The 243,793-nt window shown below is 42.2% G+C and overlaps 1 protein-coding gene and 3 long non-coding RNA genes across 4 annotated transcripts; 2 read left to right on the plus strand and 2 right to left on the minus strand.

Moving 5' to 3' along the window:
• Positions 1 to 102,188: 102,188 nt before the first annotated feature.
• LOC130152478 (uncharacterized) lies at positions 102,189 to 154,857 on the minus strand. The gene is made up of 5 exons (XR_008822985.1): positions 154,428 to 154,857; positions 152,846 to 152,954; positions 126,310 to 126,444; positions 105,260 to 106,985; positions 102,189 to 103,533 (listed from the first exon to the last, which is right to left on the minus strand). It is a non-coding gene; the product is annotated as an uncharacterized LOC130152478 (long non-coding RNA).
• On the plus strand, positions 150,632 to 159,776 carry ARRDC4 (arrestin domain containing 4). The gene is made up of 8 exons (XM_056346086.1): positions 150,632 to 151,230; positions 152,515 to 152,581; positions 152,875 to 153,022; positions 154,837 to 154,939; positions 155,657 to 155,913; positions 156,493 to 156,655; positions 157,192 to 157,346; positions 157,465 to 159,776. The coding sequence occupies exons 1-8, from the start codon at positions 150,885 to 150,887 to the stop codon at positions 157,519 to 157,521; spliced, it is 1,296 nt and encodes a 431-aa protein (XP_056202061.1). The 5' UTR covers positions 150,632 to 150,884; the 3' UTR covers positions 157,522 to 159,776.
• Positions 159,777 to 159,947: 171 nt separating this feature from the next.
• LOC130152479 (uncharacterized) lies at positions 159,948 to 243,535 on the minus strand. The gene is made up of 4 exons (XR_008822986.1): positions 243,380 to 243,535; positions 242,412 to 242,517; positions 160,625 to 160,818; positions 159,948 to 160,528 (listed from the first exon to the last, which is right to left on the minus strand). It is a non-coding gene; the product is annotated as an uncharacterized LOC130152479 (long non-coding RNA).
• LOC130152480 (uncharacterized) lies at positions 173,843 to 179,808 on the plus strand. Its single transcript, XR_008822987.1, has 2 exons — positions 173,843 to 174,079; positions 174,435 to 179,808. It is a non-coding gene; the product is annotated as an uncharacterized LOC130152480 (long non-coding RNA).
• Positions 243,536 to 243,793: the final 258 nt, after the last annotated feature.

Consider the following 243,793-nt stretch of genomic DNA (forward strand, 5'->3'; position numbering starts at 1 on the left):
ATTAAGCACATCACTGAATTTCTCTGCAGGTTCAAGAATCCAATGTATATAGAATGTAAAATCTGACACAAAGGCATTATATTGTTATTTAAGTGGTGTGTGTTGTATGTGTATAAACAAAGAGCAGATCCCAGGCAAGCTGCATTTAAAGGCCAGTCATTTATGCATCAGCATAATACATCAGTTGCCCAAATACCAATGTTGCACCTAAGAATTAGAGAATGGGTGTTTCAAAGGTTTTCCCCACATTGTCTTTGATTTCTTCCTTTTATGACAAACATATTTTTATGAAGCTATCAAGAATGCTCTTCTCTGTGTGTTTGTAAATGTGTCGATGTATGGGCAGGTAGGTGTTTGCATGAAGTATGTTTTTATGCACACCTCTGTACAAGAAAACATTCTTGGGATGGGAGAACTAGTGCTTACTAAATTTCAGTCACATTTTCAGGGACCCAGAACATCCATCATGAGAACTGGCAGTTTGGAGATGATACTGGTTTAATCTAGAGAAGTTACATGTTCCTGGCATTAATTTGTGAAAGACATTTGTGTTATAGTTCAAAAATCTAATGGTGCACACTACATTAATTGACAAAAAAGTAAAATATGTAAAAGAGGCATATGAACATGAAAAACTTTCTTTATTCATGGGACGCCACCATCAAAACCACAGAGTGGTTCTAGTGAATTTTGAGAAATTTACATTTCTTCAAGGTGGCAGAAATACTTTGTTGAAGCCTGTTTTATGTACAGAAGCTGTTTTTATAAAAGTTTCGTTGAAAGCATATTTTAACTTGCTAAAAAGATGTCCTTCAAGGATTTTGGAGATACCTTTTGTGGGTCAAAAAGCTATGAGTTAGGAGAAAAAAAACACATGTGTAAGTATGCACAGTTTTAGATTAATATAAAATCAATGCTTGCCAGAACAATCATCACGTATGGCGATGATGGATGGAAATGTCTCTTGAAAGACTGAGACTGGAAAAAAAAGCAGTACCTATTTGTAAGAGAAAGGTTATTTTACACAGTGTTGAGTAGCATCCTGTAGTAGCCTCCAAAGAGTTTTGAAAAATAGCCCAGATTTTGCATGCTGTGCATTAAAGTCAAAATGAATGTGCAATCAATGGCAAACCACTTGAATTTTGCTTACTGGCTCACCTTCCTTCGGAGAGTATTCCAAGATCTTTTTGGAATCCTTCCTTTTGCAACAAGATGTTCAAATTTGCCATCACATGCCAATAGAAAAATGAAACTTGGTATGATAAAAAAAAAGACTTGGAATATAAGAATCAACACATGAAGTACAAGGGAAGAATGGATCTGGGACCGTGAGCATTCATGCAAGCAATCTAACCTCAATGAAAATTCCCATTCATATTATTAGTTTTATTTTGTATACAATGATTTCTAAGACCAGATCCTAAATTCTAACATTTTCAGAAGTATTTGGTTGAATTATTTTGGAACTGTTACAATTTCCTAATCTGAACTGAGTAAAGAATGAAAATGTAGGGTTAAAACTAGTTATAATCAGTCAGAACTAGGGGTTGGTGTGGGTGGGGAAACAACCAAAAAACAACATTTGGTGGTTAAATTTAATCCTGTCTGGCCATAACTTGTTAGCCTTTCTCCTGTTGAGTAATATTTGATTGATTTTACTGAGACTGTTTACAAGTACAGTTCACTGACATGGCTGGTTGAATTTCACCAAACAAACTCTCATTTTAGTCTCATTTTAGTGATGGTTCCTCCCGTTCACACCAGCATTAAAGAAGCAGCTGTGCTTATTCCTAACTGTTTGTACATTACTGGACCTAAAGACATAACTTCCTACCTGCATGTACCCTATAGAAAGGCAGACCTGAGTTGTTTAGACAAAATCCATGGAAAAGAAAGAATAGATACACATAAGAGAAATCACAACAGGGGTTGAAAGAAAAAGGAGACGGAAAAATCCATTACAAATGAAAATAATAAAGTCTCTTAAACTTTAAGGGAAAAATAGAGGCTCATTTTGTACAAAGATAGTGAGATGTGTTCATTGATCTTTTTAAAAGTCAAGAAGAAATTGGCCAGCAGTTGAATAAAAGAAAATGAAGTTCCATTAATACAATCCATCGAAAGACAACTTGGGTAAATTGGTCAATGCAGCACAAATAATTTCTAACCTTTCCCCTCTTTAGAGAAGATGCTTAGTTTTTTGTTGTGATTTTTTTCCCTCCCAAAGAGTGTAAACAGCATACATCACCTATTTCAAGTGTTTTTTAGATGGCTTTTCTAGCAGTTATTGGAGAATTTCTGGAACTAAGCATGGTAATGGCTTTTCTTCCATCCCTCTCCATCGCACCCTCATTGCCTTCAAGAATATCGATACACTGAGAAAGTTTGAGGGCTTTTCTTTTCCTCTTTTTTAAACTCTCAACCATCTTACTTCCTTCTCTGCCTCCTCCTTCAAAGAGCTTTTGAAACATCTGACAATTAAAAATCTGATGCAGCCATCAAGAAAAACTTCATATTGACTGAAGTGCAGAAAGAGCCCAAAGATCAAAAGAGGTTTAGTTCTTTAAGAAGTCTGTAACAGCCCCTGCTACAAGCCTGGCCCTTTGCCTTGAACAGTAAAGCTCTTGCTTGTAGTAGTGGCGGTCCTTTCATTTGAATTCTTTGTATTAGCCAGATGTCATATGTCATGCTCAGGAGAGAGCATTTGAGATCTGAAACTGCTGCTATACAGGTGCAGCATCCTTTATCCAGAGAATTATTCAGACTGGAGGTCCCAACTTCCCTCTTTTTGGAAAAGTCAATATCCTCAGCTCCCAGAAATGTGAATGAGAAACAAACATGTTTATGGTAAAATAAATCTATAAACTCTAGGCATTTGGAGGTATTTCTTTTTCCAATGCAAAAATATCTCTGAAAACCAAAACCATGAAAACCAAACGTTACATTTGGGTTTTGGCATCTTCCCACAGCATAAAGTGCAAATATAAAGCTGTTCTAATCTTGCTTACTGGGATAAGACGTTGTGATTTGCATTGAGGCCACAACGTAACAATTAGTGTGGCAGTTTATGAAAGAACAGAAGCAATGCAGCACCTTTTTGAATAGGATGTAACCTATGTTTATGCAGAAAGATTTGTACAGTACCCATGGTTTTCAGTAAAGGAGCTGGACCTTTATATATGCTGCATAATTGTCAAAACATGAGGCATTGTGGTCGTACACGCAAAATGCACTTCGTTTTATAAAGCTGCATCACATAACTCAGCAAGCATAATGATTTTCTTCTCCATGAGCAAGTTGTCTCTTACCCCTGAGACAGTGCTTCATTCAGGTCAGGTATGAAGTTATGTGAAGGTCAGTATAGGAAAGATCAAACTACACCTGTCTAGATCACACTCGCTCTGCTAATAAAAAGGTACATTCCCTGCCTGGCTTGCACACATAAATACTTAGTAAGATCTTACAGAGAATGGTAAAATGTTCCATAAAATGATTGGTTCCTAAACTCTGAAGAAAAGCTCTTGAAAAATATCATTATCAAAAACATTTTAATACAGACATCTTTCTGATAGGGCTTTTATTGCATGCAAATATTTAAGCTCATGCTTAAGCATGTTCTAATATCCCATCACTGAACCTGCAGAGGGGCATTAGTGATTCAAAACAGGATATTATCTGCTGACAGATAATCATTGTCTGTTCAGAAACTTCTAGTTTTACAGTACAGCTGGTGTCTATCAGCTCTGTTAAATAGTGGTGCAGGGAGATTTGTACAGTTTAGAGGGCTTTATTTAAGGAAAAATTGTAAAAATCAGCAATCACCACTTGAGTAAAATTAGCAAGAAGCCAAGAACTTTGCTCCTTTATAGGAAAGGATGAAAGTCTCAATTTCCCTATTCTTTAGCGCTTAAGTTACCCCTACACAGAAGTATTCAGATATCTTTCCATTTAAATCCTAGAATATGTTCTAAAAGCTTACCCAGATAGTTATTTTCATTTTTCATATCACTAGACATATAAGTATACATATGCTGGAAAAGCAAATGGATTAATTAAAGGAAGTGTTAAATGAGATGTTTATAATTTTCATACAGAGGAAATTACCTTGACTTTTAGCCTGAGGATATCATATCACACCGACTTCTCGATGCATCTGTAAGGGCTACACAAATAAAGAGCTGTATCTTTTGCACAAACCCAGTGAACTTCAGATCTTACAAGGTTGTGTCCAGCAGTGAAGTCAAAGTCACAAGGGATTCTGGGAGCTAAGACCACATGGTACGTGATTTATTACATAATAGGAAAACTGGGAAAGGCTGAACTTTCAACCTTTTTTGTGAAAGCATATGAATACAAAAATCAAACTGATATACAATAGCAACTAATCATCAAGAAAGACAATTGTTAGTGACTTATGAAAGAAATCTCCAACAGATAAGAAACAATTGGAAAATGTTACAGTATTTCTGCACCTATATTATTTAATCTTGGAAAGCAGCTTTCCTCAGTAATCTTTATGAGACAATCATGGGTGTTAAACAATAAAGAAATCAGGTCTTCTCCTCTAGTATTTTAGACAGAAAGGAAAGGTTATGCCATTAATGTTTTAGAACCTTTTCTGCACAGCACAAGAAATCTGGACGTAAGTAATGCCATCACTGTCAAGCACCAGGAGAGGCCAGAACGAGGGGATAGAAATGAATCTGTGGCCTCTTGGACCTCTCTTCCCTCAAAGAAATATCTACCAAAATATTTTCATTTACATTGGAATACCTTACCAAAGCCAGGAGAATATCAAGGCCTTTCTGAAAGTAAGTTTTTTGTACTCTGCATGAATCCACAAAGATAATGCAGAGGGATGGGTATTAGTAATGGAAAAGATCTTCTGAGCCCTTCAAAAATGGAAGATTCTTTACTTCCCTCATCACTTTCTTGAGCTGTGCAGTTAGACGGATCTCCAGCCAGACGATACGTTTTGTGTTCCTGATTTTGACCCTTATCATTCACTTGCTAATACTATAAAAGCATACAAGATACACCTTATCATTCTACTTGCTAATACTGTAACAGACTATTTCTTACCTCCTCTGTTTTCCCACAGTGCCTGGCAGCCTTTTCTCTACTCTCTGTCCTAGTTAAGGAGATGGGTGATCGGGACTACTTATCAGATGAATTGCTATAGATTCATCGTTCTCCGTCTTGGCCCTGAAGAAGCAGTCACACATCTGATGTTAATCTTAAAACTATATTCTATATAATAAAATTTCTTGTGAAAACTCCCTTTACATCATTATATGTAAGAACAATATTAATGATCCAATGGAATTTGCACACCTACAGTAACATATGCAAAATCCTTGGAAGTTTTCTTACATGGAATCTGCTAGGCTTAATGAAACTTCTAATCAACTGCATTAAACACCACCACCACCACCACCGCCCAACAGATAAAATAGATATATAGTCATTGTTAGAAGAAACACCCTTTCATTTGGCAACAGTTGGGCTTCCTAAGTTGGATTTCCAACTCTCTCTAATTTCTGTCAGTTTGAAATAGAAAGTCCAGTATAGATTTTCTTCTAATAAACATAAAGTAAAATAAATCCATCCAGAATCGTACCCCACTTTGGTACACAATCACAGTTATTGCAGAGTCCAGCACTGTAGCAGACATTTAAGGATAGGGAAGTCTAGATAGACTTGTGGTAGTCATGTAGAGAAAAGGGTCAAATTACGGTAAGTAGGTTATACACTGAACTTCCTTTCATTCTTTTCTCAGTTTATGCCACAAATTTACCAATTTGTGACACAATGTTGGTTATTATTTTTGCTTTCCCCCACCCTCATCTGTTAAATTTAATAGAAAAATGCAATTATTATGTAAATAGAGCCTTGCTATAATTGTCACAAACGATTTAGCGTAACAATGAAGAGCAACAACGTTCTGAAGTCAAAGAAAGCACTGATTTATGACTATCTGTGCGGTGTGATTGATATAGTATATTTTGAAAGAATATTTTCAACATTTCTTCTTCATTTTACAGCCTGCTTCCTTAGATCACCCTAGCTGAAGCGTGTTTGCAAAGGAAAGTTGCTTTGGAAGAGGGAACTTTCCACAAATTCATTTTCTTTTTTTTAAAGAAGCAAAAAAAAAGAACCAAAAACCTACAAAAGCCATTATTTAAACAGCCTCCTTTTAAAAATGTTTCCGGCAGATGTTTATGTAAAGAATGTGCTGGAGCTCCTTCAGTAAGACACAGAAGTGACATTTCTTGAGGGTTTTAGTTGAAGAATTTGTCTTTCACATCATGTCTTTAAACATCTGCAAAAGGCAACAGAATCTTTATTATCCTGCTAACTTGAAGAAAGGCGGAATGCACAGTCCTGAGTCCTTAAAAAATGGTTTTTAATGGGACTGACAGATGAGAAATATCTAGCTCTAATGTTTTCCTTCAGTAGAAATTCACCTCTTGACCTTATGACTCCAGAGTACGGCTGCTGCCTTCTAAAAAAAAAAAACATTTCCTTCTATTCAGATGTGCTTTCTATGCTTTTGTTGTTTTGTTTTTCCTTATTGCTCAGTTATCTGCTTTAGGGGAAGGTATCATCATCAGGATTCCAAACAAAAATAAAATTATAAATACTGCAAGCACTTGTGCTAGGTCTGTTTATGGCACTTGTGCTTCCAACCCTCTTTTAATTTTCTCAGTTGGATATTTTTCTTCTTCCTCACAAAAATCAAAGCTGTCTTCTTTTCCTGCCTTTTCTTTTAAATGGATTTTGAAGGAGTGGTATAATTCAGCTTTCCCATTCCTTTGCTTGAGTTTGGTTATTTGCTGCTGTGCAGTAAATACAGACTGGGGCCATTACTCAGGGCTGCCCAGGTTGACCCTCCTACCTTACAAAGTAACCTTTTTAAGAAGAATTCTGTCAAACTTTTGGTTTTCTGGTTTGCTTCAGGTTCTTGGGGGTGGTGGGGAAGGTTTGGCTGTGGGTTTTTTCACTCCCCACTGTATTGTATTTCAGTTGTTGAACCTTTTTCCCCCCTCCTTCTTCTTTTTCTCTTTCTTTTTTTCTTTTTTCTTTTTTCCTCCCTCAAGGGTTTTCTCTGGGAAAAGTTTTCTGGGCTTCCATCCAGCCAGTGTCACAATTCACAGCTGTACTGTTTGATTCAAGTACTTCAAGCTGCCAGTGAGGTAGAGCCAAATGAGATTAAGGGCTTTTTTATTAAAGCAAGCACCCACATGTGCTGGTACGGTTAAGGCTACGTCAGGCGCTCCAATACGAACCCCAATTTCTGGAGACCTGTAGTTCTCAAACATAAAATATTTATGCCAGGCTGAAACCTGACCTAGATGTACTCATCTAGGAGGAGCTGTAACTCTTTGGAAAGTAATGGTTTGGCTTTTATTAAGTTACAGCTCCAAGAAAGGAAAATGTCCTGATTTCAGGATAAGCAGCTAAAAAAAACCACGCACAGAAAGAGATATAGCTATGTATGTTAAAAACAGCAACAGGCAGAAAACTAAATGAGGTATTTTCAATGAATTCATGGTGAATTTTAAGGGAAGGCATACTTTAGGTAGCAAGAGATTGATCTGTTAGCTTCTTTCCCTGGTGCATGATGGATTTGAACCCTCCATGCTGGCCAAACTCTGATACACCCAGTGCTGCCTGGCCCATTGCCAGTGGTGGGGCATCACCCACAGCTCTTCTGCTGTTAGTGCCTGCCTGCCCAGCTCTGCTGGCTGCACCCCAAACATCACCTCTGAGGCCCAGCCATGCTGCTCAGCAATTTATTTTTTTTTCTATTGGGATAAGCCATGCAGAATTGGTGATGTGAAACAAAATGCCACTGTTTCTTTTGATTTTTGATGTAAGCCAAAATCTGAACCCACATTTCCAGAGAGAAATGCATTTTAAGCTCCCTTTCCTTTCAAAAAAACACCCAAATTAAAACAGTTATTTTTATGCTGCTTCTTATCTTTTGTGTTAACATTTGGAAAATAAATGAATTGATACTTTAAGCATAAACATACATGTGTCTATGGAAAACATTATGTGCTGTAGTAGAGCTGATCAAGAATGATAAAAAAAAGAAAAAAACAAAACAAAAAGGGAAGAAAATGAGAAGCTTTACAGAAAGAAAAAAAACCCAACCAAATTATCATTATAAACTTTTTTCCATAACTTTGAGCCAACTATAAAGTAAATCAGAAGGTTTTGAAGGTTATTGACATTTCAAATTTTGAAATTCTGAGACAGGAGTAGCCTATTTCAGTATTAGGTCACCCTTTCTTTTTCCTTTTTGTCCAACTGTGTTACTAAGCATCACATGTGCCTTGATAAAGCCTCTGCACACACACTGACAGAGGCAACCCTTCATCCTTTCAAGACAGAGGTGCTTTCATATAGACATACAGGACAGCACTGTGGTTGGCAGTGAGAGCTTTAATTCTCTGTCCAGGAGCCGAGAGCCAGCTACAGCTCTATGTTTTCACTCAAGGGGCCATTTCAGGAGAGGGATATACCTGGATTCAGGTGTAAGGAGTAACTTCAGCTGAAAAAAATAAAAGCAATAGCTATTTCTGAGAACAACTTCTTATGAATTGGGCCATTTTTAAATTTCAAATCTACCCTTTTGATACAAAATAAATAACTATATGAGAAAAAATAAACCCCCAAAAAATTTGGAGTGATTTTTATTTAATGTTGAGTTCTTAAATTTCATTTAGAGGCTTTGTAGTTTCCCAAGATGTTTCATTTTGGTTTAGTGGTACATCATGTAACCCTGAAGTCACTAATCCAGCCTTAGCTTACGTGTCACAGTACGACAGCACTGTATCAAATGCCAGCCCTCCCTTGGACCATACGTTTTAACTCATTTTGTATCATAGCTGACACTGCAAATACTGTATGTCAGTCTGTATGTCATTGTCCCACCATTTTCAAGAGAGGAATTTAGGAGAGGGAAGGAAGGGATACTAGAGCTAAACCTCTAATAAGTCTGACATGTCTGCATCATTTCAGTGTAATGCCATTGTTCTGCAAGTCCTCATGGTCAGGCAATTTTTTGCCATTTCCTGAATTTTTCACGTGTAACTTAACAGTATCAAGATACAAATACCCACATCCTCATCTCTGCTGCTCATGTAATCTTAGCAGTGATTCGAGACTTAAATGCTGAGAGACTGCTTAAGTCTACAAGACAGAAATCAAAGGCAGCAACATTAATATTCTGTGCAAATGGGAAGAAACCATGAAAGCTTTGTTTGTTGCTAAAGAAACCAACTAAATCAAACAAGTTGAAGAAAACAAAGACTTCTATAATTATTTTAATTAAAACTGCCACTTATTGCAGCAAAACTGCAGCACAGTTGCACTCTCCAAATATTTCTTGCTTAGACTTGCATGCTCAAAAAGTATTCTTAATAAGTGAACAAAAACATTGCCAGCCATTTTCCACTCCCCTTTGACACCAAAGCTCCTAAACAAATTGCAAGAAACCCATGCAAAACTTTGTGATGTTTACTCCAGATTTTATCCAAGAGGAATTTATGGAACTTGCCATTCAACTCCAAAAGCATGTTATCTCAAATGAAATGTAACGCTGCTTAAATCTTCAAAGAACACCATGGCATTTAGCCACAAAATCCACTGTGACTTTAGACATTCAGAAACAGCATTAATACCAGGATCAGACTGCCCTGTATGGTTATTTTAAGTCTTCAAGGCCACAAGCATGCTTTCTTAAGTCTGGGCCCTCCATATCTTTGGTCTCCAGTAAAAATTGGAGCAGCAACTGCTTTGCCTTTCACTAGCTGCTAAGCTCCTTCACCTCTTCCCACCCCACAAGGTCATTTTGGCATCTCAAAATAAGTCAGATACAGAAGGGATCTTGGTAGTAGTTCCTTAGCTTCTGGAACCAGTCCAAGCCTCTGCTTCTTAATGCAAAGTATGAATGATACAAATACATCTCAGTTTTAATTGAAGGTGAATGTCTGACCTTTCTACAAAATGGTGTCACATGAGGTTCCTGTATTTCTTGTGACCTTTCCAATGCTCAGAAGGCTTTTAAGCATGCAAGTTCAGCTTAAATTTTAAATCTTTTCTCTTCCACAAGTATAGATTGGCTTCCACGGCAAAATTTGAGCCCACATTTCACTGTTAGTATATGAATCCAGCATGTTATCACTGTGTGGTAAAGAGGCAGTTAAAAAAATCTGAACCACACTTTCTTTCTCCTCTCAAATAATCTGTTCAGATACTGAAGTTTGGCTTGAGCAGCTTTTATCTTCTTTTCTCAGCAGTCTGAGAGCTCTTTATCTTCACATTACTTGGATCTGTGTTAAGTGTATGTTGGGAACCATTTTTATATGTTTCAATTTGTTATGTAATTTCAAAGACTTTTTTTCCAAGATTCCTAAACATTAGCATTTTTAAACTGGGGAGGGGATGGAAGGGTATTAGAAATATCCTACAGGAAGCTATGATTTATCAATGAAAGTTGAAATTTTCTTCTAAATGTGTTTTCTTGAGCTCTTCAGAGACTATAAAAGACCTTAGAGTAACAAGCCTTTTTTTTTTTTTTCCTTTTCCAGTGACTGGTTAACTGAAATAATGAAATAATTTAAAGTCTTTGGTTTTTTTTCTACTAGAACCCGATTACCACCTGTTTGAGTGAAGAAACTGAGGACTATTTGAAAATAATGCCTTTAGCAACACATACACCTTGCTCAGACTGTCTCACATCTTCATCTTATCATATAAAAGACTTTTCCCAAGCATTCCCTGAGAACAGTGAAAACCTCATTATGAGTTGAAAACTGATTGGGATTTCAATGTTGATAATGAAAATCTTATTTATGGAATTGCTGAATATGCAGCTAAAGTCTAAAAAGCAACATCCTACTAGACAAAATAATAGTTGAAGGGAAAAAGAGTAATGTAATTAGATCATTCTTATTTTATAATGGCCTTTTCCTTCCACATACGTATTGAAAAAGAGTCAAAGAACTGTGAGATGCAATTGTTTCTGGCATCTTCCAACATGACTGCAGAACTGACACGGGTTTCCTGTGTCCAGTTAACATTTTGGTAGTATGCAAAAGGCATGATCTATCTGACAGTGCTGAAGACGTGGAAGCATTTTTCTGCTCAACAGCCTTTATGCTCATGTAATGAACGGTGTGAACCCCTACCAGAGAAGGAAGATAAAAGTAAGTAGGGAACAAGAAATTCCCATCCTTTTCTAAAAGACAGGCTAGGTACTCTCTTGAGTCATGTTGTCTGCGTACTGCTAACAGAGATCTGTATGGTAAATGCAGCCTTCTCTGACTAAAACCAACAGATACATGCAAAGCCAAGATATGTTTAACAGGGAGCTGTGTGTTGCAGGGGAAGAAAGGCTATACAGTTTCCTAACTCTCTACTTCATTACATGCTTTTATTTCAATAAAATCAGTAATCATGTCAGAACAGAGCTAGTAAAATATGATGGGAAATGAGGCCCTTTAATATAAGCCTCTCTGCCTGTCTGTCCTTTTATGTGGCACCTCCCAACATAGTGTCTGAGTGCAAAGTTCTTCACCCTCATCTGATTTAAAACTTAAAATGGATGCATTGAAGACCTATCGTCCATAGTAAACTGCTCAAGATGAATCAGCTGTTCAGATTAGCCTTACAGAAATGATAATGGGGTTCTGTGTTCACAGTTGAGTTATTTAAACTGTCTGATTTGGTCCACAGCTTCCTTGGACATTAATAGGTTGACTGCTATGTCGCTGAACTTAGTGCATGAAAGGTCAGCCTTTGAAAAGCTAAATAAGGTAAGTGCAAACTGAAGCATGTTCCAGGCGATACCATGTACTCTAAATGCACTTGAAACCCCTAAGAATCACTGCTGCTCCTTAGCATTTTTCCATATCTGATTTCAAAGTGGGTAGATCCTTGGATCAATACTTTGATTTTGATCTCTCATCCACCAGGAGATTCAAAGGGTTTCTCACACGTTATAAACATATGCTCCTCCTGATGCATCTTGAGTAAAGCGGATTGAAAACTTCTTAGAAGATAGCTTTTCATCAGCAAATGTAGACTTAGATGAATTTGAAAGAATTCTCAGGACTACAGAAATTTTGCTGAAATTGCGGAGAAGCAGAATTATCTGGCAGGGACACTTTTCTTCAATAAAGATGGAATGTTCTTTTGACTTTGGTTTGTTATATTGCAAATACTAACATACTATTTTGCACACCTTGAAGTGATTAAGTCAAAATGAAGAATTCAAACAGTATCAAGATTAAATATTTTCAACTGTCCCAAACAAAAAACATTTCAATTAAGATAGCTTTGATGATACCTACATTGTGGCAATTTCTTTTTTGTGGTGCATTTTATCATTTAGATTCTTACCCTTTTTTTGAAAGAAAAGCAAATTTCAACATGCTGATATTTCCCCCAGAACGAATAGCCCTCCTCCTCAGCTGCTTATGAGAGAATTGGAAAAGTCAGAGTAAGTTCATCTCTCTTCCCCGAGCCCTCTCTTTGACACAGGACCATGGCAGGGGGGAAGAGGAGGAAGAACGATAAGAGTTAAGAGACAGTCCTTCACACTCACTTTTTTGAGTAGTCTTAAAGCACTAGGGGAAAGAAGAACAAAATGAATCTAAGAAATGTTGGGAAAATTCTGTACATTTCAGGAACATCCCAAAGTAAAAAGTCCAAGTTTAGAGGCTTATTCTTTCAAAAGTCACCACCAATTAGTTTCTCAAGTTTAATTCTGTCCTGTGTCTACGAGCTGGAAAGCTTGTTGAGCAATAAGCGTAAATGCTTGTAGAATATAAAGCATTGCACATGACTAGTTCACCATCCATGGAAAGCATTACTACTTGGTTTCTACTTACATGGTTGTACAGTTAGTGCAGCCTCCTTATGCAGTAGCACTAAATGCTAGGTGAGGCAGCAGCTTGGTTTAGGCTTAGGTTTTTAGACTATGGGAGGTACAAGCTGAAAAAAACTTGTTGGGATTTTTAGCAAAGGAGGGTTTTCATCACACTTTGGTCTGAAATGGAATAAACTGTCCATTGCTATGGGACCTAATAACAAAGCTGTCAACATTACTCAAAAATATTTTTAAAAGAATTGTTTTATAAGGACTTTACCATATTGGATTTCTTCTTGCGCTTTTTTTTTTTTTTTTTTCCCCTCTGTAGGTGAAGAGGATGTAGAAAATATAATAATATGGAAAACTGTGAATCCTACCATGGCATTTTTGGGAGGTAAGCAAATAGGCCATTACTGGTGATGATTAGAAACAGTCCAATCTTATGTAAAAAAGGCTAATAAAACCTTTAGCCTCTAAACCAACAAGCAAGTGATACCCCAGCCAGGAAGCTCAAAATCAACAAAATAAACCTTATTCCAAAAGCTGGATTTGGTTATTAATTGACTGATTTCCTATCAATAAGAGCACACTTTCAGACTGGTGGGATTGATGAGAGGTACTTGAAAGCCCAAACTGAACAAGCATGTGAAAAATTTAAGGCTGCATTTTTATATTTATTAAAAACAGCCTAAATAATTAAACTAGTTGATTCACTAGTGGCTTTCAGGCTCATGCCCAGAGTGAAAGGTCGTGACCTGACATACCATGGCCCCACTTGGTACCGATGATTGACAGGAAAAGGAAATAAGTTGATATCTTTCACGTGGGAATCACAGCTTGTAGCAACTATGAGCAAGTGGGCTATTTGGACTTTGTGGGAAAACTTAATTGTGTTATTATTCAAAATCTTCGTTCCCAAAGTTGGTTCAATGGTGATTTATTTACTTATGTGATAAAACAGCTGTGTACTGTAATAAAATACAGGTCACTTGCTGATGTTTAATGCACAAAAGTGAGGATATGTTTAGTTTCTTTTACTTTGAACTCACATTCATGCTAGGCAGCAGGGATGACTTTGAATTGTTAGGAATTTTCTGTTAGTGTATTGGAAATAATTAATGTCCTCATCATACTATATATTCTTCAGTGCCTAGTTATGGAGAATGAGGAAGGCACCATACACTGAAATATGAGTGCCTTTCCACCATATGCTTTCATTATTTCTTTATAATGATAAAAAGGGGCTGCATTCAGTGCCAGACAATGTCATGGCCCCAGAGATTTCAGTGGCCTGCAGAAAAAAGAAGAAAAAAGCATTTATGATATGAATGAGGATTTGAAATGGCTTTTTAAAAAAGGCCTAAGATCCACTTTCACCCTAAATTCTGAAATCACTTGAAAGATGTCTAGATGCAAGCGAGTTTGAAGAATAGCAACTTTCTACCAGGCTCTGTTTTATATGCAGTATCACTGCCATCTTGGCCATGCTTTGTTACAAGGTCACATAATTGTACCAAGCAATAGGGCACAGTCTAACTTCACTTATTGTCTGATTTGTTCTAGCAATGAACCCTGTCATCTTTATCCAGAGTACATATTCTTTACCCCAGTCATTTACAAGTTAGCTAAGTGTGCACTTTTGGTTTATCAGTCCAAGTTGAGAAGTACAGCGGATTTAATATCAGCTGGCCTATTATTGTGCCTTTCTGCTCTTTCCCCAAAGCCTGAAGTGTGGGGACAGCATGAAGTGCACTGGGGTGCAGCTCCATACCGTACTCCAGGTATTCCCCATCCTTTTGCAGAAATGTCACATAGTGCCAATTGCTGTGACCTTGTGTTGTTTGCTGGTATACGGGCTGTTAGATGATAACGGTCCCATTAAAAGTCACATTAACATAAAAAGTAGTTTCAGCCCAGCACAGGCCATTGCAGGGAAGGACTGCACATTTGAGCTCTGTGTGGCACAATACTTTCTTTGATACAGCAGTCAGTCCTGGCATTTTCCTCAGGCTATCTCCAGTATAATTTCTTTTCTTACTCTTTTTTTTTTTTTGTATGTATCTTATTCTCAATACAGAGCAAAGTATCTCTGCTTGGGAAGCTGTGGAAACTCTACCACTTGTAGCACATTCTCTAGGAGAATTTTAAGCCTTAAAATAATCTGATTCAAACACCAATGAACAAGCCTGGTTACAGAGTAAATCAAGATAAAGGTTGCTTCTCACAGAGTAAGAGCTGGTGGTATTTCTCTTGCCTTGTTTTGATGTCATTCCTTCATATTTAACATCAGACAATAGTGCATATTTTACAAATAGTATAGACTACAGATCCTGCCACAGAAGTACAGATCTGTGATGAATAAATTACAGTTACCAGCTAAGGAGGAGAAATTAAATAAAGAAAAATGGCTCCAGGGGCAATAACATACCGCAGAAGAGGGAGCTACTCAGGATACCAACTTTTTTCCAGAAGAAAAAGGTATGTACATTCTGTACCTACTTGTCCTGAAAGGAAAAGGCTATGATTAACCCAAATCTAGCCATTTTATAGAATGTACTCATTTATAAAACTGAGAGACTACAAACCGGAGATCAGAGCTGTCACCAGAGCGGTTCAATGAAGTACCAGCTGCAGATACATGGAAACTTGTACACTGGGTTAGAGGCTACAGTCTGACCTTGCACAGCCCATGATCTAAAAATCGTGATGACTCTGGTTTTTGCCTGACTTTGTCTAGATTCAGCCCGAACATCAGGAGGCAAAAGGCTCTCTATCCCGTGCCAATTCTCTGATCTTCCATTCCTCTCCACCTCCCCACCTCCAGGCTTTCTGTTTCAGCAGCTCCCTGAAGTGAGCACCATGGCTGTGAATCCAGAAGTGAAGAAGCCTTCAGAAAAGTGCAGTTATTCTTAGCGTTGTTTTGCTGATGTTTTTCTTTCTTTTTCTCCTTTTTTAAAGAAAACAGAAACCCTGCCAAAATGTGGGCTCTTTGATGTGCTTTGGAAAGAAAAACAATGCTATCTATCCAAGCACTCTGAAAGGAACAAAAACATGTCATTTTAAGGCATGAATTACTTGAGAGGAACAATCAATACATATCACAATTAAAGATGGTCAAGATTTTTTTAATGTTTTGCTGGAAATTTTCAGATACATTTGCCTGTTTCAGTGAAACTTTCTTTGAGAAAACTTCCTGAATTCTATCGTAGGTGAAAGTCAAGAGGGGGAAGAAAGAGGAAGAAACTGATATTTTCTGTAGAATATTCAATAATCTAATAATAACCTTAGGAGATATCCTAGATTCCATTCAAGCTTTTCTTCTGTCAGTTTGGATGAGTATGTGACATTTTACACATCTTAGTTTGGAATGAGTAAAAGAAAAAAAAAGAAAAAGATTATAAAAGCGGTGTCTGTTCGTTTTGTTTGTTTGTTGGTTCAGCTTTGAGTGGAGAGATTGCTTTATAAAGCTCTCCAGCTGTAAATGGGACACTAACTTCATTGTCTCATAGTTAGGAAATTTGTTTAAGATGGAAGTTTCCCAGGTTGGAATCTTTGGCCTGCAAATGAAGGGAAGTTTTTAAGCTGCAGTCTTAGAAGTTATAACTCCGTAATTAAACTTCTATCTGCCTTCTCTTTTTAAGGGTTCTCCTCCATCACCCCAACAAATGTTGAAAGACCTTATTTATGCAATAAGATGTTGTGACATTTTTATGAAGCCCAGGCACTTAATAGAGACATTCTTTCTACAATGTAATTAAACCGATGTAAAGAAGCACTTTTGTCATTTCTCTCTTTTCATTGAAGATTTTTACAGATTTCCTTTTTTTTTTACTTCCTGTGACAGTGCCCGTTGCATCATTTACACTGTCTTCACTTGCTTTCCACTTGTGCTTGTACAACTTCACTTTAAAGAGGTTTCTACTCTATATCTAGTATTTCCAGTCCAGTTTTTTCAAAGAAAAATGAGTAGAAATTACACATAGACTGCAAATGGCAGGGATAATTGCTTGAGATTGATAATTAAGGTGTTTGTTGTGTCATTGTCTATGCTGCACTTACTCCATGGATTAAGCTGGTTCACTTTGAAAGATCACTTCCTACCTCAAGTTCAGACTTGTTACTGTTAGAAAGATAAAGAAGTCTGACTTTCAGAAGAAAGGTGCTGTGTATTTCTTGAAGGTTTCCTCATTTGAGTATCTAGAAATTTGAGACTTCTACAATCTCTAATCACCTTGTGAAAGTCCAGGCCAGGATTTCAGACTTCGAGGATAGCAAGCAAATGCCTTAAATTAGAGTTTTCGATTACAGAATATTAAATTCCCTTCTGTAACAGGAGATGGTTTAGGAGAAATGGGAATAGCCAGGTGGGAGTAATTGGTTTTGGAAGAGTTGTATGTGGGAGCTCTGCCCAGCACTTTCTTTTATTATGCCTGTTTTCCTTCCACAGCTCAGGAAAACTCATATTCATGCACACTCTTACACTTCACTGGGATTCCCTAGCTCGGAGACTGTCAGCATTGGCTTATTATACAAGCCCTTTGTTTTATCCTATACAATACATCTCGCTATACGCAATTTGGCCTCTTAACCTGCCGTGAAATATTTCAAGGGCTTGTTGCTGGAAGATGTGTCTCTCTTTGCTATGATTTGTGCAGCCGTGGCTGCATTTTCATGACAGCTTATAATGATTCGTGGTGGGTTGCAATACAATGAACTCATGCCGCAGAACAGCACACTGAAAAAGATCTTTCAAATTATTGTTCCGGTGCAAAAGGTGCCCAATCACCTTCCACCTGCGGATTAGTTGGTTGCTATAGGAACACACTGTAGGTTTTCAGTGCTGCGCTACTGTAGTGCCCAGATTACTGACTCTGACAAACACAATAGGGGAAAAGAATCACGGGTTATTAGTGCTGCTGCTGATGTGATGTTATAAACCTGGGGTGGTATAGAATGGATGAATAGAGCAAGAGCCTTGAAACACGAAGGACAGGAGGAGGAGAGGGAGCAGAGTGAAGTGGAGCTAAAGTCATCACCACAGAAATATTGTCTTTGATCTTATTTTCCACTCTGAATAGATATTTTCATAATATAATGCCAAATGCAAGCAATGCTGTAACTGATGGCAGAGCCACTGGTCATGTCTTTATGTTAGTAGGGGGTTACCCCGCCTCCTTTCTCTTTTCTTACACTGAATACTGAAATCTGAACATTTTCATTCCTGCAGGATTAACTCTGACCAAGGTCAGAGCAACCAGTCACCAGTATTCTTCATGGGAGAGTCAGGCCTCCTGCATCCCTGGGAAAAATCACCTGAAACATCCACCTATGCACAGGATTAACAGGGAATTTTGCAGTGTCAGAAATGTGTGGTGAATAGCTGAGATCAGATCTCTGTCTACTTTGGTGGCCATAACTGAGATTCAGGAGTTTACACTGCCGAGCACCCTCCTGCAGAGCAAGTTACCTATGTGCTTCGTAGGGGAGAAATAACTGCTTGCAGCTCTGATTTGTAGACAGTCTAAAGTTCCCAGAAATAGTTTTGTTACCACTTGAGCTTGGGCAGGGTGAAGCAAAGGAATAAAATATATCCCTGTCCGTTGCTTGTGTGCCTTGAGCAAAACAAGCTGTGTTTAGTCACAAGTTCACCAGATGGTACTCTGGGGGTTATTGCTGTTATATTACATTACTGCAATATATTAGACAAGGCGCAGTGATTCATTCTCACTCCTCATTGCTTTAGGAGGCTCTGTTTCTCTCCTGATGGAAGCACAGCTGACCCTGCTGCTCATGACCCTAGAGACCCATGTAGGGTCCCTGTTGGTGCATGTCCACCATGGACAGGAAAGCCAGCCCTATAGCGGCACCAAACATTACAGAAAGACGTGGCTTGCATTCATCTCTGCAGCCAGAGAAGCATACGTTTAAGTGACTCTACTTTCTGATTAGCTGGCTGATTCGTAACCCATTTTTTTTCAACCCTGACTGCCCTTTCCCTCCTTCTGTACCCCTACCCCGCTTGTTTTGCCTTTGCATTTGGCCCACCCTGGACTTGCAATTGGACCCATGTGGCCATCTAAGCTGGGAAATGACATTGCTCAACCACTTGTTCGCAAAATGAAGTACAGAGTCTGCACTTTTAGAGCCCAAGAACTATAAAAATACCGCAGAGAGGCATTTTCCTCCACTTCTGCTACTCTGCAGACTGAACCCTTTAGTCGAGTGAATTATGTGTTGACCGACACCTAACAACCCATACTGGATTGATGCCACATATGCAAGCAGGGCATAGGTGCTGCTGTTGGTCAGCTGGACTGCCCTGGGACCATCTGGCACCCCTCTCCGACCTCCCTGTCTCCACCATTATGTTTACTGACCAGCTGCTTTTTCTCATTGCCATTGACAAAGCTTCCCAAGCCACCGTTTCCTCTTGCTACCAGAGGAGACAAAGAAATACTACAGACTTCCATGCTCTCCCAGTGATCTTGAGCTTCTGGTACCCTGAGGCCCTGCCCTGGTTTGCAGGTTCCCTTCTGCTCTTCAGTGCTGTTCTCATGGTAGCTAGGACACTAACATTAGCTTCCCAGTGACTTCTTCCTCTCCCTAGCCACAAGCCCAAGATTATCTATTCCACTTCCACAAATTAATGAATCCATAAGCAGTATAAGGAGTGACAAAACTTATTTCAGTTTTGCCTGAGGCATCTAAGAGTGATGAAACAGGTTGGTCTGAACACGCTTGGATCAGAACTTTACCACAGGTGTTACTGTAATTTCAGGCAACTTGACAACTGCGAATTGGACCCTCTGTCCTTTGGATTACGCTTTTCATTTCATGATCCTCTGGAGGAAAGTTAATTTGCCAGACTGAGCTCCTGTCTGCAAATTTAGAGGGACAGGACACACTCTGCCTGTATAGTTTTAAATGGGGACTTACAACAGAAATGCAGACAGATACCTAACCAGGGAAGTATGACGATGCAGCTCCAATAAAATAATGGGAAAATCTTCCATTGCCATAGTCATATGTATGTATGACCTTAGCAATGCCCAGGATTGCCATGGGAGCAACAGTGCAACACTCCCGTTATGCCTTATTTTTTTATCAACAATGTTCTCCTTCACTTTGACGTCAGCTTCAAGATTGCTTGCTGTGATGTGCTGCACCTTTCATATTTTCTTTCCAGTCATAATATTGCTTCAGTCGTAACCTCAGCACTTTGAGGAATAATTGTCCCTGACAAGGGGGTGAATCACTGGCAGAGAGTTGATAAGCATTACATACAGATGACAGAAGTCAGGACATATCGGATTACTGCTGTGAATATAATAAAAGAGAGCCTAAACACTTTGGCAGCTCAAAGACAAGCCATTTCATAACTCTCTAGTGGGGCTATTATCTTCCATTTACTGCCACTGATAACCAGGTTGCAACTGTCTCCCTAGGATCTAGTTACAATTCACTTAACACTTAGAGGACCAGACATATTGGAGGACACTCAGATGAGGATAATTTCTTAAAGATCATTTATTTTTAAATTTTTATCTTCCTTGCTCCTCTCTTTATAGTGCGATAAGAACCTAAATCAGGAAGCTTTGAACTTCCTTCGGGAAAGGAGAGTTCATGGTCATCTTCCCTTTAATCTTTCACTCCTGAGTTTCTTTTGAAGCCAGTCATTCATATCCAGCTGAACAAGTGACAAGCAGGTTTCCACCTCTCTTGCTCTTGTAATACATGCACCTAGACCTAAAAGCTTGTTCTAATACTGACTCCATTAGGTTTACACGTAGGTGTTATGTTTTTATTTTTGTAGCCAGGAAGGGGCACTTGAGCTTACAAATCAGTGGGTGTTGGTGTATCAGTAGCAGATAATTTACAGCAGCGCCAATTACAATCCACATTGATGGAATCTGGATACAGATGATACTTATGTGCACTGCATGAGATTTTGTTTCCAAACCTGAGTGCTTAAGATGAGTTTAACACTTCAGGCTCTTAGATATCAAACTTCTCTCTTTTAGGCTAAAGACAAAAATAATTGTTTTGCTAATGCAGAAATCTGGCAGATGACCAGTGAGTCTCCTTACTATCCAGCACACCACTGAGGAACATTTATCAAGCTTAGGGAGGAAACCCTCTCTGTGTGAAGTGAAACTCTATATTCAGCAAAATTTTTCTCCTGAAGCAATACCAAGAGCAGCAAATGTGAGCTGTGCTCAGCTTTCAACATATGAGGTGTTTTTAGATGCAAGACAAAAGCTGTTTCACTCTTCCTCAGGCTGAAGATAGGTATATACATCTGTAGATTGGGAGCCTTATTTTGTAAGTTTGGATACATAATTCCATACATGGATTCTAGTCTGCCAGAAGCCCCTTCACAGACACTGGCTGACAGAAATCTTTCCAAAGATGGATCAGGAGGGTGGGAGGGCTCTTGAGACCAAGTGCTGTTGGCAACTCAGGTTGCAAATTTATAAATTTATTCCTAGACCCCACGTAAAAATGTTCTTACATTCCCACTGCTGGAAGCTCTGCAAAGAAGCCTCTCTATGTGTGTTTGAACAACCAGACTTGGTGAACTAGGAAATAAAACATCGTTCCCCCTCTGCTACTTACACCTTTATCCCCCAGGGCAAACTTTAAGTCTTAGCTGGCCAAAATTTGGTCCTTACTCTTTTATATAAAACAACACAAATCTATAAGGAGAGAAATTGAACTGGCCTTTCTTAAACTACAAATAATTGCCTTTTCAGTATGATTTGCATCCCTGCTTGATTTTTCATGGCACAAGCTTTCTTCTGCTACAGAGAACCAATAAAGGAGACCAGCAATTAAGGAGGGAGGAAAAAGTCCAGTCATTGTTGAAACAGTAATTCCAAGTGGTTTCTCTTCAGGACTTCTGGATCTGACCGCTAACTTTCTAGCAGCCAGGGAAAGCCAACTGAATACCTTTCTGCCGCTTTATCCATCCGTAAAATAAGGGTGATCAATCTTACCTGCTCAACAATTTTGTCACACGGTGCAACCAAGTAATATCTGTAAATTGCTTTAAGATGTTGAGATCAAGGGAATGATGGAAGTGCCAAGTGTCGTCGTTGTTATTGTATTAACAATGTTGGCTCTTTTCACTGTTCATATGGTAGCCTGGCTGGAATTGGGCAGGAAGCCCAATAATACCAGCAACCAACAAGAAACTAAAATAAAATGTTTTACTTAATGAGTGCCTCTGTTTAATCAGAAGCCTGTGTAATTATGTCACAGAGGGCTAAGGGTCTAATGTTTTCCTAATACATTTGCTTTTAAAGGGACGATTAACCTGGCATATTTCAAGATGATAAGCTGCTGCTTTGTTCAGTTCCAGTTATTTTTTCCTGCATTCCCTGGTGGGTCCAGAGAGAACCTAAGAGTCAGAGGATTTTTCTTAATTGCACAATAACTATCTTGTATGTCTGATGCTGGAGTATTTTCTGAAGAAACAGGTTATTAGTCCTGGGTTGGATGGCTTTGCAAGAGAATTCAGATGCTGAATTTATTCTGTTCTGGCTCCTCCGAGGCATGGCATACAATATAGAAAGCCCTCAGCATGTATGCCTAAAACAGTCAATATTCTTAGGTGTCAGTTTGGCCAGGAAGAAGGAATAAAACTATACCTTATCTTGAATCAAATACTCTCTGGTTTAAGTAATGTTTTCAGTTTACTTCTGAAAGGTATGTTTCTGCATGCGTTTTGCAATATCTGTGTACATCTGTCCAGTTAGTACTTTTCAAACATTTTGAAGAGAATAAAGAGCAAAAAAATCTCTTTACCTCCTGAAGACAGATGTCTTAAGAGATACTAAAGATCACTCCATATTGAGATTCCAGGGAAGATACTTATGCTGTAAGATATGGAGGGAGTAATTTTATGTCATATATATGAGTTTCTCTGATCTACCCCTCTGTGAAGGGGTCAGGTAAAATACATTACATTCACACACCTTATAGATGTTTGATCATTTTTGTTTTTAAAGATCTCAAGTACAGAAGATCCCATGGGCCCTCTGGGGAACTTATCCCAGCGCTTTGCCTGTAAGGACTTTTTCTACTAAGCAGGGTCTTCCCTCCATGTTCTGTTTTGATTTGCCATGATGAGGATGGAAGACACACTATTGTCTTCCCCTTCCCCTAGGAGATAGCCCCATGCATGAACATTATGTGTTTATAGTGAGATGAGATTTACTGGGTGTTTGTTCAAACTCTTTTACAACATAGTTTGTGTTTGTGTTTGGGTGTGAGAATGGTGAGAATGAGATATTTTTTTCATATAGTATGGTAGTCCTACATATTCCCTGATGCTGTAAATTGCTTTTAAAGGGAAAAAAATGATCTCTTATTGGAAGCAGAAAACATTTACCTCCTTGTATATCAGCTATCGGCCACATGGGAATTTGGTAGGAAAGAAAGAGTTAATAATATCGTTACCAGGTCAGCAACTTTGAGAGGCTCTTCCACTTTGAAAACCATTTTCTTAATTATTTTAAGTTAACACTTAAATGCATAGAAAAAATAATGTGTAATCTGAAACCCCGGACATGGGGACAGGACTGGATTGAGATAACATTAAAGATTTTATTGCTGTTACATTATAAATTATTTCTATTATGATGGCCCTATGGGTATTCCATTCTGTCAGTTCGCTTTCGCTGTTACATCACTTAATGCTATTAACACACTTTAGGGTATAACATTACAGTTTTATTGTGGAAACCTTAAACACTTACATCCAAAGTACTGAATCAAGTTATTATCCTAGCTGACCAGATCTGGTCTATTATCATTTTATCACTCATAAAAACCTGTGATTCAATTTGATTTAACACTTGAGGAAAAATCATGGCTTATATATGCTTAAACCTTGTTGCTATATTAATACAAAGCAACACACGGATGACTTCATTTTATTAAAGCTGAGGTTGCCCTGGGAACTGCATTTATGATCTTTATGCCACATGAGAAACTTGATATGACCTGTTGCCATTTGTCATTCACTAGTAAACTGACAAGGTTTTCTTACCAGTATATTAAAGAATTGTGAACATTTTACCTTTCTTACTGCATTCATTATGCACTCAGAAACCGTACATTGATCACAGTGTGCTAAGGTATCTCTCCCTGTCTTGGAGTCTTACCTTGTAGACTGGAAAAATGTTGCACACTGAAAGGTGATATGTGCTCCGCTGACTTTAATATTAGAAAAAAATTAGGCTCTTGTTTCTGTGTTTGGAGTGTAAACAATATTTTTTTTGTGCAAAATGACTGTGTTGTCTTCTGTATAGGCCAGCAAAGGTCTTTTAACACTTGTGCAATGTTTAGAGGCAGAAGTTTCACTAAAGTCACTGATTAGCATTGTGCAGAAAGTTGATTATTGGTTTTGGTTTGCTAAGTCAGAATAAGAATACATTGCTTGGCACCGCCATCATTATTTCATATCTTGCTTTGGTTATCTGTTGTTTCCATTGAAGAGAAAGTGAAAAACTGTATGTGAAATTTAAAGCGTCTTTTGGAAATGAAAAATCAGGATGCTTTAAGGTTCGAAAATGTCTAAATGAAACATTTGAATTTTTTTGCTTCAGGAGGAAGAAGATGACAAGGCTATGCTGGTGTGGAAAAGCAGTGCTTAGCAAGGAGTGCCACTCCTGCAACCTGTTTCCCACTGAGGCTGGAGGAAGGAGTTTGTTCAGCCCAACATCTAGGAGTTCACCAATGCGATGGCATTCCCAGGCTGTAAGGTGGATCACTGAACCAACCAGTCCCGTTCTGGCATGCGCACAAAATCTCCCTAGCAACAAAGATGACAGCTTGGTAACGGTAGCTGCTGCTTAATGGAAAACATCAGAAAAATAATTAATTCTAGATCTATGTTCCCTTTTTGCATTTTCATATTTATCACAAAAAAAGTGTTCTAAGAAAAAAGAAAAAAACACACCATCCAGAACTTTATGAGGGTCAAACACAAAGCTGTACATGTAAATAGGGGAGCCTCAAAAGCTAGGAAAAATGTGACCATGTAATTCTGACACACAAATTTTCATTTTTAGCCGCAGCTATATTGTTTGCGACTTAACAAGTGGGCCTGTGTACTTGTTGTGGGAGTGGTGTGGATGTACAATTTTTTATTCTTGCATCAAACATGAGGGAAGGTCAAATGTGTGTTAAATTCCAAGTCAGCATTTTCGGTTATTGTTGCTTGAAGTAGATCCTTTTCTGCTCAGAGCTGGGCTCACTGGAAAGGAATTAATATCTTAACAAAAGCAAAACCCTGTCTCTGGTAAAATCTTCCCCTTTTTATTTTTTAATAAAAGCAAACACCGAACCTTTTGGTTCTTCTGTTGCAAGTGTTCTGAAAAAGTCCAATGAGGACATAAAGACAACTACATGGCCATTTCTCCAGGTAAAATAAATAAATAAATAAAAATCAGAGTAACGCTACATCACCATGTGAAATACACAAATTAGGTGGAGATACATTAACTAGTAACATTCATCAGTCTGAAGTGATACAATTTATTACATGATAATAATGGCCATAGTTGTATAAGTAGTGAAGGTAAAATTACATCATGACTTGCATTAGCAGTATGAGATTATATCCTGATTAATGCACAATTAACTTGTCATGTGTACAGCGCATGTGTTTGTAGGTGGACAGATGGGTTACACTATGTCTCATGCTCACATATGTAGCATTTATCACTTTCTCCCAACTTTCTCCTGTATCTCCAGAAATTAGATAGCTACATCCACTAAAATGCTTAGATACCCTGCCAGTTTAATGCAGAGCCACCTAGAGTTGATATATGACTAAGAGACCCTTGGAGATGACCACTGGGAAATCTTGAACACATGCACAAGTCCTGTTCCTCTCTACAGACTGGGAGCCTCATCCGTGGCTCCAGGGAGACATCTCCAAGGTGAGAGCAACAGCCTTAACTGCTCTTCTGCTGGCAGGCACCAGCCACCTGATCTGTTTTCAGAGTTGTATATCACAGCTGCTACCCCCAAGAGAAAGCCCCCAGCACACTAAATGACTGTGGATGAGGAATGCTTTTGCTCTTTTTTTAATTCTGATTTTTCAGGGGGAAATGATTAAGCTACAAGTACAGCTGAGAAGGATTTTTACTTTTAATTGCGATTACGGAGGGAGATGCCTCAGCTTCGCATGAACTCCTTCTTAGATGCTGAACTGTGTTATTTGTCCATGTGCTGACATTCAGGCTTGCCTATCCATATGCTCCCTCCCTCTGTTTTTTTTCTCTTGAGTGTGTGTGTGACTACACATCTGGATGTATGCAAACACATATAAAATAGCAAGGTAGTTAACACTGTTGAAGGGAAACAAAGAACGTGCAAGTTTTAATCTCTGTTCTATCACAAATTCAGTGTTTGTCCTTGAGAAGCTCATTTTAATTTCTCTTACCACACTTCTCAGTCTGAAGTCGGGGGGAGGGATAATATGTTGTTATACTAGCCTACCTCACACTGTATGTGATATTCAATTAGCTGTTTGAAGTTGTAAATTGCTGAGTGATGATAGAACATAACTTTTCAAAATAAATGGCATCAGATATTTTTTTTGCACAGTTTTTAGTACTGAAATCTGCCAGAAAGGTTTGCCTGACTTTGATCCGTCCTGTGTTTTATTTTCATGTTTGATGGTTCTCCCTGGTTCCAACACCAAATGATGGTCATTTTCCAGCACTTTCAATTTAGAAGCAAAAGCTCATATAATAATGGAAAAATCTAATAATTTTGTTTTCTTGAAATTTCTTTTCCAGATGACAATATCAGGTACTTGTTGATTTGGATATAGGGCACCCAGCATTTGGGAACATGTAGATTTTGAATCCAAATTTTGCACATCTTTAGTGTTCAAGGGAAAAGGAACCATATTATGTTTGAATTCAAGTTCTTCAAAATTACTACTTCTAAATAGAACTTAGCAGAGTAGAAATATTGTTTAAAATCTGCATGGCTACAAAATACCACGTTAGCAAATTAACACCTGATAAACATGCTTGTACCAAACAGTTCCAGGATGGAGAGTGCATGCATCTTTTCCATGTCTGACTTTTCTGATTCTGTGATAACTAACTAAGGTCATTTTAGATTATACTTCTCATGCCTACAGTAGAGATTTGACTCTGTACTGTACAAGGGGTCTATTTTTGTTGTTAGGAATTCACTTTATTGTGCCCTAGTCTCCATTTTCAATATATGTGAGAGATACTGTCAGGGGATGATGCTACAGAAGGCTAACCAAGACTTCATTTACGCAAGTAAAAATGAAAAGTGACATCAGCATTTATTTCAGATTTAGGTCCTGATATAACAAAACTGAAATAGGTTTTTACATTAGCATTAAGCCTGTATTCTTGTATTTGGGTGCACATTGGACTTTAGACTAGGATAGGAGAGACCAGGATCTGGTCTGCTCCCTTTGAAATGAAACTAAAACCCCATGCATTATTAAAAATAAAATCATTTTCTCTCATTCTTTAGAAGTGGCTTCTACGTCTCTTGAAGTACTTCAAAATGACAGAAAAGAGAGACTTTCAGTTGCACCAGCTGAAATAACTGACTTGCTCTTCACTTGTAAGAGTGAATTTAAGATTCAATGATGTATCAATGCTTACATTGGCCGTGGGCAAAGGTAGGAGGAAAACAGATAATTTCCTTTGTTGGTAATCTCACTATTAAAAAGAATTATCAAGTCTAAAAATGTAAGTAGAGTAGACTTGGGGCATGTTGACAATTCAGGCAAAATACTTTGGGTTGAAGTAGTTAATTGGCAAGTCTGAAGCATTTCAGTGTTAAACTGTTAAACATAAATTTAAAAAATGTAATTACATTTAAGACAGGCATCCATTTCAAACCAAGAAACTCAAAAAAAAAAATCCTTAAATTAAAAACCTCCAACCATGCCATTCTCTAGATAGTGTTTGGGGGAGAGGGGAGGGGCAGGAAAGAAAGAAATAGTCCAATGGATTTTGCATTGCCAGATCAGTATTCTTCCTGAAAAAAAAAGTTTTCTGCAGAACTTTGTCCAAGCACACAATTAATTTTTGCTGCTGTTCAGAAGACATCACAGCTCATGGAAAACCAGCATAATCACTGGCTTGCACCTGTGTTAATTCCTAAATTAGTTTCCCAAGGGCTGGAGCCTTCCCAAAACAGACACATGTAACTTCTCAACCACAAATACCTGGTTCGCCCTCTGAACGGTGCCCTACCAAATAAATTAGGGGAAGACACACTGTACAGTTCACACCAGCTCCACTGTCTGGGAGGGCTAGACACTTAGTACTTCATTTTGTTTTTTTGAAATTCCCTTTCAGCCCAAATTATTGACGTCTAGGCAGGAAGCCTGTGAGAGCTTAAGGGATCTGACATCCGTGACTAAGACAGTTAATACGCTTCGTCAGAAAGCTACTAACATGAGCCAGGTAGCAGCTCGCCTGTTAGCATTACAGAGCAGAAATTGAAGGGGTTTGGGGTGCATCTTTCAAGCTTCAGGAGCTGCTTTGCAACGTTTTTGAGCAGAGAACATGCAAGGCAAATGCAAAAGATTATCCCCCCTCCTCCAGTCCCCATCAGTCCCCAGCCCAGCCTGTAATTTGGCAAGATGAATGAAGTGTTTTCGGAGTGTCATCACTTCTGCCTCTGGCAGATTTGCTTCCCCAGTCTGCCTTTCGCCTTTTGGACCTGTCACTCAGCCCTTTGGCAGAGGGGAGGAGGGGGAGGGAGGAGGAAATCATCTCTTTGCTAATCACCTATCACAGGCAATGAAATCCCGCAGGCTCCATGCCAGCTAGGTACATTTCAAAGGGAAATGGAGGGGGGCAAAGTGTCACTCAAGGCAGATATTTATGAAAGATGACAGTTTGCAAATATCTCAATCTTGGACAAGGCTGCTCCAGTGACACAGAGGAGTGTTGCAAAATTGGAAGAGTCAGCAGCCAACATTTATTTCATCAGGACCTGTCCAATCTTCAGTGATCGCTTGACAGTCTGGGGATTGCTGGCACAAGCCGGCCTCTTTCTATTGGTTGCTTTCATTTAGTTTGCATGGATCAGGCTAAAGAGTTGTAATAAATATGTAAAGAAAGATAAAAGGAGTAGTTTTGCAGAGCTGCATCCTCAATGGAAGAACCGGCACAAAGCTGCACTACCCTTTTTAGCTATGCCAAATAGCAACAGTAGTAATTACATCTCTATTGATTGTTACTGTGTGGGAACAATGAGATATAGGCCCCATCTCACTCACAGAGACCCCCCCACGACTTCCAGGCTCTCCCTATTGCCACCAGTGGCTGCCACAGCAGCACCAGCTTCTCTGAGGAACTTCCATCCCGCCACCCTTGGCTACTGACGTAGTATACGGGAGAGCCCGCCAGGTTTGTAGGGCTGCATAGAAAATTTGCTGCTTGTGCAGCAGCCAGGTGAACATTTCAAAAGCTCGTTTCCACAGCTCTGTGTGATTCAAGGTGTTTGCCTCTCCTGCCCTCCACACCCTGAGGTAACACCACCATGGCGGGCGGGGCATGGCCGGCAGCTGCTGGCCCTGAGGGCTCAGCCAATCAGAGGGCTCCGTTGCCACCCCATGACCAGTGCAAGGGTCTATTTCCCGCCCTGCTGCACTCAGCCCCCTTCTGGAGGCTGCAGGTGCCATTTTGAGCCATGGTGGTTGACTCCAGCGAAGGAAAGGCATTCACCGTGCCTATGTGTCTCAGCTATGACTGCAGGTGTGTGTAGAACATCCAGGGATACAGTCACTGCAGGGAGGGAGGTGGGCTGGAAGCCACAAGGCCCTGGGGAGCAGAGGAATAGAGGACCAAGCAGGTAGGATGGGAAGAAACCGTGGTAAGGGAGAGGAGCGATGTTTGCATGCAGGGGAATAGGGTCAGACCTGGGTGGCAGGGTGAAGGCTGCTGGTGGGCTGTCCTACTGGAGACTGTGAGAGCTCAGACAGGGGAGGGCACGTCTCAGTGCTGAAGGGCTGTTGCCATCAGCCATTCATCAGGGAAACGCTCCTGTGTGGGGACTGGCTCCAGCACTGGCTCTCTGCCTTGTTCTGTAGGGTCTGTAGCTTAAAGCTTTGAGAACCTGAATTTCTGATCATAGGGTACGTGCTTCTGCCTCTTAATTGCCCCTGTCATTTTATTTACTCTGTTACAAGCTAATTCAGAGGACAGTAACACAAAAATGCTGTCTCCTATAGGAACAATAGCCTAACAGATTGAATTACTCTGCTGTGGGCTGAGAAGCAGCAAACAGCTTCTGAAATGCCGCGCTAGAAAGGTCTAAAGTAAATGCAGTTATTGACAGCAGGAGAGGAACAAATGCAGCTAGTTGGCACAAAACCTGGAATTTCCAAATGAAGACATTTTCTTTTGGATAATTAACAAGGAATTGTAGATAATAACTGGAATAATCCTATCTGGATATTCACTGTTTTCATGGTCAAATATAAGGCCTAAAAGGAGAGGCTAATTCAGCTACTTGCTATGTGTTGTTTTCTTGCATCTCATGCACTAAGGGTATGTGTGACTCATGGAGAGTAACGTGGATGGAGGTGGATTATGTTAGCAGAATGCAAAACTGCCCTTCTGTTTTAGGGTTTTAGCAATTCAATTGAAATGGATCGTGAATTCAATTAAAAGCCTTGTTCTTCCTTTCTTTATGCCTTGCATATCTCAGAGTTTTGCATAATTTAAACTAAACTGTGGCATAAAACAGCACCCTTATTTCAGTCATCAAAAAGTAAGTGTTTTCTCAAAGGTCTCTGGAGTTCAATCAGGATGCAGATGGGTGATAAGTGGTGAGATGCTGTAGAGCTCCTGATGAGAGAAACTACCATTGCTTTTAATCTAGTATATTGCTAGTAAATTTGAAGGCAACAGGTAACTCATGGATCTCAGTAGGACTGTATTATTCTCCAAAATTAATAGTGAAAGGAGAATAAATGTACCAACAAGGTCTGCCTATTCAGAGTCCAACAAAGTGGGAGTATTCACCAGAGGTTCATAGAAGTGCAGCTTGCTTTTCATAAACACTCAGTTCAGTGGTGTTTACAGGTGTGCTGAGACTACTATACTTGTGATGTAGGCCCTAAGGTTAATTCATGCTAGCCAAAATGGTAAAAGTTGCAGAACAGCCCTCTGCATTGTCTGCTGTGCTAACCTGTTCAAAACTGGCATGGAGAATCCTCCTCCACAAGTTTCTCTCTTGGCCTCTCCTTGCAGCCCACAGAAAAGCTGATCAGCTGAGTGGGTGGGTTAACTGAGGGAGAGGTTAGCACCCTCCCTTTACTCTATTACAAATATCTTTGCCAAAACAAATTATTCTTGCCCAAGGATTCCTGGGTAAATTTTCCATCACTGGGGGGAAAGAAAAAATGAAGTGTTATAAAAGGCTAGTTAATCACCGCATACCCTGCAAGGAGCAGAAGGCCATTCCAAAGTAATTGGAGTTATCTTCATTATTCTTATTTTCAATTACATTTCAAAATCAAATAACAACTTGCCTTTTAGAAAGTTTCATAATCTAAATCCCACTTCTATAATTTTTACTTAGTGCTTACTTAGACAAAAGTTCTCCTTGATTGTAATGGCCCCTCAGCTTCTCGAAGAAACTTGATGAAAGAAAGAAATTAGATTTGTCTTTGAAATCGCAGAGTACCAAGCTGTCCACGCAAATGTACACGAGTTCTTGCAAGTCACCTGTCCTGTTATTTAAATCTATATTGAAATAACTGCTTTTCAGGTGCCATCTTGACACCAATTAAACACACAGCTGTGCATCTGTTTAACTATAGGGCTTATAGGACTAGACTATTTATGGGTTGTAACTCAGGCCATTGCTGTTACTGCAGAGTAAGCAGAATGATTCTTAATAATTATTAAACAGTTGATGAAAAAAAATAATGGCTGCATCTAAACTATCGCAAGCAGGTGCACTGTCTAGTTGTTTACTGGCCTTCTTGGAGGTAGCTGCCTGTGCTCTGGTTCAAAAGCTATTGGACTGATGTTAGCTTATGCTGAAGTGTGCAGGGAAAACATTCTCAGAGGTTTTTGGTTCTGGGGCACAATACAAGAATCGCCGTTATCCTCTGGATAAGGGGAACAGGCCTCTGACGGTGATGGAGACGTCTTTCTTGTGAGGTTTCCAGTTGCTTTTCTCAAGTGTTCCTATATATGTGTCTGTATGTGCATATATCCTTATGTCAACACTAATCCTCTTGGCAAGATAGGCACCAGCTAGCAAGAAGGTGCTTCTGATTCTCACATCAACACTATTCCATCACTCTTCAGAAGACACAGAAGTGCTACCGTCTGTAGAGATGTATGTGCATGTGTCTTCATGCCACGTACTCGGTGCCTTAGTCCTCTGAAATATCTCTTGCCTTGCAGGAAGGAAGGGTACTTCAAAAAAACCCACACAACTACACACAACCAAAACTCTCAATGTTATTCAATGGAATTCATCCCACAGGACAGGAATTCCCATACAGGTCAGGAGAAAAAAAACACGCCACCTTTTGTGAATATCACTTTTCATATGGTAAATCCCTTAGAGTCTTTATTGTGGAATGAATAATAGATTAATCATTCCTCTGTGTGCAATGCCTGTGCTCTCTAATGTCACTGATTATTCTATATTGAATAAATAGTGTTGCTAGGTTGATATGTTTAAGGCAAATGAGATGCTTATTGGTATCCAAGAAGCCAGTTAACAAGATCCATTTTCCTCCATTGACTTCTACTCATGTATTAATGAGGTTCAAAAATGTCTTTTCTGTGTGTATCAGATAAACGTGCCTTTGTTATTCCCAAGAAGCACACAAATATTTGCTCCATTTATGTTTGTATTAATGTGTCACTGAAGCTAAATCTTCAGAAAGGGAATAAATACCATATCTATTAAGCCACTTAAGGGGTGAGTTCTGCAAAACTGTGCTACAGTTGTTGCCATGGCAAATACCCATATTTAGGGAATTGGGTGGCATCAAATCTAGCATAAAGGACCAGAATAAGGAAATGGACTTCTGCCTAGATAACTGTCACCTACATATATGTATTTTAAAAGTTTCAATGGCTGAATGGGCACTGTATTGAATGGTAATTTAAGAGTGCAAATCACGAAAATGCAGTAAAACCCAGAGAACACGGAGGGAGGAAGAGAACAGTGGATGACTGGAAGTCTAAACAGGGCTTAATAACTGTTGGGCATAAGTGGCAAGATGTCCAGGGCAGAGCAATGTACTGCTTTGCCAGCTAAAGATCAATAAATATATTCCAGAAAATTGAGTCTTGTACAGTTTGTTATGCTAGTCCTTCTCCTTTGTCCCAAAATAGTTTTTAGTAGGCAAATGTGTTTTCTTTTCATTGACACATGAGGTTTTTTCTTTTTTTTTTTTTTTTTTTTGTCCTTGACTTTTCATGCAATGTCTGAGTGCCTGGAAAACTGTTAGGCTTAGGAACTGACAGGTCTCACAACTGTAATCTTTATGTGGAGTAGATTTACCTTATCTTGAAATCACAGGTAGGATTAGGTAATCTTTTCCATGGTTTGAAGTGATTCTTTTTGTTTAATGTGCTTAAAACAGTTTTACCTATAGCAATGAAAATGCCAGCAGACTTTCAAGTAAAACTCTCGAGAACTGCATTTTTAAAGTTTAAGTTTAATAAATTGGGAAGAAAACTGAGTGCAGAGGTTTTTTTCTGTGGTGTTATAGGACACAATCCATTCTGGTTTGTACCTGGAAAATATCTCTAATCAATTTAAAGCTTGCTGTGTTTTCCTTCTGTCAAGATAAATGAGTAAATTAACTTAAGATATTCTATGCAGAAAGGTACTAAGATTGTTCCTGTACTACATTTTCCAACATTATAAATAAAAGGAAAATATTGGAAGTGAATTCTAAGATAGTACTTCTAAGTTTTTGCTCTGCTTGAACACATTGTGTGGATAGGTTATCTGAATGAAAAAAAACCCAAAAACCCCAAAACCAAAAAAATCAGTAAACATGCTTTTAAAATAACCTGACAAGGTCTAATATAAAATCCTGACTGACTTTATGCCTGTTCAGGAATGTGGACATCTCAGGGTTGAACGGAGAATGAATTACACATGGATGCTGGGACAAGGGAGGAAATATTAATATATAGTAAAACCAAGAAGTTTACTCCTTTTCACCTGCCTGGAGCAAATTTCCTGAAAACATCTGTAAATGCTGTATAATGGGAAAGCAGACTTGGGCCCATACTGTGCAGGAAGCTCAAACCTTTGCAACAATGTAGACAATAATATCAGGATGGTGGCAGAGTGAAGGGTATCTCTATGTGTAAATCCAGATATTTTTTTTTCTTTTTCTTGTGGGGGGAAAAAGGAAGCTGGGGACCAGGTTGAAGAACACCTGGGAGCCATATGGATTTTACTGATTTTTTTTTTTTTAATTAAAATTTTGTAGCTTGGTTTCAAACATTGCAATAACTTAATACAGAGTAAAACTTTACTGGATTCAGTGCAATAAAGTCACATGAATATTCACACGTTGCCTACAAATGGCAATTGTCTTCTAATGCAACCTGAAAAAATTGCTGTTTCTCTGTGGCCCTGATCCAAATCCACAAAGTCCGTAGGGGGGGCCTCTGGCCTCCAGATCAGGTCTGCAGCCTGGTTGATCTCTCAGGCCGCCTTGAGTGTTTTGAAAATGTGTAGGACCAAAAATATGATTCCTTCTCCAGACATTGGAATGTTAGCAAGGAGTAGAGGTCAGACTCCTCCAACTGATATTTTTGTTTACAATTCATATTTAAGGAGGGGGGTGTTTTCATGTATAGCTTGGTCATACCCAGACTCTTATGTAGACCTATTTGGGGAAATTCCAGATGGTGGAAATACCATGAGAAGAGGTTTACTGTCAACATGCCCAAATGTCTGGTAAAATATTGGTACATAGGGAGTCATTCCCAGCCCTTGTTCAGACTCCTGCCTGAGTGTAATCAGCTTCAGCTCATTGCTTTTCCAAGCTAAGGCTGACTGGTTTAAGCCAGAAGTTTTCCAGTGACAGACCAAGTACCCTGGGTTTGCTTCCCTAAATCTTTTATTTTTTGGGTTGCCAGAAAGGATCCTGTGCTATGCTGAATATCACTGACTAGAAGCTACCTTTTCAATCACTGCTATAAACACAGAGCAGGATTAGTTAATATACTAAAATATGGGGTTTAATCTTCACTCCCAACTGACGTTTTTGTCATGAACATTTTAGAAATAGCAATTTTCAATCTTTTTCATCTAATGTTTTATTGGAAGTACAGGAAAGAAGACAGACAGACATGTTCTCACTTTTTTCTGTATCGGGCAATTGGAAGTAACCAGTTTCTTGTAATAAAAGTTAGTTTTTAGGAGACTATTTTAGCTCAGTTTCTCAATGACCTCTGAAAACTGAGAACATGAACCACATTTGCATCTGGTTTTGTGTGATGGAGTATTTTTTGTTCCACACTCTAGGGTGCTTATATCCTGGGAGGCGGCTTTGGAGTTGAGATGTGTAAAAAAAAAAAAAAAAAAAAAAAAAAAAAAAAAAATCCTTACAAGAGGCTGGTTTGGTTACTTTTCAAAGTTCTTTTAAACTAGTGTACAGAATACAAACCTGCTTAAAGATTTCTGATCATCTGAAGTTTACAACCCAATATTACGACCTGTTGAGCCATTTAGCTTGCTACCTGCAGTGTCTGCATTTTTCAAATAACTGTAACTGTCAGGTATCAGACCTTAAATCTGAACCTTCTGTAACTTCTCAAGAGTTTGAAATCATGTATTACATGAGTCTGTTTCAAGTGACAATATAGTATCTGGAGCAAAACATAGTAATACAGTCCTAAAAACCACATGGTGTATTTTCTGAGATGACTGACGTTCTTGCAGGTACTTATAAACACTTACTACCTAATGAAAACCAAGCCTATAGAGTGCTAGTCTTGTTTCTTCTGTCCTAAAACACATGCATTTCACTTAGGTATGAAAAGATATAAAAAGTTAATTACACCAAAAAAAATGGCAGTTGTTATTGTGGTGTTCATTGTAGGGCACAGAGGGAAGACAAAACTCCTGGCTCTTTGATTTTTATTTTTTTATTTGTATGCAGTTACATAAGTCTACATCAAAGAGAAGCAGGGTATGAAGCAGTAGTTTGAGATTTTGTGATGGACATCAGCAAATCAATAGGTAGGACACTCACAGAAAGGTTATTCTGTAGATGAAGTGGTTACTGCTTATTTTGTTACAAATTCCTTGTACACCTAGGGCAATAAAGCAAAGGGAAGTTATATCCCTGACTTGATTCCTCAGAAGTGTATAGAATAAATTCTCCCTAATGACTGGCTTTAAAAAAGAAAATAATAAAAATGCAAGACTGCCACCAATGTCTTTGAAACACATGCTTTGAGAGTTTGTGAGACTTAACTTCCAAATAGTCTACTGGAGGCAGTCAGAATGGCACAGATGAATGTAAGGGGGAGGGCAAGGCTGACTAATTGAAAACTGGGAGCACTTTGCAAACACTATTACATGAAATGTGAGAAGTGTAACGTGGCAGAAACAAGGCAACGCCTGGTGTAAGCAGTTAATTGTGTTGTACAGTGGCATGTTAGAACCTGATCTACTGCCATTTCCAGCCTCCTTGTCCCCTTGATGACTTGGGTTACAGAGATGACCATTTGGGTGAGAGTGTCCCCAGGGGAGCCAGCTTGCATTAACCTGAACATTTCCTCTGTTTGATGTGCCTTTATCATACTGCAGCAGCTCAGTGGCTCCAGTTATTTTTTTACTAATGCACAGCAGTGATTTGTTAAGAGAATTTATTTCATTCAGGATGAATATGGGCTTTTACGTTAAAAGCCTCAGCTAGTCTTTACCTGTGAATGAGGATGGCTTATTTGTCTGCTAACGTCAGTGTCAGCTGGGGACCAGTAGTGCTGTTTTCTGTAAATATCTTTTAGAGTTCATGTATTATTTTTCAGGGGGAAAGGGAAACAGCAAAGAGAGGTTTCTTCTTCACAAAGTTACTAAAACAATCAGGTAATGATTCTCCAGCACTGCCTTAACACTGCTGTTACTGTTTCAGCAGTAGCTGTAATCACATACAAAACCCAATATTGATGCAATTAGCTGCATCCGTATGCTTCTCTCTGCTGTGATGTCAAATGAAACTGACCTCAGAAATTCAGGAAATACCACCTTTTATTCTAATGTAGTCCTAAACTTTCAGAGTTCTGTGTCTGTGTTCCCATTTTAGAAATAGTTGATATTGTTTGGGGATGGGGATTGTCCTGAATTTCTGGACTGCAAAATTCCAGCTACAAGAACCAATTTTTAAACTGCAGTTCTCAAAAAGTACATGTAACTCCCTAATTTCCCCTATATCTGTTACTGTGCATATTACAAAGGGTCAGGGAAACTAATATCCATCTGTTTACAGTGTAGGCATTAATAATTAAACTGATCCAGGATATCTGGTATTTGGGAAACTTTTTCCAAAACTGCATTTTTTAGGAAATAGAGGTGTAGTTGAATATTTTGGGGTTTTTGCTGCGAGGTGCGAAGTAGAGGAGTGTATGTGAATGTATTTCTGTGTGGATGCCATGGGTAATTTGAGGTTGTTCTTGACTATTGTTGTAGTCAAATTTGAAGCATTCTTTTTAGGGCAGGTTGTGTGGCTTCCAAGCCCAATAGTTTCCTCAGAGTTCCTCAGGACTTGAATCAGTGCCAGACATAGCAATCTTCAGCCCAGAACGGGAAATGGGCATCATTATTATGGATTTGCAGATAATAGCAGAATTATACTACAACCATGTCTTTACACTTATGCTATTAACTAAACTATACTTTTTCTGTTGCTTACTGGACTATGTCTACAGACAGACAGTTGACTCTGCCTGTGTAAGTGTGGCAGTAAACCCAAGTCAAGGCACAACAGCCCTATTGCAGAAGAAATAAGAATAATAACTGAGTACTGATAGATTCAATATGTTCTGTACTAATGTGCCTAAGCTCTTGGTCTCATTGCTCAGAACAACTGCATTGCCTGAATGTTGAGTTGCAGTGTGGACTTTTGACATGCTTTACAAACATACAAAAGCCACAGTTCATATTCCATCCTTAACCTTGCTCAGTGAGCTCATTTCCTTCAAGATCACTGGACAAGAGTTTTGCTGTAGCTTTTGAAAGTGCATTAGTCAAAAGCCCCTGACAAAAAAACCCCGTCTTTATGTATCTATGTTGGAAACCTCTTGCTTCCTAAGACTAGTGCAGTCCTCTCTAGAAGATTTGCAGAATGTGGGAAAATGGAGACAACTCTGTCTCTTGATTCTTCTCACTTCCAGTGTGCTTGGGACATTGAGGGCAGAAACACTGAAGATAGGAAAGCTTCTGCTTACCAGAAACCTCAGCATTACCTTTTCTTAACTTATGTCCTGTCATAAATAAGCCCTATATGGACTACTTTGGTGCAGCTTTAAGATGTGGGATCTAAACAGAGAAAGACTGTTCATGCGCATTGTCTGGATAATGGCAGTAAAAGGTCAAAACCTACATAATGTTCAGGCACACACTTAGCTGCTACTTCCATAGTGGAAGTGCTTCAGCTCAATACCCATGGGGGGCTTGGGGAAGAGGCAGTAGGTTGTTTTCATTGCTACTTCTGTTCAGTTTTCTCAACTGAAAAAAAAACAAAAACAAAAAACCAAAAAACCACCAAACAACTTCATAGGATGAAATAATGAAGATGGAGTGCTTTTTTGACAGGTAGAAAGTGCAGTGTTATATTACTCAGGGTGTATTATTTTGCACACAGTACTGGATTGCCCAGGCTTCAGAAACTTCTACCTACCTGTTGGCCAATTTGAGCAGAGCACAAACCTCTCAGCCTACAAAAATCTGAGGCCTTGCCTTAACAAGAAGGTGCAGAAATAAAACACTGAAAGCAATTCGCTAGAAAGGACATATCAAAAAGGTGTTCACTCAGCTATAGATCCAGCAAGTTCTTCCTCTACTTGCCCATGGATCAAACTCATATTTAGGAGCAATATGACACTTCCTGCCATGTGGCCAGTTTGACTGGGCATTGCTGTAAATTATACATAATGCAACAATGAGTACTAAAACTAGCCCCAATAAGGCTGCCGACAAAGAATAAAGTATATGCTCTCCCTATGTGGTTTTTCAAAAATGAATTATGCTATTAAGTGCCAAGAAGAAAATTAGCTATGAGCTTTTAAATTTAAAATGATCCCCTTTTTAATTGTAAAACAGTGGCACTTAACTGCTATTGATCCAACAGAGACACATTAGGGAACAGGGTCACCATAACTGTTAATATTCACTGCTTAGTGAAAGAGCATCAAAGGACATTTTAATGTCACCGACTTTCTTGGGGAGTTTTTAAAGAAAGCTTAAATCAGCCAGCCTATGAATGAAAAGGACATGAGGTAGACAAATGTAGAAACAAATGTGATAGCAATTTTCTGCTAATCAAATTGTAACTCAGAATTGATTTTTAGGCAAAAGTTTATGTCATATAGATTTCCAAGGCATTTAAAAATCTAGAGTACATACTTTTTGTAGACTAGGACTTTATAAAATGTGGTTGTCCAGGAGGAAAGTTTCATTTACTGCTGATGCATTAGCTGGTAGCAAGCTCTCTGTGGCTGCTCTTTGGACCATTCTTATTCCATGACTTGGAATAGATGAGTGAACAGGGAACATCATCTTTCTGAAGGACTTAGAAGTTTTTTAGCTGATATTACAGTGGAACAGCCTACTCTGAAAAATATCTCTCAAGATGACCACCCAAAAAGTGAAGCTTAATTTCACCATGCCTGACTAGCAGTGCCCCTGAATTTGAATGCCACGCAGCATTATTAACTGTAGCAGTGGCAACACAATCTGTTTCCAGATGCTAATGGAACATTATCAATAGTCATAATTTCTGCAAGTACAATGTTTTAAGTTGTAAAATTTTCATTATTTTTACCATGGGATAATATTCTTGAGAACTTTTTTGGGGCTGTGAACTTAAGTAATGCTAGCAGTGCTAAGTCAAATAACTTTGGTACGTATCTGCTTATATCCTAGCCAGTTTTTAGGTGATATTCCAGAAATAAATGGTTTTGGTAATCTTTTATTCCAAGTACTTCAAGGAAGCACTTTGAAGACTTCCTGTAGACAGTTATGCTTGCATGATAGCTTGTTTACTTCCATGTTTAAATTATTGATCTTTTTAGTTTCTTCATCCAGTTTTCATAAGAAAATATTAAGAATACAGGGGAGTCTTTGAAACACAAATAGCATTTACCTTTTGAAGAGGCTGTAATGAGAATGTTATCAGTTCTGAATGGGAAAGGTGACAACTTCTCAGCTTCTGATGCAGTTACCATGCAGTGTCTCTTCACACTGCAACTCCTCAGACCAGTGGGTGGTATCGCCATATGTGTTTTTATAGCCCCTTGCACAACATAATGGCCTGCCTAACATGGGGTTAAATATGTATCAACAGTACTGTGTAAGGGAGAGGGGAAAAATCACAGAAGCAATATTTTGCTCCCATTTCAAAGTCACTGCTTCAAGTATTAAACTGAACGGAACAGGGGACTGTTTCCTAAATGCAACAACACAGAGCTGAAAAAGATTTAATTTGATTAGGGAGGTTTCTTCAATTTGAAATAAAATAATACAAAAGTAATTGCCATGCATGAGAAATGGCTTCCTGCCATTTGGGGGCAGCTGAGAGAAATCTTTTATCTGTAAAGACTTTATATGAGAAGTTTGAATGGGGGATGCTTTTATCCTACAGGATGGAATTTGATAACTAGGCTCTGTACCTCTTTCACTTGTGGGTTATTAGGTCTCTCTCACTCTTGGGATCAATGTAGTGTATGGTTTGTGTAGGAACAGATAGTTCTTGTCTCTGTTGTGAAGACAGTGTGGTTGTGGGAGCCCTCCTGGGACTCTTATAATGATCAGTACAGAAAACTCAAGTCTATCCTGGAGCGGGAAAGTGCATCGTTTAATGAAAACGTTGTCCGTTATTAATAGAGTGATGGTAGAACTGAGGAAGAAGCAGGCCTGGGGGGCCTTTGGGTCTTCAGCTAAGTGTTTCTACTCTGCTTCTCTCTTTTTTTTTTTTTTTTTTTTTCTTCCCAACCCCTGGAAAAGAGCAGTTACCGTAACCTGAAGGAAGAGATACAATCAAGAGACAGCCTAGAGCAAGAAAAGGTCTCTGTTGTTTTTCAGTGAGGTCATTTGTAGTTCACAAAGCAAGGTCAGACGGATGAGACTGCTGCAGGCTCTACATGCAGTCACTATTACTAAAAGTTAAATTTTCAGGTTTTATGTCTTGCTGTATTTTGTTGGGGGCTGCCTGAGTCTGCTATTACAAAGCATCTTATCAACTGTATTCTCTATAACAAGCAAATGTGTTTGACTTCCAGAGACTTGTTTTGTTAATCATACACTGTGAAATCAGTAGTAATCACACAGGAAAGGGTACGCATGGGACATTAACTTATGAACTTAACAAAGACTGAGATTACAGTTGCTCATTCAGTGAGCTTGCTGGGTGATTGCTGATGTTAGTCTCCTTTTTCTTGTTTTTGTCCATATTGAATTTGCTCTTTTAATGTCCAGAAGGAAAGTGGGAGGAGTTTCCATAAATCCATAGGCAGGAAAGCAGTTGCTTGTATAGCCGATTGTGTAAGAAGAAATACTCAAAAGAAATATTTAAATTACTCAAGAAGGCATATCTGTCCCTGCATATGGGGCCTAGTAGAGTATACTTGTTTTTCTGAAGTCAATATAGGGTTAGAAGCAAACAAGTTTTTGATATTTTTTTTTTTCTGAGATACAGGAAGGAAATATCAGTATGTGTATATATACATATCTGTTATATATATATGTGCTAGCTATATATATAGTTTTCTTAAGAAACACAACTCTACACATTTTGATAAAGGCATTTCCCAAACTACAGAGTGTTAGTCTTATGCCAGCCCTCTGCATGTGATATATTTAAAAACAATGAGTGACAAACTGAATCACTGTTGGCTGAACTTCTAGATGATTAATATGTTTTAAACTGGTTTCTTCTAGGCAGGGTCAATCCTGCAAGGTGGTGGTGACTTGAGGCAGAATCCAAAAAAAATTATGCGCACACTTAATTCTAATTAGATGCTAATATCTCTCAAAATCAGCACCCTGCAAGGCTAAGCCCATAGAATTTTTCCAAAAATGCATTGAGTTTTTTGACTTTTTTTTGAGTGTTTTCTTTGCCAAGGAGAGAAAGATGTAGGGCATATATGCATATGCTTAAAATTAAGGGTGTTTAAATATTTTGGTGGACTAGGCCAAAGTGTCCAGTAGATTTAAGCTTTCGAAGGCCAGATTCTGATGTGTTTGTTCCAGTGTGATTCCTCCTCCTTAAGAGGAACTCATCAGGGGGTTAGGTACCACTCTCTATTAGTAAGGATGTTAGAAACTGGCCCATAATCTTGATAAATCACTTCTAACAGATGTTTACCATTAAACTGTATCTAACACACTGCAAATACTGGAAATACACTGGGCCACAAAATATGTGAGAGTGATATTCATGTAATGCCAGATTGCACACACATGTTAGTGAGCGCTTACCCACTGGGAAGTCTCCCTGAACTTACTCAGATGAGTAAGGGCTTGCAAGACAGAAGGGTTGCACAATTAAGCCCTCAATAATATGATTTATAAGCAAACCACCCTGAGAATGCTCCAAGGGGGTCTCCAACAATATCATATATTTTCTTCCTTAGATTATAATTAAAAACATTCTCTTAGAACTCTTTAAAAAAAAAATGAAAAAATATATCCATGGAAGCCCAACACAAAAAGTGATGAAGCTTAAGGGTCAGGGGAAGGCAGAGTGTGAAATAAATAAAGGAAACACAATTTGGGGTAAAACCACTTGGCAGGAAGGATGAATGGTGTCATTTACAACCTCCTGTCTTTCAGGTGGGGTCGTAACTTTGCGGATGAAGTGATTTGAGCTGTTGGCACTGTAGACATTCTAGAGTGTCATAATGTCCTCAGCAGTCAGAGTCAGAAATGTATATGGTCTGCTTAAGACTGAAGAGTTGCCATGCAAGTTTTGGAGAGCTGGAGCAGCACCCTACTGAGCAAGAGTTGCTCTTGTGAATTAGCTTGTGTTCTCAGAAGCTGTAGAGCTTCCTTCAAAAAGAAAGCCTTCTGAAATTGTCAGCTCTCTGGAGCTGGCCTCATCCTTGTGCTCAGTGTTTTGAATAATACTTAAAATGCAATGGTATCTTGCTGTGAAATGCAGATAAATATCATTGTTTAGCCAGGAACTATTTGAAAATGCACTCACAACTGTTTGAACAGAATATTGAGGGATAACTCTTTCATAAAATATCTTAAAGAAGTAATTTAGAGCCTCTCTAATTTTAGATACTCACTGCAAATACAGTTTTATCTGCCAATTTCATAGAATCAACCCTACACACTTTTAACAGAGGTAAGTAACAGTCATTGTAGATTAAAATATCTGAGTGAAGAACTGTTTACTGGCTGTGGGCAGTCAGGTAACATACTCGTTCATGCATGCACACACACAAGATGTAGATTAATAATTTATAACTTGGTATGGTCAGGGAGGAAGCTGCAGGCACAGGTAGAACATGGCCTCAGGACAGGTCTCATGAAGAACTGCAGATGTTTCAGACTGAACTATTTTTTTCATAAATATCTGGAAGCAAATCTGTATGAAAACTAAACATTTCAAGCCATTGTCTGCTACAGCTCAGCACAAAAATCTTAGTGTAACAGCTACTCATATATAAAGAAATAAAGCACATAGGCTTTCAAAATTTCTGTTGCGGGGGGCGGGGAAGGGGAGTGAATTTATGTGAGAATTTATGAATGGCTAGGGTTTGATGTAGAAATATATAACACATGGCCCCAACTGACTGCAGAGTTGTAATCCAGGTGTTGTGTTAACTGTTTTAATTGTGCAGTGTGGTACATATGCCCGGGGCTCAAATTGGGAAGGGAATTGCAATGAAAACAGTGATCTTCTTGTTGAAAAGTGTAATTAGTTTCATAAATATAGTAGTGGACAAAGGGTGGGGGGAGCAAGAGCTCCCTTTAAGTGTTTACCAGTGCAGCCTTGCAGGTGCTCACATATGCTGAGTGTTTATTGTCACTGCTAAAAGACAACTATGCAAATCCATACTTCCCAAAATTCCCTCCTTTAAAAGGAGAAACACACATTTCCTTTCTCACGTTCTTGGCCAGGAAAAAATGCTTTTTCACTTTTTTCCAAAGGAATACACAGAGAAGTAATGTGTGAGTTGATGAGTGTCCAGATCCCATAGAAAAAGCAAAAGGCATTCCTTTTTTCTGAACCAACCTGTGACCCTTCTCAATGACAGAAATTAGAGGCAAAAATAAATGTAAATGTGCCAAGTTTTTTTCCCATTTCAGGATTGTTCCATGCCTAGAAAGAACGCTATTCTCACCGATGTTTGGGATATTTTTTGTCAGATTTGAAATGTCTCTAAGAACTGAACTTAGTTTTCAGAGACTAACAGGCTAAAAGATCACCCTATTATGGATATTCTCCTGCTGCTTGAGGTATTATTTCCTTGAATTTTGTCATGCTTCTTTCCAAAGTACTTTTTGCACCTTACTCACCTCTTAGCCAAGCCAGTCACAGTGAAATTATTTTTGGGTAGTTCTCACAACATCACTTTATCTGCTACTGGTCTGACAGTGTCATTTCACTTATTTGCATTTTCCACAGGCTTCAGCATTATAACAACCAAATTCTGTTTTGCTTTGTTCCTGCCTCTACCTCAGTTCATTTAATCTAGATTCCTTTGTCAAAGGGGGAAGAAGTTTTCAGCAAAACTTCCTCACGAAAGATTATAGACTCAGGTTGCTTCTACCATATAGTTAATTTATTTCAGTGTTGCCAACTGGTTGAACTGTAAGGTGTCCTCCAAAAAAAGTTAAATATCTGAATACTAGTTCCAACATTTGAAACTATTTCAACTATTCAGTTGAAAATAGATTAATTTACATCTAAGGGTTGTTGTTCTGGTTTTTCTTGTGCTGATTCACCAAAATCTCATTTGCTTCAGCTGCTTAGCCAGGGCATCTAAACATGTCAAACTATAAGGCCTTATAATCAGAGAGTCATTTCCTCACTCAGTTTAGGATGTATCCATGGGGAAATGTTGTATCAGAATATTGGATAGGGAGTTAGTGAAGCGGTCACCACTCCAGGTGTTTCACTAGTGGATCAACTAGTGCATAGTGATGTTAATCTATCAGACTATGAATTATCACTACATAACAGAAAACTTATATCTGGAAAAGCTTGTGAAGTAGTCCTGAAAAAAATTAAAGAACATGTTCCATACGTTCCTTGGAAAACACCCACAATTTTATACTGCTGAAACAAAATTATTGCAGAATATTTGTAATGCCCAACTATGGAAATAAAACTGCATAGAATAAAGGAAATACTTGTAGAGAAAATAGCCAGTGGCATTTGGAAGAAAAATTGCAACCTGTGACTCTTCTTACAGCCTTCTTGATAATAGAGTGGCTTAGCCCGCCAGCCAAGTAATCAAAAAAAAAAAAAGTGAATTTGTAACGAAAGAAAAGACCATATTGCAGATGCCTCGATAGAAGACACAGCTTACATCTGCCTTCAGGATCCAGAAGCTGTGGAATGTCTGAAAGGGAGGGATATGTTTTGGCAACGTTACCTGATCCATGTGTCAAGGGAAGCATTAACAGCATACTTCCATCCCTCACAGACACAGATTGATGGAAGCAACATTCTTGTAAACAAATCACAAGGGGCCACCTCGCTCTCCACTCACTACTTCTAACCAGGCACATGCCACAAAGCTGTATGTCTTCAGCAGTGTGTTAGAAGCCAGGCAAGACAGAACCAGTGCATTGACACTACAAGCAGCCAAAATTGTCACTTTGCTTGTACTTGTTTTTTCAGCGTGCTAGAGTTTACAGGCCTCCTTTGTTATCACAGGCATGTGCTGTCAGGAGAGCTTTCCAGGCAGAAATTTTTCTTGCATAACCTAGGCTTGTTTAAAACAATAAACCCAGGAACAGGATGTTGAGGGAACCACTATGTATTACTAGAGAGAACAACATTTGAGAAAACACTTTTAAAGAAATCATGTTTGCCTTTCATATGCTTCCCATAATTTCTTTTACTCTCTTAATTACCAGTGCAATTGCTGTATTGTAGCTAGTCTTCCTTTAAATGAGCCTACAGTGAAGCTGTAATGTGGTGTGATGTAATACAGACTTTTGCCCTTACATGGCATCTTTCATCCCAACAATCAAAGCAGCATGTCATTAAGACTTAATTTCCAAATGGGGAAAGATTTTGCATGTTCACTTATTTCATAAAGCACTCAATTTTTTCCAAATCTATGTATAAGGAATTGTACGTACTTTACAAAGCAGATCTCAAAGAACAATTGGGCTTGGAGGGACAGGGCAAGATGTGAGCAGAGGAGAGAGATCACTTACACCAGATAACAGTTGTGAGGTTACTTAATTTTCTCCGAGCATCCAGGCAGAATATCTCCTTCCACTGCAAGACATAAGTGGCTTTAAACTCTCAGTCCCACATGGGCAAAGGGAGGTGTGCACCATTAAGATCATACTGAAGCACTAGCAGAACCAGAGCCTGCTTTGCAGGCCTGCAAGGTGTCTAGGTAAAATGCAATTCACGGATTATAAACTCTTCACCCACTTTGACTGTGGGATTTCCCCCTTGCAAAATAACCTGTCTTATATCTCGAGCTCTGAAAGCTGAAGAATTGGGAGCTGGGAGTAGGAATATTGTTGCTTTTAAAGTGAGCAGCACTATTTGTCTCAGAGTAGAAGCGGTTCGTTCCAGAAGTATCTGGAATGTACTGCTTCTTGGACACCATAAGACGACATGCAAGTGGTCCTGCTTTTTACTGCTGAAGCAGTGCAGAGAACAGCTAAAACAAACATGAAAGTAGCAGTGCCAAGAACTCGCTCGCAGCATATAACCAGTTTGTGAATAAGTCATGGTGTCCTTTGGTTGCCTCGCAGTAAATACGGTAACAACCAAGTGGTGCACACGGTTGTGTTCAGGCTGTTAAGCCACCAAAATGCTATGCTGTTGGAGATGACGTGTGTGTTAGCAAGTAGTCTGGTAGGAGTGGGTCTGTCAAGCAAAACAGTGAGGACTTGGCATCCACACTATTCTAGTTTTGAGGGGCAGCTTTTCACTTGGCTCTTCCTAGTCCCTTTAGCAGCTGGAGTGCAGTAGGTGCACTCGTGGCACGCATCTTCTGCTTTAGATTCATCCAAGAGGAATGGATGAATCTAAACCAGCCCAGACCATTCCACAATTCAAGCCAAAGCACAGTAAGAAGGATTAATCAGAAGCACACTCCTGAAACTAACTAAAATGCTAATGTATATGCACTTGGCATCATTCAAAGGTCTTCTAGCATTGCGTCTGAAGCAGCATGACTGTTCCCTTAGTAACTCTGAAACAGGGTGGTTAATTTTTTCAACCTTTCAATGTGTGATATTGGGGTAGAGATCTTGGGTGCTGTGTTCCTGTAAGTTAAGGAAACACAAGTAGATGGGTAGGGGAAAAAAACATCCAAAACAGTAACCTTTCTAAAGATGAAGACTGCGTTGTAAGTTCAACTATTAAAAATAGGCTGCCAGGAATCCAGAGGGACAGCATAAATATACCAGCAACAGGAAAAATTCAGATTAGGGTTCACACCTTATCAGGTACAAAGTAATTCAAACATGACACAGAATACGACAGACTTCATACAATGCATTCCTCCCAAAACAAACCTTGTTTGGCACACTGTGTTTCTGTGGATATGAGGTGTAAGCATTCTCTGTCCTCCCACTTGCGCACTGGCTTTTACAATGCCAAGAAGAACTATGTTATTTTGCACAACTTCACTGCAGGTGACAAAGTTCAGAGCTAAGAATGGTATTAGAGTCATGAAACGGAACAGCCCACGTGTTTGCTTGCCCCGTGCTAAGGCCTGCAGAGCAGGAGGGTACACCTCAGGTACCTATGTACAAGGGTAGGTCCAGTTTTCAGCCACATCCTTAGCTTCACTGCTGCATTCAACACAGTGTAAAAATACCCCAGGTTCTTAGCTTACACGCTGCTATTTATAATCTTTGTGTGATGCCAGACATGTGCATATATCAGTATGACACTTTCAGAAAGCAATGCTGCTATTTTAGCAGCCCTCTAATGAACAGCGTGGGCGAAGCCACCTAAGACAAGCTGATTGAGAAAAGTGTCGGTGAGGGAGGGCTGTGGTGGTCTGCTTTTTTTTTTTAAAGTAATAGGCTTGCTTTTTTTTTTCTTCACACTTTATTGTCATTAAGAATAATCTTAAATGGCCCCTTTCTTCCCTTGGCAGTCCTCCCTCCCCCAGCCACTCAGCACCCCTCCCCCAGATGTCTTGATTAGTGGCTGTGTGTATGCTGGTCAGATTCTGGGATTAATGATGGCTAATTTGTCTGAGGTTGGTAAAGCCTAGCCAGCAGGCTCTCTACCACCAGCTTTTGCTGCCATATGGGTGGAAGCAGCTGTTTCAATTACTTTCTGTGCCCAGATGTGTCAGACGAGACACCAGTGCTCTGCAGGGTACGTTCAGCCGCTCGGCAGCTAATTACTTCAATCGCGTGTCGAAGCATGATGCTGTATACTGTAAAAGGGGGTTTTGAGAACAGCCGAGTGCCAGCTGTCATTACGGCTCACATTGACGTGAGCCTGATAGTCTGTGACTAGATTTTAACTTCAACTTTCTGGGAATCTTAATACAGACAGTGGATGTGTCTAATGATAGGACTCTTACCTGCTTATGCATGTGCCCATATGTGTATGTAGGCTTTTGTTGCAGAGAAATGTGTGCTGAATAATGAAAGCTATAGGATATATGGTGTGTAATATCCATATGTATACATATGAAATACTCTCAGCTGGTGTAAACCAGACTAGCTCTGTCAACTTCAACAGAGTTTCAGACACACCAGCTGACCATTTCCCTAGGCTGTGTGTATAAAACCTGTTTTGTTGGAGGTGTAGCGGTGGGGTGTCCTTCTCATTGGCACCAGTATAAATTTGGTGTCATTATATTTTAGTTAATGCAGTTCCACTGACATAAGGTGAATGTGACAAGGGGATCAGGTCCATGAAATGTCTGTCAATCTGTGTGACAATTTCATTCTAGATCTTAGTTGCCAGGCTCAACAACTTTGCCTCATCCTCTAGTTTTGCTTTCAGGATCCTTCCAGTGCCAATCCCTGCCTGATCTGGTGTTCTTCATCCCAGGTAGCAGAACCACATGTGGCTTTGGGCTGGATTCTTTCCTAGTGGGGACTTCTTTGCACTTAGCAATGCAATGGGACCATCCAACATACTTAGACGGAAAAACATTAACTGTTACAACCAGCCCTTGTATACTGATAAACCAGTAGACCTATGTTAGTAGAATTTCTTTGTATTTCCCTGCAGTTCCCAAGAGTATTTTTCTTATACTGAAGTTTAGCTCATTTCCAAAGGATACCTTTAACAGAGGACCGTAAGGGATCATTTCCAAAATCCTCTTCCTCCAGCAGGGAAGATGGCTTACAAAGTTCCTCCTTTCTTCTGCCACCAGCTGTTTCTTCCCATCCTTCTACAGTGTGCTTCCTCTTGGGTGTATCAGCAAAATCATGGTGCTAGGTCTCAGCTGGATCAGAGATTACTTGTCTTAAAAGAATAATTTATTTTCCTATCAATGTTCAGGGAGCAGATCTTGATTTAAAATATAATACTTAAGCCACAGAAGTAAGTGTCCAGGGATATTGGTAGGAATTAACTAAATGATCAAGACTATCTTAGCCAAGGATGTGTTTTAATGTTACAGCTTAGCCTGCCATTCCTAGTGCTTGTTTGACTGGTGCTGTGCTCATCTGGGGAGATAAACTAGCCCAGCCAAAACAGTGATTAGGACTTTTTGCCATGTTAACTTCCCAGACATGCTTACCAGGATCCAAGTGTGAGCAATGGCCCCATGGAAGTGAAGCAAGTTCAGCGGAGCAATCAGATGTCATCCTAGAATAATTTGCAGGATAAATTAAAACAAGAAGTAAGATTAGACACATAGGGGCTCAAGAAAAGCAAACAGAAGTCCCTCCATTGTGCTGCCAACATTTCTACTTCATTTAACATACTACTATTTTCCCCTCCATGTGCATAAACTCAACCCTGCATACAGTCTATTCATTTAAATTCATATTTTCATTTATTGTAGTATATTTTCATCAGTACACAAGTCCTGAGTGCAAATGAAAATCACGTCTGTGTTGTCTACTAAAAAGGTTAATGGTGCAATGACTAATGTCAGAAAAATGTTGTGGTCAGCTGTGAAGTGATCAATGAATCCAACTGATATTCAAATAAGTGGAGTTGGTAGAGAGTCAGGGAGTGGGGATGGAGTGGGGGAAAGAGTGAGGAAAGAATCTGTTATAAATAAAATACACTTCTTACAGAAATTACTACAAGCAAGTCTGAAAACAAGTGCAGAGCAAAGCATTTAATGCAATGCCATTGGCATTTTGGGCAAATACTCTGTAATTTGGGGTAGTTACTAACATTATCATCATCATCATAATACACGTATTTAGGAAAAATAAACATTTGTTTTGTGCTAATTCTATGGTAATCAGGGTGATTGTACTGTACTTAGCTACTGTTTGTTACCATGGTTATTTCTAGTGCTTCTTGGTTATTAATGTCCTGGAAGATTCAACAGTCTTCAGCGCTATTTCAGCTTGCTCTCCTCCAATAGGCACAAGTATCTGGGGGTATGGGGATTTTTATTCTAATGATCTACCACATGGATTTATAAACAAAAATAGATTTGCTTCTTGTCAGACAAACACTAGACACTGGCTTTTTGCTTTGCAGCAGTCTAGCAGTGCAAAGGGACTGGAGTTGAGTGTCATCTATCCTCGCTAGTAAGCTTTATTTATATTGCCAGATGGGTGTAGAGAAGCCTTCATGTAAAGAGAATCAGTCTTCCCCATGTGTTTTCTGTGGTCTATAATCTCATAAAGATGGACAGTGTTGCAACATTCTTGCAAGTGAAGTAACGGGTGTCACAAAGAACAACATAGAAACACATTTTTTTTAATGTATTCTGGAAGCTATTTTTAGTCTTTCAAATGAATTTTTAAAATCACAGTAGCGTATTGGCACATACCTACTTCCATTTAGCATGATGGACATGTTTGTTTGGGAATTAAGACTCAGATTTTACAAGTTACTGCTGCCAATCTGTAATAAATGTATACATGTGTGCTTTTTGAGAGAGTGACCAGGGCTAACTCAGCACATGACCATGACTGCTATCACTTAATGGGCTGTAACCTTTTCCTGAGTCCACGCTTTACCTTCTAATCCTATTTTCCTGGTCACTTTCATATAATTTCCTACTTTGTTCCATAGTTAATATATTGAGAAAATGTAAATAACAATTAAACACCACTTTAACAGGCACTGTGAGCAATAGCTTGTGTACAAATAGCTTGTTTAAACTGCTTATCATAGTTCTGTATGCAAGTCCAGATGAGCAAGGTACAGTTACATGTTAAAATGTATGGATCCAAAAAGCTCTTTTTCCCTTTTTTTTTCACTCGCGTCTATAGCACAGTAAAAGTTTACAGTTAAGATTCTTTTGAGAATCAAAACATCAGTGTATCCTGGGAATTTAATATGCTATATGAAAGACTGATAGGGCTCCAGACGCTTTCAGACAGGAAAGAAAACTTTTGCAGCAAAACACCTTTGTGCAGATTTATTCCTCATGCAATGCATGTGATATTCTTAGAACCAGCATAGTTATTCTTCAGATAAATGCATCCCTTCTTCACTGGTTTCACTCTGTAAGATTGTCTAATGGAAAAATTGGGTTAAGTCATATTCAGTAGGATTACTAATTGTATCTATGCGTATATGATAGGTAGGCTGAGACCTGAACTGGATCCAGTTTGGATTTGAATTGGGGGATGGCTTAATCCAAGGTTATGATTTTGCTTACAATGGCAGAGCAGAAAAGCTATGATAATAGGGGACAGGTGGATGATGGTCAAACCCTTCTGCATCATTCCCACTGTTTAACTACACAAACACTAAAAGGAGGGTAATTTCAACTTTTTTTTGTTTTTCCCCCCAACTGTGGAGATCTGGCTCTAATGTCTGTATTCATGCCCACCTGATGTTTTAATGTGCCTTTTTAAGTATTAAATTGTGGCCAAGACTATAAAGATTGTCTTCAGATCTAGGCATTTACAAAGGTCCCAATTCTTCTGTCATTAGCTGACTGTCAATCTGTTGAAAGTGCAAAGTTACAATAATGGAAATAAAATCAAGTGTATGTCAGAAGGGAGTTAAGCCTGTTGTGGGAAAGGCAGAATCTTCAGCTACAGGAAAGAACTATCAAACTCTTCTCAGATGGAGCCTCAGTACTGTGTGCAGGAGAGCTTTCAAATCCAAGACATTGTCTTAATGGATTGGAACTCAACAATGAATTGTCATTTCCTGAAAGAAATGAAAGTCAGAAGTACAAATGAATTGCATAAATGTGACAACCTTGAAGCCTAATAAGCAGACAAAAGTGTGGAAAGCTTCCCAGAAATAGTCCCTGGGGAGAAGTCAAGAATTATCTAATGTGGATAAATAGGTTAAAAGGATATCCACATCTTGGGTTTTGATAAATTTAGGATTGACAGGTTGAATGAGGAAGAGGTAGCCCTAAGCAGAAGCTTGTATTTAGGGCAAGATGTCAACTGAGGGAAAAACAGCTCAAAGCTCAGGCGTATGATTTAATCAAGGAATCTGCCAGACTCACTGAAAACTTCTTAGATAAGACACTAGAAAAAAAAGAGACTTTGTCAATAAATACATTTGATTCTCATACTTGGTCCAAGAAGCACAGTTTTTCATTAGAAAATGGAAGTTGAGACCACTTTCAAAAATACTTCATATCTTCCTTATGGAGCAGGGTAGAGGATTGAAATACAGAGATGTATGTTGGTATTGATGGAAAAATTATGCCCAGGAAGAGCTTCACCGAGATACTGAAAAATTTAAATAAAGGGATGGGTCTTCTCTCTGTGGACTTTGTAGCACAGATGAGATTGCATGGGTTTAGATATGGATTGCTAATGTGAGTTAAGCTATAAAATGAAGCAGGTGATGTCAAACCATGACAGAAACCAGATAGGCCCAGTTGGATTTGGGCATAATTTGTTTTGTGTTCATTGAAGTCTCATAGCTAGATTTATGGAGGCTAAATGGCATGGGAAAGCTTGCACAATGAGTCAATAGTTAATTCAGGATTAGAATATTTCACGGCTTTATTCCATGTCCCTATGGTATGTAACATATTTACTTGTATTCTGCTGAAAGAAATGGCTTTTGATACAGGCCTTTATGAATATATGCATCATATTCAGGGATTAAACAGTTAATCTGAAGGTTTCTTTTGGTTGATAATTCTACATAAAGTGTGGGGAATAAAAAATGACTGTCCCATACAATATTAAATCATGAATTAATGACCTTCAGAGTCCAGTTTGTAACATCATAATGTAATATACTTTTGGAAAAACAGGTCAGTTACTTTGTGCAGAGGAGAATTGCCAAGTACTCAGAAACTGACTGCATAACATATAAACGTTGAAGAAAAACACAGGTAAAAATGCAGCCCATGGAATCCTCTTAAAAAAAAAAAAAAAAAGTAAGAATAGGCTAGATGAGTGGTTTAATGCAGCTTTTCTGAACTGAGAGAAAGGGGAATGTGAGCATTCTTAAGTTACACATAAAAATAACATTAGTTTTTCTTCTACATTTTTACGATTGAGGAGGGAGGTTCACTGGTATCTAAGAACTTCCAGAGCTGGCAAATAGCTCACAGAGCTCTTTCAATACACTGCTACTCCAAGAACAAGACAGGAACCATCAAGATAATTGTCTGATACAAATCTTTTGTTAGAGTAATAGATTTTGTACTGTCACAATTTCTGAATTATAGCCATATGTACTAGTGAATGATGAAACATGTAAATGGTAATTCATCATTAACTTTGTATATAAGAAACTAAATTATTCTTTTCAATGCTGTTCTTGTATCTGAGACATGATACATTACGTTATGCTGTAATTTATAGACATGGTGAAATCAGCCAAAAAGTTGTATTCTCTTCCAGCACATATAGTTTAATATTTAGGCTTCTCTTCCCTCATTCATTCAATTTTTATTTAATTTTAATTTATTTCCTCAGGGAAAATTATGCATAGTGGCTTTGTTCCAGAAAAATGGGGTGCAGCTTAATATGGCAATTCTGGATTTCTCTAAGAGTTTTGATGCCAATAGCCTGTGTAATTCTGAGGAAATCACTCAGTCTTTCCACGTGTACTATAAGAGGGGATGGTGATATACAACTGTGCCACAGGGGTGCCATTTAATATTTAGAGGTGTATCTAAGGATAAGCATGGAGTTTTTTTACCTTCTTCAGTCAATAATCAGCTTTATCAAAGTTAAGAAGACTTGAAAAAAAAGGAAGAGAGGCATCTACTTGTGAATTAAATCCCCTTCTCTGGGTAAAAAGGTTGACATTTTAAAAGGAACATAAAAATTTTGAACTTCAGAAGTCTTAATTTGGCTCTCACTGGACCATGCCATTAATTTATTTACCTTTAAATGGAACATGGCCTGTCAGTCTGTCTGTATGGAATGCTGATGGGGCACTGCTGCTGAGGCAATACATATGAAGTATAGGAATAGCTGCTGTTTTGAATGCCCTAGATTTTATAATCAGTGGAAAAAGAAAGGCCTGGGAAAGGTATTCAAATTAATGGAATTACTTCTACGAAAGTGGTTGTGTGATTTGACTGTGTTTATTGGCATTCATGCTGGCATGTTCTATGCAAGCTATATCACACACCATGGTGATCAAATAAATGGCAAAGATTTTGCATATTTCAATCCAAGTGATAAGAGCAGATGAAATTAAAATCAGAAACAGACTCTATCACAGTTTAAAGGCCAAAGGAGGGGCAGAGTTAGTATTAATGCTTAAGAAACAAGCCTTTTTAATTGACTTCTCTGGAAAAAGCTTTCTGGTTTCAGAAAAGCTTCCCCCAGCTTGATGTCCATTTCCAATGTGGTTTTTTTTTCTCTCACTACATCTGTAAAACATAGAAGTGCTGTATTGTTTTATCTCCCAGGGAAGATATCCTTTCTTCTAGATGTAACCCTACCTCTAAATGACTTCAGAGTTCAGATTCCTAGAGGTGTAGTGGATATATGGCAATCCAGGCCATAATTTACAATAAACCATTTTCTGACACCACTTCCATGACTTAATGCTGGAAGCATGTTGTTGGAGAGGCTGCCCTACACTGCCATAGTGAGGGAGACTTACTGTGTCATGGTAAATATTTTATTATTTGTCCTGTTGTGGTTATTTTATATGCTGCCACAGACTTTTTCTCAATTTGTGTTTCTGCCTGGACATTTTTTTGATATCCCTCCTGGAATAGGCAGATGTTCCTAATGGACAAAAGAATTCAATGTTTGTAGCATACACTGGCTAGTTTTAATATCCTTAAATACTGAGAAGCTTTTCATCTCTCAAGAACAGGGTCAAATCCTGAGCACAAAGTATTAAGGGAAGTGAGCAGAACTACTGAAAAAACCCATCTTCTTATTTTTCTGTATAAAAGTATGATCAATATTTTCTGCATCTCTTTATTTTATGTGTGTGTGTTTTGGGGTAGGACAGTTGCTTATTTTCACACAAAAATCAGTAAATTTTAAAATGCAGTGGTTTCGTTATGGAATCAGTAAACTATATTGCAGTAGCCTGAAAAATCAGCCCATACTTTCAGATCAAGAGAAATAAAGCTGTACAAAGTGACAAAATTCGGAATGCATGACCCTGCAGGCCTTCTCATTGAAAAGCTTGTTTGAGACATTTTATGATCTTTAGTCTTTTTGCTCTGTCGTCTTCTGTAATTTTTGGACAGGTTATAAAACTATCCTTTGATTCACCTTCTGCATTTATTAAGGGTTTAATGATACAGGAGTAAGTGGTTTAATTCACTGGTACATGTGATGTCCCACCTGTTGTAAGATTTACTTCAAGGATGACTTGGAAGTCTTCAGAAGGCTGGAAGTGCTATCTGTTACTCTGAAATATTGCAATGTAATCATCTTTAAGTTGTCTGCTTAGACAATTGATTAACCAAAATATACCAGTAAGAATTATCCTCCCCCAGTTACTAACCGGCATCTTTTGTCGTAGAATTGGAAGAATAATGTCAAGAAAGGACCCTGTAAACATGAAAATTTGAATTTTTCTCTGTGTATCATGTTAATATGCATCTACGATGCAGCAGATATTTTTGTGTGGGAGAATATACTTTAAAAAAATGTATTTTACACATGGCATTTTAATACAATTGCTTAAAAAGTGTGTAACATGAACAGACCTCTCTCAGGAGATATCTTTTGGCAAAGTGAAAAAGCCCTGTTCTAGCATTACAAAATCCCTACAGATAAATTTGAAATATATGTCCCTTTCAGTGTTTTGACAGACTACAACTGAATTACCATGAAAGAAAGAAATCTTGGGGGTAGAAACTGGAGGGGAGGGAACTACTTTCACTTCAGGGACATACTCTGTACAAGCCTGTGCCTGATGATACTCAGATTCATTTCAGTGTTCATCATCGCTAATCCTTAGTACAAATGAATATCTGCACTTCTAAACAATCAAAGGTTAAAGACAACTCGGCTATTCATGTGATCTTATTATACTATGCTGATTGCAGTACATCAAAGTTATTTATAACCTTAGTTCATAAGGTTGGATTTCCACTGAATGAGTTCCTTTTCAAAGGTTAAATATGTTATGTTCTTAGTTTCTGTCAGAAACAGTCTATAGTTATGAACATGCACTAACTAATGAACCATCACAGCCACCTTCAAGAAGATAAATAAAAGTTTTGCGTTGGTATACTGGCTCCCAAAGCTACTCCTTGCTTAAACTGTTTCTCGCTGCTCCTACGTGGATTTTCAAAACAGATCAATGTCATGGCAAAGACTTTAAACCATTAGATTTATATAGTCAGGCTTAGCCTCAATTGAGGCTGTGCAAAACAGTAGTACTAGTAATAATGATATTCTTTATCTGCTTTCCTTCTACTGAGCTCAAAGAGCCAATACAGTTACCCCCAAAGGACGGTAATATAATTAATCCTTTCAGCCCTTTTTAGTTCATAGCCTAGGGACAGGTGTTTTGCACTCCCAGAAAGGGTAGGTGGGAGATCCTGTGTCGTCATTCTTTTATCCACCAATTAACACCAATTTTGATCCAGCAGTCTTTGGTTCATTGATTTCTGGACTTGCAGTTCTCCCATTTACTCAGCTTGGTTGGATCACAATTCTCTGAGGTTACTGAGAGTGCTCTGTGTTTAAAATAAATCAGTATATAACAAGCTAAGTTGCATGTTCATTACCTTGAACAATAGAAAAAGCTAGAGGATTTTGTGTAAGAGGAGCACCCTATTACATATTGTCCTGTGAGAAGATACAGGGAACAAATTGAATGGATTTGTCTGATGCTGATTATGCTGATTTCTGATTTAAAAAATGCATGAAGTAATACTTACAAAACTCAACATGAAAAGATCTGTAATAAAGTAGAAAAGCATTAGTATTCATTCAAACATTCAAGTCATCCTGCAGTTACATGTCACAGACATATTTATGCTACAGTTTACTTTTTTGTCTCAGTGAATTTTTTAAGCAGTAAGTAGTAGATACTAGCATGATTAAGATCTCAATCACATTTATACTTGAAAAGCAAGTCTTAGTATTCGTTACATGTCAAACTTGTCATGTTTGAAGGGTCCGTCTCTGAAAACAGAGTTTAAATCCCCAGCAAATAGACACCTCTAAGCCAATCCATCTGTTTTCCGAGATCACTGATACTTTCTTCAGGTAGCCTCCAAGATCAGGGTTTTTCAGTATCTATCACTTGGGAACTTTTCCAGCTATTCTGTGATCTCTGCATCCTGAATTCAAGGTAGAAGAACTGGGTAAAACTTTTAGAGTCACTAAGATTTTTCACTTGTATCTTTTCTTCTTGTATCCCCATAGCTATCCCTGATGTAAATCTGCGCAGAGTAGACTGTTCCAGCTGGGATGATGCATTTATATGTATCTTCTGCATGGGTAGACTTAAGTCCCCATTATGGATGTAAAAATAGTTTGCTAAGCCATGGATATGAACCAGCTCTTGCTGTCAGGAATACCTGATTTGGAGAGAATTTGGGTCTGAAGGTGTTACACTGCATTGATGTATGCTGATGGTGTGTACAGCTGTCTGCTTCAACGGCAATTGCAACAACCTCAGGCATTAGTGGAAGTGAGAAGCCAAGTGACCTTCTTCCCAGTATTGCTTTCAAGCTGCCTTTCTCTCCCCCAAAGGCCCTATAGGTCTTCACTTGACCACTTCAAGCAGATCACATTCAGTATTTTAGGAATAATATAGTCTGCAGAGATGTGAAATAAGTGTAACTTCTTTTTGCACTTTATTTCCTGAGGCTCCTTTTTGCAAGAGTAAGGCGTGTAGTAAAAGATAAATACTGTAACTTTGATTTGTCACTAGAAAACTGCAGAAGAGATCAAAGATGTTGCCAAAACTTAATTTCCCCATAGGAGCAGGAAATTTCTTAAATGATGTACCCAGGTGATGCTAGATGGATGGTATGCCTCAGACTCCAGAGAAGGGAGAAAAACCCAATAATACTCATTGTCAATCCTGGAAACAATATTCATCCCTAAGCCTGCTGCTAGAGTCTCTGGGTAACAGCTCTGCAGTCATACAAGCACTGAACCCCCTTCCCCTCCCCCCAGAATTATAGACTGGTGAGCCAGGAGAGATGATTACAATTATCTACCTAGCATGAGGTGGTAATTTTATCCGATTGTGAAATTCACTATACCAAGGCCATAATGTCTGTATAGGAAGACATCCAATCTCAATGTCAATTGCATAGGACAAAAATAATTCCTGGGGTTTTGTGTGGGCAGGGGATAAGACTAGTATCAGTCATACAGTTGGTGTGGGACTGAGCCACATTCTTCTAGTCTCCTTCGGCAGCAAAATAGTAATCCATATTGAATTATTTTTTTTAAGCACTGTTTTAAATTTTTCCTTGAGTCTGAAAATTATGGATGAATAATGATCTCCCGGTTGCTCTTCACAATCATGATAAAGCCAAAGAAGTTAATAAGCCACCTCTGTAGCCCCCCTCCCTTCTCTGTACAGACATTTTTTACCACATGGGTGAACACAAAGAAATAATCAGATGGGAGATTTTTCTTCTAAATTAGGCCTCTTGTTTGTAAACTGAAAGAGTGCTAATGCAGTTCAAACTCAGCTGTGTACCACATACGCACACTCGGCCCAGGAGTATTATAAAGAGTGGGAGAATAGGAGGTTTTGTTCTATTCTTCAGTCTCTTTCTATATGAGAGGGCCATTCATTCAATCCCTATGCTTCTCTCTCTATTTCTCTCCATAATGCCAGCATTAGCTGCAAGCTGCTAGCTGTAAAAGTGCTTTGATGTTGACCTCTCACTGCCATTGACAGACCCTCATTGGTGGGTGAGTAGCAGAGCAATAAGGGCATGTGTGGGAGAAAAGAGGATGAAAGCCTGGACAGCTAGGAAGGGATAATATGAACAGATTCCTGCCTGTTCACTTAGTTTCTTTTTTTTTTAACTGGGTCTTCTGATTACAGAGGTTACGAACCAGTAAAACTTCAGAAATGACCACTGAAAGCCTGCTGTACATGAAGAATCAGATAATTGTTCCAGCTCTTGCCTTGTAAAATTAAATCAAGCCATGAACTAGGCAAGAACGCATAGGGGAGTTGAAAACATTTTCCTGTTTAAGGCAATGAAATAGTGGGAGTTTGTCTGATACATATAGTAATATTACAAGGGCAAGTAGCATGTAAATGGCATGGGGGTAGGGGACAGGGGAGAGTCGCCTACAAATGATGCTGATTATTTTGTTTCTCATCTTCTGCCAAACCTAAAGCATGAGTCTTGGACTTTAAAAGGATCAAAATGGGAAGGTGCACTAAGAGGTCAAAAGAACTTACAGAGGTTTTTGCCCCAGGGAGCACGTGTGTTTGTACACATGGATGTGTGCGCATAAAAAGCTACCTATTGCTCCCCACAGTGTTCTTGCATATAGTAGAAGTGCTCCTATATTCAGTTCACAGTGGGGCCTCTGGCCCAAAAGCAGCTTTGCACCCTCCAAAGAGAGATGGAAGATTGAGGGTACGATCAGGACCATGGGCCAACTGGGCCCCAGCCAGCTGTTTTGCGAAAGTGTAGTCAGCTAAGCTGGGAAGCGCGGGAAAGTTTTATTGCTGCTTGTGCCCTATTGAGGCAGGATGTCTCCAGCCACTTCACCTCTGCACTCCCCCTTCACCTCCATGAAAGCTCTGCTTGTCATAGTAATAATTAAACCCTAAGGGTCTAACTTGAAACGGCAAAAAGACTCTGCAAGGCCAATGGAGGGAATAGGAGGGAGGGAAAGTTCACACAAATTTGTATTTGGTTTTACTTGCAATCTGAAGGACCAACTACCACAATAAAGCTGCATGCCTGATAGTTCCCATTGCCTGTGCTCTGCAGAGTAGCATCTCATCTTCTGCTTCTTTGGGATGTGAAGAAATCTGTTCTACCTCCACTTCAGACCTGCAACAACTCCCTGTTGGCAGCATTAGGTCATCAGAATTGCTTAGCTATTTTAGGGGAGCTGTAGATCAACAGTTCAAACCTGGCTTATGCCACTTGTGATGCACGTGCTGTCATCTGGTGGATAGCTGCTGGCTGGAACAGAACAGATCAGTTGCTGGAAAAACAGGGGAATGGGTGAAACAGGTGCCCGTGTTACAAAGTGCCATGCAATAGCATTCATTAGCAAGCATGTCAGCAATCTCAGCATTCAAATAATACCTTGTTGCAAGCACTTGAATAAGAAGGAAGCCATCTCTGTTATGATCTGGATTGGATTTCTTACTTAAAAATTATAAGGGATTCAGCACACACTTTTGGTGCAGAGACTCTTCACACATTGATCTACTAGAAAGAAAGAAACCTTTCACTGAATGATTAAAAATATTCACATTTTAGAGGGGACAAACTTCTACAGCACTTTTCGCCTTGCTGTCTGCATTTACTATCAGAGAACTAATTCTCCAGTCAATTTCACAGATGGTTTCCTGTCATTACTATACAATTCTATCTATTTTATAATAATTTTATAGGACTTTTCCAGAGGGATTTGGAATTACATGCTCAGCTTGTAGCCATTTTAAAAGGTGTGTGAATATTGCACTCAGTCAAAACTTCCTTGCCTAAACTTTTTAAATAGAAAATGCATTTTCAACTCAAGCAAGAAATCTTGCCAAAAGTGTCTTGGTTAAAGTTTCTCAATGCATTTATCTCCATGTAAAGGGAAATGTATATAACCCCCTCTGTTCTGTCACTTTACCTTTAGCTCTTTTCAACTGATTTGAAATATAGACTATTTTCCCCTTTCCAACAAGAAATGAAACAAGACTTCACTAGTTTTTCAAAAAGGTACCATTTTATAACTTGAAAGCAGAATGTGGTGTATATTTTAAATTTCATATTTGCTTTTACTTTTTTAAGCTAGCCACGATGAACTTAAAGTCTGGGTCAGACACTGCAGAAAACTGGTCTTTGTACAAGTTGAAATTCCACCCAAAAGACAGTATATCTATTCTGCTTCCATTCTTTTTCCAGGAGAGATGTCTTCTGATATCAGCTTTTTCTTGATTAATATTTTCCTTGAAACTGTTTTTTAGAATGCTGCAGTCTCTGATAGAGCACTGTGTTGTTGCTAAGCTACCTGAGATTCAAGCCCTTGCTATTTGGTGGGACTCCACTGGGTATGGCATCGTTGGAGCAAGCAAGGATAATTTTTTTTATGGTCATTAAGGTAAACAGGTCTTCATGGGGAACAAGCTTCATTCCAAAACTCCAAAGAGAGGAAGTTTGACTCTAGATTAAGCTCCTTGAGAGCTATGTTACAGAAGCATGTGGAGCTTCTGTACTGTGAGCTATGCCCTGGATTGTTTAAAAAAAAAGAAAAAAGGGTCTTCTCTAGTGTTTTCAATTAATGAAGCCTTAGGGGATCTGGATAGGCAGTTGGAGTGTCCATTCAAAAGGACTGAAAATATATCTTTGCCAGGGGTAGAGCAGCTGTTTTGGTAGGTACTTTGTATTCTGCCTGTCTGTGGGCTGCTGGAATCCTTACTGTTCCCTGATGTATCATTTCACTCCAGTGAAAATCACAAGCGATAACTTGGGAGGCAGTAAAATTACAGGGGTCACAGAGTACCCCCAGTATGCTTGAAATCAGGTCACCAACCTCACTCAGCTGGCCCTCTTGTTGATAACTCCCCTTTTCCCTTTTCTCCTCTTCCCTGCTCACTCTGTCCCTCAATTATTTAAAAACAAAACAAAGAAAGAAAAAAAAACCCACAAAATGCAGGGGAAAGAAAAGAGCAAACTCTCCAGAGTCTATAACAAGTGCACTTGGACAGCTTTGGCAGTGGACAGTGCTGGAGTAGGGAGAATGCGTGTCTGCTACCCTTTGGTCTGATCTGGCCATGTGTTTGGCACAGCTGGTAATATCCTGCACTCGTGTCATGCTTTGCAGTCTTCCAGCACTGCACAGAATGGAGCCCTGCCTGAGAGCAAGTCCTGTTTCAAAAGGAAACTCAGGTAATAAATATGTGATTGTCAGCCAGGAGTAACTGTGTTATTGACTCCCAAATGGTTTGATGAAGCATGTCAACATCAGTACTTTGCAATTTTATAGTATAAGCTGAGCGTGAAAAACAATGGAGTGAGGGAGCGAAGAGAAAAGGGATATGGATGCAAAAGGCAGAAGGTTTTCAAGTCCTGGTCTTCTCGTGGTGTTCACAGATGAGCCATGAATGGTGGAAGGAACTGGATCAGTCTTTTCAAATTCGGGTTTCTTCCAAGACAAGCACAGTCAAGAATCAATGAAATTTATGGGAACTCAGAATATTGCAGGGGTATTTCCTTGACAATAATGTTTTTTCCTTTAATTTTCTCATACTCCCTGTAGGAAAGTAAGGACTCCAGACTGAAGGGAATTGGGTGAATACCCAAAGCATCCACTCAAGATTTCCAGCATACCAGTTACCGCATTGATTTCTTGTTTAGTAAATGCTCTTCTTACATGGTCTTTCTGATACCCAAACTTCTGTTTGGGCTTACATAGCTTTAATTTTTGCTGATTTTTTTTATAAGAAATCCCTGGAAAATGCTGAGCTGGACTTATATTTTTGATAAATTGAAGTACAGGTACTAGATACCTACTGTACCAGGTGTTTCTGCTCTGGGGGCCTCCTCTTCCTCTCTTGGAAGTCCGTACTCCATTCTTCACTGAGACAAGCTTTGTGGCTTTGCAAAAAGTCCAGTTTCACTGAGGGATTTTTATGTGGTTTGATTATGTCAAAGCAAGAAAAAAATACAGTGATGGCTTGTTCCCCTAAAAGCCTCCAAAAAATTTAGAGGGTGTAAGCCTTTCTGTTCCTCCTCACTCCACACATCCTTCTTCCTGCGAGTTCTTTGCAGAAGGAGCTCAGAGATCACTGCTTTGCTCGTAAGCCAGAAACAGTCTTCCTTCCTTGCAGTGGAGGGAAGAGCTGTTACAAATCAGTACGGCGATGAATGCATTTCAGTTGCCTGCTCGGTAGGATGGGGGCAAAGAACTGAGGAAACCACCTACAGATGAGGCAGTTGAGTGAGTCATGAGAAGAGAGAAATGTTCAGCACTTCTCAGGAGGTTTTTCCCAGTTGTAGAGGGGGAGCTGAGCACTTATGAGCGCTTTTAGAAGCTCGTAAGTAAAACTCCCAGAAAATATTAAGCTCAGTTACTGCACAGACAGCCACGAGGAGGCCAAGACCCAGTGTTTCTTTCTGAGGGGTACTTATCTTACCCAGGGAGCAGGAAAGCTTTCTTGCAGTGGATGTTATTGTGCAGAGCTCCTCAGGGCAGGTTTGTTCCCTTGACTTTTAATATTCCAGTTTTTCTCTGTTTGTGCCAGAAAATATGACTTGGGTTTCATTTTATAAAAATAATAAAGCCAGAAAAGGTTAAACTCAGATTTGGCCTCTTTGCTTTCTAAAAGACAGCAATAGACATTTTCAAAGGACCAATTCCAAGCTTTATTATACTACTACAAGGCCCGCAGGAGGGAAGAGTGTTACGCCCAACTCGTAGTGCAGACAGAGAAAGATGGATTTTTAAATTATCTACCTTTGCTTTGCAACATGAACATTTCAGGGCAATTATCCTGAGATAATGCCTACAAATTGCTGAAGACTTTGGGTTTATAATTGCTCATGTTCATTTAAGGTTCCCAGCAGACTAGACCAGGAAAATCACTGCCAGTCAAGGCAAGGTTGATAGTATACGGTAACTGAGTTTTTCTTAGAAGATAGACAAGCAAATCAGTTTTCTTTAAGAGCAATAATTCTAACTAATTGTTTGGTTTCATTGTGTTTCCATAGTAGGAGCTGTAGTGCTTGGCAAGGCAGAACAGTGACACTTCCTATCCAAGACACATCCATGTAAATGGGCAAATTGAATTCCACTGCATGAGGTTATTCTCTTACAGCAGTAAGTAGTCAGCAGCACTCTACAGCATATCCCCACATTTCATTATTTACACACCGGTAGCCATTCCAGTTACCTTAGAAAGTGAATCAAGAATTTGCAGTGAGGTAATGTTATCATGTCAATGCAGAAAGAAATAACTGTAGCTGCCTGACATGTTTGTAATTAAAGAACATTTCTTAATGTAATATTTAGCTGAGGTTTCAAATCAGCAAGAACATTCATAATAAAGAACACCATTTCAAAGCAGGAATGTGTTCATATATTCAGGTCATTTGACTACATTTATAGATGCCTGTTATGTATTTATATACTTACATGACGATTAGTATATACCTGTATATTTTGTATGTAGCCTTACTCCCCACTAGTTTTGTTGTGAAGCTCTGACAGCGTTACTATCACTGACATCCTCCACTGGCCCCAGGCATCCATTAGACAACGGAAGATTCATTTCATCATTATTATTTGTTAAAGCACAATCAGCATTGGCCAGTTTAGGTGTCTAAACTCCAGCAGTATAAAATCTCCCCTTCTGTCCCTCCAACTGTTGCCATTAGAGCAGCTGAATAACTGATATTTTTCATCCAGTAACTAAGATTAAAGAAAATAATTATAAAATAGGACTTAGGTGATGTTTCTGACACTTGGGAGGGGGGGAGAAGGTATTTAGCACAAGAAGCAATCCCCCCACCAAAATTGCATTGGGTTATCAAAAATATTTTGGTTAACCTGTATCAAAAATGCTTGGGTTGCTTTCATGTTATTTTTAATGTGCATCAACAATATTTGGACTGAAAATACTGATGGGAGAGAAATAGCAAAGTATATGGTTAAAAAAATTTTGAAAGTGTGTGTCTAGACTTTTATGAATATTTTTGCATTTTTTGCCTTTTTTATTAGAATTTACAGATAACAATGGTCAGTTTGAAGCTAGGTTTTTCAGTGAAGAAACTAATCTCCTGAAAAATTCCATCTAGGATTAAGAAGCAAGTAACATGCCATGCCCCGGCACTGAAAATGTTATTAGTACCCTCCTTATGTACTACAGTAGCAGTTGCTAGATGTTCCATATTTAGTGGCTTATTGTAATGCTCAGTGGGGAAAGTTTTTGGAACTTGTGCTTTTATGAAGTTGAGAAGATCATATGCTGTAGTTGGATACAATTTTTAAAGCTATCAGGTCAATACTCATCCTTCCAGGCAGCAAAACCACCTGCTTTCTTCTGAGTTGCTCTTACCCAGCTCTTCTTCATCTCTTGCAAAGTGTTGCAAAAATTATTTTCTGGATAAACATTCAGATGGATGCTTTCTTGTTTGTTTCCTCCTGCAATATTTCCTGGTGGTTTTGTTTTTCTGTTCAGTTTTGTCTTTTTTTATCTGGCCTTTTGCAAATTCTGTCTTTTTTTTTTGTTTTTGTTTTTTTCTCTTTTGTTTTGTTTTTGTTAAATGTCCTGTTGTACAGAAAAAGGGTAGAGCTGAAAAAAACTCAGGTCAGGGACACGAAAGTTTTGTCATCAGTTTTTTGGTTTGGTATATAAAGCAGAGTTGAGTCCTAGATACTGCCAGATTGTTTTACAATTTTATTCATATTTCCTTATTAAAATAAGTCTGTAAAAAACGAAACTGCTTCCAGTGGGCTATAAGGGTAACAATAGCTGATTTATGTCATAGACAACCAAATCGAGGACTTCTAATAAAGTATTGATGTCAAGACATATTTCCAGAGAAAACCAAAGAGTATATGTTACTGCTGGCAAGCCGGCTCTTAGAATGAGGAAAAAACATTTTTTTTATTCATGGCTGTTCTCAGCTAAAAAGTAGTATCTTTCCCTAAAACGGCTTTGGGATATGACATAAATGGATTCTGGATATGACATACACATGACCTAAATATTTCATTATTTTCTTGAGATACTAACTTGACTAACTCTTACCTCCAAAAGATCCTTCTCATGTTATAAAGTCTCCTGTTTGCTGGTGTCATCCTTTTGGAATGTCTGGGCCTGAATGGAATAGTACAAAAGACTACTTGTATGTCTAAGAACACGTGTCTGGAATATCAAACCTACTTTGCTGCCCCATTGCCACCATGTTTATATTATGTTGTAGCATTCATAATCTGATCAGGTTATATTTTAAAACTGCATTCCTTTTAGTAATTTGGCTTGGGATTCTTTCCCTCTACTACACTCACTGGAAGATCATTTCAGGAATCTTTATTCCAATGGTTAGAAATATCTTGTAATTCCCAAATTATGTGAACTCGGAGCCAGTTTATAGCCATTCCTGCTTGGGTCACGCCTACACGTATATGTCTTATATACCTGGTATGGGCACCCCTGTTCCTGAATTGTATCTGTGTCCCTTTAAGCCATTATTTAGGTAGACTGAACAAGCAGACTCTTTTAGTTTTCTCTCAGAAATTCTCCAGCTCCTTGATCATTGTAATAGTCTTCTTTGCACCCTCTGCTCCAATTTGCATGCATCCTTCCTGAGCATGGGTAACTAGAATTTACGCTGTATTGCAGATAATGTCTCACCAGTGCTTTGTGTAGTAGCATTAATATTTTCCTCTCGTTATTAGCACTATTACAGGTGATGAATCCTAGGATTGCATCTACCTTTTCAGTTGCATTATATTATGGCACATATTTATCCTGTAATCAACTAGAAAACCCAGGTCTTTCTCCTCCTTTGTCATTCCCAACAGCTTCTAGCAGAAATTCTCATTATTAGTCCTTTAGTGCATGACCTTGCATTTTGTACTGTTCAATTTCATCCCATTTCTATTACTTCTGTCCTCAAGGTCATCCAATTCTTCCTGTATGATACTGTGATTCTCGTTTGTGTTGATGGTGCCTCCCAACTTTGTACAATCTGCAAATTTCATTTGAACACTCTTGCTTTTTATGTGAACTTTATTAATGAACCATTAAATGAGATCAGTCTAAAGACTGATCTTCGAGGAACTCCCCTAATTTCTTCACTCCAGCCCCATATTTTCCCCTGCAGCATATTATATCTTCACTTCCCCTGTCACTAGCCCAGACCTTAGAGTTCTGACTAATTCTCTGTTTTCCCCCAGTGAACTAAGTAGTTCCCAAGTGGCACCTGCTAAAATACTGTAATGAAGACTGGATACATTTTAAGAATTTTAATAAAATAATTTGTATCAAAAATCTCTCAGGATAGCCTGGCACAGTGTAGCTTTAGGAACCCCACATGGTAAATGTCTGTCCTTTATTCCTTTTGATTCTTTCTTCAAATTTGTTCTAAAATCTAGTAAGCTGGTAAGGACTGACTGACAGGTCTTCTCTAAATCCCCTTTATCCACTCTAAGGAGAAGAAAACAATACTACAAGGTACAAGAAGTAGGTGCCAAGGGGGTAGGTACTGCTGTTCCCTCCATATGTTACAGTGCAGCACTAGCTCTGTTAGCTATTGACAGTTGCTACTGGATCTGCAATTTCATGTGTTCATTCTCAGCTAGAGATCATCCAGTGTCCTGGCCGAAATGCACTGACATTTTAATTTTGTTTCCTGTTTAGATGTAGCTATATTTCTAAATTACAATGCCTTTGTAATTTCCTAATGTCTGACATTGCCACTCTTAAGAGAAAATAAAAGCAAGGTGTTCATTTAGGCTTGTGAAATTTTCTGCACTCAGAACATCCTTTCCCCCATAGCAATTTTCATTCCTCCTTTCCTTGTTCTCTTTCCATGTACTTAAATAATGCTGTAATTAGTTAATTTCCTTTCCAAAGTCCAACATATTTTTCTGAAGTTCCCATTTCTCTCATCTCTCTTTCACAGCATCCTTATGAACCGTGAAGCCCTGCTTGAATTCCAAAGTGAAGCCCTGCTTGAATTCCAAAGTTTTGTGGCACAATCAAAAATCTGGCTCTTCCTGGCCTATCAGTGTAGCAGAAAACCAGTTGTGTATGCACACACATGCTGCATTAGGCTTTACAGAAAGAAACATAAGTGATCAGAGCTCCTTAAGGCTCACCAAGACATTTAATGAACCTTGATGTGTTCTCAAGGTTCTTTGACTCTTTTTCTTCACTTTCTGGCTTATAGCTGCTTGGAGAGGTTTAAGAGCTCTCTTGTCAAGTCTGTAGATTTGTGTCTCTCTGGAGGAAGGTTATGCCATGAGTGTCAAAAAACTTTTTTCTCAAAGACAGTGGCTACAAAAGGTGCCCTTTAAGTATATCAGTAGCATTGAAAAGGTGCTCATTTCCAAAAGTGGAGACTGACATACCAAAAAAAGCAGAGATCCTTCCTCAGGTGAGAACATGGCAGGAACTTTTAAAGCAAAAAACAACAGTTCTTCCCTCCACCCTGGTTTCTAAAAGTGCCTTTCATCTAGATGGATTTCAAGCTGTGTCAGATTTTCCTCTGTATTTTGCCTGGACCATTTCTAGTATGTATGGAAGAAGTATGTGGAGTCCAGCAAGCCATGGTTTAGATGAAGCAGCGTAGTGAGCAGCATTCACAGAACCTGAATCTGATAAGGAGAAAATGAACAGCTTGCTGGCCTGGATGGATAGTTTAATAGGGCACTTTGTATTAAAGTTTTATTTCACCTCTTGGAAGGTGCATTTGGCTGATGGCAGCAAGCTGTGACCTTCCGTGGTGTTGTGCACCAAACATCTGAGGTGCACCTTGGAAATTAGTTTCTCATCATTCTCATGTCAAAACCTCCAGAACCACTGTGTAAGCAGAGAAGAGAGTCCAGTGTTTGCTTTTTATGAGCTGGACTCTCCTGTTCCATATAGCATATGTTGTTTGTTAATTACTCTCTTTCTCTTCAGCCGTCTCTTTCCCGGTCTTGTTTATCCTCTGCTGTGTTTTACTTTTCTGATGGTTTGATCTCTTGTACAAGCAAGCCCCAGCTTGCTTTTTTGCATGTTGGTTTTGATTTTCTTTTGCTATGTGGGATTACACATTTATAACAGACCTTTCCAGAGCCTGAAAAGAAGGAATATGTTTTGATAGTCAGAATGAGGAAAACATCATCTCTAAATTAAGATTCCCTTACGCTGACTGGGGGCGTGAGGGGAGTTTTAAAGCCTTGCCCTCAAACATTTCCCGTTTTGTGGCCTGAGTTGCAGCTTTCAATATCAGAAACACTCAGCTTGTGTCCTTTGCTTATGTCACTGCTGCTGGTGTGTGGTGAGTGTGGTGTATAGTGGCGTGATACCACAAGGTGTGTTGTAGCAGCCCTGGAACATGTTACTGTGGTTACTTTCTAATTCCCCATCAGGGTACATCTTGAAAGGAGGCCTTGGCCAGCCAGGCTTGCACACAAGGGCAGTCTTGCTGAAATCACTGGTGCAGTTGTGGGGATGGGGTTTGGAGAGTTCTCTTCCAAAGAGGCCTCAGGTCCCATTCCAAGGCAAAAATCAACTCTGGTTTGCTTTAGTAGAGTTGTATTATGCTGCAATGAATTCTGGGCTTCTGTTTAAATTACCAGGACACCGAAGGGATAGATAGGGGCAAATTAATGAAAAGAAGAAGATAGGAAAATGCCTAAAGTACCAGTGAGTGGAGAAAAGAAGAGCTCTGCCATCAAAATCTTCCCCAGTGAAAAGACCCAGCAGGATACAGTGACTAAACGTATTTGCCACAGTACTGATAGTTAAAGGAAAGTTACTTTCATTCACCAGAAGTGGAAAAAGATATCTGAAAAAGCCCTTCTCCTTTTTACTCCCTTAGTTCTTGTCAACAAAGTGAAGTTCTGAATGGCAAGGGGGAAAATCATCTCTCTGCATTTCCAGGCAGTGCAGCCTGCCTACCATGTTCCTGTACATGGTGGGGAAATGATCGCTCCCCTGAAGAGTGATAACAACCTGAGCGATAAAATGGTGACACTGTCAGAAAGCTGAATTTTGATGTTGTGTTTCCTGCATTTCATTTCCTGTGTGAAGCCCAAGGAGAATTTTTTCTTCTTGTGCATGTGGGGGTTCAGAGGCTGAAATATTCATCCAGGTACTTGAGGAAAGTAGGAAAGGAGAAAAAACTCCAATTGCCATCAGAAGACTGTGCTTCCTTTTTTGTGCGGAATCCAGGGTGGTTTCTGGGCCAGAGTCCCATCTCTTTCCATGGCAGGCAGTAGGTATCATCCTACTATTCACTAAAATACTAGAGCCAGGGGTCTCTGTCTCGCTCCAAGTTTCATAAACTCTGGAAAGATCTTTATGGTCGCATAGCTAAATGGTTATTTGGAGTGATGTAGCAAAATGTCTTAAGGAAATAATAGTTCAGAGAACTGGAGTGGTCCACCAGTATCACATCTTCCATACATTGCTAGCAGACCCTTTTGTTCCAGAGGCTCTCAGACCACAAGCATGTGGCTCTTAGTCTTTGGGCATGCTGAAGATCTCTCTCTCTCTTGCATAAACTGTGGAATATGTGGAGTTTCTCACAGGCTACAGAATTTTGCTGTAATCCCTCGGGTGTTTTACCACTGCCAAAACCACCAGATTTTGGGGGTGATCTGTGTTTTAAGCACTCTGTTCCCTGAAACGTTTCTTTTTATATGCTTTGCATTGTAATACTGCATGTGACATGCTGCATTGCACTTACCTGCGTCTTATACTAGAGGGCTTCTTCTCATCTTCTTTCATGGATGGGAGCAGAGTGGTTTAAATCAAAGCATTTGACTTTGAACCTGTCTTGAGCTGGCCTTCAGGCAAGTTCTTTCTGATCAAAGACAGAAGCGTACCAGGGTCCAGGTATTAAGGCTGAATAATTGGTTCAGACTAAAATAAGAACTGTCCCAAGCTTCCACACAAAAAGTTTTTATGAAGTTTTAAAAAAGCGCAGGTAACTTTTTGGCCCTTGATATACTTTTGCATTTTCTGAGGGAGTTCCCCTGCAGAGACTGCTAATGCTGTATCTGGCCATGTTCATGCTAGAAATACCGGCCAAATTTACCAGTTAAAGCTTATCAGATTACTTAGGAAACAGTCAGAATTAGGGGTCCTGAAGCAGAGTGAGTTTTCTGTGTGGCAAAAGCTGGGGTACTATCAGCATAGCACAATATAATTGAGGTGATTTAGAAAGATTCTGATTTCTCCTGCAGTGCAGAATTCCCCATTTCTCTGAAGAAACGTGTATAGCATGTATTTCCACAGCACACATAGCTGTGGCTTTTCTGGAGATATCACAGACCCTTCAGACTGGGGGGAGAAAAACAAACCAACAACCAGGCAATCACAAGCAATTTACCAGACGGACCAGGATGCCTGTAGCATCCCAAGCAGCCTGAGCCTGTCTGCCTCTGTTTAGGATAAATACTGAAACTGCACCTCCGTGAACTCTTCTGCCTTTGCCCATCAGTAATGTGTATATAAAAAGTCTATGCCTGGGGATCAGCTAACGGGATTATTCACAGACACAAAATGAAGCTGGCCCAATCCTGACATCCTTTGCAGCCCTCCTTGCAGCTTGCTGAGAGTGGCAAATGCAGGATCAGGCTCCAGGTCCTTATAATTTGGCAGCCTTTTAGGAATGTGGAAGGAATCTGGAAGGGGGGTAGCAGTGGAAATAGTCTCACTTTGTTGTTGTTGTTGTTTTTCATTTTTAATAGAACAACTTTCAGTCCTAAAGGAAACCCTGGTGAAGTGGTGAGGCTTTTGTCTTTAGCTATAATGCCAGTGGGCTTTGGATTGACCTGTGTGATACAGTGACACTGTGTGGTTTGAATTTTTACATACAGCTGCATAAAGCAATTCTCATGTAAATTTTGGAGGTAAATAAGCCTGCTGTTGGTCTGCTGCATGGACACATATGCTCAAACCATTAGGCTTGAAAGGAGATTAGAATTAACCCACCCGTCTCTCACTGGTTTGCTCTTTCCCTCCCCACAACACAGCTCTTACAAGAGACTAAACCACCTTGCTATTTTAACAAATGGCAGTAGAGTTAAGGCTGGCAGAAGAAGAAAATTGTTGTATCCCCTCCCTCCCCCTCCTTTCCACACCCGCAGAGCTCCTGCTAGAAGTGGTGTGAATTTAGACGAGGCCACAAGCTGATTACTATGGCATAGGCGGGCAGGTTGGAGTTGATGCACTTCCCTCACTCCCTCAACCTTTCAATTGCAGAGGACTGAGCTGAACCCCTTCGGTTCCCACTGTGGCAGCAGAAAGGCTCAGAGCCTGCTGTATCAGGCCTTGTGTGTGTTCTCGTTCGCCCTGGTTAGCTCCATTACCTCCTACTGGGTGTGGAAAGCTCTTGGAGACAGAGGCTGAAAAGTCCTTTCCAGGTACCTGATGCTGGGACGTGCCCAGGTGCAAGGCTTGCATGGGCAGGGTTTCCCCCCACAGCCAACAGCAGGCAGTGGCCACTGGCTACCATGGTATCTGGACTTGACATCTAAATGACTTCGCTTTCCAACCGAGGAAGGTTTTTATCACATGTTCTTTAAAGGCAAGAGAGACAAAGCGTGTGCACACACACACGTGCACAAAAATGCAGAGTGGGTGAGTGGGCTAAGGGGAACCTGGCCTGGGGTTGTTTGTTTATGCGAACTTTAAATAATTCATTTTTGTCCCTATTGAGCTCATCACAGCGTGACAAAAATAAACGTGTCTTCTTGGCCTATTGTTTGGAGCTGAGGATTGTCAAGCGAGAGGAAAATATTACAGTGACTGAGGGAGATACACGCAAGAGTGTGACCTTTAACTGCAGTACCTATAACCAGTCTCATCAAATTAAAGCACTGTATATTTTCCTTAATAATCTCTGATTAGGCTCGGGGTATGAGCGGACACGAACGCCCGCCATTGCTATGCAGCGGGAGGCCTGCTAAGCACCAGCCGAGCGCTTGGGAATAAGTGAGCAAAATGCTTTAATTTGATAGGGTTAGAATCCTGCAGGCTCCGGGGTGAGAAGTCACCAACAGCTCCGCTCGCACTGAATATGCAGAAATAAAAAAGTAAATTGCTTACATCTGCTGCAGGCAGGAGGGAAAATGATCTGATTGGACAGGCCGAGGACTCTCCATCTCTTTTGGGTTAGAAAGAGGGGTTCGGAGCATCAAAAGCTCGTAATTGGAGTAATTCTGAATTAATGGACATACACACACACAGAGAAGCGCGCACACCATTTTGAAGCAGCTGGTCACAGGATGCACATGCTCAGGAATGTTTGGGGATTGCAAAAACACCATTAAAAATGTTGTCCCTTATTCCTAATATTATTGGCATTTGGATTTCATGACCTGTAAGAAGTGCAGCAAGTACAAAAAGCCCTGCCCATCTGCCAGATAACATTGTCTGCCTCAGCCTACATCTGTTTATTCACGATACAATTATTCTCTCTCTCTGTCTGTCTATCTCTGTTGTATATCTGTTCTTTCATGTCTGAGGGTCTTCACTGTATGCAGAATCCCAGGCTTTAGCCTTGCCATCTGATACTGTATTTAATCTATGTATTTGATCAATAAGAATCAAAGACAAGGCTCAAGGTCTTTTTGGCACAAGGCATTCAGCTTTATGTTGGGTGTCAGAGGTTGTCTACAGTGTCACCTTGATGGTGTCACACTAATTTGTAACCTACTTTGCTTGCCTCTGATCACAGTCTGTGCTGTTTATTTTTTTCTCTCTGTCTCTCCTTTTTTAATGGTTGTTTTTATTAGTTTGGGAGGAAAGAGGTGGGAGGCTGAAGACATTAGCTTAGAGATTTAAGGAGCACCCTTCCTGATCCTCCTCCCCCACCTCTCTGTCTCCTCTCTGCAAGTCGCTTACGCCACAGGATAAAGGTGTTACCTCTACCTGACAGGCACCGTATCCCAAGGGGGAAGACATTACTAAATCTGAAATGACCAAGAGAAGAAATCCTGCAAGGCAAACTTTCAAGAGTGATTTCTCAGCTTGCTGCTGACAGGGAAAGGCAGGCGCACCAAACCCAGGACTGAAAGGCCAGAGTCCAGGTTTCAGTCCACTTCTGGGTAAATCCACAGAGTAGGTACATCTCTAAATTTCACTGCTATTTTTCTTGGAGCCAGGGTTCTTTGGATCTCGCACTGATGCACAAACTTGAACAATTTGTTCTTTTATGGCTGCCTAAGGCTGTACTGCATCATTTCAATGGCCTTTTGTCTTGTGACAAGTATTGCAATGCCTATAATGTACTAAACATTCTAAAAATCCATGTAATTAATTCCCCAACATATCCAATATAGAACTATAATCTTGAGGACAGATAAATGTGGTTTATTATCTTTTTTCCTTTGCCTACACCTCTTCGTTTTCTTTTCTGTGCTGTTATTTAACACAGAAAATAATAGCACAGTAAACGTATTATTTAACTCTCTCATTTAGAATTGTGTGTGAGTGTGAAGGCACTGCACAAAATGAGACTGTGTTTAGATCCAGATCCTTAGATGTAGACTGCAGGCTCCACCACAGATTTCTTGAGGTACCCTGAAAAGTTAGCCAAAACTTTCACAAATCGGTGACCTATGTTAAGCATCCATTTCTAAATCTTGCTTCTAAAAGCACCAACCACCCGCAGTGGCTGCAAGAATCTGTGGAGACTGGAAAGCTTCAGAACCATGCACCTCCAGCCAGTGCACGCTATTTTTCTGCTTCTAAAAATTCATATCACAGTATTATTTAATGAACTAGTAGAAACATGAGGACTTAAGAGCAGCAGAAGGCCCACCTGCCCTGGGGTAGTGTCCCTAATAACAGCTGGGGTGGATGCTTAAGGACAAAGTACCTGAGAAAGAGCATACGGTAGCAGGAAAAAAAATCAGTTGTATTTTTAAAAACCAAAGGCTCTGGGAAAAGGGTGGTAGAAAAGGCGGGGAGTGGGGGGTGGGGATCGGGCAGACAGCTAAGTGCATAGGTTTGGTTTGTGCACAGGTTTACTGTTAAAATTCAGCTGTACGTTGCGATTAAGATGTATTTTGAAGTTGTCTAGAAGAAGGGACACCCTGAATGGATCCATATGGTCTTTGGACAATGCTGCTTTTTGTATCTGAGCTGGCTGTCAGACACTGGAGGTAGAAAACAGGGTTGATTTTAAATGTTTTGCTCTAGAAGCTTCTTTGGGGAAGCCGGCTATTTCGTGGTTAAGGTGCTGTGTCTCTTGAATTGCTCTGCTCTGGTCTCTGTTGTAAAGAAGCCTCTTTTGTCTGCCCAGCCATGCCTGCCACAGTCTATTGGAAGGTATTTGTCAACAATTATATGTCTATTAAGGACAAGTCAATCAGGCCATGTGCAAATAGCCAGACCTCGGGGGTCTGCCTATTGATAGGGACCTGTCAATAGCCAATCCAGTCTTTTTTCAACCAAACAAGAAATTAAGCACTCACCAAAATCATTGCTAGTCTAAGTCCCTACGGCCCATTTTTATTCTCGGAGTATTGGTCCATTTTTTTCTGGGCTAATATTTGTTTTGAATAAACAAAAGAGACTAGAAGGAGCTTGTTAAAGGACTCTTTTAACTGTAAGAAGAATGTCTCTTCAATGTAATTAAGAATATTACAAAATGGTTGTGCTTGTAGGTGGCTGCAGTTAATCCCAATGGCAGTGAAACTATAAAGGAATTAATAACAAAAACTTCAAATTAGCCCAACTGTAATTAATATCTACAGTATATAAATACCCACTCTTCCACCAACACAAATTTCAGACATATTTACCTATATTAGGTTGAGGAAGGTAGTAATATTATGCAATATTTTCATGCATATTCAATTTGTAAACTCAACAGTTGATTTGGTAATTTATATTGCAAATTACTTTGCTATTTCACACACGTGAACAGGAGAGAGAGTGGGAGAGACAAGACAGTGTGCTGGAAGCATGCTTTAAACAAAAGCCTCTAGCAAAAGCCATGACATGAAAAAGATGCTCCATAGGGCCATCTCCTTTGAACTGGCAGAACTCCGGTATCACAGAATACATTGGTGTAACACAACAAACAGCAGCATTAAATAACTTTGCACAGAGACCTGCAATGACCACAAATATTGAAAGCAAATGTAGTATTGAAAGTAGAAATGGTACCTAAAAAGGACAGATCAGATATATCACAGCTGGCTTTTTTAGTAATTACCAAAACAAACTCTGTCCATCAGTGGTTTATTTCTCTTCATTTCTACCCTTCAGTCAGGACAAACACTGAGAGCTGAGCATTTTTTCCCCTAATATTCAAGCACCAAATTAATAACCAGTAAACCGATTAATATTAAAATTCAGCATTTACCCAATAACATCCTTAGAACGCCTGTTCTTTGAACTAAGGTGATGCACTTCTTCCCTAAAAAATTAGTAGAATGCAAAGATCTATTTGCACAATAGCCTGTGGCCACTGGAGGGTTGCTAGGTATAGTGATAGTTTTAATTTGGTTACAAACTTTCTTATATTTTGAATTAAACCTTAACCAAGGGAGAGCTTTTAACTTGACTTTTATTGCTGCCTTTTATCTTGGTCTTATATTAGTTACCTGTTTATTAAAAAAAATGAGAACTGTCTTTTCAGTTTCTGATTTTAAAGCCACAAAATACTTTTTTTAAAGTCTTTCTGATTGCAGTTCCTTTTTTAATTCCCCGTCCTCCCCACAGACATGGACTCTTTAGAAAACAGCTTTGGTTGTTCTTTAATCTGATTTTAGCAGGTGCAGCACATGGACGAAAGCTTTTCAGCAGATGCTTTTGGAAAATGACCATTAAAAGCCAGCGATTTATTTCACTGTAAATAAGAGCTGGTTTTGCTAAGGAGCCCCCAAAAATATTCAAATATGGCAGTGCACAGTTTTAGCACGCATGCTGCCAGCTTCTCTGAGCATGCTGTGCCGTGTCAGTTTTCACATGTAAAATCAGCTCTCAAGAGATCATTTATGTAATAACCTAACTTCATAGGAGACGAATCTGTAACATTAAAAAGCCCCATTTAAAACAATCTTTCATACGTCTATGGGCACAGAACTATGACACTTGCCTCCCAAATAAGTACCAAACAAAAGGTGTTTTTCTAAAAGCTTTTAATTTGACTTCATTTTTACCTCCCTTAACTCAAAGGGACAATGACTTCATAGGTAACTGGAGCAGTTCCTAAATTCATAAATTTTAAAACCACAAGAGACCATATCATCTGACATCGTGTACATAACAGAGACCAAAAATCCTGCCAACAATTTCTGCCCAGCTCCTACTGAAAGGAAAGTATGTATGTTTGGAACTTATATTTTTAAAAAATATGCCTATCCCATCGTCATTGATATTTATCTGGTTGACAAACTTCTTTAAAACATCCAGGGAAGGTTTGGGGGGGGCTTTTCTGTTTGATATTTTTATTCAAGAGAGAAAGGGCAAAATTTATATTCAAAAGGCTTAAAATGCTGCTAAAGGTCTGTCTTTAAATTCCCTGAAGTTTAGGGAATTTAGCAAGAAGGATGATGGCTTTTCTGCTCTGCATTCATATTTACACAGTACAACAGCCTGCAAAGAGCATGACTCCCTAAACAGTGTGAAATGGGCTGTAATACTTTACCGTAAAGGGGTGAGCTAAGGACAGAATTTTGAATTTTGAATTTTGGGTGTTCTGGTTTTTTGTTGTTGGTCAGCTTCAGCCGAGTTACTTGTATGAAATATCTTTTCCACTATAACTTCTAAAACTGCATATTTTTCTCTTTTTTCCCCTTCATTAATGAGTTATTTTCTTAATCAATATTCATGAAGAAAACATTATGCAAGAGAAAGCTCTGTAACTTGGTAGGCTAAGACCTAATTCAGGACTGCACTGAGGGAGCTCATTACTGATACAGGGGTAGCACTGACTTGTCTGTCCCTATGCTGCTCTGCTACAGCTGAACATTTGCAAAATTCAAGATTACCTGAGAAAAGAGTTTAAACCCTTGATAAGGAATAGCATGTAAAAAAAGGCATGAAAAAGAATGTAGGTTTAATAGGCAGGAAGAGGTTATTTGGGGATGATTTTGTAAAAGGAAATGGCATAGAAAAATAAATTGTGTTGTATGCAAAATATACATAGTATAGGTGCTCCAAATTTTATGTTGGATAGTTTAACAGTGCTTTTTCTGTGAAGCTGATATTTGTATTAGGTGGTTTCTATTTGTAATACCTGCTTAAAACAGAATGGGGAACAAATCAACAAACAAAGAACAACCCTGCTCTAAAGCGCAGAATTTCATCCCCTCCTCAGGGATGGTGAGGCAGTTAAAAGGGAAGGGGTTGTGTGTGTACCTCGAGCGATTCCCTCTTCACCGAATGGAGAAACAGACTCTGTCCAGAGAGGTTGCAAAAGGGTAACAAGTTTTTGCTGTGATTTTAAACTCTGTAAGAGCAACGTCTGTCTCTCTTTTGATGAATTAGAGAGATTCTTCTTCATGAAAAGAATTGCTACCCTCTGCCCTAAAGTTGCCGGCACGCTTGGTTCCATGTCTTGCATGACACTGCTTTCTGCTCAGCGAGGACACGCACTGCACAGATTACTAGCCGTGAAGTTTTCTCCTACCCTAAAACCAAGTGCAGTGAATACAGGTTTGCTACAGATGCAAAATCTTAACATATGTGTGGGAAAGTGGATGTAAAATCACTATTTTCAACAAAACAAAAAAAAAAAAGCAACCCCAGCATTTTACAACAGATGAGATCCTGTTACCATAGTTATAGCTTTCTATATGAGAAAGGGATAGTTGCTTTGGTGAGCTCTTACTGAAAAGCATGTACAGACAAAAATAGAGAATGCGATATATTTGCATACTGTGTAGTGCCAGTACACAGAGCTAGAGCCCTGTGTATACAGCTTGGAGACTGCTAAGGAATTTTTCTCATTTTACAAATTGTTAGGACTCAGGGATTTGCTACAAATATTCTTTTGAAGCTCGTCTAGTCCTTCGCGAGTGTTCCAATTCATCCTCCTTTTAATGGTGTGAAACTGGGTTTTGTTAGGGCTGGGTACATGATCTCTTCTGCCCAGTGCTCAAAGGAAGAAGGAAAAAGCCTCTGATGCAGGTACGTAAGAAGGGAAGAAAGAAGCAGCTTCTGATCCAGTTATTTTGTGATCACAATTGCTTGAAATGAACTTTGATCCAGCGGCGGGTATTCTGAAGAAATATAGCTAACAAATAAACAAACCTGATGGGGGGAAAGAAAAAAATAATCCTTAAAGCTTTTATTCCTTCCTCGGTTTCCTCTAGGCATCTTGTCATCAGCTATGGCCAGATTCGGAAAAAACTTGCCCAGACTTTGGCCCAGGCCCCTCCGTTGTATCTTCTTAGCAGGAGGGACCGACTTCTTACGTGCATGGCTTGTACAGCACGGAGCACCTGGTGCTTAACAAGTGATAAGTAATAATAATAACTGTCCACTAAACACATAAATGTTTTAAGTATCTCACATAAGTGGATAACTTGATTTGTAAATAAACTACATTTCAGGAATATTTCATAAACATCCTGTGCTAAGTTGGTGCCTGGGGTAATATAGATTTTCATCCATATTCATCTCTATGCAGGAATTCCCCGGAGTTGCTGGGGGTTTGCAGCAGCAAGCTGAATCTTTCATGTTAATTTTTTTTTTTTTTATCCTGATACAAACCCCGTTGTTTAGGGGAAAAAAAAAAACAAAAAAACAAAAAACCAAAAAGGACCCGGCCTTCATTGCATCCCTCGCCCGGAGAGTGACCGTTTCTCCGTGCCAGGAGTGGGAACCCGCCCCTCGCCGCTGCCGCGGGCCCGGCCCCTCCGCGGCGGGGCGCGGCAGGAGCGCGATGAGCGCAGCGCCGCGGTGGCCGCCTCCGCGGTGCGACAGCGCCATCTACCGGCGGCGGGCGGCGCGGCGGCATGGCGGCGGCAGCGAGCACAAAGCGGGGCCGCGGCCCAGCGGCTGCCTGCCCGCCCCTCCCGGGAGCCCTGCGACCGGCCCGCCGCCGCTGCCCGCGGGCTGCTGCGCTGGGGGCGGCACGGGGGGCGCTCCGAGCATCTGCAGCGGCTGAGGAGGGCGGGGTGCGGGGCCCCAGCGCAGCGCCCGGGGAGCTCGCACCCCGCGTGGGGGTCGTGGCGTTGTCCTGCCGTGCAACTCGTTTGTCTTCTCGCTGAGGCGTGTTTCGTGTGTGCCTGGTTCCGTCTCATTTATATACCTGATCTCAGTCCCTTCGGCGAGGATCAAATGGGTTAAAAATATCTGCTTATCCCACAAAGCATGAGTACCGGGCTCAGGAAAGGAGCGGAGCTGTAATCCCGCAGCGTGGTGCTGCAAGGGCGCTGCCCCGGGGAGCGCGGGCCTGGCCCGAGGGGGCTCAGCCCCGGTGCCCGCGGGCATCCGGCTGGCTTCCACGTGTGGGGTGCTGTGGGGCTGCGCAAAGGGGTTTGTACCCATCTGACGGGAATAGTGCCTAGGTATTTTTACGTCAACTGATTTGCTACCAGACCAATTCGTCAGTATAACTGGTCTGATTTTAGTTCTGCAGTGGACTGCGGTGATGGAGCATCTATAAGCTATTTCACACGTGGTTTTTCATTTTGGCTAGAAATACGTTGGCTGTTGGCTTTATTTTAGAACCTCCAGTTGTCCAGGGTCACGAGTTTGACAGCAATCACTGTGGCATGAGGTTGTGCTGAGTCGGTGTCCTGTTGTCCCCAGCTGTGCACTCTGGCAACAGCTGGAAATCCCCAGGCAGTCCCACAGACATGGAAGGGTCCTCAAATCGATTCACTTCAGAGCAGCATCACCAAAACCCCCGAGAGCCCCTCGCCTGGTGAGCGCGTACCACCTGGCTCGCTTACTTTATGCTCTTGCTTTGTAGCTGCAGTGAGCCAGATCTAAAGTACCCCTGTCTGGAAACTAGCGGCTAAAGCAGCTATCTTCTGATTTAATATGACATGAAGGCTGGGAAACAATATTATTCCAATGTTTTCCTGCAGCAGTGAAACCACGATCGGCTGTGATTGGTATTTAAAATACCACTGCTGAAAGTGCGATGTGTCTTACTCAAAGCTGTACTCTTGCAAGGAATGATGTTAAGGTATTTTCTCTGGAGTATAATTGATCTGTATCTCTGTTTTCAGATGTAACAAAAACTGCACTGAGTTGCTGGAGCTTTGAATGTTGTGATTTGCACTTTAGCAGTTCACATGGAGGGGAAAGTGTTCCAGCTATTTGGTTACCCTGCCTCACTGTACTTTTACGTTTCTTTCTGTATAGACTTTCCCTATGCTTCTGCTGCCTATCCTTAATATAGAGAGAGCTATTTTAAATATTTTCAGGTTTTAAAGGGAATGTTTGGTACTACGTGTTTATAAAATAAGAGCAAAGCATCTTTTTGGAACAGAAAATACAACCCAATGGACACGTTTTGCTTTTTTAGTGGAAAAGTACTTTTTAATATATTAATTGTATTTTGGGATGGATAGGACAAGAGCACGGGCTTTTGGGGGGAAAGAATTGCAGCCTTTGGGATATTAAACTGAAGGGGTGAGGAACTGGAGCTTGCAGATTTCCACCACAGTTCTGCAATTCCCTGACTAAAAATTGATAATGAAATCTCTGCTCTGTTTCTAACAGAAGTAAAGCAGTTCTGCGGCTGGCAGTCCAGCTGCCATATGGGCATTGGAGACTGGCAGGGAACGCTGGAAAGAAAATGCAACTTTATATAAGCTTGCTGGTCTTTCTCACACCGAGACCTGCAGACCTTGGGCTGTGGCTGTCTCTTCCTCTGGAAGCAGAAATCATCTGGAATTATTCCTGTTGGAGTAACCTGAGCTGACCAGAGGTGAGGCTTTCCTAAGCCCCAGAGTTTCTCCAGAGAGAAGATAAAAGACGTGCATTGCTTGAAAGTGGCTGTTGATTCTCAGAAGGCTTTGGCTGGACTTCACATCTGCCTGGTTGTGAACCTGCCTCACCCCACCTAGGCTGAATTTTTTTTATTAATGTTTTGGTTTTGTTTTTATCCTAAAGGCGAGGTAAATGTAAGACCTTCTCTTGTAGTGACCCTTTCAGTCTTGGCTGAAGGGCTAAATTTTGCCCACATCTTTGCACTTATTCAATCCTCAGGTGAGATGCACAGAGCCGTTCTGACTTGAGTTTGCAAGAGAAAGCAGAGAGCTGCGTGAGGACTGGAGTCCTTCCAGTTCCATCAGAGATTTGCGGGGCTAAGGACATAGGCATTTGGCTACAAATGAATTCAGTTTAGTATTCACCCTGAGAATGCTGCAAACTCCCCAGAAAGAGAGGATTTTTTTTCCCTCACTAACACAATCACAAAATAATACAAACTTCTCCCCACAAAGTGTTGATTGTTCTGTAATGAAATCGTAAGTAATTTTGTAGTCGCTTTGGGGAAAAAGCAAAAACTGTTCTTAGCACCTGCTGTATGATATCACAAAGCTACTGCTCATAATGATTCTAATATGTGAAGGCAGTTGCATAATATCATCATATTACAGTTTGTATAAGAAAAAAATCACGGACAAGAGATTGCCAGTAGAAACTCTTCATGAATGCTATTTTTTTCCTCATTGCTGTTCCTCTGTCTCAAAATATCTTTGCATTTTCCTTGTCAGAGTCTGTAGGTTTCATTGGTGGAAATAACAGCCAGCAAATAATGAAGAGGGAAGGAAAAAAAATCACCATGTTTAAAAAAAATGCATTTTTCTATAGAAGCTAATGTTCTATAAAGAGATGTAAAAGGAAGAGAAAAAAGATAGTAGATAGCACAGCTGCACTGAATTGCAAGACAGCTGGAATTTTTCAATGTAACCAGATTTTAGATGAGTTTTCTTTTCATTTCTCTATAATAAGATCTTTGTAAACCACAGTCCTAAACAAAATCTTCTTGGTGATGATGAAAATAGGGAAGAGCAGTGCTGCCTGTGCTGTGTGTGTAACAGTCAAAATATGAGGCCAGATCTGTAGCAGCTATAAACCTGTGTCAGCAGAGCTATGCAACTGGCAGTGGCTGCAAAGCTGCCTCCTTGTAGGCACTGAGATATAAGGATTGTGGTATATGAAGGGTAGTGGTCAGGATGCCCTGAGTGCCCTTAGCTGAAAGGATAAGAATGAAAGAAATTTCAGGCAGAGCCTCTAAAAAGACTTACAGCTGAACCAGAATTTGCTGTGGAAAATCCTGGGCAGCACATACCACAGCAGCTACTCCAGCCTTGGAAGAAATCCAAGATGCCTCTGCCTCACGTCCAGACTCTCAGTCTGACCTCTCAGAGTGATAAATAGTGAGTTCACATTTCACCCTGATCCTTCCTGAACCTGCCCCCTTGCAGAGGGCTTGGTGTAGGAGGGGTCAGGGCCCTCGCGGGCATGCAAAGGTGTGATAAAAGGAGAGAAGTTCTTGTGCACTCTCTCCCTCGCTCCCTTCCTCATTACATTCACACGGGTCAGCGTAGTCTGACTCTTCAGCAGACAGAAGAGCAAGAGGCATTTCCAAGCCATAGTTCCTGTTCTGCCACCTGCCTGCCTCGTGGTCCTTAGCAAGGTATCGAATCTCTCTGTCAGTTTACTGATCTATAAAACGCAGTATAAATGCAACCTTACAGAAGAAGAGTACAAGTCCTCTTCCTGTTAGATATCTCATTGAGAAGCCAGTGTATTCAGATATTTTCGATACCTTAATACGCAGAACTTGGCAAAAATTAAACCCCATGAGTATCCATTTGAGGAGGCTTTTTAATGCACCTTAGCAGGATGGGAAGAACTGCTGGCTGTCTGCAGCTGGAAAAGTAGTCTCTTGACATTTTGTGCTATATCCTAACATCTTCCATTGAGCTGGAAATCAGTGCTGTATTCACTTTTCTGATACGGTTACTTTAACTTCTTAAACTCGATCAGAACCTATGCTTTCTCTTGTGGCAACGGGGGGATGAGTTAGTTAATGCTGGGATCGGGTGCCAAATCATGAGTTCCAACTTACTCCTATCAGTGGTCATCCATCACCAAACTTGGGGGAGTAAGGCAGAAATATAAGCACACTGACAATTTGCCAGAGTGATTTAAGACCTGGTAATTAAGGGTTCCTGTTGTAGTTGTTCTTTTGACATGTCTTCTAATTTGCTCCCATCTTGAAGACACTCACTACTTTAAGACTTAAACAATCTTCATCTGGGAACGGAACTCAGCTGCAGGAAAGGGGGGCCTTGTCCAAGAGTAAGGTTGCACAGGGGCAGATGAGCCTACTTACTTTTGGGTCATCAGCAAACAAATGTGCTTGTAGTAATGCTACACGCACTGGGGAAGAGAAGCCAAAGAGCAATATGCATTATTGATCACAATGTGCAGGTGAATGAAGATGGACAAGGGTAGGTCAGAGCTTTAATAACTCCATGTAGCCAGCACTTGCACAGATCCAGGGCTGAATTATCCTGTCTGGATACCCTGGATCACAAAGAATAGTGATCCACAGATCCACCCACTTCTCCCAATCCTTCACCATGCTTTGTGGACGTGGCACCAGAAAGAGACTGTGCATACAAAGCTATCAAGACTTCCTTGCTGTCATAGGCACTGATGCCAGCAGCAGTATCCAAGGCTGGCTGTGTTGTGGGAACTGGTCTCTCCTTCACCAGCCATAAAGCAAGAGCTGTGACTGAGCTGAAGTACTGGGACAAGAGACGTACAGTTGTCTCTCATGAACACAGCGATAGATCAGCTGCCAGCTCTCGCTTACCCTTCCCACACACACAGAAAAGCAGAACCTGCTGGTAACACACTGTCCCATTACCATTTCTGGCTGCTGTCTCTACTCATGTCCTAAACATCCTTTCTGTACGCTCCTGTGAAGTCATTCACCATAGCAGCAAGAAAGTCAAGAAAGAAAAAAGCTGCAGGAAAAGCTGAACACAACCAAGATGGAGCAAGTGCTATTTAAGCAGAGTGCGCTGTACTACAGCAAAGTCACGTATCTTCTCTCAACATAGTGCTAGATTGGCTGAATAACTGAGTCTGTGAATCCTCTCGCTGTTATTTAATTGCCTCTGAATAGATTGCAGCTTTCTGAGATTCATTTGCTCTTCAAAATGAATCACTGAAATATTTTCATGGTCACAAATGTTCACAGCAAAACTGTTCAGAGAAGTATTTGATAGTCAGAAATCCATGCAGTATTTTTTTTTTTCATTCTGACTAGATCCACTGATCATATTACAAAAGATTTTGTCTTCTGTTGCAAGGTATTTCCCTTTCTTACCACAGAAATTACATTAGTCTGTGCTGTTCTTAAGACTTTTATATTAAGACTGATATCATTAGCAACATCCTTGAAGGGCTTCAAAGAAAACCAAATGTGGATGCATGGTTAGAGTACAATAGTATTTTGAACAGGTACGTTTGCATCTTGAACTAAAATTTCAGCATACTTGCATGTAATGGATGTGTACACATCTGTCTGCATGACTGGCACCTTTTAGACATGAAGTACATGAAGAGTGGCTTTTCTGTTTTCCAGAGTTACTCACCTTTTCTCCCGCTGTATGTTTTTTCTTTCATGATTAGGTGAACAAGACAATGGGACTCAAGTTTGTGAGTGAGAATACATATGAGGTAGCAACTGCTTTACCATGAATACCCTCCTGCATTTGCTCAGAAATGTGGAGAGCTGTTTTTTCAAGTGTTCCCACTATTAGCTATGTTCAATACAGAAGATGCAGAAAGCAAATAAAAAAGGAATGGGAATGCTTTCATGGAAATTGTTATGCTATGCCTGCTCAGCTCTTATCAGCACTCAGGGTTTGAAAATTGCTGCTAAATTTTGAGTAAGATTTGACACGGCATCATTGCTGCCAAATGAACTTGGAGCAGGGCATCCTACCATGCAACGGTATCAATCAAAGTACTAGATTCAGAGCCTGCATTTGCTCTTTCCAAATAACACGACATATGCAACTATGTAGAAAAAGAATGCACTATTTGCATGTAAGGTAAAGGGGAATATATAGAGAAAGACCACAGCACAGCCATGCCTAACGTGGCCCAGTACCCTGTCACTGAGTGTCGATGACTTATGAGTCATCTTATAAGACAAATAAGAGTGACCTGTGCGTTGGTGAAGGTTTTTCTTCCCGAGCCAGCCGGCACTAACCTAGAAAATGTGAGGACATGCATGCTACTGTTGGTAAGATCCAGTCTTTCTTTTTGATTCATTTTTAAGTGAGGGAAATGGGACTCAAATGCCCTTGAAAATCTTCAAGAATTGCTCTTAGAACATTGTCTTTCTTGGGTTTGATTTTTCTTTAGCTCATTCTTTCTTTCATTCTGAATCTATCCATATAATTCTGTCTGTTGGTCCAGAAGGCTCAATGTGACAGTAAAGACAGATGAAGTTTCTTTCAAAATTTCTGCTTTAATTTATGCCATTTTTTCCTAGGGAAGTATCACAAACAAGAAAGCTATATTCTGAGCTTATTTGAAAGGGTGATAAAACTAATAGGGAATTTGTGTTTATTTTTAAAGCAACCCCCTGAATATCACATTTTGTCAAATCTGAGTGAAGCATTGCAAGTGTCAAGTTTACGTCTGTACCCAGTCATGATGTCTGAGCAGGCTTCAAGGTCTCAGTCTGCCCAAGACTGACACATACACTTAACTTTATACACTCAAATCTTTCGTTGACTTTAACGCAGGCTTCTTTGCAGGATCAAGGCCGGTATTTGTGCAGACACATTAGCTGTGTCTCATGCATCTCTGTTATGCACAGGCAATTCTGCTTCTGTTGTAGTATTTTTTTTTTTTAATTGGCTACTAGGGAAGCAAAGGAAGACTATTCATAAAGATTATGGTGTATAATGGGAGAAGGAGGTGAGGGAACAGCAAAATAAGAGGAAGGATAGATACATTTCATGTTGAGGCAGAGACTGAATCCATTTGCCTTATAGTCAGTGACAGGACGATTCCACAGATGCTCTTTCCTCTGAACAAAGTTGACTTGCTTCTGACCATATGCTAACAAATTCCTTACAAATATCACTTCCCTTCCTTTACCTGTCTCCTGGCTTCTGATAGTCACATGTTCTGTCCCATAAAAATACACAGAAACAAACAAATGAAAAACAAATCCCAGTGCTAAAGTTATTTCCGTACAATAGATTTTCCCAGGATCTACCAGTGACAGCTCCGGAGCAGAAGTTTACAGCCAGTTTGAGGGGCTATCAGCATGCCAGGCCTAAAGAGGGACCAAATGAGCCACGGTGTGAGGGAGAAGATGTCAGCCTAGACACAGCACACAATATGACTGGGATAAAGAAACAATGCAAAAACCAGCAGTGGCTAACAGATGAGGTATTAGGCCTAGCGGGGAGAAGACAAGGGCTTAAATCAAAAAGACATCCTGATGAGACTGGATGTAAGCTGAGCACACAAGCCTCCGACAAGGGATATGAGAGGTGGTTAGACGAAACACTGCAGGAATTCATCCATAGTGAGCAGCGCAGGAGTTGCAGCAACAGGACAGGAGAGGTGGATGCAAAGGGACATTTCAGCACTGTCAAGGAAATTGGCCAAACACTCCCTCCCGGAGACAGTGTCATCAGGGCAGCATATGGCAAAAGTGAAAAAAAGGAAGGAAACTATTGGAAAGAAGAGACAAGAATATTTTAAGAATTTAGAAGATAGTCCCAGAGCAAGGCAATCACAACACACACATACTCAAAAATCTAGCTATTAGAGGTGGGGGTATTTTGCTCCTTTTCTGCAAACTTTGTAACAAAGATATTCCTGTAGCAAAACAGAGATGAAGCAAGGAATAAGCTCAGTTGTTAATGTTTAATTCTGATTTGTGTAGAAGTACCCCTCTGAGCCCAGCGACATCCACAGCCCAGTGCACCACTTCATCCTTGGCCTGGGCTGCAGTTCGTCGGGTGGGTGCACAGAAGTCCTGCAGTCATGGGTCTGTGTGGGAGCTGAGCCCAGGGAAAAATCTGGCTTGTCTTTTGGCACATGGGGACAGCCTGCTCCTGCACCTTGAAGATTTCCTTCTTGAAGAACATCCAGTCTTTCAAGAGCAAGTAAATTGTTTATGAAATTACTTTCTAAATCCAAGGCTTAGGAACTATCCTCCTAACTCATTGGAAGCTTTTGCTAAGGTACAGAAGGTGCCTGTGGAAAATCTGGGATTTCAAGCCTAATCTTTAGAGCTGGTGTAGGCCATAAGCTCATCTCCCACATACATGTTTTTGTAATTTCTTCTGATGGGGTAATGTGAAAAGATTTTTATCTTTAAAATATTTAAAATGTTTAAAATATTTATCCTGTTAACATGATGCAAAATAGTCAATAATTTACATATATTTACATCTAATGTTCATTTGTAGGCAGACAAATATAAATTTATCAGTGTGTGTGCATATGGCTGTAACATATGATTAATACACTGTCAGCATAATCTAACGGCTCAGAACCATCCGTTGTGCAAATAGTCCTTTCTAGCCATGTTTCCTACTGCTATTTAACCTTTCTCCTTCCCTTCCTCCCTCTCTTTCACAGTCTGTCTAACCCACACTTCAGCACCATGCTTCAGTAGCCTGCCTTAAAATAGCGGGAAAGGTCTGTGCAGTGGCGACTCTTCTTATGCATATTTCACAATGCCTAAAAAATTAGGGGATGTGTTCTCTGAGGCTTTTGGATACGAGAGGAATAGAAGTAACAAAAATGTTCCTTTCTCTGAGAAATCTTCATATGGAACTGATAAAAAGGAGCCCTCCAGAGGAACGCTCCTGATTCACTGTCCAGCTATTAAATATCTTAACATACCATTTCCTGGCGCATCAAGAGTCCTTTTTGGTCTAGGACTATGTCACATCTTCCTCATATCAACCAGCACGAGCACGGGCACTTGGCCTCCTCACACAGCATCTGCAATGGGCAAAGCATATCGCACCATCGGGTGTCGATCAAGTGGTGAGACCACATGGGAGTTCCTCACAGAGGAGCAGCTGCTATCCCAAATAACTTTCCAGATCTCTCAGGTGGAAAGGAGCTGACCTGCCAAAGTCTAGCCCCAACTTTCAACCACAGGGGCTCTCTTTTCAATAATCTTTCCCAAGAACAGAAGATTAGGTTTGTTCATACAGCAGAGATGTCTAGCATATACATGAGTAATGTCTGTATCACTGCAATGCTGACTCACGTTTCATGATACATTTTGCATGCTTTATGGATGCATCCGAAAATTTTTATTTGATGCAAGTGATTCTTCGTCCTCAAAATAGTCCTGTTGACTTCATGGGACTCTCCAGACTTCCCATGAAAGTTAAGTTCATAGTCTCACTCATGTTTCTCCTTTATGGTCCAAAGCACCAAGCTGACCTTCAAGGAGGTTCTGTACTGTTTTGAGCAAAGCAGCTGCTTTTCTCTGGTTTTCTCTCATGATCCTTGCTTCTCTCCCAGCAGCTCTCTGAAGACGAGTCAACACTTACGGTATGCACTAAACCCTTCCAGGCTGCCTTGGTCAGGGACAGACACCTGTCTCATTTCACACATTCTGCTTCCTGAACCCCCTGCTTGGATTTACACCCTGGGAAATTGCTAAATTTATGGAGGCTCAATTTCCCTCCCTTTTTGGAGCCCTATTCCTGTGCATTGCCCAGGGCATGAGAACTGAAATACCACTGTGTTTCTGCCAGCCACTGTTTTGTTGACGACCTTGTAACAAACCCACACCACACGAATGCCCAGACCAGGCTTCACGCCATTCTTGTCAATAAGCTACTTGCATATCACCGTGCTGAAAGCCATGTACCTATATGGATTTGACCACTTTGTCTAAAGAATTAAAATATTAAACTGAGAATTTGTAATAAGCTTTCTGAGGGATGCGAGCTTTCCATCTTCTCATTTAACTTCCTATCTCCATTTCTTGTCACTCTAATTGTGGCTTTCTCTTTTCAGTCTGTAGGTAACTTTGTTCCAGTGACATGTCAAATGATTGGACTTCTCTGAAAAAATTCTGACCTGTCATTATAAAAAAAAAGAAAACTAATTGTTTCAAGTTTTCCAAAGAAAAGTATTTGATGAAATTATTTTTGTTTTCTGTGAAACACACTGTTCACAAAACTTTCCTTTATTTGAAAAATCAGGTTTTCCTTCAAAAAATTTTTCATCAGAGTTTTTCTCCCAGCCTTTTATTCAGGATGCCGTCCTGCTAGCAGTTACTGAGGTGCAACATCTGTTGACTTCAGTCAGAGCTGCACCCCAGTAATTGAAAGCAGAATTTGGTCTGTTCTTTGTAAGGTGTGTTGAATGGACAAAATCTTGCAGTGACTGAAGTGTTAGCCTTAGCAGTGAAGTGATCCTCTAATTTAATTCTTCACTCTATTCACTTCTCAGATACAAAATGTTTAATAAACTACAGCTTAATGGTAAGGGTGGGTTATCCATCAGCGTATTTCTCAGCCAAAATTGTTAAGTAAACTACTCTGAATAGTACGTTTACGTTACCATTTACATTACTGGGTAAAAACTAAATTGGAATTTTTATGTATTATGTTACTTACATAATAGACTATATAAGTAGGTTTATTTTCTTGGCTTCCTTAATTTTCATGTTGAGTATTTCTTGATTTTACATATTAGTGGTAAATTATGAATGCTGTTTTTTTCTTCTATATACTTCATGAATCCATGCAAATGGATTTTGCATCTGCTGTGTAGTCTCCTGTGTTACGAAATAGAATTTCCCCAAACCTATAATTCGGGGGGGGCTCTAGTATAGCTTCATCTCAGTCCCAGACATACTTGACATTTTATCATTCCTGGACCCAAACCTGCCTTTCATATGTCGGTACCGCACATAACAAACTACACTTTTACATTGCAGCATTGTTTCTTCCCCACCAGAGTGGGTTAAGTGTATAGATTTAACATATGATGCATTTTTAAAACATGAGTATATGCATATACTGTTTAATTGTACGTTTAAATTTAAATTACCCTTTTATTTGTGTGCTAATGACTTTATCCTTTCTTGTGGTTCTTTCAGTCCTAAACACTTCGGTGCTTGTTTCAGTAATTTCTGATGAAAAGGGTTTCAACTCCTCCTCTGACTCTTGCTGATACGAAACTTCATGTGTAAAATGTTCATCTATACTTAAAAGGTAAGCTTTATGAAATGTATTTCCTCTAAGAAAAGTGTAACTCAGAAACAGAACTGAGAAGTTGCGTGCACTGTATTTGCAGCCAGCACCTGATACACCAAATGTCTGCCTGCAAGTGAAAACAAAGCCACTGAAATACTTTTTGCAGAATAATTCATTGAAGTTTGGATAGTGTGGAAGAATACATTTCTATACCCATTTTTGTGAAATTAAATACTTTTGGTTCCTGTTTTTGAAAATTTTGGCATGAATAGAGAAGTTCTTAAAGAATTGCAAAGCTACGGGATGTTTAAATAACTTCTGTTTAAGTGAAACTATTTTATTTTGAAGTGACAAGGATCTTATGCCTGTTAGAGACATTAAAATAAAAGCAAAGTTGTGGTCTCACTACGTGCCAAAAATATTTATGTACAATCTTTAAGCGCACAAGTAGACCCAAATTAGTAGTGTTATTCAGGGGAATTAAGTTTTATAGGCATCTGAAACATGAAGCCTTTGTGTTTTGTACTTAGATTTTTGCCAACAGCAGTTTTGTGCCAGTCCAATGAGAGACCTTACTATTAATGACATTTTAAAAGAAGCAAACAAAATATCTATTATCTAATTCATTACAGATTTTAATCACCAGCTGTAATAGCATAGATTTTCACAGGTGTTTTTAAGTCTTGAACTGTTTTAAATCAGTTTTAATGATTTAAAAATTGAATTTCATTCTCATGATCTTTGTTTAAAATTCTTCCTTCTAGACGGCAAGTTATTTCTATAAGCAGTTGATTTCCCAGATCTCTGTAATACAATTCCACTGGATGCCAATGTGTTACCCCAGCTATTATTTGGTCTTTTAAAATTTTGCATTCATAGGCAAATACACAAGTTTAATATGCAGAATTCATGTTGTGGTGTTAAATACTGGTAGAAAAAAATGTAGGTGGTACAATAGTGTGGAACAATTCACTGAACCGTTTCAAGTTGATTAAATTGTGTTGATCAATCATTCTAAATAACAGAGGAGGAACAAAACTGAATATTGCAAGGAATGAGGATGGGGCATGATTTTTCAACAAGAAAAGCCTTTCTGGCTTAACATGAAAATATAATGTGTTAACAGAGTCTTAAAATCAATATACCATGAATTAGCAGTCAGCAGAGAACCGCCAGATGACAAGGGGAATATGATTCATTTCTTAGAATGACTAAGATCTCAGGCACCTTGGTGAGCAGAATATTTGGAGACTGTGAATAGAGTTAAAAGAAATTCCTTTAATTTGATCTGGAAGTGTGTTTATGACAGACGTAAAGCACTTGAATTCTACTGAGGATTTCCTCTTGTGCTCTAGTCTTCCTGACTCTGCTCTTTACAGCTGTTCTTTAAGTACTAACTACTGAGCCAGACAAGCTAGTCCTCTTACACCTTAATGCATGAAAATGAAGTTTCCAGCTCCAGTCGAGTAATTAGATAACCAGCACTGACGACATAATGGTAATGAAGTGAAGAGGAAAGGATCCCTAAATAATCAGATCCTTTTTCAGGCATTTAAAAGAAAATGCATTTTGATGTTTTTCAAAAGACACTCAGCTGCCTTATTCTACCTCTTTCCTTCCTTTCATTTCAGCTTAAAAATTACAGTTTGTTCATCAGAAGAACAACATCCATAGGTGTTCTCTATGCAAACGAATATGGATTGCCCTAATATAGGAAGTGACAGCCCCTGGCATTTGTCTGAATATTAATGCTGAATTGCATGGAGAAATCATTATGGCTGATGTTTTTGGTTATTAAGTTTAAAATGTCAGAAGCCTGAGTTTAAGTTTTCATGACAGCAACAAATGTTTTTGTAATTTTTTTAATGCTTAAGTTTCAATTTAAATTCAAATTTCCGCTTTTTTTTTTTTTCTTTCTTTCTTATTTTTGGGGCTTTCATTCTGTCCAGGAACTTTTATTTTGGTGGGTTGGGAAAAATCTGAAACCCACTTTGAACTGGGTGCCTCTCTTGCTCACATGATCATATAGGACACCCTTTTCAGAGGAGCTCATGGCCTGGTTTTTGAGTCCTCCCAGCCTGGGACAGATTTTCAGAGCTGCATCCTGCAGTTCCCACTGTTGTGTTTACAGGCAGACGTTCAACAAAGCCCACAAGCTGTTGAGTTCTTTCGAAAACCTGGCCGCATATTTCTGTGTCAGCTTGAAAGATAAAAACTGGGCTCCAGTGCTGTGTGGTTCAGCTCTTCTGCTGTTTCTGACCTTAGAGGAGATGCCTGCAAATTCTGGCAGTGCATCCATCCGGGCTACAAGCTGCCAGAGGGGTCTGGAAGTCTGGACAGTCTCGTCTGGCGTGGAAGTGGGTCTTGGAGAGCACTAAAAGACTTTGGCATGTGACTGGCCCCCATCAATGAAAGGTGTGCTCTTGTGTCCCATGAAGTTATGGCCACACAGCCAGGCCAAATGTGGGCTCAAACACACTCTGTTAAACTCTAGATTTTAAGTGCCTCACTCTTAATTTTCTAAGGCTTGTGTTATTTCCCTTCTTTAGCGAAGTGCCACCTGTTAGTGACCTCCTGGTTCTGCAGGTGCAGTGGTGGCCCTTGCTGTAGTATACCTCACTGACACTGCAATGAAAAAGCAGGTCTGAAGGTCACGTTTGAAGAGAGGGAGGAACTTGAGTTCAGAAGGAAAAACTCCTGATGGAGCAGAGGAGAATGAATGGCTCCTTGTGCAAAGTCTGGAGAGATGCCCATGCTTGGTGGAAGAAGGCAGTACAAGGTGAAGCAGTGTGCTGGGAACGAGGAGGGAAATTCTGTGTGTCCATCAGAGATTAATAACTCAGTAGCTTCGGTAAGAAGCCTGATGGGTACAACCACAATGGCAGAAACCTCTCCAGCACACGCACTGTGCTCTTCAGCATATTAGTCTCATTCCTCAGCCTTCCCACGCAGAGCCTCCTGCCTTGTGAACTGGACCTGAGCTGCTGTGCTTTTGGTGGGAGGTCCAGCACTACTGCTGAGGAGCCGCAGACCCTCCCACATCAACACTTCTTTAACCCCACTGCTTTTGCTGCGAGTGGTAGCAGGTCTCCAAACCATAAATCCTCAAAGGCAGGGCCTATGGGTGGCTGCACACATGCAAAATGTCAGCCATGCTTTCAGGATAACATATTCAGAAGCACCTAAGTGACTTAGAAGCTTAAGTCCCCGGCAATTTCAACTTCTGTGCAGTCTCTTAATTGCTTTGACTTTCAGAAAGACTAGGGCTATTCAGATGTTTATTCACTTCTAAAAACATTCCTGGTGGTGTTTGAGAAGTAACAGTATATTCCCTCTTCAGGGGACTCCAGTGAGTTAACAGCCCAGTTGTCTTGAGTAATGGGGAGGAGAGCTGAAGGGCTGTCCCCTGCTCACAGCACTTATTTTGGTAGAAAATGTGCAGGGTTTTTTCAGGACTTCTGAAGTTCCTTGTTAGGTGCCTGTTGCCCATTTTAATTCTGTTTCTCTCCTCCCCTTTCTAACACTTCAGATTTCTAATTTGGTTGCAGGGGGGGGCCGGGGCAGGGGAATGGCTGTTTCTTTCCCGCTTATTGTGGCAGAGAATGGGGGATGGAGGACGGCTTTGTTGGACTCTTATATTCAAAATACCTATAAATAATTAGTTACAGGGGTCTAGCTTCCCTCTCCTTTTAAGGCCTAATTTAAGTTCTTTATCAAAATGATTTAAAATGCCTTTCTCAGTAGGAAACTATATTTCAGAGCTTTATTTATTAGACTTCTCAAAAAGTGTGTTTTTAATGCACATCCTGACTTTCTGCCAAAACTGTCCACTGTAACATTTGGATTGGCGCAACCCTTTGTATAGGGAGTTATATTTATTAGATTTTTACAGATTGATACAGAGCAATTAATCTAAATAAATCATACACAGAATTGGCACATAAATCTCCCAGTCTTCACTACTCACCATACTATATTACTATCCTGACAACCTTCCCTCAAATACAGAACTTTCCTCTTGGTGTACTTTTTTCCTCTTAAAGTGTCAATAATTTTCCTGGGCTGCGTAGCTTGGTTTTTGTTGTGAGCTGTAGGAGTTTGGGCTGTGGATTTTGTTTTATTATGTAGGGTAGGAAAACCTTATTGCATTTTGAAGTAAACAGCCTCGAACTCTGCAAAGTGTGCAAGGGTCATAAAGTAGTAAAGCAAAGGCAGATTTCATGGTAGATGGTTGAATACCTGGATATTTTGGCATTATGAGCCCATTACGGCACTGAGAGGAGATTACTTCCTTCTGGTTTAAAAAGTACAACATTTCTTGTGCTGGATGGCTAGTTTGAGGAGTACAGTTTGCTTCGGCAGTTTCAGGACTCCCAGCCTAGTGGGGGGGGGGTGTGGGTGTGTGTAGACCAGACCCATCCATTCCGGGACACCCTCTATCCTCCTCTCAAAGGGTTTCCTGCTTTCTGAGCAGAAGTTGCATACGAGACAGTCTGGGCCCAATTACTTTAAGCAAATGCAAAACGATGAGCCAGGTCGCGCACAGGTATGATTCAGTGTAACCCTCCGGCAATTTACACCAGCGAGAGCTCTGCCTGGCTGTATTTTGAATACCTCTCATTACAAATCCCAGGGATGTGACAGCCTTCTCTAAAGTTCAGACTTTCCCAGTGACGGTTTAAGAGCTGTGGCTCTCCAAAGGGATTTTGTAGTAGTGGGGACCATCACTCCAGAAGGCTCTGGTGTTTCTGACGAGAGGGCTCTGACATCCAGGCAGTACTCTCGAAAGTTCAGAGTTTGGAAAGTGAGAGCTCTGTAAGAAATCATTACAATAAAAGGTAGAACAGATTCTAGCGAGTGTTCAATCACTCAGCATGGTGCCACTTAGAGGCAGAAGACCTTAAAACAACCAGCAAGATGTCTGCAGAAGAAACCTCTGCCGCCAGCTCCCAGCACTCTGTATGCTGTCATTTGACGCCTTTCATCTTGGGTAAGTTGGCGGATGGGTTGCAGTACAGGCTGGGTCAGCGAGCGGAGCCCGGGCACTGCCGCCGGGGCTCAGTGCAGGTGTCGCGTGGGGAAGGGCTTGCTTGTGCGCTGCGCCGAATGCGGGCAGGCCTCGGGGACGCTGCAGTAACGGCTGGCGTTGAGCTGTTCCGGTGGGTTTGGCTGTGAGGTGGGTGCGGGTGGCCGGGGCAGGCAGGCCTGTCCACCTCTTCCAGTCCCCTTTGGGGGATCAGGTGCTAGAAGCCAGGATCTGCGGGCATGGCTTCCACCTGTGTCGCTCGGGGAGGCACCGGTCGCAGCCATGGGGGTACCAGGGTCCCACCTCCTGCAGGACATCAGGGGAGGTGAGTGGGCAGGGAGGGAATGGCCAGCAGGACATCTCTTTGTATGTCCCCTGCTGTCTGGTGAAGCTCGGAACGCCTCCGAGGTAAACATGTTCTGCCGGTAGTTGAACGATTTGAATTAGCAATGCCTGCAGCCCTGTGTTTAGAGGATGGGTTCAGAGGTCTTACAGGGCGACATCTCCCACCCAAACACTTTCTCTGATATGTGAAATGGGGTTGATCCTTTCTTTTAACTATGGGAGGATCCTTTTATTCAGTAGAAGAAAATTAAAGATATCCAATTAAATGCCAAGATAATTTTCCTGATTGAAAAAACAATCTCTTATATTAGGATGCTTAATTTAGATTAGGGAAACTGAGGCACAAAGGCACAGTGACCTGCAGGAGGCCATCAGTGACACTGCTGTCAGTATTCACCTCTGGTGTCCAGCTGTCGCCATCTCTCAGATCTGTCACGGGGAGCACGTTTGGGGAAGAAAACAAACAAGGAAACCCTCCTCTTGCAAAGAACCCTTCTTAGAATGCTCTCCTAGCACAAACACTCCTATGGGACAAGGGGATACTCCAGCCCTGCTCACTGTCAGGGTGACTGATGTCGTATCGGCAGTTCGTGGTTTTACAGGGAACTGTCAGGCCTTCCTCTGGGCAGCTCTGTTTGTAAAAGGGTGATGGGATTAATTTGAAAGTTCAGCTCTAAGTGCACTTGAACAAGGAGAATTTAACTCTATTTATTGCTCTTTGTGTTAAGTAGTTTTATTCATAAAGGGAATAAATACATGCGGCTAAAGAGCAGTATGTACCACTGGTAATTTTAATGAATGATGACTCTGACATTTTTCCTATTAAACATTCAAATATATATATAAACATTCAAGTATATATTCTACCTTAAAAAATATTTCATAAAATGGCAGAGTTCTTTTACAATACATGTAAACTTGCCTCAGGAGCAAAAAATTGTTTGGATGGTAAACAAAAATTCTGGGTTTGTTTTGATTTTTTTTTTTTTTTACTTCAAATATATGTGAATGTCATAAAATATTTCCCTGTACTTTCAAGAATAATTGAAGCATATGTACCCAAAGTGTTATACTTTTCATAATGGTTTCAGACTAAATTATCCATTATATGGGACTAACACATAAAAGCCTTCTTCTACATCAAGTGATAGATCAAAGGGAGGAACGATGGCTTGTCCACATGCATAAACCACACCTCTCAAATTCTGAGAACAAGGATATGCAGTCTGCATTTTAACTACATCTCCATGACATGAAACGGTATTCCTGTGTCTCCTACTGTGGGAGAGTCAGGTCGTCCTGGCTACAAAGATTTCCTTTTACATTTCTCCCCTCTTTTTTTTTGTTCCATCATACAGATGACATTTCAGTGACTAGTCCCGGGTGAGTCTAATTTGAAAACTAAACTTCACTCAGTTCCTCCCAGAGCAGTGGGGGAATCTGTTGGGGGGAAGCAAGATCCTCAGTCATTCCATGGTAAATCCATGAACCCAAACCCTCGTCCTGCAGCCTGGGGGATGGATGCTGGTGTAAACATGTTCCTGCACAAAGCCCGAGCAGCTTCAGCGGGCGTACCACGAGGACTGCCATCTGCTGTCCCAGGGGTGCCCGTCTCTCTGTTAGTGACTGAAGCACAGGGCTGCGCATCAGACCATCTCTCTACTGGCCAGTTTGTTGAACTCAGATGAATTGAAAACTTTCTGTGTTTCATTTTTCTATCTGGAAAATTAATCTTGGTAATATTTGCACCCTTGTAGGGATTCTTTAAATTGCTTTGTCTACCTAAACCCCATTCCTTCGGGTGGATGCTGTGAGGAAGACGTGCTGAGCATTATTGCTGGTAAACACTAATGGATCCCTCTAAGATAGGGATCTAACAGTCTCAGGTTTCGGAGTGTTTTGTTGTGAGTTTTTCTGCTTCTTTATTAGTAATAAGAAATGCAAACTTACTGGTTTAGTGGTGTAATTAAAGATGTTTGTGTTTGAAATGTGACTGCAGTAGATTGAAGATGTGTAGTTTCCTTAAAGTGCATGCCTAGATCTAGTCTCCCAGCCAGTAGATTGGATGTTCGCCCAATTATTCCCATTAGCATCTGGTTTCTGAGCATAGATGTACTACCATGATCAGAGAATAAAGTTTCTTAAAATAACCTAGCCTCACTGAAATGTAAACATACCTTTTATTATTTTCATGGCTGCTAAAAATGTGAGGTGCGCTGGGGAAGTGCTGAGTTGAGGCACCAGAAGAGGAGGCTGTGATCATGGAAAGGCTGAAACTTCTCCTCTGATCATTTCTGACAGCTCAGAGTGGTTCTTCCACAATTGGAACCACTTGTGCTGCTTATTAATATAATGAAACTTATCCTCCAGCAAAAACAGAACCAAAGGTTGACACAAGAGTGGAGGGAGAGGCTGAAACCTGATCTGGTTAGGGATCTCTTAAAGATGATGGAAGACTAATAAAATCCAGTCTGCTTCCTACCTCCATTACAACTCCCACTCCCAGTCTGTCTTCATGAGCTAAAGTGAAATAATGGCTCTTTCCCGAGCCAAGCCAAACCCCGGTTCTGCCTGAGTACTAATGTAGCTGAGCAGCATCTAACGGTCTTTGGCACCAGAGTCTGTCTTGGTACCTTCTTTAATCTGTGAAATTCTTTATTTTGATTCCAGTGGGTGCTGGATGAGGCCTTTAAAATGGCTCTTATTTCTTCAGGAGTATGGGGGGTTTTGGTGTGGGGTTTTTTTTTTAACATTATGTTTGGGTGTTAAGAAATGTTTCCACGGTGCTTCAGAAAAGCTCAGTGTTTGGTACATCTTCAGCATGGAGACAGACATAAGTTAAGAACAGAAAAACATTCATTTTCCATTGGCAATGGAATAAATAGTCAAAACTCTGCATTTAATAGGATTGCTCAACACCAGGAGGGCGATCATGAGATGTGGAGTAGAAAAAAATACCCTAATGATTGAATAAAAAAGCAAAACACTAAGGTCTTCAGACTTTTCAAGAAGTAGGTAGGAAAACAGCTAAACAGAACTGTAAGGGTAAGCAGGGCAAAATGTCAGATTTGATTTAACTCATTATATTTAAGTGAAAAATAAGGGATGAAAGTTTAGTTTAAGAAAAATTAAGGAAATACCCAAGAATGAGTTTACAAAGTGCAATATTTTCTCTCAAAGCCATAGGGTTAGCAGGTTGGTATCCAGCATCTGTGACTGATTAGGGACATTCGAGATGGCAGGTGGCTTTAGGAAATGGAAACCTTACAGGGCTTTACAAATACTTTCTGTAGTTAGGCAAAGTTACTTGATTTATTCTCACTGGTTCTCATGCTATAGCCTGGTTTAAAATCTATTAACTTGTCTTAATCCATGTTAATATTTTCATATAGACACAGTGTTGTGAAAATTTTCCAATCGGATACTTTAGAGTTGCCCCGGAGAATAATGGAGTTACTGGGTTTACACTACCAAGGGCTGTGTTAAGGTGAAGAACATAAATCATGGCATTTAAAAATGCCAGACAAATCTTTTAGACAGTAATGAGATCAAGAACCAGATCTGATCATATTTGCTTCTGACAATTTGAGAGACCTGTAATTCTGCGTACTTCCACTATGTGTGGTCATGTAGAAGTCGCATGTCTGTATTAAGAAGCCAAACCCCCAAAACCTACACGGCAGGCTTAAAGGTGGAGCTGGGCTGGTACTGCACCTTGCAGTGTCACACAGTGGGAGAGCGAGCCGGGAAAGGCAAACTGGCATCTGTCCTTTGCTCTGGTCAGCAGGCCACGAGCTGCTCTGAGGCTGTGCAAGATGCAGGACCCCAGAAGAGCTTGGGTACTCCTCTTCTGGTTTGGATGGGACCCAGAGCTTACCCCTGGGAAGAAATATTTTGAAGGGAGACACAAGACAGGAAGGTAAACCCCATGGGAAATGGCTGGAGCTGCTCTGCAAATCAAGCCAATATACGACCGGCTCCTTAAAAAATGGTAACGATAAGTAAAATAGAACTTGCAGCTATAAGCAGTGATATTATAAGGAGATTCAGGGCAGGTGGAGTTAAAAATCTCAATTAGCCCTCCCAAATAGCATTCCTGGGGAATAGCTCAAGGAGCAAATACTGCAGAAGCCCCCAGCACAGATTTGTTATTACTAGAGAAGAAAAATCAGCATTTGGCCAGACCTTTCCATTATCTGGTATTGTAAAACCAGTCCTGCAGTGCTGTCTGAGATGTTCTAACCTCGGCACTTATCCAGCTCCGTTTCCAGCTATGGATTGTGTGTGTGTTCTTCTGCAGATTTATTTTAAATCACCCTTCCTGACGCTGTTCGGCATTCTGATTTATAGGATTTTACTAAGCTTCACATAGCCTTTTCTTTTCTTTACTAAGTATATTTTACTACTTTGTATTTTTTTCCCAAAGAAATAGATTTTATTGGACAGGGGTTCACACATAGCTGCGTAATGTTTGTCTTATGGATTTTGTATTAAACCACTTTAACACTTTTGTAGACCTGAGGAACTTGGCAAATACTGTGAGTAAAATGCCCTGAGCTTCATCTTGCATGCTTTGAACTGAGCACGGTGAACTTTGCCTAGTTACCCAGCTGACACGTGAACAATCCATTTGCAATTCAGAGAGACAGAGAGGGAGAGAGAGGGCCTGATCCTGCTCTTACCAAAGCCAAAGGAAATCCTGCTGCTGCTGACTGCAGCAAGACCAGCAGCAAAATTGTAATGACTATTTAAGATGATATTTCACAAGTACAGTAATGTGACAATCATGATGAAGTAGTGTTTTTTCCAGAGGCAGTGTCAAATTAATAGGGTCTTTCCAACTAGCTCTCCTTGAAATGGGTTGCAAGAGGTAAAATAAATAAATAAAAAGTCTCTAGGATACCTTCCCAATGTCAGAAATTTTATTCATTTAATAAATAGCTGTTATATTTTGAAGTCCTTTTTTTTTTTTTCATCATTGTCATCTTCTCCTTCTTTATTGTAGCATGAGTAATCTAATTTTTCTGCAAAGCATGTTGCAGTTTGATAGACAGGTCTCTGAGGGATGCCCTATGTGTCAGCATCAGTGAAAATGACTTCTGAGGTTGGCTCACACCCCCGCGCGAGCGTGGAATCCAAATCACCCCAGAGTTACGCATCCGCTTGCCCCACGCCTCACTGCTGGATAATGTATTCATTCGCCTCTGGCAAAAAAAAAAGTGAGATCCTCCATCGCATACTGATGTCATGTGGAAGAAGCCATAATTGGGACTGGTCACATGTTAAAGGAATTGTAAGCTGCTTTTTGCCATCTGTGTAGATAAAGTTCATATCTCTTGATCTGTACCTGTAGACATCAGGTACCCTGAGTACACGCAGGGTTTGGAGACCTAGCAATTCAGACACATCTTGCACAAAAAAGGGAAAAGCAAATAGGCTGGAGGCTCTCGGGTCTGTCTCTTTTCCAGAATCTGATCATAGTGGCAGGAGACTTTTATTTGGCTCCATCACTACTTTGGATTATCAGTAATAATTAATGACTTGTGCAGTTGCATTCCCCACTTTAATCAAGGACAGAGATTTCAAATCCACAGTGCTAGCAAGAAAGCATTCACAAATCAGCTGCACTTTCTTTTTCCTTTTCACAGGCAGATGCAGGCAGGGAAGGAAGGGGTTTTTTGCTTCAAGTGCATCTAAAGCTTTACAGCTTGGCTTCCAAGAGGAATCTCAGGAACTAAGCTCTCCAAGTTTCATGCCTCATTCCTTCCTCCCAGCAATACACCTTAAATAATTTGGGTCACAATATCTCAAATCCTCAGCTGAAGCCCACTGAATGGACAAGAAGATTTCCAGTGATTCATCTGTTTCCAATTATGCCCTATGAGCACTCCTGCCCTTTCTTCCTGCTTGTAATAGCTGGAGAAGTTATTAGGTCTGCTGGGTCTAGCTGGGGGCTCTGGATGGTCTGCCACTGATTTCTGAGGTCTTGGATCATTGCTCTTTGACTCAGTTTCCCTGTCTGTAAACAAGACCTTTAATAAGGGGATGGCATGGTCTCTCCTGGGTATGGAAGAGATGCTGAGCACCTGAGATACATACTGCTACCTGTTAATAATGTAATTGCCGGCTGTAACACTAGAGGCGAATTTGCAAATTTGAAATAAGGTTGTTGTCCCACTTCTAGGTAGGCAAATGGAGCTGGTTTTGGAACAAACCCACCACATTCAGTCTTCTTAACCTTCAGTCAGGATAGCTGCAAAGATGAACAGAAGAATTTTATGCCTAACATTTTAATTTGGCTTGATACGCTTCACAGTAGCATTTAAATAAAATACCTTACTTGGAGCACTCTGTTCCTGACATACAACCTATTTCTCATTTAGCAGATTTAATTTTGAAGGCTATGTGCAGTTTTTACATAATGAATATGCAAGGAGACATGTCTTTATCATACAAAGCCACCAAAAGCAGAGGCTGTTTTTTAAGTCCATCATTGTTGCTCTTTTAGGGTAGGAGCCCGAGACAATTCCAGTATGGGGTCAGCCATATATGACATTAGGCATAGTTTTACTATAACTATTAATCACCACTGTATTATTTCCTGACAACTCTCAAGTAATAATGTTGGTGGATATCAAGTACATAAGACTCAATTATGATCTTGCAGAACAGAGAGGCTGCTCAAATCCAGTCCAGACAGTGAACTCACAATCTGCTGTTTACTTAAAGTATATAGAAAGCACTTGACCTCTTCTCAGTGGCATCCATGTGGAAACACTCGACAATAGAGGCCTTCCTTGGTTTTCTTAGGAATCATGTTTCGACATTTTTATCTCCTCTAATTAAGGTCAACGGTCATACACTCCCACTTCTCTCCTCACCCACTCTTCCAAAATTGCAGGCACTTATCCAGCTCCAGTTACCCTGTATGAAACATACTGGGCCCTCTTCGTGCATGTGCAGTTCCGGGGGGGGGGGGGGGGGGGGGGGGGGGATGAACAGAATCACGGAGATTTGGGTCTTTGCTGAACCAAATGCCTGAGCTTTTGTGTTCACGTGCTCCTGTACCACGATGAGCAGTGGAGTCTAATAGCCAGAAGAAAACAGGAGGCGGGGGTAGGATTGCTGCAAATGTAATTCCACTATGAGAATATTTCCTAACCCACAGTGCATGTTCCCACCCAGTGGGGAAGGTGTGAGTGATTTCTGGAGGAGGATGGTGGAGAGCGAATCTCATCTCCCTTTGCAACACTGTAAGTGCTAATTGCAGGCGGGAAGGAAGGGTGTAACTGGTAGACGTCTAGAAGAAAGCCTGGGGAATACAGCACAAGGACTCATTTTGCCGTTGTCAAAGAAACCCACGAGCACTTCACATCCCAGCATCCCTGGAAAGATCCACTTCGACACTGCTGTGCTTTGACTCAAGCCCTGGCTGCATCTTCATGAAAACCCTCATCACACACAGTGGGGCACTTCCAAGGAATACTAAAGCCCCAGCCAAGGCCATTGTGCCGGGATGGCAGAGGACACCTCCCAGCCCACCGTCAAGGCTGAAAGAACACATCCCACTGAATAAGGGGCATGTGGGGACTAGATTTATCATTAGAAAGTCCCAGTAGCTTTTCAGAGCAGTATATAATCTTGCTTAGGAATTATCTCTTTTCTAATAAAGAGGTGACTTTCTTTTATTATTATTTTGTTATTGTTCAGTAGGTAGCAGCTATAAATGGTTAACAACAAAAGAGAGAGGTTTGTGAAATACAACTGCGTTGATAGAAGTTGTCTTACGTATGTAAAAACAAAATTCGGCCAGGCAGCTGCAGACCTTAGTATTTACTTAGGCTTGCAGCCGATGTGTTGCACTCTTTCCCTTTAGACTGATTTGTTCTCATTTCTCACACATTGCAGAATGTCATTCCCAGAAAAAAGCCAAGGCTGTCCTAAAAAAAGAGAACAAAACTAACAGAGTTGTGCCTTACGTGAGATTGTCTTGACCCTTCGCAAAGGCAGGTCTGCAAGCCAGATCCTCAGCACCTCCATCAGCGCACACCTCCCTCCTTTACTCATGCCGAGCTCAGCCATGCATCCAAGATCAGGGGACCTGTTTTCTGTAGAGAGTAACAGCCCCAACACATTATTTCCCAACCCCAGCCCCCCACCCACCCCCCTGCAGTTTTTTTAAGTAGCTGGAAATGTCTGTTTGTTTCTATGGGCGGTGCAGGGCAGTCGGTGCTGTTGTGCAGCCGGTGCGGCTCCGTGTGTTCCTCACCCCAGCAGCATGGGGACAGCATTGGTAGTTTCCTGATGCGGGAGAGACGTGTCGGAGTGATCTGACAACCCAGAGAGATGGATTTGCCATGTAAAACTAGAAAGTTATTAGCTCCCAGAATGTTCCTTGTCGGTGGCAGGGCAACTTGTGCCACCACGGTGAAGGCAGGTGATGGGCTAGCATGGCCCTGCAAAAGGGTTTGTGTTATTGGAGGACAGCACAATAAAAATCAAGGATGTTTAGCCTGAAAGAGCTCAGTAACTCATTCCACAAGGAAGATTATGTTTAATTAAATTTGTACCAGGCTCTGAATTGCACTCCCTTTTCTTACAACCAGAGGACATTCCCACTTCTTAAAGGATTTTACAAATAAAGCTAGTTTAGAGTTTTGTTTCCCCTGGAACTGAAATTAGCTACTTTGGAGCTGGAAACCAGCAACTCTTCAAAATCACTCTGCCAGTAGAGCAGGCCGAGAAGAGAAAAAACATACAGTATCCCAGAAGTGAACTACAGGGTGACTTTTTAGTAGCAGACAAACTATATCATTACTTAGTACCTACTCTGTTGTTATGTAGGAGGGCTGGGTTACATGTCTTCCATTTAGTTCTGTAACTGACCCTTGCACTTCTGTTACTCCTTGTTTCACTTCTGCAGCACTTTCCTGACTCATTTTTGGAGAAACCTTCATATTCCTGCCAAAATGTAGTCACTGGGGATGGCTTAAACTTCCTCAGACCCCCACTGGATTTAAACTCCATCTTTTTTTCCGAGTATGCTGTAAATTTTCTTCATTGCTGGGATATATGTTATCTTGTTCAATTGCATTCAATTTTGCATAAATTTGCATATTCTCATCCTGGGCTGAATCCATCAAGATTTTCCCACAACACATTTTGCCTCTGCTGTTCCCATGACACATGTTCTTTCTGCTGTGGCAACATCTACTTTGTGGGTCCATCTTTTTTTTGAGAAAAGTGAGGCTGTTTTTCAGCAGTTCACGTCCTTGCCATTAGGATTTTCTGTGCCTTCTCAGGTTTGTGCTGATGTCAGTTTAGACACGGTCTTTTTCAGTTCAGAAGGGCTGAAACCTGAAATCCTTTCTCACTTGAGTCCCTTCGTTGGCTTGAGTGAAAGGCTGCAGTTTGTGCCGTGTCATCTGGTTTGCTGTTGGGTGTTTTGTGCTTTCTTTAAGCTTATTTCTACATTCACAAGGCTGAATTTTAAATACCATCCAAAGACTGGTCATGTTCCTACAGCACTGGAACCCCTTTTTGAAGAACACCTTTGGCCTAGTCGTGTGACTTCTCTGTGCCTCAGTTCCCCACATGTAACAGAAGAAAATACCATTAATACCAACCTAACTTCCTTCAGATACTGTATCCGTGCACGAACAAAGGTGACGTTCTCGGGTATTACAGTAATAGAGGTCACAGGAGCTAGATAGAAAAAACAAAGCAGAAGCCAGTTAAGACTTTCTCAGCTGCTAAGGATTAGCGTTCATTTTTAAATCTCTGGTTCTTGACAAGTTGGGAGAGTTACTAACATGTAGTTTAAAAAAAAATCCAAAAACCAGTCTCCCAGGTGTAACGAGGGTATTAACAAGTCTAACAGCACAGCATAGCATACCTTATCTCTATCTTGGTGAAAAATCAAAGGCATATTTCCAGCTGTGCCTGTGAGCACTATTTGGTCATTGAACAAAGCAACTGGCACCTCGTATCCAACCTACTGAATGATCACAGCCTGATTCAGGTGCACAAACAAGTGCAGAAATGAGCTCCATGCACAGAACTCATTGTTATTCAATCAAGCTTTTAATTGTAAATGTTTTAAGCAAGGAATTGCCCTGTTTTATGAAAGTGTGCTCAGCATTACTCCACCACAGACATCTGTCATTCAGCAGGCGCCACCCAATAAAAGTGCTTAAAATGTTCTGTTCCTCAATTAAAATATAAACCAGAGCTGTTTAAGGGCTTTTACGAGGTGATTTCTATTTACCTGACAGATTTCTACATTGGAGGAGCATGAAGCAGGATTTCGGTTTCTGATCAGAAGCGACAGCTCCACAAAATAATAAAGCTTCAATTGTATTTTTTTTTTTTTTTTTTTTGGGGGGGGGGGGTTGTAAGTTCAGGAATAATAAAAGTCCATGAAGAAGAAAGAAATTCATATGCCAGAGAAAAGCTCAGAACCAGGAAGGGTTGTTGCTGATCGTGCACGCTTACTCCCCAAAAGGAGCCAGATTGCTTCAGCCCTGGGCTTGTATGCTGAAGGAACGTGGGAACCAGCAAGAACCTCTGAAGCCTGCATCAGCACCTGCTAACCTCTTCTACCAAATCTCAGCTGGCAAAAGCCAGGGAAAAGGGTGCTCTGCTCTGGTCTGAAACAGCCTTTTATGAAGAGGAACGAGACTGTGGCTAGACAAAAATATCCCGTTTTCCCTTGATGAAACACTGCATGAATGTTCTCATGGTTATTCCATTGCACATGGATATCTCATCTCCTGTACTGCCTTAGTATGGCTATGAACAAAGACCTTCTTTTTTTCTCCTGCTGCTCAAGCAGGAGTGGACCTCACACTGAAAACAAGCATTTTCACAGAAAAAAAAAACAAACAAACAAACCAAACCAAAACACAAACTAAACCAACAAACCCTCTACTTCTCCTTGTTCCTGAGCCTCAAAATCTCGCCTTCACTGGCATGAGAGATGCCACTTGTCAGTGGCAGTGTGGCTGCTCCAAGCACATCTACTCAGGGTCGTAGAAACAGAAGTGCCTGCAGCAGCGGTGCCACCTTTTGCAGCACCACTGCTGTGCAGTACCGGTAAAGGGCTCCCTGTGCTGTCAGGTCGGGTAGAGGCACCCGTGTGTAGCATCACCAGGATTTCCCTGTTACTCACCTGCAGCTTAACTGTATCCCATCTGTCTCTGGTACATCTCCTTGCTGAAATACATTTGGGAAGGTGCTGCCAGCTCACGTGGAAGACTAGCAAGAAGGGAAACACTGGCCTGATCCATCTGCAGCCTGAAAGCTGCAGAAAAGCTTTGTACGATGCTTTGCACAGTGGGCTGATCTCTGTCTGTAGATCTGCGCCATGGTCTGTGCTCCATCCTCTGGCAGGCCATCACCTCACCGTACCCAGTCAGCCTCAGGACAGAGGAGGATGGCAGTGTCAGGATGAGAGGGCTGTACCCTTGCAAGACAAAGCCTTCAACACTGAACCTTAAACCCAAGCCTTCTGCATTTACCAAGTAACGATAATTTTTGGACTGATTTCCCCCCATCTTTCATTACCGTTAAGGCATTGTGACACTTTTTGTCACACCAGGGTCCCAGCTGGTCTCCAGCAGTGCAGGCGAGCAAAGAACGGAGCCCGTGGGGCTGCACTGGAGGCATCGAAGGTGGGTGGGTTTGCCTCACTCTTCTCCATAGCTGGGTGCCACCCTGCTCCTCCCTGCAGCTGCTTCCAGGTGCCTGCAGCTCCATCGCGTAACAACTCGCAGCAAGCTGAACTCAGACCCCACATCACACCAACCTGCCCAGGAAATGCAGCCTTCTCCCAGGAGCTCCAGGTATCCTGTGCTCAGCCTGTCGCGCCTCACTGAAGAAACAAAACTGACTGTGCCGGAGGTAAAAATTGCGGATACAAAGCCTCGAGCTGGTGAGTCTCTGCTGAGCTGCATCATTATAATCTTCCAGGAGAAATGTTAAGTTCCTTTTAAAATTAAGAGGAGGAAAAGCAAACAGCAACTAAACCCAAGAACAGGTAAAAAACTAGCTTCTGTATTTTGCACTGCAGGTACTTGGAGGAAGCTTTCTCCCTTGAGCCACACTGCTCAGAAAATGCTAGGAAATCTTACGTTAGTCCTTAACTCAGTCTGTTGCAGGTTTGTTGGGTTTTTTTTCCCCTCTCCAGCAGCAGCATGAGTTAAGGATGAGGCATTAGCCCTAGCTGCGATAGCCCCACTGTCAGTTCAAGTCAGATTCTTCATGTTATTTATATGTACCCTTTTGTAAGCGTATCGATTACACAAGTGAGTTCTCAAGTGCTCGGGCACTCAACACAGCCACACAATGGAGGAGAGCGTCCAGGTTAACACAGAATTACACGTGTGCCAAACATACCAGGGGACAAGAATAAATAGTGACATGGACAATTCAAAGCCACATCTTAAGAGCTTTCTGTGTTGTTGCAAGGCAGCGCTTCACACTAGTAAAAATAAAACCTGCATTTCAATTTCCAAGGTGTAGCAACCAAAGTTTGTCAAAGTTATTCTTAGCCATGGCAGAATTGCCATCTTCAGGCCACTTTTGAACACACCAGATTATTCCACAATAATCCAAAATCCAGCGCAAGCTCCTCCCTCCCCTCTGTTCATTTTACCCTTTGCATTATGAATGCTGTGGGTAAGGACTGCCTGTTTCACAGGGGGCTTGGTATCACAGAAAGCTGGTTGTTGATCTCTGGATGCCTGCAGGCCAGCAATCTGTGCTACAAGTTACCCCTCTTAAAAAAAAATTTTAAAAAGACAAGTGGATAAAACTGATACAAGCATCTGTAACAAGCTAATTGGACCCTTGTGGGCAACATAGCAGATACAAAATTAAAACAAACAAAACATCTCGTTGTACAACTGTAATTTCAGGACTGTTATCACAAAGGGATCTGTCTGGATTTTTATTTTAGTTTTGTTTTGTTTAAAAGGACCTAATTATGGCCAGAGCTGGAGTATCACAAGTCTGTTTTCATCTATAAAGAAAGGATATTTTGCCTCTGAACCTGAGAAATTGTTAGAAGTTGGTAATTAGTATGACTTGTTAATAGAGTTTGGCTGTGATTAAGCTGTGATTGAGTGTGAGTTTGGTTCTTGTCAATGCGAATGCCTGTAAGGTTGAGAGATGTTTAATGAGACACCTGTTGTCAGCAGCACCCGGTGGGCTTTGTTGCACCTGATTGGAATTTGTACCGCAGAGCCGGAGCAGCAGCACACCGAAACAGGGCAGCAGGCGGGCACCCAGCACCCCGGCTGGCAGCTCAGCAGCAGTGTGAAAGGGCCCAGGTGTAAAGCAGGATTGGACCCACTGGGTACACGCACCCCCTTCAGCGCGGCCAGAGCCTGTGCTGGAATGTACCGGGGATGGGCCAAAGGGTCGTGGTTTTGGTGTGATACATCATCCACGTCTGCGGCCATGCAATTACATCTGACCTGGGGAGTGCAACAGGCAAGTAGATGTTGCCAGCTTAATTTAGTCACTACAGGGTGTTGGCCTGTGCCACCGTGTGATGGTGCGTCTTTGGGAGAAGGCGAGAGAGGGGATGCGGCTAGGCAGGTTTAAGGTCCCTCCCAAAATGTCCAGCCCTTGTGTAACCAGCAGCGCTGGGGGTCTTAAAACGAGACATTGATGGAGAAATGTTCTGCACAGCACAGCCCTTGCTTGTCCTTTCCTTTGGGCATAGTCCTCAAGGAAGAATGTCCCACCGAGTGACATCAATTATCTCCCAGCCTTTGGACAGGGAAAGTTTCATTCACAGACTGCATTTTTGTCTCAAAAGTCAGCGTAATTTTCCACGTGACTCCATTTAACCACTCCCCACACCAAAATCCAGGCCTGACGATGTGTATTTTGACTGCATACATAAAATATTATTTCCCCCCAAATGTCTATTAACCATTTTCAAGTGGCTGCTACTTAAAACATACCTGGGTTTTACTGGCAAAAAGCCAAACAAGCTGGAAGCAATCAAGCTGGCCATTGTCACAGTCTTTTAATAACTGAGAAATGCCTTATCTGGGAACCAGAGCAGAAACATTTCGGCTGGCTCGTGTAATGTCCCTCAGGAAGGAGCCATTGGCTTTGTGATGAATCTGAGCAACCACTGGATGGCATTGCTCTACACGAATGTACCTGCAAGCACAAGCTGCTGAGCAAGAGCAGGCTGCTGTGCCAAGGAGATTAGCTCAGACCCGAGAGGTTCAGGCCACCGTGACCTTACCAATCCTTTAAATAATATTCAGACTTCTCTTAGCTGTCTGGCTGTGAGCTCTGAGCACAGAGTTTGGTCAGAGTGAACAAAGCCGACATCCTGAAGCAAACTTATAACTACACTGAGTGCATTATTCTTTCATTTTACATCAGATCAAATATTCAGCCAGTTTTTGATGGTTTTCCTTCTCCTGAGATGGGAAAAAGAATCGTTTGTAATATATGACTGTATCAAACTACGGCAGGGCAAGCACACCCAGGCAGCAAGCGGTGACTTAACTGAAGCCCTGAAGCCAGCCAGCTCAGCTCCCCAGGGCCCAGGGCACACGCGGTGGGAGGCAGCTAAGGCTGTTTAGCTGAGCAGGTTATTCATGTGTAGTGTGAAAATCAAAACTAAAGAAAAAAAAAAAAGGAAAAAAAAATGGGTGTCTGGCATGTTATGCTTTGATGTGGGCTCCAGAATACTGAGACCAGGTTATTATCCCGAGTGCGGTGCCTCTCCATGTGACAGCCGCCTCTCAGCATGTGTTAATACAACTTCGCCTTCTGCTGCATCACTTATTGATAAGGAATCAGCTGGTGGCCAAATAACCTGATGTTCATATTTTCCGGGGGGGGGTCTGTGTTTCTTTCATTAACGATGCTCTGCGTTGGCCTAGTTCTTTTAACGACTACGTCTGGCCAAGCCTATCTGAAAATGTCGTTGTCCCAGCTCATGCCCAAAAGAAATCTGCTGATGGCTTTGGAGATGCAGCAGAATATTTGGAATTGCAGCCCCACAGAAAGTGTATCTGAAGGGGAATACAGTATTTGTGAGGGTCAAGCCTGAAGTCAATTGACAGTCATAGCCAGCACATGTACCTTCAAATTAGGATATAGCATATCATCTAGTGAGTACTTGTACATTGGCTGTTAGGTAAAGTCGTTCTGGGCACAGATTGCCTATTAGTATTGCCCCAGTTTTGACCGGTCTAATAAATTTAATAATCATAGTCAATTAGATAACTCCAATTACACTGGGAGTAAAATTAGATTGTCAGTTCAAGTCCTGCAAAAGCCGCTACACTCCCCGTTCTCAGCTCTGTACTCAAATTCCTGTGCCGCACTCAGCTGCCTTTTTAAGTACTGGAGAGGCTGGATGAGTAAATATATAAATACACTTTATATATATAGCTTTTTAAATCTATATAAATAGCTTTATAAAATAAACGCTACATGTCTTTTATGACCCCATTTGTCTCCTTTTTCTGGACCTACCTCCTAATACAAACAACAAGAGAACTGTATCCATCTTGATCTGCTCAGCAGTCCACTGGTAAATGTTTTCTACTGTCAGAAATGTTCAGGCTCAGTGGGAAATTAAGGTTATATCAGCTGTGGGCTGTGTCAGGTCCCACTTCTGGTGGCCACCACTCTGCTACAGTGACTCCAGGAGGAGGCAGGAGGAGGCCAGGACAACTGGTGTTGATTAACTGCTTAATGTCTCCAGTTAGGAACTGCTGCTCAGGGTTTCTTGTACCACCCACGGGGGAGACCTCTACGAAGCAACACCAGCCATAAGTGGGCTCGGTGGTTTCAGTCTCTTTCTATTGACTTGGGAGGAAAAAGGCAAGTTGTTGCCAACTTCAGCACCTCAGGGCTGTGTTTGAACACAGGCAGGATAAATCGGAATATCTGCATTTATTTAACAGTCAAGGAGCATAAAGACTGGGAAAAAAGGGTGCTTCCTATTGCTCCTCCATTGCATAACTGGCTGTCTCTGGAAGATATCCCCTTGGACCCAGCATTCACGAGGAACAGCAGAAATCCCGACCAGTGCCCACTGCTGCACTGGCTGTTCTAAGGCAGAGCTGTACAGGCCATCGGCTCAGCACACAAATTTGCCCTGGAGCTTTCCAGAGTCACGGCAACTCTCCAGATCTGCCGAAAGTCAAGGTGACCTTGGAAACTGCAGGGCAATCCAGAACGCTGGCAGGCAAAGGGAATTCAGAAAAATGAAATTCTAGACTAATTCCAACCCATTACAAAACTCTCAGGAAAAATGAGCTATATATCTGCTGAAGTGGCTCATTCTGTTCAGTGGCACAATGTAACGGGGGATCTGTCACTGTCAGCGCGGCTCTTGTCTCTCTGAAAGCCACAGTGCCTTTCACAACCGCTACATAAAAATTCAAGCCAGCTGTCCCACCTGCCGGAGCAGTTTCTATTCTGGGCTCTGGTGTGCCGTAGGTATTGTGCTTATTGATTAGCTGTGGCTTATTGTCCCTTGACATTGTTGGGGAATATTCTCCTGGTTATAATCACTACAACTGATCTAGGCAGAACATTTCGAACCTGGCTTCAGCAGCCCAGGAGGGGCTGTGCTAGGCTGTGGCTACCTCTCCAGGTCAGACTATGGCGGAATTGCTACAAAATGAAAAGGAAGCTAAAAAAGGAATGTTTTGAGAAGTCACCCAAGTCAGAAAAGACTGGGGGCCTTCCTGACTCTAGCTGTCAATAAGGTGCCAGATAGGGGAAGATTAACACCCTTTAGCAATGACACAGCTGTTCCATTGAAGGTGATAACATGCAATCAGGGGAGGGAAGAGTCTAGCACAGAATAATGAACAGAGCAAGTGAAAATTAGCAAAAGGGAAGTTTTTAGCCCAAGAAGCTGAAAAAACCTGTTTGAGCTGATTATTTTAGTGGATATAAATAAGTATAAAAAAAAAAAACCCGGAGCCTCACATTAAGTGTGCAAAATAAGCTCAAATATTTACCCCTCTCTTTAAAGTCAAACTGGCTCCTAAGAAGTAGAAAAATAGTGATAATGTAGAGAATAAAGTCTCCTATCTGCCTTGGCAGTGAGTGCGCAGATAAACATAAAAATCCTTGCCCTCAAGACAACAGCATAGCACTGAGTCTCCTCTGAAAGCACAGTAAATTGTGATGAGTAGGTTTGGGAAGACAGATTTAATGGTGGAAAAACCTAGTATTTTGTCCATTCTTGTCTTTCATGGAAAGGAATCAGAACAATGAATTTTTCCCTCTGCTGCTAATGGCTAAAGGAAGAAATTAGTGTTTCGATATACCTTCAGCTCTTCTGCTGACCTGACTAAGCTTGTCTGCTGCATCAGGAACCCCCAGGTCAGTCAAACAAGAAGGATTTCTGCCGGGGGCTGTAAGATACCAGGATGCTTAACAGAGAATTAAACATGGGAATTAGATGACCCCAGCCAAGGGTGCAGTTTCACAGTCAGCTTAAGCAGATGTGAGGCCAGGTTGCCACCATTACCTGCCTGCTCACTCTTGCACAAAGTATGTGGCCCATTCCATGATAAGATAGATTTTGGCTGGTCTTGAACAAGACGGGGGTGGGGGGGAAGTGTCTAGCTGAGAGATGGAAGAGAAAATGGGATCAGCCCCTTCAAACTGCAGCATGGGCTTAAGCTGATCATGAGCTGTACTGTGAAGAAAACACAGGCTTCATAGGCAATGCTTGGGGGTCTCTTCTAACACCCATGCTCTGCCTTTGTGCAGAGAGAATCCAAATCCCATGGCGCTCACTGAGAGAGGGAACACTGCAGTCGATCTCTACCAAACCCTTCAGAGCCCTGAATTCCTGCTGGGTAGAACTGAGCACTGCCTATCTATCCCCTGCTAGTGGACCCGCTAGTCCTTTGCCACCTCACTCCCTGCTCCCCACCTCCCTGATCACACACAACACCTTAGAAAAAGAGATTACTGTTAGACCCCACAGCCCCGAAGGCAACAGGTCCTGTTCCTCCCTGCCAGACACAGGCCAGTGACACCTCCACCTGGGCCTGCCCTGTGGGAGTATCCCTGGGCCCTCCATGTCCTTTTGTCACTCTGAACCATTCCATGGCCATCCCGCATGAGCCATTTCTAGAAATAAAGTGAGACGGGCCGTGCCACTGGCTCGCAGGGAAGCAACAATAGCTACATCTGTTCGCTCTCCTCAGCACTCAGGAGCTGTGACATTGCTGTCGGTACAGCCTGAAACAGAACAGGCAGGAGCTCCAGGGAAGAGGAGAGGGTCTGGATGGAAACAATAACAACCAGAGGGACACCACCGGCACCAGCGGGAGGAAAAATGTTGCTTTACCACTTTTGAGTGCAGCAGAGCATATGGACAGTCTGGGACTGTTGTCAGCAGCCCAGAATGGGGTAGCTCTGTTCTGGCAAACTCCATTTTTTGTCTTTATGACCAAAGAATAGTTGCATGTTGGAAGCTCTGTAGTTGCTAGGGGAAGAGCCATTAGCATGTTGGCGACTAAGAAGTCAGCCAAAGCAAGTGCTGAGATAAAATTACTTTTTCCCACTTCTGTTCCACCCCAAGTGTGTCATCCAGTGTGTTTTCTCTGCTCAGGGTACCTCATGCACACTGTGCTGTGCTAACTTCTTTGTCCTTTTTGATTTTATTTTTCACCTTTCCCAACCACGACTCCAAAGAATAATATTAATCTGTCAGTCTAGAAAAATGTCTTACATGATAAATCCCTGCTTACTGGCAGAGTAAGATGGTAGACTATTTTTCTCTTGTAAAAAACTTTTCTTTTAATAGCCTGAAAACTAAGAATAGCAAATAAAGCAATAGTGATGGTAATGGTGAGATTGTGCTGCTAAATCAAAGCATGAGAATGTGAATACACCCTCAGGAGGGAGATCCTACAGAATATAATAATTTGGTGATACACTTCTCCCTGCCCAGCTCTTTGGGGTAACTCTCTGCATAATCTCATTCTGGAATAGCAATTCCCCCCCCCCCCCCCCCATTGTGGTCCTACTCTGCTGGGACAAGCAGTGGCTTCCCAGGTAAGGCTCTCCCCTTCTGTGCTTGCAGCCTGTTTCTCCATAGCAATCAGTGCAGCCCTCAAATCTTGCCCCCACAGGTGACAAGTCCAATTCTGGAGAGGTTTATTCCAAACCAGAACAAAATATTCTTATTTCAAAATAAATACATCTGTAAATCTCCTGATTTTAGAATAGAGTTTACAAAGCAATACAGAGAATACAAGGTCAGCACCTTCTAAGCACCCCTCCCTCCCTCCCCCTCAGTCCTATCCATAAATAACAGTGCAGCTATAGGAAGAAGATGAGAATATTATGGGGTTTTTTTTCCCAAAAAAAGCCATCAGTTTTACCAAATTCCCTCCAGTAATTCCCTGGACACATCCCTTTTACCCTGCTACCCAGGCGTATGACTCCAAACCATTCTCCAATTAAGTCAGTTCTGCTTTGCCTGGTTGTTTGCTCTAACCCACACCACTTACAGCTATTTTCAAAACTGGGAAGCAATACAAAGGCGCATTTTGTATGATCATGCCATATCCTGCAAACACAAGTAATCATTAAAACAATAGTCTAGGCGCTACAACTGCCAGCTTCTGACTCCACTGTGACACAGGCAGATTTTTTTTCCACCAGAGGATATTTTTTTTTCATTATGCGACACTGAACAAAAGTCATGAGCAGTTCCTCTGATCAAAAGAAATCTCTGCTAGAGTCTGCGGCTTGTTCACCCTGTCCCTTCATGCTAGCCACTGTTCATTTCACTGATTGTTCGCTCTGCTCTAAAATTGGCTCTTGAGAAAGTCAGAGAAAATTCTGCACTGCAAAGTAATACATTGAGAACAAATGTGTTGTTTCTATCAGTGGAAAAGGAATTGAACTGTCCCTAGGACACAGAAACCTCATACACAGCAGTTAGCAATGCCAGGATCTGTTAATATTTTGCCTATACAATCAATATGGGTATACCTGGCCTTGTTCTGGTGCTAATCAGTGTTGTAAATAGAAACAGTACTAATTTAAAAAATGCTTTGCTTTTATTTAATAGATCAATTACAGTCGGGGGGCGCGGGAATAACCAATATGTCATAACCAGTTTGAAAGCCTTCTAAATCTTAAGCTAATTTTCTCTAAAGATCTTGTGACAATTCATTTAAACACAGGGTCAGGGTAGGATTTCAGTTTCAGCGCTGCATCACCTCTATCTGCTCCCCTCACTCTTAGCATCTCTGCACTCTTCTAGTGATTTCAGTCTGCTTCGTATGCAGCTGCTGTGCCATAAATAACTAGCCACTTAACACTTTATAGTTAAATTACTCAATCAGCCTAGTCTAAAAGGTAGAAGTGTAGGAGGTGAGTTTTGTGAGGACAGGAACAGTATTTGCTGAATGTACTTTAGATAACTTCATAGCCATGAATGAGAGTGCTTTGGTTTGAGAGAGCTACAGAAAAATGTATCTGTTTCGCATGAGACTTGGCTATTTTTTCCATGGCTACCAATGCTAATTTGGAGCAAAATCACAAACATTTTGACTTTTTCTATTAAAGAAAACAAGAGTGTGTCTCTGAGGCAGTGGGAACCATGAAATGGGGAGCTAGAATCTAAAGTTGTGGCTTCTTTTTAGAAAACTGAAGAGCAGCTGGGAACCTCAAACCCCCAGCAAAGCCAGGAAACCTGAACCACTGTCCTTACAGCTTGCTGACTTCCAACATATGGATGTGTGAAGGAGAAAGCCCTGCTGTAGCAGCCCATGAGAACCCTGAAAGTCTTGTGTTATAAGCTCCCAGCTGACCATCTACAGCTCCTGAACAGAAGCCATGTCTTGTAAAACCAAATGTCCATTCAAGTCTTTCCACTACAGGGAAGAAAAAAAAAAATAAAAATAGGCACCTTGGGATCTGATGCTACCAAAGCTTCCCAGCTCCTCGTTTCTCCCTGGCTTGCCAGATGCATTGCAATGGAAACAGAAGCCAACAAGGCTGGTGCCTCCCAGCACCTCCCCAAGCAGCTGTGACAAAGTTGGCTAATCGGAAGGGAAAAGCAGGCTTTCTTGTAACTTGGACAGCATCTGACCCATCAGTTTTCTTTAATGGAAAACTGTTCCTTGAGGGGGTTGCACAGGCTCCAGTCACTAGTGTCATGATAAACACAAGGGTAACCATAAGCTCTATATCATGTTTGGGCATAAAAGTCCATGTCCTTTACTAGAGAAAAATAAATCATTATCCAAATTTCACATGTGGTGAGACTGAGGCACCAAGAGGTGAAGTTTCCTAGCCAGCGTTGTTCACAAATTCATGGTCCAGCTGGGTCTGATTGTCAGCTCTCCTGACTTCTGCTCTTTTAGCAGAGGCTGTGTTTCCATGTCATCACTGCACACAGGTAGCCACAGTGGCAAAAGACCATGGACTCTACTTTCTCACCTCTTGAATATTCAGTATCAATGCTCAAATATGGCTTCAAATGCTCTAAATGCTCTGAACTTTTTATTTAAATGAAAGAGTGCTCTTCAAGGTGATGGAAGAATGAGACCCTTACACTTTCTTTGTCTGGAAAAAAAATTGTAATAATTTGAAGAAAATAGCCCTCCTCATTGATTAAAATGGAATAATTCAAACGCCGTTAATAGCTATCAGTTTGGTGATTGGAAGGCCCTATTTAGTGAGGCTGAAGGATTAAAGAGGAAACAATCTGAATGCCTCGAGACGAGCTCCCTCTCTCACAGCACACCCCCTCCAAAACCTCCTCCTCAACTCCATGGCTGCCTGGCTGACTTTAAACTGCCAACACCGACAAAAAGGGGATGTTGCATCTTTTATAAACAGCCTTTTGTTTGCCGCTCTGACACCTGCGAAAAGCAAAATTGTTATTTTCTTGCTGCTTGTTGCTAGTTTGATGCCCGCTCTGGGGCCCTACATCAGAGACACTGTTCAAAACAGGTTGCAGGGGTCCGTTTCCATGCTGTCTGCCGATGGTGCTGCCTGAAGGAAAACCATGGAAACGGAGTTTGACAGGCTCGTGGGGACCCACGGCTGCCAGAGCCGCTGCCTTTGAGTGCCTGATGAAGACATCACAGAGCAAACACAACATTAAAACACTGCCGGCTGCTTTGCATCACTTAGAATGCAAATCTCTTTGTTCTGCTCGGCCCTGGTGTTTGGTAGCCAAGGAATCTGTACCGTCATCTAACACGGATTTGATGACCTTTTTTTCCCTCTCTGTGCATCCCACCAAAAAAATAATAATCATTTGTTGCGGGAGGGAGGCTTGCGTGGGGATGTACATGTGAAATGCCCCTGGTTTTTTCAGTTCCTGGGATTTGTATGCACAAATTAAATGCCCATATTGCACAGCAGAGCAGGCTGGGTTGCTTTGTTGCTCCTTGTGCATTATTTGACTTGGATTCATTTACATGGCAACTCGCAGGGGTAAATTTTATATCATCTTTTTGTCACAGATTAAAAGGCAAAAGTAATCCCTTATTTGAGCAGCACATCCTTTCCAACCCTTCAAGCCGTACAGATGAAAACAGAGGGAAGAAAGCCCAGACCCTCCCACCCCCATAATTCCAGTTTTATAACTTTTTATGCTAAATTTGAGCTGTGTGGTTATTAATTACCCCCTCTTTTTGTAAGCAGCCTGTATTTTAGTTGCAGTTGCTGATGGCCTTGGTCAAGGTCAAAACTGAAACGACCCATGCCTTGGTGCTCAGATGCACCATTTTGGTAGCTCCTGACAAGCTGTGCTAGACGTGGGACAGCCAGGAAGGCTTTTGTGCTGATTGGGAAAACCCTGATGAATGTCTGCAGAAGGAAAGAGCTGATGGGGGACAGCAGACAAACTGACTATCCTCCCAGAAGTGGTAATTTATCATTTCGTTCTTCCTACGCAGCCTAACTCGTGCATTACTCACACTGGGAGAGGTCTATCGTCGCTAAACTGGCAGCGACGCCCAACCGAGGGCTACAGCTTGCAATCAGGAAACGATTTAAGCACATGTTTAAAACAGCCTCTACCAAGATTCAGTAAACCTAAATCTCCACGTAAGTCTAAGACCATTCTCAAAGGCTTTCCTAAAAATATAGCTAGAGGCCTGATATAAGTAGCTTCTCGGGAAGCTGTGGGACGCTTGTGTGCAAGGGCCCCAGAAAGCAGCCTGTCACTGGTCCCTGGCTGGACTGGAGGACTTGGCAGTGGATAAGCCATCTTCATGGACATACCTCGGGGTTACACCAAAAGGAAGCTACTGCCTCCTGCCCAGATCTTTTCCTAATAAAGCCAGTGGATGTTGGGAATAATCCACAGAACGGCCACAGTTTTGCCACCCTCATTTTTTAGTGGGATCAGCTCTAAAACTGGGAACATAGGATAGACCTGAGACTAAAGACATTTTCAAGTCGTGGCCAAGTCCTTTTCCTTTCCTTACCACTGCCACAGTGGGTGTTGGTCTGTCATCTGCAGGTCCATCAAAATTAGGCATCTTCATACAAACATGGAGAACACCGGTCTGCTTAGACAAGGTTTTCTAGCGAGCAGCTCTTTTCTGCTTCCAGTATGGGTCCCAAGCTGCTTTGAGTCTCTTTTCCAGCTACAGCCTGGGAAAAGAGATGCTTTGCAGCGTGAGTTACCTGTGCCTGCAGAAACTATTATTTGTGGGTGAAATCAGTGTGCACTTACTGGAAAATACAGCTACAAATATCCATGCAAGTGTTGAGGCGATGTCAGACAGTATTTTGGCAGTTGCCAAGGAGATCCAGGTGCTCTTGTTTCTCTCTGCTTCCTAAGCCCCTTTGGATTATGCAAGTCTTTCCCCTTTCACACCTTTCCACCCTTTCTCTTTTCAGGCTGACTCCTGGAAAGACCTTTCATTTTATTACGGACTCACTGATTTGGCTTTCCTGGCTCAAATCCCCCTGCAAGACTTTGCAGAAATGACATTAAAAAAAATCACCATTATGAGGCCAAATTTTTTTTTCCTGCCCATTGATGTCCTCTGAGTTTGAATTGCAGTGTTTAGTTTTGACTGTTAGGCAAAGTTGGCAGTTTCCCGACTAGCATAAAGTCAGGTCAGAAAAGAAGAATGAAAACCAGAAAGGTGCCCCAGAATGTCTAAGCAGAAGACAATCAAATTTCTGTGTCAAAAAAGGGCAAAACTGAGGATGTGGGACTTGCATGAAAAATCTTGTAGACAGTTATTCTTTTCCTCTTCTCTCACAGTGGGACAAATTCCACTTTTATTTCAGTTCATCTGTAAAACATGAGGAGCCAGCTGAGTGTAGCGTTGGTTCGGAATGAGGGCAGCTGACAAGGGAAAGGTAAAAGGAACTTGTAACTGCTGCAGTTCTCTCCAAGAAATTATTTCAACTTGAAAAAAACCCTATGACTTCCAAAGGATAGAGGAAGGCACTAGGACATCACCTAACATTCCCTGACGTAGGAGACTCCAAGGTATAATTAATGCATTAGTCATCTAAATATAGGCCATCCCTTTCTGTTGTCTCAGGTTTTATAGAGGTACACGATCACATTGTCCTCTGGTGCTGGCTTATGAAGGACTGCAAACGAGGAGGCAGTTCTATGGTTAATGGTCAGAACTTGGGTGCAGGTGGAAAGGCAGCACATGAAAGAACAGCTTGGATAGAAGAAGAGTGGGACCTGCTTTAGCTCATACATAAGATATCTGGGGCATTTTGGGGGTGAATTCTAGCTGCCACTGTGTGTTACTTTGATCCAGGGATCACGATACTCAAAGAGTAAAGCTTGCATTTCATATACAAGGTACTTTCCAATTGTTCCTTACTTGTCAAAGACTTTGGAAATGAATCTTAAAGGCAAGCTGTAAAAGACTAGTTCATCAACAGTGTGTGACACTTCCCATGGAGTGCCCTGCTCCTCTCCAGCTGCACCTCCTTACACCTGGAACCCTAGCTCTGTTTCTCCATCTCCTTAACATGGAGAGGTATCATGGCACAAGGCATTTCCCAGGGAACTGTCCCCACTAATAGTGACACTGCATAAGTGGAGCCTGAGTCCCGTCAGTGGGGAAGACCCCTCCCATCCAGACAGCAGCACTGACCAGAGTTTGGGACTCCCAGTATGTTACAATTTGCAAGTGCACAGCTATTAGACAGAGAGGGATATTCAGAGACAAGCCTAATTAGTTGCATTTTCTTTTCTAACCTCAGTCAAAAACCAGTCAGACTATGCTTTAGATTTTGACATCCTATTAAATGCAGAACACAGGCCAATAGCTTTCATTTTCCCTTGTGATGCTACAGACTCTTGTTTTTATAGTTTGACAGAGAGACATAATTAGGCCTCAAAAAGGACAAGTCTAGACTATTAGTTCTCCACAGAGGCTCCCTGGAAAATCAGAACCCACAATTATCCCCCACTTTCCCACTGCGGCAAATTTGCGGGTATCTGTTCTCCTGCCTCAGATATCCTGTGCACAACCTTTAAGCCTGTGACTTTACAGTTTTTTCACTTGAAGGGCACAAGGGAACAGACAGGGAAGGACGATGCCAGTGTTGGACTTCCCAAAAGGACAAGAGCAAGTTAAGGACAATATATGGCAACACTAATAACGCTATAGGTGTGAGTACTTTTAGCAAAGAAACTTACTGCCATATTTCTGCCCCGTTCATTGCCACCCAACAGAATGGGGCTATGAAAAAAAAGAGTTAAAACTTTTTGTCTCCATCACATGTAAAATGAACCAGACAAATCAGCAGACTGAGCATGATTCCTTTCCTGGTAGCACAGCAGCCGTCAAGGCATTTAAGTGACACTTGTTCACTGGAGTCCCTGTCCATTCACCTCTGCTTCTGAGTTACCTGGAGCTTTGGGTTTTGTTTCTCAACAATCAGGAAGCAGATTCGGTCTCTGGCTACTACAGTCTCTCCCTCACATGCAATTCCTTAGTCTTTCTTTGCCAAGTAGTACATACCAGCTCCCTCTCGCTCTTAGTTTCCAAGTGCTTGGATGGTTTCTGTACCTCTCCTGTTGAGCTGCAACCTTGGGCGCACCCGATTCAAATGAGCTCTAAGACTCCATACGAGCATGGAGCACTGGTCCTTTGTTTGGTTTTGAAATAGCATCATATTTAAGATGCATCTTCAGTTTATAACCCCCAGTAATCCTCATATCCTGGTGTGCCTAGCCAGCAGTCCCTAATTCTGTGTAAACTTTCCACGGTTATCTTTATTATATCACACGTTACTGTTTTCAAGCCATCTCCGTAATCTATCGGCACTGTATTGAATTTTAATCCTATCTTCCGAAGTGTTACTCAGCACATTGGCCAGGAATTTAACTCACAAGTAGCATCAGCTTCTGTTCCCCTCTTGCCACCTGCTTCCCATCACTAACCTTGGTGCACAGCCTGTTCCCGTGCCAGGGACATGCAGTGCAGAATACGCTGATGGTGCCTGTGGTTTTGTTGCAGCATTGTGAGATGTCAAACCTACTCAAGACTATTTTGCCCCATGGAAAACCCCGGACACTTGGTACTACAGAAATGAGCAGAAATTCTGGGCAGAGCTTATTTGCCTCTCAAAAAGTGCAAGAAAATGTTTTCCATTTCTAATAAGCAAGGTTTATTCCTCACTTTGGTCATGGGTTATCACATCCCTACTAGGATACAACAGAAACCAAAGCACTCCATCACCCAGGGGTCTGCAGTTGCTAGACATCTCTATCGCTGACACTGGCACCTTTTCTGGGCCGAAAGAGCATCAGTTCTGGAGAGCTGTGCAGACACCAACTACAGCACGGTGCCCTGAAAGGAGTCAATTAGCCCAGCTGGTTGTGCTCAGCCTCCCAAGTGCTTGGTGGAAGTAAAATGCTTACACGATCCCTCTGCCTACAAGGCCTTGAAATCTTTAGGGGGCTCGGCTTTGCTGCCTGGTTTTCCATTGACAGGCTGATAGAGACATCGCAAATCTCTCCAAAGGCCAGTCACTAGGCTTCTTTCAACATCAAAGGGTGTCAATGTTCACTCTGCCTTGGAGCCTGGGGCAATATAAATCACACATGGATATGTGAACTGAGTGTTTGAGGTTAAATTCTCTCTGTATATACATACATTTCTCCTTGGGTAACTGATATTATTGTATTGTTTCCCCATCCACATTAAATATTTTCTATAAATCTTAATATTCAAATGGAAAACAAAGCTTTATAGGTAAACTTAAAAAAAACCAAAAAAAACTATGAACTTGGGTGTTGTGAGTTAAATACGTTGTCATTTTCTTGGAAGAAAAATTAGTAAACTGATGGGGTTTTTGTTGGGCTCCTTCAATGTCCATAGTTACATTCATGTTCTCTTGGACTGAACTGAGCTTCTGGTCACAGGGATGTGGACCACCTTCCCTGGACCATCTCTGGTGTGTTTCTTCCCAAAAGCTTATGACCCCCAGCCGGGCTCATGACTGCCCATGGAGCACCTGCTCCCCGCACTGCTCCTACCTCTGCACAGCACACAGTGTGAGCCAGGCTGCACAGATGCCATCTCCTGGCTCAGGTCATCAGCTGGAGAAGGCAAAATGCCTGGGTGGTGGCTGTTTGGAGAGTCTGATTCACCCTGACTGGCACAGTTGTGGCACCTCTGCAGGGGGTCTGTACCACCTCCAAACAGGAGACAGGACAGCTGGGGCTGTCAGTAAATTACATTGCACAAAGATAGCTCTCATGCCTGCCTAGCCTTCTGCAGACAGGGCCCTGGCAGGAGCTCCTATGTCAGTGCTACATCAGCACATTTGCATGACGCCTGCACCACTGCCAACTGGCCCTGCCTGCTCCGAGCAGCAGTTGCAAGCACCTGATGCTGCTGCGGAGAGAATTTGGTCCAGCATCTTGCAGAGTATTCAACAGATCATCCTGTGGGAGACAGTGCCAAGTCCCCAGGGGTTTTGCTGTTCCCGGGAAAGAAATGGCTATTAAATTCAGGCCATTGGCTACTCAACAGATTTGCTCAGCTCCAATCCTCCCTGCATCTCATCTGCACTCTCAGCAGCCGGTTACATCCCCGTGGTTCAGCAGAGCAGGGAGCAAAGCAGACGGCAGCTCGGCAGCCTCTGCATCCTCCTGCAGAGCACACAGCTTGCTCTCCCCACCGCGACTGCTGTTCCACAAACCAGAGAGGGACTTTTCCCTTGGGCAGCCACCCAGCCAGCCTCCTCCAAGGCTTTGCACCAAGGAGAAGCGGGAACTGGGAAACTACCTGGTCTTAAACAGTGTGGGTTTAATGAGATTATTTTTTTTTATGACCTCTGCAGTAAATTGCCTGTGCTCAGTATTGTGTTGGAATAAGTAACACCTAGCAGAAATTGTAGTGAGGCAGTAATTGCAGAGCAGCTAAGATCCCTGTGCTATCAGGCAGGAATTTTCATTTCATACATTAGTCACAATTTGCTGTCATAGTTGCATATAATCAGTACATCCCTTTGAATGCGAAGAAGGAAAAAGCACAGAAAGCTGCCAAGCACCGGGGAAATGCGTGGAGTTGCTGTGGGTTGTGTGGACCTGCCCATCACTCCTCCAGCCAGCCAGAGGCTGCATTGCTGCTTGAGTCACATACTCTAACACAATCTCACGCATTAAGACAGGAAAAATGTGTTTGCCTGACCATTTCTGGAAGGTTTTAGTGGGCATCAGTTGGATTATACACCAGATTTTCCATTACTGCCATTGCCCAAGCTGCAATGACAGCAGATTTCCAACTATGCTAACACAAGTATTTTCTTCTGGAAAGCTGATCCTTGGAAATATGGTCTCCTCAAAGGGATGGATGGGAGCATCTCTCCGCTTTGCTCAGTGATGGCTAAGCACAGGCACTTACAGCATTACAGCTACCTCAGTAACAGTCATTTTTGTTTCATGCTACACTGGATCCCTTCCTTCTCACACCAAAATCCTCCTGGCCCTCAGGACCATGTTTGTATTCTGATTGCTGTCAAATGCACCCAGCAGTTTTCCTACCTTCAGAGCTCTGAGATTTTGGATGCCATTTCCTGAGTTGGTTCTGAGTTTTCCTCCTGCTGCTTCTCATCATTGCAGCCGTCACAGCATGAGTGAGGATGTCACTGTGTGATCTTGGGAAGTCATCAGAGCACCCTGGCAGGAGAGACAGCCACGTCAGGGACAGACATGCAACCTGAAAAGGCCATCACTTCTGTTGTGTGTTGGTGAAACAGCCTGTGCTTTGGCAAGCAGGGGCAGGCTGGTGTCGTTAGACAGAACGCAAGCTAAAAAGTCAGAGCTGATGGTCAGAAAAAATCCTGCATCACCTTATTTAGTGCAGGAGATATTCATCACCTCAATCCTTTAAAGCCAGCAACTACAGCTAGAGAAGAACTATGCTCTGGCACACATGATCTTAATCCTTTTTTGGCACAATAGTGTTAAGAGTCAACGTTTCAGGCTGTAACTACTGGGGGAATTGTGCTTCACCAACAGCCAAAGTATTTACACCATTCTGGTCTGTACTCTTAGATGTTAGATGAGCCCATCACTCTGGTACCTCCACACCTCAGTCCTGTCTCTAGCTTTTCACACAGCAAAAGAGAATGGCTTTCCCTGAGATTTCAAATGTTCTTAAAATGACCATCATGGGATTTTTCATTCATTTGCATCCACTACTGTGAAATCATGAAGGGAAAATCTGTTTCAAATAGCGTTTGACTCTTTCTGGATATTTTTTACAGCACGCAGCCTGCTCGGCTGCGGTCAGGGAATGATTACCTCACAGAAGTTGTACCTTGTCCATTGACTCGCTGGGCCTATCTCACGTCTAGCTTAAAATCTGCATAATGAGAAGAAAGCCATTTTCCTTGCAATCCATTCTCCTGTTCAAAGCTTCTCATGTGCCAGGTTGTTGTTTTTTAATCACACAAAATGGTATATATTAATGAGCTCTGAAGTTACATAAAGATAGATCTAAAGCATAAAACCACTAATATGCCCTGTAGCATTCGGTGCTTTGAACACGGAATGGCATCTGTGTGAGAGTGTGATTGCACACAGCTATGGAAAGCAGTGCCAAAAAATGAGGAAATGCTGAACAAGTGGTGCGAGATTGGAAAAAAACTGGGAACAAAGATATTCAATTTGCATAAAAAGGCCTAGTTCGCTAGCAGCCCAAATTGTGCAACTTTATGTTTTTAAATATTATTTTCTGGTTCTGCTGGCAACATGTAGATTGTCTTTTTTTCTGAGAGAAAATTTCCCTCTCCCTCTAGCCCCCTAACAGAAATAAAGGGCAAGCCAGTTCCCAGGTCAGATGTGGCTATTCCAAACAGGACAAGTTTCGCAACCGTGGAAAAGTGCAAGGCCTTTTCTTGTCTTTGCGTTCATCCTGAGCAATTTCCTTCTCACTTCCAGATGGTGCCAATTAAGAGAAAGAACCCCTGCCCTAACAGTTGTTAACAAAACAAGCACAATCTGAGACTTCAATGAGTAAAACTAGAGTCACATAATATGCCCAAGAGAAGACAAAATTAAAAGAACGATTGCAGTTGGCAACACTTAGGTTACTGTGCCTTGAAATGGTAAAATGCTAGAGCTTTTTTAACAATTTTAAAAAATTGTAAAATGCTAGATTTTATTTTTAATACTAAGGGCTGCCTTCTACTGCTGAGCTCAGTGGGATTATTTTGAGGCTTAAAGATAAGCGCTTGGATAAAACATTCCAATCAGTGACTGAGGCAGTAAAGCTGAGGCATATGCAATTCATATTAGAAAGTATTTTTCTAATATATCATTGAGTTCATTTTATTAATCGGTAGTTGGTAATTAGTATAGCATCCATGCTTTCAAAAAAAAAAAAAAAAACCCAAAAACTATCAGTCCTGGTTAGAAGAGCTCACCATCAAGATGTAACTAAAACCACCAGCTAGAAATAGAAGCTACGTGAACTCAGGCTATAAACCAGATTCACAGGGTTTATGTCATGGGTAGGCAATTAACTGTTTTCACAGACTACTTGAGGATGTAATGGATGATCTGCCAGTTGAAAACCTCACATCGAGGATGAGCACCCAGCTAAAGAGCATCCTCTACCACAGCTGTGTGCAACTTTTCTCAATTCACCGATTTCTGAAAATATTCCTATGGATGTTTCTGCTCTTGGGTAGCAAACTTTAAGCTTGCCCTGTTTGTATTAGTTACCTTTTCCTGACTCTGCACAAATAAGTTGGGAACTCTGGGATTTGTGAACCACAGCCTGAAAAAGTGTCATTTTTCTCAACAAAGTTCTGAAGTTGATGGAAGACTTCCTGAAAAAATCCCTGTATCACAAAGGGAGTCCTTCTGACCATACAGTCTATAAATCCAAAGAGACTTGTTGGAAGTGCAGCTGAGAGGAGTTAAACCAAGCAAATGTTGGATAAACTTTTCCTTTAATAATTTATTTTTGTGTTGGGAAAAATACTGCAGTATTTTTATATTTGAAAATGCTTGATTTTTTTGGTACGACTGTATTCAAAGCCTGAACACACACCAGCTGGTAGGATTCTACATCAAAATCCATACCATGCCCATCATAGTATAAGCCTGTTAAAAATGAAGAAGAAATACAAATATTTCAGGCTATTTTTCCATGCTAGTTTACAATATTTGCTTCCTTTCTTCCATGAAACAGCAGTATGGAGCAAGCAGGTTTACCTTGTTTACATCACACAAGATGCATCCAGTCCAAGGATGAAACCTGCTGACCGAGAGGTGGCACTAACGAAACACACTGTACTGTAATAATTAAGCAAGGGGTGGGCATTTTCCTCCCCTGTCTTCAGATCTGATCTGCACAAATGTTGCTGCTCCGAGTACACAACAATAAACAAAACCCAGCTCAAGTTTCTCAGCACACTCTGTACTGTTTGGGCATATGCTGTATCGCACTTGCTCTTTATTAAAGAACCGGCAGTTCCGCTTGCAAGAGGAGCTGTAACCCTGGTGGGCAAACCTCTGAGGTTGCCTCTCCATAACCCAGGAGCACTGTCTTTCTCTTGAGACACCTGTATTCTTCTGTAATTGAGAAGCCTGTGAACGTCTAGGTTCAGACGTTCACTTGGGAATGGGACCACCAGGCACAAATGAGAAACAGTAGCAAGAATCACTTACAGCATGAGCTGATAAAATCCTTCATTTTAATTTTGCATCCAAATGTAAGATGACGCCAGCAGTTTGTAACTCAGCATACACTATAACAGTATCGCCTCCCCTCTGTTGAAGAGATGGACGCGCATGGTGAGGGGCGCAAAGGCTCTGTGGGCAGCCACCTCGTCTGCCAGCTTCATGCAGTACATGCATAGATCATGTACATCTATAGGTACAACTTCACCTCAGGGCAGGGAGAGAGCCATAAGTGGGGTTGCCCTCCATGGTACCATGCCCTGTCACAGCAGTAGAAACATTGCAGTGGATCAGAAGAGGTGAGAACTAGCGAATGACATGAGAGACTACAGAAGTGATGTGGGGCAGACCAAAGGTCCAGCTAGCTCAGTGATTTCAGAGGTCCAACAGCAAGTAGGGGAAAAGAGCAGGTATCATAGGTGAGTATTTTGTGGCACACTCTCACAGAGGCTTCCTGAACAGGGATGCAAGCAGATCATCAAGTGTAACACCCACCGATTTCCAGCTGGAGTCTCCTCCTTAAACCTCCTGTTCTCCCCACCCTGAAACCACCAAGCTTATCATGTGGCTTGGGCAGCAAAGCAGACGTGCTCCCAGACTGTCCTTCAGAGAACAAGCCTCTGCCATGGCATTAGAAGATCCAGGGTAAAACCTTAAAACGCAAAACTCCCTTTGAGGGACATGTAGCTCCTCATAAGTCCTCATTGCCAAGGAGTTTTCTGAGAAATTCATAAAGGCCATGCCAGTTCTGACAGTCAACTTCTGCTTCCCAAACTGAAAGAAGATAAAACCGGGTATTTCTCAGTATCCCTTACAGTTTGTGCAGCCTTCCAGGTCCTTCATTGCTAGTGTATTTGCTTTGTCATTTATCACCAAGGTGAGACAAGACACACGAGAGATTCAGCAGGTCACAAAGGAGCAAACAGAAAGGAGAAGCTGTTGCCATTCATGCTGAGAGCCTTAAGATGGGGGGGGTGGGTGCGGGGGGTGGGTGCTGTGGGAGTTTGTGTGCATCTGGACAGAGGGACCGAGAGACCCTTTGGTGATCTGTTGTCACAAAGGTCCGCATTACTGCTGAGATGTCAGGCGAGTGGTCATGCCACAGATGTGCTAAAGCCACTGTAAGTTTCTCCACAGTTGCTGCTAACCAGCACCAGTGCAGAGCCAGCTGCTGTGGATGGCTGAACACAGGGATGGGTTTCCTACAGAAAGTCCAGGAAGGCAGGTAGGAAAGATCCTTTGGTTTAGGAGGAAACCCTGGTGTTTTGTCCAGATGCAAGGAGTCAATTTAGAAAGCAGATTAGTACTGTACACAGGGGTTCTGAGCCAGCAAGCTGAGCTGTGCTTCGTACTGCAATCAAAAAAATTAGTAGCAGCAAAAGGTTACATCATCGAAGTCTTAATCCAGAGATACACATAGTAAAAAATGTGGCACATGGTTAAATGCTTTGCTAGGTCAGAGACCTAATTTGCTCCCTGTCAGTAGGGCTGCTCTCTATCATGGATGTTGTTGGGGCTAATTAGACTCTGCTCCTGGCCACTGCAAGAGCAAAACGCAAGGCATGAATCCTCTGGCACTTCTAAGTGCTGTCAGTGCTTTGCAGATAACAATAAATAATAACAACCTTTGTGTTTGAGGTCTGTGCTCGGGGTGGTTTCAGGGGTGATCAGATGTGGCAGGGAGCTTTCCAAGCCAACCAGGACAGCCCTAGCCCAGTGCAAAAGATGCCCCAGATACAAATATGGATGTAGAGTTATTTTGGGACACTTTTTTACCTCCCCTCCACCTCCGTTTTCTAAGTATTCGTGTGGATCGTGTCTCCCCAGTTTTGCACTTTAGATGCTAAACTGTCTCTTTGTTGGGTCTGATTTTAGGCTTGCAAAGTACGTTTGCTATTGCATCACTAATTTGCATGCACAATTAACTTGCACGCACCTGTATCATGGGTGATGGTCATTAAGGTGCTCTCCTGTTCCTGGATACACCTACTCATTGCAGCTGGCTTGCCAACTTGCAAAGAAGAGACCACCTTGCACCAGTCCACATGTGCAGTGTCTGTTTCCGCTTCCCTCGTGAGCATGCAGAAGTACCACTGCCACACAGACAACATTAATAACGTCAAAATGTTCGCTGCACACGCAAATTTGACACATCATTAAGCATATATTTCGTGCATGAAATTCTACAATTGCTTTCCCAACAACAAGCTCCTTCAGCACGGCCACCACTTTATTCTCAGAGATCCAGGTTAATTTCTGAACCCAGCTGAAACATCTTCTATTCGATCACATAATAAGGAAGCTTCATTTGCCTAAGTTACTACAATCACGTACTAAAGACCAACAACATCTGGTTATTAACAAGTGAAGTTTGTTTGCTTGTCTGCCTTCCCTCCAGCCTTTTGAAGCTGTTTGCAGCCCGGCAGTGCTACGTCCCCCGGCCGAGGGGCCGGCAGGCATGGTGAGAACACTAGATGGCACTTTGCGGCAAGGAAGGTTAAGAGCTTATGCAACTAAACGAAGACCTCATTTATTGCCCTCATTTACAGGGCGAGACTTTTTGCTCACCGTGTCTTTGCTACCTCGTTGGTCCTAATTCAGTGTTTCGTCCACGGAGAAAAATCTGATCGGTTCCCAGACAAATTCTCGCCCTTACTAAAGGATAAATCTTTGGCGACGTGATTATTTCATGATGAGCTCTAGCCTATATTAATATATCAAACTACTTTGTGTTTTGCTTCAAGTTGGAGCATATGCAAGGAGCATCTGTATGATAATGGCTAGGCCAGATACTCCAAAAGCTGTAAATCTTCCAATTAAAAGATAAAAACGGACCCAGAAATGACCTTGTTGCCATTTACCAAACTGCAGCATCAGATAATGAGGGTGCTGCTTCAGGTTTATAGATTCCCCCTGCCTCTTATACCAGGCTGTGTCTGTTACTTCTCAGATTATTTCAAAGGGCCAGATGTTGTCCTCAGTTTGTGCCTGAAACTTGCTGGCCCAAGGGGAGCTGAGCAATGCCGCGTTACTCACAGCCACACAGCGACAGAGCAGAGAGAAAATGGTCCAGCCTGGCGCAACGGACTCCTTGAAACAGTGACAGGGAGACATGCAGGTGCTTCAGACTCTCCTCTGGGTTGACTGAGGACAAGGAGCTGCCTTTTTCCCTGCTGACACCTGGAGCTGGTACGAGGGCCAGCATTCATGTGAATGTGGCTCCTATTATTTATCCCTGAGGCTACATTGGAATAGTAACCCACAGCCAGCCTCAGCCTGCCTTGCAGAGCAGGTATGTGAACATGGGTCTGGAGCATCCTTCTCCTCTCCTGGAAGCTGAGGTTTCACCCCACCCCCTCCCCAGTCTGGCCTCCAGGCAGCACCCAGCCCAGCCAGTGCCCTGCACGCAGGGCAGGAAAGCAGGCTGAGGCCATGGTAAACAACTTGCTGCTTATCTATGTCGGTGCAAGGGTAAATGGCCACCGATTACATGGTAAACATGATGTGTAGAAGGCTTAAGGCTGCCCTCAAGACACATTGAGAAGCTGCTGGTGCCCACCCTCCCTGCATGCGGGCCCCTCTGCAGAGAGCTCAGGCCCCACAGCATCTGCCTGGGGATGCCTGTGTGGGCTGTGGTGCCACACCAACGGCAGGGCATTGCTTCCAGGGCAGTCAAGGCAGAGCTGGAGAGCACCAGCCCTGCGCCCAGAGGAGCAGAAAGGCTGTGTCCCACTGGGCTGCGTACAAACAGCCACGCTGCCAGCCTTCTTGAGCTGATGCCCTTCCTCACCTTTTCCTCCAGACATCTCCCAGTTAACATCCAGGGTAAATCTCCCACTAGTGCTACTTAACCTGTTCCAGAAACCTTTTTCATTCCTTTTATAGCCATTATTCCTTCATTCTTTTGATAAGGCATCCAACCTGGCTGGCTGTCAACTATTGCTACTGTCTTAGAGGAGCAGCGCTCCTGCCCAGCCTGATCTTTTCCAAGGTCTTTCTTAGCTACTTTCAAAACAGACAACACCCTTCCCACCTTTTGTAGTTTTATCTCTCTCTTTCAAATAAAAGATTTTGACATTTTTGAAGTAATCACCTGGCTTGTTTTTTTGCCCTCTCATCCTTTCCTAGCTCCTCACCAAGGGCAGAGTTTCATTGCTTGCAAGTTTTTCTTCTCCCTTTCTCCATCAGATCACTCTACCGGGTCCTCTTTTTTCCCCTAGACATCAGTCAAGAAAGCAACTTGCTTTCTCCCAGAATTTCAGCTGTGAAGTTTCTGAATTAGCCAAGCTGTTAGAAGAGCTGGTCACACATCTGCACAGGCTCCCCTTATTCTAGAAAGAGCTGGACAATTCTCAAAAACAATTCCAGTTTCTGGTGCTACCACAAATATTGTCCTCCCCTAATTTAGTAGTTTGAATTCACATTATTCTCTCTGCTTTAATATAATTTCCCAGTTCCTCAGACAAATTCCAGGCAAATTCAAGAAGACTTGTGTCTAAGGACTGAATAGTCATCTTGAAATTGTACCCCAGCCCTACAGCTGTGGCTAAACAGCACCAGTAACTACCAGCATGCCGCTGCTGGCCTCCAGTGTTGGCACTGGCTTCATCAGCAGTGGCAGAGACAACGAAACAGAGACAGACGATAACAGAAAGGTGCTGGACTGGAGCCTGGATGGGGTCACACATCAGCGGCACCAGTCCAGCATGAGACCAGCCTGGCTAACTGGCTGGGGAGGATGAAGGAAACCTCCCGCTCTCAGCCCTCCCCGGGAAGCCAGACGCAGGGGCTGGAGGATGGCTGCTCCAGGGGCTCCTTGCTGCTGTTGCTGACGCCTAACGCTCACCACCCCCCACACAACACCCATGCAGGGCCTCATCCAGTACAGTCTCTGCTTAAAAAAACCCTCCAAACCAACCAACCAACCAACAGATCATAGCATATTCTTCCATTCTTTCTCATCACAGACTGTAGCCCTATTAACCTAATAAAGACACTTCAATCTCTTTTCAGTTCAGGAGAATTCTCCCCATTGTTTCCAAAGAAAGCTCTCTGGATGTACTGCCAAGAGTGTGCGCTTGCTGTCGCGTTCCAAGTTGCTTTGAAATAACAAAGAATTATCCTTACAATTAAGATCAGGCTGTACAATTTAGATACGTGCCTTAAAAGAGTTATTATTCTCTGCCAGAGATGTATTGTTCTTCCCCATTTAATTTTATTTACTTTTTTAGTGGATGCAACAGTTACGCTGTCATTTATCAGAGAAGAAGGAAGCAGCAGCTGCAGAGCTGTGTATATAAAATAAACACAATGTGGATGAAGCTATCAGAAGCTCAGATTTCAAGGAGGAGAGGGGGAGGATTGCTTTTAATAAGATCTCATGTCAGTAAAGTGAGATGGAATGGCAGGGTCTTACCCTATTAAAAATAAGAGTGGGAACAACTTCTTTTATTTAATGGAACAGCAGTGTTAGCTGTGTGCGTACAGACAGAGGGCTTAATTTAAAAAGTAAAAGGCAATTTGGTCATTCATGTTCAGACTTTGGGCACTCTGCAAAGCATGCCAAACGGACTCATTTCTTTTTAACCCTTTGGCTGCAAGACCTGTACAGCATGGAAAAGGCAAAGCCAGGGTGTATTTATCCTGTTGAACAGGACTTTTCTTCTCCCTCAAGGTGCTGTGCAGGCAGCTGGCCGATCCCAGGAAAGGCAGGTGGGAGGCAGGCGTCGTGCTCCCAGCTCTGATGCTGCTTTGTTCTGTTAGCTTGGGTGAATCGTTTCGCTTGCCATCAGTACAAACACAGATGCTGATGCTATCAATGGCTGCGACTTGTTTGTTTATTCCTCTGTATTAAGACGGTGACTAGGAACCCCCCCAAGCATGAGAGCACCCGGACCAGAGGGCTGTAGGAGAGCCAGCTGCAGTTGTATTCTCCAACGCAACATCACATGCCGGGACATGACTCTGCCCCACCCCTCGCACACGCACACAGTGCTGGGGAGCAGGAGCTTGCCAGGATGCCTGAAGTGCTCTGAGGATGTACAGGCACAGTGACAGGTCTGTCCTAAGCCCAGCAGGGGCAAGTGCAGACTGGGGCTTGGTGGCCCGGCCCCCCCAGCCCCGTGTTAAGGGGAACAGTGGCTCTGGGGCGTCTGTCTGGGCAGTTGCACCTCCTGCCTGAGTGCACCTCAGGCTGTGCATCAGAACCAAGGGGCACAGGGAGCCGGGCCAGCCAAGCACGAAATCAGGTTGGATGAAAATCCTTATCACAGGTGTTTTATAATAAAGCCGAAACCATTTTGTAATAGAGCTAGATTCACCCACAGGTGAGAACAGTAATAACACACATGCTTCTGCGGTATATCACTGTCTGCTCAAGCAGCACACCTCACTCAAGATGGACCTGTACAAGCCCCTGGATGACTCTGAAACAAGCAACCACAGCTATATTTTCTCAAACATGTGCATACACACACGCACAGTTCTATTGCAGGCATTATTTCAGTAATAGCATAATTGTGCAAAATATGTAAGTATTTTCTGTAATTGTATAATCAGCATGTAATTATATAGAGTAGAAAATATAAACATATATTAAACAGGTGAATGCATTTATTATCCAAATACAAATTTCAGTGGTAGCTGAAATCGCACCAGTCTGTACATGCGTGTGTAATAGAGGATTGGAATTAAATATGTTGCATCGTATAAATACCTGGTACAGCTAAGGCCACCTTTGGACTAAAACTAAGAGATCACAGTGACAACACATATAAAGGCACCAGGAGACCGCAGAAGCGCATCAGCATTAGAGGCTTGCTGCTGGTTTGAGGGATCTCTCTCTCGCTCACTCCACCCTGCTGAAACATGAATAGCCGTAACAAAAGGAAATATTTAGAGCTGCTGTTGTGCAGCTACACCTGCACGGTGAGCCCTCCTCGTGCACTGAGTTTGGTAACCACAAAATCTGACACTAGAGATTATGAAATCATGGTCTAGACCTCTTTGGCCCAACAAACTGACCTGATAAAAAGTATAGAAATTTTGAAGGAAAGCATGCTTAGATCTTTGACCTCCTTTTACTCCTGCTTCTCCTGACATCAGCTGTAGTCGGCCCCTGGAGGCAAAATTAGGCCTCTAGGGTTTTATGTCTCATCTAGAAGAGCCATATTCCAGAAAAACAAACCCATTAGCCCAGGCATCTTCCAAAAGAAATATTTTATCATATGGAATGGCTCAGGGATTGAGCCTTCAACGAGGGCTGTGCTTCGATCACAGATGGGATCTTGGGAACTGCACTAAATCACAGATGGTATATTTCTTCCTATAATTCACAAAATGGGCTATTTCCACTGCTTGCTGGGTGTTTTTTTTTCCCTTCTCTGATTTTTATATTTCGCACATGGCAATTGTAAACATGGATACAATTTTTTAAAAGGGCCCTTGAAAACATTTTCTTTTAATGGTGCATGTAATCTTTTCCTGTTCAGTAAATCTAACACCAAAACGTCACTTCTTTTCAGAAATTAAAACATACTTAATTTTAATAGGATTGCATTTATGTTTTATATGCTTTGCTTATTTATCTTCTGTGTCATTTCTGTTTTCTTGGATAAGCTTGACATTCCCTTGTTATCTCTTGAAATAGTGCATCAGCCATGAGCTACTGCCTAGACTGAGACATGGCAGCTTCTGCTGCTGCCCACTCATGGGCACGGGCAACCGGTGGGATCATGCACTTGTACTCCTTACAGTTTGTGTTACCTCAATTCTAAACCATGGCCAGCTGAAGACAGCAGTGTAGCCCAAATTAACCCCATCTGACTGGCCCTTGAATGGGGCAATGTGTTTAGGCACCCTGTAAAATCCCTATGCAGTCAGGGGAAGAGGATGGAAGGAGGGAAAGGGGAGAAGGAGAGAAAGGAGCACCCCCTGGCACACCACATTCTTTGGAGAAGCCTCTCTCTCTGTTGTCTATGTAAGGAGCCTAAGGCAGGCAGGTACTTCACTAAAGTTGGGGAAAGGAAAGGAATTTGGATGTCCTCCAAACAACTTAAGTCTTAAAACAACAGATGGAAACAGAGAGATACGAGGGTCCACGAACAGACAATGAGATTGTGGTATGAGTTTGCATAATACACGCCTGGCTCTGCACATCAGTGCATCTCCTCTTTCTAGCTGCTAAGTGACAGCAAAAAAAAGCCAAAATTACATCTAATACTTTCCTGAAATTGCTTCATTGCTTTTCCATGTAAAGTGCCGCTATAGCTGGCACAGAGTTTTTATTTGTTTGCTGGTAGGAGAGGAAGGACAGCCTATACAATATGAATAATAGAAAAGGCAGCTATGAGCAAATCTCTCCATTCAGCCACAATCCAAAAAGATTTAGAGCTCCACATGTTGATATCAGTATGGTAACAACTGGGCTCCTACCATCATCATGCTGCGATCCAACCTCTGGGGATCCTCTTCTATATCCATTTAACTTTTCCACCTCATTTGCTATCACAAGATGCTCAAACGCTGTTGTCATTTTGTTTCTGTTTTGTATTTACTGATGTTATCAAATATTACACTTAACTGGAGGGTAATCTAGACAGCATTCCATGCCCTCTTCAATACAGAGATGCTCAAAACACTTGTGTGTCAGCCCCAGAGCCAAACAGCAAATCAAACGAAGACTCCATGCAAAGCAACGGTAATCTTTCCACTGGGCTTTGAATCAGCCTTTTGACGGCTATTCCTAATTCACATGAAATCAGGATTTAATAATCCTTTGGCACTGATTAAGAGGTCGGTATTGTGATGACACTGAATCACACTCAGACTGAGTAGGTGTTTCCCATCTAGAAAGTTAGGCTTTCAGTGTCTTGTGCCAATCTTCTTGAGCCTCAGGAAATGCCCACGGTGATTCCCCCGGGGTCGCAGACCATGATTTTGACCCACCTAAGAGCAGCTCCAAATCCCACCACCAATGCTTGCACCTCAGACGTGATCACACCTATTAGTGCATTCTAATTATACAAAATGCACAACCTCACTTCAAATCCTTGACAACATATGTCTCTCACATGTCCACCACTTTTTTGATGTGCATCTAACACAAGGTCGCAGAGGGAGAGCAAGCCACGTTTGCTACCCCAGATCACGCAGCACTCGCCCATACAAACTCACAGCATGACAAAAGGCCTGATAACATGGTCCCCCCATACTAGATCAGAGCAAAGGCCCAGTGTCCCATCTTTGATCAGGCCAGTGCTGCTGGTCAGGTAAGTCAACAGCCTGCTCATTAGATGGTCTACTTTCTGTCAATCAGAAGTTAGAGACTTCTTGGCTTAGTGGCAGCTTCTGGACCACTATGTTTCAGAGCCAGTAAAGCACCTTCCCTCCACTCATTCTGCTCCTCATTTAACATATTTCTGTGGCCTCTACATTTTTCCAAAGCCTCCCATGGCTTGCTCCCCTAGGTAAATATGCACTGTATTAAATACTATTTATTTGTGAGAGGGGTTTTTCTGGACTTTTGTTGTATCCTGCCAATGTGTCCCTCTTCCAAGTCTCCCTCATGTAGAAGTGGTGACATAGGCAACTGGTTTGGAACTTTCTGGCTAACAGTGTGAGAAAAGCCAGGGAAGTGGCCTGGCATCTATATTTTTCACACATCTAGGACACTAAGTAGCCAGTGAAAAGGGTAGTCTTCTGACTGCATCTCTACAATCTTCCCCCGAGGGAGCTCCGCAACTGGAATGGCTACTCCTCTCAGACTTTAACGCTTATACACTCTCTCCCATACTGCCCAACTATTCAGCCTTTACGAGGGTGAAGCGGATATGAGCCTAAATATTTAGACGCAGTGAGTTTGTAGTCATGCCACACACAATTTAGTGAGTAACTGATGCAAGGCAAAAAGATGGCAGAGCTCTGTGATCTAACAGCTGTGCAAACAGGCTAGAGAATTTAAAATTCAGGAAGCTGTATCTCCAGGAAAGCATTTAAGAAAAAAAAAATTCCCTAGTGCCACATCTGGTGGCATCAAATTGTCATTATGACATGGTATTTAAGATGATTTAATGGGTTTATTGCCGAGTAAGAACCTTGGAGTTTGCTTAAACTGCTGTGCATTAAAAGGATGTAACTCTTTAAATGATATTCTGACAAAGTACTGCCTAAACAGTTCATTATCTTTAAGGAACACACACATATGTACATCAGCATGTGTGTATATGGAAATAAATAGATCAATAGACAGAAAGATGAATAGAACTGCACATCTACATGCACATGTATTTAACAATACACTACAGCAGACTCACATGTATTGTGAGAGCTATCTTTTGGAAAAATTCATTCACTCCCCTTTCTGCCTCTCTCTTCTACACCTCACACGTCCATACAGCAGGCAAGATTTCTGTCCACCTTAATTACTTCTCACTCAGGGCACTGAATCAATGGGTGGTTTTGAAACAAAGGATTCAGCTACTAAAAACAGCCTGGGAAAGTGCCTGGGAAAGGTCACTGATTATAGATGACTTCTAAGAAAAGTGTCCAGCAAAAGAAAAGGTGTCTCTTTTCTTGCTGAATATTTTTAATGTGACTTAGTGTTTCTCTCACCTTTAGTTCCCAGAACAGTTCTCATTTCCTCTGAATGTTCTGACTTCTTATCTCAGGTCTTTTCAGCTTGTTGATTTTAAATTCAATCTGGTTAATTCAAATTCAAGGCACGCTGCTCCTGAAGTCTTTCACCGTCTTCTGATTCCACAGAATGGGACTGTTAATGGTATGGGGTTTTGTCAGTAAGGAACGGTGCAAACTTCCTTTTACACTTATGCCTTTCATACTAGATTGACAGGACACATGGCAAGCCAGTCAGACCATCTTGCTTTGGGTGTCTTAACTCAGGTGCTTCTCTCTCCCCTGACTGCATACAGAAGGGAGGTTTCCAACCGAAGGTGCTCTGATGTGCACCTTGGATAGATGCCTTAAGTGAACAATAAGGACTGCCACCTGCAAAACCGTGTATCGTGTGACGGAGCAGATTTTATCCAATCAGACAAATTCCCGAACAATTCCATCAAGTCACCATGAGCCTTTCTATCATCTACAGCAATTTTCCACCATCAGTGCATTTGCCTTTTACCATGCAAATAAACTGTCAAAGCATAGTCTGCCTCTGCTAGTCAGCGCTGTGTGCATGCAACACAAAAGTAAAAAAGGCAGTTTTTTTCTGTTCCAGACTGAATTGGCTGTTCTGATACCAGAAGTGACCTAGACAGAGTAGCATGGAGCTTCACGCATCCCAAGTGAGCCATCAGACCTCTGCAGTGACGTGCCTACACTGGCTAGCTCTTACTGATAGTCTGCCCTGCAACACTTTGCTACCTGTTTACATCCCTGACTTTAATTTCTATGTATCTACAACAAATTACATTTATTTTTCATTTATTTTTTCCCTAGGAAAATCCAGCTTTTACAAAGCAGGAAGGAAGATGGAGTTTGTTTCTTCTGAAAGCAGCTCAGCTTCATTTTAGAATTGGAAGGGGTCTTCAACAGCCAAAGGGTCAGTTTTTCTCTCTCTCTCTTTTTTTTTTTCCCTCCAGTAAGGGCTTGATAGTGAATAATTGGAAGAGGGGGGGAAAAATCACCCTAGGTTGTATATTGCCACTTCCTCTTGCATTGCAGTTAATGCAAACCTTTGATTAGCCTGCTGAAGAGACCACACATTCAATAATTTGAAGCAAAAGGTTAATGGTGTTATTACAACTATTATCCCTTTTAAAATCATTATCCTCTTGTTTTTTATGTCTATATTACCTTCACCTTTCCATGAACCCACTTTACCAGCTGTTTCCCTCTGTCATAAAGTTTGCTGAACATCATCCTAGGAATAGGATAAATGCCATGTTTTATCAATCAAGCCTAAGGGAATTCTCAGCTTCTCATAACCCAAACTGTAAAGGGAGATTATTACAAAGTTTCTATTTTGATTTTTAAATTGGCCATGAGTGAAATATACACTTAATGTCAAGGTGCAAAATGTTGCAATTATGACACCATTTTTCTTGGGAAGTTTTACAGACTAGCAAAGTATGAAAACTGAAGACTTACAAGAGACTGACCAATTATAATTAATTTAAAATTGGTTATTTATTAAAAGGACAAACAGTCCAAAGCAAAAATGCACAGAATGACCAAAACAAAGATTAAGAAAATGTGCTACATTGAGGTGATAACCAGCCCCATTTCTAAAGCATCTTCCCAACTTAGGAACCTAAATCCTACTGACTTTCAGGAAGCCTTATGCTCCTATCCTTCATGCTGGAGAATGCGAATGATCTTCCTAAAATTTCAGAATAATATTGACCTCAAAATCCATGGCAGTGCCTGAGACATATCTGAAAATGCTCCTTTCTTTCCAGAGACACTAAGAGGACGCAGACTGCCTAATTTCAGACACCTCAGGTAAGTTGCTCCATCAACATTTGAGCTAAATCTTTATTCTTTGTAAGTTAACTTCCCGGTGCAGTTGTTTTACAGTTGGCATCTTCTACAATCCATTTCTGTGTTTCTCAGCTCCTGCAGATGCCAATAGCCAGTGTCTTCATCAGTTAAACACCAAGACCAAGATCTAGCACTGGGCCCAGAAGACCTTGTCTACACGGAAGAAATTTCCAGTGAACTTGGTGAAGTAAAAAAAAAAATCAGGTGTGGAGGAAATTAAAGGCCTTAAAACAACCAAATTTATTAAGTGTTCAGATTTCATTATGCCAAATAAAAATACCATATTCTTCCCGGAATTTGAAAAGAATCTGTTAATGATAATGCCTTTACATGAAAATACATTATTTCCAGAACGGCAACAGTGCAGCACTTAGTGAGCTTTTAGTAAAATAAACGAAGTGCTCTGTGATTGCTTCCTTTGAACATGGAAAAATACAGGTAGTGCATACTAATGTTTTCCAACAATAGTGTCTATCAGGGAAAAGCTGTGATCTGTACAGATATTTAAGCAGAACAAAATGCAGGCGCTGCCTATACTGTTTTTATAATCATGGATGCACAGGAGAAGTCAATGCCTGTATAACTTAGAGCATTGGTGGCAGCAGAAGTGAGATGCTTTCTTTTTCTCTATTTTAAATTCTGAACATTTTGCTACCAACTTCTGAGTGGTAATTCAAGAAGAAAAAAGGGGGAAATCTGCCACATGAAAGATGTAATAAGAAGCACATTCCCACCACAAAAGTCCTATGATTGACATGGTCTTGTCATTATCATTGAAAATAATCTTCTGGTGTGTTATAATGACAAGAGGATGTGTAATGTTATTCTGATACAAGGAAGGACTGTGTACATTCATTGATCCAAAGAATTCTAATTCACCCCATACAGGAAGATAAGAATCACAACAGCAGGCAGTTAAAAAGTCCATCTAGCCCTGTATCCTGGCTCTGACAATGCCTAATACTTCATATTTCAGAAGAAAGTGGCAAAATTGCTGCTTCATTGTGCACACTTCTAAAAATGAACAGTATGAATACTAAGTGTGTTCTTATCGCCCATGCTTTTCACAGCTAGATGACCGTTATTGGCTTTCACAACAACAGTTACCGGGGCAAGTGAGTTTTATGTGTGTTCTCTTTTTCTTTTATGCATATATATTTATGCATATACATATACATGCATGTCTGTAACACACAGATAATACACAGGCATGCAATAACTGAAACGACAGAAAGTCCTAACATTTTCTTACATTTAAGAATAATTTCTCTACTTTATTTTAAAAGGAAATACAGGCTTAACCAGCTATTACCAGCCCAGCTTTTTCATTTTTGGTTTAATCACAACTTGAACTGGTTACCAACAAATTTCTCCAATAAATGTCTAAATATCTTTAAATGTGGTTCATCCAGCAATGGTTTTAAAAAGCCGCCAGTTTAAACAGAGATTCCCAGTTTTGGAAAAATGGGTCTCATGATATAAGGCATAAAAGATTCAACATCTTCAGCTTCACAGCAAAGGAAAGGTTTGGGAGGGTGATGACTCTTGATAGATAACTAGAAAAAGTCAGTAATGGGAATGATTCAACCTCACGCAAAGCAGAAAAACCTACTGTTCAGAAACTTAACAATTTCTACCCTGAATTAAGACACCATTCCCTTGAAACAAGATGAATAAAAAACCAGAGGTGACTGGAAAGAATATCAGGGTTGCCATGTCCTTTATGACAAGATTCAGTACCTTTCTAGGACGCATGCTCTGATCCAGCATTTGTGAGAATCTTTGCTTGTACACACACGAAGAGCGAGGAGGATATGACTCAATATGTCCTGGTCTCCCCAGGGCCTATGAAATTATTCGAGAGAGACTCAGATTCACTTCCCATAATGGGACACACTCATAAAAGGTGCAGCTCTACCCTAAAACAGTAATTATAATCATATTTCATGCCTTGCAGCATCAGCTGGTTACCCATAAATGTAAGAGGACTTTTTCCCCCCTAGATATTTCAGTCAGCTTCCATCGCCAGCGGTGCTCTACCTCCCTCCAAAGCACTGGAGGCACAAGCTCTATGTCCTCTCTGGGACACCAAGAATATCTTTATTGACCTGATGACATGCCTTGCTTACAGGTCCGAGGTTATTCTGGTCACCAGAATTTATTTAAAGGTTGTTAAGGAGCTGAGTTGTTTTGAGGTATGCATGACTTTCTGCCACCTTCTGCCATCCAGGGCTGATTTCTTGATGGGAACATGTGGGGAGACCCTGCCTCCACACACCTTACCAGTGACGGTGCCCTGCTTTCACTTGTTCCCTTCCTGTGCCAGGCACCGCAATTGTACGATGACTGAAATACTGGCTTGGACTTTAAGTCTGAGTAAAGGCACGCAAGGAAAACCTAGTAGCTTGTGATACGGGGTTAGCTTGGCTAGATGGACTTAACTTTTGGCAGTCACTATGGAACTCCAGACCTCAGTGTTATGAAGAAAGAGGTTCCATGTCATGGAACAATTTTGGCTGCTCCAGGCATAGCAGGTGAATTCTGAATGCATTTGTACAACTTCCCTAAAGTCATCCTTTCTCTTGTAACATCCAACAACCTGACATAGAGCATAAGCACCTCATGCCACATATCTTTTTAAGGACAGAATCATACTGCGTCTATATTGCAAATCACGCTAAAAGAGCAGTAAAAGCCAAACACCACTGGTTTAAGGTAAAGCGCGCATTCCCATCAGCAGAGCTCGACTGCAATCCCAGGCTGCTTCCTGTCCTGATGATCACGCGTGCTGTCTCAGGCTGCTGACTCCACTTTACGTCCATTGTAGCTCTTACTCTACATTCCCTTTTGGCATAAAGCATTCCATTATCTCCATTTTCTGCTGAAGTAATATCTTTCCTAAGCCTGGGCAACAACAGCAGCCATCAGAAATGGTGTTGTGAAAATAAATGCTTCACATGGAACACCACTACATCTGCTAATTGCTGTGTTGCTGGACCATGCTGAGAGCTGTACACAGTCACCAAGGTGGCTGCTTCAACCAGATGCTGTCCAGCAAACAGCCCGCTTGGAACTATCTTTACAAAGATATCGGAGATGCCATCTGTGTTTTCTCAGAGATATGATCCCACGTCATTGCTTGGTGTGAACTGGTAAGGCTGCAGTCACCACAAGGCACACATTCCTGTTTACAGGAATGCTCTACCAAACGATGAGTTCAGATCCAGGCATGCACTTCCCTCCAGTGTGAGGTTTTCTGGTATGAGATTCGAGTTCATCTCAAGTTCAAACTTTTTCAGATTAAATTTTTTAAAAGGCACTTTATAAAACCCTCAAAACCCGCAAATTACAGCCCCTAGTAGCAACCAGCTAAAGCAGGACATAACTAAGAAGGCAAATGACTGTCAATTCCTCTTTGCCTTTCTGGCTATTCCTTCCCTTGAGCTGGAACACCAAACCACGACCCACACATGAATAATGCAGCTGCTGTTTCAGAGCTGATTCAACAAGAAAAAATCTGTATTCTCCCTGTGTCAGGTATTTATAGGAATAATTCTGACCACCTTGCTTTGAAGTCAGAGTCACTGAAATGCAGACAGGTACCCGTTACAATTGAGGAAGCTCTTCCTCCAGAGGAGCACCTCCAGAAGGCCACTCTAATTGTGCAGGTGCCACTAACCCTGATAAATCTTTCTGTCCTCAGGGGACAACAGGATGAAGGGATGTTCTAACCACATCCATCCTCCTCTACTCATGCTTCTCGCAAAGCCTGTAGTAGTTGTAAACATCCAAAGCTACCCTGGAGCAGTCCTCTGCTGCCCAAGTGAGTGCTGGATTTAGGTCACTGTTAGGTAAGGGAACTAGCTGCAACAGATCCTGCGATCTGATTCACTATATTAATATTTAAGCAAACAACAGATCACTCAAGTGTTTTCTTTACCAGTGCACGAAACAACATGATGTCCCATCCTGCACTGGGATACAATCCCAGTGCGTTGGGCTAGAAACTGGTATGGGGACCCTTGCCCTGTGGGCAGGCTTGCTGCTGCCACCTCATGAGACTGTTCATCTGGAGGCGAGGGGGAAGGTCCTGGCACTGTGCTGCCATGGAAAGTGGAAAGGATCCCTTGCAGTTTGCACCACGATCTTTGCTTCTACCCTAACCTCTTGACCCAGGGATGAGACACACCCTTCCCACACCTTGGAAGGTAAGGATAGAGTAGGAGGCAGCTGTATACATGAAGCACCCAGTGCTTGAGCCTTGAACAGCTCGGTTCTCAGCCATCAACCTAATGCAACCTAGTCTGCCCCTCCTCTGCCTCAGATTTCCTACGGTGGCTGTCCTACTGCCATTTGTGATTTTCCATTTCCAGACATAACCTTGTATTAGGATTGGTCTTTGACCTTCTAGACAATTGCGCTTTGTCTGACAGGCTGTGTGAACAAACACCTGCCGAGATAAAGCGTGCACCCTTAGATTCCTGGGCCAATATCTCAGTATTTGCTTTTTTCAACATACCACATACAACATGATTCTTAAAAATATGCTTACTGGTGCTTTACACATTGGCAGTAATGACATATCAGGCTAGCTGGGCACTGTGTTTGCAGCAGCACTTGGAAAAGCGTCTCTGGCTCCTTGCAATGTCCTATCTGTAAATGTCATTTAATTGTCTAAGAAAAATTTGGCTGGCCTTTCAATTACTGGTAATAGAATAAAAGCAATAAAAGACTGTACGTGACAGCAAGCACCACCAATACCAATTCTTCGCCTCCTTATGCTGACTGGGAGCGCCAGGGAGAATTCACACGCTGCTCCAGGGCTGCATTTTTGGTGCTGATAAAGGAGCTCACTAGTAAAAGGCCAAGAACCAGGGAAAGAAAGGAATCATCTCCCATCTCTCCCTGTCCTGACTCCATAAACAAACCCAGAAAGAAGAGTTCTGAGTATCTTGAAAAAAGGCCCTATATTCTGAGGGCTTTTGTGGAACTTAAAGAGCCCATAATACCTGCTTTCAGGGGTAAATATTGCTCTCAACCAACTGCTTTCTAACATCTGTCAGGCTCGCTGAGACAGTTGAAACTATGTACAGATAAAGGACGAGGCATATGGGCAAATCCTCCCTACCGTGCAGAGAGAAGATCAGCATGGAGTTTACACACTGTCCAGTGCCTCTGTGAGGCCTTCATTCAAGCAGAGCCTACCTCATGGCTCTTCCACTGAGCTCAGCTGCAGCTCAGTCACTGTTGTTTTGCCCGTCGTGTTTGGTACTGGATAAGAGAGACACTTTGAACGGATGTTACAGTACAGCAATCTCAAATCCGCAGTTTGTAAATCAGCTGTTAGCAGCTCTCATAAACACTTCTCAAAGTCCTCCTCCAACAGGAGAAATAGCTGTTCATTCTCTAAACTGTCAGGGTATTGATTAAGATCAGAAAGGCTTAGTTGGCAAACTCCTGGTGTTGGTGCCTGGCTCATGATTAAGAGCTCTGTCTCAGTTCCCTTCAAGCAGGAAGAGGACAGCAAATACTGATCAAGTTTTTCACTTCCTCCCCAGTCACAGCTCAGATCCCTGAAAAATAAGAGATCTTCTTGGCAGAGGTCGCTGTTGCTAACACCACTTCCTATCTTGTATCTTTCATGAAAATGGTTATTTATGTATCAGGTGTCCTTCCTGTTGTGGAAACTTGGAATGTACACAATACTTTCAAAAACTCTTCTGGCAGGTTGAAGCCCTGATAGCCTATTTTCAATATGTGCACTGAAACGAGCAGCTCCATCTGAATTCAGTGATCTGACCACAGCAGTCATTTCCAAATTAACCAGCAAAGCTCGGATATTAGCAGCTGCTGTAGGAAAATGTTCACCAAGTTCTTTCATTTCAAGGTAAGTCTGTGATTACTGCTAGAGCTGTTTGCAGCTATTGTGGATACTCTCAAGTGAAACCCTTCTTTGTGTAGTCTTAACTCTTACAGGCTAACTTGTGCATTAACTAACTGTTCAGGCAGCTCTTTCTCTACGTAGTCCTGAATAAAGTGGCAAAATAAGTGAAATGAAAATATAATCAAACATGTTCATGTATCTCTTGCTCTTTCACACATACACCCCCACACAAACATCCAGTCACACACATAACACCCACAATGTCTGAGTGTTCAACTTCTGTTCCTTCCTTCCGGCTTATCTGAGACTAAAATAGTGCTGTGGTGATTTCCACGCTACAACTTCACCATGTTGGTCAGTCAAAATGACTCATACACGAGGAAATATTCTCAAGCTGAGTGGATAAGAAACCTATCGCTCCATGATGATTTCAACAAATTCTGGCCTTTGAATCCTGCTGGGAAAAAAGTATATTAAAGGGTAAACAAACACCTGGAACAAGTATCATCTGACTGCAACAGAATGTTCCTATTAACTGTGTCCTCTATGGGCTAATTGTTTGAGTTATTCAAGCCTCCTAACTCTCACTAATTCTGTATAATGTTTTGTTTCATGAGAAATTGCTCATGTTTATTCATTTCCCTATCTAGCTCGCTTGCACTTGCAAAGAATAAACAGGAGGCAACGTTTGAACAGTCACATGATACCCGTAAGAGAATTAGTTACTTTTATATAGGATCTAATTCATGCAGGAAAAAAGGGAAGGTGTGGGATTTTGGTTTGTGGGGGTTTTTTATGCTTCCAAAATCAGTGGCAAGAAATTGCATACACACATTGTACCTAAGCAAATTTAGCAAATAAGTAAATATTCAGTACACACATCCAAGCACCTTTAGCTGACTACAAAACTAACCTGATGCTTGCTAATGTAAAAAACTGGATATAAGGGAAAGATTTGTGCAAAACTAGACATTCAAGCTGTATTAGTGTAGTTCAACTAAAAAATAAAAAAGGTAGCATAATTTTATATACCACAATCCCCACTTATAATGCAACGCTTCCAGTTTCTATAAAAACTGTTTCAAAAAGCACAAAGGGATATGATTATCCAAAAATTCTTTAAATATTCAAAACAACCATCATAGGATTATTTTCTCGAGTTACATAATTCTCCATCACAAGCTGGTGAACCATGGGCAAGGGTACGAATAAAGCCTATGAATTCACCCCATCTGTTACCACATTACTCTTCCCTCATGTTATTATTAACACAAAGGTGTACATTAGTCAAGAAAAGGTATTTAAAAGGCCTACCTCATTCTCAGCAAGGACAAGCTCTTCATCACAGAAGTAACTCTAAATACAAGCCTCCGTTTCGTGGGACAAGCATATCACAAATGTATGCCAGGGATTCTGAGAAAGCTTGCATTACCTTGTCAGTTATTTAAAAGCCAAGGCTCTGAGTTGGGAAGACATCTTTTGCTAATTTCAGTAATTAGCTGAGTCAGCTGGGAAACACCAGGCTGGTGTTTTTCAGTGCTCCAGAGGGATGGAGGAATGCAGGAAGATGCAGCTGTCAGTAGCTTCAAGCAGGCAGGTGACTTGGACCGGGAAATGACTCCTTCATTACCAATGGAAATGCTGGCAGATCATTCACCATATGCACCTTCAGGAAGATGCACTACTACAAACTCAGGCAATCATAAAGTATGAGACTTCATAGGACAAAATTAATTTTAGTATCTGTCCAGCATATGCAAAGCATTTTGTTTTGTAACATGTATTGTGTTGGCTGGGACTGGGGCACGGTGCTGTAGCAGCCTCACCTCTGTTGGGCAGATGGACCTGGCTGTACTCCTCTACCAACACAGACATATTTGCCACTTGCTATAGATGCTGGGGGGTTTTCCCAAATTTGTACTTCTAAAATACTGAAAATAATAGCAAACTTTACATTTATTCTAGTGGATAAATCTTTCAAGCATTACCTATAGATCATTTATATGGAAAGGTTTATGCCATGCCGCTCGGGCATTAACAGCGCGCAGCTGTGTATCCATCCAGCTATCCAGTAACAAAACAGGGGTTTGCAGAAACAAGCTCTTGAACCAGGGCACTTCTACATTTACAAAGTGCAGAAGCAGCCAGTATCTGTGCGGAGAGGGAGGTGTCCAGGTGATCCAGGATGGCTCATTCACAGACCGAACCCTTCACCGCCTGCTCGCCAGTGGGGCGGGCAAGGGGCTCCCGCCGGTAGTACAGCGCTCCTGAGGTAACCCCGGGCAAAGCTGGGAGAAACAGCGGCACCGCAATGTTTCACATCCCCAGCCAGCCTGGCTGTCTGCAAGGAGCATCTGGGACCGAATGCAACGCGGCGACCAGGCCGGCGCTTGCTCCCTCGGCGCCATGATGGGAGACGATGCCCACCGAGGCGCCAAGGCCTTCCCACAGCGTAGGGCCCACCGCCCTGCAGAGACTGCAGCCTGGCGGTAGGGCTGAGCAGGCAGGACCCCCGGAGGGCCCCGCTGCCCGGGCTCGCCCCTGAGGGACCCCGCTGCCCGGGTTCTCAGCGGGAGGACAAGGAGCGACCCCGGCCTCGCTTCGCCTCACCACCCCTCACCGCCCCGCCCCGCCCCGCCCCGCGCGGCTCCCTGGCCCCGCCCCTCCGTCCTGCCCCGCCCCTTCGCTGCCTGTTTACCCACAGGCTGTGCACGTGGTAGCTGTGCCGTGCCATTGGCCCTCTCGTCAGGTACCTGCGGCCACTCTGCCAATCAGGGCGCTGTCCACGCGCGGCCACCCGTACCCGATTGGCTCCGCCGCGGTGATCACGCAGCGTGACGCGCTCAGAGCGTGCACACGCCGAGGAACCAATGAGGAGGGGGCCCCGGGGCAGCCCGCGGCGAATGGCTGGGTGAGGAGCTGAGGAGCGGCCAATGAGAAGCGGGCCGGGGCGGGACTATCCGCTGCGGGCGCTGGCGCAGACGGGCAGGTTTTAAAGCAACCGTGGACGGCGGCCGCAGGCTTCCCCCGCAGCCGGGGAGCGATGGCGGCGGCCGGGCCGGGCCTGGGCCCCGGGGCCGGCGGGACGGTGAAGACGCTGGCCCTGGTGCTGGAGGACGAGGCCCGGCGCGGCGGCGGCGGCGGCTACTGCAGCGGGGACACGGTGTCGGGCCAGGTGCTGCTGGAGCTGGCGGGCCCGCTGCCGCTTCGCGGGCTGCGCCTGGAGGCCGCCGGCCGGGCCCGCGTCGCTTGGAGCGAGAGCTCGGGCGCCGTCCCCGGGGCGGGAACCTGGGGGGCGGCGGTGCGGGCGCCGGGGCCGGGGCCGCGGCGGGAGGCGGAGGTGCGGTACCTGGACATCCGGCAGAGCCTGCTGCGGGACCCGCCCGAAGGTGAGGGGCGGCCGCGACGGGGGGAGCGGGGACCGCGGCGGGGGGGTGCCTGGCGGCCGCCCTGTGAGAGCCGGCGGGACCGCCTGCCGCCGCCGCGGGGTGAGACCGGGGGGGCGCGGGCGCCTCCTGCGCGGGGGAGGGCTCCGGGGCCGAGTGCCCCTACTCCCCGGGGCGGCGGAGGGGCCGGGGGCACCCGCCGCGGGAAGGCGGCCGCCTCCTACTCCCGGGGGCGGGGGAGGGGGGGCGAGGGTTGAAGCGCCCTCCCGGGGGGGAGCCGGCACCGCAGCGTGAGGCCTGGGTAGGCGCCCTGTCGGCGGGGACGGGCACACCTCCGGCTGCTGCGGCTGCAGCCTCCGCCGGTGCGCCCGGAGGGGCTTGCTGCAACTTCGCCGAGTCACTGGGTTCTTCCCATAAACGGCTGGAAAATGCGGAACAAGGCTGGCAGCAAGCGGGTGGCGCTCTGCCTGTCCGACGCTCCGTGTCGGCTGCCGGCGGGGGTTTGGCTGCCCTGGGAGCCACGGGCGGGGGTTTGGCTGCCCTGGGAGCCACGGGCGGGGGTTTGGCTGCCCTGGGAGCCACGGGCGGGGGTTACACCCCCGGCGCCTTCGTGGTCGCGGGGCTCTGTCCCCAGCGTCTGTGGAGCTGCCCGTGGAAGGCACGAGAAGCGGCGGCTCCTCCTGCAGCGGGTTCGGAAAGCGGGGGCAGCCCTTCGTTGCCTGGGTCTCTAGCTGGCGGTTTAGTCACTCGGACACTGCAGCACTGTGGCTGCATTGGAAAATAAAAAGGAAATGGTGTTTTGTTCTGGAAGGGTGAAACGCATCTCAGGTTTATCTGCAGGAAAAGTAAATGTAGGCCTTTTTAAAATTGTGTAACAGGAGGCCCTCTATGAATATGTCGAGTACGTATATTAATAGCAATTAATAATGCTGACCTTTTTAGCACAAAAATTGGTTAAATTGCTAATTGAAAAAGTAGATTAATGGCTGCCCTGGGAAAAGGAAAAGAAACTTAGTTTATGCTTTCCAGAAGCCATTTTGGATTAGAAATTGGCCAGAGTCCTGAACTGAAACTCAAGGTCTCCGTGTTTCCTTGATTTTTTCATTGAAATTGCATCCCAGCATAAATAAAGCATGGGCTCCAATCCAGAACCCACTGGGATCAATAAAAACTTCTCCTAGTCCCTTGCATCTGGGTGTTTTTATACATAAATAATTTATAAAAGCATCTGCTTTGTTCTTCTATTTATGGAATAACTAAAACATACTACTCATTTTTATCCTACAGGTGAGGAAAGCTTAATTCTTCTAGATGGAAGACATGAATTTCCGTTCAGCTTTCAACTCCCTCAAGAGTAAGTTAAATAATCCAGTCTGAATGGATTGTGCTGGACACTGCTCTTTGTGGAACATTAACGTAATGTAACTGGACTTGTGGGTGTTGGTTTTTTTAATATCAAACAGATAGGTCAGCATTATATGTTTGTCTTAATCAGCCAGCACATAGACATGCCTTGTTCGCTCTGGTTTCCCTAAGGCCCTAAAAGTACCAGCTGTAAATTGGTAAACATTTATGTACACAGGAAGCATTGATGTTTGGAACTGAATTATAAACTTACGGTAATGCTTTCATGACGGCTTGTTTCAGACCTCTGGTGACCTCTTTTACTGGGAAGTACGGCAGTATCCAATACTACGTGAAAGCAGTTCTGGAGAGGCCTGCAGCACCTGATCAAAGTGTACAGACAGAGCTTCAGGTCATTAGCCATATCGACGTCAGCTCACCAGCTTTATTGGTAAGAGGGTCCTCCACTACTCCCCCCTTTAAAGCCAGCTGCAAAAAAATCATTTCCAAGAAGCATTCACATCCAGCCATAACCATTTCCATGTTATTCTGGAGTGTCATTTTCTGACTTCTGAAAGCATATAAGCTCCCTAAGCTTTTCTCTATAAATAGATGATCTTAGGTTGTGTGAATAGCAAACAGAGTGGCTTTTTTTAATACCATTGATTACATTCCTGCTGGCAGAGATGCTCTTGCCAAAAAGTTGTGCAGGCTTCAGATGCATAAATAAGGCTTAATAATAATAATGCACAAGCCTAAAGTAGTTACTCTTACCAGAGCAACTACATTCACAGGGCTGCAGTGTCCTAAACTCTACAATAATAGTAGGTTGAGGAACAGTAATTATAGAAGAGTATTAATCATGCCCAGCTTGTCATTTATGCTCTGGCCATTATGTTACGTATCCTTCCATTTTGCATGTCGTTTTCTAACATTTAAGTGTGTGCATGCAGCTGCTTCAGAGATCTTTTCAGTTATTTCCTTATGACAGATTTGGCCACATTAAAGCATTGAGTTTCTAATAATCACTAGAAATACTGTAGAGTAGTAAGAAAGATCAGGCATTAAGTAATGAGAAAATAGGCAAGATGGAAGCTAATGAGCTGGATTCTTTTATCTCAACCCATATTATGAAAATAATATAAAATTATACCTTGCACTTTCATGATAGCAACTGGATCTAAATGGTTATCATTTAAATATGAATGAGTAATTTCTATTTTATTTAAAATCCTAGGATAATTTTAACATTTCATCATGATGTGAACATAGCTAAGAGATGTTTTGAACAGGGCTTTTTTCCTCTTTATATGCTTACATTTTAATCTTTCTCTCTAGAAGGAACTTAGAGAAGTATTTTGGCAGTGGCATCTGTAAGCAGAATAGTCTTTAATATTCAGCAGCGTGTGTTAAAAGAGTATGGAGACAGCACATCCAGATACTGCAAGGATGAAGTAGACCATAGATAATTGCATGGGAGAGGGCTGTGGGGCACATACTGTAGGCAGCATCTATCTTCATTCCAAAGCTAGCACCAAAAAAGTGCAAACCACAGATCTTAGACTTTATAATGGTACTGACTGGGCCTAGTAAATTGTTTTAAGTAGCTTGAATCCTGGCTTGGACCTTTGATGCGTACTTGTGTATGTTGTAAGTTTATTCTAATGAAAACTTTACAGACAGTGTAAATGTCATCTAATGTGACAGCCTTCTGCGAATAATTAAGACAGTTTTTGTCATGAGCCTAAATTTTTTGGGGGTTGTGTGGCTTGCAAGTTATGAAGATGCATCACTTTAACGCAGCGTGTGTACATTTATCCTTTCTTATGAAGGATACAAAGGTAAAAACAGTTTACCTGCTTAACTATTAGTTGGTTGCAGATGAAACAAATTCTGCATTCTTCCGCACTGAGGGGCGTGGGCATAAATACTGCAGTACTCCGTCAGACCTTTAAAAAAATCACACGTATAAAATTTGCTATTCAGTCTTTTTGAAGACAGATTACATTCAAACGCAGATTGGTCTCTGTGTTACCTAGTTGATAGGTATGATGCAGACTGGGATTTTAAAACAGCTGTATGATCAGCTAGCCAAACCTTGGTTCCATTTTACGTCATGGCAAAACTCCAGTTGCATGGAGTAATACAGTGATTCAAATGAAGTGGATTTTAGAGCTAGATTGCAATGACTGATACGCATAACATTAAACTGCAACTGATTGATAGCTTTATGACATAAAATGAAAAATACTCTATATTTTATAGACACCTGTTCTAAGAAGTCAGGAGAAGATGGTTGGCTGTTGGTTTTTCACCTCTGGGCCAGTGTCTCTCAGTGCCAAAATTGAGAGGAAGGGATACTGTAATGGTAAGAGTAGTTACCTTGAAAATGTGACTGTTAAGCATCTAATAGGTTTTTTTTTTAATCTCTCTGAAGCCAACACTTTATAGTTGAAAGAATAGTTCCATTTAGTAGGTAGTAAATTGAGATCTATATGAACTTGCTTTAACAAAAATAATCTTGCCTTTCCCCTCACTCCCCCCTTGGGAATATAAATTGAAAGGAAGTCCTGTTAGTCAGTAATCTTAATGAAAAGCCATGTACATTTGAGTATAAAGAACAACAAAATGTTTTTATTTGGGATAAAATACTTAATTGGGGATGTAATCAGGTTTTTATGTCCTGTTTGTGTAGGCTTACACTTCTGTAAGAATGAGCTTTAGCAGCTTCTTTGTCATCTTGGTAACATTAGATACATTGAGGAAATAAAACATTCTGAAATTCAGTTAGTACTATATAAAAGGAAGATTGGCATGTAATTTGCAAATAAAGCTTTTATAGCTTGTTCATATTATGCTTAATGTTTCAAAATGAATCATTATTTATACGTAAAATATAGTAGGTGGCTATAATTCTGTCTGGATACCACTCTGGGGAAAAAAAACAACTACCTAGCTTGAGGAAACTAACAAGCACTGTTCTCATAACATTGCAGATGATGTACATGCTGCGTAACATGCTTTGATACTCCCAGAGGAAAGTTGGTAAATACAAATTATTCATTGAACTTTTTCTGTCTTTAAGGGGAAGCCATACCAATCTATGCAGAAATTGAGAACTGCTCTTCTCGTTTGATTGTTCCAAAAGCTGCCATTTTCCAAACACAAACTTACCTGGCCAGTGGGAAGACAAAAACTTTCCGACAGATGGTTGCCAATGTCCGAGGAAACCATATTGCCTCTGGGAGTACAGATACCTGGAATGGGAAAACTCTGAAAATCCCACCTGTATCCCCCTCTATACTTGACTGCTGTATTATTAGAGTAGAATATTCATTAGCTGTAAGTATGGATTTTTATTACAAATGTACATATTCTAGACTACTACGTTGAGTTGGGAACAGAAGAATTTTCTCTACTGAGCAGCTATTAGATTTTAAATTTGAGAACAAGAAATATAAATAAATGCCACATCGTATGAGAGGCTGTAGATCATTAGGCGATTCTGAAATAGAGACATAGGAATAATGGAGACAATGGAAAAACGTTTCTGAGGAGGAAGCAGCTTAATTTTAGACCTGCAGAGGTTATTAGGGGAAAGTAGTTCAAGCTGAATGGGTTCCTTTAGTGACTCTTGTCAGAAATGGAAAGATGGGACTGAAAATCAAGTGCATAATTATTTTTGTCAAACTGTTTTGTATTTTTTCAATCTTATCTAGAGACAAGGTATGGAAAGGGGGAGGTTGCTGGAAAATACGGAAAGCTGCCAGGAGTATTAGCTAAACATACCTGGGATGAGAAACCTCCTAATTTTTAGACAAGCTTTAGACAAGTATAGGGAGTAGGGTAGCGTCTAGGAGCAGCAATTCAAATGGAGTCTTATGATGTTTTTTTTTCTTTCATTTGTGGGTTGTCACATAGGTGTATATCCATATTCCTGGTGCTAAGAAATTGATGATTGAAATGCCTCTGGTGATTGGCACTATTCCATGTATTGGATTTTCAAGCAGAAACTCCAGCATTACCAGCCAGTTTAGTATGGATATGAGTTGGCTGGCATTGACCATGCCAGAACACCCTGAAGGTAATACTTATTGAACTCGTCGTAATACATCATAGTACTGTCTACAACAGGAGGATAGCAGTGCCCAGTTTAAGGGCGCTTCTAGGGATATAGGCTCATGACTCATGAGAAGTGAGGCATATAAATCTAAGTCAAGAACCAAAAAAAGATTGGTGAGGATACCCCAGCTCCAGCCTTTAAGTCTTTCTTTATCCCTGTCTAATTTCAGCTGAATTTAAAGTAACTAACTTCTGATAGTGGGAATTCTACTTTGGAGGTAGGCACTTTAATCATTACTGAATATACCTTGATACAGCACAGGTTTGTTGCTGGAGTAGCCCTAAAAGCATCTGTAGTGTTCCTGCTGAATCACCCACCTAAGCTTACTAAAAACATAACTCTAGTTACAGTATTTGAGTACAGTGCACTTGATACAATTTGACAATCATACAATATTTAATTAATACAGTCTTCCTGGTCTTGGATACTGTAATACATACTTGTCTTGCTGTGAGTGAATAGTTTGAAATTTGACAGGAGCATCTCTTGTGTTTCAGCACCACCAAATTATGCTGATGTAGTGTCTGAGGAAGAGTTCTCCAGACATGTTCCTGCTTATCCACCACCAATTGACTGTGAGGAACAATTGTGTTGTCCTGTCTTTGCTTACATACAAGAGTTCCGGTTTCAGCCTCCACCTCTTTATTCAGAGGTAAAAAAATAAACAGCAGGTGGTGGTTTTATTGTCGGATGGAAAAAAAAATATCAAAACCCGCATACAGAAATGTAAGCATTATAGGCAGTAATTGTTGCTATTATTCTCTCTGTAGATTGATCCACATCCAACTGATGTAGAAGAAATTCAGCCTGTTTCATTCATGCTCTGAAGAGGATTTGTAAAGAGCATCATTGTGATGAATGTCTTAATCTTTCTGCTGCTTAAGCTGATAGTGCAGCTAAAAAGGAAATGGTTTTCTTTTTCAAAACTTATGTCTGTGTACAAGAAAGGCAAAGGAAAATGGAGAGGGAGGTATGAGCATGTTTGGTGATGGAAAAGAATCTGCTGGATTAGTCTGCACAGAGGATATTGTCGGAGCAGCTGTGCTCAGGATACTTGAGAAGTACCTGAAAACACTGAATGCTTTCTAAAAAGTGGATATACTACATAAAGTACGAGGAGGAGCTGTAAGGATCTTCTGAAGAGAAGAATTTATATTTTGTTCGGAACACTCTGGAAGAATTTACATCGTGATGTTGAGAACTTCTGTAGTAGAACTTGCATAGTAGAGCAGAACGTGGGGTAAGAAAACATTTCCAAAAGATTCCAGTGTTCAAGGGGCTTCAGTTTTGCACTGTCTGCATCCAAAAAAGGAACACTACTAAATGTGAAGTCTTCGCTCTAGGTTAACTTTGTATTTCATGAGAACCTGCTCTTCTAACAACTGCCAAGCGGTACTATTTCATCATTCATAATGATTCTAAAGACATCATGGATGACAGAATAGCTATTACGCAATATTATGAAGGCAACCATTTACTGAATGAAAGATGCAAGTATGTAAAAGAGAATTGAACTTTAATAAGAGCTTATGCACTGTGCTTTCTTTCAAGGGATTTCTTAAGGGAATTGTTCTAGCCTCTTCTACTGTGAGTTCTTTTTCTGCATCTTAAGCCTATGGATAGCATGGTAAGGGGAAGCATGGCAAGGGAGAATCCTTTTGCCAGCAGCAGGTATACTCGGCAAAATGGACAATACTTATTTATTCAGAAGCCTTTATAAGCCTACCTCTGTTTTGGATATTTACTTCTGGTCAGATTTTAGGCCAAAATAAAGTCTCGTTAAAGCTCCCGTATACTTCAAGGTTCTAAAAAGGACCCTAAATGGTTTCTGTGGTTAGTGAATGCGATAGGAGTCATAGGGAGAGGTGTAAATATACCCAGAATAGACATAGCTTATAACCGAAGTGAAAGCAGACATCAGGGGAACAAAATCCTCTGGTAATGGCACAAAGCTTTTCATTACTCCTGCATTTTTGTGTAGAGATCTATTGTCAGGGGCTGCACTAGTCATTTGCTATCCATACTGTTTTTTGTTAGTGTGTTTCCTTGTTTGTTTTTGCTGTTTAATTTTGTTTTGGTGCAATATTTTAATGTTTTCTTCCTCAGGTCATTTAGAATAGTGAGAGTTTGTTGCTGCTAAGAGTGAAGGCACAGCATTTTACTTGGCCCTTCTGCTGCCTTCCTTTAAAGTAGAACGTTTGCTTCCTGCCAAGCATTAACTGGAATAAGTAAGCCACCATCAAGAGATCACTTAAAGAAGCAGAAACACAGCATTCTCAGTACACACGTTTACAGTCAAGTCTTTAAACTACAGGGGATTTCAAACTACTAGAACTACTCCATACGTCTTACAGAAGGGTTTGGGGCTAAAATCTGGTGCTTCATGCGGTAAAAACATTGTACTTTCTGATCACTACAAAAATAGTAATTGAGTTTCCTTCATTTCATCAATAACTGCAGTTAAAAAAAGTTTAAATGTTTTTTTACGAAATCTGTCTTCATTTAAGAAGCAGGGATTTTTCTAGAGGCATACTCAGATACATATTTTTAGTCTTTTAGTATGACTTCCTTACATTGTCTTAATTTGTAGCACATAAAGTCACTTTTCCATCAGTGTAAAAGACTTGCTGATTGAGATTCATGTTTCCAAACTGCAGTTATTTTTTTCATTTGCAGGTTTTAAGTATTGTCTTCTATAGCAAATGCAGCTTTAACCAAAACTTGAGTGCATGTTTTAGAAAGGATATCCTAAAAAATTAGTATTTAACTTCAGTCTGGAGATGTAGCTCTCATGCCTTTCTATTTAAGTGGTGGCGTGCCCATACAATCAGTGCAGGATTTTCATTCACATCACCTGGAAAGGGAACAAGCATATTTTCCTTAAACAGATACCATTATAGTTACTTGAAAAGTAATGTGGCTGTGTATTAACTTGCATGTTAAGAATTCAGAATACTAGCTTGAAGAACATTAGGTGCTTTTTTGGACTGTAATACCCAATAGGTGATGTGTGCTACCTGGTATAATAAGGGTCAAGCAAACAAGAGCATGAAGGGTAAAGATGTGCTTTCCCCACCCCACCCCCCCCCCCCCAAAAAAATATCTTTGAGTTGTTTGTTATTGTTTGCAGATAAACTGTGGCCTTAGATTTTTTGCTGCAAAAAAGACAAATAGAATGTGTTTCTTAGGAAGCACACGTGGCCCTTCAAAGGAGGGGCGAAAACAAGATTAAATTCTGCTCTCTGACACTTGGCTTAGTGCAGAAATTGATCCTTAAAATAATTACTGTTTGCACAATAATAAGTTCAATATGCAGGGGCTTTGTTTTTTTAACTGTGAAACAGTTTAAAAAAGACAAAATTAAAAAAAACAACTTGCTGTTTAACATACAGGAACATGATTGTATTTTGTACTAATGAATGAGCCCCATGGGTTCTTTGTTAATAAAAGTGTCAAACCTACATAGTACCGGTTCATCTCTGTTTTGGTCTCTCTAAGACAAATAGCTGCGATGTCAAGAAATACCTGCATTCTACCAGCTCGGAACACATAGGTTGCTTAATTCTTATCTGGGAGCTTTGCCTTCATCTGTCACTGCTTTAGTTCCCTGAACTATACATAACCAAGAACTGGGAAAATTCATCACACCTGGCCTGTTCCCACCTATGGTTAATATATAATATTCAGGACTTAATTGTGGATATCATTACCTATAATGATTGAAGTGGCAGGATGTGTGCTCCAACTGCATTTCTCATCTCGTCTATTAATCTTACAGGGTATTTTATTGTGTTTCCTTTAGACATTATTATCTTTACTACGTAGTTCATTGGTCTAAATATATCAGACATAGTACAGAATGACTGTAAAGCAGAGTATCTCGTACCATGGGAAAGCAAATGACAAAATGATGTCTACCACATAGCTTACCTGAGTCACAAATGAGATGATGAAATCTCTGTCAGGGTCCTGCTCCCTAAAGATCTGAGGAACAACAAATGGAACAGTTGATTTCTTGTTTCCACTTTTGAGGGAAGACTGCAAACCTCTCCTTGGAAAATACAGGTGGAGATGCTGTTCAGGATCACATGCTCAAGCACCGGAGCTTGCAGAAAGGGTCATGACTAGAAAGGAAAACGCAAAACCTCAAATTCTGGTCTTAATTTCTAAAATGCCTTCTACTACATAATCCTAAAATATCCTAAGTTCACAGCAGCAATTCCACTTCATCCACTGTTAAGTTTTATAGGGGACTATTTCTGTTGACGCACTTGTCTATTAACATATGTTCAGTGTTTAAACAGGGAGTAAATTATGTGCTCTGCCATACAGGGATAGAGCAGATACTGCAGGCTTGTGTTTGCAGCTCTGATACTTCTGATGTTCGCATGGGAACACACAATTCACATACAGAGTAAGAGAGATCATTTAACAACTCCTGGGACATGTTCCAAACTATCAAAATAACATGTTCCATTACTCCACCACCCAATTTTAACGGTAACTCATTTTGTAAAATCTCTACTATATTTGTATACGTATCAATAAAGAAGTGTTTGGAGAGCACAGTTTGCAGACAAAGTTGATTTAAAGATAACCAATTGCTTTACTACCCCAAAACCACCAAAAAGCAGAAATGCCTGCTTTCTAGTAAAATTCTGATTTTCAGTACTCTCCTTAGGGTAGTAAATGAGCACAGGGACATAGAAACCAGGTACCGAACTGCTGTGTTTTCTAAAGCTGAGTTTATAGTATGTTAGTATCAATATGGATAGTACAGGTTACTGCACAAAGTAGATTAAAGAACTATGATGAACCCAGTCATTCAATTTTAATACTAAAATTTTATATGTGGCGTAGACAGGATGACAGTCTCATTCCAAATTATGTAGTGGCCGTAATTTCTAAACAATTAATATGAAATGATAATACACCAAAGCTGTACTAGACCATCACGTTACTGGCATTTCTGGACAGCTGACTAATAATGATAAGTCAAAATCCCGCAAAGCACAGTTTTACATGGAATACAAAAAGGCAACTCGAGCAGGACTTTCCTAGGGTAGCTGCTCATGCCAGCAACATGCCGTGGGCTGCCTTAGTTACACAGGGCATACTCCATCTGATGAAGTACGACTGTATTGCTGATAAATCTCTGAGCACCCATCCCTTCAAAAGAAAAGAGAAAATCCTTCTTAGTTTGGGCTTACATTCAACCATCTGGCTGCCTGTAGGGTGAGGAGAACATGAAACGTAAGGTGAAAGTGGGAGCAAGTGCTGGTGCTTGACAGACACCTACAAATTGATTGCCTCAATCTGAAGAATGCAGAGCAGCCCAAAATACTTTTATACAAATGCACAAGATAGTTGCTGTGTCAATTGGTGGCCGAGTTTCTTCTTATTTGTGATCTCAAATAACAAGCAGCCTTGGTCAGATTTGGATACCCAGTTAGGTCAGTTATATTTTTACTTGGCGCTCAGCAGCTGTGGCAACCGAACATCAAGCATCACCCAAACATCAGACCAGCCGTTCCGCTTTGCCTCTCGCTTTACTCAGCGTCCCAGACCTTTGCGGGCCGCCTTGCCCTGCTCTCCACTCTCCAGCAAAACTGCTCATTGATGCTCTGCTTACAGCATCAGACTGGGGCGGCAGTCTCTGCGGGTTCACGCAGATGGGGAGAGCAGCGTGGAGACGTTTCTAGTCTTACTAAATAGAATGAGAACAGAGGTAAAAACAGTAGGCAGTCGTCAGTGTGGGGGCTGTGGGATGGAAGGTGGACGAGTGGGGAAATGGGGTAGGTATGGAAAGGAGAAGTGGTTGGTGTCAGGCAGAGGACACTGACCCAGCAGCGAGCACTCCTCTGGGAGGGTATTTAACCTGAACATCAAAAACAACCACTCACCCCCGGCTCCTTTCTTTTACTGGCAGGACTTGGTACCAGACACGGTGACACACAATGTGCGCAGACAGGATGCAGATATTTCAGCTAAACCCAGCCAAACATTTGTGGCTATGAAAACCTCATTGTTTTACAGTGCCTTGGAAGAGCATCAGCCTCCCCATAAATAAGGCGCTGGGCACAGAGGGAGGTGGCTTGCCACCGACGGTTACAGACAACAACAGGAGGTGATTGTACCTCTATTTCAGTGCCCAGTTGTGTGGTATTTATATACACGCACAAAGACTTTTCCAAAAATGAGGAGCATATCTTGCATACATATAATAGCAACTTCTTACAAATTAACTTCAGCAGCTGAGACTGTAATTGTGACCCGACCTTCTGTCGTACGCGTCTTCAGGTCAGACCTTGCAGCACCGTGTGCTGTGCACAGCGGTACCGCAGTTTTGGGGAACACGAACGCACACTTCCCTCAGCTCTGCTTCAGGGAGAATGGAAGAGCAGGTGTAAGAGCTGATGGTGGGAAATGAAGCACGGGCAACAGGGGAGTATTTTGACTGCAGTCTTAAACAGGATCGTTCACAGCCAGAAAGATCCCAGGTTTCCTAGGCCAGTCCTATCTGATGTCACATCTAGAACCAGGTTATGTCAGTCACAACATATCAGACCACAGCACGAGGAGAAAGTGCCTATTATTGCTAAACTAATTAGATTAATCAATGCAAGAAAGAGAGGACAAGTGACAAAAAGTTACATTTTCATTTAAATAATTTAAGCCCTGAAGTGCTTTTCTCCTGTGTCTTAATGTGATGTGACCAATGCACTAGCCCTTAACAGATTATAAAGATCCTAAAATGGAAAATACTCTGCTATCCTGAGTGTGAAAGGGGAACAGAAATGGAAAAGCATTAACTGATCTGACAGATTCTCATACACAGTGTCTTGGAGGCAGAGAGAAACATCTGAGAGGGTTTAGTGTCCATACAGACCTACCAAGTTTAGCATGCTGTGTGCAAGGCTGGTACCACTTGCCCCAACAGCGGCATTTCGGTGTCAGCACATCTCTCCCTCACCCTGAGATCCTCGAGCAGGTTGGCCTGATCCACTACCTATCTGCAGTGCAGCAATCAGATCTGCTTAGCACAAGGAAGCAAGATCCGAAAGAAAAGCCGTAACACGAAGGGGCCCTCCCAAGCTGCAGCCAGTCTCTCTCCCATCTCACGGCCCAGAGCAGCTGTGCTGTCATCTGCATGGACGTGAGCTTACACGTGAGGGGCACAACCTGCTCCTCCGACCCCACACAGGAGTCTCGCACATCAGGGGCAAAGAATCTGAGAGGTCTGTTTGCAGGAGGTGTTAAATAGGAAGGTCCCCAGGAAGGGCAGCTTCGCAGGCTTTTCTCATGTGATCCCACCTGCCATCGCTGGGAGAGGACTTTGCACTCATCCAAACAAATTAACAATTCATTTCCAACCCTGACATGAAGATTAACCCTGCCAATTAATTCCTTAATCTCTTGCTGCCGACAAGGCTCACAGTTGCCATGTGGATGCTAGTCCATTGGGGCCTGAAGCAGGGCCATTCTGTTTAATTAACGCTGCGTTCAGGATATGGTGTAGCTGATATTCAAACATATTCTAACTATACAAACCGGAGCTGTATCTTACACTTCACTGATGCGCCAGACAGCGTTTGATGGATAACTCAAAGAGGGCAGAGATTATCTCAACGCTTATGGCAGCTTTTGCTGCACAAAGGAGATACATTAACCCATACAGAGTCATTTAGCCATTGTAAAGTTGCAGGAAATTCTTCTTGGTCCTTTCCACGATTGATGTGATAGCATTACAAGTTCAACGGGATTTAAAGTGGGTTTTAAGATATTTTAGGAAATAGTCAAACTTGATCAGCTGGTGCTGTGACAACAGCAGCCTCCAGCTGAAACACAGGCACATGCTGCATCGAGAAAGGTGTCCACCCAGGTTTCTGGCAGAGAAGTTTCTCTCTTATTTTGCAGGTTTGCGTGCCTGTGACAGACAAAGAAAAGCAGAGAAGCTGGCAGTGAGAGCAAGCAGCGAGCCTGGAGACTTGAGAAGAGCACAGGGAAATCGTTTTCGGGCAAGGCACTGTGTGTATAAAGTGTTTGGATCCACGAGCACAGGCAAAGTCTCACAGTATGCAGCAGCATTCAGAAAAACAGTGTTTTGCACCTTTCCAGGAAGCAGCGAGAAAACAAAACTCCACGAGACTATGTCAGTCGTCTTCCTCCTGCCTAAAATAACTGCCAAGCTGTTGGGTTTTGGCTCGGTGCTGGAGGGAGAAGGAGCAGCCGCACTGCATGGGGAGGCTGCTTCAGGGAAGAGGTTAGACTCCTATCCTGAATTGCCAGGAGCTGGGAAACGCGTGAAATACAATAAAGAGAGAAAGTGATGCTCAGTCACCTCAAGGGCTCTTTGTAAACCAGCTATAACAAATTGGGTCAATTCTCCTTTGTTTCTATAGGTTTTGCCATATATAATTAAAAAGAGACTGCCCATTAAGGTGCTTTACGAAGTTAACTAATACTCAATCAAATCTATGAATAGTATTAAATTAAAGACTACAAAACCTCTCTGGACATATAAACCAGGAAATTGCAGGTACATAAAGTAAGCAAGCAACAAATTTAGTGACTGTTACAACTAGTCTGGCGGGTGGAACAAGTGGAGGTATCGCAGAACTGTAAGGAGCCTATGGATTGTATAAACACCCAACGTAAATGGTGTTTACAGGGAAGCACCAGGAAGGAGGCGGTATGATATACTGGACAGGACGCTCTGCTCCACGTAGAAGCTAGGCAATGTCTGGTTTGGGCGTTTGGTCGGGGTTTTGTTGTTGTTTTTACGTATTGGGGTTCAATGCTCATTTATACACTGAACTGCTTTAGCCCAGGAAGGGTCAAGGTCACCCTGTTGCAACAGCCAGCCAGGCAGAGTGAAAAATAAAGCCTGGGTTTCCCTGCAGACCTCTGCCCACCAGCTCCTGACAAGGCGAGAGAGACACCTGCCGTCTGTGAGTTATGAAAGGGGAAACAGCATCTGATGCAAAAATTGCATCGACCTGATTGGAACAACCAGTCCACCAGCTGGTACAGGTACAGGTACCCATTTCCAAGGTCACACTAGAGAGTTTTTGTCTTCTTTAGTAGATCCTTTTTTTAAGATGTGCAGTAAAACCAAGAAAGGGTTGAGGACTGGAAGAGTCTGAAGAACAGATCACTATTTACAGAGTGGAGGCATCTTCCAAGACACTCTGCCGTGTTGCTGGAGAATCAAGTCTTCATGTCCCCAGGGTTTGTTTCCGCAGGATTTGTCAGAAGGACAAAAAGCTCGCATGATCTGTCGCATGGGCTGTTGCTCATGACGTGGTATTTTGTGCAGGACTCAAGCTGTCCTTGTTGATTCTTGGCAGTGTTTCCATCATTAAGCCGCTTGGTACCGACTCTCACTAGGATTTGGGGCTAGTGGTGTGTATGGCAGAGGGGTAATTTGCTGCGCTCTACAGGATTATTTGGCAATTCCTTGTTTTCTAAAGTTGTCACACTCTTCTAGGCACTTCTACTATAAATAGCTCTTGGGTGGGTGCCAGGTATGTGGTTTCTTCCAGGCAGAAGCCCAAACCAAGCAGTGAAACACTGTACTATCAAACATGGCACACAGCGGTGTGCACTGGTGTGTGGACACAGGGAGAGGGAGGTAAGCTGTTGGTTGTGCACTGCGGGAGTCGGTAGGAAAGCCCAGGCAGTGCTAACAGCACCATCCTGCTCTCTGGTACTCAATTTATGCTTAAAATTATTTAGCAAATGCAACTTTTTCAAAGCCACACCGAACACTGGCGGAGCTCGGAGTCCTGCTCGAACCGCATACGCACAGTCTGCCCCTGCGCTCAGCTGAGCCGCTGTGTCACCTGCAGACACATCAGGACACATCGCAGGCTGAATCCCCCCAGCCCCTCTGCACCCCCCACCTTGCACCAACCTAACACAGAGCAGCTCCATGAGAACTCAGCCTCCCACTTATGCTCAGATCATCTTTAACCAGCAACCGAAGCAATCATTTGCATCTCCTGTCATTAAGCCGTCTGTTTGATCACAGCCAAGCAGCCCTTATGGGGATCTGGCACAGACTCACAATCCAAGCGTGTTGGGAAAATGACTTCAAGGCTATTTAGAGAGGATTCCCATGCCTACAACAGTTCACAGTTCAAGGGGATCCCCATCTCTGCCTGCAACACACACTGTTAAACACATGCTGCCAGAAAATTTTGCTTTGGGAGGGAGGAAGCAGAAGAGAATGGCCTGACAAGAAGTTCAACAACATCAGCCTTGGCCTGGGATGTTTTAATTTAATGAAGGATGGTAACGCAGGATGGAGCAGGCTCAGTTCTTCACTGTCCCCTCCTTCTCTCCCCCATGCACTCTCCATCCATCTCCAGCAGTGCCACTTTTCCCAAGCGTAAGCGTTACCCCCAGGCCTGAGCCGGCAGCGACCCCTGCCACCAAACTGCACCTCCACTGCTCCCTCCCTTACAGAGGGCTGCGCGCCAGCCGCTGTTATCTTGGCTACCTCGCAGCTCCGGTCCCCGAGCAAAGACTGGCTATTCTATTGCCAGCCCTCAATCGCTCACTCCTTCCCTTCCCCCTCACACCTGAACTGCATTGATCTTAAAATCCCTGCACAGAGCAGGGGGTGGCAAAGGAGCCGGAGGAAGGTCGGGAACAAGGCTCCCTGTCCTCGCAACACAGCTCTCCTCGCCAGCTCAACTCACTTGAGCCAACGGTTGAACGAAACCAACAAGGCTGTGTCCCAGTCTCTGCTACGCTAAGTGAGAAGCAATCTTGCCATTGCTGGCACGCGTTCCTGGCTCTCTAGCAGACAGAGCTGGCGGGAAGCGTTGCGGGATGCCAGGAGATGCCCCTTCTTGCATTGCCCACCCCTGCACCAGCAGCAGGACAACCCTTCTGCCTGGGGTCTGGCACCAGGACGCACAGCTCGCACACTGCGGCGACTGCTCCTGTGCCAACACGTGTTTGAATAATGGTATTGCCAAGCTGAAGCCTGCAGAGACGTTTGCTTTTTGCTCCCATGCACCTCTGGAATGTCTTCTTTTAATTGATCTCACATTTGGGGATTTTCCTAAAATACTTAATGGTTTCATGGCCTTGCTTCCAAGGAGGACTTTTGTTCTCTTTTAAACAGACTTCAGTGCACAGTAATGTCACTTGCTTTCTTGAAGATCTTGGGCTTTCTGGGCTCTAGAAATCCAGATGCTGGCTTTCCTGCTGTCATCCCTTGGCATCCTTTCCTTACTTTCATCTCTTGGCAATGAAATGAAACCAATTTGCGAGAAAATCTACTGCAGACGTTGTCTTCAGCTGAGTGGAAACTCCCAGTTCCTTTTGCTGTCGCTGGCTCAGGAACATTTGTGGTTTCTGGCACATCCCTAACAGGTATGAAACTTGTACAACTGCTGAATCATGGGCTGTGCAGGGACTGACGCAACACACCACGCAGGCAACTTTCAGAGGTGGCCTTTGGCTGAGAATTCACTGGGAGGAGGGAGAGGTGAACACTGAACACCTCCATGGGTATGCAGGCGTGGAGGTACGGGCCACTGGCCAGCAGCAGCCGGGAAGAGGTGGCCCTAACCAGAAAGGGGTGTGTGGCTCATGCGGCTCAGCCCACGGAGGATCGGGCAGAGCTCCTGGGGAGGACGGCTCGTTTGTAATGCTGCTCTTTCCCCGTGTGATGGCTGCAAAGGGGGTAAATGGCATCACACCTGTCTGACAGCCAACAGCAAAGGCAACGCCACTCCTACATACCCAAATACAGACGTGTAACGTCCCATTCTGTCACCCTACGCATCCCCGGTCTCACTTCTAGCAAACTATTAAGGAATATAATTAGAAACGCTCTCTACGATTCTCTAATAGCTGAAAGGACCCACTCCGTGGAAAGCATCTGAAATCAACAGCTGGAAATCCAAGCTGCTTCTCTCTGTGTGTCTTTTAAAGCAGAAGGGAAAAAATTGCTCCAGACAGACCCTGCCATCGCTAGGCAGTGAGAGAACACACTGGGCAGCTCCTCTTCGGAGGCACATGCAAAGATACCTCTACTGAATGAGCAAGGCTGCTGTCTTTTGAAAGGATGGAGGTGTAACACAAAACGATCAGCACCATAAGAACTTCCTGGCCACGGTGATCTGTTGGTAATGGACCGCAAGTATGTGGTGGAGTTTGCATTAGTATAAACAAGCAGCCTAGTAAATTTATGCTGCATTAGTCATGATAATAGCAGTCACGGCCTATTGTAACATAACCAGAATTCATTAGGTGCTTCCCTGTCATCCATATGAGTAATAGTAATAATAACAACAATTAATACTTCAAACACGAACAAGTTCGTCCTGCTCTTTTAAAAGCAAAAATATTGCTGCCCTTATTTTAAGGATGGGAACCTGAGATAAGCTAGGAGGGTGACCTAATCATTGTTATTCTTTGGAGTACAGGATCACTTACAGTGTTTTGGCGCCTGATTCATTTAGGTAATTATTTTTGCGATCCACCCATAAGTAGAACAACAGAGACAAAGATTTGGAAATGGAGAACAGACATAAGACCATGTTGCTTTGTAGGATATTGGATACTCTTCTCATTACCTCTGACTGGTGGCAACAAATGCAGGAGTTTTGGGAAAGAAAGGCAGAATATGATGAGTGACTGCATCCTGCTTAGGTCTTGGCTCCAGACCTAGGGAGTGCCACAAGATTCATGCACATTTTCACTCTACCCTAGAGCTCTTGGTGTCAGGGACAGACGCAAAACAGGAGCAAAGATTTTAACACATCTCTGGAATCCAGTCTCTTGGGTCCAGAACCAGCCCTGGTGTCACTGGCTGGATACAATGTGATCTGGAAAGGCGAGAGGGTCACACACCTCGGTTCCCACAACCAGCATGAGGAAACATGTCCCACCAGGCAGAGTCAAGGCAGTCGTTACCAATCACTCCGTACTTCTAGTAAGCCTGTCCTGGAAAACTCTCCAGAAAACTGCTTACCGATCAGTCTTTACTACATCCTGCTTTTTGTGCTGAATCCACCTAATCCACAAGTCTCCTACCACTTTTACTTATGTCACAGTTATTTCAGATAGTAGAAACTTCCGCTTTTAGCTTCAGACACCCAAGCTCAACTTTCTAAGAATAAAGCCTTTATACCAAATACTCCAGACACTCCATAAGCACTACAGTAATCATCATAATACATATCCATCAGTCCTAGAGTCAGTCTACAATCTGTATATATAAGCGTGATTTTCCTGGGGGGTGCAGATGTCAGCGGACTCCTAAATCCCTCTCCTGCTCTGCAGCACCAGAGTGGGACAGGGGACAGGTCAGGAGCTGCACTAGTTCCTGGGTAGTGAAGGAACCATTTCACCCTGTGCCTACGTCAGTCACATTTCAGTAACGCTGGAGGCTGCCAAGCTTGAGAAAACCACAGTGAAGGAGGTACTCGGAAAGCTCTTGACTCAAACCAACTTATCCCTGACTCTGCTGGAAAGGCAATTGCCTCTCACCGCGCCCAGACCTAAGTCAAGATCCCGCCAGGGCGACAGAACGCCGTTCATAGGGATATTCCTCACATGGGCAGTTTCCTCCTCGTGCTAAGCTCAATCATCCTCAAAGGTCACAGCAGAGACCTTTGATGCTGGTGTGTGACAGTAGGAGACAGGCAACAGTTCATGGGAAGATCCACCCTCTCCCAGTCCGCAAATTTTCCCATTCATGCCTATGCCCTTACTTCAGCCTCAGGCTTGGCAGCAGGCAGAGCCGCTTGGCTATCTAAACAGGTGCCACAGGCAGCAGAATGACTGACTTTGGCACATGCTGCTCCAAGATTTGTGCAATCATATCCAGGAGTTTTCAAAGCTTTTGGATTTTGCAAAAGAGTTTGCAAAGCCGCAAAAGGTCTTTGAGACCACAGCCCCTGAAAAGTCAGCTCAGCCGTGTCTCTGTTTCTTGCTTGCTGACAAAAATCTAAAACATCACCACTGCCAGCCACATACGTGCTGAACTGTGGAAGAAGCGGGCTGTTTTCCTCACCTTCCTGCCCTGTTAACTGAACTGGCTGATGTTGAGGGGGATCATGTACTTCCTTTGCAGGTTGGGGCCGGTGGACAGAGTGAGGGAGGACGGTGGATTTTCAGATTCGGTTTGGACATGCAGTCCAGCAATGCCAAGTAAAGAAATCTCGTTGGGTCTGAGCAATGAACATGCCTGACAGAGAGCCATGAGAGGGGAAACCCCAAAGGGAATTAGAAGCACATCCAAACTCCACCAGACTCAAGTAGCTCTTTTCCAGAATCCAACAAGTCCAATCGCTGGTCCCAGAGGTATTCCTGCCCTGACCCTCACTCCATTACATTGTCAGTGTGGCGATTTGCCCCACCGTGCTTTACCTGAGCCAGCTGCTCTGGAGCAAAGGCAGGTGGTACAGACTACGTCTGACTGCAGCACCCTTCCAAGCTTGGGAGCCCACAAGTCTGGCATATCCCCAGTGCTCTACCCACCTCACCTAATTCCCAGGAAGAATCTTCTGATGAAATGGTGGATGCAGCTTCTTGCCACCACATTCAGGTCCCTTAATTCAGGAAAAGACCACTGTATCTCCCTTGTTTCTGTTTTCTCTCTTTCCAGACTACAATCCATCAGTAAGGGTTCGGACAGCAGGGAGAAGTCTGGCATTTCATACAAGAGAGTGTAAAAGAGAGTGTAACGATCTTCCATCCCCAAACCCATGCCAATCCCCACCTTGACACCCTGTTCACCTTGTTCAGCTATGTCTGGTGACTGACTTGGCTGTAACTTCCATCAGCCATGTTAAAACCAATGCTTCTGGAGGGATTTCTATTTCAAGTTGCACTCAGAAACAGTCCATTATTTGCAGAACTGGTGATAAAGGGGTCGAGTGAACCCTGCCAGCATCCAGATGACAAAGTATTAATATAATACATAAACAGTTATCGTTGCATGGCACCACACACCCTGTCACAGCCTGCAGAGGCCCCTTTTCTCCTCAGCAGCTCTTGCCAACAGCAGACGGCTTTGCTTAGCTCCTGCACTGGGTCTGCCCCAGCGGGAGGCAGTTAATTGTCTCTGCTCCACACACCCATGGCCTGGGTGGCCTTGCTTTGGAGACCAGCTGAATCGAGCTGTGGTTTTGCCACGTAAGGAATATAAAAGAGCAGCCCTGTGCAGCAGGGGACTCTGATGGATCAGATTGAAATAGCAAACTAATGCTGGTCTATCCAGGCCACTAAGAATCAGAAATCAGATTAGGGAGAAGTCACTTACTGCACTGTCCTCCAAGCCAGCATTACTCAGGGGATATAATGGAAGTGGAAGGACTATTAGAAGTGAAATGACCAAACGATGCTAAAACACAGGGTGAAGCCTCCACAAAGGTATACTGTGCAAAGGGTACATGGTTGGGTAAGGACTGAGAGCAGCAACCTTTAATTACCTACAAACATGACACCTCCGTTGCTCACTTCAACTCCAGGAACAGGTAAGGGTGCGATACTGTGCTACATAAAGCTTCAGATATCTATTTTAAATAGTCCAGAACCCAAATCCGCAATCCTTGCAATTCTGCATGTCAAGATCACTCTCCTGCAGGTTCAGCTCACAGCTGATGTGACCCTGCTCCCAACCCTGCCAGCCAGGAGACTCCTCATGAGGGCCACCCATGGCTCCCCATTCAAAACAGAAATCAGCTCCCTGCAGAAGGGCTTTTGCTGTGCCCTTTTATCAAACAATAAGAAAATTCACATGTTCACTTTTTGTGTGTTGGTCTGCCCCAGGTGACAGCACTGGGGCACACAGGGAGCCGGGATATTAGAGGGTCTGGCTCAGCAGCCCACCGGCCTGGTGGGCACCAGTCTCAGATTGGAAAGCATCAGGATAAACAGACTGAGTCCCAGTCAAAGACAACAGGTGCTCACTGTATATAGATAGCTGAACTCCAGAAAAATCCAAAAAACAAGTGAACCGCCAAAGCTCTCCCCACTTTACTATCAGCTCTATTTTGTCTTAGAGTACAGGAGACCACAAAGCTAATGACCGGAGGGAATAAAACAGAGTTCTTGATCAAAATCCAATCCTATTATTTCCCAGCTTGTAGAACAGAGACAAAACAACATTTAAGTGTCTGTCATTTACTACTGACCTTTGAACAGAAATTTTCTGACAGCCCTTGTTTGTGTTTCCGTTGGCAATGGGCTGTTTCACAGATTGCCGGCTGTGTGCTGCAAACGTGGTGAAGCATATGTGAGCCCACAGAGGTTTCAGTTTTTGCAGTCATCTGAATCCTAAATTTAAATATCATTTAACTCGCTGCCGTGTTAATGCTTTGAGAGTCACACAGGCCAACTGAGAAGACATAAATACTTCACAGGCTGAAGTGGTCATTGCTTTGTGCAAAGCAAAGCAGTCCAGTCCTTTTTGGTCCCGTGGAACTTCAGAGTATGAAACCAGCAAGATTAATCCCCCCAGTGAAAGATTAGAGAGTCAGTGATGCTTTCTACAAGTGCCAAACACACCTCTGAAAAACAAGAAAAGTGCCCCAAGTAATTAAAACTGAATATTATCATTATTAATTGCAGTCAGCTGAAATCACGAGGACCTGAGAGATTGTAACGACCAGCAAGTCTTCCGGATTTGACAGGGTTCAACACTAAGCATTTTCTAACTGGTTGAAAATACTGAGATGAAATTTTCGAAAAGATTTGAAGCTTAGAAATAATACTGCTTGGTGAAAAAGTTGTTTGGAATTTAGATACAATTTAACAGAACAATCTTTTGTAGAACATTTTTTAACATAGTCTGTGATTTATCAAATATAATCCTAGAGAAGTCCTTAATTGTGTCTTAAACTCTACTTAGCAGTTTTAATTATTCTATTAAAAATAATAATTAAAAAAACCCACAGCACTTTCTAGGTTAAATAAGGTGTTAAAATAAAAATGAGGCCCTGATTTTGAGAAATTTTACAAAATTCTCCTGGAAGAAGAATTTCAACCGCTGGTCCTATGCCACTTCGTACCGGGCTCACGCTGCTTTTTTTCACGATCTCATTTGTGAGGCTGCAGTAACCTGAAACTGTGAAAACAGGGCTCCTATAAAAAGGAAGAAGAACCCCACCGAAAACCACAATAGGACTCAGAGAGGACGGAACCAACAAGTGCTTGCATCAGCCTCACGTGTCCAGGATGCCGTGTTCATACTGCCGGGGTGCGTGGCTGCACCCAGCCGTGCTCTCAGCCACGTGGCCGGTGCTCACTGGTGGGTCGGCTCGGACACACCGGCTGACGGCCCCACGGTCACACAGCTCCCAAGAGCCCGGGAACTTCCCGAATTTCACACAAGCCCGTACAGCACCAACAGCAGTGGTGGGTGCTCAAAGTGAAAGGGGAAGCAGAGATGGGTTTTGGAGAAAAGTTATTTCCTTCTTGCAAAGCACATCTGTGAGGGTTAGGTTACTTCACAGAAAAAATTCTTGTGGGAAACAACTCAGCAGCCCCAGCAAGACAACTATCTCAGTGCACTGTAAATAAAAGCCTGACTTTTGGGAAGTACAGTTTTCACTCCTGGAAAGCGTTAGGACATGTAAGATGCATCTACAGCAGCATGGTGTGAATCCTCTCCTTTCCAAACCTGCTGGCCACTTTGAGATAGAGCCACGTGAGCTCCAACGGCATCCCAGAAACAACACCATGAGTAAGCACTGGCTTTTTCTTTCCTCAGATAAACCAGATGAAAAGACACGGAAGGGACCCTCCCTGGGAAACCCACGGGTCTAACCCCACCAACTGCCCCAGCCATGCTCAGCTCTGGCTGGGGCTCCTGCTCCCAACAGGAGTGGAACTGCAGAGCTCCTTCACTGACTGCACACCTCATCCTTCTGATACAGCTTTGAAACCACATCCCTCGTCCATTCTTTTCACCCCGTCTGTGCAAGAAACTCACAGAGACTTCAGGCTTCCCTTGGAAGCACAGTGGAAATGAGGTGCCTGCTTCAAATGCAGGGTTTTCTACTATGCTAAGATGCACGCCACAAAAGCGCAGCTGTGGAAAAACTGTCCCTGGACTACGTTTTTCAAGCTGGAAGCCTGTCAACAGTCCTGCAACTCTTACACAGGGTATTTTCTAGGTTTATTTATCTTCATTCCTTCTCCCCCCATCTCTGAAGTATTTTCTTCAAAATCCCAAGACACTTGCCGGTCAAAGAATGAGTCGTGTTTCTGGCGGACTATGGGTCATTTTTCATCATATCCAGTGTGGCAACACGGGGCAGATGCTCACTGATTTGAGTTATGGTCCAGACACACTAATCAGTCTGATCTGTGAAGAAACTCTCGGTCTTTCAAAACATTCACATGGTTTCCTACCAGCAGATCATATTGCAACAGGAGTATGTGTTTTTGTATTTCTTCATACTGTGACACTGCTGGAAAAACACATTTCATGACCTCAGGATAAAGGGGGGAGGGAACTAAAAAAAATACAATAAACAGATGATGCCCCTCCCCCACCCTGTATACTTTAGGAATCTCCTTCCCCTGCTCCCTTTTTCACCTTCAGCTTGTGCGCTTGGATGTGTTTATGTCTCTGGTGAGCTCAGAAGTTGCAGCACCAGGCAAGCAGCTTGGTAAAGCCTGATTTGCAGCCTGAATACCCACCCAGCTCTCAGAGGACATGAGGACCACTTCCCAGGCTGACCACTGACCCTGGTAACAGGCTGCTTTACATATGCTGAAGAAAAAAAAAAAAAAAAAAGAGAGACCAGCTCTACTACTGCAAGGCATCTACAAAGCCAGAAGCAATCTTCATCTTCCTGCTTACTGGCACCAAACAAGACAGAGCTATTAAATGGGGCTTTTTTTCGGAAAGGAAATGCTGCCTAGTGGAAGTAGAAGCTTCTCAGCAAAGCAGCTCACAAGGGCTCTCATCCAGGCTGTGTTGCTTTGACCACATTTTGCCAACACCACTGAGAAGCCCTGAGCCAGTGGTGAAAGGTTACAGCACATTTTATGCCTTGCATGAATTTTGAACAGCAGTGCACAAGTCCAGATAGCTCCAGCTTTCATTCAAGAGAGCTGGCTCGCCAGCCACAGCCCCAGAAAGCCTGCAAAGTTATAAACCTCCGTACCTGTTCTTGGGAGTCTCACAGCTATGGGTCTATCACACGGAAGCAGAGGAGTGTTCTGGTTTGTTTATGGTTTCATAGTCAAAGACCAGAGCCAGGACAGGAGGAGTGAAAAGGGATGGCAGGTTCTGAGAGAAGGACATGTCCTGACCTGGAGCAATCGACTCTCACTCATCCTTTAGCACAGCACGGTAGCAAGGCAGTGTCACTTAGCAAATTCTAGATGACAATTAAGACAATCTTTCCCTACAGGATAAATGGGATTTTTCTCTTCCAAAAATATGTTAGTGAAACATTCCTGACAGTTCATCTCCTGTTGTTGGTGTAAGAAGATGTTGTAGGCTAATTACCTGACAACACAGGCTTAAACAGACCAGGAAACCAGCAGATTTCTCCTTTTGGTTATATCTGTAGGAAAGGGGTTTCTTTGTTGCTCTCACTGTGTTTTCCAGTGCCACTGTTTTAGAAACCTGGGCACCTAGCTCCTGTAGACACTGCCAGCAGGTGGGGACCAGAAGAGGACTTAAATGCTTCAGAACTCTTGTGCATTTGAACCCAGAGGGAGGTAAGTTCATGAGTCACCTTTGGGGAGTCTACGCCCGATTAGTGAGCCCTTGATGGAATACTGGAAGCACATCTCAACCTGGACACTGGGACTAAATCAAACGGGAAGGAAGAGAAGGAAAGGGAACCAGTGCACAGAGCACACAGACTATCGGAGACAGGAATGCAACCCAGCAGGCAGATGTGATGGATGCAGGAAAAAGTAAAGAGATCAGGACAGAAAACATGGCCCTGCACACTCATACTCACAAACATAACCCTTACTTGCCTGGGAACAAAGGAATCAATCTTGCAAACTGTATAAGGATTAGAAATAGGCATCTGAGCTTTCCTTTACATAGAGTTATTAACCTGTAGCATTATTTTCCACATCGTACTGGGACCATTATGCGTTTTCCCAAAGTATCCAGGACTATCAGTAAAACTTTGGATTCAAAAGTATGGAAACAATCCACTTCGGTTTTCCTTTCCATAGATGTCCAGTGCTCTGGTCCTAGCAAATGACCTAGATTCCTTGGAGAAGAAATTTAATCACTTGCAGGGAGCCCATGCGGAACAGATCACAATATTTGTTCTCTGATCCAGTCACAAAGACGTCATCAAGCTTACTGCATTTTGACTTCTCATGACTAATCTGCACAGAAATATCATCCAAGAAGCTCTTTACAGAGAACAGGAAAGCACAGATACTATGCTCAGGTTTTCAGCTAAATGGGCATGTGACGCTGTGCTTTAATTTTATGTTAAATGTCCTAGCCAGAAATCTCACGTGACAGCTGGTCCTGAGAATTCTGTAATATGATAATGAAATGTCTGCCTATAAACAAAAGTGTTTGTATTACAAGTGCTTTCCCATGGCATTTAACTATGCAGCATGAATCAGAGGCAGGCACAGCAGCAGGTTTTCTTAGGTCTAAGCAAGTATCTTATTGTATCCCAAGAGAAATAGAACAGCAATATGTGATCTTTCCCCAGCAGTGTCGCACAGCACAGTCCTAGCAATAAAAATAATAAGATCTCTTACATTTATACAGTATATGTATCTATTATTTCAAAGAATTCTCAAAGCTATTTACTAACTACGTATCTATCTCAGCATTTGAGATTGCTGCTATATCACGGGTTGGCTGCAAACAGCAAGGTCTCATGTGGACTTTGCAGAGCGTCTGGCGCTTCTTTTGGAAAGGAATGTGAAGACTGGTACCAAAACCTCTGGCAGGAGAAGAAAATTCCCATGCCATTAAATCCAGCCACTTCTGAAAGACAGCTGTGTACAGAACAGAAACACAGGAGTCCAGGACAGCTCATGAGAAAAAGTGCCACAGCCAGCTGGAAGCACGTGTTGAATTCAGTTGGCTGGGGTATGACCTCCAAGGAGATGTCCACACTACAGACTTGATCCAACCAGTGCTCCCCACTCTCCTAATACTCACCGGCCAAAGGCTTGCTCAGGAATCTACCAGCAATTTGTCATTATCTAAGTTTCGAAGGGTTGGGATAAACCTGACAGCAAAAGGCAATAAGGCAGGGACCCCGGCCGCCAGCTCTGACAGCGTCTGTCCTCAGACCTTCTCGTGTGGGTGCAGCACACAGGCATGGGGGGGTGGACACTACCCCCAGGCTAACAAACCCTCTCCAAACAGCAAAGCAGGGCAGATGATCTGACCGGCTCCTTGCAATTCCCCCTCCTAGCTGGCTGATCGGGTGTAGAGCCTGAGTTGACCCAGACGAGCAATGTACTTGTGCTCACATAACCTCGCATGTGAGCTAACAAACTCTGACAGATAGTAGCGTACTGGCTGCGTATAACTCAGATAACCAGAGGCCTGACTCTGATCTATCGACACCGATCTTACCCCAGTGTAGTGCCACTGGTTTCTGTTGAAATACAGCCAAGGTTGGACCGATTCAGGAAAAGTCCAGATGTAATTTTGCCTACTGAAGGCAGGACTGCATTTTAAGTGAGAACAGATTTAATTAGTGCTGTTTTAACATGATGAGTCGAAGAATTAGGAAAGGGGGGAAATAAAGACAGACAGAGCTCCAACAACTATAAATTTTAATCTCCCCACTGTGAGTTTAAAAAATGCGGGAGAGTTGAGGAAGGGAAGAGGAATTACCAGAGGGAAATAATGTCTCTCCTAACAAGATAATGCGGGGTTTGGGAAATAAAACCAGATAGAAAAAGCCTGGAGTTAAGAACCCTGCTGCTTAAAAGCAGCACTGAATTCCCATCACTGCAGGTTATAATGGAATGGTTCTGCTTTGCTTTGTATTTAACATTCTACATTTCACTCCTGTTCACAGACCTCTGTGGAAAGCCAAGTTTTGATGTGGGATTACGGTGCAATGCCTGATGACCACATTAGCCATCTGCTCTCTTGCAGGTCCGAGCACAAGTCCAGGTCTTTCTCAGCCAAGAGTCGTTGGCTAAATGAAGTGACATTTCTGATTTGCGTGTCAAACTGTTTCCACTACTGCATGCACGTGAGCGTAGCTGTGGTTTGCTGTTCAGCACGGTTGAATCGCGTTCAAGACCGGCAGGAAGAAGACTTCCAGCCGAGACCAGCCGCTAACGGCTCACCTGGCAGAGCCACTGCCCATGGCCTAGGCAGCACTTGCCAAGTTCAGACATGGCTTGTGATGAATGAAGAACACACGCAACAAGTCTAGCCACAGCTAAACAGACTCAAACACCTGGCCGGGAGCCAGCAGATGCAACACCACGCGTTTTACAGCATACTGGGAGAGGGAGCATGATCGTCTATCTCCAGCAACAGACTAGGCTCAGCATCTTTGCTCTCTTATTTATGAGAAACGTGGTCTGCTCAAGGTTCACGCTCCAAAGAACTAAAGATCCACTGACATAAACTCCAAATGATACCCAAAATTAGACTGAAACACGTTCTAATAATTGGCAGCAGGCAAGAACTTTTATCTGCTTTAAATCAAAGCAGAAAGGAATGAAACAGTTCCAGGTGGATCTGCTGTGTAGCGGAAATGCCTTAAATGCCCAGAGGAGCACAATATAAAAATCGAAACACCCCGATATAAAGCCTCTGACGTCAGAGGAGCTGTTTCCTCCAGCCTCAGCCAGCTTTAATAAAAATCCACTGAGAAGTTCCAGAAGCAGCATTTACTTTGGAGTCTAAAAGACTTATTCAGTGTCTGCTATAAAAACAATTTTGAGAACTTATTTATTGGAGCTGGTGGGTAGCCCTGGTGTGCTTCCTAGTGCCTCCTGTCACTGCAGACAGACCCACACCCGACAGATGCCCACCCAGCCAGTAACCAGCCATCAGCTGCATGCTTGCCCTTAGTACCCTGCTTGTGGGTAAAAAGCAGTAAAATAAACTAATAACATTTAGTAATAATAAAAAATAAAAATAAATTAATAAGGTGCATTTCCTGGAGGCTGAAGTAATCACTTCTGTCTCTCACAAGTGCAGTAGGTGCATCCCACCTTACAAGGACCACTTCTGTCATATCACATCGCTCTGCAGAGCTTCACAGTCCCCCGTGTTTCTCGGTGCGCTCCCAGGCAGGTTCGGTGGCACACGGCCTGTTATGTCTCACAGCTCTCCCTGCTAGTCACAATCATGGACATTTTCCTCATCTTCACGTCTCCAGTCCTTCTCCAAAAGACTCAGCTTGCTTACATCTGACCCAGGTCTGGACATTGTCCTCCCCACCTGAGGGAAGGACACCCACGGGGGGTCAGATGAGCTATTTAATGGCCTCCTGACATTTTTGTAAGGTATTTGAAATGTGGAAAAGTACATAAAACCATCCCGCATGGGGGAACTGCCTGTATCGCTTTGCGGTGTCTCCCACCATCTCCACAGAACAGGAGCGTGGCTGCCTGCGTGCCCTGTACCAGACACGGAGCTCCCTGCAGAGCACACCAGTACCCACACCCAGCCTGCACCGTGCCCACAGCCCGCAACGAGAAGTCGGGCCAACTTCCCGAGTATTTATAGATCTTGAAAAAGAGCCAGAACCCTCTCTCCAAGAGGATGCGCAATTTAACATTGTGCAAAGTCATTAAACCTCCCAACAGCAACTGTACAGCCCTGATCTGGCAACAGGGCGTGTGAGCAGCCCACCAGGCTGCGTGAGATTAGTTCACACATACCTGCAGGCACACCTACCCCCGCAGCCCTGCTGGGATCAGAAATACAAAGCAAAACAATTGCTAAAAACAGTGCAGACATAAACGTACTCTTAAAGTTTAGCATAGGTCTTTGCTGACGGCAAAGAAATCCGATGGTAGAGACATGAATTTGCATTTTGCATTGCACAACAGTTCTCTGCTCCTCCCTTTATTTATCAGAAGGGAATATTTTACAGTTTCTCATTTTTATTTTCTGTTTTTACTCTGTTCTGAAGGAACCCTAGGCTTCAGCCCTCGGACACATGCTATCCCACATGCAAAAGGCCTTTGCAAACAGCCCCGGCTGTTAACATGGGTGAGGTTGGGGGTGTAAATTAAAATAGTTCTCTTGTACCCTTGGATTTTCTTTAGCCTATCTGATGGAGGAGATTAAGGCAATCTAAGAGGAAGTAAAAGTTCACAAACGGATGATTTGTCAAGGGATTTCCACAGGTTAGCTTTTATTTAAAGCTTTCTCAATCATCTTATCTTACTGGGCTTTAAAACTGGAACAGTCACCTTGGCACCTACATCTAGTCCCTGAAGTGTAGTTATAAACATGGCTGGGGAGGCCACTTCAGTTACCAGGGCACTTGACAGCCATCTGCTGTGCTAACGAAGGCAGATAATCAGCAGGCAGGTGAGGCAGCCATCACAACCAGGCTGAAATAAGGTCTATGCACTACAGCCCTTCTTCCAAGAGTCACGGGCACTGGAATCCAGCAGATGCCCGATTTTCAGCTTCTCAAAAGCAGTTTTATCAATCTCTGGATTGTAAAATAACTTTGAAACACGGATTAAGCATAACAGGCAGTATCTACTTGGCTCTGCCAAGAGTCTGTTACAAGATCCCAACCCTGAATTCCCTTAAGCCCCTTCTCAGCAGAGCTGGCTCCTGTCACGTGGCACCGCGTGTGCAGCAAGACGGGTGATTTTTAAAATTTGACCAAGGATGTCAGTGCCCAGAGTTATTTGCACTGTTTCCCCGCTCCGTTCCCACACACATGCTTCTACAGGGTCTGAAATTTCTGGATTGAGAGTATTATTTCTGTTCCAAGGAATGTTACTGCTGGTTAGGTTAGTTAGGTCAATGCTCTCGGAGAGTTTCACTGAACTCACTGGATCTCTACCAGAGACGAACCTGACCTGAAACGTCCCATCTGGGCTTGTGAGTGAAGCCATTGACATGGCTTCATTCAGCTAGACCGTGGGCACCTGACTTCAGGCCCTCATTTGCACCCTAAAACCTTAGAGGACCTTTGTGAACAACTGACAAAAAGCAATGCCTAAACCTGCCAGCACAAGGTGCCTCACTGGGAGCAACTTCGATGCAGACCATGTTAGCACTATAAGAAATGCTATTTGTTCTTTTCCCTTAACATCTTTACTGCAGTCTTAGCAAACTGCATTTCATCACTGCCCGCTACTGCTTTAACAAAAACAAGTTCTTTTAATTAAAAAGTGGATACAAAGCCTGAAACCCCAAGTGATGGATAGACAGATAGACATCTTGACTGAAGGCTCCTCGGCTGTTTCGCTGCTATGCCATTTTCTGACTCTGTAGCAAAGATCTGTCTCCTGAGTGGCAAGTAGTGAAATGTATTTGATGTCTGTAGTTATCTGCTGCTCAGATTCAAGTCATTCCAAATCATTCCTGGTACCACGCTATGGAGATCTTTCTCTGCCACGAGGGGCTATATGCATCCAATCTCCATGCATTTACAGTTTGTAACTGTAGCTGTCTAGTAATGCTCTACATATGGGCTTGAAAGAACATTATTGACAGCATATTGCTTAAACTGGGTGAGAAACTACTTCTCAACCTGTTTTCAACCTCATAATTCAGCAGTGTCCAAATTAATTTTATGATAATCTCATGCATCAATAAATTCAACTCACAGGTGGCTGACAGAACCCAAGATTTTGAAAATTATGTGCATTCCCCTTCAGGGAACAGACACGGGCAGAAGCAAAGGCTTGATTGCAGCCTGTGTATTTTTAGACACGTTAATTAAATCTGCCACATCATTTTAGATAGATGGCTCTGCAACTTTAATCCCAAGGTGCTGCCTTTCAGAGGGATTCCTGCGGGAGTCAATTATATTTTGTTTGCATAGTGTTAACAGGTGGTACCTGCAACTCTAAACTCTGGGCATGGAAATGAAAATCTGAAGAGCAAATTCTGTTCACTTCGCTAAAACAAATGTAATTGCAAGCAAATATCCAAAAAGCCCCGCTGGGATAAATTACCTTTCTCGGACTCCTCAGACGTATAGTTTGCCAATCTATCCAAGGCCAACTGGTGGTCAAGCCTCGCTCCTTGCTCAAAGAGAACTAGAACTGGTTCCTTTTTTGTCCCCAGACCTCACTGCTTCCGGTTTCTTCGCCTGTATTGGTCTGCCAACACCCAAGTCTTCCCTCACAGGTATGGGAAACTGATGACTTATCTCTTTCAGCAACACCTCGGTGGGGCTGAGGGAAAATTAAAATAGAGGGGGACATCTCAGGCATGACATTGTACACACAGTTGAAGCTCTGAACTCACTGAGGCAGAACATAGGCATGACAACCAAGACAGCAATTGAAAGAAGTATTTGTGCATCAGTTGAGATTTTTGGAGCACCCAGTGGAGTTAGATGATACTCACTAATCACTCAGTTAAAAATCCCTTAATTTTGAAGGCCCTGTAACAGTGATGAAGTTACATTGCTACCCAGTACAACAGACAACTATTAGAAGGCAGGTACCCAATAGCCACAGGAGTCAGTATGATTTATCAGTATTGTCAGGATAATGGCACGCTGGGATCAAGTCCCTTCAAAATAACTTGACATGATTTCTTTGCTGGTCGGGCAGATTTTAGGCTGACTTGATCTGACAATGAACATCCCAAGTCCTCTGCTCTCATTTTGAGGGCATTTCCTTTCTTGTCTAATTTTTCCTCGGATTCCCTACGTTAAAGCTGGTCAAGCCCATTTAGCTGAAGGTCCTCTTTACTCTGTGGACACAAAGCAGCAGTTATCTAGCATAAGGATGAGCCTATATTTTGGCTGTTCCTAAACTGTGATGGGGGAAGATTCCTCCCTTGTTTTCCCGTAGTTTGCAGTTTCCAAACTGTATGAACACATTGCTTACTTCTGACGCTCGGCTTTTTTGGTTACTGGATACTGCACTTGCAGTTTCATCTCTGATCAGCCAGTGAGTGCTCTGTCCAAGCTTTTAAACACTACTGTTAGCCTTGATTTATGAGGTGTGCATCTTCCAAGGCCACAGGTCGTCTTCAGTACGCTAATCTCTGTTAAAAGCAATGAGTTTTCATCCTAAATTCACTGCCAAAGAAGTTTGCTTGGCTTTAGAAGTCTGACTTTAGCCAGAGAATTTTTTCCATATAAATGGTAGAAAGGTTTGATATAAAACGGGGCATGAATTAATAATATAGTCATATCTCTCCAAGTCTTGCTGATTTGGAAGACCTGACAGGCAGGACAGGGCTGTTCTCTGATAAGGGAATTGTCAAAACAGGCCAGACACTATCACAGAAACGAGCAGGAAAAAGACCAGTGAGGCTACCAAATCCATTCCTTGGAGAAAGGGCAAAATTCCTGTTTGCTGCTGTACAGTTTTTAGTGAACAGAAGTTCAGTCTAGCATTATAAGTGACTCAGACGTGAGACATCCACCACATCCTTTGGGACAATATTCCAGTATCCAGTGAAAAGTTCAGCCTAAGTTCACCTTTCTCCTGATTACATCCTTTGGTCTTTGTTACATGCTCTTTAGGTCACCATAAGAAAAGTTGCTGTCCTCTTTTCCATTTTCTTCTCAATCCTAAAATAAATCTCCTCAAAATATTATTTTATGTTTATCTCTGCTAATTACATGTAAAAATTCATTTTTGCTCACATGACCAAGGTCAAGGAACACAGTGTAACATATTCCATAAAAGAATGTCCTTGTGGTATTTTCAACATAACTAAATATTGGAAGGACCTTTATAAAGCCCCAACTTTCAATCAACAAATCAAAGAGACTCACCCACATTGTCTGGTGGCTTTGGGAAAAAACCTCAGCCTGCATGAAATCAGTGGGAGTTTTATCACTGATTCCACTGGAAGCAAGATTTTTCAAATGGGAACTTGATTAAATAGACTTCCTGTGATTCTCCAACTTCCAGAGGTGAGCTGGATTTGAAGCACAAGGACAGAGCCAAGTTGATCTCCATGAAAAACAAAAGCATGAATGCTTTTAAAGAGGAAAAAAAAAAAAAAAAAACCAACCCAGATCCCTGAAAACTGTGGTAAGATAGATGTTGGTGCATGATTGCAGGGAATGCCCTGTCCTTACGGCAGGTAAGATGCACTTCCCTCTCACGTAGTACCTAAGCACATGGCATCTGCTCACGGTTTCTCATGTGGGAGTCAGATGCCTTCTGGTTCCTCAGACTAGTTCCTCCACACAGGTCCACCAAAGGCCACAGCATCCCTCATGACCATGGACCGCCTCAGGTACCATACAGTGCTTTGATGGATGTTGCATTGCCTTCCTTATCCAGGCATTACGGTTTCCACATTGCTTGCCCACTGCCACAAAAAGCAAGGTGACAGAATATATGCGACAGCATCACTGACCTGGAGATACCTCTTCCTCTCCAGAGCTCTCTTTTATCCATTCAAAGGTGTTTTAGCATATCAAGTCTACGGAAAGCTGCCCAGCAGCCCTGCAGCCAGATCAGCAAGTCATCTGGGCCCATTTGTAAATGGTGACAAGCAACAACTTTCAGACCCAGCACCCAAATACCCCAAGAGGCCGTTTCAGGAAGGGAAGGGGATTTGGCACAGGCACCATAATCTTATCAGCTCTATTGTAATTCTGCCAAATTCCCCTCCTTAGGGTTTCTTTTACTAGAAGTTCCTCCATACTCAGCCCTCAGTTCTGTGTCATTTTGCTTGCATATCAAAGGGTGAGTTGAAAGCTCCAAGCGGGAAGGCAGATGCGTATATGCAAACACAAATGGCAAGTCCCTGTACTTCATTGACTTTGGGATCTGAGGGACATGAAAAAGCAGAACAAAACCAAGAGAGTAAAGTGTCCAGCCAAATTACATCTGTCTTCCCACTATGATTCCCAACCAAAGTACTTGGAAACCCCAGGAGAAATGTCATCCAACACATTAAATTCTTTAAAAGAAGAATGAGAATGGAACTGTAAGTCTATTTCACCCCATATAGTATGATTTCAGGCCAGTTCCTGGCTCAAATTTATCATCAACACTGAAGTGCAGGGCCCAAACCATTGAGATTCATTCCATTGAATCTGGATTTTTATTCCCATTCACACTGCCGCTGGAGCTTGGGTTTGGGTTTGATTCATTAGAGACCAGAGACTCGGGGTGATCTGGCTTGGACTTCAAGGACTGAGCCACTTCTCTATTCTGTACCTTAACTGAAACAAGAATATAATCTGAAAGATACTTCCTTTGACTTGCTTTATCTCCAGTGGAAGGGCACACACTATTAACAGATGGAGCTTATTTAATTTAATAAAGGCTGATTTTAATCAGACTTAGAGTCCATAGCAATTAACAATGAAGTCCTCAGTTTCTGCAGAGGTCATCAGTCATTTCCCTCCCAGAGACATGGTGGGGTGCAGGGAGATGACAGCCAGCCCACACTGGCCTGTGTGCCTGGATCAGGGAACAGCAACACGGTCCCTGCATGCTGTTCAAGGAGGGCAAGCCTCAGGAATAGTCAATCCAGCGATAAGGACTGCCCAAAACCACTCTGCATCGGGATCAGGCTTTTTTCTGAGCATGTCAAAAAGCTGCACGTGCCCCTGACAGCCCACACAGGGAACTAATGCAGAGAGGCTCTGCTGTGAAAATGCAACTTTCCAAGTATTTATGAGCTTTAGCTATTTTTATGTTTATACACAGCATCCTGCATGAAGGCTTATGCCTGAGGGTCAGCGGACGCCTGGGGCCACGCTTGCAAACCTGCTAGATGTGCCCGCTTCACTGATGTGCCACCGACAGACAGCCCAGCTAGAAACAGAATCAAATATGGTCACCAAGCAAAGGAGGCATGACAGCCAGGGTTCAACACCCTCTTTGTGGAACTGCTGGGGAAAAAAACCCCAAAAAACCTAAACAGAAAACCAACCCAAGCTACAGCAGTTTTCAGAAGCTGAGCAACTCAAACCCTCAGGTCGTTTCTGAGATGACTTAGCAGGAGTACCTAAGCTTGCAAAGTGACCTGGTGCCTAAATCAGACCCGCAGTTATCCTGCCTGGTCCCCTGGCACTCACTCTTCTCTGCTTTGAATAACTTTCCTTCCCAATAATTTCACTGTTACAGTCAATGAAAATACCCACCAATATTCAAGACCAAGAAGGCGGCTTTTGAAATAATAAATGGGAGAAATTACTGTCCCAAAGAGAATATGAAAAAACCAACAGTGAGAACTGTAAATACTATAAATTTGCTCCCTGTTTTCCCACTACATTAATAATGTTAGGATTAATGTCCACAAATCTGTATATTTCAAATGCCTGAGAAGAAGAGGGATTGTAAAGCTGACCTGTTCCTTTGCCAAGTCTTTGATTTCTGCGTTATGCTTCCAACAGCTTATGAAAAATGTAATATAAAGCTCTAGACGGTAAACTGAATTCTATTTTTTCCAGCATTCAACACAATTCAAAGCATAAAAACAAAGCACAAGGTGGCATGTCCCCCTTTTCTAAAGGTACACATCTTTTCCTCTAAAACAACAGCAAAAGAAAACCTTTTATTTCTGCTGCCTTGCTCCCCTTCTGGGAAGAAAAGGAGAGGTGCTGTTGTCCCGTTAAATAGCAAGTCCACCCGCTCAGATAAGGCAGGCTCGCCTCTTGAATTTGCATGTGAAAATTACCCTGCTTCAGCTCTGGAAATTATGCTTGTAGGTGTAAAGAGAGTAGCTTTTCTGCTTTGAAGTTTGCAAGGCAGCAACGATGAAGGCAGGAATTAACTCAATACCGATTACCAGCTCTTGGTCTCCTCCACATCAGACTTTTGAACACAGAACAGAAACACACTGAACAGCCAGGTTACGCTTCTTTTTGCGATCCAAAGCCCTCAAAGAGAGAAGACGAAAGCTGTGTTTGTTCCTGGAGCCCAGCCTTTCCTCTGAGCTGTCTGTTACTGACTCAGGCTTGTGTTGGAAAAATACATCTTCAGAGAAGTGCCAACATCAAACACACAAGAGATTTTACAGGTACACGTATTGAGGCCTCTCTGTGAAGTGCTATTTCCCAATGAAAGCATGACCACGGGAATGCACTGGAATATATTAATAGTAAGAGGGGCACTCACATTTTTCTTTGGGCTGCTAGGCTGCTATTGAATATGGGCTAAACTTCCTCCCCCCCCTCCTTAATGGCCCCTTAATTATCATCACAAAGTTCTAATTTGGATCCTCCACCAGGAAATCACTTAAGCATGCACTTAACTCCATCTTCTTTAAACAAGCAAACAAACAAAAAAGCTCGTGCTTCACATACTGCAAGCATGACCCATACTGAAATAGCTGGTTATGCACTTCCCCAAAAAGGAGATGCAGTGCCAAAACCAATCCTGAAATCCACCATCCCTGGAGCAAAAGGCATCAGTTAACAAATGCACAACAGCAGTGCGGAGAGGGAGGCACATCCCAAGGCTGCTGATTAGATAAAGTCTCACAGTGGACAGCTGTAAGGTGGAGGGAGTTTCAAAGGTTTATGCAGACCTTCTTGGTCCCCTAGCCTAACCCACACTCTTCTGCAGGGGTAACACACAGCCCTGGCCAGGACGAGCCTTGCTCTTTGCAGTTGTTGTCATAATTTCTTGAGGACTTCTGCATTGCTCTGTAATGGATATCAGCCTTCCTGGTGCTCTCTGCGCTTGATAATTGCCACTCAAACAAAGACCACCCAGAAAACAGCTGGGAAAGGTTCAGGTCCACTTTGACATTTTTCTCCCCCACTCCAGCTATGACTTGCATACACATGAAAGATTATGTCTCAAATGGTCACAAGAAAAAATAAAACTGTGTGGAGGGAAAATTAAATTATTCCTTGATATTTAATAATGATCCCTGAAAGACAAGTTGTTGGATCAGCACCTCAGTTTACGAAATTAAAACCTTTGGAAGATTGAACAGCTAGAGAAAGAAGAGTTCTGGGGGAAAATGAATGCCTTCAGCTTATAATTTTGCTCTTTTCCTTTTTATAATTTCCTCAAGCTGAAGAGGAAGAATACAATAAAGTAGATAATTCTGCAGCTTGAAGAGTATGCTTGGGAGTTCAGTCCCATCAATGAGTAGTGTATTTCCTGGCAGTATATATCACAATTTTTGAAAATGTAATAGAGTCGGATAAGCCAATCAAATGAGAAATGTGCTGAAACACTGCCCCAAATCTGGAATAAACTGCCATAAACTGACTGCTTGCTGCCTTCTACCTTGTTCAGTGTTTGTTCTCACTCATCACAATGTTGTCTCTGAAGGCCAGTACTAAATATCATTCCCTGAAGATCAGACAGCCTCTTAGCAGCAGCCCACCTTTCTTCTTGGCCATTATTTGCCTGTCTGTTCTGGTGTTTACCTTTGATGTACTCTTGACAGCAATCAGGGTTAGGCCCAAATGTTGATGGGCTCTTTTGATCTTCCCATGCAGGCTTAGCAATTCCTGCCAGATAAGGACGTTGGTGGCTGCACCAGGATGGATGTGAAGCATCTCACCCTGTGCCTCAGCCAGATATTACAGTCTCTGTTACAGTCACCAGCTACACAGGCAGGATGTTCAGGTCATGGTTTTGGGGAGACTTACGACCACTCTAAGGAGCAAAAGACCCCTCTTAGTCCTGGCTCTGTTATCTAAGTTAGCAAGCATCTACCACCAGCAATCTTTGATCAGCCTGTGTAAAGAAGAGGTTAAATTGAACCAAGGGCTGATAACCGAGAACAGGACTGTGGTAAGTTCCCAGAGAAAACAACCTAAATACTCAGGCTGAGCATCCAGCTTAAAATCCACACTGACATCTACTGAAATTCTGACAGCAGACAGCCTTTTCCCTTTGCTTGCGGTATGGCATGTGTTCAGAGTGCTCTCAAGGCCAAAATTCACTTCCTCAGATTGGTTAATTTGAGTTGGCCCATTAAGTATTCCTGAAACAGTCTTAGATAGTCAATTGTCATCTAGAAATGTTCTGTAGATAGGGCTCCAGCAGGAATCCTTGAAATAAACTGCAGTAAAAAGAGAAAATGATAGTCTATAATAGAATCACACCATTCAACATAATAGAAAATAAAGCATAATCAGTGATTTGAAGAGCGACACACTGTACTAAGCACTACACATTACTCTTTCTCTTCAAATGATCAAAATTGCCAGGATTTTCTCATATCTAGAGACCAAACAACCCCATAAAGAAACTGCTGAATATCAAGAGGAAGATTTTTCTCTACCAAGAAAAACCCTTTGGCAGCATTAAAGTCTTGCAGTCTGCATCTGAAAGGCTGCTGACAATATTCAAAGGAACAATTGTAGATTTGACGATAGCCATGAGTAAGTCCCATTACACCTCTAAGCCAGCTTCTCAGCCTCCGGACCTCACCAAAGGATCATTTCTAGAACATAAGAGAATGAGTAACATTAAGCTCAAAGTGAGAGTAAATCTACCTGATGTATTGTTGAACTTGTCAAGCCTTTGTGATAAATTACCTAGAGCACGAGTCACCATTGTCAGGGAACAGCATTTGTTGCACAGTATGGTCTCGCTGCCTCTAGCACAGCGCACACATAAATCTTGTTAGTGAACTAAGCATAACTAATGCTGCTTTGTGTAAGCAGTTGTGTGTATGATTTGAGTATTTAGGAATTCAACCTTCCGAAACAAACTAGCTTTCACACGTACCGATGGTAGCTACTTAGTCAAGCCAGTAGCTGCTAAGCAGTCTTGTGATGTCAGTTTTTAAGCAGAATTCCCCTGATGTCATGACATGACCTCATGTAAAGAAATACAAAAAGAGGTCTCATTATTCCTAAATGCTTCATGCTCCAAGCTCTAGAGGTTTATTATTATTGTGCAGAACAGTCAGCCCCTAATGTGTTCACCCAGGAGAAAGCATACAGAGATCTGGTGTTCCCAAGAAGCTATTTAAAGCTGAGTGTGAAAGAAGCAGCAATGCCATCTTCCCTCCGGACAAATCCCCCCTACCTTCTGAGAGCAAATCAAACATCTAATTGAGAGCATCCCAGGGCAACTGGCTCCCTTCAGTGCTGGGCAAGAGCCTGTTCTGGCATCAAAGTCACTGTGTATAAGCCAGCCATTGGCGCTCCTGTACCATAAGGAACAGTAAACAGTAAGCAACAGGGGATATAAGGAGGTCTGCAGGACCTCTGACACTAGCCGCGAGAATCTGCAAGACTTAACGTGAGAGCTAACGTAGTGCCTGATTTTTCCACTGCATGGATGCCTCCAGGAGCTTACGCCATCAACACAGCTCCACAGTTTCTTCCTAGTACAATAAATATTTCTGCAGCACATGTGAAAACTTGTACTGGAGACACTTTACTGTGTTATTAGAGAAAAGCTTGAAGGGTTTAAAGGTCCTGCCAAAACTGAGGAGAACAGACAGATTCGCAAGCCAAATACATATTTCTCTACCAGAGCTTTGATGTTTATGTTACCAACCACTGAACATCCATGTAACTGTCTTTTGATCAAAAATGCCTGGCTCATCTTGTCTAATGCACTGCAAAGCAGTCTGTCTAAGTCACCCGTATGAATTACCCCCAGATCTGAGCATCTCACGATCTTTTACTTATGAATTGTCACAACACTCCTGTAAGGTAGGGAAATTAAGGTTTGCAAACAAGAAGAGGAGGCTCAGAGATGATCTGTGCCAAACTTCCATCAAAATCAAAGTTTACCTATGCAGATCTGCCAAAGGGCAGGGAGAAGATATAGAGAACAAAATACTGTTAATTCCCTCAGCTAGTCCCCAAACAAGAGACTGTTCTTGCTCCCATCTGGAAAATAAGATGTATTATTTTGTTCTGTCTATGCAAAGCTGCATTTATTTGTTGCAAGGTCAGGAGCTGTCAACAAAACAAAGATGAAAAAACCTAAAGCTGTTCCTCTGCTGGTCTACCATCCACCTCGGCACTGCGGGGTCCCCCGCCCTGCCTGCGCTGTGACACCTGACAGACGCAGAACCCCCCCTTTGTGATTCAGCTCAAGAAGGGGATGTTCATGTTTTACATCAGATTGTTGAAATTAATCCACGCTTTCTCATCCTTCTAACGCGCTACACAGCTCTTCAATCGATATGCTCCTCCCTGGGAGGGAGCAGGTACATGTTCCAAGTTCCGCTTCGCTGTGTACCATTGTGTGGTGAAACCGGAGTCTGTCACCCTCTTGTCATGTTAACAGAATAATATAATTTAATCTTTCCAGGCAGTTTAAATGAAGCTGCTCTACCCTGAAATAGATACACGGGTGTACAACATGCAAAAGACAGATCCTTCGATAAACATTTTACCCGTGCGTGGATCACACCTGGGGATGTTAAAGATGGCCAGGGTCGTGTCCCCCCCAGCGCAGGAAGCTGTCACCGCATATGAACGGAACCAAACTACTATTTCTTTGTGCCACTTCTGGAGGCCAAACAGACTGACCTGCAGGTTTCCCTTTGAAATGCTTTTAGTTTAGCAGAGGGCTAGCTTCACTGCATGAGACCTCCCTCACATACAGGGGTGCCCGTGCCACCAAACGCTGCTCTTCTCTCACTTCATCACACAGGAGAGATTATTTACCTTCCCTCCATGCTCTCACACAAAACATATTCCACCCTCATGCTTCGTCCTGCACATGACACCAGGCATCCCAAACTTTTCCCATTAGAGTACTTCTACTCATTTAAACACAGGGTAACTTTTCTGATCTGCTCTCACCACACAGCAGCTCCTCATCCTAGTCATGTATGATCATATATTTATGTACGATCATACATTTATGTACGATCATACATTTCCCACTCCCCCCTCACTGCTTTGCTGGGAGCGCAGCTTCATCACAAGGGAAAAAATACCCACAGTGAGCAGCCATTTGTACTAGAGAAATAAAAGGCATAAAATATTAGTTAACAGGAATTTGGAGCACAACAGTAGATTCATACTCAGTATATGGCCCTTCACATACGTAAAACGAGCTGAGCAATCTGCCTTTTGCAACCCTGCACCGGTTATAAAAAATGAATTTCTGTTGTTATAAGCACCTACACCTATCACAGAAAAATGGTGTGTGGAGCCCCTGGCATGGCACGTCCCCCACACCGGACAGCAGGTCGGGGTTCCCAGTGGGGAAGCGGGATTTTGCAGAGCCAGTGAGCCCTGACCATCCCTTGCAGTGACATAATTGCTGCCTGCCTGAGGGCTTTCTAAAGATGTTTTTCAAATATCATCAAAAAAAACTTACTCCAATTTCCTTTCACTTCAGTTTACAGCCAGACAACACACTTGTCCTCTCCAGAGAAAGTTGCAATCAGTTTGAAAAACCTTACACATTTCTGAGTTGGAAAGTGCAATCCCTCTTTAAACAAATACTTATTTTCTACTGCTCTAACATACTCTTGGCAACACCACTTAGATTTGGAAAGAAACTGCCCCTGCCACCTGAGAGGCATAGTTTGTGTATTTGGTTACAAAAGGCCAACAAATGGTGGGTTTTCAATGCCAGGGAGACCCTTGGAGCAATCAGTGGCTTGTAAAAGAGTGTTTCTGCCTGGTGCTCAGTGGTTTGGGGGCTTTTATACATTTGTAAGTAGTTTTTTGCATTTGTGGTCTTGTGTGACAAATAACGTTGCTGGAACCAAGCAGCATGACTAAGTACAACACAAACTTCCTTGCAAGCCTCTTCTGGCACAGCTGAAAATTCACCTCCAACAAGGCAGCTGTTACAGCGAGCACTTGGGCAGCTCTGAAATGAAGGCCAGGCACAGGCTCAGCTGTAAGAGCTGAAGTATGAGACTAAATAATCTCTCCAGGGATTAAAACAGATTGCTAACTGCAGAAAGCCTCCCCAGGCAGTTTTAGGGACAAGCGACCAGGGCAATTGCCCAGAGCCGTGGTCTATGAGACGGCGCAGCTAAGCCACATTGAGTGCTAGTCACTCAGGAGTGGTACCTGCCTTTAACCGCTCAGCATCGTTTCAAGCCTACAGGCAGCTCCACCTAATCAAGACCCATTCCTTTTTTGTATTTTTTTTTCTTTCTATTGGAGGTTTCCTGATCACGAGCAGGACAAATCCCCCACCCGCGGTAAGCTGTGGTCCCTGCTAGAGGAATGACACTTGTACTACTTCTCTCCTTTCTGGAATTTATGCAGTTCAACCCCACAGCAGACCGTTACAGCATTTACTCTGACATCCTGTATATCACCACCTCCTAAAAACCACCCATAATCTTGTACAGAGGCCAAAACTTGTGTGTGGAAAAGCCCCCGTGCAAGAGCAGCCCCAAGTGTTATAACTCCTGTTCACATTGCTGACATTCGGCAAGCTTGGAAGCGATTCATGAAGTTGGTTGTTGAGAGAGAAGGGTCTGCTGAAGTGGTTTCTGATCTCACTTTGAAGAATGAAAAGTGACAGTAATGCTGAATAAACAGCTTAACAAGTGTCTTGGGTTCTGCTCTGCAAAATCTGAGACCTGCAGGTGTGGAGTACGTTGAGCCCTGGGACCCACATTTCCAAACGGATGGCTGCTGTTGGAGGGGTGCAGAAATCTGTACACATGCCTCCACCCCATGCAGCGAGTGACAATCAAGGGAGGAAAGAAAAGCAAAGAACGAAAGAATAAGTGCTGCTCTGGAGCTGCCAGTCCTTTGGGGGTTGCAAGAGACTGGAGCAAATGTTTCAGGTGCAAACAGTGCATGGAGATACACAACCTTAACAGCTGGAGCATGGCCCTGTGGGGTAGTATTACATGATCTGTATAATACTCATGGCCATGTTCAAAAATGCTTTCTCTGCTCAACCATCAGAGTCTTTACAAGCAATAGAGCGGGTACATTGCAACAATACAGCTTACTGCACAGTGCAAGGGGGCTGTAACCCAGCCTAGCACTCAAGAGATGGTCAGGCAGTCAAGGGCAAATGAATTGCAGCAGCTCTGTGCTTCAGCATCCATCAGCAGAGCTGCCACAACTACTCAGCTGCAGACTCCTAGCCTGCCCTGGTCACACAGCAAACTCTGTTAGCTAAACCTCAATAAAAGAGATTGTCAGAAAATACAGCAAAGGCTGTTCCAGTTCCCGAGCACTACAAGGACAGTCAGCTCCCAACACAGAAGATGCTCCCTGACTTTCCGGTATTCATTGAATTGTTCCCCACATCCCAAAGCAATCAGTGGAGAACCGGTCAGAAATTTTCAGGCAACACACCATTTCAGTGGAAGATGCTCTTTTGCTGAATCCAAAACATTTTGTCAGAAATGCCCTGTAAACTTCCCACACATCACAGCGGGTCCGTGAGCATGGATTTCAAGAGGGCTACTGGGTGCTGGACAGGGAATCCTGTCTTCTTCAGGCTTTGCTAGCAAAGCTGGGCTTTCATGCTCTATGTCAGGAAGCTAAGCGTCTGGAAAAGCCGGCAGCAGTGGTGCCGCAGTGGCACACAGGAGCTCACGGGAGCTGAGTGCTCCAGATGTGGCTGTAGGGAGGGAGCACAGCTGTGCAGCCACGCAGCACGCAGGCTGCTGCAGCAGGGGCATCCCCACTACCTTTTCCTTTAGAAACATCATGTGCCAGGAGTTCTGGAGATTTTTCCCTCAATCCCAAAACTTCTGGATTTGAGGCATTTGTAAACTTTTGGATACATTTTGTGATAAAATCAACTTTCAGAAAAAGGGAGTGAATGCTTCATCACCAAAAACATTTCAGAGAATTTGACATTTTTAATGACAGGATATTTGCAAGATTTGCCTTGGACTTTGGAGTGAGTGCTGGCGCTGGACTTCTCGAAAAAGTGGGAACTCTGTATTTCGCTCAGTCCTAGCCAGAGGACTTGACCCCAAAAAACTTTGTAGGTACTAAAGAAGTGAGAAAAGTTAATGATAGATAGCACTGAGATATTGATTTTCAGAAGGAAAAATACTTCCAATTCTCTAGCCTCATCCTGCTGACATACAAGAAGCTGTACTAATTCTCGATAAAATTAAGAAAAGAATGAGGTGCCTTTCATATGAAAAAGACTGTAACTACAATAGATACTGACCATGAATATAAATGGGAACATATACAAAATTAGGCCAGGCAAATTAGCCAGTGCTAAAAGCCTAGATATAGCCCGCACATGCCAAATGTTACACTGGAGAAATCTTGTAATTGCTTTAAGGATAGGCTTAAGATACTGTAAGTAAAAGCCATTCAATAGGCAAGCAGAGTGCATAGCAGGCAGCTACCAGGAATATCATCACACAGAAAATGCTTCTTTCCATCTCCATCTAGTGGGTCAAACGAGCTATTGCTTTATCCCGCGATGTTTTTACGGCGTTGCGTGCGGAGATTTACCCTCATTACATAACAAGCCTTTCAGTCCCCTAATTCTTTCCCCATGGCTTTCTGCTATTTCCCTAGCTGCATCTCTCTCCCTGTCTCTCTCTTCATAACAAAAGAGTGATTCTCTAAGCGTCTCCATTTTGCTTAATGGTATTCATTGCACATTAGGGCCATTTTACAATGAGATTTACAGCAATGTCACGAACAGAGAAAATCATTGTAAAATAACCACGGACAACATTATAAAATAGCAATAAAATCAGCAATAACGCACAGCTGCGTATTTATGTCTGCCACCTGTTCACTTCACTTAGTTGTTTTTTTTGTTTCTTTTTTTTTTTTAAGCCACCTCTAATCAGATCAACCAGTTCAGCAAAGGAATGGTCTGATAAAGTTTCACATGAAATGTCCAAATTTCACACAGCCCTCCCAGCCTTTATATACAGACAAAGGGAGAGCATTCACTGTACACACACATACATGTACGTCAGGCACAGAAACAGAGAAGATACATCACCCGTATTGCTCACGTGTGACAGTTATCAAATAAGCACCTCTACATGCAACACGCACAAAAACATACATCCACACAGAGAACACACTATAAATACACATCAGATTACATGCTGTAGGCACACCTATCCATCTGCTTTGGCATTCAGAGTCCTGATTCTGTTTCCAGACTACAATCTATAGGTCCCGTGTGGTACAAGTACTTCTGGGCTGCGGCCAGCAGAGAGCTGGCTGGTCACTGGGATAATTCCTCTATGTAAGAAGAAAAAAAGATGTCAGCTTGATATCCAAGCCATGAATCATCAGTCAGTGACAGTGGGTTCAGCGTATCCCCACCACTGGATGATAAGCAGAGGCCAAAGGGGGTTCAGACCAGCACCCCTCAGGTTGGGTGACAAGGGCTGAAGAATGTCTAAACAGTGAGGCTGAAGGGTATTAGTTTTGTCCTTTAGTCCAGCTTCCAAACTGGACCGGCCATGAAGGGCTGCACTTAATATTTCAGCTACAAATATATCTTCTACTTAGTGCTGGGATGGTCTGCCAAGACCATCCTCCTCCTTGAACAAGTGACGGTGGACTGAGACCAGCCACTCCTTGCAGAGAGAGGATTTCATACAATTTGCAACTTGCTTTCCACCTCTGGCAAACATCTCTACATCCAACACTCTGAAATAATTGCTGTGGGATCCGTGAACAACCTGGTGCATTTAGATATCCCAATTTGCTTTATGGATCATTTTGTGATGAACAAGGGCAGAACAGCCGCCTTGGGTAACATCCAACCAACAGTGATAAAAAGCAGCCCTGTGTGCTGCACCACCTAGGAGGAACGTGTGAAAGGGTCTGTCAAAAAACATTTGGATAAACTATCAATAACCCTTCTTGTGCAAACCACAAAACTCTCTGGAATGGAAAGCACACATGGGCTGAATTTTAAATGTCCTATCCTGACACAGTCAGTGCTGTGGCAAAACCGTTAATGGTTACACCTCAGGCAGTTTTGTTTGGATGCTGCGGCTCTGCCTGTAAACACTGCTGTCTGGTTAACACACAATTTTAATGGTCACCCCTGAATTAGGAGGCATTTTTTATTGCACTGACACAATGGGCAAAACATCAGAGGAAACTGCAAATGAAAGTAAGGGCAGAGCTGATGACAATTTTCAACTGAAACACAGTTTTAAGTGAACAACACTTCTCACAGGGGCCTGCTGTCTGTGAAAGAAGATGCCTCAGCGGGGGGCAGTGTCTGTGTGCGTGTGTGTGCGCCGTGAACAAGGCTCGTGCTCTCTCCCTTTTCCACCTGCCAGGTTTCCTGATCCCAGTTCCATCTTCCATGATCTATCAAAACCAGGTACCCACAGAGTCACTGCAGTGTGTCCTGAGAAAGCAGGTCCCTGCAGGTAAGGCAGTGGGAGAATACAGCGCCTGAATTACAGCTCTTCTGAATTTCAGTCTTACTCATTTAAGCGCTCCAACATTTTGGTCTTCCTCCTAAATATTTGGTATATTTTCATTTTTACCAGAAAACTCCAAATTGTCCGAGTTTAGTAAAACTCAGCCTCTTCCAGCCAAGAGGCACAGAACAAGTCTGTCCTAGTTAAACAATAATGATATTATCACACAGCAAAACACCATACGGAAGAGCTGCTTAAAGCCATATTAGCCCTGATTTCATTCATCACTGAGTCACACAGAGCGAATGAGGCTCCAGGACCATTAGCAAATGCTTTCTTTCTCTGCTCCTCAATTCACCCACCCCTGCCCTGAGCATAATGAAGTTTTCTCTAACTCACAAGCTTCGAGGCTAAATACATTAATAATTGTAAAACACTTTTCTTTCAGTAGCTAGATGAAAAGGATATAGAAATTAAAACAATGTATACGAGATTATTATAATAGGGATGATATGAAAGCCCTTGTGGAAGTGCTTGAAGGCCATTGGATAAAATCGTTCAGTGATGACCCCAAAGCTATAATGAGCTTCTCATCTTGTACAGTTCTCCAACGAATATAATGTGATCGTGAAAAAAAGGAATATCAGCCTTTTGTGGACTGAAGCCTGACGGCAAATCTTTCCTTATCAGAAGTTCTGCAGGTCAAAACGGGATCAAGAATCTTCGTCACTCGCAAGCAAATAATTACCCCAAAGGTGAAAGACAAGTAACTGAGGACCCGTCCAAATTACACAGAGCTAGCACGGCACAAAGCGTAAGATTTCTAATGTGGTGATCTTTCTCATGGTTATTTGTCACAAGTATTCCTTTATCTGATGGTTTCTGAGGAAAAGAGAAGGATCAATTCTGGCAAAGAAATCTCTACCCTGCAGTTGAATTTTCAAAGCTATGATGGATCATATGGACATTGTATAGAAATGAAAGAAGGTCAGGAAACACATGCAGCCTAGCAGTTAGTGTTGCATTTGAGATGCATGAAGGATCAAGCAATGATAAGCTGGATACTGTCTTGAAGTTAATAGGAAAGTACAGAAAGCAATAATGAAGCATTACTTCAAAAGCATGACCCCACTCCTGTCCACAAAGCCACACAAATTAAAACTGAAGTTTCAAGTAAAGCTTGTGAGGAGTGCATGTGTGCAAGAAGGGTGGATGTAGAAATTAAAACCCACCATTCTCTACTATTTAAATGTCACCATTCAAAAAACTGTGGGAGAAAAGAATCAATCCACCTCACTGCTTCTAACAAGAACTTTTTTAATGCAGAAACCTTTGATTTCCTATTCTATCTTCAAATTTAAAATGCTCATGGCATCTTCGGTTTCAGACATCTTTTTTCTGCACCAAATTAGCTCACCAACACTGGGGGTGGTTCAAGGTACGTTAAAAAAAAACAAAACCAAAAATCAACGGAATTCATTTTGCCATCAACCCTAGTCTTTAAATGTCATTCCTTAGGCAGACAGCAAGCGACCTGATCACTTTCAGCCACCTAATGTACATGACTCCTGCTCTTTGATGCTACCTCTTGTGCACACTAGATCATAGATACATAGCACTGGGATGGTATGGGAAGGGTGCTGGAAAATGGCTTAACTGTCCACAAAGCATATGATAATCAGGAAACTTAATGCTGAGTTACGTAGCCTGCTAGCACCAGTGATAAAGTACAGCTTGTGACAACATGCTGCTCTGAGTTAGCAAATCACAGTTTTATTGCTATTTTATTTGGCTGCTGCAGAGGGAGGCATTTAAAAGCTTAGGTCAATATCAGCCATTTTTAGAAGCGACAGACATCCGCAGTTAAGAGGAGCTTCAGCTGCCAACTCAGCTCTTCAGAGTCAGGCCATAAACGCGCTTCTCCGGACAGACACCCAAAAGCGGAGGCACTCAAACCCAAGAGCTACAGCTGGAATAGTTGGCCCAGGTGTTTATTTCTCCCCGAGTCTCTCAATTTATTTACTGAGACTAGAAGATGGACTGGCCGAGCACAGATGAGTGAATATAGCAGATGAGTGAATATAGCACTCCAGGCGTTTTGTCATTCCAATCACGTTCTCAATGAGCATGACATCATTCCTTATCGTGGCAGGCGAGACCCTGAGGGAAGGAAAGAACTAACAACTTTGACATGCCAAGGACCTGATTCACCCTTGCTTTACACCAGCTTTCACTGTCCCTGCAATCCAGTCAAAAACTGTGTGAATCAGAGCTGTGATTTTTATCAGGGATCTAGCTGGCTGGTTATTTTAAAAACAAAATAAAAGATGTAGTTTATAGTTCTGCTTCTGCCACTAAGGAGGAAAACTCAGAGTTGTCTTCAGACCAGGTCTGAAAGGGACTGGCTTCTCCCTGGTACAAAGGCATCATGCTGCTGAAGGCAACGGAGTCTGGATCTACCTTAAGGACTGCAGAGATGGCTTAACTCAGTCCACCTTCGTCCCACTGCTTACTTCCTTCTCCACTACATTTTTTCCCACCTAATCAAAAGCTCCAGATTTTGTCTAGCAAGCACAAACCAAGGGTCACAGCTCCCCTTAGAGGTTCAGCTACTGCAAAAAAAGTGGCTTTTCTTCCACTTTTTCCCTCTGGTAACTTCTCATCACATATTGGGCTGTCTCCAAGGTCCTCCCCTGTCCTGCAGGGCTAACTACCATTTGCATCCATGTCAGAAACACAAGAAATACCTGCAACCATCCTGAGGCAACAAGGGGTGAGTGAACCTGACAGATTTTAACGAACCTGATGTGTCCTTATCACCAGGCTTGCAATAGGGACACAGAATCTCAAAGCTAGTAAAACTCAAGGAAAAAAAAAATAAAATAAAGCAAGCAAAAACCAGAAGACAAAGGGAGAGGACCACCCAGCGCAGAGGGGGAAACATACTTCTCTGAGAACTGCTGTCAAAAGCCACCACACACCCTGCCGTCTACCACATGCACCAAGATGTCACTAGTAGCACGGGCTTGCGGTTATTTTCCTCCTAGATGTAACAGCAGCTCTGACTCTCCTCCTTTCCCCCTTAATCAGGAACCTTAAGCACATGGCGTAAACAATGATCTTGGCCTAATTTGCAATGCTTAGCTAAGATTTGTCTGTATGTAAGTGCTATGTCAGTGTATTTGCTGTAGGTATTAAGACAGTTAGTCATCTTTGCTGCTGAGCCTACAGCAATATTTCTACAACTTCAAAGGCCCTTACAGAGAATAATATCTTTTGGCTAATTAAATCAGGATATAATGTAACAAAGGGGTTTTTTTTCTTCTCTTCCTTGAGTTTCTGCTTTCATAACCTAATCAGGCATTTTACTGGGTGAAACATCTCTATTAAGTCTCTCATTTCTCAGCCACACGATACAAAAACAGGATGATAATTGAGGCTGCATAATTGATGTGCGCAATGACAGAATATAGAAAAGGGCTCCATTAGCCAGGTCACATCATTAGCATACATTACGTTCAACAAGATTGCTCTCTTCACCTCCTATTTATTAATGGGTTAATCCAGTCCCATCAGCCTGAATACATCATTGTTTAGGTCCTTTCCTGTAAGATACAGTAGTTCAGTTTTACATTAGGAAAGAATTGCTGCCAAGGGCAATAAAATCCCATAAGTGTCAGAATTGCAGTGGTGCTGTTTGCAGAAGCTCTCGGTTCCCCCAAAAGCCAAGGCTGCAATAAAGTCTGCAGCACCAGCACATCCCTGGCAGCACAGGCCTAAGCAGAGAGTGAACTCCTGCAAGGACACATGTGAGCTGTTGCCAGATCAGACCACACATGGACTCCTTGAATGATCATCTAGTCTGGCTTCCATTTCCTGTCTTGGCTACCACATTTCTCAGCAAGAGGGAGTTTATTTCCTTTCCCACTGTCACTGACAGAGAGATTAGCTTCTGTACAAAAAGAAATTCAAAGCTAAAATGATATTTCACTCTTATACATGCTCTGCCCCCCTACACTGGTGAGGATACCTGGTTACTGCATTAACTACCTCTTTGGGTGAACCTGCCCAGAGAGTTTGCTGTGGGGTCGCATGCAGCTGCCCATCACCCGAAAGCTCTGGACGAGTTCACACCTGCTGGCAGTGATGCAAAGGTAAGAGCCTGATCTCCCACAGTGTGCTGGTAGCTGCTGGAGGGAAAAGCTGTTCCTAGACACAAACCAGAAAAACCTTTAGGTGCTGTGAGGGTGCTTTCTACTTTGGTTCCATCATGAGAAACTGGTTTACATCTACAGTACAACTTGGTTACTTCTAGAGAAACTGGCCTTATATATTTGGTATTTATTTAGGTGCCTTAAGCTAACCTGTATCAATACCCCTAATTAACTCACTGAGCATTGGTGTCCAAAGAATAAGACGGCGTTAGTGGAATAATTCAGTCGTCGCAAGCGAAAAATGAAATGGGACCGACCCCTAATCCCGGACTGCCTGCCACTTTCCTCTTTGTCTGAAGCCCAGTGCTTGGTTAGAAAGTCCCTCAGGCTTCACACCTGACAATTCAGAGTCAAATCTTGGCTGAAATGTTCATTCCTGAGTTTACTTTTTGCAATAACTCGTCCATGATGTTCCAAACTGCTATAGTGACTGTACCTTTTCAGTTGATTGTTTAGCACATGGAGAAACCAACTGAGCTCAGAGCTCCCTTGTGCTAGAGACGGTACGGGTAGCCAGATAAAGGACAGAAGAAAGCAACCGCTATTATTGCCATTTTACATCTAGGTTCAAAAAAAGCTTACGTGACTTGTCTAGTCACATAGAAAATCTATAAAAGAAAGGAAGTAAAGACAGATATTTTTGATTGTAGCCATGCTCCTTACCTGTGCTAATTAACCTGCCTCAAGGCAATAATTATCCACTTCCTTTCCTGGCCTATCATGCTCCCCTCCACCAGAAACAGAACAGAAACAGTGAGGCCAATCTCTTGGTTTAGGCATGATTCACCTATTGTTCCTTCAGAAAGAAAACAGTCCTTGTAAATTGACTTTTTCTTATTCTGGGAATCTGCAAATGAAGCTATTGCATTGCTTGTCTGAGTGACACCTCTACAATAGACACTCCCAAGACCACACAGTTAACCATTGCTGCTAGGTGCGCTTCTGCCTAACAGTGCAGCCTCCTCGACTTAGCTACTTGAGTAGAGTAGATGCACAAACCATTCTCATTTTCATATCTCATTCAGAAAATGTCACAGAAAGGCTCCTGCACTCGAAGCTGGTGATGCATTGATATATTTACTAGCATATCATCATCAGTACTGTGGCTGAGACATGAACATAATCAATCTGCTGTGTTGGATCTCTCAGACATGTTAGAGTTATGTTAATAAGACAGCAGGTTGTCAGCTTTTCTAGTGAAGTACCAGAGCATTTTTTTCAACACCTAATAGTAGCAACTCAGAGTTCAGAAGGCCTGGAATAAAATAAATGCTTGTATCTCTTAACTAGCCTTTGGCTCATACTCCTTTTCTCAGAGTTGGTATGGGACACAGCACAAAATAATTACTCCGAAGACCTCCACCAGAGCAAAGCTCTCATAACAACAAGCCAGTGAAGCTTTCCACCTATCCAAGATGCTGCATTAAATCATATACAGTCCACAAAAGTCTTCAAGTGCCATCGTAAAGTAAAAAGAAATGTATAGAGTCTTGTTTTAAATGAAGTGGGCATTGTCATTTTGGCTGGTATAAATAGGGATTTTGTTGCTGGACCCTCTCCCCTAGTCCTCTATCACAAAATTGCTGTAGCTGTTTTGCTACAAAAATATTCTCCTACATTCAGCTAAACTATTTGTCTATTTTATATTTATTTTTAATGTGTATCATTTAAATAATTTTCATTCTGGTTTTGATCAAAAATAGTTTGTTTCCAAAGCAAACAAATCCTCACTGAAAGTATTTTCCCTGTGAAAATCCATGGGTTATGAGACCTGAAATCACAATCAGCATGACACAGCACTGCCTGATTTCACTCTTCAGCCTTCCTGCCTTGATTCAGGTCTCTGCCTAGGCCAGCTGATGGCAAGGGAATTGCCCCAGGGCTGCTCAGCACCATCCAGGTCTGAATCTCTCAGCACTGCATTAACTGAGCACTCCATTGACACTCAAATTACGGGCCCTGCTCTGCTTTAAGACAGGATTTACTCAGCAAATTCTGGCTGATTCGCATGGCAGGTGGCCGAGGGACTGACTGTGAAAAAATCCAGAATCTGGAGATTTGTCTTGTCCTAGAAAGAGTAGATTGGGATGCTAACTGCCAGTCCTGACTCAATAACCATATCACCAACAGAGCTGTATGCAGCAGAAAATACAGGAGGCTGGATGCACAGCTCCATCTGCCTTCTCCCCGCTTCTGAAAGGAGTAAGCAACCAAGCCTCTTCATTTTCCCATGTGCCCAGGATCCTGTGTACTCACACACTGGAGATGGCTATGTAGAGCTGGTATTTCTTACTCCCACACCGAGTCAGATTTTAGTCCTGAGGAGAGTGGTTTTAATCTCTGGTAAGGTCAGCATAGCTTACCCAGAAAGGAAAAAAAAAAAAAAAAAGAGAGAGAGAGAAAAGAAAGGGAAAGGGCTCTTTTAATTGCATTAATTATGATACATTCTCTTTTGTTTCTGATCACTGTTGCATTTTAGGATCCAGGAATGGTATCACTGAATTTTAATCAGAGATCTGAACAAGCTACTGAAATATGATTAGTTTTCCTATCTGACACTGTGATTAGTGCTTAGGAGACATCTGCTGTTGCATAAAATCAAATCTTCCCTTTCTGTCTTCCATTGTGACAACGGCAGAGCTTTTCTCTCTCTCTTTTTTTTTTTTTAAAGTAGGTGGAGACAATCCCAAAAAACACCCCAGCAAGGAAGCACAGCTCATCCCTCAGCCCTGCATGCCCTCCAAGAACACCGACGCACCCCTCCGCCGGTTTTTGCCCTTTGCGAGACCTCTAGGCTGACAGATTGCCCGCTTTTACGGGGGGCGGCATTTGCATGCGCAGGATGTGGCCCTTCTCTGTACTGCACTGGGGCTGCCAACTCTTCCCATTCTCATGGCTCGACTCTTCTCATTGTCCTTGTGACACCTGGTCACAGGAATCGCTTGAACAGCCTACAGCTGGGTCTCTGCTCCTGCTAGCATGTGCTGCTGAAATGCTCCTTCAAAACAAAATGTGTCGCTCTCATCTAGGCAGGTGAAAAGGCCTTTTTCAAGATGACTTCATCAGAGGGCAGACAGTGGCTTTAGGCTACGCATTAAAAGACTGATCTTGTGAGGTGCTGATCTCAACCAGGATTGAGGGCAGCACTCAGCACCTTGCAAAGACAGGATCCAGAAACTAAGGGTAGCAGCAGAGAGGGAGGAGAGGGAGAGAAGAAGAAAAGAAAGACGAAAAAAAAAAAAGCAAGCGAGAAAGAAAAAAAGGAAAAAAGGTAATATTTTTCACATCTGACCTCAAAGCTGCTGGGACTGCTGTGAGGTATTTTTCCCACTCAGGTTAGTCTGTTCTAAAAGGCTGTGGGCATCAAAGAGAAAACATTATAAAATATCTGTCTTCCACTCGCCTGCGTTTTGCCTGTAATAGGTCTCCCACTTACACTGTTATTTTTTCCCCCCTCATCTCACCATAGAACAGAGGACGGCTGCTCACAAGGCTCATTAATATGCATAAAGTGCAGTATAATTAGTTGCCACAGGTAACCCTTCTATAACTGTGTGAATTGAGCTAATGTGCAAATATATGAAGCACTGCAAGTAGGACGGTGTAAGTAAAAGTCCCCCATTTCATAAAAGGAAATATTTGAATAATATGCAAATGCACTGGATGTTATTAACAGGATGTCAAGGTTTGACAGTCCATGTTATTGTGGAAATAAATGAGTTTTGACACAAATAACTTAGATATGCATTGATTTTTTGAGCAAACGTTGTAATGAGATGTTATGTATTGTAGTGCAGGTTTATACAGATTTTGATGACTATTAGGGGAAAACATAACAGTGGATCAATTATTAATGTATTCATTAATATGCTGCAATGTGTAACAATAATTATTTTCTTTCTTTTCTCCCACCCCTCCCTTCAAAATGCAGTTCCTCTTGCATTTTTAATATACCTGCTTGAAAGTATACAGAGCAGAGTCAATATAGCATTCAAATAACAGACATTGGAAAAGATGAAATTGTTCCAAAAATAAGAGAGACTGTACCCAAGAACCACTGACAAACACTACATGAATGCTCCTTATACTCTGAATTTCTTCATTATAACTCCCTGGAGGAGGCATTAGCTTCTGTTCTTTCAAGGAAACCAGTTTACATTCTGAAGCCCATCATCAGGTCAATACTTCCTAATGTTGGTCAGTGAGCTTATGTGAATTTCCATTGTGCTGGCATTTGCTCCTGAGAGGCAGAGGAAAGACGCTTCCAGAAAGCATTCAATGCCTAAGGACAAACATCTGCTGAAATAGCTTGCTGGCCAAGTTCACCAACAGGGGAATCTGCAGTTGATCCATTCTGTTGAACCTGCCAGATGTCCCTGTTTTGTGCCATCCCGTCCTGATTTCTAAAAGGATTGTCATAGAGTCCCAATAGGTGTTTTGGAGTCCTGCACGGCAGGACTGTCAGAGCCCTGCTCGCTGTACCGGCTGCCACATTTCAAAGAGTGCTCCAAAGGGCGTTAGTGTGTGGAAGGGGACAGGCACGTCAGCATGGGCAAGCCCATCAGCAAGAAATCCTGAGCTGATGGGAAGTGGTACAGATTTAGCTTGACTTGTTTTGGCTTTCCTGCAACGCTATTTCCATAATGCTGGACTTGCGCAGTCATTTCCACTGCTGCAAAGATGATGCAGTAGCTGTGAAATACTCCTTCACTACAATGATCACAGACAGGTGTCCCAAAAGGCCAATTCATTTTTAAGGATGAAGATAAATGATTGAGCCTTCATTTCATTAAGATATTAATTCCTCTGTCACTTGAAAAAACTTACCTGTGCCGTAAATCCTCCTAATATGTAGGATGTCTTCTAATTATTCTCAGGTTAAGATGTTCTGGCCTTAAAAGGTTACACCATAACAGGATCGGACAGAGAAGTGAAACTATATTTCTGGACAAACTTTTTCCCAGTCATTTCATAAAAAGTAACAAAATAGCAGTTGTTCTGCAAGGTGGCCATCTGGAGAGAAGTAGTCAAGTTTGTGAGTCTTGTTTTTGGCAATTGTGTCTAAAAAAACTGGATTATTTGGGGGCTGGTCAAGAGAGGTCCTTCTCTCAGGTTAAGCTGGCAAGTACTATTGAGGATTTTGGGACTTCTTGTGAAAAATGGGCACAATCGAGTTCTTTAGTCACCTGAAAATGTAGTTTGCAAAATTCCCCAGCCTTGCCAGAATACAGGACACCCAAAGCTCAGTCCCTCCAGCAATCTTCCTGCCACATAGGAGAGAAGCTCCTCGCTTCTCAGTATTAAGTTTGTTAGAAGGTACTGGGAAATATATTCTGGCCTGTAGAGTGTGGAGGCAAGTGAAGATGTTCTCTTGACCTTTCTCCATAATGGATGGGATTCATCTCACTTAACTTTAGCTCAGTTTAATGGCCTCTTGCCTATGGTGATTCACCCTAAGTGACTAAACATGCCTCCAGATAGCCCTTTCCCTCTCTCAAAATTAGCAAGAGGTGAAGCCTGGATGAATAGCTCAAACTTGATACCAACTTTCAGACAAGTTTCTCGTACGGCTGCTAAACTCAATGACCGAGCAGTTTCCAAGACTTGGGAAACTGTGGCAAGTAAACCTCTTCAAGCTGATCTACTATGATTAAAAAATACTGCACTAGGAAACAGTTACATAAACCGACTCGTTCATCAGGAGCTTTAAATTTATTACGCTTTCTCAGACTCTGATCTGAGACACAAGATACCCTTGGAATACCAAAAGTTTTGCTATGATGCTACAAAAGCAGTCATACTGTCTATTTAGTCCTGCAATATGGACCACCATGAGTAGGTTTAATTGCTTTTAAACTGTGACATGAACATATAAATGCTGGAGACAAGGAGGGAAAACAGCCACAGAGAACTAACCTACGCCCGGATAACCCAAATCCTGAAAGTGAAAAGGGAAGTCCAACACTAGACTTAAAATCATGGCCAGAATCAGGGGTCTAGAAGAACTAAAAAGCACATCTGCTAATCGTGTGCGTGTCATAAACACTGGGATAGGTAGAGATTTACTGCTTAAAACACTCATTTTATACAGCCAATTAGCATGCTACCTAAACCATTATCTAGCATTACTGTGGGTATCGCAGTGCACAATGAAGAGGTTCATGTAATTATAACATGATCTAGATGACCTCTTGTACCTGCAATACCTGCACCTCTTACACTGACTAATACTGGCCAATGGACCTGAGACAACCCCGAACTGTTAAGCTACAGACAAGATTTCAAAAGTGTTTCCAGCCTTCAAGCATCCAAAATAATAAGTCGTTTGAGGTCTCGTGTTTTTGAGAACAGGTACTGATTTTCAGGGGCAGATTAGATGCCTGAACATTTGAGGCTTTTGCTTTGGAGATAATAACTCTCTGATGGATTCTGCTCACAGACAATCATCATCGCTGGGTAAGTGAATCTGAAAGCAGCATGAGTGTATAATTGACTGCACACTAGGGTCCGTAGCTCAGCACGGCAACGTAACCAAAGAACAGTGAAAAACTTCAACTGCCAAAAAAATTGAAATACTTTCCTTAGCCCATAAAAAACAGTCCCCCAAAACTGAAGATTTTAAAACTCAAAGCCAAGTTTTCACACGACTTCCAAAGCTAACAAACTCCCTCCGAATCATTCCCCTTTTCTCTCAGATATTTTTAAAATTCTAATATCACTGTCATACACAGGTGAAAATAAAGCTGTCCGTTCCTACTAATGCCAATACTTTTATAGGCATAGCTTTCAGTGCTACAGAACACATTCTGTTTATCATTTGCATTTATTTATAAAGCTGTTGTCTCCCATCACCAGGTAGCATCACATGTTGCATATTTGTGTAATGCAGCAGAAGAGAATAACTGGGATTCCTGCTAGAAAACCTAAAGAAATCATTTCATGTTGGTTATTTCCAAGCCAATAATAATACTGTACAAAAATACAGCACTTTTCCCACAGCAATATTATGAAGTCTGCGCAAGATCATCTCCCAGGGAATGGACTGACAGCTCAAAATTAACCCAGGCAATGCCAATCAGAAAACACTTTTGAGTAGTAACTCCTACTTATTACTTTGCACTTTTTTGGAGAGAGATTTTTGAGTATTTTTTAAAAGAAGGAAGAAACCTTCCCTGCTCTTTACAGGTGTGGAAATCAAAGCAAGGAGATACGAAGTGAACTGCCAGTGATCATCTATGTGCAAAACAGGGACAGATCAAAGTCTTCTGGTCATCAACAAGCGAGCAGTGAGCAACACTGCAGCATGCTGCAGGGCTCTGGTCCCCACTCATCCAGTCAGGGCACCTGACCAGGATATATTACAGCTTTTAATATTCATGCACCCACATTTATTTTGTTCAGTAGAAGGCAAAGTGCAGGTAGAAACAGAAGACCTGGGGATGATGCACAGCTCATTTTTGCTCCCATATGCAGCCTGGAAGCACACCTAAGTCTGGACAGCTCAGAGGCGCTCGCAGGTCTCCGCAGCCTGGGTGATGCCTCTCAGCTGCTCCTCCACGCAGCTCACCAGCCAGCAATATATCCCTTAAGCTGCCTTGTCTGATTTGAAGAGACATCTGACTCACTGTTTGCTTTACCTGAGGCATCTCTCTTCCTACTTGTCATAGTGATACAAACATTTAGGCCGTTTCCAGTCAATGATATCATTATCATCATTACAGCTCCATCTTGTAAAGAAATAATGTTCCTCTGTCCTAGGAAGGACTGGTCCATAAAGAGCTATATATTTTTTTTCCCCTGCTGAATCACTCTGGTTTGCTGTCTGAGGGTGAGTGAAGAGGAATAGGATCACTGTATTTTCAACATCCCAGTCCACCCAGTGGCTCCTAGACTGTTTCAGATCTCAGATTAAATAACTTGATTTCCACAAGCTGACCCTCAGTTATCTCTGTGGCTTGTGTCAAGGTACACCAAGGCAATTGCATGCACTCCATGAAGGCCGAAAAAGCTGGCAACACAATTCCTCTGAGGAGGAGTTTCCAGCAGGGAACAAATTAATTCAGAGCATCAAGAAACACTACAAGACTCTCCACTCTATCCTCCTTTCCCCTTGTAGCTGCAATACATAGCTACAATAGACAGAGCCTTGTTCTACAGAAATCAGCACAAGACTAAGAACCTCACCAGAGTCATTCTTCTGCCTGGGTAGTTTCCTACAGAAGGGTCATGGATAGATAGTCAGACAGCTAAGGGCAAAACTTTGATCTATAAAGAAACTTTTTTGATAATTTCTAATTATTCAGTAGAATAAAACACAAAAAAAGAGATATATTTTAATCCAGATATGAAGTCTGTGAGACACTCTGGTTTTATTCTATTTGAGCTTTAATTTTTTTTCCTCCTTTTACTCTCTCCATCCTTAGTTCAGAATGAAAAACAAAACAAACGAACAAAAATAGGGCCACTGTACAGGGAGAAAAAAGTAGGAACTGAAAACCAGGCCAGAAAGATACATCATTTATATTCAAAATTTCTGGGTTTTAAAGTAAGCCATCAGTATGTTTTGAACAACTTTTTTCATAAAACAGATTTACCTTTTATACCAGGTACAACAGACAAGCAGGCAAGCAGACAGATAGCTGCAGTCCTCGATTTGAAAAGCTTTGCTCAGGTTCTTGCGCTCTCTAATGTGATTGTCAACAAGGAGTGACAGTTGGTACCATCTGCAGTGCTGTTTTTCTGATTTGAATAAATTCTGAGACTTCCAATGAGACAAACAGGTCATTTCAGATTAGACATCAAACTTCACTGGCTTTTGGTCACTTCTGCCCTGGTTCACGTTTGACTACAACCTGTCACTTGCAAGTCGTCTATCAACTGGTTGTTCCTACCTCCAAAAACACCAAGTTCAAAAATGCATATAAGTAAAGCACAGTCTGAACCTCTGTATATTTTAGAATACTTATTTAGATGAAGGAGGATATTTAAGGAAACATTTTAGAGCCCTTTTTATTAGTCTACTACTTCACAAGAAACCTGTTTGACTTATTTGTGTGTGGGTAGAATTAAAAAAAACCCCACAAACTAATATAACCAAAACAAAACTATATTAAAAATGATACTAAAAATTCGGTGTCAGGTATAACAACGCATGGTAATGTAACGCTGGTGTGCAGTTCAGACAACCTTTTTCCCCTTGCTTCTCAGACGGATGATAGATGGCCCTCCATTAAAACTGCTTGCACACAGACAGGCCTCCAAGGTCTTGCCTTCAGCTCATTCAGTAAGTGCAAAATAAGGGAATCAAGAACACCAGAGCACCAAAGGTGAATATTTGCAAAGATGTAACGACTGCCCATGTAATGAAAAGCCTGCACTGGACACAACAAATGGTCACAAATCTGAGAACACAAAAGTAGCTTTATATAGTTAAATAATTTAAGAGTTATTCCTGTTTAGAAGCTGATAACCTCAGAAAACATTGACAATACAGAAGAAGTAGGATGCCTGCAATGTCCTGTATCCTGTACGTGCAACATTCACGCACGCATAACCCCAAAACATTAGCGTGATGCTGCTGGAACAGACCTGCCTTGCTTTGATGACTGGCTGGTCCAGGGCTCATTTCTAGGACTGGCTACAACCATCAGCTCTCTCTGCTTCTGCATCTTTAATATCACACATCACCTTTAACATCACACTTGGTCTTCGCTTAGTGTCTCACCTTGCTATTCTACCTAATTTCAGACCATTTTCTTTTTATTTCTAAAATAAAAAAATAATTCAGTCATCTGAAGACATTTCATATGACACTATTTGCTTAATGATATTTAAAAAGAGAGTTTAATTGCTTAGGCCAAAGTCTTCAATTGTGTTTCAATACCTTCAACATCAAATTCCACATTCTTTTGTGGACTCAGGTCTAACTCGTTTGAAAGCCTGGACTATGAAAGAAGAGAAAGGAGAATGACTGCTTAGGCCTTTATAATGCACAGGGCCCCTCTCTTCTATACCCAACAAGAAAACACTAAGGAATAAGTACGTTTTTCAGAAAAGCTTCTTGTCTTGATATAGAAACACACACACACACACACACAAATAATCATCATCACCCTTAACTTGCCACTGCTTATTTACCCGAGTTGAGATAAACATATGTCTAAGTCATTTCAGTTCAGCATCGAAACACTGGTTCTTGATAGAACTTCACCGACAGATTAAAGAACCTCTTACAAACTAGCATTTTCCTGCTGTGGAGGCACTTAACACTGAAGACAACTCATCTCTCAATCTTCTTTTTGATAAGCTAAAAAGATTGAGAGTATCACATAGCAAAGCATTTTCCCCAGCCCTTGTATTACTCCAGGCATCTCTTTTCTGTCTCCTCTGCATCTTCTCCAATTTACCAGTATAGTTTTCAGAATGTGAGCATTAGAAGAATCAGATTGAGCGCAGTACTTCTAAAGTACTTCCTAAAGACTTCCTAAAGGCTTCCTAAAGACATGGGTGAAGTTGCCTTCCCACTGCACTGTCACCCTGATTAAATATCCATGAATCATGTAGCCCGTGCAGAATTAGCACAGAAACAGGGGGACTCTGCAGACACATCCATAGAGGAGCACAAGTACATGAAAGCCAGATGGTGCCACGTATTCTCATGGATTCACTGAAGGTTATTAAAATCTGTACATTATTGTGGGTGGGATCTACTTTGCTCTGATAACCAAACTGCAGCTCCTAGAAGGAATTTGCGTCGCGATCCCCTGTATTGTTCTGACCAGCCTTGCTGGAACTGCATGCCGACTTTTTGTACCGACATTGTTACATTCCCTTCTTTAGCAAAGGACTGACAAACATGTATCTTAATCATGTTTTCATGGCTGCTTTTACGGTTTAATGGCGTGTTATAGTTTAAATGGTCACCAATTGAATGGGCCTTGTTGGTTTATGAAATAGCTGTTAATATTAGATTGCACAGTTGGGAATATTACAGCGTGCACTTGTGCATTAAATATTAATTTGTCTGGTGAGAGCTGAGACTATTTGAAGTGTAAGAATTGAAATTTGGGCAGGGCTTCAGCATGTTGTTGCCAGTGGCTTAATGATGTATGCAGTGTGCGCTAGCCTGAGTCTTTGGGGTACCACAGCCCTCAGTTAAGGCCCTTGGCCTGTGTTTTCCATTCTGTCCTTGATCATGATGAATACTGAAATAAAGACGTACAGATTTCTATTGCCCAATCTTTCTTTTAGCCAGTCCAGGGCTTTTTCCAGATGATCAATCTATCCCTGCTCAAAGTGGGTCATGCAACACAGTGGCAAACATAATTTTTGCTGCCAGAAGACTCTTCATAGTAAACTATGGGTCCCTGAGGATAGTCTATTGCCAGTGTATGCTCTCCTTTTGTGTAATTCTTATTAGAACAGTGAGTGTAAGGTTGTACTGATCTCTCAAGTATCATCAAACGAAATACAGAAAAAAAACTCAAGCACAGGAAGTACTCACGTTGAAAGGGTCTGTTGTATATGCCAATGTTACGCAGAAATGGGATGGATGCACATGAATAACTCATGAACTAGCAGTTTTTAACTTTGGTGACTGCAGGTATTGCATATTAGCATGCAAATTGCTAATATGTAAACCTTGTGCAGCAGCATAAATACTGAAAGCCCTTCCACTGCCCAGATACCTTCAGATGGGCACACTGTAAACTGAATACAGGAGATTAACTCATGACACAGCTAAAAATTAACATATTCCATTCCACAAATCCAGAGTCTTATTTTTAATGAAACAAATACAAAATCAAGGGCTGAGTGAAGTTGTTCAGAGTTCACTCAACTTAGCTAACATGACTTAAAACTGAACTTGATGCCTTGGCTAATTCATGAGTTATTTTTTCAGCTGTATTCCTCCTCCTGGTGTTTACCCACTCATACATTCATAAATGATCTGAATTCTGTTCACATAAAAGCCATAACCTAAGTGTCTGTTAGACTGTGGAACACCTGAGACACTCCCCTTAACCACATCAAAGTTCTGTCTGACAGCCAAAGTTATTTCAGGGCAAGTTTTTTAATATTATTTCCTATTTACTTGCCTTGGTAGGGAGCTGGGACAACATAATCAATGTTTGGGACAGAAAAAGTTAGACAACGCCTCAAGTAGCAAATAGGTACCTTAGTAACTTTACATACAGTCCTACTGACTTCCTACGGACTATCTAAATGGTTTAGCTTACACACAAATACACGTCGGGAGAGTAAGACCATACTATCCTGGAGATTGCAGAGGACTGGGGTATTTCTCTGACTCAAACTACTATACATTTAAAAGCTTCATAGTATTTTACTCTGAAGAACATTCAATGCATCAGCATCTCTAGGTGTGGCTAGTAAACTTTTCAATGCATGTTAAGCTGCTGTGCTGAAAAGCAGTTTGTAAAACTGCGTGAAGCAACACTGCTAGCGAACTTCTGGAACCTGCTGCCACAGGAGGCTGTGGAGGCAGCCAGTATCTGCAGAGTTTAAAGGGATTAGAGAAATTCATGGACAACAGGTCCATCAAAGGGATAGGCAGCAATGTACCCTCTCACATCTTTAATCCAATGATTACAGATGCTGGAGACGTATGAAGGGAAAGGGCAGCAGAAGGTGGCTAGTCACATACTGCTCCTGGACAACAAATTCTGGGGCAGTCTAAGACATCCAGGCTAGACGAATGACTGGTCTGATCCAAACTGTATTTCCTAAAGTCAGTTATTTATCGCATAGCTTTTTTCTAAGTTTTTTTTTTTCTTTTCTTTTTTTTTACCTTGCAGTTGAAGCCATTTTCAAGGTGCTCAGACTGTACTTAATAGGAATACTGTGCTCCTGCCAGTATTAGAGGGAGCCTTATGGTGAATGATCCCAGCATGGCTGCAGGTGGCTTTAATATCAAAAATGCAATAGCATTAGCAAGAGCAGCACTGCCCACTTCATCCAGTTTCATGTCACTTCTGGGGTTTCTGATAGAGTTCAGGACATGCACAGAATATGCAGAGACCTCATACAGCTGCTCTGATTTCTCTCTCCGTCTGGTGAGTCAAAGTCCCTCTCAGAGGAGATCTCTCAAGGACTATTTCTCTGATATTTCCTGATTAGCATTTCCAGGAGCAATTTTGCTTTATCAGGAAATTCAATGAATAGAGTTACTGATAAGCCCGAAAGAAACTTGTTTCCCATGTTTTCAAAAGTGACTGATGATTTTGAGTACCTCTGCAGCTGGACACTTTAGGATGCTTTAAAGGGCCCCGAGTTTTAGAGGTCAGAAGTACTACAGAGGGGGAAATTTTTGCCCTCTTTCTGGCACTGCAAATTGTGTACTCCTTTCTGCAAAGAGAGGAAACCAAAACCAACAGCCTTTGGAAAAATCTAAAACTCAGATTTTGAGATGAAGCACAAGAAGAATTAAAGGGGTAATTATAGCTGCCAAGAGAGGAAAGACTTCAATACATGCCTTCAGGTGAGCAGATACTTCAGTCCTGATGAAACACATGGCTTTATCTCAAACACACCTTTGACATTTCTAGTGTATGTGTTTGGGTGGGGATGGGTGTAAAACAGAGCACAGTTCCTGTAAAAAATAGAAGCAGACTTCAGAGCTCTATGGGAAACACATGGTGACACCAGATAAAAGAGACAGACAGAAAATAAAAAGAGCAAAAATTCTGCCGAAGGGGAAAATCACAACTCACATCCTCTCCTTTGGAGATGGCTCTGTATGATTATAAGTGCACTGTGAATATGGCTGTTCTGATAAAAAAGCCTGCACCATTCACACAGGAAAGTTCTTCGTTGGGGGGTGGGGAATGTTCTTAGCTGTTTGGGGTTTTTTTTTCCCCCCAGCTAAGCAGCTTTTGGGTACAACCAGCCATGCAACATGCAAAGCCCTGCCTACAAGCTAATACCCAAATGCACACCCTGATTCCTAAGCGCATATTCATTTGAACCACAGTGACAGCCTCATTTAGAAACAAATTAGGGGTTAACTAAGAAGTCCATGACGGAGGCAGAATCGAGTTTCCCTTTTCCCCTACTGTCTGTTAGAATTAGAAAGTGTCTATGAGCAGTGTGTGTCAAGAATATGAACATGAGATGTCATTTCTCCTGCCTCTAATTGAAGCCAAGATAAATGAAGTGGAAAGGCGGCGTCCAATCCAATCAAAACATGAAAAAGGTATTTTGACATGTAAATTACAAACTTCCTGTGTATTTTGTCTCCCCAATTACACCCTCCCCTGTCATGTTTTTTTAAATTATATCTTAATCTCCCAGTCTCCTAATAATTATGTCATCATTCTTGGGCCTTGAACACTGTGTAATGGTATTTTATAGGATGTGCCATTCATTATTAACTAAACTTACTCTCTGTCCCCAGTGATGCTATTTCTCATGGTGTTCAAATATGCATTGTGTCAGTTCTCTCTTTGTAAATGTTAGGCCAGTTCCACTCACTGCTTCTTGATTAAATGGTATGGAGTAGGCAAGATACTTTCAGACAGTTGATTCTGCCCATCATTATTTTATAGGGATGCACGCTCCCTAGTATTTTTTTAATGGAATGGGTGAATGGTTCCAAATGTAACTTCCCAGTCAGTTTGGATCACTGAAAGAGCTTCATGGCTTTCATGGTGTAATTGACTGTGTTTTCTTTCCACCTCTTGAAAGAAGAGACAGTATTGGCTCAAATTAAAATGCACAGTAAGGGATCAGGAATAAGATCAATGCAGTATATAACTACACCTACATGAGAGTATTTCCATCGACTGTAACAGTCTTTACATCAGATCTAACAGAATGACACCACGGATCAAATTCATTACATCTATATTTAGACATTGTGAATGCCACATCTAAGGTAGTTGGCAAGACCAAAATAATCACTCCTAGAATGCTATTCATCTCAGTCCTTTAAATGTCTATTTTCAGATTAGATTAATCACACCTTAGAAGTGCCTTTTTCTCTCAGAAGACTAGAACAGGAGTCTTCAAGACTTGACTTGTTCAAGCTGCAGAAGTTCGTTAGAAGAGAAATCCCACCCCAAACAGAAAAGTTTGGAGTCCCTGAAGTTAAGGACTGCCACAGTAAAGGGGGACAGATGACCGCAGGGAGAAGGAGAATTAAGGTAAGTCTTGTTATACTTGATCTTGTTATTAATGCAATTGGTAACAGGTTATGGATGAACAGCACTCAAATAATAGTTGCTTAGGCTTCTGAGCAAAGTCTATCTAGAACACCACTCAAACCATCAAAGATCCAAGAATGGTAGCTAATTAGACCCAATATCAGACGTTGCATAAGCATGCCACATTTCTCTGTTCTAGTGATTATCAGATGAAAAATGTGTAGCTTTTATGATACAAAACCTAATATTTAGTTAAATATAGCTAGTTCAGCAATATAACAACTCCCGATTTTGAGAGCACAGAAAGTGCTCTCCAGAGGTGACTTGCACATAAGCAGCTGGAAAAATTACAAAGAAAATTACTAACTTCACTGTATTTAAAAGTGATATTAAACAACTGTCTACACATAGAGTTTTATGTTCTCAATCAAGCTTTCAGCAAGGCAGAGAAGCCTGTGAAACGCTTTCATCCCAGACTTTCTGTTATTGAACACAGCATACACCACACAAGTCAGTCCTGTTTTTCAGCATCCACCTGCATGACAGGAATTTTGCCCAGGATTTGAACTGCTCCTCGGTTTTGCCTAAGCTCTTTATAAGTGAGTAATGATCCCAGTATCAAAGATGCAGTTTGCAGGTGGGAGTTTGGCTTTGGATACACCTGGGCAATCTCTGTTTATTTATTACTGCAGCCTGTGAGTGCATCAGAGGAGCTGCACAAACTCCTTAGTGGCATGAGCTCAGAAGTGAAGGGAATGGAAATTTCTATTGAGTTTTCAGCATCCTTTCTCTTTGCAAGAAGAGCCGTATCGCTGGAAGAGCTCTGGTCTACAGCTGCACAATAAAAACCAGGAGCCCGCTCTCCCTCCCTTGGCAAACGTGCTGCTAGAGCTGGGTCCCACCTCATCAGGCCTGGGAACTGCCTCTTCCCGGGGCCTCCCAACACGGACATCTCCTCTTTACTTTAGCAAGGTCAAAAAGTATGCAGCTCAACAAAAACAGTCAGTCACCCCGGGCTTACTTCTTCCTGGTGTGTTTTCTTCTGTCGTTTTCCCCAGGCCTGTTGAGTAATATTTGACCTGAGGTGAGACTGCTGTGAACAGGGCAATCTCCTCTTCCTTCACACAGCCTACAGAGGGTCTGTACGTCTCTCCTCTACTCTCCCTCTTCTACAGTGCCATTTTTTTTGTTTTTATTGTTCCTGACCTCTCTGCCTGCACTTCTGCTCACTTGTCTCCAAAGCACTCCAACAGTAACTTCTGTTAAATTAACCAGCAAGCTGGCTTTAAGACTTAAATACCTAAGCAGAGACTCCACCTGCTGAGGAGATGCCACTGTTCTCAACCTGCTCTACGCAGACAAGCCTACAGGCACTAAGCCTCAGAAGACTCTTTGCAACCATCCATGCCCTGCTGGGAACTGGCTTTTTATATATTCACAGGACAGCATTGCTGGCCTGTTCATGCTCTGGCACCTTGTGCAACAAAGCCTGGCTTTCCTGGGGACGAGCAAGCCCTCAGATGCCACTGTAAAACACATCCTCCAGCCTCAGCCACAAAGCCTGGGCCCTCTCCTGTCAGGCATATCCATCGGCACACACACAGCTTTCATCCAGTTCCTCAGGGAAGGGCTCACTTTTCACCAGACTGGACAGTTGGTTTTGCTGAAATAGGATTGAGACAACAGAATTGCATTATTTTAGCCATCCTGTCATCTGAAGGTTCCCCTACTTGAATGGAAAGCAAGATTTATTGCCTTTCCTTCATCTGAGCTGCAAGTAGCCATCATGCTTTCTACCACGCTGCCGTTTCATAGCATAGGTTCACCAGGCTGTGTGAGTGTCAGTCCCAGATGTGCAAACACACACGCATGTTTGCTCTTTGGAAAGGAAAGGTGAGGTTCCTGCCAAGCTGGATTTAATCCATTAGCACAAGATGCTCCGTGCTCATGTAGCTGGCCTTCTAGCACTAGATATAAACAACGGGCACTCGGGCATGGTAGCACCAGTCTCACCTTAATTAAAGGCACCTAAAGTTACTGAGAGTCCTTTTCTTCAGTTGCACCATTCTTTCTGCACAGGGTTCATCTCTCCATCTAGGAAGGTTCCCACACTGACATAAACCTCACCCATCTCTTGGGGTTCTCCTTTAAGTACAACACATGTTTCTGCCCAGATGAGGCTGTGGATAGGGTATCATCTCTCCTCTTGGTACACACAATAACACAAATTAAACTGGGTCAGTTTGTCTATGGCCAGCCAGTTTGTTATGATTTTAGTTTATCAGGATGATTTTAAACCGATTTTCTAATTATTTTTTTTTTAATTTAGGATGTAAAGGCAAGTCAATCAGGAAAATATTAACCTCATAGATGCCAGAGCACTCGTTCAGGTATGGCAGCAAAACCCTTGACCTGTGTGTTGTGGCTTTAGATGGAAATGCATAAAAAGAAAGTTTCCTGTAACAGCTTTTCTCCTGGCACAGCCTGAATGCATTTGCAGTGTGAGTTGTGTTGTTACTATATTACTGACACAGTCTGACCGTCCCCATAAAAGTACTGCATGTACCAGGCAAAGACTGTTTTTTATGCACCCTGGTACCCTGAAAAGCCTTCGTGTGTCCTTCTCCCTTTCCACAGGCTCTGAATATACCTGCACTTTAATAGTTTTGTCATGTACAGCCTAAAGTGCTAAGCTCCCTCAGCCACAGTTACCAGACCCCTTCCAGAGCAATACTTCTGTGTCGATGACAGGAGAGCAGGCAGGCCCACCGGCACCGAGCCAGTGCACTGCCAAACAGGATTTGTACCCAGTCACGCTATGTGAAACACAAAATAGGTCCTCTTGGGCATGGAGAAAGATGCTGCTGGTGAAAGACCTCCCCTGCCTCCCCCCCTGGCTCTCCATAGCTCCTACAATCACATCACGTGTCTGGCAGTAAACCCTAGGCACAGCCCCCAGGAAGGCAGAGTGAGCAAGAGCAGAGTACAACGGAGGATTTAGCAAAATAAATGCAGTAAGAGCTTGTACAGAGCTTTCCTCACAGGGTTTCTTTCACAGACACTAAACATGTAAATAGGGGATAGACACACACACATATATACACACTCGCTGACCTCAGCCCCTGAAGTAACAGGATGAAGAACCATTTCTCGCTGCATCCTTACCTATCACAGCCTCCAACAGCAGAATTAGGCACGTTGCCGATATGTTCACCACTATAAGAAAAAGTAAAATCCCACCATATACCAGCCTGTGACAGCACCCCCGGCTCTGCAGGGACACCCCTGCAGCTGGACAGCCAGGTTCACCGCAAAGAGCCCCACCCCCACCCCCGTCACTTGGAGAGCCACCGAGACTCCCCTGGTCTCCTTTTGGCCACAGCATCCTCGACCACAGGCAGTACGGAAAGGGGCTCCACCTGCTCTGAAATTGCAGCCCTTACTGCATAAACTTTAAAAACTGTGGATCTCATTAAACTGCAAAAGCACATAAGCATGCAATAAAACAATACGGGAACTCACACCTCAGGCTTCTGATGACGAACCATTCCTTCTTGTGGATATGCTATTTTAGTGCATTTTTTCTCTTATTCATTCATACATTTGCATTGTAGCATTGATTTTAATTCATGTGTATATTTGTTAGAGTGGACTTAAAAATAGATATAATTTCAAATATATTTTTACCAGTAAAGAATGTAAGAGAGGGGGAAGAAAAAAGAGAGAGGCAAAGAAAAATAGCATCATTCTTCAGTGAGCTACAGACCTGGTCAGAATGTGCTTGAAATCTGAAATTTTCATAGATTCTTTTCATCCTCAGAATTTCATAAGGAAAAGCTGTCATTTTTACAAAACACAAAGAGTAGGGTTTGGATTAAAATCCAGTTGTAAATAAAAAGCCTTTTATCTCCATCAACATCACCCATAAAATGGTGGTTTTGCCAATAAGAAGACATGGAGAGTGAAAACAGTGGATGCCAGTATCTCTGCAAATCCCTCCTTTTCTCTTTTTTTTTTTTTCCCTATCGAATCCTGGATTTTAATTCCAAAGCACAGAATTCAACACATACAAATTCAATACTACATCAAAAAGCAGAGTTTGTTCCTACTGGGCCAGATCCTCTATTGATATTAATCAATACAGATCTCTTTAGCCTAAGTGCATTTACATTGTGAATTCAGCCCCTGGGATCCTTAAGCTCACATACAGGAAAGGTCTGCTTTTAATTAAAAAAAAAAATAAAAAGCTTTGCAAATGTGGGCTTACAGAGGGATGAGGCCCCTCTGTAGGTTTATTCCAATATATTTGTATTTTCATAGCTGGAAATTCACAGCCAAACCAAAAGCCTGGAAGGCCGTTCTTTGGTTGAAACATTCTTGTGATAATTTTGGTTTTGGCAGCACCCATCTTCTAGGAAGCTTGTCCCAGTTTCACCAAACTCTTCGCCTTTGAGACAGGAAAGGAATCAATGTTTAAAACCCATTATTTTGATATGTACAAGCCAGAACTGAACTACAACTGTTTTGTTTGGCAATTTCCTTTAATTTTATGTTAAATGATTCAAACCATCCTTAAAAGCAAAGCATTTATGGAACAAAACAGTTGTTTTGGAGAGAAATAAAAATTTATTTTGACACAAAAGAGTCTGCTCCTTCCTTTCCACTGTTTGATTTCCTAACTTTTTTTTTATTTTGCTTCAAAAAAACATATTTATTTTAATTTTGTTGCACTGCCAGAGAACAAAAATAATCAATTATTCACACTGCTCTAGATAAACCATGCATAAATCATGAATAAAACCATACATTAATTCCTTCCGCTGTAAACTGCTATTTGATGAAAAGTAAAACATAAACAGGAGTCTCAACTTATTCTCTGCCTCTCTTTGTCTTGTTTTTCACTTAAGATTCAAGTGTAACAGCTTGGATCTTGGGACAACCTTAGAGCAGCTATGCTCCTTCCACGTTGTTATACTACCATCTACTGATAAAAGGATGCTACTTCTCTGGGATCTTATCTCCTGCCTTAGTCACCTTGGTGCAACAAGCAGTATTTCAATTCAATCAGACTTTGAAAATGAGCATTAACTGCTACTTCAAGCGTTATCACCTGAACACTCTTTTCTGCAATACGAACATATTCAGAGTAATCAGCTGCACTCCAGACCCCTTGTAGAAAATAAGATATTGGGGGGATTTATATTTGCTACTCCCGTTGTTTCTTTCAAGGGAAAGAAGCTAAGGGATGGAAAATGATCATCAAAAGCCTTTAGGCAGCTTGAAGGAAGAAGGCTGGGTCAGTCTTTTATTAAAGTGGATCAACATTAAATTGCTAGTTTAAAGAAGCTTAAAAATACACTACATTTAAAAACAAAACAATGGCAAGTTTAGTCTTATCAAATATTAATTGTTTCCCACTATTAACATCAGGAAAGGCAATAGCTTGGCTTTTTGCAGTGTTCCTGCACCCCTCTAGGGTGTTCTCAGTGCTTCCAGCAAGCTGTCCCCAGTCAACATCCAGGAAAAAAACCCTCATATGGGATTACCATTCTGTTTGACTAAGGAATGGAAAACAGAGACAAGAGCTGAGGACTCTTTGCAAGGTCTCTGGATGAAACAATTGGACGCGCCACTTAATTTCATATCACTTGCCCTTCTTGGCTATACCCAAAATAGAAAGAGTGGCAGGCACCTTTTATTTTAATCAGTGCGCTACACTGATTTGGGGGTAATTAGATGTTAGTAATTAAGAAAAGACTGCTGTGACGGATGTTTTTACAGGTTGCATTGTTGATTCAAGAAATAAGACTGTTCACCTTTAAGTATTGTCAGTCACATTACTTTAGCTGGGTAGAATTAAATGTCAATTTTATCTGGCTTCATCACTGCTCTTTAATCAATGTCGATGCATCACTTCCCCCTATCATTCCTCCATCAAACACTGACCTGGAAATCTGACACTGAGCTTTCCAACACCAGCTCAGCTAATTAAGAACTTTGTTATTCCACCTTCCATCTTTTAGAGAAAAGTAAGAAAAGTGCCAAAGAGCCTCTTGCTTTCATGTGGAAACGCATCAGCAGGGGGTTAATAATAATTATTAAAATGACTGACAGCTCAGGCTATGCTGTGATTTGGCCCAGCCCTGTAGTCATGGAAAGGTAAAAAGCTAAGAGAAACCAGGCCCTGAATTACTACAGTGAATAAATGGGATTTTAAGGGAAAAAAAAAACCAAAACCCAGAACGGCTTCTTACCCTCAGACTACAGGAGCAAACCAAGATTGTCTTGTAACCTAGAAAGGTGCTGATATTTATCTTTGCATCTAACCCTTTCAGCATGGTAGCCATATCCTCATTAAATCACTGGGTGTGCTAAAGATCAGTAGCAGGAGCACTCGGAGACTTTCCAAAGCAGTCAACCACGGACAGTGTGGGCCACCGGCAGGGAATTAAAAGCAGGGCTGAGCTATATCCAGATGAGTTTACTGGATTTTCCTGCTACACAAGCAGAGGAGACGGCTTAATGCTTGTACCCGCCACAGATTCCGGGAGTCCTAAGTACAGATTAAGATCCCAGTATTCTAGGGACTGCACAAAACCACAGCCCCAGTTCCACAGATCTCACAGCCTGACTGTGACAAAGAGCAACACCATGTCAAGGCAACCTGCATGTGGTGGTGCATGAAAAACAATGGGGGGTGGGGGGAAGGTAAAAGCAGTGAAGAATTGTGGATTAGTCCCATGTCACTGCTCCTCTGTCTTCGACAGGCTTGTAGTGGGAAGCAAGAGAGGATGCATAGTTTTAATATTACAAAAACACATACTTTTGAAGATCTTCACTACCTTTCCCTGAGTCTGTGGGGAACTCATAAGGCCAAATACTGCAAAAGTGTTTGCTGGAAAACTTTGCTGGTAGAGAATCAATTAGTTGTGGCCTGTCAGAAGCGGACATAGATTTGTCAATACTGAGTAAGAGTGATAAGCAGGATGGATATGGGCTGTGAAGGCTCTTCAATAAAATAACGCTCAGAACTAGCAATGAGGACTCAAGAGGCAGAGCCAGGTCAAAGCTTCTTGAACATGGAATCCAGCAGCATGGCAAATCCGAGCAAGAAATCTGCTTGTTCCTGCCATGCTTCTGGAAGAGAGATGCTAGGTGCATTTACTGAACAAGAAGAACAAGCAAGGCATATATCTGGCTGATATAATTTGGCTTATTCAACTGCAAACAATATCAGGAGGTTCAAATTTGGTTGGTTGAACTCCTCAGAGGTGGAGGAACAAAAGCACAAGCACTTGGCACAAACCATTGCTTATATTATCTCACCCAAAAGACCTGTAGACCTACCAGTTCAAGCAGACTCTGAAGGCTTTCACAGGATTAGTCGTGTGAGAAAGAACATATTTTTTTGCATAAGAAATAAGAATCAAAACTCCAAATACATTTTAAGGGCCAGATTTCCAGTGAAAGATTGAAAAAAGATGCAAGTGGCACTCTATCTCCTTTTTCAAGGCCAGCATTTTCTTTCAGAACATTGCTTAGGGAAAAAAAAAAATGCTGAGTAAACCATGCTGCTTAGAATGCTCATCATCCATCTCAAAGTCCTCTCCTAGCTCCAAAGCAGCTATGTGCAGCAGCTCCATCCTGACCCAATCCTCATCCTAAGTCTCTGATTTTAGCAGGACTCTGGGCAATTCTAGCTTTGGTGGCACTCAGTTCCCAGAACTAAATCCTAACCCACAGCAGGGCATGGTTAGCCTCCTCTCAGCTCTATTTAAAATCCACCGAATCACAATACACCTGCAGGGCAGTTTTAATTCCCCAAGTTTGGAACCTTTTAATTTTTTTCAGTCCATGAGTGGGGCATCTCAGGGATAAAATGCTGAATGGAGGCACTGAGAGTGTACATTCTAGTCTGGGCACTCCCACGCACACCTTTTGAGACTGCTGGTTAATCGCTTAATCTCTCAGGACCTTAGCCACTCATCTGGCAAATGAAGGTTCCTCAACATATAGATTTTGTGAAGATAATTCTTTAGTACCTGTGAAAAACAGAATTAGAGTATCTACAAAGGGACCTTGGTAATACTGCTGTGTCTTAAGTACCACCTTACAGATTGCACTTTTCCTGGAGGGCAGGGATGTTGATTCTGCAAACTGTAAGCATATACTTAAAGTTTAGCTGATTTTTCAATGGCTTGTAGAATCAGTGCTGATACATCCATCACAGCTATATCCAAACATACACCTGATGAAATAAATATCTTCTCAGTGTTCATATTATCATCCGGTGTTTTGGGGCCATCTCATAAAGGCGCTTATGTGCAACAATGCCTAAGCAAAATGGGTTGATTTAAGAGGGCTGAGGGAACACTTAGCTGAGAATTTCCTGGCTTCAGTTAGTTCCAGTCAGAACATTAAGATTATATTTCAGTGTCAGTATATTGTTTTTATTTGCTTTATTAAATTTTCTTTAACATGCATTGACATTTTCTTTCCCTTGTTACTCAATCTCTCAGCTGTAAAGGTTCCATTTGCTGAATTGTTTTGCCATTTGTATCCAAAAAAAATGTAAATGTAATAGGAATTCTTAAGGATTTTTTTCACCAAGAAGTGAAATCAAGCCCCAGGTGCTGCTGCTTGAACTCCAGTCCCAGCCTGGGCAGACTAATCAGGAGCTTTTAATTCGAAGGCAGCTGTACCCACCAAGACATAGCATTTGTTCTTTCAGGCCATGCAGTTACTCCAGTTGGGCACCACCGGCTGCCACTGAAGTCCTGTTTAAATTTACCACCCTCTCTCTTCTAGCTGGAGCAATAGTAGGGTTAGCAACACCACTGCTGTTACTGATAGCAGCTATGTACAAGATCACATAGTGCCAAGTATCCTAAAGGCAACTTGGATTTCAGCACATGCAGTATTGCACCTGTAAATGTGTGTGTGTGTGGGGGGGGGGGGGCTATGTGGCGGTGTGATGGGTACATCTCTGCTTTATGCATGAGACATAATTTGGTCCTGCACAAAACATTATTTTCAACTTTTCAAAGACAAAGGCAGTTAAGGTTTCAGGTTTGATTGCAAACAAGTGTCCAAAGAAGAGATTGTAAACAAATGTCCAGATCAAACAGAGCTTTTTACCAAGTATATAATTGTCCTAAAGTATCTACACTTTCTGTAAGTTAGACCAGCGCACTGACCTCTAACATACTTCTGAGATACTGCATGAGGCTTTGCAGAGTCCCAGGAACTGATGCTGTAACGAGGAGGGGGTGTAACACAGGGCTACAGCAAGGGTTATAGAAAGACCACTTTATCAGGGCTCTCTTGCATGCAGGATTCCTCTGGGGTCCAGCCCCCAGCTCCAGGGCTGCACACAGGTGGGACATGGCACAGAGCAGAGAAGTCACAGTACAAGGCCTGAAATGTTGTGCTGTCACTGGGAGCAAATAAAAGTTAGCCTTAGCATAACCTGTAAAATAGAGCACAGCGGGGCAAAGCCAGTCTCTGGGTGGAAATCAGACCCTCGCCCTTCCAAGTGATAGGGGACAAGGTTTAGGTTTTGGCCTCTCCAATAGTCAGGGAAGGGCATGACTCCCTGGCAAAATTCCCTGGCATGGGAGGTGAGCGTAGTAGCTTACACTGGCTAGCTGGAATCATCTTGTCTGTGCAAGAGCAGTGAAGAAATCTGTCTCATGCCCCTAGGTTTACTCAGGTCATCTGCTGGTCTCACCAGCATATTCCCACCTCACATAAATCCTCCTCAGTGACAAAGGAGTCCAACCACCTGGCAATACCACTGTTCACTCAGTGACCTTATTTTGAAACACCAGGCTCCAGAGACCTGTGGAGATATAACTTCTCTCCAAAGAGAGGATCCCAAATGATCTTTTACTTTATATCAGAGCCATGCTGAACATGTGAATAACAAACCACCAATGCAAGGAAAAATATTCAGAGCAAAACCATCAATATTTCTCTCCTTTCCTTGCGTGCAGGGGCTGCTGAACTCCAGGAGAGCTGGTGATCTCCTGCACTATCGATGCCAAAGTGTAACCCAGAGACAGAGGGGATGAGCAAGGAACAAGCCACAGCTTTCAGGTCTTTGCAGATACTGAGTAAATTAGACCTGCAGGTTTGTTCCTAATGGGCAGAGATTACACGATTTACTTGGCCAGCTGTACAGTTCAGGTGTTCTTCTGTTCAACCCAATTCCCAAACCACTAGCAATAAATCCCATGGTAATCAGTATTCAAGACACTACAGTGGGAGAGGCCCAAGCTTTTGAAGACAGAAAGACTGATGGAGAAGTTAGCTTTTTCTTTCCTATGGATATTTTCTGTTTTGCAGGGTCGAGAGAGTGAAGGGGATATAGCTAAAGCATGGCCAGGATTTCTAACGGCTACTACAGAATCAGCCCTATGAATGGGCACCAGTGCTATCTGGTGCATCAAACTCCATGAGCATTGTGTTTCATCCATGCTGTGTCTTTAAACCATAGCGCAAACATTTGATGTGCTTCAGGCATAGCATTTCGCTGTCACATTTGCCTGGGATCATGGCCAGATGAGCAAACCACAGCGCCAGCCTCTGCTTTTTGCTCTGTGAGTTCTGGCACCAGTCCCAAGGATGCAAAAGTCCTGACACCAGTGTCAGGAAGCCACAGGAATAGGTCAAACATCAAGTGATCCTTCTAAAAGAAATCACTGCAGGTGCCTTTCATTCACCTTCTGCTTCCTGAACCTTGAGGGCACACTTGCTTTATGTTGCTCAGCTTTCTTTCTCAGCTCTAGAAACCTGTGCTTTTTAAAATGCAAACTGCAACTCTACTTCCTTCACTTCCTTCCAGCAGCTACAGCTTTAAGAGAAAGAACAAATATTGCAGGGAATTTTCCAGGGTTGGTAGTGGTTTGTCTCTGGCCCGAGGCTGTCCTGGCAAGTCCTGACCTGCAGGCCATGTCCTCAGGTTGGCTGTGAACTGCCTGCACAGGAGCTACATGTGTAAATACAGCAGTTCCTTTTGGCCTACAGCTGAAGGTGCTTGGGTCCACACCATCTAAAGGACAGAGTTTTCTTTTGCAACTCCTGTAGGAGGGTTTTTTTTTTATAAAATAAATATTTCTGCTAGTAAGGCCTGCCAGGAGGAACTGCTGGTCTTTTTATGTCATGGTCTAAAACACTGATCAGATTGTCACAGACCCAGGGCACCAGCCCCTTTGGAAAAGGACTCATGCCATGATGTATGGCAATAAATACCCACAAATGCTGCAGGAGAGCAGTGTCAAATTTATTAGGAGGGCAAAACTGTCAACATGCCTGCTAGGCTAGTCCTGCGCGTCCCCTGCACTGAAGATCATTTCCAACCCATTAAAGGCTTTTTAAGACCCTGATTCAGACCCTGCATAACCCTGCACAGCACTAGGCCATTCCCAACCACCATTGCCCTGGCGCTCCCTCGGGCAGCGCTGGGAGGATGGCAGTCAAAGAGCAGGATTGATTTTACTGCTTGAAGTGAGTGTTGGTACCCCTACTCAGAGCCATCTCTTTATAAAAGCCAGAAAATCCCTCCTGGTCACTGCCAGACTAAGCCCAGTAACTTCTGCATGGGCTCTCCAGAGCCACACAGCCAGGTGTAGCCCAGCCCATGGCAGAGTTCAGCTTTGATTTCCCCTTTAAACCATACCAATAGAGAGGGAAAAAAAATATTATAAATCCAGTTCTCAAGCAGCCTGAGCAAAGAGGTCCATTTTCTCTCCCCACACTTTGCAGAGCACCCCAAAAGGTGACAACCTGGCTCAGGTTTGCAGCATGTCCTGCAGGGCTGTTGGTGAATTTTAGCATGGGGATAACCTCTAGCTACAAAATTAGATGCAACATACACCTACCCAGAGCACCCCAGACCTGTATTATGGACATTTGGTTCAGACCAAGCGTACAACCTCCTGCTTGGTCTACCACAGCAGTCTAGACATTGCAAGTACCACATGCCACTTTTTCTACACTAATAAACCCATAAGGGCAGGGAAGGCTGCAGGAAAAATGAGAACTACCAGAGCAGAACAGCCCCTGAGTTTTTGTTTATCACAGACTAATTAAAACAAAAAGTATACCATAACTCAACCCTTAATAATAGGTAACCAGATGTGTCATTACTTGACCATGCTGTATTGCAGCAGATATATATAAAGGTTATAAGACTATTTTTCAAAGCAGTGTGCCATAGCTAAGGGCTTCCTAGCACTTTTATAACAAACTTAGCACCTGAAGGAATTCTACCTACCACGGCTAATGCAAGAGATTACCAAATCTAATGCACACAGTCCCTCAACCCAGGAATGCAAATGCTGGCATATGACATCATTGCCTGGTACACTATAAGACACCATCACTATTAATAGGAGATACTTCCTGAAAAGACCATTTTCCTGTTGAATTATATAAAGTGTCCTGAATAAGGAAAACAGTGCCAAAACACCAGTAGTGGGCAGTTTTTTGTTTTGTTTGGGTTTTTTTTGGTGCAGTTTCCTAGCCCCACCCAAAGCACAAACAAAAAAAAATGTTTACAGAGGTAATAAAATATTACAGTGTGAACAATTTACGTAATTGCCAAAAGGACCAGGAACAAAAGTAAAAGGACAACACCGATAAAAGCCCTAGGCTTAAATCCAATAAAGCCTGTAGGCTTCAACACCCCATGGAAATCACTGTTCATTATATACCTCTAGATGACGGTACGTTGCTTTTGTCTGAAACCACGCAGCCGAACAACCCAAGATCCACATGTTATTAATTTCATCCCCCTGTCAATCACTTTCCAATCCACCCGACTGATGTTTTCCACCCTGATCTTCAATATCTCTTCTGTGGATTGAATTTTCAAGTGTCCAGCATTGATTGAACTCTCCCCTTTAAAGCCATCATCGGTACCAAGAGGAGCCACAGCAAATGCTCTCACAGCTGATGGGCAAGAATCACCAAAGGCCACAGCTGGGCAACGTGCCTTCTAGCACAACACAGCTGGGGACAAGGCGCGCTCTGCACTGGCCCCGTCTCTGCTCCACGGTGCCATTTCTGACTCAGACAGCAGTGCTGCCAGCCAGGCAGATACAAGCACAAGGCTGTGGGCAATTGAATGACTCCAGTACTCAAAATGTGAGGTTTTGTGGGTCTGTCCTGTGCAGCATGGATGCATGCAAATAAATCCCTGTGGATAACCTTGGTTTTGGCTTGGTGGTTTATTTTAATGAAGTAAATAAACCAAACATATACATAGGCTTGGCTTAGAAACAAATTAAAAGCCCACAATGGTGCACACAAAAACTGTTTGGACTGCTGTGCCCTGCCCAGAATCTCCTGTAGACTGAAATACAGGCTTTTCTTTCCGAACCATAATTAACGTTTTTGCAATATTGCCTCAGAGTTCACCCAGGCCATCTGATGAATCTGACTAATAGGAGAAGATGCTTTTAACCTGTGGGCTGCCAGACGGCTGGGTACCTCCTTAGCCACATATATTTGGCTGTCAGGTTGAAAGAAAGGCAGCAGATTCAGGGTTAAGCACTATTCCTGTCATGATTGCCCTGAACTTGCCCAGTTAAATTGCAACAGCATGGGTCTCCATAATTATCTAATTGTTAGTGTTGTGCCTTTACGTAATTTATGATGTAGCATTAAAGCCTGACCTCTGGTTTGAGATGAAGTGTAGTACTGCTGACATCCAAGCTCAAATTAGTAGGTAAGTAAGCACCCAATTAACGATTATGCCACTGAGCTTTCATTTCAATCTGACCACACTGCTACACTAATCAGTTTTCTAAGCCTTTCACCTTCCCCATAACTAATAAGCATTTCTCCTGCTTTTTATGTCTGCAAAAGCCTTGTTATCCTCATAAAAAGCACTCCAAGACTGCTGCTTCCAGTAATTCCTGCATTAAGCCACTGGCCCAGTGGCATATTACCAGCTCTCTAGCCACCTGATCAGTAAAACCCAAGGCATAAAACATAGGCAAGTTGGCACTTTACAGCAGGGACAAAATCCTCGCAATGCAGAGGACTTGCCTTAGACTCGAAGCAGTGCAATTTAGATGAGAATTTGGTCCTGCCCAGAATCACATAGTTTCACAGGAGTTTGAGGATGCAGGACAGAGGGATTGAACGTCAAACCATATCTTGCAGATAACTAAATTCTGTCATATTAACAAAACAGTGACAAGACCTGGACCATCAAGGCTCTGCAGTTTTAATCTTGATCCATGAATTACTTTTCAGTTGCCATGAGCCAGGAGCTTGCAGGGAGGGGCTTTGCCTACACAGACAACTCAAGTCACATATTAGACACTGTATCACAGCTTGCATCACTGATAACAATGTATCGCTTTTTGAAAATCTGAGTTGCAGAGCTGAAGAAGGTGTGTTCGTCTTGGAATGAGATTTCTGATATTATACAGATATAACAAGGAGCCAAGACTTGAGGCCTCAGTGACATCATCTGCAGCTCTGCATGATGACTAGTTGGTGCTGGAACACAAGCCTGCAGTGGGGAAATAAATCCCCAATTCACTGCAATCCCATCCTCTTCATCACCGCTTAACCTGCAGTTTTCCAGAGTTCCTCTAATCTCTAAAACTTCAGTCTTCAAGGCACTTGCAATTTTTTCTTAGTAAGCAGCTATTTAAATGTGATCTCAACAATACAAGAGACAGCTTTGAAAAATCCAGCTTTTTTCAAAGGAGGAAAGCTTCATAGTCAAGCACTACCACTGGGCCAGACGAACACTGCAGAGCTGCAATTAAAATGTGCAGAAAAGCACGACTCCAAACCAAGTGCAAGGAACCAGCATGTTTTGGGTGGAATCAATGCAGCTAAAAGCTCTAAGGCGTAAACAGGTGCAGTAAGCGGTGTCAGGAGAGAGTAAAAATAGTAATAATGATACATAATTAGTGTCATGCTTAAGGTTTGAACATCACATCAGGGAACACAATAAAAAAATAATCTCAGCCACACACACAAAAAAACCCCAAACAAACCAACCAACCAAAAAAACCCAAACCCACAAAAAAAAAAAAAAAAAGAATGGTAGGAAAAGCTACACATATAGGAAACCAGTTGTGTGAAATTTGTAGAAAAGCTGACAGAGTCATATAGCTATAGACACTAATTTCCTGTTCCACTGTGGAGACAGCCCTGATCAGCTGGACTTAATATAGCCTCCTCCATGGCAGCTGGGTCAAATAGTGGCCTAAGCACTAGAAAATTGCCTGCCATGTGGATGAGTTTAGTGCACAATAAGCTGTGTGGTAAATAAACACGTTTAGCATGCTCAAAAATAGATAGCACGCTCAAGAGTTTTATGACACATCCAGATAGACGCAGCCAGAGAGTTGCTGCAAATTGGCTGATTCAGGATAACTCATTCATATGACCCAGTTTTAGGGGCCCACAAGTAATTTTCTGCATGACACCAGAATGTTCCAATAAGAGCCACACGTGTGAGGAACAAAATACCATCAGTTCCTCAAAACTCTACGCATATACAGCAATCCTAATGGCAATGCTTTCAAAAAAGAAGCACCAATTCAGAAGGCACAACTGCAAACTCTGCGTGGCTGATCATGCCCCCAAGTCATGCCATAGCTTCCAGCAGCTTTTAAAAGCTGCCTCCTCTTTCTGGGTCTCGCTCACATACAATATGGTGCTGATTCTCCAACCCACTTTCTGTTAGCAACTGGATCTGCCAACTTTCACAACTGCCCATGTGTTTTTTTCAGTGGCACTAATGAGCACCCCAGTGGATTAGGGACTGGACTGCTCACTCCTCTCTTACAAGTTACCACAGATTTAAAGAAGAAAAACTATTAAGGAATCTATAAGGACTTAAGCCTGGGTTTTATAGCTACCCTTGCCCTGGCTGAGTCAACAAGAAAGCACTCTACCTGACTAATTGGGAGTCACTCTGCCTTCTGACATCCGTGCCTTCAGCTCTTATTCTGAGCTACTCAGAGGAGACTTGGGAATGTTTTAAATTATTGATGAAGATAGGAAACCTATCTCTGAAACGCCTTTGGCAAACTCTTAATATTCTGGGATTTGGCATCACAAAAGACAATTGCCTCTGTCTCACTCATGCTGTTGATGCCTCTCACCCATTTACTCGCACTATAAAATTACAGTTTCTGATTAAGTCCGTACCGTATGGAGAGGCAAATGGAAAGTGCATTGTTTATAGCTCTGAAAGCTTCTAGGTAATCTATCTCTGGCGCCGGAGCCTGCAAACCCCTCCATTTGCAGAATTTTCACTGATGACAGGAGTCCTCAGAGAAGCCGACCCAAAGCAGTCAGTTGTCATAAACATATTGGATAATTATCTTAATTATTTATAATAGCACCAGTAAGCAAGCCAGCACTGAACGCACAGGTCCTGCCCTGGACAGCTCACATTTTAATCAGACGTGAACGCAGTGTGCAAGACGCAAAGCAGCAGTGACATACAGGCTACCAGGTGAGTTTATTAATATTTTAGAAAAGGGTTCATCAGTAAAGGAGTATTAATATTTTCAGACCCTTTGACATGAGAATGTTAAACCTGACCAAGCATCACATGGCACAGAGATTTCCCACACACACACACATATTTAAAGGCAATATATTCCAACATGACAAAGCCCTACAGAAATCTTCCAATTATTTTCTTTCAACTCACATGGTTTCAGATTAACTGATTTGGCTCAGGCTGTGCTAACTGTGTCTTCAAAGTCAGCAAAGCTGAGCAAAATCTCCTTCAGCGTCTTGAGAGAGTTTGGGACCAAGTTACCAAATCTAGAAGGGTTAAGAGGCAGCTCACTTTCAGCTTTGGTGGCTCAAGACAGCATTCCTCACAAATGACACTAAGGTTGATACACAGGTATCAATTACACCATCCTCTCAGAAAAAAAACACCAGGTACCCTTGTTATTATCAAAAAAGTAGGAAAGCAGCTTATAACTACTAATGGATGATGTTTCACCATCACCTTCCAGGAAGGGAAGAACAAAACCCCAAGGGGAGAGCAAGAACCTGTCTGAAGTTGGATGGCAGCTTGGGGGTACGCCAGGAATGGGACCGACCTCTCTCGAGTCCCAGTCCTGCTCCCCTGTCGCCAGACACTGGTTTGCCATTCAATCAAGTTTCTTCAGGTATTACATGTAAACATAGTCTCTCAAAATCTGCCTAAAGATGTAGTCAGCAATGTGTACACATGAAAACACATACAGGTGTATATATACTACACATACACACATGCAGAGCCTAGTGTTTCTTCATAAAAACACTTCTACCTGGATAAGGACACCTGACCATATAGAAAGCAGTGACAGAGGTTGATTTTGCCTTTAACCTGTGGATTGTGCAAGGGCTGACTGCCAAAATGTGTTTTTTCAGCTGGTTGGTGTGCTGGTCATTCCTTAATCAACCATCTTTTATTATCCATTAGCGTACATTAAGCTAAAAAAAACGGATTTGGAGCAGGGATCCCATTCTTCTTGTCTTAGCTAATTTTCTGTTCTCAGAGAAAGTTTATATTTTTCTGTTTGAAAGGGATAGAATTACTGCAAAGGGATCTGTCTGCACTGACAGAACTAGCTTTCTTTTCCTCCTCAACAGCTGGGTTATTATTAGAACTGGCAGAATAATTCATAATGAATAATTTGACACCTCTTTTTCCATACATATATCACAAGTTGCCCACATTTATTTGTTACTCCAAATTATTAACCGCAGACTTTCTGCCAATAACTCCCAAAGGGGTATTACTGATACAATATATTCCTTGTCCCCCCCAATCAGGAAGTCCTTTCATTAAAGTCAGAGTGGGAAGCATTAATTACCTCTTATTTAAAGGTAATAACTCATCATCTGTAATCATTCCTCAGAGATAGATGCTAGTGTGATGACCCAAACTACTGCAGTTTGAATTTAGCGCTGGATGCAGATGAAAATTCACTGAGAACACAAGAACGAACAGCTCTATCCTTGCAGAAAAAAATTTCTGTTGGATTATGGTCTTTTCAGGACTGTTTGTGCCCATAAGAGATCACTTCTGCCTTCTCTAAAAGACTCAGGAGTCATCGGAGACTTTAAGCCACTGACTGTGACCATTGCACTGTGCAGGTTATATTTTGAAAGGTTAAGTGGGACTTAAGCAGGGAATAAACTTTGGTTTGGTGCCCAGAGAAAGGGTGAATATGATTCTTTGGTAGTATTTTATGCACATTCTCTTTCTGTGGCCAGTTTGTTTTCATTTATAACAGTACGAGTCCAATATAGCTCCAGGGACATATTTCTGCTAAGCCCCTAGCACACAATTAGAGAAAAAGAAAGCCCATGGACACATCCATTGAGCCCCCAACCTTGCACCTCCTCAGCAGAAGGACAAACAAACATTTCTGATTTCTCTAAAGGATAAAGCTTGCTCCAACACCATGTTGGTGGTGCATATGAAAAAGACCCAGCCAAGACAATCTCTATGGATTTATTGCCCTTGACAGCTTAGGACAACCTCAGGTACCTACTGGCATTAATATACATCGAAACACTCGCAAAATTTCCAAGCAGGCTTGTAAACCAAAGACGAATACCAGCAAACATAAAGGAACTGCTAAGTGCAAACCCAAGTCACCCTGTAGCATATGGGTACAAATACAACAACCAAAGGCCCAGTCTAGAGACTTGGAGACTACAAGAGCTCACATAACCTACTAACTGTTACCTAGCCCCAACTATATGAAGGCTTTTAGTTATTTCAGGTTCAACAGGTGAGTTTAAACAACCTGTTTAACACAAAACATAAGGCTAAAAACCAGAAGCAAGCTAAACATATTGGCATTCTGGCACCTTATGCTGAATAATTCATACATAAGGTACTGCAGAAAAGAAACATATGGTTTTGGTCCACAGTGACTTTTTAAGCAGCAAATTTAAGAACTAACCTCAAATGTATATATTCACCAAAAACCTTCTTGTGCAGAGTGAAAAGAGATCATTACAACTACAGACTATCTCTGCCTTCACCATTTCCCACAGTGATTTAGATTTCCTTATTTGATTTTGCCCTGAAACAAAACAGCAACGCTTACAAAATCTCATCTAAAAGATTTAGGGTGCTATCCATGTTCCAGCACAGCTGGACTTAACTCATTTTGACAGACTAACAGTACATGCAAATTTGATGTATTAACAGATAAAAAAATCTCGGGACAAAGGCCTCCCTTCCAAAAGCGAGCACCAGTTGAGGTCCAAACTGTCTACAGAGGAGTTGTCGTACTACAGTCACCAGCGCATCAATTCTCTCCTTGGTTGTTCTGAATACGGTCTCCTGCTGAGCACCATATGCATGTCTGATAGCTGCCATTAAAAATCATCATCGCACACACCAGTCCCTCAAATACAGTCAGTGGAAAATAAACTCAGAATCCCAGCGTGGTAACTGCTGGCAAATAAAGACTTTTAGTGCTATACTCAGCCAAAGTACACAGCTACTTTACTCTTGGCTAATGCTGCATCCTTTCTGAAACACCTAAACCTATGTGCAAAGTGACAGCATTGCTGCAGTTACATCTTTAATCACAGCAGTGGTTAAAAGCCAAAAGTAAGCTAAACATATTGGCATTCTGTCACCTTATGCTGAATAATTCGTATGTAAAGCGTTGCAGAAAAGAAACATATGTTCTTGGTCCATAGTGTCTTTACTATAAAATATTTAAGAATTAGGCTTGGATGTGTGCAGTCAATAGTAGCCCACCGGTGTGGTGTCAGAAAGTCTATCTGTACCTGTATATACTTATTCACTGTATTGATACCGCACGTATGTATTTATAGCAAAGATTTAAATCCAAATCACAAACAAATTGTTCAGGTTATTCAAGCATTTTGAACACTTCTTTACAGTGGATGTGGGTAGTAACCCACACTTTCTTATGAGCACTACATGAACCAACATGCAACGCTGCTCTTCCTCTGCAAACACCGTAACGGGGATATCAAAACATGCAGCCCCTTTATAGCATCCAATCTAACTTATATCGCTTTACATTTACACATAAGGCCTTTAATCCCATCTCACTGCATCACTGAAATCAGAGTCAGGTCCAGCATATCTGGAAACACACCCAGACACATGCACACACAGAAGAAACCTTTTGGCATATCTATGAAGAATAGGCCTTCCAAAAAAACATCCAGTATACAGATGAGCCCTCAAATTAGTAGAGAAAGCATGACGACTTCAGCAGTGGTAGCTGATGAAGAGACACACACATATACACCTCTGCCACCAATCGTGCTGCTAGGGCATTCATCAAATTAAGTACCAAGAGGCACAACACCTCTGATATCTCTTCATTTGGGGCTCCAGTAAATGAAGCACTAGATTAGGCCTGACAGAGGCCTAATGCAGCTTGAGCTTTTCCTGGTGTAATTAATTGGAACTTCGCCAGCTTGACAAATTGGAATGATGAATCTATCTTGTATGAATAGAAAAAAAAATGCATAATCAGTCAAAGATTTAGTTAAGACAGCTTCTCTCTGACTCCCTGCCATAGCTAAATCCATTAAGGCGAGGAAACATCACTTTAAGAAAAGGCACTGCTCTCCGTATGTTCAATTTATAACTTTTTGTTCTTGAATTTAATGGAGCAGTCAACCTGGACAGATTTGACTTTGGAGGGGCGAGAAAGGAGGAGGTGGGAAAGGTTGTTTTATTTTTAGCATTCTAATCTTCCCTGCACCTGGGTATTCTGGGAAAGAAAATAGTCACTTTGGTTTGAATGTGCATTCCTGGGGCTGGATTTTAAACCATCGGGGTTGCACGAGGAAATCTAATAGATGCACCACAATTTTGCCACCGAGATGACTGATAAAACTTGCTTGTCAAGTTTTTCCCCCTACTAACTTGTTTAATTGCTGGTAACATTTAGGCTTTAGAGGATGTGATAGATTGACTGCTCTGCCAGCACTGCTTTTTCCTCTCTAATTACCACCTAGTTGTAAAGGCCCTTTCCTGACACATTTAATGGAGAGGCAGAGGGAAAACAGGTTTGCTTACTTTTGAAATATATTTTTATCATTCAGCAGTTATTTTCCATATATTTAATTTAAACCGTGTGCTTCCCTCCCCTCCCTCCATCTTGCTTGTTGAGCCATAAGACCTGAATTTCACAGAATCAATTAAGCAGCTAATATCCCCATTTGTACTGAATGTTTAAAGAAATTTTAGATTTCCTCTTCAAGGCTGCGGGTTGCAAAATAAGTTACACGTTAGGGAAGAAAAGCTTATTGGTTAAGTGAGAGTTGACACTGATGGTTTTTATTTCAAACAATCTAGAATTCCTCCTAGGCTCACACATGCGAAAGCACCAGCAAATGTTTAGCTGACATAATGCAAATGACTGGCCATAGATTTATTTGACAAACAGTTGAGCAGACAGCCCTATATTGCACTCAGTTGTACCCCACACAACCCCACCGGAGCCAGGAGAATTTTGCTGGCAGAAATGAGAGCAGAATTAAACCCAAACACTGCGGTTCCCGCATTGAGCCATTCACTTTTGGCCACTGGCCAACCTGACAGCCACATTTAAATAAGCCACCTGCTGAGTAGGGAGTTTAAAGAGCTAAGTGCTCACGAGAGCTTTAGCCGTAAAGTATATTGAACTTATGCAATAAGGCGTGAAGTGAAAGGATTTCAGTGACAAGGAGTACTAGAGGCCATACTATGGTTCTGACCTCTTGTTCTAGGTCAGATGCAGAACAGTTTTGGCGATACTCCCCTTCCTTGCCCATGCTACCTAAAATATATCAGACAGAAACTCTGTTCAGAGAACCCCATTAGATACGTGTCCCAAGAAGTGAACTATACACAGCAAACGCTCAAATTTATTTTTGTTACCTCTAGTAATGCTATAAAGCAGGAATCCTTCTGCAGAGCACAGTATTTCCCTCTGTTTAAATGTTGTTGTGATTTCATTTTTCAGAAGAACTGGATTAGCTGTGTCAGGGGCAGAAGTCCTTTCCCAGGAAAGCCGTGAGATCCCTCTCTTCCCATGCACTACCTTACCACTAGGGCCTTGTCTCATCATCTCACAACCTCTTTTGATTTGGCTCTCACCCTCCTTGTCGATTTTAACAAAGATGTCTTTAAGCACCTAGATGTTGGAACGGGACCGCGCTCTTTCTGCTGCTGATTATGTGTGATAAAAGTAACAACTTTCTGCTATCACCAACCCAGCGACAAAACTCTCCCCAAAGAGGGAGGCTGAGCAAAGTGACAGGAAGGCAAGCAACTCTCATCTTCCAGCCTGTAACAACAGCAGATTGCAAAAGTGTTATTTGGCTCTTTCTTAGCCCCAATTTGCTCAAACCAAATCTCACTAAGTTCTAGCTGCAAACACTTCTGGGAGAGAGTCTTACTCTGCATCAGCCAGGACAGTCCCTCCAGCAGTCAGACTCTTAAACTTGTCTGCTTTTCCTTTGAAATTCAGAGGGGTACACCTGATGCATTTACATCCCCATAAGTAATTCAAATACATATCCACACCCTTTCTTCATTTGCGCTATTACTGCTTAACTTTTCCCCTTCTCAGCCTTTGTTCAGAAAGCCCTGATACGGCCTTCTACCAGTGGAAACTACCAGCTTATTTTTTATGTCTTTACCATCAAACTGTCACACAAATGCCTTCTGACTTGGTGGCGACATGGAGGTTGTCAAGTCAAGTTCAGCAGCTGACTCACAGGCCATTACCCACACAACTGCCATTTCACTTTTAACGTCCCCAGTCTGTGTTTAAGACTGAGTATCCCCTTAGCCACGCTGCTAGGAAACACTTCCAAGAACTTAATTCAAAGAAAAAGATGTTATTTTCAGTGTGGAAAAGCTTCTATTTAGATATAGTACATGACAAGCAAATAATTTTAATGTCAAAGGACTTGAACCTTAACATATTACAGTGTAATATGTCATGGCATTGCTTCTACACAACGGGAATTTAAGGGTTAATGGCTTGCCAATTAAAATATGGAGCCAAAAGATCTAAGAAATATTATAGAAACATGCTCGTCACAGAAGGTCCCGCCCTCCAAAGTGGTTCTGCAAGCACCGTCCAGGCGCGACCTGAACAACAGATCACTGTTTCTAATCGCCCCTCAGATCTTGCCCTGACGGTGGGAATGATGTGCCCCACGTTCACCATATCATGCTGTTTGCCCTTTGCTTAACAGGCAGAACAACTGAGACCAGCAGCCGGCTGCTTTACCCTAACACAGCTGTGGTTATGTTACCTCGCACAGGACCACAGGAGGCTCCGGAGACTATAGCAGTAACCTGTGAGCTAGTTGTGCGTACGCGCACGTGCCCTGCACAGCACCTCCCTGCCAATCTGCACGCACACCCAGCACCTGCCTTTGCCCTTAGGTGCTTCTTGTCGCCATCAGAGAAATACACTAAAACATACAACCTGCAAAACAGAGGTCTGAGCCTAAAATGTCTCTGTGTTTGGGTGTTTGGCTCCAGAGGGTATTTCAGCCTGATAGAACCGTAAAAATTCCAACTCAAGTTTTGAGTTCAGTTCTTCCCTATCTCAACACTGAATACCCAATCCTTCGTGCACATGCACATACCTGGCCCCTGTACAGAAGGTTTCTGTTTTACTGTAGAGATTCCAATTCAAGCTTTGAGTTCAATTCTTCTCTACCTCCACATTGAACACCCGATCCCTTGTGCACATGTGCACACCTGCCCCTCGTACAGAAGGTTTCCTTTTTGTTTATTTTTTTAACTATCCTTTCTACGCAAGGATGATCAATCGCCTGTCTCTTCCAAGTCATGTCCCTATTACAGAAGATCCTGTTCCAATAAATGATTAGTACGTGCAGAATGCATTAAAATGAATTATAATAGCAATCTGATCCCCAGTGCCTCAGTAGAACCTTTCCATCACAGGTGACAGCTGGTTCCCTTGGGCTTAGCTCTGGAGAAGGAGCGTCAGACCTCAAAACTCAATCCAATAACTTTGTATGAACCTAACCAAGTTCACAGAGTGTGCAGTTCTTCCTTTGTCCCTGAACTAGGAAAGATATACCTCAAAGGGTATTCAACAAGCTGGTATACACCCCATCATCTCAAATAAATGTAAATGCATTTTTCCATATATTATGTGATTACAGCCTCTATCTGCCTATGGTGCTATGTTTTATTACAGGCCACCAAAAATAATTAGTTGGTGACCCAGAAAACTGATATATAAAATCCTTTTAATCACCAATACGGCTTTCAATTATATAGTGTAAACTTATTAACCTTTTTACTGCTGAGATTTGATTTATGGAATTCCAGCTGCATTAACATTACAGGAGGAGATAGAAAGTGTCTTGTATGACACATTGGGATTAACAACTGATCACTGGCTCTGCCATCGCAGAGTCTCACAGAGCAAAGGCAGCATCCTGCTAGTCCCCAGGGGCTCATTTCAATCAGAGCTGCGTGGAAAGTTTGGTCTGTGGAGTAGGACTGCGTAATTCCTGTCACTTTATATACAAACCACAACACACAGGCCAGCTATGGCTTTCAGAAGGAGCAGAGGTTGTGTGGGCACTTGCTGCAGTAATAAACAACAAGGGCAAAGAGGGCTGCGTTTGTACCTCTCCTTACTTGCACGGTCAGAAATACTTATATATTGAATGGAGACACTTTGGGGAATTCTGCTGCATGGGAACCCTTAACAGCAGCTTTATTCAAACAAAAGTTTGAAACATGAAGAGAAGGGCTATTTGTGAGGGTGCATTTATAGAAAACAATTTTCAAGTATGTTCTTCTTTCATTTCAAAATTCATTCAAAACATTTTAACTGGACAAGTATTTCCCCTTTTTTGTTATAGTGGATTTCCCTCCTCCCCACCTGGAAATCAGAAAGTTCCCAGAAACTTATAGATTGGCGTAAGAGGCTTTGTTCACTTTTTCCTGATACAGAAACAACACTTACTGCTTTGTACAAGGTCTTAGGGCTTCCTGGTCATCTTCCCATGGGGCTGTGTTTCTATAGATAATGCAGAGATCAGCAGGAAAGACAAACAGGCCACAGTGAAGCCCTGCTAATTAAAAAGCCAAATTACTAACCTGAACTAGATGATACATCAAGTTCCAATAATAGATACAGGCATCTGAAAGGTAAATATTACCATAACAGGCTTGAATGAATCAGCCCAAGGATGGGAAGACCGGTATTTCTAGTGCACATACATCATTTTATTCAAACCTCAAGAATATACACAGAAATTATGAATCTTGCCATAACTTCAATTTTCAGTTCCCCTCCTGTTTCTTGGTGGCTCATTATTTGTTGTTTAATGACAATAAAATAGAATAGTAATGTTCCATAAGATAATTTCTGCTGCAAACACCTAATTACCTCTTTTACAGTCTCAGGAGGAATAAAATAATTAATAGATCTCGGTCAAATTTTGCAAGTAAACATCAGGTTTCAAATTTCAAATCTTAGCCTTTTCCAATCTTAAAAACCTATTTTTCAGTATCTTTTAATATGTAACCATCCCCAAATGACATAAAATAGCAAGGCGAAATAACTAACGCTCCCCACAAACTGAACCAAACCCTCATCATTCACTTAGGTTTTTGTTCTTCAAACTTGAAAAGCTTTGAAAGTCGCCCTGAAGAGAGGCTGTGCGGGTAGATGCTTTGATAACCTGTGCAAAAGCCATAATCTTTATAGAAGGGAAATGCCAATATTTGCCATCATCTTTCTCAGGATTAACTGTTATTGAATGAGACCGAGTTTCCCACAGAAGCACTGCCTTGCCTGCAAAACGGGCAGCCCAGCTCCCTTTGGGCAGTCCTCAGGTCACTGGTTCTTTGCAGATATAGATTTGCAACGGTTCACTGCAACCCATACACTGGGCAAAGACCCCCAAATCCTGACTGCCTGGGTCATACCTGGCCATCCAGCAGATTTATCCCAAGGCCAGCTTTGATATCTCCTTCACAAGCTGAGATTTCTAGTGCAGCACAAAGCGTGCATTACCGCCGTCCTGATTCATGCCAGCTCCTCCCAGTGCTAAGGCCCATCACACAGACAGCAAGATTTTAAAATGTATTCTGTGAAACAAGGAGAATAAAAATCAATGGCACTACATAATCCAGTCAGTGCCTTTCTTTGCTCACAAATCTTCATTTGTTCAGCTGGGAAAATTATGGACCGTCCAGAAATAATACAGTAAAGGCGCTCAATGACAATTATAATGTAAAGACTAATAGAGATGGTGGTATCAATCTGGTATATTCTGTTCTGTGAAGCCCATTTATAATTTTTAATAAAAATAGTAACACTTTACGATAAGTGGACATCAT

This window comes from Falco biarmicus, chromosome 7, assembly GCF_023638135.1.
Source record: "Falco biarmicus isolate bFalBia1 chromosome 7, bFalBia1.pri, whole genome shotgun sequence".
In the NCBI taxonomy this organism is placed as follows: Eukaryota; Metazoa; Chordata; class Aves; order Falconiformes; family Falconidae; genus Falco; species Falco biarmicus.

Coding starts and splice junctions, on each gene's coding strand:
- ARRDC4 (XM_056346086.1), top strand. CDS start 150,885: ATGGCGGCGGCCGGGCCGGGCCTGGGCCCCGGGGCCGGCGGGACGGTG. Junction 152,582..152,874: donor AGCTTTCAACTCCCTCAAGA/GTAAGTTAAATA, acceptor GGCTTGTTTCAG/ACCTCTGGTGACCTCTTTTA. Junction 153,023..154,836: donor TCAGCTCACCAGCTTTATTG/GTAAGAGGGTCC, acceptor TATATTTTATAG/ACACCTGTTCTAAGAAGTCA.